General features: G+C 28.7%; 40 protein-coding genes, 3 long non-coding RNA genes, 1 other non-coding gene and 1 pseudogene across 64 annotated transcripts; 20 read left to right on the forward strand and 25 right to left on the reverse strand.

Moving 5' to 3' along the window:
• Window positions 1-53,322: 53,322 nt before the first annotated feature.
• Window positions 53,323-60,495, reverse strand: LOC107065331 (uncharacterized). 2 transcript variants are annotated; one of them, XM_015318925.2, is made up of 4 exons: window positions 59,806-60,495; window positions 57,724-58,158; window positions 55,478-55,555; window positions 53,323-55,344 (listed from the first exon to the last, which is right to left on the reverse strand). In XM_015318925.2, exons 2-4 carry the CDS (start codon window positions 57,889-57,891, stop codon window positions 54,127-54,129), a joined length of 1,464 nt encoding a protein of 487 aa, XP_015174411.2. In that variant the 5' UTR covers window positions 57,892-58,158; window positions 59,806-60,495; the 3' UTR covers window positions 53,323-54,126. The 2 variants fall into 2 exon arrangements, with proteins under 2 accessions (XP_015174411.2, XP_015174429.2); XM_015318943.2 differs by lacking the exon at window positions 59,806-60,495 and adding an exon at window positions 58,677-59,750.
• A 1,624-nt stretch (window positions 60,496-62,119) lies between these two features.
• On the reverse strand, window positions 62,120-63,673 carry LOC149033484 (uncharacterized). The gene is made up of 2 exons (XR_016178872.1): window positions 63,368-63,673; window positions 62,120-62,623 (listed from the first exon to the last, which is right to left on the reverse strand). It is a non-coding gene; the product is annotated as an uncharacterized LOC149033484 (long non-coding RNA).
• A 120-nt stretch (window positions 63,674-63,793) lies between these two features.
• On the forward strand, window positions 63,794-70,078 carry Tgs1 (Trimethylguanosine synthase 1). 2 transcript variants are annotated; one of them, XM_015335381.2, is made up of 8 exons: window positions 63,797-64,036; window positions 64,578-64,713; window positions 64,882-66,710; window positions 67,600-67,846; window positions 67,980-68,556; window positions 68,744-68,875; window positions 68,957-69,255; window positions 69,342-70,078. In XM_015335381.2, exons 1-8 carry the CDS (start codon window positions 63,927-63,929, stop codon window positions 69,450-69,452), a joined length of 3,441 nt encoding a protein of 1,146 aa, XP_015190867.2. In that variant the 5' UTR covers window positions 63,797-63,926; the 3' UTR covers window positions 69,453-70,078. The 2 variants fall into 2 exon arrangements, with proteins under 2 accessions (XP_089035569.1, XP_015190867.2); XM_089179443.1 differs by lacking the exons at window positions 68,957-69,255; window positions 69,342-70,078 and having other exon boundaries at window positions 63,794-64,036; window positions 67,980-68,445; window positions 68,525-68,556.
• LOC107074188 (uncharacterized) lies at window positions 69,919-74,618 on the reverse strand. 2 transcript variants are annotated; one of them, XM_089179444.1, is made up of 9 exons: window positions 74,477-74,618; window positions 73,757-73,931; window positions 73,317-73,687; window positions 73,093-73,200; window positions 72,827-73,023; window positions 72,554-72,729; window positions 72,001-72,453; window positions 71,709-71,915; window positions 69,919-71,568 (listed from the first exon to the last, which is right to left on the reverse strand). In XM_089179444.1, the coding sequence occupies exons 2-9, from the start codon at window positions 73,884-73,886 to the stop codon at window positions 71,213-71,215; spliced, it is 1,998 nt and encodes a 665-aa protein (XP_089035570.1). In that variant the 5' UTR covers window positions 73,887-73,931; window positions 74,477-74,618; the 3' UTR covers window positions 69,919-71,212. The 2 variants fall into 2 exon arrangements, with proteins under 2 accessions (XP_089035570.1, XP_015190880.1); XM_015335394.2 differs by having other exon boundaries at window positions 73,317-73,931.
• A 108-nt stretch (window positions 74,619-74,726) lies between these two features.
• Window positions 74,727-76,300, reverse strand: LOC107074207 (leukocyte receptor cluster member 1 homolog). Of its 2 annotated transcripts, XM_089179449.1 has the most exons (4): window positions 76,085-76,300; window positions 75,941-76,009; window positions 75,752-75,851; window positions 74,727-75,673 (listed from the first exon to the last, which is right to left on the reverse strand). In XM_089179449.1, the coding sequence occupies exons 2-4, from the start codon at window positions 75,961-75,963 to the stop codon at window positions 74,876-74,878; spliced, it is 921 nt and encodes a 306-aa protein (XP_089035575.1). In that variant the 5' UTR covers window positions 75,964-76,009; window positions 76,085-76,300; the 3' UTR covers window positions 74,727-74,875. The 2 variants fall into 2 exon arrangements, with proteins under 2 accessions (XP_089035575.1, XP_015190930.2); XM_015335444.2 differs by having other exon boundaries at window positions 75,941-76,300.
• A 14-nt stretch (window positions 76,301-76,314) lies between these two features.
• SmF (small ribonucleoprotein particle protein SmF) lies at window positions 76,315-77,087 on the forward strand. The gene is made up of 2 exons (XM_015335503.2): window positions 76,315-76,403; window positions 76,637-77,087. The coding sequence occupies exon 2, from the start codon at window positions 76,656-76,658 to the stop codon at window positions 76,920-76,922; it is 267 nt and encodes an 88-aa protein (XP_015190989.1). The 5' UTR covers window positions 76,315-76,403; window positions 76,637-76,655; the 3' UTR covers window positions 76,923-77,087.
• LOC107074239 (chromosome transmission fidelity protein 8 homolog) lies at window positions 76,934-77,748 on the reverse strand. Its single transcript, XM_015335493.2, has 2 exons — window positions 77,546-77,748; window positions 76,934-77,452 (listed from the first exon to the last, which is right to left on the reverse strand). Exons 1-2 carry the CDS (start codon window positions 77,563-77,565, stop codon window positions 77,125-77,127), a joined length of 348 nt encoding a protein of 115 aa, XP_015190979.1. The 5' UTR covers window positions 77,566-77,748; the 3' UTR covers window positions 76,934-77,124.
• A 54-nt stretch (window positions 77,749-77,802) lies between these two features.
• Window positions 77,803-79,136, forward strand: LOC149033485 (spermatogenesis-associated protein 17). Its single transcript, XM_089179450.1, is given in 5 exon segments — window positions 77,803-77,922; window positions 78,099-78,401; window positions 78,403-78,528; window positions 78,640-78,886; window positions 78,889-79,136. Coding segments are annotated over 5 exon segments (828 nt in total). The 3' UTR covers window positions 78,921-79,136.
• Window positions 79,137-79,272: 136 nt separating this feature from the next.
• Window positions 79,273-80,722, forward strand: LOC107074215 (uncharacterized). Its single transcript, XM_089179451.1, has 5 exons — window positions 79,273-79,700; window positions 79,804-79,907; window positions 80,109-80,207; window positions 80,282-80,401; window positions 80,467-80,722. Exons 1-5 carry the CDS (start codon window positions 79,380-79,382, stop codon window positions 80,579-80,581), a joined length of 759 nt encoding a protein of 252 aa, XP_089035577.1. The 5' UTR covers window positions 79,273-79,379; the 3' UTR covers window positions 80,582-80,722.
• Window positions 80,723-81,017: 295 nt separating this feature from the next.
• kin17 (kin17 DNA and RNA binding protein) lies at window positions 81,018-84,674 on the forward strand. Of its 3 annotated transcripts, none has more exons than XM_089179446.1 (3): window positions 81,018-83,008; window positions 83,093-83,204; window positions 84,574-84,674. In XM_089179446.1, the coding sequence occupies exon 1, from the start codon at window positions 81,189-81,191 to the stop codon at window positions 82,332-82,334; it is 1,146 nt and encodes a 381-aa protein (XP_089035572.1). In that variant the 5' UTR covers window positions 81,018-81,188; the 3' UTR covers window positions 82,335-83,008; window positions 83,093-83,204; window positions 84,574-84,674. The 3 variants fall into 3 exon arrangements, with proteins under 3 accessions (XP_089035572.1, XP_089035573.1, XP_089035571.1); XM_089179447.1 differs by having other exon boundaries at window positions 83,135-83,204; XM_089179445.1 differs by having other exon boundaries at window positions 81,018-83,204.
• SamDC (S-adenosylmethionine decarboxylase) lies at window positions 84,478-98,462 on the forward strand. Its single transcript, XM_015335423.2, has 6 exons — window positions 84,478-84,844; window positions 93,121-93,207; window positions 96,705-96,831; window positions 97,302-97,404; window positions 97,493-97,779; window positions 98,028-98,462. Exons 1-6 carry the CDS (start codon window positions 84,714-84,716, stop codon window positions 98,328-98,330), a joined length of 1,038 nt encoding a protein of 345 aa, XP_015190909.1. The 5' UTR covers window positions 84,478-84,713; the 3' UTR covers window positions 98,331-98,462.
• LOC149033486 (uncharacterized) lies at window positions 98,337-102,363 on the forward strand. The gene has a single exon (XM_089179448.1). It carries the CDS (start codon window positions 98,337-98,339, stop codon window positions 99,294-99,296), a length of 960 nt encoding a protein of 319 aa, XP_089035574.1. The 3' UTR covers window positions 99,297-102,363.
• LOC107074225 (uncharacterized) lies at window positions 99,180-103,208 on the reverse strand. Its single transcript, XM_015335480.2, is given in 3 exon segments — window positions 99,180-102,572; window positions 102,574-102,722; window positions 102,851-103,208. Coding segments are annotated over 3 exon segments (546 nt in total). The 3' UTR covers window positions 99,180-102,533.
• Window positions 103,110-104,075, forward strand: LOC107074259 (uncharacterized). The gene is made up of 2 exons (XR_016178871.1): window positions 103,110-103,236; window positions 103,814-104,075. It is a non-coding gene; the product is annotated as an uncharacterized LOC107074259 (long non-coding RNA).
• A 234-nt stretch (window positions 104,076-104,309) lies between these two features.
• On the reverse strand, window positions 104,310-107,001 carry Arpc2 (Actin-related protein 2/3 complex, subunit 2). The gene is made up of 7 exons (XM_015316663.2): window positions 106,802-107,001; window positions 106,256-106,349; window positions 106,089-106,188; window positions 105,772-105,973; window positions 105,465-105,685; window positions 105,171-105,372; window positions 104,310-105,089 (listed from the first exon to the last, which is right to left on the reverse strand). Exons 1-7 carry the CDS (start codon window positions 106,873-106,875, stop codon window positions 105,062-105,064), a joined length of 921 nt encoding a protein of 306 aa, XP_015172149.1. The 5' UTR covers window positions 106,876-107,001; the 3' UTR covers window positions 104,310-105,061.
• Window positions 107,002-107,563: 562 nt separating this feature from the next.
• LOC107064246 (nuclear nucleic acid-binding protein C1D) lies at window positions 107,564-108,653 on the reverse strand. Its single transcript, XM_015316673.2, has 2 exons — window positions 108,003-108,653; window positions 107,564-107,908 (listed from the first exon to the last, which is right to left on the reverse strand). The coding sequence occupies exons 1-2, from the start codon at window positions 108,214-108,216 to the stop codon at window positions 107,694-107,696; spliced, it is 429 nt and encodes a 142-aa protein (XP_015172159.1). The 5' UTR covers window positions 108,217-108,653; the 3' UTR covers window positions 107,564-107,693.
• Window positions 108,654-108,850: 197 nt separating this feature from the next.
• On the forward strand, window positions 108,851-111,873 carry Pngl (N-glycanase Pngl). 2 transcript variants are annotated; one of them, XM_089179292.1, is made up of 7 exons: window positions 108,851-109,125; window positions 109,199-109,476; window positions 109,570-109,877; window positions 109,949-110,176; window positions 110,253-110,427; window positions 110,506-110,925; window positions 111,021-111,873. In XM_089179292.1, the coding sequence occupies exons 2-7, from the start codon at window positions 109,255-109,257 to the stop codon at window positions 111,600-111,602; spliced, it is 1,935 nt and encodes a 644-aa protein (XP_089035418.1). In that variant the 5' UTR covers window positions 108,851-109,125; window positions 109,199-109,254; the 3' UTR covers window positions 111,603-111,873. The 2 variants fall into 2 exon arrangements, with proteins under 2 accessions (XP_089035418.1, XP_015172193.2); XM_015316707.2 differs by having other exon boundaries at window positions 108,852-109,125; window positions 109,229-109,476.
• A 454-nt stretch (window positions 111,874-112,327) lies between these two features.
• hop (tyrosine-protein kinase hopscotch) lies at window positions 112,328-117,731 on the reverse strand. Its single transcript, XM_015316687.2, is given in 14 exon segments — window positions 112,328-112,797; window positions 112,901-113,048; window positions 113,051-113,237; window positions 113,336-113,784; window positions 113,861-114,188; window positions 114,278-114,431; window positions 114,506-114,627; window positions 114,719-114,878; window positions 114,972-115,317; window positions 115,412-115,686; window positions 115,789-115,992; window positions 116,110-116,469; window positions 116,547-116,845; window positions 116,928-117,731. Coding segments are annotated over 14 exon segments (3,477 nt in total). The 5' UTR covers window positions 117,024-117,731; the 3' UTR covers window positions 112,328-112,448.
• Window positions 117,732-118,264: 533 nt separating this feature from the next.
• LOC107064983 (superkiller complex protein 3) lies at window positions 118,265-123,586 on the reverse strand. The gene is made up of 14 exons (XM_015318221.2): window positions 123,338-123,586; window positions 122,893-123,229; window positions 122,440-122,807; window positions 121,956-122,365; window positions 121,368-121,835; window positions 121,123-121,277; window positions 120,908-121,043; window positions 120,426-120,793; window positions 120,044-120,360; window positions 119,683-119,979; window positions 119,332-119,589; window positions 118,867-119,247; window positions 118,504-118,774; window positions 118,265-118,423 (listed from the first exon to the last, which is right to left on the reverse strand). The coding sequence occupies exons 2-14, from the start codon at window positions 123,219-123,221 to the stop codon at window positions 118,285-118,287; spliced, it is 3,897 nt and encodes a 1,298-aa protein (XP_015173707.2). The 5' UTR covers window positions 123,222-123,229; window positions 123,338-123,586; the 3' UTR covers window positions 118,265-118,284.
• Window positions 123,587-123,774: 188 nt separating this feature from the next.
• Window positions 123,775-124,870, forward strand: mRpS16 (mitochondrial ribosomal protein S16). The gene is made up of 2 exons (XM_015318298.2): window positions 123,775-124,351; window positions 124,519-124,870. The coding sequence occupies exons 1-2, from the start codon at window positions 124,229-124,231 to the stop codon at window positions 124,795-124,797; spliced, it is 402 nt and encodes a 133-aa protein (XP_015173784.1). The 5' UTR covers window positions 123,775-124,228; the 3' UTR covers window positions 124,798-124,870.
• Window positions 124,871-125,211: 341 nt separating this feature from the next.
• TRNAI-UAU (transfer RNA isoleucine (anticodon UAU)) lies at window positions 125,212-125,305 on the reverse strand. The gene is made up of 2 exons: window positions 125,268-125,305; window positions 125,212-125,247 (listed from the first exon to the last, which is right to left on the reverse strand). It is a non-coding gene; the product is annotated as a tRNA-Ile (tRNA).
• Window positions 125,306-125,510: 205 nt separating this feature from the next.
• LOC107064954 (uncharacterized) lies at window positions 125,511-126,825 on the reverse strand. Its single transcript, XM_015318157.2, has 5 exons — window positions 126,685-126,825; window positions 126,393-126,600; window positions 126,178-126,307; window positions 125,873-126,106; window positions 125,511-125,788 (listed from the first exon to the last, which is right to left on the reverse strand). Exons 1-5 carry the CDS (start codon window positions 126,798-126,800, stop codon window positions 125,655-125,657), a joined length of 822 nt encoding a protein of 273 aa, XP_015173643.1. The 5' UTR covers window positions 126,801-126,825; the 3' UTR covers window positions 125,511-125,654.
• A 619-nt stretch (window positions 126,826-127,444) lies between these two features.
• KdelR (ER lumen protein-retaining receptor) lies at window positions 127,445-129,020 on the forward strand. Its single transcript, XM_015318171.2, has 3 exons — window positions 127,445-127,585; window positions 127,737-127,926; window positions 128,051-129,020. Exons 1-3 carry the CDS (start codon window positions 127,495-127,497, stop codon window positions 128,406-128,408), a joined length of 639 nt encoding a protein of 212 aa, XP_015173657.1. The 5' UTR covers window positions 127,445-127,494; the 3' UTR covers window positions 128,409-129,020.
• A 261-nt stretch (window positions 129,021-129,281) lies between these two features.
• DNApol-gamma35 (DNA polymerase subunit gamma-2, mitochondrial) lies at window positions 129,282-130,399 on the reverse strand. Its single transcript, XM_015318145.2, has 2 exons — window positions 129,851-130,399; window positions 129,282-129,769 (listed from the first exon to the last, which is right to left on the reverse strand). Exons 1-2 carry the CDS (start codon window positions 130,397-130,399, stop codon window positions 129,329-129,331), a joined length of 990 nt encoding a protein of 329 aa, XP_015173631.1. The 3' UTR covers window positions 129,282-129,328.
• Window positions 130,390-131,579, reverse strand: GatC (glutamyl-tRNA(Gln) amidotransferase subunit C, mitochondrial). Its single transcript, XM_015318185.2, has one exon. It carries the CDS (start codon window positions 130,825-130,827, stop codon window positions 130,390-130,392), a length of 438 nt encoding a protein of 145 aa, XP_015173671.1. The 5' UTR covers window positions 130,828-131,579.
• Window positions 131,580-131,734: 155 nt separating this feature from the next.
• Eps-15 (Epidermal growth factor receptor pathway substrate 15) lies at window positions 131,735-143,710 on the reverse strand. 3 transcript variants are annotated; one of them, XM_015334661.2, is made up of 15 exons: window positions 143,483-143,710; window positions 143,256-143,416; window positions 142,661-142,705; window positions 142,341-142,574; window positions 142,003-142,275; window positions 141,578-141,793; window positions 141,334-141,494; window positions 141,087-141,246; window positions 138,662-138,907; window positions 138,227-138,289; window positions 137,219-137,562; window positions 136,933-137,125; window positions 136,687-136,809; window positions 136,092-136,418; window positions 131,735-135,239 (listed from the first exon to the last, which is right to left on the reverse strand). In XM_015334661.2, the coding sequence occupies exons 2-15, from the start codon at window positions 143,280-143,282 to the stop codon at window positions 134,583-134,585; spliced, it is 3,069 nt and encodes a 1,022-aa protein (XP_015190147.2). In that variant the 5' UTR covers window positions 143,283-143,416; window positions 143,483-143,710; the 3' UTR covers window positions 131,735-134,582. The 3 variants fall into 3 exon arrangements, with proteins under 3 accessions (XP_015190147.2, XP_015190156.2, XP_015190176.2); XM_015334670.2 differs by lacking the exon at window positions 138,227-138,289 and having other exon boundaries at window positions 143,256-143,708; XM_015334690.2 differs by lacking the exons at window positions 142,341-142,574; window positions 142,661-142,705; window positions 143,256-143,416; window positions 143,483-143,710 and having other exon boundaries at window positions 141,578-141,807; window positions 142,003-142,141.
• LOC149033488 (Ig-like V-type domain-containing protein FAM187A) lies at window positions 139,356-141,078 on the forward strand. Its single transcript, XM_089179235.1, has 8 exons — window positions 139,356-139,402; window positions 139,471-139,639; window positions 139,752-140,040; window positions 140,111-140,271; window positions 140,346-140,530; window positions 140,563-140,565; window positions 140,612-140,761; window positions 140,829-141,078. The coding sequence occupies exons 1-8, from the start codon at window positions 139,356-139,358 to the stop codon at window positions 140,998-141,000; spliced, it is 1,176 nt and encodes a 391-aa protein (XP_089035361.1). The 3' UTR covers window positions 141,001-141,078.
• Window positions 143,711-144,306: 596 nt separating the features above from the next.
• On the reverse strand, window positions 144,307-145,989 carry PCID2 (PCI domain-containing protein 2). 2 transcript variants are annotated; one of them, XM_015334734.2, is made up of 5 exons: window positions 145,830-145,989; window positions 145,714-145,755; window positions 145,518-145,639; window positions 144,961-145,442; window positions 144,307-144,881 (listed from the first exon to the last, which is right to left on the reverse strand). In XM_015334734.2, the coding sequence occupies exons 1-5, from the start codon at window positions 145,848-145,850 to the stop codon at window positions 144,367-144,369; spliced, it is 1,182 nt and encodes a 393-aa protein (XP_015190220.1). In that variant the 5' UTR covers window positions 145,851-145,989; the 3' UTR covers window positions 144,307-144,366. The 2 variants fall into 2 exon arrangements, with proteins under 2 accessions (XP_015190220.1, XP_015190240.1); XM_015334754.2 differs by lacking the exons at window positions 145,714-145,755; window positions 145,830-145,989 and having other exon boundaries at window positions 145,535-145,639.
• Window positions 145,990-146,153: 164 nt separating this feature from the next.
• Window positions 146,154-151,089, forward strand: Haspin (haspin). Its single transcript, XM_089179287.1, is given in 11 exon segments — window positions 146,154-146,751; window positions 146,816-147,098; window positions 147,182-148,510; window positions 148,591-149,140; window positions 149,286-149,655; window positions 149,737-149,910; window positions 149,999-150,130; window positions 150,132-150,264; window positions 150,379-150,531; window positions 150,635-150,777; window positions 150,867-151,089. Coding segments are annotated over 11 exon segments (3,708 nt in total). The 5' UTR covers window positions 146,154-146,533.
• Window positions 151,090-151,376: 287 nt separating this feature from the next.
• LOC107072202 (leucine-rich repeat-containing protein 34) lies at window positions 151,377-153,045 on the reverse strand (the record flags this gene model as incomplete). The annotated part of the gene is made up of 7 exons (XM_089179260.1): window positions 151,377-151,535; window positions 151,601-151,766; window positions 151,834-152,063; window positions 152,144-152,377; window positions 152,459-152,593; window positions 152,653-152,785; window positions 152,876-153,045. Coding segments are annotated over 7 exons (1,227 nt in total), but the record flags the coding sequence as incomplete, so codon positions are not given.
• Window positions 153,046-153,412: 367 nt separating this feature from the next.
• Window positions 153,413-155,321, forward strand: Cchl (Cytochrome c heme lyase). Its single transcript, XM_015334769.2, has 4 exons — window positions 153,413-153,685; window positions 154,031-154,316; window positions 154,406-154,761; window positions 154,827-155,321. Exons 2-4 carry the CDS (start codon window positions 154,080-154,082, stop codon window positions 155,065-155,067), a joined length of 834 nt encoding a protein of 277 aa, XP_015190255.1. The 5' UTR covers window positions 153,413-153,685; window positions 154,031-154,079; the 3' UTR covers window positions 155,068-155,321.
• On the reverse strand, window positions 155,315-157,620 carry LOC107073899 (histone-lysine N-methyltransferase SETMAR). The gene has a single exon (XM_015334784.2). The coding sequence runs from the start codon at window positions 157,618-157,620 to the stop codon at window positions 156,850-156,852; it is 771 nt and encodes a 256-aa protein (XP_015190270.2). The 3' UTR covers window positions 155,315-156,849.
• On the reverse strand, window positions 157,523-160,670 carry LOC107073877 (traB domain-containing protein). 3 transcript variants are annotated; one of them, XM_089179293.1, is made up of 8 exons: window positions 160,586-160,670; window positions 159,610-159,946; window positions 158,946-159,151; window positions 158,753-158,867; window positions 158,538-158,674; window positions 158,044-158,453; window positions 157,810-157,945; window positions 157,523-157,661 (listed from the first exon to the last, which is right to left on the reverse strand). In XM_089179293.1, the coding sequence occupies exons 2-8, from the start codon at window positions 159,920-159,922 to the stop codon at window positions 157,614-157,616; spliced, it is 1,365 nt and encodes a 454-aa protein (XP_089035419.1). In that variant the 5' UTR covers window positions 159,923-159,946; window positions 160,586-160,670; the 3' UTR covers window positions 157,523-157,613. The 3 variants fall into 3 exon arrangements, with proteins under 3 accessions (XP_089035419.1, XP_015190197.1, XP_089035420.1); XM_015334711.2 differs by lacking the exon at window positions 160,586-160,670 and adding an exon at window positions 160,404-160,579; XM_089179294.1 differs by lacking the exons at window positions 159,610-159,946; window positions 160,586-160,670 and adding an exon at window positions 159,256-159,567.
• A 4,112-nt stretch (window positions 160,671-164,782) lies between these two features.
• Rfx (regulatory transcription factor Rfx) lies at window positions 164,783-173,588 on the reverse strand. Of its 8 annotated transcripts, XM_015334820.2 has the most exons (18): window positions 173,549-173,588; window positions 172,899-173,041; window positions 172,408-172,637; window positions 170,371-170,661; window positions 169,869-170,061; window positions 169,500-169,544; window positions 169,042-169,147; window positions 168,870-168,969; window positions 168,635-168,796; window positions 168,030-168,161; window positions 167,462-167,643; window positions 166,901-167,371; window positions 166,688-166,809; window positions 166,507-166,604; window positions 166,269-166,424; window positions 165,828-166,184; window positions 165,684-165,735; window positions 164,783-165,607 (listed from the first exon to the last, which is right to left on the reverse strand). In XM_015334820.2, exons 4-18 carry the CDS (start codon window positions 170,602-170,604, stop codon window positions 165,564-165,566), a joined length of 2,454 nt encoding a protein of 817 aa, XP_015190306.1. In that variant the 5' UTR covers window positions 170,605-170,661; window positions 172,408-172,637; window positions 172,899-173,041; window positions 173,549-173,588; the 3' UTR covers window positions 164,783-165,563. The 8 variants fall into 8 exon arrangements, with proteins under 8 accessions (XP_015190306.1, XP_089035415.1, XP_089035414.1 ...); XM_089179289.1 differs by lacking the exon at window positions 173,549-173,588 and having other exon boundaries at window positions 169,869-170,049; window positions 172,899-173,219; XM_089179288.1 differs by lacking the exon at window positions 173,549-173,588 and having other exon boundaries at window positions 170,371-170,681; window positions 172,899-173,219.
• Window positions 173,521-176,953, forward strand: LOC107073923 (sorting nexin-30). Its single transcript, XM_015334869.2, has 9 exons — window positions 173,521-173,604; window positions 173,680-173,806; window positions 173,903-174,194; window positions 174,274-174,429; window positions 174,522-174,632; window positions 174,732-174,896; window positions 174,981-175,176; window positions 175,279-175,553; window positions 175,663-176,953. Exons 3-9 carry the CDS (start codon window positions 174,030-174,032, stop codon window positions 176,020-176,022), a joined length of 1,428 nt encoding a protein of 475 aa, XP_015190355.1. The 5' UTR covers window positions 173,521-173,604; window positions 173,680-173,806; window positions 173,903-174,029; the 3' UTR covers window positions 176,023-176,953.
• Window positions 176,954-177,161: 208 nt separating this feature from the next.
• LOC107073930 (uncharacterized) lies at window positions 177,162-181,529 on the reverse strand. The gene is made up of 10 exons (XM_015334882.2): window positions 181,237-181,529; window positions 180,816-180,934; window positions 180,491-180,736; window positions 180,284-180,405; window positions 178,826-180,220; window positions 178,540-178,746; window positions 178,369-178,478; window positions 178,081-178,295; window positions 177,748-178,007; window positions 177,162-177,679 (listed from the first exon to the last, which is right to left on the reverse strand). Exons 1-10 carry the CDS (start codon window positions 181,396-181,398, stop codon window positions 177,594-177,596), a joined length of 2,922 nt encoding a protein of 973 aa, XP_015190368.1. The 5' UTR covers window positions 181,399-181,529; the 3' UTR covers window positions 177,162-177,593.
• Window positions 181,530-181,892: 363 nt separating this feature from the next.
• Window positions 181,893-184,650, forward strand: Vps33B (vacuolar protein sorting 33B). Its single transcript, XM_015317673.2, has 7 exons — window positions 181,893-182,329; window positions 182,417-182,709; window positions 182,797-183,017; window positions 183,091-183,597; window positions 183,678-183,908; window positions 183,975-184,300; window positions 184,387-184,650. The coding sequence occupies exons 2-7, from the start codon at window positions 182,552-182,554 to the stop codon at window positions 184,648-184,650; spliced, it is 1,707 nt and encodes a 568-aa protein (XP_015173159.1). The 5' UTR covers window positions 181,893-182,329; window positions 182,417-182,551.
• An 87-nt stretch (window positions 184,651-184,737) lies between these two features.
• eIF3c (eukaryotic translation initiation factor 3 subunit C) lies at window positions 184,738-189,396 on the reverse strand. The gene is made up of 15 exons (XM_015317661.2): window positions 189,274-189,396; window positions 188,802-188,904; window positions 188,365-188,497; window positions 187,971-188,255; window positions 187,798-187,895; window positions 187,585-187,712; window positions 187,078-187,488; window positions 186,801-187,010; window positions 186,567-186,720; window positions 186,230-186,445; window positions 185,873-186,152; window positions 185,612-185,805; window positions 185,339-185,542; window positions 185,114-185,252; window positions 184,738-185,001 (listed from the first exon to the last, which is right to left on the reverse strand). The coding sequence occupies exons 2-15, from the start codon at window positions 188,892-188,894 to the stop codon at window positions 184,889-184,891; spliced, it is 2,658 nt and encodes an 885-aa protein (XP_015173147.1). The 5' UTR covers window positions 188,895-188,904; window positions 189,274-189,396; the 3' UTR covers window positions 184,738-184,888.
• A 969-nt stretch (window positions 189,397-190,365) lies between these two features.
• Window positions 190,366-192,933, forward strand: LOC149033489 (uncharacterized). Its single transcript, XR_016178650.1, has 2 exons — window positions 190,366-190,711; window positions 192,864-192,933. It is a non-coding gene; the product is annotated as an uncharacterized LOC149033489 (long non-coding RNA).
• A 978-nt stretch (window positions 192,934-193,911) lies between these two features.
• On the reverse strand, window positions 193,912-196,835 carry LOC107074138 (folliculin). The gene is made up of 8 exons (XM_015335274.2): window positions 196,476-196,835; window positions 195,858-196,263; window positions 195,675-195,780; window positions 195,071-195,345; window positions 194,900-195,012; window positions 194,495-194,821; window positions 194,181-194,415; window positions 193,912-194,100 (listed from the first exon to the last, which is right to left on the reverse strand). Exons 2-8 carry the CDS (start codon window positions 196,160-196,162, stop codon window positions 193,959-193,961), a joined length of 1,503 nt encoding a protein of 500 aa, XP_015190760.2. The 5' UTR covers window positions 196,163-196,263; window positions 196,476-196,835; the 3' UTR covers window positions 193,912-193,958.
• A 389-nt stretch (window positions 196,836-197,224) lies between these two features.
• LOC107072866 (histone-lysine N-methyltransferase SETMAR pseudogene) lies at window positions 197,225-198,380 on the forward strand (annotated as a pseudogene).
• Window positions 198,381-198,811: 431 nt separating this feature from the next.
• LOC107074146 (mitochondrial import inner membrane translocase subunit Tim10 B) lies at window positions 198,812-199,551 on the forward strand. The gene is made up of 3 exons (XM_015335298.2): window positions 198,812-198,952; window positions 199,036-199,131; window positions 199,225-199,551. The coding sequence occupies exons 1-3, from the start codon at window positions 198,932-198,934 to the stop codon at window positions 199,396-199,398; spliced, it is 291 nt and encodes a 96-aa protein (XP_015190784.1). The 5' UTR covers window positions 198,812-198,931; the 3' UTR covers window positions 199,399-199,551.
• A 368-nt stretch (window positions 199,552-199,919) lies between these two features.
• On the reverse strand, window positions 199,920-204,482 carry Arfip (ADP ribosylation factor interacting protein arfaptin). The gene is made up of 6 exons (XM_015335310.2): window positions 204,221-204,482; window positions 203,732-203,937; window positions 203,440-203,607; window positions 202,912-203,233; window positions 202,632-202,809; window positions 199,920-202,552 (listed from the first exon to the last, which is right to left on the reverse strand). The coding sequence occupies exons 2-6, from the start codon at window positions 203,931-203,933 to the stop codon at window positions 202,400-202,402; spliced, it is 1,023 nt and encodes a 340-aa protein (XP_015190796.1). The 5' UTR covers window positions 203,934-203,937; window positions 204,221-204,482; the 3' UTR covers window positions 199,920-202,399.
• A 1,037-nt stretch (window positions 204,483-205,519) lies between these two features.
• Window positions 205,520-215,040, reverse strand: LOC107074157 (cell division cycle and apoptosis regulator protein 1). Of its 2 annotated transcripts, none has more exons than XM_015335323.2 (15): window positions 214,807-215,040; window positions 214,118-214,245; window positions 213,775-214,046; window positions 213,362-213,601; window positions 212,980-213,243; window positions 212,666-212,891; window positions 212,325-212,602; window positions 211,268-211,523; window positions 210,275-210,340; window positions 209,803-210,003; window positions 209,454-209,633; window positions 208,663-209,016; window positions 208,226-208,583; window positions 207,805-208,148; window positions 205,520-207,610 (listed from the first exon to the last, which is right to left on the reverse strand). In XM_015335323.2, exons 1-15 carry the CDS (start codon window positions 214,862-214,864, stop codon window positions 207,329-207,331), a joined length of 3,507 nt encoding a protein of 1,168 aa, XP_015190809.2. In that variant the 5' UTR covers window positions 214,865-215,040; the 3' UTR covers window positions 205,520-207,328. The 2 variants fall into 2 exon arrangements, with proteins under 2 accessions (XP_015190809.2, XP_089034697.1); XM_089178571.1 differs by having other exon boundaries at window positions 209,797-210,003.
• A 2,413-nt stretch (window positions 215,041-217,453) lies between these two features.
• Window positions 217,454-218,311, forward strand: LOC149033490 (uncharacterized). The gene has a single exon (XM_089179270.1). It carries the CDS (start codon window positions 217,454-217,456, stop codon window positions 218,309-218,311), a length of 858 nt encoding a protein of 285 aa, XP_089035396.1.
• The last annotated feature ends 1,603 nt before the right edge of the window (window positions 218,312-219,914 follow it).

Here is a 219,914-nt window from a genome sequence, read left to right on the forward strand (position 1 = left end):
AAGGTTAATAAATTATTTGAATTACTTTTGATTGACTAATGAACGGATTTATAAAATCTTTGAACAAGTAACACACATTTAGCAAGACAACAAAAAAATAATTGAAATAAAAGATATAATAATCTATCATAATTTTGTTCGAGATAATAAACGAAGAATGATAATATAACAACACGTAAGCTATTAATGTTTCACGTTTATTATTCCACGTATGTTTATTTATGCGCTTTCTTGTTGTTGTGTTTTCTATCTACCGTTACAATCAAACGAAGAAACAGGAGCGGGAAAAGAATGGGTAATTAATTATACGTTAATTACACGACTCTTCTTTCAATTTCTTCTTCTTATTTTATCCCCTTTTTCCTTCCCCTACACCCCCTTATTCTTTATCATGTTGCTGCTTAACATCGAATTTAGTCTGAAAAGCCGTAAAATTCGATATTACGTACGATAAGAATAAAATTTTCAACGATGACAATAAAATGAAAAGACGACTGCTCTTCAGTAGGAGGAGGAAGAGGATGAGGATGAGGAGGAGGGGGGAGAGGAATCAACAACTAGGCAACAACAGCTGTTTGCTATTTATTCGCAAGATATAAAAATAAATATATTCAACTTCGTATTTTCCAACTGGCCTCCATCTCAAAGAAAAATGTACTTAGCTCACATAACCCCCTCCAACCCTCTCACCACACACCCTCCTTTCTCTTATTTTCTTTTTTTGGTTCTTTTGTTTGGTTTTTATTTTTATATTTGCTCTCGGAGTTGAAACTTTACAACATGAACGCGCACGTGTTATTCCAACAATCAGGCCTATCTTAAATCACGTTGAATTATCAAAGTATCTATTAATTACTCGATGACAACCGAGTAAATAAATTTCTAGAAATTATTGTTTAATGTCCGAAGAAACAATTTTTTTTTTTTTTTTTTTTTTTACTTTACGGAATAGAACGATAGAAGGAAGGTAAGTAGTTATCAAGGTGTGAGGAAGAACTGAAAGACAGTTTAATTGCCGTAGTTGTAAAATTTCAATACTATAAACTATTACGAGTAATCAAATAAATATTATAAGGTAGGTAAAAGAAAAAAAATAGAAAAGTCTATTATTCGTTTAAAGATGTTTCTAGCGAACGACGATCGATACGATCTCGTTGAAGAAACCCATTTTCTATTGGTTTATTTTATTTCTTTCTTTCATTTGAAAACGTATCGTCATTTGTGGATCGTTAACCCTCACCTTCTAAAAAAACTTATACGTATGATATAAATAAAATAAATGTGTTAGTACGTGCATCACCAATCATTCAAGTGAATTAATTCGATATACTTTAAAATAAAAAAAAAAATCAATGACTCATTTATAAAACATATTATTATGTCCCTCTATAGAAATAATATTTTATTATAATTGTATAATACAATTTATAAAATATATTCGATGTAATCAAGTTAAGTAACCCAAGCTGTGCACGAGTGCACGACCTCAAAAAGATCAAAGTTATAAACCGACCCAGTTCCTGGATAACACCCTATCTACATTTAACATATATAATCACATAAGCATATATATGTATGTACATATATACATGTTGATACTTATATGAAAATGAATAAGATAGCAAGGCGTTAATTAATAGAGTCGGTCGTTGGGGAACATAAAGGTTCGAAAGGTCCTTGGTTATCTTAGTACTCGCACGCGTGTACACCTTGTGTACAGCACCCTTCTACACGCGTCTTCGTACGCAACTGCAAAAAAGGAACGATTACGCTTAAGAACGATGTTGGCTACGTTCATTATGAGCACGGTACTCGGCATGGGGTCCCAACGAAGCCGACACCCATCTTTGTGACGCTGTATTTAATTTCTCTTTAGTCCGAAGCTTAAGAAACTAATGGGACACGCGCTACGGTTACCGGAAGTGGACGTTGCGAATTTATTAATCGGATTCCCCCTCCTCCTGCCTCCTCATCCCTTTCCCTTCTATCTCTGCTCAACTACTTTTCCTCTTCACTATTCTCTCTCTCTCTCTCTCACCCTCTTTCTTCTTGTCGGCGTCGTTAGAAGAAAAAGCCGCAGGGAACACGATCCTCGTGACTTGGGCCCTGAGCAAGTGAACAAACTAGCCACCTAGCGAGTCTCTTCTTCTTCCTCCTCCTCCTCCTCCTCCGCCTCTTCAGGAAAGATCTTTCTTCGAGAGATGTCGAATGACCAAGCTATGCTACGTTTATTATTCTTAGCAAAAATAAACTCACAACAAGAGAAATAATAAAAAAGAAATACAAAGAAAAATCTTAACGAATAGTCTATGCAAAAATATCAAATGTATCTATAGATAGATAGATACTGTTCTTCTAAATAACATCTAACATATAATAAATTCTACAAATTCTCGGTTATACTTTTCCTTCTTACTTTTATATATAAAACATCGTATTACCAATCTCATCCCGTTTTTCCTACAACTCGTGCTTGCAATTTTCTAAACGTCTCTAGCAACGATGATAGTTGATCGAACCGTTATTGAGAACTTCTATCTTCCATCTCTCGTTGGACGTTAAGCGTTGCGAATCGTAAAGCGAGCGAGCTAGCCAGCTTGCTAGCTCGCACATAACTGAGGCCTAAGGTTTACGCCTCGTTCCGTCTGTCCCGAGCTCAACGTTGGTGCCGATCTTGGCACGATTCCCATGGTCAAGCGCAAGTCTATGGGACCGTTAGAACTCAACCTAACTCTAAACCCATACACTAAGGATAAATTAGATTGATATTGAGTCAAACTCGAGCGTTTGATACATTGAAACAAAAAAAAAACAAAATGATAAAGACAAATTGATATGAAAAACAGAGAAAAACGATTGATAGTCATCCCAACAACAACATCATCATCATCATCATCATCATTATTGAACGTGTTAGACCCGTCGAATGATTGGCACCCTCGATCGACACCTGCCGTTCCCTCCCTATCTCCTCACCCCACCAACACACACTGGAATTCATATTCGATTGGATTCCATCATTTTCTCACGATACGTGCACACGACCATCGTAAAACTAGCCAACCAACTTTTAACAGTTTGTATGAATTTACTACCTCTAACACTTCATCTACCCTTCTTTCTCTCTCTCTCTCTCTCTCTTTTTTTCTATGTATACGTATGTGTACTTACATTACATACAGACAAACACGAAACAAGCCGTACGCACCTCATAATTTATAAAGGTTAATCTCGAGATTAATTGCGAGCTGGTTCAATTACAAGAATCGCGAAATTAAAATCCCGAGAAGTTGTTCGTAGGTTGTTTAAACTCAGCAGCAGTTTATCCTTGTTCTCTCGTAAATATCGACCATCAATCTCGTTCGTTATCGCGTTTTACGATTTTTTGTTTGTTCTTAAGAGATAAAAGAATCATCGAAGAAATGAATTTTCACAAAATAGTGCAATAGAAGAATAAAGTAAATGAAAGAAAGAAGGTAAAAGAATACGAGAAGGGGTCGAGACTCTCTAGGGGGTCTACTCACCCCCAACTGCTGCTGCTGCATCTCCCCTCCCTCCCCTTCCATCTACTTCTCCACCCTTTTAGGATTTACAGGTTATTCCTTTCGTTATCCAAACGTGATCTTTTGGAGAGAACCCGTAGGCTCATTTAAAACAATAAACCGGGACAATTTCATAAATTTCGCCGCGGAAATCTCGGCGGATCTTGGGGGTAGAGTAATTTTAATCAGGATTGGTGGTGCCTTTGGCCTCACCACGGGACGTCCTTCGCGAGCTTCGACCATCTTCTTCTTCTTCTTCTTCTTCTTCTCGAAAGGGAAAGAAAAAGACCCTTTATCTGTCTCTCTCTTTCTCTTTTTCTTTCTCTTTTCTCTCGTTTCCTCTCCGCGAACGAAATTCGTGGGCCGTGCCACTAATTTACCGCTACCTGGATACATAACCGCTTACACGGTCTCGTTGTTTTCTAACTTGAGTTACGACGACGATGGACCAGAACCGGCAGCCCCGGCAGCCCCTCTTTCCAGCTGTGAGCATAAATAATTCTGGTCCCTGACTTGGTAAGAGAACAAAAAAAATCAAACACATACACATACTCACAAATTAGAAAGAGAGAGAAAGGGAAGAAAGGGTAGTCCATATTCCTTCCCCTCTTATTCTACCCTTTTTACCATTGGCTCGTCTCTTATTTTCGTTAAGTTCTTCCTCGTTATAGTTCCTTATGGTTACCCTAACCACAAAAACGATAACGTTTCTTCTTTTATTTTTTTTTGAAGTGAAAACTTCTTTAGAATCAGGGTAATTTGAAAATTGTGAAACAGAAGAACGTGAAACGGAAGAACGTGAAACGGAAGAACGTAAAACCGATGCAACAAAAATAATTAATTAATTAATAAAATTCAATATATAATTTAATTCTATATATTTAATTCTATATTATTTAATCCTATATATTAATTAATTAGTTAACAAAATTCTATACATAAAAATTTAGTGTCACAATATGTTTGTCCACTAATAATTCCGAAACTACTCAACTTATCTTAATTAAATTTATTTCATTTCACGTGGTTTTTTTTCAACTTAGCACATAGCACAATTTTTATCGCGATTTTTTTTTAATTATTTTTTATTATAATACTAATTTAAAGATTTTTATTTAGAGGTTATCTAGTTTCTGTAAGGTTCATTCAATAGATGGTACTGTATTATAATTCAATTATTTCGATATATTTACGAGAAAGTCTCTTTTACGAGGCTCGTTTACGAGGCTCAGGTACGCTTAACGCTAAACGCTTAACATGAAACGCTTAACGCAAAACACTCAACGCGAAATACTTAACGCGAAATACTTAACGCGAAATACTTAACGCGAAACGCTCAACGCGAAACGCTTAAGGCGTATACTAGTACTATTTAGTATACTATTATAGTATATATTATACTAAAGTATAGTAATACTAGGATACTAGTAGTATATTATTAGTAAGACTAGTATACTAAGTACTAGTAATACTAGTATACTAAGTAGTACTAGTAGCACTTGTTAGTTTAAGTACTACTAACTTAGTATAGTATAAGTATAGTATAATATATAGTATAAGTACTAATATACTAGTACTGAGTAGTAATAATACTTACTATACTTTGTAGACACATTATATCTCTAATAAATAAACTATGGTTTCTTAGGAAGGGAAGCTTTTTTTCTAACGAACAAATAATGTTTTATTTTACCATCTATTAGGCTCGATCATATGTTTTATTTCTTATTTTAAATTCTCTCCTCTTCCTCTCATCATAGATTTTCGCTTAGGCCAAAAGACTTTATTTTTTATATATCTGTTTAACAATATAAAAAATGCCGTAAACTAGAGTAAAAAAGTGTGAAATTAAGCAAAAAAACCCGATAAGGAAGTTTCCAGAGTTTAACGGAACGTGTTCGTGCATTTCTTGCACGCCAGAAGGCGTTATTAAATGTGCAGAATAATATCACTAATGCGGGTAATAATGCTTTTACTGTTAGAAATAGTAAAAACGATCATCGTAAGTCATTAAATAGCTTCCAATCTATATATTTCTTTCTTAATCCTTTCTACTCACACTAGACAAGCATAATTTCAATAGATCACTTTTGTAACATTATTTTTTATTTTCTATCCAGATAATTTGCAATAGAATATTGTGAATTGTGATTCAAGTGTCTCTTGACCGAAAATTAACGCCGAACAGTGTCGTGAAAATCTACAGAAAGAAAATATTAGGGAAGTTTCAAAGAGTTCGACTGAACGCGTTCGTGCATTTCGTGCACGCAGAGAGGTGTTTAGTTACCATACATATTTTAGTTACCATAAGCAACTCATCTTTCTTCAAATTGAGAACTTGCTTACTGTATAATATGCTATGTATTATATGTTAATAAAACGTAAAATAATTTTTGAATGTGGTAACAATATAATAATAATAATATTATAACAAATAAATCATACAATTATCCTACACCTGATATTCTGCATTCGTCTCATTCTCTCGAAACTTAATTTTTTGAACTTTTCACTTCTAACACGTGTGATCTGCACACATGTTGTTTTTTCAAGTCACACCCATTTTAAAGAAGTTTTCACTTTAAAAATTATCCTGTACAGCCCCTCCTCGTTTTTGTTATTCGGTCGAACATTGTAATATCCAAAAACAAACATTTATACCTGAATCTATTAAACTTTATTATTCATGATTTCGTCGAACAACTTAGTTAACAACTATCAATACAAACGGAAGATTATTATTCGAGGAAAGATCGAATGTCAATCATGTAAATATACATAGTTAACTACCCAGCACGTAACACGCTCATTGCAATTCATTCTTGATTAATGAGCCGATAAGCGTCACTTTCGAATCTTTCTAATATTTCTAAGAAAAAACAAAAATTTAACTAAACGTATATTTCGCAAAAGTACCAATACTAATATAAATATAAATATTATTTATGTAACATATATACATACAAATATATACATATATATATCTTGTAGAAACGGACTAATTATCGAATTTGTAAAAGCAGCGAGATCGAAACGTTGAATAGGATTATTACGTTACCAACATTTCTCTTTCTCTCTCTCTCTCTCACTCTCTCTCTCTCTCTCTCTCTCGAATTACTCGATTATCGAGCACGCGTTAGGTCGTCATTATTTATCAGCTAATGATTGGTTAGCATCGTTTTTATAAAGTCACAAGAGGTGAGACGAGACGTTCTATCTAAAAAAAAAAAAATCTCCAAAATTGACAGCAATTTGCGACGGTCGTAATCTTTAGTCCTCTTCATTCACACCATAACCAAGCCATAAGAAAGAGAGAAAGAGAGAGTTCCGTGTATACAGAGTGTTACATAAACATAAGTCAATACTTTAGAAGGGTGTAAATGATTAAAACAAATCAAAGTATTCACATTTTTTTCAAATAACTTGTTACGAATGAATTCCAGTTCAATGTGCTTTTCATGTTCATGTATTCATGAGCTTAACATGTTCAGTTATTTCACTATTAACGAGAGAATTAGGCACGAATTAATTGTATATAATTTGTGTGTTGATAAACATTATTTATAAAAAATTCAATAAGTTGTAGCATTGGTTTTGAAAATTCATACTGATGAATATTTTAAATATATAATACAATTTATTTTGTTTCCAAAATTGATAAGAACCTTACAGCAACCGAATGCATAATTCATCGAGATAAGTGGGCACGAATCATTTTGAAAATCTAAAACTAAATTCTAACAAGACATATATGTTTATACAAGATACATTTTATAAATTATTGATTATTGTATTTATGAAACACCTTGTACAATTGATATATACACAATATAGCAACATATACGTTAACTTTACATAGGATATAGATATAGGTATTGTATATAACCGTCATCATCATCGAACGAATTCTCTCTCTCTCATCTGTTGTACGCCACGATGCTACGTGATCGGTATGGTGTTACAGCAATTTCTATAATATTGCGCACCTTTCTGTCCTCTCATGGGTTGTCTGTCGTCTTTGTTGTTGTCGTTGTTGTCGTAGTTGTTGTTGTTGTTGGGGTTGTTGGCAATAGTGGTGGTGGTGGTGGTAACGGTAATGGTGGTGGTTGTTGGTGGTACGTGAGGAACGTTGTGTTCTGAGTTCTTCTTCTCGACTAACAATAAGGAATCTTTAAGGGCCCTGTATAATTTAGCCGCTGTCGTGGCAAGCTTTAAAAGACGAGTCGTGTATCCACCTTCGCGCCTATCCTTGCAAGTGCTCGTACCAGCCGCAATTATTATACGTGTCTCGTACTCAAGAGTGTAAACCAATTAAGGCGCCCGTGCAAACCTTAGAAGCTACATTTTCTTATTATTATTTTGTTTCTTCTTCTTCTTCTTCTTCTTCTTCTTCTTCTTCTTGTTTTTCTACTTTTTTTTTATCTTATTTTACTTGGATATTGTTCTACCAAGTCTTGTTATGCATATATCACATATTTATGGTTATTTACTTTTAGTAATTATTTTAATTGTATTAATTGTATTAAATTTAGATTATATTTAGAGATTTAATTTGTTCTGAGAATAGTATAATAATATATAATAATAAATATAATTTCAATAATAAAATATATAATTATATATATATATATATAATAAAATATATTTTTATTTCTGAATATGTTTTTATAAAGAAGAATAATTGGAGGAACTAATTGTATAAACTGTATGAGTAGGTGTGTATATTGTATTCTAATTTTTATATCTGGTATTTGTGGATAGAGTATAGTTTTTGTTATTTTTAATTTGATTTAATTGTATGATAAGTTAATTATACAATTCTATTTAGGTATTATCTTTTTTCTAAATAAATTTTCGTAATCATTTTAATAGAAGATTAAATAAATTCTAAGAACAGATTTATATTTTAATATTCCAAGAATAAGAAGATTAGAAAATATTAAATGTGTATGTGTGTTTGTCAATTTTCACTATTTCCTATTTAACTATATTATATTTTACAACTTATATTATATTTTTTTTAAACTAAAAATTCAACGAAATAATTAAATTAAGAAGTTAGGAAACATGAAATTTTCAATATATATAATAAAAAGATTTTCTTTTTCAACGTATCATTTCTTTTTTTTTTTTTTAATTATTATTTTCTCTCATAAAATCCAACGATGAGATTTAATTTCATAGAATGATTTCGGTTAGAGTTATTTCAAAATTTCTTTCACGAAAGATAGATAAGCTCGATTTCACACATTTCAATGTGAACCTATGTCGTTGTTGTTGTTGCTTATGCATCATACGAGATCTTACGAGAAATCACATAACTATTAATGTTATATAGAGAGAGAGAAGACATTTTCATATTTAAAGACACCAGTATAACTATAAGTCATTGAGTAATCGACAGCCAGTTAGTTTGGTCGGTCATTGAGTGTTAGTGCGGGAGTGACGGTTAAGTTCTGTCGTCATCACGTGGGAAACTGCTGCTAGTGAAAGTTTTTAAATGTTAGCCGCTTATATTTCATCCGATTTTACCATTGGTCGTATTATGGTCGCGTTACTAAAACCACTGATTTATCTTTCTTTTTTTTTTTTTATACTTAATATTTATTCATTCATTTTTACGTTTGTTCGTTTGTATCTACTTAAATGGATTAAAAGTATCGATACGATTTTTTTGTTCTTAATTAAAACTTTTGAAAATGTTCTTCCATGTGAAAAAAAGAAAACGTGAAATATTACTTGATTATTATTAAATTGGTGATCTGTGAAATGAGAGAAAAGAACTGACATGATTGCGACTATGTTGGTAATAGAAAGGTAAAAGGCTATAGAAGAATATTGATAGATGTATAATATTTCAAAACAATCGTCCTATCGATTGCAAACGTTTCTTGAGAAAAAAATAAATAAAAGTATGCAAGAAATAAACGAAAAAAAAGAAAAAAAGAAAAAGATTGCTAGATCAAGTAATAAATTATTGGAATCCGTGTTGCACATCTACAATGTAATTTACGATTTACTTAAACGCGATCATTTCATTTCTAGTCCAATTTGAAATAATAATAATATATATAATAATTATTTATATTTGGAATTAATTACATTTTAAATTATTTATATTTTTAATTATTTATATTTGGAATTATTTACATATTAAATTATTTGTATTTGGAATTATTTATATTTGGAATTATTTATATTTGGAAATAATTACATTTTAAATTATTTATATTTTTAATTATTTATATTTGTAATTATTTATGTATTAAATTATTTGTATTTGGAATTATTTATATTTGGAATCATTTATATTTTTAATTATATATATTTCCAATTATTTGATATTTCTTGAAAAGAAAAACGAAAAATAATATGTGTTGACTTTGCATCGTATCGTTACTTTTGAAAAAAAAATTCGACGAAATCATAAAAAATAGAAGGAACAAATAGAATATAGATGGTATATTGATGAAAAAAAAAAACTTAAAAAAAAGAAACGTACTACGTAGGTATCATAAGAGTTAGAAAGGTAGACACACAATGGTACCATAATCCAACGTAGACAGCGTGTAGGATGAAGTCTTCCCCGCGAAGAGCGACCATTATCGTTATGATCGCGGCCAGGTAGATGCCACCCCCGTGATTACCGTATCGGCGGGCGATCGACGGCGACAGGACTCGCCATTATGCGATCGACACCTTCTGAGACACGTTCACGCCGTAAATCATCGGCTAAACGGAAAACCCCCTTGGCTGTATTTACGGTCAAACCTTAAGGATAGAACAAGTATGTTTCACATGTGTGTATTCTCTTGATGCATAAATATATAATGCATACATATATATTATATGGTTTATGTATACAATGTATACAATGCAATCTATAAAATGCATTACGAATTTTTTTTCAACATGGCAACTAGGATTTTTTCTTAGAATTTGTTTTCAGGGTTGTTTTCCTTCTTTAAGTTTTTGTCAAAGTTTAGGATATTATCAGGACTTTGTTTTTAAAACTTAATCAAGCTTTCATTCCAATTTGTCTAATCAACTTCTGTAAATATCTAAACTTCTTTCAAAATTCATTTTTAAATGTTTCAAATAGATATATGGAAATATGATATTCAATCAATCAAATAAAATTACAAACTTAAAGTTTATTTCAATTAATTAGGATGTTATAATATATGACAGATAACTCATATTTTGTAAAATTTCAATTTGAAATTAAATAATACATCACACATGATAATTATATTAAAGAAAAGATTCCTGTTTTTTTTTAAACAACTAAATATATAAATTCAATTTAAATCGTCATTTTGTATTCGATAATGTGTCAAAATAATTTATAGAACATTTCAATGAAAATACAAATAAATATATATATATATATATATATATTTATTATATTATATATTATATTATATTATCTATATATATATATATATATATATATATTTAGTATTGATCATTGATCAAACAAACGCTGAAATTAATTACATCTTACTAATTACTATTTGACAATTTGTTAATTATTACCTAAACATATATATGATAATTAATTATTCAATAGATTTTAATTCAACGAAAGAGTTAAATGCCTCCCAATGATCTGTTTTAATTTAATCTATCAATGAAATAAAGAAACAAACATGTGTAATCTTTTTTTTTTTATTCAAAACGAATGAAACAAAAAATTTACGAATTAATTAAATATTCCTAACTACTAATTGATATGTTACAGCTAATGCTTAAAATTATACACGATAATTAATTATACAGAAAGTTTGAATCTGCGAAAGAGTAAAACGCTCTATGATCAATAACAAAATATACAAAAAAAAAATAAATCAATTTTATTTTCTAATTTATACGAACTAAATGTATAAACGAAACAAATTAATGATCATCTGTAATTTTTTTTCTTATATTTCTACCTGATAATACTACGCAAAAAATAATTTCTTAACATTTTAATCAAAAAAGAAATATCTAATATAATCGATGAAAAACAAAAAAAAATTAGAAATTAATCACATCTTCTTAATTACTCACGGATTATTAAGTTGATGACTACTAATGGGCATGATAATTAATTACTCGATTATACTAAAATAAAATTTCTAATATCAAAGAGAGAAATAAATAAACGTTTTAAATGTATGATTATAAAAATGACTAGTATTTTTACTAATCTATCAATTCGATAAACTAATGGTTATATATTATCATCTTTCACGTTTACAGTTAATAATATTTCACTGAAAAAAAAAAGTATTAAGTAATTTTCAATATTAAAAAAAAAAAAGTAAAAGAACAATATATCTAATCGAATTAATGTAAAAAATGAGAATAATAAATAAAGTAACATTAAGATAACAAAAATAGAAATGAACAAATGAATAATTAAAAATTCATCAATCGAGAAACCGATAATTAAAATCATTTCTACCAATCGTATTTTTCACAAGATGATCGAAAAGGTTTCGATAGGTCATTCAGAGATCATCGAACTCACGAATAGATTCAAACAAAATTGCAAATAAAATGAAATGAAATGGAATAAAATCGTATTTCTGGTTTTCTGGCAGAGATGGGTGAATCTAAGACGATCTAAGGATACAGATGTCTCGTTCATTATGACACGAAACGAGCGAAAGAAAAGCAAGAGGTGGATAGGGACCTGTCGTGGCGGGAAAGGCATGAAATTCCTGCCATTCACGATGTCAGCTATTAACGTTGGACACGTTGGGTACGGGCTCTACATCCTTTACAAGTCAGGTGCTTTGTAGCCGGTCGCGCTCTATGGCCCTCGCCACGCTCTAACCGCATAATCATCCACGATGGGCCTGAAGAAGCAACGTTATAATAACGTTAGTATTTCAAATTACTCGCTAAGAAGCCAACTCGACATTTTTTTTCTTTTCTTTTTATTTATTCTTTTTCCTCAATTCAACAGTGTTACTTAACAAATATTCCCTAATCCTGTATATTTTTCATAAACACAATTCTCACAATACTACAATTTCCTAACACAATATTTCCCTTAAAAATAATATATATATATATATATTATATAATAATACATATTATATTATTAGTATATACTAACATTTTACTAGTATATATTATACTAGTAATATATACTACTATAATATATACATACTACTATTATTTACTACTAGAATATTACTACTACTAGTACTATATTATATAGTTATACATTATATATATATTATTAATAATAAAATATAATATAATAAATAAATTATATAAATAAAATATAAGATATAATAATATTTTATGCTATAAAAATTAATATATTAAATTATTTTAAATTTAATATATTAATTATTAATGTATTATTAATAATTATATATTTTTATAATATGTTTATTTTTATATAATTTTTTAATATAATATTAAATAATATTTTAATATAATTAAATAAAATTATATATTAAATAATATATTTAATACAAATTTATATTTATATATAAATATAAATATATACAAAATATATAAATAATTATTATAATAATAAAGTAAAAACTATAATAATTACTAAATAATAGTAATACAGTAAATAGTAATTTATTATATTAATTAATTATAAATAATTAAAAATTAAGTAATATATATTATTATATAATATAATAAAAATTAATACTATAATAATTAATATAATAAAATATAAAATATATTATATAATTAATAAAAATTTATTTTTTTTAAATGTTTATTTTTATATAATTTTTTAATATAATTAAATAAAATTATATATTTAATGTATTATTTTGATTGTAAAAAAAAATGTTACAATCAAAACTTTACATAAATGACATCACTTTATTATCATCATTATATAATGTCCTAAATAAAAAAAAAAAATGACCCAAAATGAATCCCAAATCTTCATGAATAGTCGAGCATTGTACGAAAACATCCCATCAGATTAATTAAATTAACCCTCTGACTGCGGCGCGCTCTCGAACTAATCCATTAATATGAACGGCGCGATTTTCGCATGTCAGTCGCTTCGACTGTTTTTCTATTGACAGCTAACCAAAACAGATATTAATGGCAAATAAAATAAAAATATGAATTTAAAAAAATTTTTTTTAAGTAATTTTGTTGCTATGTTACATATCAATAAGTTCCATGTAAAATTAATCTGTAAAACAGCAATAAAGATGTGATAGTAAAAAAATACAGAGGACGTAAATTTACGCCTTTCGAGTAGATTGATGGATTTGTGAGACCGTATTCATACGCCTTTCGAGTATATTGATGGATTTGTGAGAGCGTATATATACGCCTTTAACAGTCAAAGGGTTAAAAATAAAACAACCAAATCTGTAGGATAATATGAGACAATTGTTTTTTAATTAAATTCTTGAAGGTTCACTTAACAAATGAAACTTTTCGAACTCGTCATAGAGGATAAATCCGTGTATTTATATTTTAACGTCACATGTGTCAGCTCATATTCATAAGAAAACTCAGAGAAACAGAAAGCACTGCAATAAAATGACCACGTATTATCCACCTTGCTGTTGCATTCGTCTTCTCTCTCACTCTCTCTTTCTCTCTTTTATTCTATCCGTCTTCTTCCTTGATTGCCGAAGTCGAGGTCGTGGAGATAACGCGATATTCTACCGCAATTAAGATAACCCGTGCTGAATAACACAAGAACGAAGTCGTAATTAAAGTTAACTCACAGAAAATAGAGAGAGAGAGAGAGAGAGTTGTCTCTTGGTAACGAAACTAAGCAGAAGCAGTAATTTCAACTTCCGCTTAAATGACCTAACTCGTTCATCTTGTCGTTCACACCTTTACCCAAAGATTTATTCTTTATCATCTTCTACTAAATTTTGTTCATTCTTTAAGATCAAAATCATTCAAATAAAACTAAATTCACCTTTGAAGGGGAATTACCAAACTAGTCTTCGTCGTTTATCAAAAAAATCTGTGATCGTTAAATTTTTCATTCCAAACTATCGCTTCCGTAGATATCCCGATTGGGGAGAAAAAGAAAAAAAAGTAGCCAGAAACTAGTCGGAAACCTGATGCCGCTGTATTTGTATAAAAATTTAAAAAAAAAAAAAATAAAAAGTAGAATAATATACATGAGAATGGTCATAAATGGATGAATTTATTGAGACGACGAATAGAACGCATAAAAGGAATTAGAAATCGACCTCCATAATAAGTCTTTGAAACTTATCTAACTAGCTTAGATTTCTTAAGCTGTTATGATAATTCGTTAAAACTGGAATTAGAGTAGGTATATTCATTTTGTTGATTTATATTTTCTGCTCCTGCTCCAGTGCTAAGGCGCTTCTGAATTCAAAGAAATAAAAAAGAGAGAAGACATATGAGAATTTATGTTTATCGGTTAGATTCCAACCTGCTGAGTTCTCTCAAATATCTTTCTCTTTCTCAAACGAAATATATATATATATATATATATATATATAGGAAAGTCATTATCCTAGAGAGTCGTAATTTCTCGCTTCTGAAACGCCCATGTTGTATTCAAACGATGATCCCCATACTACATTCTGTATTCGTATCTAAATATAAAAAATACGTTTTATTCGAATATCTTCTAATCCGAAAGTCACAACTAATCATTCTCATCTTCCTTCCTCTCTATTATCGATTAATTCACCATTTAATTTAAACAGATATATAAACAGTATTTTTTTGAACATCCAAAAAGTTTCTAAGGAATTTCAAACGATGCCTTCTCACGTTATACTATACTCTGTTAAAACCGATCAATCTCTAAACCAAGACGTCAAATCGTAAATGAAGTTAATCCGCAAGGATCTCGCGAGGTCACGATGACTATCCACGAATCACGTACCGGACACACATACCGATGACCAATCGTTTACCACCAACATAGTGGATCTCTAACTTTCACATAGATTCGTGTTGTTTTTGGAAACACTCAGAAAGTAGATATAGGTAGATAGATAAGTAGAAAAGTAATCATATTAAATATAAGAGAAAAATAAAGGTAAAGAATGATAAGGAAACTGCAACATTAAGATGAAACAGACGACATTTATTTGCAACCATACGTGACACTAAACTTAGCCGAAGGCGACACTTATTTTCTCGTTATCGAGATTTCAAGAAGGAGAAGGAAAAGGAGGATTATTCTTTTAGTATACGTATATGAATAAATCGAACACAATACATTATTGTCGTTGAAGTGTATTAGCGTTGTACAATTTACGATTGTACAGAGAATAGCTGGACGATTCACGGATCCTCTCTCTCTCTTTCTATCTTTCTTTAGAATACCTACCTATGTAGGTACATAGAATGATGTCGAGTCTCGGGAATAATCGGTTGGACGATCGAGACGAATCGAATCTAACGAAGCATGGAAGTGTAATTATCTACAAAGGCAAAACGATCGATGCGACGAACAACGATGAGGACAACGACAACTACGATGACTATGTGGACGATGAGGATAGCAAAGACGATCAGAAGGTTTACTCGCGACTCGGTGACATTTTCCTTGCATCGATATATCGGCGATAATTGCCCAACACAGGAGTCCGTTAGATCCATTCAAAGATAACTAAAGCACTCCAAGTGATACAATCTGATTTATATTGGACACGACTTGGGTACACCACTACGTAGAGAGAGCTTTTAAAGGCCTCCGCAATCTACGATAGGGTTAAGGATACCACAGTTAATTGATATTTTATTTAAATCTACGCTACGACATCACATACTATTACGACATCGGGAAATGTTTCATTATAAGTATACCTACTTTTAGACTTTGACTAACTTTAAGAACCGATTCCCAAAAAGATACTGGACTAATTAATATTTTATTTCTACCATCGTCAGTTTAAGCTTAAAACATGTTAATTAGCACATCGTATAATATCATTAATAAAAATCCAATGTGTAATATAATCCACAAAAGTCTTATATCGTAAGATCATAATCACTAACAGGATGTTACAACAAAATAACATTGATTCAATGTTGTTCTTAGAGAAACTCTAACAAAGACTCAACCTAACTGAAAGATCAGAAAAGTTTCTTACACTAACTCGAACTAACTTACTTAGGTTAGGTGAATCTCCTTGGATACCTTGGTAGAGCAAAAACTGATCTCAAGATCGAACGGGGATAGTTCATGATGTAATAGTATTAGTAGTAGTAAATAGTAAAAGCGTATTAGTGACAATTCTCGATCTAATTCTTCCAAGAAGTACGTACATAACTATATATATATATATATATATATATATAGTATGTATATACTATAATCTAAGTATCTAAGCAGTAAAGAAGATTCTAGGGCGGAGTGTACTTTCTCCTTTGAGCGTGGTGCCTCGGTCATAGGGCGTGAGAAGGTACTCGCGATGACGTCACACTCCACAGTCGAACGCGCCGCGAAATAATTGCAGCCTCGTTGCGAGTGGCTCTCTCTCTCTCTGTGTGTCATTAGCGATCGAGGAGGTGGAGATCATAGAATTTCGTGTCGTTGCCGTACGAAATGGTCATTAAATCATTATATTTATCCGTCAAGCCGACTCTCCGGCAGCCTCTTGACCTCCCCCAGCCCTTTTTCTTCAGCCCCCTTTACTATTTCTCTTTTCTTTGCGTATGTCTTACACGCGATACCATAACCGACCCCACCAATCCGTTTTCTTCATCGATCGACGAATAAGCAGCTTCAATAATCCTTATCTAGATTTTTTTATCTTATCTTCTTCATACTCCTCCTCCCCCTACGATTTTTATTTTATCATCAACGAAAAATTGTTTAAAAAAGATTCTTGTAAAAGTTGTCCCAGACATCGAGCTGCCATATTATTCTTCACCTTCTTAGGTGTTCCGCATATCTATATAGGTATTTATATATGTAAAAGTGTATATACCAAGTCTCATATATGTGTATATGATACGTGTCTTTTATGACACACTCGGCTGCCGTATAAATTTGTTTAATACCACTCGACCCTGAAACAACTGAGCACAGGTAATGGAATCTCCATATACGCGATAGTTTATTGCGTCGAAAATTGCTTGACGTCAAGACCCTAACTTTGCAATCTTTCTCTCTTTCTCTCTTTGCTCATCTGTTCCTAAAGTTAACCTCGAAAGGGTCCAACTAACAACGCGAGAAAGACTCGCGTAAGACGTCGTCTCTGCGCGACAATTTACTATGCTTTACTATTATGACCAAACGTTTCTTTCATTTTTTTTTAACATCAACTTCTTCTTCTTCATCGTTCAGAAGAGTACGAATGCAAAACTCGGCAGCTCGTCAATATCGTCAAATGAAAATTTGTTGTTTTTTTCTTCTTCTTCTTCTTCTTCTTCTTACACCCTCTCCATATCTGAAAAGGGTACAACAACTCGATAAAGGTTTTTTTTTAAATAAGCATCAATCGCGCCGATTCCCACCTAAAGCTTCCTCGTTAAAAACCTCACGTATACGTAATCTGGTGCCATGTAGTCGGCTTCGAGATCTTTTAACCGATGACTCTTCGAACTTTCATCTCTATCTCTCTCTCTTTCTCTCTCTCTTTCTCTCTCTCTTTCTATTTCTGAACCTGTCTCTTCTTTTTTCCAGTCGAACCGGACATTTTGCGCCTTCCGCGATATCGACCTTCCTCTTTCTTCGATCTCCAAAGCAATAACGCTAGTAATAACGATTCGTTTTCCAAGAAATGATCGCGTCATCGCTAAACGGTACGTCGAATCAACAACTATCTTTCTAGACACTACCTCTTTGATACCATATCGCTAACGATTTATAATTATCTATAGTCAATCTAACAAACTTAACATATATCTGGTCGTAATTTATTACAAATTTTAATCATATTTTATTATTCACGTAAACAGGGGTAACCGGTAAAGTTAATCGATGACGTCAGGTCCAACAGATTCAATCTAAAAATATTTAACTTCATATTTACATTTTGAAATAATTATACTTTTTATTAGATCAATAGTTAATCATAAATTAAAATATTTTAATTCAAGTTTCATTAAAATATAGGGAATCTTTTATAGGTGATAAAATAAACCCATGAATCCTTTGAATGATCGATAATAAATCGTTAAAGAATACAAAGCATTTTTTTTTGAATTTATTTATAAAAAAAAGAGATAGATAGGATAATGATAGAGATAGATAGGAATGAGATATGGTAAAAGTGTACAAAAGGCGCGTATCGCTAAGTTTCTCCGATGATTATTATCTAAAGGCGATATATTAAGCGCCATTACCAGTATTTAGAAGGCGGCAAAAACCTGTACGTGGCAAAGTTTGTTGTCTTATCGAGATCGCAGGGCGCGAAACGTGGCTCGACTCGTAACCCAACGCAGCAGCCGATAAACGAAGATTAGAGGCGCCCGAGTTCCCTTAAGGGAATCGAACGTAATTACTCGTGAGAACGAAACAATACTCGATTAAACCCACGATTTCAAAATCGACAAGTTTTACGAAATACGAAAAAAATCGAATTCACGATAAAAATATTCAAATTTTCTTACTTTGCAAAAGCATCAAATTAAATTATTCTAACAAATAATACTCCTCTTGTTTTAGATTTTATTAATTATATTTATAAAAATCAAGTTTACCTTTAATTCTACTAAACAATATAGGAACTATATCTTTTTTGATAACATATAATCATAATTGTTATAATCATTTTTATTAGTAGGTTCAATTTCAAAGTTATTCAAGATAAGTATCTCATACCGTTTATTAAATATATACTCTACATATTATTTATACGTGTGGATTTTAGTTGATGAATATATATATATATATATATTCTTGGATAAATAAGTTATGATAATCGAGTGAAAGCTAAAAGTCGACGAAGGAAGATCGAAGAGTAACTACCGCGTCTCTAATTACGATAGTACGATAAAGATCGTAAAACATTCTTGCGATATCTTAATGCGAGAATACGCCTATTAATAAACATACATACATACACCATACACCATATAAATATACACACACGTTTGTAATAATTAACCAGATCGATTCTTGTTCCAATTTCTCTAAATTCTTATCTTCGTGTCTAACGTGTCATCGTTAATTATGATATCGTTATCACATTATTTGTCAAATAGAAAATTCTTGATGTACACATAAAGAAATGAAATATTCAAACACTATATATAATTAAATAAAATCTAAAAACAATACATCAGAATGATATTGTTTTATTGAATAATCATAATAGCCATAAAATCGAATATAACTATAGTGTCAGAATGTTTTTAATAGTCACACTGTATATATATATTTACAATACTACCGTATTGGAATTCTTCTGTGTGCAACGAGGATAAGAGATTTAGCGATTCTGACATAGGTGCACATAGAAAGACTCGAAGTGGATATCGGATCGGACACGCACGTATACACACACACACACACATACACACATACAGGTACACGTAAAGCTCACCGGTCCCCGTAGTAAATACAAGATGGGAGCGGTGTTCGATATATATTTGATAAGGTGGTACACGGCCGGTCGAGCGCTGACAAATCGCCCGGAGATCGGCAAACTGATATCACCGGACCCGACGACGCGCTGATACACACCGATGTATCATGGCGGCCACCGAATAAAACTTAAAGTCGAGAGAAGAACTACCTCGATCTCGAACTTGGGAAAACTACCCTGACGCAACCCTAACCGCACGCTAGATCGATCTTCTTCCTGAACGTTGGCTCTTCCATAAACATTGTTAGCTGTTTATCGTATACTTTTATTTACTGTCGAATATATCACTTTGTTTCTACATATATATACTACTATAAGATTAGATTTAAATATAAATAAACGAATAAATAAATCTATACAATTTTTATACTAATTTCTAACTCTGTATTTGTTCGATTTTTAGCAGAAATGAAAAGAAAAAAAGAAAATAAACTATTATATAATTATTATAAGATAATAATAAATAAACTATAATATAATTATTATATAAAAATATAATAATGAAAACGCAACGTCATAGTATTCGTCCATTTGAATGGCGGTGCTTTGATCTGTTGGACGATTCGAAACTCTCAGCACGGACTACCGCGTTGTTTTTCATCTTAGAATGAGAGCCCGCACGATTATCGATCTTCGTCCAATGGGGGCAAACCGAGTGGGTGTAAAGGATCATTCGAAGGAACTACAGCCATGCCGAAGATTATCTCGCATTATTTCGCCCATATCAAGCACGATCCTTGAGATCTCGTCCCGAGATATAAGCTCGCACCGAAGAATCAAGTTGATATCTTCCTGGCGTTGGAAAAAGAAACGCCATAAACCCCATCGCTCCATTATGATCTTTCTCGTGCGCCAAAGATCAAACTTCTCTCCTTCTCCTCCTCCTCCTCCTCTTCCCCCTCCTCCCTCACCTTCCTCCCTCCGTTATCTTTATTCTTTTTTCATTCGTATTATTTTTATTAACTCGTCCAGTTATTTTGACATCACTCGATCCAAACTTTCATCAAATTGTTCAGAATTGAATTAGTTGCACGATTTTTCTTTTTCAAAATGAAATTTTAACAATTTATTCATTATAAAACTTTCCAAACTATTCATTGAATTTATTTTTATTTATTTATACTTGTCATAGAAAAAGTTCACAATCCTTTTTTTTTACATTGAACATATAATTCCTATACTATACTCGTACTAATGTGAGAATAACGTTACGAGTTATCTTGCAAAAAGTAATTCTTAATAAACAATAAGAAATTTGACGACTTCGAAACAGTTATATCTCATTACGAGTTTCTTGCATCTATCTAACAACACTTTAAGTAGTAGCTTTAGAAACTGGATTCTTGACTCACCTACCTCTCCCTTTACCTCCCTTTCTACCTGTTCTTTATCCTTCTCATATATTTGATATTACTTCCGGAAGACCTAAGTCTTCTTCTTCATTCGTAAAGATCACCGTTGGGATCGTCTATTAGAAGTCTAAACACCTGTCGGTGAAATGGGTCGTGACGCAATTAAAAGAGAGAGAGAGAGAGAGAGATCCACACCTCGGTACTTCTATGTATGTCCAAGTGCATGTGCATGTGCATGTGTATATGTTATCTGAACGTGTATGTGCAACAAGAGAAAGAGAGAAAGAAAACAACTCGACGATAATTAACGACGCCTGGCGTTACCCGATAATCGTTACCTGCGAATCACGAATCACATTGTAATTTTGTTTCTCTAATCTCACTTTTCTTCTTTGATTTTTTTCTTTCTTTTTTCCCCTCCTTTTTATTTTGTTTTATTTTTTTTATTTCATATCACCATGGAAAGGAGAATTATCATTCTTGCACGTACGTATTTACAAGAATACCCAATAGAGTTAATTGCCTATCCTTGACCCAATTAAATTCCTCGCAAACTATACTTCGAAAATTGATTTACCTGAGAGAAGATCTTCAAAGGTAATTATATGAAAAATTGCTATATTGACTGGTATTACTTTTGCATGCAATTATAATCAATATATTTTATGAATATACGGTCGATGACGCGGACTTTAATTACTGTGTTAATGAAAAAAGAAAAATATTATCTGCTAATAGCACATAATAATAATTTACCAAAGTTGTGCAAATTTGAAAATATTTGCATATAATGCAAATTAATTAATTTAAAAATTTATTAACCAAATACATTATAATATATCATATACATTACAAATTTAATTATTATATAAATGTTACAAATTTAATTATTAATCAAATACAATTCCCTAATATTAAAACTGACCATTTATTTTTCTTTTTCATTATAAAAAAAAGAAAGATTATTATAAGATAAAATAAACATTTTGGTATAAATTACTAATCGTAAGTATTTTCATTTGAATAATATATTCAAATAAGTTTACTTTATTAGAAATTTAAGTTAATAAATAATAAAAGAAAAGAACACAGAGAGTATTCTCGAACTACTATCAACTTGGTCAACACAGAAGAAAACATAAAAATCACTGCGCGATACCATCGAACTGCATTCCAACTAAAAGTTTATAGTCCTGTCGTTTATGAATCCGGTCAGAAAAAAAACCCCTTACGAAAAATAACTAGGTATAGTATAACATATCTCGTTCGCTAGCTTTATAACTAATCTTAGTCTGTGTCTAACTAAGTATTTTAATTATGTCGATCTGTATGGCGCCACAGCAGTCCCAAAATTACGTAGTTCGGTCTCTAACAACGATCAGATGACCAATCTGACTAGACATCGGAATTTCTTATCTGAACAATACTCTACACAATCTTTCTCTTTCTATCTTTGTCTTCGAAACAAAAATGTGAATCATTTGGTAAATTCGTTTCTTCCAAAAAACTTTAAACGATTTCAAATTTCTATGAAACAAAAAAAAACACACGATACATACAAAATGAGATATTCTTGTCAACATTTGCCACTTGCATAACAAAAATAATCACTGATGAAACTGATCGTTAACCATAACACCTAACTTTCCCTATCTTTGAAAAAAAAATTTTAAAAATTGTTAATAACAAAAAAAAATATCTATTTCGCAATGTATGCATATTAAATAGACGTTCTCAGACGTTTGAACTTGTTGACCCCCTGTACACACAATTTAAAAGATATTCCGATGAACTCGTTATTGAAACACGAAAGATCCGCGAAACTTTCAAACGTGTCAACGACTCCCCTTATACGTAAAGCGAACTAGAAAGGTTACGGTTAAGTTAAAAAGAGATAAATAGAAATGAAGAGAAAGAAAAGGATAGAAAGAGCGCGTATACCAGGGTCTCGAGTGAATACCTAATTAAGATCTTAATTACTCCTACCTGGTATAGAAGCGTTTCACCTTCGACCGACTCCCACGATGCGGTTTATAAGATTGTTAATATCATCATTTATATCTCGGTAATGCGAGATCGTTAGTGTCCCGAAGCACCGTTTATTATCAGCTCTCCACTACCAACTTTATATATATATATATATATAAAGCGATCAACCCCCGTTTGCTCGAGCAATTCATTTCGACCCTTTTCATAATCAACCTAATAGTAAGTTCAATTATACTGTAACACCAACAGATTTATATTCAAGAAAATTGTTTAATACTTTAATTACCTGACAGTTTATATAATAATAAACGTTAAGGGTTGACAAATTGACTCTCCTATTTATTTATTTTTTATTATTAACTGATTTATTGTATTTTTTTTTATGACAGTTTATACAATTATATAAAGGTTGTCAAATTGACTCACCTATTTTTCATAGCAATTATATATTAGGGTAGTAATGTCGTTACTAAATATGTCAAATTATTTCTAATATTTTGAATCAAAAATCTGATTGATAATTTTTATCGTTACGATATTATTAAAAATTTGCATAACAGATAGAAAAAAGGTTGTTGATAACGTGATTAATTAATTTAATTATTGATTAATAATAAAAACTTGTTTGTAAAATTTATTTGTGTTTGAATTTTGAGGTTAGAAAGTGATATTACTTTCTGGTCCACCTAATATATTTTTTTTTATTATTAATTTGTTTATTGTATTTTGTAATTTTTGTTTAGTCGTATTAATGGTATATGGGATAACCCATAATTCTTTCTATCTAATTTTTAAAGTAACAATTTTGTAGTAATTAAGAAGATATCTTTCACACAATAGCATTAAATTTACCCACCGGATTTTCATCGTAATTTTATTTATTTTTTATTATTAATTTGCTTATTGTATTTTTTTTTTTGTAGTCGTATAAATGGTGTATGGTAAAATCCATAGTTTTTTTTACCTAATTCTTAAAATAAAGAATGTTAATAATTTCTTAGTAATTAAAAAAACATTTTTACTTAAGAAATGACTTATGGGTAGGACAATATACGAAATAACATAAGTCACATTCTATTTCTTTGCAATACTCGGTTTTATGCATTATATTTATGTTAAAGGACAAAAAAGAAAACTGGCTTTTAAATTTATTCAAAGAATTATTATAAGAAGAGGAGAGTGAGAGAGAGAGAGAGTAGGAAAGAAAAAAAAATTGTCTCGTATTTTCTATAAACAAGTAATAGCATCACCCATTGGCTATCGTTACAAAAGCAATAAATGTAAGTAGATATAAGAAGAGGCGCGGACGAGTAAAATTATCGCAACTTTCTCGTGCGTTGCACGTAAATCATAAAAGCTTCCATTTCTCATATGTCTAAGAGGCTGGTGTTTTAAACGTGCAAACGATATCGTCGAATAAACGTAAAGCCTAGGTTGCGTAAAACCTATGTCGCGACATTCCACAACGAGGAAAAGCAATTTTCCTTCTTCGAAAGGACACCCGAGTCGCGAACATCTTCGAAAATAAAATATTCAAAAATAAATAAGAAGAGGAAGAAGAAGAAGGAGAAATTTAAAATTCACAAAAAGAAAGATAGAAATATACGGCTAGGCCAACGGGGCCAACTATGACCCCGGACTGGTCCTCAACATGATTAATAAGTCATTCATTAATATAAATGAATCCTCCTGGCGCGAATGATTTCATGATGAATCGGTTGCATTTACCGGTACGCGAACGCCTGCCGGGTGTGAACGTAGCCTCATATACGGAAAATACGAAGAAAGAAAGAAAGACACAAATTTATATTCGAATTTTCTTCTAAGATGTTCAAGGAAAAAGTGAGAGAATGAATTATTAATTACCACGATCGATAACTAGTCTCGTTCATTTTTTTATTTTTCAGTACGGTATATCAATTTTTTTTTATTCATTTTGTTCTTACTGTCTTCTTACATTATGGTCCAAGTTAAACAATTTAACAAAAAAGAAGAAATAATTTTATTATTAATATTAGGTTGTTCACAAAGCAATTTTGTTTTTTCCTGACACAATAAAAGCATTAGTTGATGCAAACCGACAAATAACAACACGTGAGATAGATGAAAGATTAACACTGGAACTATCGACATTTTTATATTTATTGACTTACTATTATTTTACAAAAGTAACTCCATGTTCTAAGATCTTAAGCAATATATAATAACAATTATAATAATAACAATAAGTACAATAATGAAAAATATTTGGTATCAAAATCATATAATATGCAGTAGGAATTTTAATATAAAGTTGACAAACTAGTCAAAATGACTAGTGTAGTAGTTCTAGTGTTAAATTTATTAAATTCAACTGTTTATGTCCACTTAAAAGGCCTAGGTTTAATCTCGAAGCAAACATTGTCTTCATCTTTACAAAAGAAAAACGAAATTACTTTTCGAACAACCCAATAAATAATTTTGATAGAAAATATATCATTCAAATTTGTTGACCTAATTATTGACGCATATGCATACGTATATTGGTAGTATGATAAAATAAACTAGAGAATAGAGTTACTCTATAAAAATGAATTGCTCGTTTACTCGTCTATCAAATGTTGTTCGTATTTTCTTCTTGCAACGTTCTTCTTATTCTTCTTCTTCAAAAAAAAACCGTCCACCCGATGACTCGTTAAACCTCCATCCATCTTATTATATTCGCGGAGTAGTATTTAATAAGGATGGAAGAAGAATCTGTGACGTGTTACGAGATATATATTTATATACAGTGTGAGACGATAAGAAACATCATCTAAAATAACTACCTTAACTAATAATTTAATTAAAACAAAAAAAAACATACGTTTCCAATTATTATATAAAACTTTAAAGAACATACGTGATGGATACAATTTCACTCTCGTATTCATTTTAATTTATTTTAATCAATTCAAGGTAATTAAATAATATTTTGTTAGATTTATTCTTCCATCTTGTAAAAACTACAGGATTAATTAAAATGATTTATAATAAAATAACAAATAACTTCTAATACAAAAAATATAATATAATATATATATATATAAATGAAATTTTATTCACCCAATACGTTCCTTTAATTGCTATTGGGATCTCTGGCAGGGGCGTGGCGTAGCAATTCAACCTATCTACACTAATTTTGAATTTAGCCACCAGATAGCGTATTCAAGTGCTAGAGATCCCAATACAATTTATATACAAATTTTATAATAAAAGTAATTCTTATTGACTCACCCTGTATATAAAGAGACAGAAAGAAAGATAAGGAGAAAGATTGAGAAGAAAGAGAACGGGAAGAAAGGAACAAACACCAGTCTCGCTTATGTAATTACGCAAACTCTTTTACGCCATTTAAAAAGATCCTCCAAGGCGGGAAAAGGGCTTGAGTACAAAGAAAGCAGGTGTCGAGTTTCGATTTCTATGGACAATTAGCGCGAACGAACGAGTAAGCAGCCAACCAACCAACCACTCGCTTCACTCGTTTGCAACGAATAAATAAATACAAAAATGAAAGAGAATGAAGAAGAAGAAGAAGAAGAAGAAGAAGAAGAAAAAAAATCTGAGTTTTCAGTGGTAAAGGCACAGTGTGTTGCTGCGCCATGCGCCTCCGCAAGCGCATTATGCGCAACCCCATGAATGCACCTGTCAGTGGTCATCATTCAACAGCTTCATTGACCCTAGGATCAATTGGGATGCAGTGATTCTCACGCTCGCGACAGAACCAACCAAGTATTCAAGAAGAAAGAGCTTAGATCCTGAGTTTAACGACTGACAGGCACTGTGTCCACGGGGGCGGGGGTTAATGAGACACGCTGATTGGCTCCGAGAGATTCATCGGGTGATTGACATTGATCAATTTTTATCCCATCTTATTTGCATACAACTAGCGCGTATGGCCACTGGCGTATACTTCGTGGACTCCTATAATATATCTCTCTTTATCTCACTCACACATACATATCTTGAACACTTTCTTTATCTGTTAACTGTTTTCGCTACTTTGGCTGACCGTATGAAAGAGATTTACTACTGATTCTCTATAAATGTCTCTTTAAATCCTTTTTTTTTTTAAATGATCTCAGTTATTTTTTTTCCATTAATATTTATCCAATAAATATTACAGAACTATTTATAAAAGATAAGATTTTTTATGTTAAAACAATGGATTGAGAAATGGTAATATAATATAATGATTCATAGAAGAAAGGATGTTGTTAGATGAGGAAAAATAAATGAACTATCTACGCCAATGAGTCACGAATACTACTCGCCAGTTTTCAGGACAAGTATCCACCAAGAAGAGAGCCATGCTTCATTCGCGTTCGCTATAATCCCAACAGCTAGAAGAGAGATACGTACGAGGTGACTCGTGGCATTCCAATGAAAAATTTTCGCGGGAACGTTCGATAGATAGTCGTTGGTATACGATAAGTGATCGATCGTTTCTACGTCGGAGTTGTTATTACATTAATCTCTACCGAAGTCAATCGGGGCCCCTTAGATCGTCGATAATTAAATTAGACTCCATTGATTCCGTGGCAATTAAAGCATGTGCTTTCACCCAACCCTTTCTTTTTCTTTCATTTTTTTCTCTTTCTAAAGATCTTGTAAAAAATTAAATCAAAGCTTAATTAATTTATAATGAAAGCATATACACATATATATAATACCAATTCATATAACTGAATGGTTCATCGATAAAGTAACAAATTCATATAGTAAATACAAACGTTTTCAAATACACAATTGAAATCTCGTCAGAGGTTTGGTATAAGGAAAAAGAAAAATTGTAGAAAAAGAAAAATTAGGAAAAAAATTAACAAATTAATTCCTAAAAGAAATAGGATATGAAGATCGCGAATGGAAGGATCGCGTTCAGGGACGGGAATAATGGCAGGATTTGGTATTTGCGGCAATGAACTTTCGATTTCCTAGCCAACTAATAATAAAAACAAATTAATTAAAGTAACAAATTCATACAGTAAATTACGTTACAATTTTTTCCCCCAAAATAAATCAAATTCCGTCAATTGAAATCTTGTCAAAGATTTGGCATAAAATAAAAGAATTGTAAGAAAAGTTTATTAGGAAAAAAAAGAAAGCAAAGCAAAGAGAATACCGTTGACCGTACAACGAAGTGGTAATAAAGTTCTTCGAAGAATAAAAATAAGATGAGGAAAAAGCGTATAATACTAAAAGCAATCAACTATAAACCTGTAACGCATACTCCCGCACCAGCTAGTTGTGCAGCAGAATTGTAAAATTGTCGGTCGAGGTTGAACACGAATGGCGGAGGCTAGAAACTCGTCGATGGTCTCAGCAAAACGAACGTTGTAAAGATAACCAACCAAATGAACGACGACCATGAGCATCATTATCAATGGTTTCTTTCCCTTGCTTTACGCTATATTAAATAAATACCGACTATTACAAACGTTACTGTGTGCAACCACCACCTCTTTTTGTCAAGTATTCTTTAACTTATAACAATTTGTAAGTATAGTAGTTGAAATCATTCCCCTTTTCATGGGGGACTTTTTTTTACTTTTTATTAGTAATTTAATTAATGTATGAATATGATATTTATAGTTGTATGGTTGAAAACGAATTTAAATTTTTATAATAATTTTATTTATATTATCAAAATTGTAATACATAATTCAATTCAAAGCAATAATGATTGGCACCCCTACTTTTAGCACCGGTTGCATTTGAGCCCTCTGAAGGTGAATCCCATATTGGTGGAATCTTCATAAATACAATAATGTTATGTGAACGTCAGAATTATAAATTTGATTTTAAAATATAAATTTGAAATATGTACAAAGTTTAAGAAGGTTAGGACAAAGTATTCACTCATATAAGTATGATAAGAACTTTGAATATATTTAATTTGATAATACACCTTCATTCGAATGAACGGAATTACTTTTCGAATCAATTAATAAATGAATCTATCCTTTGTTAGTCCTTTCTATCTGTTAGTTGCTTTTTCTTTTCTTGTTTTTCTACAAACATTCAAAGAAATGAATGTCTCTCCCTCATTGAGATCTACCCACACTTGAGATCTCGTTAACCCAACGATTCTTAACTTTGGTCCGCTCCCGTGGAAGAGATTTCCCGTAATCCGAGCGGGAAGCCCCCGATAGATCTTAAGATTTCGAGATATTGCAGTAGAAGAAACGCGATATGCCAATAAAACCCTGACGCCAACCGTCGGCCTAACCGTTGTGAGAAACCTCAACTTTAAAAGGAACAGAATCGAGGTGGGTAAAGATAGAAGAAAACAAAAAGAGAAAGAAACGGAAAAAAAAATAGGAAAAAAGAGAATGAACATATAACGCGAAGAGAAGAAAGAAGGATGAAAAAGAAGTTGAAAATAAAATAAAATAAAATAATCGATCAGACCGCTCGTAAAGTTCCGGCACGACGCAAATGAGTCGTTAAAAGGCCTGGAATACACTCCTGCTGCGACACGGATACCTTATTCTTATTATTCTTATTCTTATTCTTCATCTTTTATCTTCTTCTTTCTGCTCTCTCGTTATTCCATTAACAATTAGTAAGATTTTTACCAAATTAAAACAAATATCTAATTCAAAGCTGTTCAATCCTTGAATCTCGCTTCAGAACGCAACCAACTAATACAACACTGACACAAGAAAGCAACCAAATAATATATAAATAATAAAATCGTAAACTGTCTTTAAAAAAAAAAAACATCCATAAATCTAATGTTAAATATATATTATATTTTCTATATACTCGAACCAAATGAATGATTTATTTTCAAATGTATTTTTTAATGAACGATCGTAAAGGAACATACGTCCGTTATCCTAATCCGTTACGCGATGTTGAGAGAAATAAAAATGCGAGCGTGGTCAAAAGAAAAAAAAAGAAAAGGTTTGTACTCACATATATATATAAATATACCTTGGACTTCTGAGAGAGTGAGAGTGAAAGAGAAAAAATCAATCCAACCGAAGAGAGCGAAGTACCGAATGGTTCGATGCGAATCATGACCCTTGACCTGGCACCGGCTCAACTCGGAGTGTCACGAGGAGTCACGTGGCCGGCATAAAACGTGACGTGCCGTGAAATACCCTCCTAATGGGCATATACGGGATGCGTTCACGCACGCGGCCACCGTCATCTTCGTCGTCCTCGTCATCGTCATTTTTGTCGTCGTAGTCATCGTCGTCGTCGTCGTCGTCGTCGATCGAAATACCTGCGACGTGTCGTGACCTTAACAGCCAGGTGCAACGATCTTCGACCTGTCATCCTATACCTTAAAGGATGTGAGCCTGCATGAAACGATGATATTGATCTTTACCCATCACTATTTCTGATTAAAACAAATATCTATCCTTTGAAGCAATTAAATAAAAAATAATATGACTGTGTGTTTGATATTAAAAGAAATTTTTGTTCATTGTATTATTTTGATAATTATATATAAAATTATTTATATAATATTATCAGTGTTAGATCGTTCTGAACATTTCTTCATTTTTTGGTGATAAGTTGCATAATGTTGCATCTGTAATATACTTTTTCTTGTAATTTAATAATTATAATTATTTAATAATTTAATATATTGTTATATATAATATATAATTAATAATAAATATTATATAACATATATAATAACAATAAATATTATATATAAAAAACAAATATTTTTATATTTGATATATATTATAATTTAATATATTGTTTGTAAACGATAACCGAATAAAATATTTTTGGAAAAGATCTTAAACGATGATTAAACAATTACACATATTTAAAAGAGACAATTTTGTAAAAATGTAAAACATCTTCATCCTGTGTACATCGTTCTTTCTCTTACCCAACGATCAGTACAAAAAAAAAGATAAACGGACGTAGGACACGCTAGTATAAAGCTCGTTCCTATTAGCGTGCAAATGTAATTATTATCAGACCGTGTTGTTCAGTTACGCTTTGTGGTCGAGCCGCAATAACAGGAGCTTTTATATATACCGCCGAGCTAAAAACGTTCTTTCAATTAGCAGAGAACGAAAACGCAAAGAACTAAATAGTAAAACCCTTTCTATGAATTAGAACGTGCGAGTCTCGTTCAGAGAGAGAGTTCATTTTAATATTAAAAGAAATACAAAAAATCAGTATATACATATTTATACTTATAATTAAATCTACTCTTCAAAAATGCAACATATTTTTAAACCAAAATCTAACTGTAATTTGTTCATTTATTTCTGTCCTAGAAAACAAAAGAAAAAATTAAGTAAACGAATTTATTTTTGATACATTTTTGATGTGAATTAATTAACCCTTTGAGTGCTGAATACTTTTACCTAAAATGCTTTCTAGGAACGGAATAATTTATTATTAACCAAATTCTAATAATTCTAATTATAATATATATAATATATATATTATAATTATAATTATATATTAATAATTAATATAATATATATTTTAATTATATAAATTATAAAAAATTACGTATTAACAAATACGTATATGCGTCGAACGACCACGCTAGTAATCTTTACCAAACTCATATATTCGTCCATAGCACTCACTGGGTTAAAATATTCTACTGTATTTCCTTAATTAATAATTAACGATACAAATTTACATACTTAACTAATACTAATCTCAACATATTGTTTTCAAAATCGAATTTATATCAGTTACAAATGAAAATACAATTCATTTGGTTTCGTATTTCTCAAACTAGGAAGTATACACGTGTATAGTGAAAATGTCCGTTCACATCCTTGGAAGTATCTTGTTCGTAAAAGAAAGAGAGAGAAAGCTAATGGTTGTAGGTACCTACAAGCGTTCACGATCCTGCGGGCGCCCGGCAATTACATTATTAATAGAGATATTACTCCCTACACTTGGGTATTACGACATCGTAACGTCCTAGGAGAGAAAACGTGCGTAGTTTTGTATCTCTTTCTCTCTCTCTCACATGCTCTCACTGAGTAACTTGTACACTTAAACACGAGTTTCGATCGAGTCGATGGATAGTTTCAGGATGGATAAGAAGACTCGATGGATCGTCGAAGGGTTAAAAGAGAAGGCATTAGAGTAGAAGAAGGTGGAGAAAATGATGCCGTGACGCTATTGAAGTTAGGATGAGAAAGGTGGGAAGAAGAAGAAGAAGGGAAGGAAGGAAGGTCGGGATCGACCGACGGCTTAGATTGATCGTGCTAATCTGTTTCTGCCTGGACCACACATGACGCTAACTTGAAATTTTCTACACGCCGGTAATCCCATCGAGCACGTATAGATAATGCGCTAATATCGGGGTACCGAATATCGTTGATCGCCAATGCGCCAGATGGACAAGTATGATACATAGCTAAGTATTATATATATATAAGTTATAATATTATACATATATACGGATCTCAGAGAGTCATCAGCAAATTCCTGTTTCATCCATTCGAGAGAAAGATACGTATGTTCCTGTTGTATTCTAAAGCTAATCCCTCCTGTCGTTATTATTATCCATTCTCGTTCTCGAGTTCCAATAGAGGGATACAAAAGCATGCATGCGTACACGTCGTCGAATAACACCTGGCGATATTTTTCAGAGCGACATTAGAAGAAAAAGAAGAAGGAGGAGAAGGAGGAGACATCGAAGGAGGAGAAAGATGCGAATGTGCAAGCGGAGGTGGAGCTGGTATAGGAAAGGGTTGCATGCTTCTTCAGCGTTCTTGCTTACTTCTCCGGAAGAATGCATTAGAAGGATCGTATGTGTATACAGGATAGGAACGTGGTAAGGACACGAAAGGATAGAACAGGATAGGAATAGGATAGGATAGGAAAGGTATGGTATGGAATAAAACTAGGCGCGGTGGGAGTAAGTCCGGATGGCCTCCATTCTCGTCACTGGCTAAGATGAGGACGGCGCCGACCAATCGGCAAACCTCTTTTACCTCTAGCCTCACTTCCCCTTATCCTCGAAGCCTCCTGTCGCGGATATCTTCGGCGCGTGTGTGTACATCAGGGGGAAGATCGTTTGAAAAATTTCAACCTCACCTGCCTCGAACCAGGGTCGAAGGTCATACTCGATGCTGCCGCTGCCACCGCCGTCTTCGTCCTCCTCCTCCTCCTCTTCTCTTCATACTTTGAACTCACCAATGTATCGAACGAAGACCAAGACGACAACAACGACGCCCCTGAAAAAGCTATCTATTATCTCAAAAATGTATAAATTGGTTTTATGTTAATATTGAAGATATTCTTATTAGTTGATAGACAAAGATTTAAACATTAATAAAAAAGATAAGTTGTAGCCTTTGGTATAATGATTCGAAGGTTGATGTTGAAAAGTGCGCATTAAATTAACATCATATATTATATAAAATATAAAAACAACTGGTGATGGCTAATGCAGTGACCATTTACACGATCTTGGAAATATAATATAATCAGCAATTTCATAAAGATCAGAATACCGAGGTCGTGTTAGTTCGTTCGCCACTATTTCGCAAACCGAGATCGTATTATTTTCTTGCGACACGCGCCTAACAGACGTATGTATGTATATATGCAAAATAGCGTATATAAGCGCATTGCTCCTCGTAATAAGAAGAGAAAGAGAGAGAGAGAGAGAAGAATGAAAGATACTTTTCTAACTCAACTCACATTGTTTTTTCATCCTGGATATATAGAGACTCTCGCGACTCGTGCGACCTTTTAGAAAAGTTCATGGTGGTAGCGATTTAATCCCGTTACTATTATTCCAAGATCGAATCTGCCTTTCATAAGATTCGAACGCGTAAAACAAAACGTTCTGCGTGAAAGCACCGTCATCTCTCTATGCTGCTGTATCTTTTTCTTTCTTTTTCTCATCTATGTCTCATAATCGAGACATCGAGGTCGACGTGTGCTATGCACGATCGAGGATTAAGGACTTCACGTAGGATTATTTTTGCAATAGCAATACGAGTAACTCTGCTCTTGCGAGCGTGTAAAACAAAAAGCTGGGACATTAATGAGACACGCTCGATCTCTCTTTCTTTCTTTTTTCTTTTTTCTTTCTTTTCTCATCTTGGTGCGAAATAAGCGCGAGATCGGACGATCCAACGAGACTTTGAACAAGCGAGTCGTATCGAAGGATTACAACAGTGCTTGCTGCACCAGAGTTAACGTTTGTCCTGACTTTAAATGTCAGTTGTGCACGTAACATCTATTACCCCATACACAATGCGAGCAACGCTAATTCGTTTGTCGCTTGCCACGTTGAACGCGTCGAACGGTAAACAATAGACATATATATTTTCTGTCAAATGGAAATTACTTTTGCGACTAATACGAAATAATCAAACTAAACAGGTAAATTTTGACTATTATTTTATTCAATTTGAACAACTCGTTCCAATTTTTTAATCCACCCATTTCTCGCGTTTCATTAATTAAAAAAAAAAAAATATATTATTATACGTCCTATAATACAGCTGATTCTCATTTTATAAAAATAAACAAGAAAACGAATATTTCTAATGTTAGAAACGCAATTGTAAAAGAGAGTGTAAACTTATAAAAATAGAAATAACAAGTATATTGAATATCTATAAATTAAAGAAGAATTCAATCGATTCTCGATTAGAAGACGCCGACTTTCTTTTTTATTTATCATTTCTATCAAATTAGCCATGCCCGTCAATCGGTTGTCACCAAGAAAAGCGAACGTGAAATCAAAGTTCGCGCGCTAGTCAAATCGATCCTTTTCGAATCTTTCTGATTATAGATGATCAAGAATACACGTTAAGATCGCGTAAACGTTAATAATAATACCGATGAGCATTTACAAATACATATATACTTATATACCACGTGTATAGTATTTACTTATTATATACAGGTTGTATGAAACTCAGACTGTTAAACTACGAGAAGTTTAATTTATGTTTTAAAATAAAAAATATTATATCAAATTAATCTAGTAAATTTATATACGTGAAACGAAACAACCATGTATATTTTTCATTAAAAAAATTATTTCTTATTAAAAACTTTCCTATAAATAAAAATAAAGAAGTGTAAGGGTTGCTTTTAGGATTACATGCTCGTAAATGTGTAAAGTAATTCATTTTCTGGACACAACATGTATATCTTTCTTTTTAGCTTTAATTGTTTAGATTTGGGACACCCTGTAGATATGCGTATACGCTCGAGAAAACGTCTCTTGAAGATGCGAGAAACGTGAAAGCATCGTCGTCGTCGTCATCGTCGTCGTAGAATCGTCGTAGCATCGTCGTTTTCGTGTCGAAGAGGTCGATTAACTTCGATACATCGTTCGTTCAAAGTGTCGACTTGCGATAACACTCTCTTACGAAATTCCAAACGCATCGAGGCGTCAATCGGTCCCTGTTTTACGACTCTCGTTCGACAAGCAACTACTTCTCATAAGACTGCAATTTCTTTTCGTTCAACGTACATCCTCCATATTCTCACACTCTTTCTCTTCCTATTAGGAAAAAACAATCATTCATAAATTATTATCTATTGAGTTTTCTTCAGTTATCCACGATAAGGTAATCAATCGTTCATAATATGTTTTAGATATTGAAAATATTCTTAATTTTAATAGATGAAGAAAGTTTCAAGTATGATAAAAGAGAAAATCTTTTTATTTCAAAATCAAATCGAATGACACCGAATATCAAACTTTTCTGGAGAATACCATTTTATAAATAATGAAACATTGATATATAAATTTTATTATTAAAGCTTGATTTTTATTTATTCTAAATATTAATGCAAAGTTTCGATTTAATCACTCACAATTACACAAAAGAATTAAACAAATACTTTAAGATGTATCATATAAGGTGTATCATAATCTTCATAGCATTATATTTAAACTTATTTAAGGAAACATCAAAATGATCGACTTTTTAAAGATTATTATCATAGATATCTCTTTTTTTAATATCTCTTTTAAACTCTAGCAACAAGTTCGAGTTGTAATATCGAAAATTGAAGTGTACGTTGCGTAAGGCACTTACGTACAATTAATCACGGTAATTACAAGTAAGAGCGTAATCGGTCATTTACGGTTTAATAGTCTCACCCTTAGGGTTAACGATTTTCTTTTCTTTTCCAGAAAACAACTCCCCTTTAAGGAACGTAGTCTTTCATTCTCGATAAGTATCGCTCATTAACCGATCTCCTTTTGTACACGTTTAAACCTATCCTCGAAGTGAGATTATTAATTGGCGAATTACGATTAATTACGAATCATTCGGTTAGAAACATCCTTAGTAAATTAGTTGGAAATTAGATGTATAGACATACTTGTATTATAGTAAGTACATATATACAGGATATTTCATAAATGCATGTCCAATATTTTTTTGAGGGGCTGTATCTCTAACATTAAGATAAATAAAATGATATGGTGCAAATAAATGCGAATATTAGTTTTCTTCAACACAAACTACTGCGCACCTTGTATTTGATTGTAAAAAAAATTCACACACACGTACCGATTAATTTCTTTTTTGATATTAAAAATAGTACATACTTCCATACATTCATAGGAATGGTAGTCACTAAAAACAAATATATGTAGCATTGTATAACACTTTAAAACTAATTTCAATATGTAAAATAACCCCTTCTGAAGCATTGAAATGCATTCATAAAAAATTCTGTCTAATGGAAATGAGAAAAACAAAAGGGAAAGTAAAAAAGCAACCCTATCGACACGAGATAGTGTGTACGATCAAAAAGAAAAAATTTCTTTTCAATTCGCGAGATTCCGAGAGAAGTACACATCTATCCTTGAGAATCTTTTTCGAGGGAAAAAGATGAAAGAGAACGCAAAAGGGAAAGAGAGATAGAAGTTGAGGGTCGATTCTACTTCAAATACGAACCACGCCTATTCTCCTCTAACCCTTTTCTTCTCCCTTTCTCTCTCTCTCTCTCTCTCTCTCTCTCTCTCTCTCTCTCTCTCTCTTTCCTTCTTTCTTCCGCAGTACCAGACCTTTAACCCTTGGTTGTAACCTCGGCTCACTGCGCCCGCACAAGCAAGCTATGAGCGCACATTTACACACACATACAGATTTATATATATATATATATGTACATAAATATATACGCATACGAATAGAAGAAACGAAGGCGCGCTGGGAAGGCTCTCGTAATTGAAGAATAGCGGATTTCAAAGTATATATATGTGTGTATGTGTGTGTATGTGTGTGTATATATTCTATGGTAAAAACAGAAATAAAGAAGAAGCGATTTTTTTGTCATCATAAATAAGTTACGCTAGAAAATCCCATAAGTCCGTACGTGAAGCGAGTGAACGTCCCGTTGAAACTCCTACCAGTAAGTAAATAAGTATACTACGTGACATTATTCTATCTGACAGTATATATATATTTGTCTATCTTTCTCTTTCTTTCTATGGGATCGTTGTAAACGATAAAACAATCGTATCGTTCACCGTTCGATTCTTTATTTTCTTATATATATTTTTCTTTTTCACGTCTTACCTTAGAACGGTAAAGTGATCGATGGAACGATCCTAACGTAAACTTTCCATAATCGTAATTACCAAGTACGGTCTTACCCCATACGTAAAATCATTCCAGTTCGAGTTCTTCTCGTGATAAATAAATAAAAATAAAAAAATTATGTACGTTATGAAACCATATAAAGGGGTACGAGCATTCTTTAACCTTCTCAAAAGTAAAATGACAATAAAAATCCTTTTATGGGGTTATAACAAACGATTGAAATTCATGTTAAACTACGAATTGAATTCTATGACATTTTATTCGAACAATTTGAAACGAGAGTTTCTATTTTTCTTTCTCACTTTCTCTGATTCGAATTTATAAAACAAAACAAACAAAAAATCCTAATGCAAAAGTATACAACCATAGCCATTTTATTACGAGCTAAATCGTCGACTTGACTCTCGACGAAAGTAATCTCTGACGTGACCGTCGACGAGGTCGCTGCTGTTCATCCTCCTACCTCCCCCTGAAAACCCCCCCATTTCTTCACACCGCGCGAAAATTAGCTTATTAAAATAACAATTACGGAATACCGTCCAGGCATTGTACAACGTGTCAAAGGTTAAGCACCAGTCGCTGTAACTTAACGGGGATACGTGCTATACACATAGGTAGTACATACAGGGTGTTCCACAAATATCCTTTTACTAAATTAGAAAATTGGAATTTTCTTGTTTACAAGTATCAAGAATTTTGTAATCAATATTAAATGAGATTTGTGACTTAAAAAACCAAATTATTCTACAAAGTCTAATTTTATTAATAAAATAATATTAATATATATTTTTGTATTTCTAATAAAACGTTGTGAGACGTCTTGTATAATATATACGTACACTCTTATACATATTTACATAAGTACACTGAGAACAGAGTTAGCGATTCTCGTTAGTCTTCGATAGAAAATTATTCACAAATTTTCAAGGTAACTACAAAGAAGCTTCCGGTATAGAAAAAAAAAAGATATCATCGATCTAAACAAGCGGATTCGATAATTAAGACGCAAGGATTCCAACGATTTGCGAAACGTCAAGGGACAGGTATATAAAGAAGAATAAGTAGAAAGAAAACTGATAAATCTTGGTAGATTGTGACCATAAAGGAGACATAATTTAAATGGAAACCATTTTAAAGAGACACTCGAAACGATCCAGTAAGCATTCCTCGCGATCGTGGAATTAATTGTCAAGGCTCGTTTAAATTCCAACATTGTCTAAAGCTAAGTGTTAAGCGTATACTTTTAACGCGTCTTAAAGTATTTCACAGGTAACAACACAACGGTAAAATGAAATAACGAAAATTCAAATAAAAATAAACCATAATGATTAAAAAAAAACTCTACTTTAAAATTAAACGAAACAAAAAATACAAATAAATTTTTCCTTCCATTTTCTCATCATATATATAAGTATATGTACATAGGTGTACATCGAAAAAAAAGGGACACAAGTCGGAAAGTAGTAGGTTTGAAAAACGCTCTTTAAAAGAGATCGAGAGGTGTTAAAGGGTGCTAAGGAGGGCGTGTCTGTTAGGCCAATAAAGAAATACGAGATATACAGTGTTTCTAAGTGAGTAAGGTGTTCACGCGGTAACCCTCGCTAATTTTCCACCATAAAGGCACCATTTCGCGTATTGGAATAAATAAGCAAGGTGGACGTTAGCCGACAGTGGACGCCGTTTATATCGGCATCGAGGTGCAAAGTGGGGCTTGGCATACTACGTAAGAACCAAACGCGACAACGTCCACTCGCAAATTTGCACTACGCCCACGTAAATACATACCCATAGTACATAAGAATACGATAATATGTATATTATATAAATATAGAAAAGATATTATTATTATTCGTTTTGAACGCGTTAACGTTTACTCGCGTCATTCCTCTCTTTAAATAAAATTAAAAAAAAATTACATAAAAATATCTTCTTGTTGAGATAGGATTAACGAATTCCAACGTGTTCGTTGATCTCAATTAACCGATTTCGATTTGTTTCCCACGGTCAACGTTCTGAATATAAATTTTTTTTATTTACATATGTTACAATTGAAATATAAATTCCGTTAATCCGTGAAATAACCGAACGAGGATTAAAATTGAAGATAAATGTGAAATTAATAAAGATAATACGTGAATTCAAATCTTGAAAATATTTAGTCGAATTCTTTTCGATGGAACTTTCCAAAATCTTTACTAAAAGAGTATAATATTTTGATATCACACTTTGACAGTCAATAAATGTGCTCGTAACCCTGAAAAAAGAATAAAAAAGAACTTTTTTCTTTTTTATTTTTTTCCAAAAGTACAATAACGCGTTCGGTCCCAGAATGGGAACGTGAACCCTCACATGGAGTGTTAATCCCATGGAAAAAACATCGAAAGAACGGAAAAGGAGAGAAAAATAAATTTAAAAAAAAGAAGAGAGAGATGGAGAGAGAGAGAGAGAGAGAGCAGGGCAGAGGTACCGCGCTTCGAACACTTTCAGATATGATCGTCGTAAAGTAAATTACCGGCGCGCAAAAGCCGCGTAGGAGTAAATTACGAGAATAAATAAGGCGTAAACGGCGTGGAAGGGAACTTTGAACCTCTTTAAGCCTAGGAACCTGGAGTGTGGGCGCTGTCGTGTTTTAGATCCAACGAGACACATGCGGGAACGCATCTATGCATCTTACGACAATGCTCTATCGATTATATTATTGATTTCGTTGTCATTCTCAACAACAACAAAATATACAAAAATATATATATAAATATATTTCTTTTTTTTTAATACTTTGTTCTCACGTTAATCTAAACCACGAGATTTTTGTTACAATTTGAATTTGTTATTTTTTGTATCCTTTTTCGTTTCGTAATCAATCAAACTGGTTCTCAACAATTTATGAATAAAATCGATAATTGAAAGTAGCATAAAAATCAATAGTCTATCTTTCCTTCCATTAAATTACAAAAAAAAAAGAAATAATGTTAGAGTGTGTAGAAAAGTACTCGTACCATAATTACAGTTATCGCCAATTACAATCCTTCGAAAATATTCGAAACGCGCCATACAGTTCGATATTCGATCGCGAGAAATTTTCTTAATGTTTCTCGTTAAAGCCTCTTATATCTTTCCTAAAAGCCGTCTCAAGAAAGAAAAAAATAGAAAGAAAGAAATAAAGAATGAAAAGTATCGAAGAGCATTTCGCCATTTGTACGAACGCACTTATATACAAGAAGCTCCTTCTCTCCTTCCCTTTTTAATCCTTCGAAGAAGAAGAAGGGAGGAAAGAAACAGCGAGAAAAGAGGAGTCATAAGTTTTTTCTTGAAATTGCAATGAAAGGAAAGAGAGAAAAAATAATAAAATAAAATAAAGAAAATTAAAGGACCAGTTTCTCTCTCTCTTTCTCTTTCTATCTTGTTGCAATATCTAATCTCTAATGACGCATGATCTTTTGAACGTTGCCGCCGACCCTGTTGCGTCTAAGAAACGGGCCGATTCCTCGAGTTGATACTTCGGCGTAATCCGAAGATCCGCGCCGGATGAGAAAACGTCTGGAATCAGAGAATTCGAGAAAACGAGAGGTAGATCTGGAATGGTACATGTATATACATATATACATATATATATATATATATATAAATGAGAGAAGGAAAGAAAGAGAGAAGAAAAAACAGAGACGATAGTAGAGATTCACCGAGTCGTCCTCGAAGGTGTCGGCAAACAGGGCTGTTCGACGAGTGGTTCGACTCCGGTGGTCCACGATGGTAATGCCTTAGTTTCCATGCAAACTGGCCGTACGCCTCCATACCTTACGCATAACCGGATATTAACATGGGAAGTGGCCCATGAGAGTCTCCGACTCGTCTCTCTCTCACTTCTCTTCTCCTTCTTCTTCTACTACTTTTCTTCTCCTCTCACCTTTATCCCCCCACAACATCCCATCCCATCCCACCCTGCCGACTCCTTTACACGATGCTCCTCCTTTTTCTATAGCTTCTCTTTTTTACTGCTTGTATATGTGAATTTATGCATTCGTATATTGTATCGCGGTCTTTTTCTACTACACTTTTATATCAATTTTGAAAGATCAGATTTCTTTTTTTTTTTTCCTAATCGTTTCGTTTTAGTGCCACGCGACAACTTAGCTAAATTTTTGTTTGTTTTTTTTTTTGGTATCAGTAATAATACTATTGGGTTGACAACTAAGTAATTGCAGATTTTTCAAGGAAAATAAATGCTGAAATTCTTTACTTAGTTGTCAACCCAATAGCAATAACTTAACGATAATATTCGATTAATAATTAATAGAATAGTTTTTTTATTAAACAATCTTATAAATCGTTAGTAATGTTCCAATAATAATCTCCGGAAGAAGGATTCGATTGTAAAACCATTCACAGTAAATATATATATATATATGTAATATCTACTACATACCATCGAAACGTATCTTGAGATCGATACCACTCTCGACAAATTGCAAGATCGTTCAGGATCTTCCAACTCGGATAGAATCACGATCAAAATCGATTTGTTTCGGTCAAGTTCTCATCTTACAGATGCTGATCTAGATCCTTCATGTTATTCTTCAGGTCTCGTTCTTTCCTGGTCTACACCACACCGATATCATTACGTTACGTGTCTACGTTTATATAGAAAGGTGATCGGCAGGTTGGCTGGATCATACGTCAGAGACAAACGACGATCACGTAACAAGATGGCGTCATGCTTTTCTCGAGTGGAATCACGCCAGTTAGCGAGGATCATCTCTTCTCCAACACCTTCTTCTTCTTATTCTTCTTCGTACACTCAGTTCGAATAAACGTTCCAATTTGTTATTCTTTTTATTTGTCTTCTTCTTTTTCTTCTTCAATGATCGATAAAAAAAAGTTCTTACTGGTTTTGAAGGTCCCAATGATAAAGAACGTTAGAAACGTTTAAAATGTTATTATAGATATAATACTTTCGATTACGTGCATCTCGTTACTGCTATAGTAACACGGACTTGACAAGAACAACTCTGTGTAATCGAGTTGAAGACAACTACATAGACAATCCTTTTAACGATGGTCACGGTATTTCTTACGCCACCGTTTCTGCGGTAACTCTCATTAACAGACTTTACCTTCTAAACAAACCGAGATTTACGCAATCCATCCATCCATTTATCTATCTATCTACTTATCTACCTATCTATCTATCTATACATAAGTAAATCTACATTTCATCGACATGGCACGTTCCATGTTATTTTTTTATCGTTATCATCATCGTATTCTTTTTATTTTTCTTCTTCTTCTTTGAAATATTTCTCGTTTAACTCGTAAAAAGCGTAAGTTGAATAAATTTCAAAGTATAACGTCTATTTTACGCGAATTTGCATCTTTTATGCACTGACTGTACTCTCGCGAAGATGAACATATAATGTCGTACCAACGACGATTCGAACTACTAGCACGATCGGTCACGTAGCCAAGGAAAATAGCTCGGCGAACGAGCGACTCGCCGTACCTGGGCCGACACCTCTTGCTCCCGCTAAATAGCCCATCTTGGATTTAGAACGGCACCGTGATTCTAGGTTCGGCGTTCAAATCACTCCGACTCTACGTTCTCTCGCAGCGCAATTCGCACGATCCTTACCATAACTCTTTCTTCCCTTTCCTACCCCCCTTCTCACCCTCTCTGTCTCTCTCTCTCTCTCTCTCACTCACTCTTTTCCTTTCGAAGCTTTTCTTTCCTTTGCAACGTGACTCGCCTAACTTTTCCAACGTTAGAGAAAGAGAAGGTAAAAACGTTACGATCCAAGTGTCTAACTCTAATCTCTCTTTTTCTCTACCACAATGAAAGAAAAGTGTTCGGTATCGTTTACCGTAATCACTCACCCATCTACGAAGGTATCTTGTATATATATAAATATAGGAGACGCACCTGTTTTGCGTCGTACGAGGGAGAACGAGCGTGTCTTCGATGAGATTATTCTTTGACATAGGTAAATACTTTACACCGCATAAAGTTTGAGCTTGTAGTTTGCGACAGTTATTAGTCAGGATTATAGCCTTAGCATAGGATAGAAGAAGAGGTGGGAGAACTCGTGTGACTTGGTTGTATTTTGACGGGGCTCATCTCGAAATTAATCGGCGCGCCTTCCGTGCCATCTCTCGGATTACGATTTATCTGCATTATATTCATACAACGAACACGTTTATAAACGAACGAATCCAATCCGAACCTTATGCTTGTATCTTTTTCTCCCACCCACCTTCCCTTCCCTTCTCTTCCCTTTCCTTTCCTTTCCTTTCCCTTCCTTCTCTGAGAATTAAGATTTCCATGAGCACGGTTCATGGGGTAGAGACCGTTAGATTAGCGCCTGTATTACGTGTATCTATGCAATACGTTTCTACGTGCTTCGAGTCAAGAGATTCACGGGTGAACGCTCCGTGTGACCGTAACGCATCCTCCCCATTTCTTTCTCATTTACAAACTCAATTATTTTCTTTATGCGTGATAGCTGGTTACTATGTTTAAATAAGTTCGTCGAAGTTCTATATGGAGAAAATTCCATGAGGAAATTTAAATTGTTATAATGTAATTGCTATGAACAATTTTAATATATAAAATAAGCAATGATATTATTATATACTTAGATGAATCTTTCCAACTATTCATTATAGATAAATAGAAAATTTATTGAAAGTTTTGTATTTATAATTATTTTAAAAAGTAACTTGCAATTTGTTACAAAATTCATATCAATTTGAAGAAAAACTAAAGAATATTATTAATAATTATTTAATGCAACTTAATAAATTAAGCATATTATACTCGTTAATTAACTACCCTTATAACTCAATGAATAAAAAAAAAATAAAAATGATTCACACGCCATATTGTCTTGAAAAAATTCCTTACTATTGGATGAACTATCTGTCCCGTACTATCTTTTATAAATCGTCCGTAGTTTAGGTCAGGTCCATGTAAGGCTGGAGCACACAAGAAGAAACGAGTTATTAGATCTGCATGAAGATCTGAAAGTAAGACCTCAAAAGCGACAATAAGGATTATGCACACGTTTTGTGTACGGTTGGCCGCGTCTCTGTCGCAAATGCAAATTAATGAGCCGCATACGTCATACCGGAACATTACGGGTGATCTAAACCCGATAAACCAGCGAGTATATCTTTTCTCTCCCGCATACATTCACATATCAACATATATATGTATACACGCATATACTGTAAAAGAACGGTCCACAATAACGTTCCAGCAATATACGACCGGCTTCACTATGGCGACCTTAATTTATAATACTCCTCACGGGAATTCGTTATATTTTCATATTTGATATTTCGAAGAAAAGATATATAGAAAGAGAGTACTTTTTATTATCCTATTTTCTATAAAATAATAAACTTTTATTAACCCTTTAAGTACTGAGTTATTTGAAGATTTTTATGCATATATAACGGATGTAATTTGTTGCTGTATAGATCAATATGTAAAAGTAATATATTTTATTTGGAATATATTTATATTGGTGATATAAATATATTTTTGTAACAACATTTCAATTCCAAAAATAAATAAATATATAAATGTAACGAGAGACACTCTGTAACGAAATATCATCGTTTCCATCGTCTTTTACACATTGAAATTTATTTTTCTTTACTTGAAATTCTTGCGATCATGACCATTGGACATTCGATGGGATCATTCTCTTTTTCTTTTTTTTATTTTGTCATGATGACATGAAATAACATGCGAGAAAGAAGGAACAAATGAAACGAAATGAAACGAAAAAAATACAAATACACGGATTACAGTGCGTATATATATATATGTATACATGTTTACCTAAATGGCGGGCAATTAGAAAGACGGTAATGAAAGTGCCAGTCGAATCGCGTAGTTTTGCCGGTTCGCCGATAAAGTTGATGCTTTACGGTTACGCAAAGTCGGAGACTGAGTCTCCTCACCTAAATTTCCAACGGGTAGCATTAAATTCGTGACGTTCCGGCGGTCTTAGGGTAAACACGAGCGAGAAATCCCATAAGACTCTGGCCTCCCACAAGAAGGTTCACCCCCTCCGGTTAACTGGATACTTATTAATTAAGGATAATTGCTGAAATTTACGATATCGCTATTTTACTCGCGGGGATCCTCTCGTCCACCGCTATGGAAATGAACTAAAAAGAAGAAAATGAAATAACCGTTCGAATAATATTATTTCGATAATCAAAATCTTCATATTTCATTAACTCGTTACATCTATTTTCTTCTATAAATCTTTGTTTTTCCTATAACTCTATTTAAAAATAGGTTATCATTTATGTTCGTATTCTTTATTCCAAATAATATTATTAATGAAAAATTTCAAAGTAGATTTATATTTTTTTTAATAACTATAATTTATACTTATTTATTAATAATTCAAGATTCTTATGATATAACATTGAAATGATCAATCATATTTGTAAACATTAAACTAACCTCTCCCAGGTAATACAATAATTTAATTTATGATAAATATTGTCTCAAATATTTATCATAAATATTTCAAATCTTGCATATATATTTGTGCATCAATAATTTAAAAAAATCATGTTCAAATAACTATTTCTCCAAATATCAGCTAGCATGAAATTTTGTTCGAACACTAAAGGGTAACCCTTTACAAAATACAAGTACTTAACTTACTAAAGTGTGGAATAATCGTGATCGGTAAAGAAAGTAACGCATAAAGTAAATTCCTTCGAGAGAAACTTCTCGTTGTATGTATAGCTCGTGCCTATAGTTACCTATAGTTATATATATATACATAGCAAGCTAGCGCGAATAATAAAGCGAGCGGCGTAATATTTCAAGATGGCGGGCGCGGTAAGTACTCGCGGTAGATGGCACAGCTCGATATTATTTAGCGTCCCGGGGTCGCACCCACTTAACCCCATCTCCTGGCCGCGAGAGTCCGTAAGCAAAAAAGGGCGTCTACAAAGACAGAGAATAAGTTACCTTAGACGAAAGGACGCGCCTTACCTTTGCATTCTCATCCTCTTTCTACCTTTCTTCCACTTCCTCTTCTTCTTCTTCTTCTTCTTATTCTTCATCTTATTTCTTATTTTCATTCTCCTATTTCTCCTTAGTATTATAGGTGACACAGGAATTTTGTTATATTCCTAAATCACTAATACTCTTACATAAAACTTATTATACACTCTTTCTTTAACCGTCATTGTTTATATGGTTTTATTTAATTTTTTTTCTTATTAACAAAATATTTACTAATGTATTTATAAATTTAACGAATTGTTCAAAATAAAAAAAATTGGATTTATATAAATATAATTGTATCCTTACATATGTATTTTATTTTAATATTTATAATTGTCGACCTAATTTAATTATATTATTAATAATATATTTATTAAATTTATTATATATATTTACAATATATATTATATAATTAAATATTAATTATATATTATAAAAAAAAAACTGATTATTAAATGTAACAAATTATAACTATTTGACATGAATAAGATTAATCATTGAAATAATGATTAGTAAATTAAAAAACGATGTTTTTACTGAACATTGCATAACAATTAAAATTAAAAAAAATTCGGATAGTCTAATCTGAACACGTTATATCTCTTAAAACCATTAATCGTAAATGATCGACTAATTTTTAACTTGTCTAAATCATTTTAATATCAAAACAAAGCGAATATAAAAAAAAACGTTGCAATGATCCATCTTGTCTTATTTTTTATTCTTCTTTTTTTTTGTTATTTTAAAATCTCGATTACTTCACCCGTACAAGAAACATTTCTATTTTTATCTTACGATATAATCATGGCCATATATTTTATACGACTCATGCAAATATCATCTATAAAATTTAGCAAATCGCACGAGTATCAGCAAATATAATTGGGTTCTTTTCGACGATGAATAATAGGTTTCAAAGTATTACGACGAAACCAGTTTTCCATTTTTTTCTTAACAACGTCATTGACTTTAAAATTGATTTGAAAGTATTATAATTCATTTTTAATTTCTCTTTCTCTCTCTCTCTCTTTCTACGTTCTGACACTCAATCGGTCGATCGAAAAAGATCGATAGCAATTTTATACGAAATTCAATGTACGATCAAATCTCATTAGTTCACGCCTACGTAAATATTGTATCAAAAAACAAGGAGACTGTGCAGATAAATAAGATAATTCATGAACGACCTTTTTCCATTTGCACTTACCTCTTCTCATTTTGTCATTAAAATGGACTTAATTGTCAATCGATAAAACTTTCCTTACAAAATGAAAGATAATCTTTGTAAAAATTAAACGTGCAAAAAGAAAACACACGAGCTCCCCCAACTTTCCAATACCATAAAAAAAAAAACATTAAAATTAAGTAGAATATGTGGAGTCATCTGAAAATGATAATCTAGGTGTAGCTAAAGCATCACATTTTGTGAGACATTACCAAAGTCTTGTCCTCATCGTTGGTATGATCGTTTCTTCGACGTAGCCAATTAGCGTAGTAGTCGATGCAGACGAGACGAGACGAGAAGAGAAAAAAAAAGGAAAAAAAGAAAGAAAGAGAAAGAAAGAAAGAAAGAGAGACTCGTCCCTTTCTTCATCTCGTTCCCCATCCAAGCTAACAGGAAGGTACCGCCTGTGTCCCGAGCTCGCACACCGTATATATACGTGAGCGCAGGGTCAAGCGCTCGTAAACGTCACGCGAGAGACGTTCGACTCGAGGCCGAGTATAGAGGCGCAACCAAGGAAGATAGAGAAAGAAAGAAGTAAATAAAGAAAAAAAAAATGGAAAGAGAGAAAGAGAGAGAAGGAGGATACACTCGCGCATCTATGAAAAACGTATTATGAATTTCCCGGCGGCCAATCGGAGGCAACCGAACGGACGCTTGCTCGCTGTCTGACCCCGGACTGTCAACCCGGACTGACCTCCCTTCTCTCCTTCGGTCTCACGGTGCTCTCTCTGGCTGCTTACCTCGACTGCTCACCTCGGCTGCTAGCCAAGCCCACAGGCCACAGGTGTAGTAAACCTCTTTACCTCACGCACTCGCGCGTAATGGCCCCGCTCTTACGCCCGTGCCGCGCATCTGCCAAGCTTTTCTTCTTCTTCGTTTTCTTTTTATTCTTCTTCTTCTTCTTCTTCTTCATCTTCTTCTTCTTCTTCTTCTTCTTAGAGTCTTTTACCTTACCCTTCTTCTCTTCCTTTCTATTCTTAAACCCCTTTTAAAAAACCCCTCGTTCTTTATCTTTAACTTCTTTACCTTCATCTCTTTTATCTTGGCTGCCCACGTTGTATGTACCCCGTGTCACCACATTCATCTAGGACAACTTTGATCATAAATTTAGAAAGAATTATTTAATTAAAAGTAAGATTTTACCAATTGTTAATGTATTAATCGATTGGCATAACGATTAACAATTGTTATCATTATATGAACAATTATTTGTTATTAGAATCTTCATCATTAGCGTATGCTGTTGAATCGTTAACAATCGGTAATTTTGGATAAGGGATCTATGACATATTTTTTTTTGGTCAAAGTATAATTCTTCAATTCTTCTCGATCGTTTTAGTACCTACAGGTTTCCGATGTACCGTTAAATGGTAATATAATGTTGAATATAATAAACATATGTTTGATATTTGAAACAAACTTCGTAGAATCTCTTTTTCTTTTTCCTTTTTCTCTCTTCTCATTTTACAATCCTATTAGTCTTCACTTCGTCGTTTTTTTTTATCTTTAAACTTCTTCACCTTCATCTCTTTTATCTCGACTTCCCACGTAAAATGTCGCATTCTATTTTGGCATTGCCGACATTCGACGAAAACGAATTTCAGCATCGTTGAAAATATTGAATAAATAACCCAGATATGGGATCGACAAAATGGAAAGCTTGGGGGATAAGGGTTTATATTAGTTATTTTTGTCAAAGTTAAATACATAATAAAATTATACTTTACAGTACCTGTTGATCTTTTTAGTATCTTTAAAAATTTCAAGAAAAACATTTAACCAGATTTAATTTTTGATTGAACAAACTTTTAAATAGTGTTTGTTTTAACTTATTCTCAACGAAAAGTAACAATAATTATTTATTTATTTATTAATTAACAATGAAATATTTCAAATTTCTTATTATAATCAAATAACGGTAAAAATAAAATATTCCTTTTTAGCGATCTAATTGAAAAAAAAAAGGTTGGTAAACGAATTAATTACAGTTCATTTCAATCCTAATGACTATATAATAACGTTCAAACAACTTCGTAATATAAGTTGAAGAAAAAAAAAAGATAAAATTCGTTTCAAATCTCCTCAAATGCGAATCGTCAGAAGACGCGACAAGGTACAGTAGATTAATCGTAGTCTCGATTTATTAGCCAATTTATGACTCGATTCGGCGAGTCTCGTAGTCACGAATACGATATAAAAATCAACTCTTTCTTTAATATATTGGCTTATTCTTAGCTTGGGACGACTACCATTCACGTACGGGGGCCTTCGCCCCGTCAATGAACAACTAACCGGTCTTCCTTCTCTTCCGGGCCTCTCTCTCTCTCTCTCTCTCTCTCTCTTATTCTTTTCTTTCTTTTTTTATTTTTCTTTTATTTTTTTCTCTCTCTCTCACAAACGAACAGTCAGATCTTCTGTTTCGAAGGAGGGACTTTATTAATTTACGACGAGACGGTGACTTTGACGATCCGTTGTACGGTGTCTCCGAGATTTACGTAACGCACTAAAAAGATGAGACGAATGAGGTAGATAAAAAAATAGAGAATAGAATAAGAAAGAGAAAGAGAAGGAGAAAGGAAGATGAGAAGAATAGTAAGTCCGCTATACGATCAAAATGGTTACCAATGGTGGGAGATAGCGAAATACACTCCTCAAATGAATAAATATCTTAGGGATTCATGACCGCGTAAGATCGAACGGTTTTCTCTCAGCAAAAAAGAAAAAAAGAAATCGGTCTTTCTCATCTAGTCTTGAGTTTAACTATTTGGAAATCGAATACGACATCGAATGACCTCCAGACAAGTCTGAACTCGCTCTCATGATTTCTCTTAATTTTCAATAGAATACGAAGATGAGAAAAAAAAAAAGAAAACAAAATAATCGATACATGACGAAAGAAAAATAAAAAAAATATATGTGTAAAATTAATTTGCATATACGAATTAACGCGGGAATAGGTTAACCAGTTCGTTAAGAGGTTAAAAATATTTGACATGTCAGCAGACAGGTCGGATAAGAATAATCGTTGAGATACCAAAAAATCATGTTATCCCGAAGATCTCAATAGTGTCGAAATGATTAACCGATTCGAATATAATTCATTAAAATATATTCGATGATCTATTGGCACGTTAAACGATTTTGGAAAAGTTTTGTTCTTCATCTGCCCATTTATTATATTGTCCTAAAAGTTTTATATTTTTTCTATCTAATTTTTACATACACACACACACTATCATTTTATTTCATGTTAAGACTAAAAAAAAATAGCAAAAAAATTTCGATAAAACCTAACATAATAAATCATACACACGAATGTTATCGATATTACATCTTTCATGTTTCATCATTTTTCTCTGGTCAATTTTTTCACATAAAATACATCACGAATGAACAGAATACGTGATACCTGGCACCGAGGAATCTTGTTACGTGATTAGCAATATCACGTCTTTGACGATTCTCGAGAGTCATTGTACAACGCATTCCGTATCAGAAGTACCTCAAAAGGAGTTACGTGCCCGTCGTTCTACACCACGATATTTTTTCTTTTTCTTTTAATTCTTGTCTTTCTTACTTTTCTTTATTTTATTTTCTTAAAACTAATACAGCAAAAGAGCAAGAGCAAGAGGAGAGCAAGAGCAAGAACGAGAACGAGCTGACCCTCGGAAAGTTGAATCAGGCAGGAAATCACAAGAGCTTGTTGGGTGGACGTCGAGTGGGTCTCCTCTTATTCGTCCCACCTAAGTCAACAACAAGTGGACTCTGAGGTATTTTAACCGTCGCGCGTTTACAGGTACCTACTCGCGTGAACATACACACAGGTGCACACGTAGAAAATAAGAAATTGAGAGGAACACCGTAACCACTATTGCCATCTCTACAACCATCAGAAAGAGAGAGAATACACCCCTCTCATCTCTTCTCTCCTCCCTGTAACTCGTTGAAACGATCGAGAAATCATCTTGAGATCTATCGATCTATCTATCTCTTTCTTTGAATATTTCCATCTTGTCCGTCATCATGGTATATCGAAAATCTTCTTTTAAATTCTCTTCATCTAAACGAGAAAGCGTCGCAAATCTTCTAATAATCGATAAATCCAATCTCCACCTGGCATATATGAAACGTGTGTGTAAGACTTAAGCTACTTCTATTCGAAATCCTCGAGATCAAAGTATATACTAGATTTGATTTGATCGTGAGTTGTATTGAGTGTATAGTACATACTAGTTATATCGCTGTGCTATACGTTTTAAACAAAAAAAAAAATTAAAAAAAGGGCTAGAGAAAACTTCAATACCATTTACCTGTGACAGTTATGTCAAGTGAGAGTTTCTAAATGTTTAGAATCAAATAAAGACGACTCTCTTATTCGTAAGATATCATAAGTGAGCTATCACATTCTTTTCTTATTGGTTAAACTTTGAAAAATGTCAGCATACTAAGTTCTACATTTCGCACCCATCAAAAGATCTTCAACGTGTGATGTGAGTTCGATCGTAACTTCGTACCTGTCTCTTCTTCTTCTTTATTTTCTTTTTTATTTCAATTTATTTTTACCTACCTTCCTTTCCCCCACCTTCCCCTTGGTGTACGTAAGAAAGTCCTTGTAATATGTATGAACTCGTGTGTTTGAAGAGTTCGCGTTCCAGATGGCCGTCCGTCCGCTTTCCAAGGATATTTACAAAGAGCTCGTCTTCGACCGAACGGGGCAAACATCGCACGATTTCGCGAAGTTGCGTACTTAACAAAGAGAACTCTAAAAGGTGCAACGAGGTCTCCTTCCTACGAATCAATACTTTCCAATAATCTCGAGAATGACTTTCAGGCATACATAACTTATAAATGTAACATATAACACACGAATCATATTTTGATGACAAGGACAACATTTCAATTTGTGTAAATCATTTCATTTCAATATATATATATATATATATATATATATATATATATATACAATATACATATATATATACAAAATATGATTTTATTTTAATTATTCGTACAACATGTTAAAAATTCGATCCAAATCGAGATTAATCTTGAAATATCATTTATAATGAAGGCCACTTTTAAAAGCAGGAAGATAAAGCTGAATGCTTTTAATTATTAAAATTTGTTCATTTTTTTTTTATACAATTGATCATGTATTTAATTATACTATTCGTTTAAAGGCACTTTTTGTTATAAAACATTGATTTCGTCGACAAAAAAAAACGTACATCCTAAGATAAAGAATCATTTCTACGTTTTGTCATATCTTTTTTTTTCTTTTCTTTTAAATCGAGTTTTAATGCAGCTACTAACTCGGATTAAATAAAAACTTGTAATATGCAAGTATATGGTATTTCCCCACGTATTTTCATGTATGTATATGTGCACGTTCCGACGCGATAGAAAGAAAATCATTCCTTCGTTATTGATAAATAGAAATAATAATAAAAAAAAAAAAAAAAAACAAAAAAAAAACGTTTGTCATTCCCCGATTACGTCACACATAAAAACAAAGTCGTTAACACTCATAAAACCGTGCATGATTATATCGGGAACGTTAATACTAATAAAAGTTTCATTTACAAGGCACATTTGAACTCTCTTAGTTTAAACCGATAGCCGAGTTAAACAAAAAAAAACATAACATATAAAAAAAGAGAGCTTAAAGGCACTATCATAAGGGCACGAACAATGTTAATTACACTTTTGGTCTAAATTCACCATAGATAGATAAGTCAAGAGGAAAAACATCTTTCATTTTCGAATAATTCCACATATTGAATCACTGAACAATGAAAGAAATACGGATTCTTTTACGTAGAACATAAAAGAACAGTATTATGTTAGACGATGTCATCTCGAAGTTCCTATCAAGGATCTTCGGTTGTAGTCCATGGTCATGTTTTCCTCGTGAGATCCAATGGTGGTATCGTGTCATGAAGAATCTCGTTGTCCTCGTTATCCGTCGATCTCTCCTCTTCCGTACTACCTGGATCCGTCTCTCTCGTTTCTAACTTAGCTGTTGTCCCGGTAGCCGTAGCAGCAGCAATAGCTTCCGCTGCAGCTACGGCAGCTTTGATGCTAAGATCAATCGGTTCTTCTTGTTCCGGACCAAGAGATCGAAAAAATGCAAGACTTTTGTCGTAAATAACTGACTCGTCTGCAGATTTTGGCCTAGATGATGATCGATCAACAACTTCTTCACATAAACTTGATCGTACTCTTAAAACTCGACTATCGTCTTCTACTCTCGTTCTCGTTGGTGATGGTGTCGATCGAGGACTTATGCTTTCGCTCGAGGAACTCGAAAGACTCTCCAACATTGGTGGAGCTCCAATTTGATTAACGTACGGTACGATGAAACGTTGTTGAAAGGGAAAGAACGGTGTATTTAAAAATTGCATTTGCGTTAATGCCGGATGTAAAAATGCCGGACCCCTCCACATTGGAAAAGTACTTCTTGAAACTTCCGGCCTGAGAAGTTCCTGAGGTGCTCTTGCTAATTCGGCAACCCTCATACCAATTTGTTCTTGACTCGATCTTGATGATAATTCTTGCGATCTCAACGTACTCGAAATGTCCTGCGACCTCAATGCCGTATCCTCGCGTTTCCCAATTCTATCCTGATGGTGTTGTTGCGACTGTTGCTGTTGTTGTTGTTGTTGTTGCTGCTGTTGCTGTTGCTGTTGTTGTTGTTGCTGCTGCTGTTGATGATGATGGTGATGGTGATGATGGTAACTATTAGCCGTAGTTGTCGCTGTTGTAATCATTCCTATGATACCACTCGAAATGGGAGTACTAACGTCTTCGTTATTATTGGTATTATTGTTGTTAGCAGCATCCAACGAACCAAATGCTTTTTCGTATGCCAACTTTGGATCCTTTATGAGACGCGTATGCGCCTGATGCGTCTGTTCTTGAAGTAGACAATGAATCTTGAACCAATTAGAACGACGTCCGTATCTCGAACCTGATTTTGACATACCAACCATCAGACACTTTCGTAATCGGCAAGCTTTGCAGGCTGTTCGATTTTTTTTATTGATCACACAGACACCACCGTTCTTGCATTCAGATATACTGCCCAAATTATTGTAGGTACGCCCGAAGAACGACTGTATAAAAATAAACAAAAAATAACAGATAAAGATACCAGTTTTGCTTTAAATTAAAAAATAAAACAAAAAGTAGGAAATATTTATTCGAACTAATCGATTCATTAATTTTTGTATTTGAAATAAAACTAACCTTACAACCTTCGCAAGTGAAGGCTCCAAAATGAAAACCCGCGGCCGGCTCTCCGCAAACTCTACAAAGTTGATTCATCTATAACAAAACAAAAAAAAGGAACAACAATTAAATAGAAATGTTATATCATAATTTTGTATCATAGTCAAAATAATTAGTTTATAATACAGTTAACCCTCTTATAATTTTTTTTATAACATGGTACGAATAATTTTGAGAAGATTGACTGTATATATTTCACACACATATTTTTAATATAATACATAAATTTTGGTTTACAAATCAACACGAATTATTCGTGCAAAAAATTTTCTCTGAATAATCGAACAGAATTCTCTGAATGAAATACAAATCGAGAAAAAAATTAAAGAAAGAAAGAAAGCAACAAGAAACGCACAGAGTTCAGTTTGCGAAACTATGTTCCTATTAAAATCTAGTTAGTCAGTGATTACCGACGATGAACCAGAGGTTGCAGCTTCTTCGAGGATACCATCGAAGAATAGAAGAAGAAGAAGAAGCTCGATCCTCGTACGAAAACCGAATGACCCTTGGGGTCAAACCAAGCATGCTATTCGAACGTTTCGTAATTCGAAAAAAAAGTTTTACAAGATATAAATGATCAAATATAATTTTCAAATTGATCTCATTGGTCATATTGATTTTGAACTGAACCTAATTTACACTTATTAAAATATTTCCATAAAATTGCAAGTTATAACATTTATTTCATATATGAAAATGATTTATTTTATAAAAGAAATTTAATCAATAGTTCGACTCTATCCAATGCCATAATTACGAGCACGAATAACGACTACCCTAATATACATTTATCTATAATCGATAGGTCGTTTAACAAATATCGTAGCTGTGAAAGTTCTTTTAAAGATCACCTATCTAAGAATTATCCCACATTGGCATTAACGGTAACAAATTTACGAGACTCCAACGGCAAAATTAGTTTCCACGACTTGTTTGTTACCTATTAAAGTTCTCAAACGTATGGCTACCGTGAACAACTTGCTAGAACGAAATTGAGATTCTATTGTAACTTCTATCTATATAACCAAAGATATTACTTATATAGGGACACACAGTTACCCATTGTTGTTGTTGTTGGTATTATTATCGAGTATACGCGGATGTTCGAAGGAACGGTGCATATATATATATATATATTTACACTTTCACACATACCACGTAAACGAACTTGTAGAATAAGAAGGGAGGTGCTTGATGACACCTGATGGAAACGACAGTGAAGCACGATGCATAGAAGACGAAGAGAAAAATAAAAAAGGTTCAACGTCAAACAGATGACGCGGCTTGTGTCACCTCCGATCTAATCCCTGCAGCCTGACGCACCGCGACCCAACGGAACTAAATAAATGTTCTCGTGTCTCCTGTCTTCTTGGTGGCCTTTCCCGTCTACTCATTTCTATCTCTATCTTATGTTTCTTTCTATCCCAAAATCATACGTATCAGATTGACAGGAAAACTCGTGCCTAGTTTTAATTACAATTGAAAATAATACTATTTTATTTGATTTTCACAGACATCGTATGATACTTAAAACTACATTTGAAAATCTGCATTAATTTTTTCAGTAATTCAATGATATAAATATTATATAAATACCTCAAAAAATTCGTATCGATTTTTAATAAATATTTAATACTAAATACTATTATTATTTGAATATAAATAAAATATATATTGTATTTATATATGATAATAATAAATATAAAATTATAATAATATATATATAATATATAATATAATATTTAGAAATAAGGTTAGGTTTAGGAAATAGGTTTATTTTCTAAACCTATTTATTTTTAGCAAAATTAGAAAATGAAATATTAATAAAAATTTAATACTAAATACTATTATTATTTTAATATATATATTTTCTAAACCTATTTACTTTTAGCAAAATTAGTAAATGAAATATGAAAGTAATTATAAATTATATAATTATAAAATATAATTATTAAATATTTAATTATAATCAAAATATACATATTAATTACAAAATTTAATAATTATTGAATATTATATTATATAATATAAAATATTAAGGATGATAGGTAAGTACGTGATAGGATAGTAGGTACATACAAAAAATATAATCTATTTATAATTGATTTGAAAAAAACTATCAATTAATAACCCATTAATTCTGAATCATTATGTAATAATGAATAGGTTAAATATCGATTAGAAAAAAATTAAAAAAAACTTACCACGTCGGTGGTGGCCGGTGCCGAAGCAATGCTCGACGTAGGCGTCCACCACCCTACGGTATGGCTACTGGATGTTGTATTCGCGATAACACCAACACTCGTATTTCCGGGATTCGATCCACTCCCTGGAGGTAATCCTATTGAGCTCGATATATCACCCACGTCCATTCGATGTCCTTTAATCCTTCGATACGTATCCTTTCGTTTGCAGATCACAAGATTCGTCCTCCGTTCTTTCTTGGAAATTTCGTCTCAACATTTTGTATATTTCTTTTTTTCTTTTTCCTTCCACCTTTTATTCTTCTTATTCTTATTCTTTATCTTTTGTCAATGCTACCAATCTTTCCTTTCACGATTATTATCAGAGAATTAGTAATATAGGTATCTATCACCGAGGTTTATCTCTTTTGTTTCTCCCTTGACACGTGGGCCAAACTAAAAAGAAAATATGCGATTGACAGACATTAAAAAATAATTTTAAAATGTCGAAAATAATCATACACGTAAACGTGTGCGTTCCATTCAAACATTTCGAATTTGATTTTCTCTCATTTCCAGGATATCAAAAATACGACTTTTTTCTTTTAGCACCAAAAAAAAGATACAGAATATCTAATAAAGAAGAAGAAGAATCTCTGTTGGATTTCGAAATTTTCGAAGATCGCTAACGCGACGATTAACATCGGCTTGCATTTAAACTAACGACTAATTAGAAGTCGTATCTTCCAATCCGTGAAAGACCGGTTCGCTAGGTGTACACCGTCGCCTTGCCAGAGGACTACTAAATCCTTATAGTTCTACGGATTAATTCGCTCGTGCTATGTCGCAAACATAACGTGCCGATTTAATCGACGATCGGGACGATGGAACGATATTACCTACGCGTTAGACAAGAAAATCCTCAGACGCGATCTTTTAAATGCGATTTTTATCTAACACTCCTCTATCCTTACCTCATATGATCAGTTTTACGTTCACCGAGTTATATCACTTTTAAATGAATTATTTAAATCTATCTTAAAACACCAATAGTACGTTCTTAATTCTTCTATAACATTTTTTGTTGTTTTTTTCGAAATTATCTACTACGTCTGATCGGTAATTATCATTTGGAAAATACGAACATATATAATTATGTATTTTGTATTTAACTTTGAAAATCGTATTATTCGATTGCATCTTCGATTAATTATTTTCAAACGATCCCAACAAACGAACATTTATTTATTCTATCAATCGAATGAAATAATTCAATAAATCTAAAATAATAATTAAATGATCACAACTATAACCGATCAACCATATATCAATTGAAACTCAATTCAATCTTTCATGTAAGAATTTATTAGAAGAACAAAATCGCGTATAACAATACATCTCTTTCTCGTAATTCCTTCGATCAAATAATCTCTCACACTAAGAACGAAATAATCGTTCTGTTATTAACGATCGAAGAAGATTCTTAACGATCTCTCTCTCTCTCTGTTACACACAAACATATACACAAAGATACTCGAGCGTGTTTTCTATCCTTGGAAAGATGAAACGATGAGCTTCGCGACGGTGATAATGACTGATCGGTAAAATCCACTGGGCATCAAAAATATCGCCCTGAGATGTATTTTTAAGCTGTTCCTTTTTTTTATATATATATTATATCAAGATCTTTCCCATTCGTGCTACCAATTCTTGTCGACAAATGAATAACAACCGATCGATCGATCGATCGAACGAACGATCAGTTAACCGACTGCATCTTTTAATGAACCGGTTGCGAATGGCACGTCACTCGGGTATCATCCTTCCGACTGACAATTTAAATCGTTTGTGCCAGGAACGACGTGACAAATTAATCGTCGGCGCCGTCTACGAACATCCGAGAACGACGTTTATTTTTTTTTGTTTCTTTTTTTTGTTCCTTTACGTTTACACGCAGGTTTAGCACAAACTACAACACCCAAATTCATCCCTTTCCCCATCCAACCCGCTACCTCACACTCCTTTCTCACTGTCGTTAAATGGATTTCTCATTGATTGATATAATCCTCCTCCTCCTCCTCATCCTTCTATTTGATTACGTACCATCAACATTAACAGAATCTCCTGAACAACAAATGAATTTCTAAATCCTCGTAACACTAACATAAACGGGGTACGTTGACACTCGATTCTCGAGTCTTCTAATGTCACTAAACAGTACGTGAAATTAATTCATAATCCCCTTAAACACACAACGTCGTAAATTATATAACTTTGAATAATAATAATAATCACTCATCGATAATTTCTATTTTACTCAGTTTGAAGTACAAATTTCACGTAAGATATCCTCGTAATGATAATCCTCAATAATATAATACTCCGTTAATCGCGAACACATAAATGGGTTATTCTAATTAAAAATACATATTGGAAATAATTAAGGAATAGGAAGAACAAATAAAAAGTAACATTCGCAACAATTAGAAAAAAGAATGGAAAATTGAAGGAATAGAAAAGAATATAAAGAGAGAAACAAAGTTGGTAAGGGTAAAAAGTGCGATTGGAAGGTAGTGGGGGGATTGAAAAAGAGGGTGGGAAGAATAGGTAGAAACACGACGCAAGGGGAAGAAAAAAAAAGAAGAAAAAACAGAGCAGTGAAGGAGAGGATAGCAAAAAGGAAAAAGAAAAAAGAAAACAAACGTGGGACAGAACGAGGGCGAATAAGAAGAAAGGATGAAGGAAGGAATTGTCGTGTCTGGACCACCGGCCGGCTCGGGGCGTGCGCTCGTGTAGCACGTGGCCGAGAGACTGAATATCCCTACCTTGGATACTCTTCGTCAGTCCGTTTGTCCGCCTCATCCTTATCTTACCTACTCGACCGAGAAAGACTACCTCTGCCCTCTCTCTCTCTCTCTCTCTCTCTCTCTCTCTCTTTCTCTCGTTCACTAGCTTACCTCCTTCTTCCTTTATTCTCTTCTTTCTTTCCTTCCTTCATTCTCCCTTCCTTTCTTCCTCTTCCTCCTCTCTTCCTTCATTCTCTTTCCCTTCCAACACTCAACGAGGATCCGAAGATCACGTCCCTCTTCTCATATATACACATACACATCTTCTTTCTCTATATATATATATATATATATATATATATATGTGTATCTTTCTTTCTCACTCCCTCTCAAACAAGTATTTATATATATATATATATACGGTATAGGTATCCCCGTGCAGCATCCATCTCCACCTGCGTAGGAGCCGCGAATCCTGGCATCTCTTCGATTCTCAAACCTCCCTCCCACCCTCTCTTTCTCACGCAAACACATACATATATATATATATATATATTTTACTCGCTCACTTTCTCTATCTTTCTCTATCAAACACAACCAGTCTCTCTACACCAACAACGAATCCTTTCTGTCTTTATCCCTCTTAACAACCTTACCTATCTTCTCCACCTCTTTTCCTCCTCCTCCTCTTCCTCTTCCTCCTCCTACTCCTCCTTCTCACTCGAATACAAGGTGCTCTTTTCTGTAAGCGCGGGAGGAGCGCGAATTGAAGCAAACCCGAACGAACCCAAGACGATATCACACGTATGCTGCTATATCCCTCCCTCATCCTCCTTTTTTTCTTCACGTATTCACCAACCGCGACCTCTTACATACACATTTGTATAACCAAACTCACCTACGATCTTCATATACCCATACATATACGTGTTCCATTGCATACGTGTATTATTAAGTATGGATTTATAATAGATTATTCGTTAGAAGGAAATAATCAATCGTTCGAACGATTTTTTTTCTTGTTTCTTTGCTTTTCTTTTATTCAAGTTCCTTTCTTTTGTTTCATTTATTGATCGATTATTCTTTGACGAGAATTTACGCACTCGGCATTTTCCATACGAATGAGATTCGAAATTCACAGAAGGAGAATCTTCATTTGATTGGTCGTTTTTTTGTTATTTTATTACGTAAAAAAATACCAAACGATAAATGTGTTTATTCGTGGAAACATTAATGCAATCTTATTTTCTTCTTATTGAAATATAATTTGTCATAGGTAATATTTTAAAATAGTGCGTTAAATCTTATGATCTTGTACGTGTACGTATCGCCATTTTCTACGGAGATTTCAATGCTGGGAAAAAAATATTCGAACAATGTTTTAAATGCAAAGTATGGGAATTAATATTAGACACAATTATACATGCATTTATACAATTTATAATGAAAAATAATATTAAGGATAAATTGAAAATAATAAAGCAAAATTTTATATCAAGTAAAAACAAAATGGTTTCAAAAATATTTACAAATTTTAACCAAATTATTATATTATTATAAAATAACATTTAGACTACATTTCTATTTTATTTATACAGAATTTTAACTAAAACATGTACAAAAATTTAATGTCTTTTTTCGAGTCATTCTTTATTCTTCAATTTGAATTAATTGATATTTAATTACAAAAAGTATCCATAAATTTTTCTATTTCATTCGTTTCGTTAACCCTTAACAACTTAACGACTACTAAAGACGCATATATGCGGCTTCATGTATCCATCAATATATACGTAAATTTACGTTCTTTGAATTACTTTTTTTTACTCATTGACATATGACGATTGCATATATTGATGGATAATTCCTTTTCAAAAGAAAGAAGAGACACCAACTTGTACGCATCGGTATAATAACGGAGTAGTATAAAAACAAAGAAGAGTTCTTCGTGTGGAGTAGAATAAAAACAAATAATAGTTCGCATCGTGTAAAGTAGGAGGTGCCCGATCATCGACCAATAGAAAGAGCCGCCACCCACGAAGCAATAAAAATTAATTTATCACGTGGATCACCGCCTACGCCATTACTCCTTTCGTATTTCGCAGAATCTCGAGTATTCCTACAGATGGCGACACCTGCCGGGTAAAGAAATCATTTTTAATTATATTAATAAATCAAAAGTGCAAATTGTACAAATGTATAATTATAAAATTTACTTTATAATATTTATCAATTTTTATTTACAATTTTAACGTAATAATTATAAAAATTGTCTCAATAATTATTTATTATTTATAAATAATTTTAAAATTTAAATGGACCTTTTAAATTCTTATTAATTAAAGATTGTCAATGTTATGTGTTTTCGAATGGATTCATTTTTTAATTAAATCAAAATTATTTAAACATGAATGTATCTAAATGAAATCTTATTATTTAAAAAACATTTTATGTAATTAAAATAATAAATTTTAAATAAATAAAAATTTATATTTTTATCTACAATAAGTTATCGACAAATCAGTAAGTACTTTCATAAAGAGCCGCAGAGGGCATCACATTACAGTATTACAATTTACCACGTCGGTAATATTCATATTGCATATATAAACAAATTAATTTTTTATTGTTACAAACTTTTATTAAATATATAATAAATTTGTAAAGAATTAGAAGAAAAACAAAATATGCTTGAGGAGCAAAACAAAATATATACACATAATTAGTTCACTTATATTAATACAAGTTACTTGTTAAATAAATTTGTGCATAAAATGTAAAAAGAATCTTATAACAATTCATATTAAATTAAATAAATTTTAATAAAAAAAAAAACAAATTGTAAAGAAAATGCTCTAAATATATAAAAAAAAAGGTACCATCACAAAGTTCTGAGAGGGGCTTAACACGTTGAACGCCACGCCCATTTTTAAGGATGTCCCGTCAGGCCACGCGCGCCGTTTAAAAATATTATGTTATATGCTGTCAGTCACCTGTGACGGACACGGCTTAAACTGAAAGTCTAGTGTCAGCCACCGATGACGGACGCGGCGCTCAACTTGTTAAAAACGTGCAAAATAACGAATTGTTCGAAAATAGAATGTACGAAAATCGAGGACTTTCTGCAAACTAAAAAAAAATGTCCAAATTAATAATTATAAAAAAAATGTATAAAATCATATGAAATATAAACAAAATAACGTATAATTATTATAACGTTTAAATCGCATAAATTTAAAATAAATTTAAATATTTAAATTCGATTCAAATCGATAATCGATCTTAGAGTATAACTCTATCTTGAAGTTTGTAACGGAACGTTGCCGATTGAATGGCGGATTGTTTTTGCAAAGAGTTAAGTCATGAAGATCTAATCTAAAGACATATGGGTGTTGTGATAAATTATTATTGTATAACGGATCGTTAGACATTTTCGGTATGTGTGAAAAATTTTGGGAACCTTTAGCTGAAGTTTATATAGCTGAACAGGCGGAGTCCCTCGACTCTGACAATTACATTTATTGTCTTTGTAGTAGAGTGTTTATCAGGTAAATGTAAAACTTATTTTTTTATATTACATTTTCTTTTTTATATTATTTATCTTTCTTTCCTTTTTTCTATTTCATTTAATTTTTGGTTTTTTTTTCTTTCTTTTTATCTTTTCTTTGATCAAAACCTTTCATTCTTTTGTATCAGTAATATCACTCACTTCTACTTTTCTATTGATTTATGATAGGACACATGACTTAACCTTGACATCTACTTACTTATATATAATATCATTTAAATTATAACCGAAATGTTTATTTTTAATCAAAATATTGAACAATTTATATTTAACGAATAATATATGATTATTTTGACCATTGAAATGTCACTTTTTTCAGTCAAAAATTATTGTCAAATGTTACATGAATATATATGATGGTCATATTGAAGTATCATTTTTTTTTAAATCTCTCAAAAACTATTGTCAAATGTTTTCCTTTAATTCTATTATTATTTGTATTAAAATTTTTTGTATTTATGAATAAAAGAATCAAATGATTTATCCATCATAAATGTTAAATTGACCATTCTTTACTTCAGAAATCCAGATGTTTATACAGTTCAGACAACCGAAGATGGGAGCGAATGTGAAGATGTTGAAAAGGATTGCGTGGGGGAAATGTTAGATATCTCCAAAAAAACCAACACAGAAATACAATCCGTAGAGAAACACGACGTAAGATAATTAATATTATTAACTTTATATTATCACAATGTAACAAAGTATTTATCTTTAATTGGAAATGCATCTGTACGAATACTTTATTGAAGACATATTTTTGTTATTTTTTTTTTTTATTTTTTTTTTGTTTTCTTTCTCTTTGTTTCTTCTTTTTTTTATTAGGAAGAACCTGTAAGTTGTTATTGCAGTGCATCACACACAGACAACAATTATTCAACCGATGAACATGATTCCATTCGTGATTCAGCCCATCGTGTGACAGCTCATAGTCTTACGCAAAAATTAGGTCTACATCAATCAGATTCTGGTGCAGATTTGTCAGAATATCATGATCAACATGAAGCTAAAAGTATACAAAATCTTTTAGCATCTTATGGAAAAACATTTCATTCATCTGAGAACGAAGTTGAAAATGGTTTTGATAATGCGGAAGCATTTACGAGGTATCGCGAAAGCAGAAATTTAGAAATCAAGTCTGAAACATTAAATGTTGATTCTGAAAATTCTTGTATCGAAGACACGTCAGCCTTAAGCTGTAATACCTCTAATCGCACAAAAAACAAGTATCATACCAAATCCTCATCGTTTATTTTAGGAGAAAAAGATTCAATAGCACAACCTTTATCATTAAATTTTATGGCAATAGATGATATACAAGATTCCAGCAAAAATGAAAATAATACAGAACATACTGTGCACAATTATACAGAAATTTCCGATGATTTTTCTTATACAGAATACTTCCAAAATAGTAAAAGTAAAATGGATATTGCTTGGGAAAAGTATTGGTACAAAAATGGGGAACAATTAATATGGTCATCGTGGATTGAAAAGTATGCTGAATACATTAATCCTGATTATCTTCAAGAAAATTTAAATGTAAAGGAAGAAGGAAAATTAAATGAAAGTAAACAAGCAAGTATAGACAAATTTTCTGAACAAAATACCTGTTTCCCTAATCAAGCGCACAAAAATTGTGAAATTGGTCGTTCAGATTTTGAAGGAATCTTTAGTAAAAGTAGCGTCAATGAAAATGAATCCAAAAATAATAAAAGTTCCAATTTTTCATTCGACGAGCCAAATAAACAAAATGTTGTTAATGACAAAGATGCGGAAGATAATAGGAAAAAATTGACTAATTATGAATTATCACCTGAAGCAGGTGAAGGTTGGAATCCATTAAGTCCATTTAGTGCGGAAGAAAGTTATAATCAACATTCTAATGCAGAAGATGAAAGGTTATTAACAAGATGTGACTCTATCAATGGATCCACAGCTAAGACTAATGCAACATCTGATTCTATGACTAATGTCACCAAAATGACATTAACCAGTTCTAGCTGTGATTCCAATTCTATTCATTCATCTAGTCTTATTAGTTCTGTAACTAGTTCTATTGAAAGTAACATTACATTTAGTAGTTCTGATCAAGATAATGAATATGTATCTGAGGACAATGATAAATATTGGCAACATTTGTGGAAAGAAAATTTTCAATTGGAATATCAAAAGCAATATGAACTATTTATAGCAAAATACAAGCAAATAGAATCTTTAAAAGTCGATCATGTTTCTTCTGCTTTTAAGGTTAATGAACAAATAACATGGAAGACCAATAGTGATATTCAAGCACGTGAAGACAAATCTACAGAGAATAATATTGAACAAGTGAACAAAAATATCAATATAGATGATAAAAAAGTAAAAACAAATACGGTAGTAAGTAAAGATTTAAAAAATAAAAAACGAATGATCATAGATTCAGTTGGTATGCTCATGCAAAGTCTAACAATGAATTCCGAAGAAGAGGTTATGGTTGATCACAACAATACAAATGGTGCAGAAAATTCACAACACCCTGACGCAGCAAGTGCATTAAACAGAAAAAATTCTGCTACATCATCTAATAATAATGGATTAACGCAAACATTGTCTAGTGGAAATGAAAAAGATAAATCAAACGACGATAGACCTTTTACATTAAAACGAAGGTAATTCATATATTATAAATACTGGAAGTAATGTCGCTTCTAAACAGTTATAAAATTTGCATATCAGTCACAAAAAGTTTATTGATAAACAAGGGGTGATTACATTATTGATTTAAAAGTCAAAATTTGTTAAAAAATTATTCGTTGGAATTTAAGGTTAGAAAGTGACATTACTTTCCGGTCCACCTAATATTAACACACTATCGTCAGGAACGTCGTCGTGAGCTTGACTCACGCGTGTAGTGGGCGAAAATGAACGAAATATGAAAGCAGTACACTTTTTAGAAAACATGTTATCATCTAATAGTAGGATTTCAATGAAATTTGAAAAAATATGTATCAAATAGTATTTAGAAGATATAGAAAACTTAAACTCAATGCTATCAAAATCAATCAACTGAATTTATGCTATTTTGTAAGCATGAAACTTGCAGTGTCAAAATAACACATTTCATAAAATTATTAGTTTTTCTTAACAATTCGTAAATTTAGAACTAAACACTGGTCAGGCTTTACAAAAAAAACAACCAAAAACATCATTCTTGCTCAAAAATTAGTGACAATGAAAAAAAAAACAAGCATTAGTAAGTGTTTTACTGAAACTTAGTTTACGTTCTGCATAAAACGTATTAATACACGTTGTGTTAAAGTACTATCGTCGAGTCAGGTATTACTAACTTTTCCAGGCGGGTAAGGTCCTTTTGTAGGTCGGCGGGTCGCATATTAATACCTTTTTCTAAAAAGTGCAATGCTTTCATTTTTCAATCATTTTTCCCTGATATACCCGGTGAGTCAAGCTCACTATGTTACCCACTGATGGTATATTAATTAAAAATTACATAAAATTATTTCAAATAATTTATAAAATATATATTTATTCAATTTTCAGTCATGAAGCTGATAACGACGATGTAGGAGAAGGTTTAGAAACAGTAAAAAAAGCTTTTTCATTAATGGGTTATACCTTCAATGAAAGTCAAGAACAAACTAAATTACAAGGTGAAGTCATTTATAGAAAAAGAAATATTAGATTGCAAAATAGGCAATTAAAAATGAAGTTTGGTCGTTCTAAACCTATTAACAAACATATATATTTTGATGACCATGGTGTCGAAATCACAGACACCATAGATAAGGTACATCTTTCATCAGCTGATGGCAGCACCTGTCTATTCCTATTGTTACTAATAGTTTTTAAATTGCTTACCAATAGTTTTTAAATTGCTTACCAATACTACGAAATACTATATATATGTGTTTCTCTAATAGGTTAAACGTTATTTATCGTATTGTCCAGCACAACAGTCTTCAGACGCTGAAGCGCAGTCGAACGAGAAAGGTTCCTATATTGTAACACAGTTCTCATCAAGTTCGGACGAAGAGTGCGACCATAGTCCTAAAATAAAATTACAAGCTAAGAAATCAGTATTCAGTAAACCAAGCACAAGTTCATCAGAAATTAAAGAAGATAAAGAAAATAAAAGTATATTTAATACTTTCAAAGATTCCAGTGAAACAGACGATCAAATTGTTAAAGATACAGAAGTAGATGGCCATTTTGTAGAAGACGAATGCAGTGAAACAGTAGATGAAGTAAAAGCGTTAGTTAATGAAAGACTTGTTCCTACAAACGAAGAAAAAATGTCTACTTTAAATATTAATATGTATGTTGATGATGAAAGAGGTAGTTGTATCAAAAGGACTTTAAAGAAAAAGAGGAGGAAACAATCAAAAAGTAATATAAGTGTTCCAGTAGAAGTTAATAATGATAAAAGCTTATTAAAATATTGGATTAAAAGATATCATCTTTTTAGTAAATTCGATCAAGGGATAAAATTAGATCGAGGTTAGTATTTTGTAAAAATGGCGGATTGTTCGAAAAGTAATTTTTTTTTATGAAAATGAAAACAACTTTCGCTTCAAAGTTAAACTGTCCAAAAATTACTTTTCAAACTACCAGTATTATCATAACTGAGTTATTACAAATTCTAATTCTAATGTATTAATACTTTGCGAATAATTAATTTTTGTAGAAAGCTGGTTTTCTGTAACTCCGGAGAAGCTAGCAGAACATATAGCAGAAAGATGTAAATGTGATACAATTGTTGATGCATTCTGCGGAGCTGGAGGAAATTCTATACAATTTGCATTTAAATGCGAAAGAGGTTAGTATCAAATTTGAAGAAACAATCTGAACTTCTTTTTACTTATCTTAACTTTTTACTTATATGAATTTCTTTTTACAGTGATAGCTATTGACATTGATCCAGAAAAGATACTACTTGCCCGGAATAATGCTCGTATTTACGGTGTTGAAGACAGAATTGAATTTATTGTTGGTGATTTCTTACAACTAGCACCAAAATTAACAGCTGATGTTGTATTTCTAAGTCCACCTTGGGGAGGACCAGGTTATGCGAAAAATGAAACTTTTGATCTTGAAAATATTATGCAACCAATCGGTGGAACAGAAATATTTAAAATAGCAAGAAAAATTACTGATCATGTGGCCTACTATTTACCTAGAAATGTAGATACCATGCAGGTAAGATATTATAATATCTATACATATTATAAAAGTATTATATAAAAAATACAATTACAATACACATAACTATATCATAATTACAGATCGCTATGCTTGCTGGAGTAGGTTCTGCCGTAGAAGTGGAACAAAACTTCCTTGAAAGAAAATTAATAGCTTTAACGGCTTACTATGGAGAATTGCCCAGAGAATGTTAATTATGAAATCATGTGGAATATGAGAGAGAGAAAAATCTTTAAGTTAACTACCATGAACAAAATAATGGTGTCATAATTATCTGAAATTATTATTTGTAAATATTTACATGTACGTATCAATTTGCTTAAACATATCTCTCTCATTTATCTTTTATTAGATTATATTATTAATATAATTAAATATATTTAATTATTAATGCATTACTTTTAACAAATGTGTCAATATTTTAAATTTTATGTATATGTATATGTATTTTGTAATTAATCTTACTACTTCTCTCTATTGCTATTATATTGACTTAATTTAAGCAAATTGATACACAAACGACTAAGTTTGTAATATCGACTCCGTATGATTGAAAATAACGTTTGTGAATAATGTTTAACAATTTGTCAGTTGATTCTTCCGTAGTATTAATTGTAAGTGTTCATTATTTTACTCAAAATGTAAATGAAATCACGAAGATATTCATTTGTATATTATATTAATTTTAATTCATGACAACATGTCAACACCTTAATACATTCTAATGTATAATTTACATTAATTTCCAAACTATTGTTTTGATAATTTTTATGTACACTTTACTCATTTTGTTAATAAACATATTTAGATCATACATGAATATTTTTGTTAAGTTAAAACAAACAAAACCGTACAAGTTTAAGAAAACATTTTATTGTTTCTAATGCAGAAACAAATATAACATGCGATTAATAAAAATCATTCAAATTTAGATAATAACTTGAGATTTTTTTCTCAACCCTCCTGTAGTCTAAACACATCCCATTGAAGTATATTTTACAAATTGACCAAAACCTTTGGGCATTCTGGCCATTTCTATGATTAATTATTATATTAGTATTTGATATAATCCAAAAAAATAAGTTAAGGATTAAGTGAAATCATTAATATTTTTCTTTGGACGTATATGTATTGTATTTTTAATCTCATTCTATTTATAACAATTTTCAAACTATTATTTTACAATTTCTTGTATACATTATTACTAATTTCTTACCTATTCTAATAATCATATTATTTAACAATTTTTCTAAGCAAAATTTACATACAAATTTCTACAATCGAAACAAAAATAAAATCTTACAAATTTTAAAATGTTTCATTAAAATTTTGTATAAAATCAGGTTTTTTCAAAGTGTGAGTGACGACCTCATATAGGGAACTAAAGGGAGTTGTGATCGAGTAGAAAAGTTGAAAAAACCCTGATATAAATTACATACATGCAATAGCTTAAAATAATAAATTAACTTAAAAGGTTAAAAGAAAAATCGTTTACTTATTTAATCTTCATATTACATAAACATCTAAAAAAAATTATATTGTATACGCTAAAGTTATTCATTAATAATTTCATTAAAATAAAAAACGAATATAATTCTCATGTATTATAAATTAATGATTAATAAATTATAATTGTGATAATTGTGATGATAAGGTAATAAATATTTAAAAATAATATTCATATAGAATTGTAGGTATAACACAAGTACTATCGCTATCATACTGTGAATTCTAAACAAATATATATGTTTCCAAAAATAGTATCACATTAGATTACTTTTTATATATAATTAACTATTCTATCAATTAGATATAAACAAGTATAATTATTACTAAGTAACATATGACTAGTATTCATTCGTTCGTTCACTATTATAGCTTCTGTATAGCTTATAATACAATAAGGTTTTATCTTTTTTTTATTACTATACACTCATGCGTGCACACTTTCTTATTAAATATCAATTGTGGTAGAAGTAGAGATTTCTGGTTCAGCTGGTATCGTTATACCACCAGTATCAATATTTTCTTCTTCTTCTCTTGGTAGTTTTAAAAAACAATGCATGGTTTCTTCATCCTCTTGTTCTATTGCAGAATTACTTTTAATATTTTCTCTCGATGACAATGACCCTTCAAGATGTTTCGATGGTATTTGAATAGTAATTGTTTGTGATGTACCATCAGCAGATGTCGAAGAAGACATTAAATTAGCTTCTAATGTATCACCAACTTTCGAAAAGGCACCTAAACAACTATAGATCAGTTGTGCTGCTGCAATATTACCAGGAAATACTTCGACATTTTCATCATCTACAAATTTTACAAATTTGATTATAATAATATATATGAACTTTTTGTTTTTATTTCAACATACTAAAACCATCCTTGAAATTATACCCACATATTTTGAAAAACATTTTGTATATTTAGAAAAGATAAAGAATAAGTACCTTTCTTTTGTATATTTGATTTAATCAAACCCTTTTCATGATTATGAACATGTTGTAAATAACTTTCTTTTTTAACTGTTATAAAAGAACAAGAATTACAGGTGAATAAACCAGATAATTGAGGGTGTCTTGATTTCAAGTGATTTTTATAACTGCTACTTTGAATTGCTGCATATGAACAGTGAGGACACTTATATGGTTTTAATCCTATAAAATAATTTCATATAATTAGTTAACATTCAAAAATATGCTTTGTTTTAAGTTAATACATATTCATTTTTCAAAGAGATACCTGTGTGTTGCATAATGTGTCGTCTTAATGTATTATGATCACCAGTTCTATATTCACAGAGTTCACAGCTAAATGGTTTATCACCTGTGTGCTGTCGCAAATGCATCTGTAGCATAGCTTTTCTAGCACTAGAATGACCACAAACGTTGCACACATAAGGACGCAGTTTTGAATGAACCGCTTGTATATGATTTTTCAAACATTTAGAATTTGCATAAGTTTTTCCACACATATCACATTTTTTGGTTGTATACCAACGTTTAACTTCTAAAGTTTTTCGATCTACATGCATTACTCGATGATTACGTAGTTGACTTGCTTGTTTAAAACATTTACCACATTCTGAACATTCATATTCTCGAGTTTCACTGTGAACCTTCATATGAGTCAACAATTTTACCATTGTAGAACTTTTATATGCCTTACATATATTACATGTGAAAAGACCTACGTCTAAAATCAAAATGATTCAAATTTAATAACATCAAATTAATAATAAATGATTCTTAATGTAATTTTTTTAATGATGAATTCTCACTGCAAACTAACTAACCAATTCCATGTTTCTTCCACAAATGTAAACTACATTGTCTCCATTTAGTAAATTTCAAATGGAGACAAATATTGCACTTGAATGCAGACGCACTTTGGGATTCTGTATGAAAAGCAATGTGTTGCTGCATTATCTCTTCTGTAGCAAACTTATATGGACATCCACGATATGTACATCTAAGAAAAAAAGAAAAAAGTCATTGTCTTCAATATATGTGAATATAAAAATACATCCCTGTTTAAACAATTAAGATATTAAAACTTTTACACATACCTTACATTTGTTTCAGCCATTTCAACAGTTTTTTTATTAAATGTGCGCTTAGAATTTAAAGATTTATTATTTTTTGTTTGTTGTTTTAATGGATTTTTACAATTATTTCCTATCTCTTCAACATTGGTATATCTCAATTCATTAGTTGCATATTCCTTAACTGCTTTTTCAGGTGCTGTATTTATTAGTTGATGATCCTGATAAAATAAATCATTCAAATATTACATCAATTAAACATTTAAAAATATTATTTTTTAAATACTTACATTTATCATGTGTTCTTTACAATCTTCTAAAGATGGAAAACAATTGGAGCATTCTCCGCACATATAAACTAATTTTACTTCATCGATGTTTGTAGACTCTTCTTTTTCCTATAATAAGATGAGAAAAATCATAAGATAGTAATAACATTTATTCATTCATTGTAACATCTATATTTGATAAATTAATGTTGATAAATCTAAATCAAGATTAATCGCTGGTTCACCTCTATATCTTCTGTCGGATTAATGTGTGTTTTTTCAAAATGCTCTATTAATTCTTCTCGATCTTGGGTTGTGTAAGTACATATCTTACACTTAAATGCTGTTACTACTTCTACAAAATCATTGGCATTTACATCATCCTTTTGCATAAGCAAATTTTTATCATTTTGTTCACTAACTATTTCATAACGTTCCTGATTGTCATTGTCAACATTTTCTATTATTATAGCTCCGTTGGTAATAAATTGTGTTTCTTCATTTTCTATATCTCTCGATAACAAAACTGTTTTGTCTGACAATTCAATCTGACCATCAACATGACTGAGATTAAGCTCTTGAACGTCTTCTTTTTGAAATGCATAAATTTGGCCATCTACAGAAATCAAAGAAATAGGTTCTTCCTCTTTGCCAAATGATGTTTCATCATTTGTATTTGCTGTACCTTGTTCATCATTAGTAATTTCTTCAATTTTTGTTATATCCGTTGAATTAGATACAGTTTGTATAATAAATCTATTACCATTTATCTCATAACTTAAATACAAATTTTCAGCATTCATATTTTCATTCATAATAGAGATATAAATTAAATATTTAAAAGCATAACTTCATTTTAGCTATAATAACAAAAAATAAGTAATAGATCAGATATCTATACATAATATATTAATGTATAATAAACGTGTATAAAAATAATAAGAGAGAGAGAGATTATTACTTAAGTTATTAATTAAAAACATATTTTAACATTATAAAGATAATAATCATGTTTTTATCAAATTGCAGGGAGTATTTACTGAAAGATACATCATAAATTATAATGCACACAATATCAAAATAAAAAATAAAATCTAACACAAATAAAGAACACTTCAATTGATTGGAGAATGAGGTTATCTTATTAAGTAACTATTTACTATGTTTATAAACAAAATATTTAATACAAAAGTCGCATTTATTTTCTTTCAATAAACATAAATACATGATTTTGTTTTATCAAATTAAAAAAAACCGGGAATGCGAATGTTCAAATTCGAAAAGCACATATCGCCAGTTAGTCCGCGCACTCTAAGCGTCTGCTTCGAGATTAACATTGTAATAAGAGTTATTAAATAACCTTAAATCTTAATTATTATATTATCAAATAATTCACTTTGCTTACCGAAAATAATGTTCAATATAAATAATATTCAAGATTAACGGAAAAAAGTACATAAACATCAAATACGAGAACATTATCTATTAGTTTCCTGATAGCCCGCCATGTTACAATCACGTGACTTTACCTAATTTCCCAGACAGAATTAAACTGACAACATGCTAAACTTAAATTTAATCTTTATTTTCATTTGGATCCATTTGCATTCTTAGCGCAAATATGAGAAGGATATTAATTTTTATTAACCATTTAATGTGATTTTATGTGAATTAAATTTTTTTAATAAATACAAAATGTAACCTTTATAGAAATAATTTTCTGTACAACGCATAATTTAAAAATTATTTAAAGTGATTAAGTTAAGTGCCTAATTCTATATACATATTATATACATTTGTGAAATTAATTACGAGGTGTTCTTTCTGCATTTTGTCTAGCAATTTCTGGGAAAAATTGTGAATTATATTTTTGTTTAAGAGAAGGTTTAGGTGTTTCTTCAGATTTGGTAGCAGGCAAGGGATCTCCACGTAATTTAGCAAACAATGCTTCCACTCTTAATTTCTCCTTTCTCTCTCTTAATAATCTTTCAGCTCTTAATTTTTCTAAGTTTGTTGGAGTTTTAGATTTTTCTAAAGATTCATTGGAAATATCACTTTTTTCTTTCTTTTGTTTTTTATATTTCTTATGTTTTTTATTTTTCTTTTCAGAATGCCTCTTTTCCGTATCACTATCTGAATCATCTAAATCATGATGTCGCTTTTTAATATTAGTTTTTTCAGTCTTTATATGCTTTTCTGAATGACTACTACCCATTATGTTTAAGTACTTCTTTATATCTTGTATAGGGTCGTGCAAAACCTTTTTTCTTATTTCTACTTCGATATCCTCATCCTTATCATTTAATCTTTTAGGTAATTCTTCGTACCAGTTCTTCTTTTTTAATGCTTCATTTGTATCTTGTCCAAGATATGTAAGATAGCCAATTTGTTTTTCATATTTTTCTTTTTCCTCTTTCTTTTCTTTCTCGTGTTCTGTATTTGGTTTATTATAATCAATTTTACCTTTCTCAAGATCAGAAAAGAAATTAACATGTTCTAATGTTTCAGTAGATACTTCTGCTTTAATGTTAGATGTATCAGCTCGTCCATCATACTTAGTTCTTGCTTGTTGTCTTAAAAAATCAATGCGTGCTTCAGTTTCCTAAAAAATATAATAATATAATAAATATGACATATACGATAAACAAATTTGCTTATATCATAATATGAAAATACTTACAGCTTTTTGTATACGTTCTTTTTTAACTCGTTCTTCTTCAGCAGCTTTTGCTTCATCTCGTCTTACACGAGCTATATTTTCTTTTGTCCGAACATGCCATCTGAAATGGAAATATAATTTTTAATATTGTTGGCAAAATATATAGAATTTTCTTTTCATTTTGAAAAAACAAAATAGAAAGAATCTTACCTTTTTTTAGGTAAAATATTCATTTTTGTTATGAACTTGTTTCTTCCAAGAAATGAACACTATTTAAATCTATAAAATAATATTATTCAAATACTACAAATAATTATTGTATTTATTTTACTAATTAATATAGTAAGTAATAACCAATGTCATCTTTTTAGGTTATATTACTTAAACTGTCACAGAACAACCTTACAGACGTATAAAACAGAAATAACGTAAATTATTATTTATTTATAATAAAAAATATCAAAGATAGTTTTTGATACCCTAATTACAGTTAAATAAAATATATTTTATTATAATTGTTATTGATAAATATATCTGCTTATTCTAAAATCAGCAAAACGATATTTCTTTTTTTCTGTTGGCAGCATTGATTACTGTGTCGGTAATAGCGTAATTAAAGCGTGCAGTTTCTACTCTGAAATTAAAACTTTTCTTTTATATTAATTTTTCCAAGGTACGTTTATATATACATATATTTTTTTTATATATTTTATATAAATTTAAAGTTCTATTAAAATGATAAGTTTTTCAATTTTATATTTATTAGCAAAATATAACTTAAACGTGTTTATGTATATAGAAGTATAACCTCTAACATTGTTTAAATGAGAATAAGAAACAGACATTCAATTAAATCGAACTAAATTGAGTCAAATATTTATTAATATAATATTTATTCTTATTTAGGAAATATTTAATAATCACCATGGCTGCGACAATGCCAATAAATCCAAAACCATTCTTAAATGGTTTAACCGGAAAACCTGTAATGGTAAAACTAAAGTGGGGTCATGAATATAAAGGATATCTTGTGTCAGTAGATGGTTATATGAATTTACAACTTGCAAATACAGAAGAACACATAGACGGAACCTGTACTGGTAATCTTGGAGAAGTATTGATACGATGTAACAATGTCATGTATATACGTGGTGTAGAAGAGGAAGACGAGGAAGGAGAGATGAAAGATTAAATTGATGCGTATAAGACTTATGTACTTTTGATTACTTATTTAAGTTATATATAAATAAATTTAAGTCTTTACAACTTTATGGAACAATATTAAGTATGATTTAATAGACTATGTAACAACTATTTTTATAAACTATGTAAATACATAATAATTTAATACCGTTAACATTTCTTTTACGCATAATAATTTTTAAAATATTTCTTTATATGTCTATATTATTTATAATAGGCTTAGGTCGAAATTTAAAAACAATTTTCTTATTTACTATTGCTTGAATGGTATATTCGGTCTTGCTATCTTCTTCCCCTAATTGATTTGTCGAAGGAATAGATTTTTTTTTAAGAACTGCGATAGGCTTTGTAAGAGCCATTTCTTTTCCATACATTACATGAATACCAATTATAAGCATTGGTGTTCCAGATTTAGTAAAATGAAAATCACCTATGTAATGACTATTTGTAATGTCTTTTGTACCGAATGATAATTCACCTTTCAATTCTACGATAGCCCACTCTTGTACATCTTGATCACTGAAAGAACACAAAACTTGTCACTTTTTAATTGCATTCTTATAGTTATATATATTATATATAAACATAATTGTTTATAAATCTAATTGTTACCGTTTAATAGGTATTATCATTGTAATTATCTTCACGTTAGATACACCAGATATATAAATATATAAAGTATGATATATATTACTTATTCGCTTAACTTTGATTGCATTATTAGTAACAATACTAAAAAAATAAATTTATATATATCTATCTTTTTCAAAATAAATTATTGCTTTGATTTCGGAGTTACAATGTTTTTATTCTACATAAAACACTTTCTATAGATGTCACTATATACATTTTCTCTATAGTTAGATAAAATGGCGTCTGGACTGAGATTTTACAAGGAAATTAGTGATCTTCAAGAAGAAATCAATAAAAGAGATGATATTGCTAAATTATTTAAACGTGAACACTTTATAGCTGCACGTAAAATTCAGGTTGTCATCAAAATCGTTCTATATATTTAATTTTCAGATTTTTTTATAATATAAATAATTGTTATATAAAATAAATCATGAAATAAATTTTGATATAAATTTTGATATAAATTTGTAAACAAATTTTTCAACATAATTCACTGTCACAATTATTGGCAAATTTTATTATCTAACAGGCATGGTTTCGTGGTATTATAACAAGAAAACATTTATCTATACTTCATAAAGAAGCAATAATTATTCAATCTAATTGGCGTGGTTACTTTGTAAGAAATAATTTAAACACAATTTTAATATTTAAAGTACATCAAATGTGGGAGGATTATTATAATTGTATGGCAATTAGAATCCAAGCAATATGGCGTGGTTATTGGATTAGGAAAATTAATTTAAATTTGCAAGAAAGATGGAGATGGTTAAATAATATATATGCAGCGAATGAAGAGACCATACAAATCATGCAAAAGTTTGTAATAACATTTTCATAAATCATATTAGCATTTAATTCATTATTGTATTCACAGATTCAAAGAAAATGAGATTAATTATTGCAAAGATATTGTAGAACATGAATCATTATTATGGATTTTATTTATACTTTTTAAGGTATTATTTAATATTAGATTCAATATTGTTAAATATTAATTTATTATTCTTATAATATTTATGTTACTGTATAATTATCAAAGATTTTGATTTCGAGTATTACGTATTTAGTTACATCATTTGCTAAGAACAAAAATTAGGCCAGGTGTAATAACACACATTGATCAAAATAATTTAACTTTAATCGAAAATATGTTAAAATGCCTGAAATATCAATTTTACAAACCAAGAAAGGTAAATGTTTGTGAACATTATAAATTGGAAAAGAAATTTTCATCAATTCTCTGTGGTACTTCACTTCGAAGATTTGAACAAGAAATTAGAAATTTTGAGTTCAAATTAAAAACTGGAAACATACCAAATACAGAAGTATACTTATATTGAAAACTTAAAACAATTTACTTAAATATTTATATAAATTCATTTACAATTATTTTTCATAGATCATTCATATGCCGAAGAGGAAAATTTGAGAAATATAGTACAAAGTTTAGAGCATGAGCTTTTACAAAAATTTAAAAAAGAAAAATGTAGAAAATAAATAACAGTTTAGTAAATTAATAATCGTAACAAGTAATACTGTGTTTAATAAATTATTTCATTTCTTATCTTTATCATTTTATTAATAACTTCAGACAAGTAAAAAAATAATAGATAAGCAATTGTTTAAATTGATATGAATTTACAAAAAATAAACTATTTATAAATTATACATGTAATATGAAAACAACCAATGAAAAGTACAGATAATTAAACGTAGCTATTTATATCATGTTTTTGTTACATGAGCTCAAAGATCTTGAATTTTTTTTATCAATGATTAACAATCATTAATAATATATTATATTTTTATGAATTTTTATATTGTAAAGCATACAAATAATAAAATGATTTTGATAATAATTTTATTATTATTAATGTCTCAAGTATCAAGTTTTGGCAAACGTCGTGTCTATAAATCAAAGAAAAATGAAGATACTTGTGAAAAAACAGTATTACACGAATTTTTGATAAATTCTAATGCAACGTTTGTAGATCCTTATTGCAAGTGTGATTCAGTAGGAATAGTACAAAAAATTCCATATATTCAAGAATCTTCTGAAAACAGTTTAAAAGTTCATTTTTCTTCTGCTTGTGTGAGATGTGGAATGTGTCTTGCTATTGCAAATCAAGTTAGCACAAATGTCCATTTTATAATTTTTATTTAATGTACATAGATAGAATTTGTTAATAACCATAAATATATTATTGACATATTGTTATACTATTTTTTAGATAAATGATACATTATTAGAAATACATGAATCTATGGATACTTGGTTAAATGATACAGAAGCTATTATTCTTTTGAGAAATATTTGTAATTTTGCTTTCAAACAGTACGTATAACTAGAAGAGTATACATATTCGATTGATCTTATAATTATTTTTTATATTTTGTTCTAATACTCTAAAATACAAGATATTTCATAATATGTGGGATCATTGAAACACATTTTATGAAACATTTTATATATATATATATATATATATATATATTTTAAATGTACATACTGTATAAACATATATTATCTATATAGCTATAGTTTGCGAAAAATTAATGGAAAAAGATTTATCTGTGATTACGTTCCTGGCTCCACATTAGTAACATCTTCAGGAGATGGTTTATGGGAAACACAGTAAATATTTTTGTCAATATAATTATAATTTTACATTTATATATGTATAATAATTTTGATTAAATAATTTTTAGTTTGAGAGATAATTGTAATGAATATTTGAATGAGATAGACCCATTAGAATTGTATCAATATTGGCAGCAATGGTGTCAAGATGATCATCAAAATCCTAATTTGGTTACGATACTTTGCAGGTTTTTATAGAATTAATTGAATTAATTTCAATATTATTGATATAATATTTATAATATGATTATAGAAACGAAGCAGGGAAATTACGTGATTGTAGAAGTATGGATGAAATGATTAAATTTGAATTACCTTCGAAAAACTATCAGGCAAACGTTAAACTTAAAGTAGAATTTGGATGTTAAAATACAAATTCAAGAATACTGTTTTCCTATCGGGTATATTAATTTTTATTTATTCAAAATATATACATACATGTATTTACTCGTATGCTTTTTTTGTATATATAAATGGAATTATTATATTATTAAATTATATTATTTGGATTTATAGAGAAGTACTTTCATAATTAATTTGGTATTTTTTCTACATTTTTCTAACATATATAAATAATTATTTGTATTTTATATACTGCCTGATACCATTTATTTTTGACATAATATTTTTTTATTTCAACAATTTAGAATATAAGTTTATTTCAATTTCATAGAACACCCTATATATATTTGTTTATTGGTTACAATTGAATTTAAAAAAACAATATGGCGATGCCTTTAAACTTCGTTGTACAGTCAACAGATGCCGCATGTGTCGTTGATGTAAGAATATTTTTATTAACCCATCTAACCAAAATTTATTTTATGGAACATGCTTTTATTCTTATATGTCCATTAGACAATTTATAACTGTAAACGAAAATAGTATTTAATCGAAATATTTTGTATAGTTTATAGAATTCTGAAGAAATATAATATAATTGTGTATAGTTCAATTTGATAACTGATCGAGAAGATGGGTAAACACGAAGTGGGAACACCAAAATATATTGCAAATAAAATCAAAGCTAAAGGTTTACAAAAATTACGATGGTATTGTCAAATGTGTCAGAAACAATGTCGAGATGAAAATGGATTTAAATGTCATACAATGTCTGAATCACATCATCGGCAATTGTTACTTTTTGCTGATAATGCTAGTCGTTACATGGATCAATTTTCACGTGAATTTTCTGAAGGATATTTGAATTTGTTGAAAAGACAGTTTGGTACTAGAAGAGTTCCAGCAAATCGAGTTTATCAAGAATATATTTCGGATAGAGGACATGTACACATGAATGCAACTATGTGGCTCACATTAACAGGATTTGTTAAGTGGTTAGGTAGAACAGGTAAATGTGTTGTTGATGAAACTGAAAAAGGTTGGTATATCACTTATATTGATAGAGATCCAGAAACATTAGCTGCTCAAGAAAAGAAAGCTAAAAAACAGAAAATGGATAGAGATGATCAAGAAAAATTAATGGATTTTATAGAAAAACAAATAGAAAAGGGTCAACTAGAAAAGCCGCTTAAAGAAGAAACGGTAGAAACAACTAAAGAATTTTTACGACCAAATGATAATGCACCTTTAGTTTTAGATATAAAATTAAAAGCAAAACCAAAAGTTCCTCTAATTAATCCATCTACGTCAAAGCAAAATGAGATTACTACTGAATGTAATATTTTTAAAGGAAATGAAGAAACTCAAAAGATCAAGGTGGAATCAAAGAAAAATGATAACTCAGAAAAACTCATTAAAAACGAAGTAGGTTGGCTCAGGGAAAAATTGGTAGTTAAGGTAATTACCAAAAGTTTGGGTGATAAATATTATAAAGCTAAAGGTTTTGTTAAGTCGATAGAAAATTCTGGATTTGTTGGCAAAGTAAAACTTACTACACCAGAAGATGTTGAAGGACATGTAATAAAATTAGATCAAGAATATTTAGAAACAGTAATACCTGCTATTGGTAAGGAAGTTGTAATACTTTGGGGAAAGTACAAAGGAGAAAAAGGAATAGTAAAAAAGTTACACATAGAAGAATATGCTATAGATGTACAATTAGAAGGAAAACTCGTAAGAACGCTTCCATATGAACAAGTATGTAAATATATGGATTGATCGTTTACTACATTCAAAATGAAAGTGTTTTTTTGAAAAAATATTACCATTGTTGACTCGTTTGAAGATAAATGGATACACACATTATAACGACTTATATTTCTTGTATATATTCTATCAAGTTTTGTAAATTTATACAGATGTTTCATATTTGTGAAATCAATACGCTTATTTATCTTTCCTCTTAAACCGGTTGTTTAATAAGAAAGAACTTTGCTACTAATTTAATTTATAAATTTGAATAAATAATTGTAAATAGTATTTTAAGATATACACATAAATGAAATAATTTATCAATTTTATTGTACAATATCATAGGTTAATAAATCATAATTCTGTATTATTTTTTTACCAATGCAACAGTGATAAAAATAAATATTATTTTTAATATGTTTTATATTTCTGCAACAAAAAGTAATCTTAATTAGTTGTGCCGAAATATGAATGCATGCGCCTTATATTATATTATTGCGCGGTAAATTTAAATGCATTTCTTCAATAGTGTATCAAGAAAGACGTAGAAAAGAATCTAATAATCGATAATTTACACTAAAAATAGTATATTATTCATCTAAGAAGGAAAGTATGGCATTCCGACCCGCAGAATATTGTCACCCGAGCCGAAGGCGAGGGTGACAAAAACGTAGGTCGGGATGTCATACTTTCCTCACTTGGTGAGTATACATTTTTTTCTCACACCGGTATCGAAAGTTCGGTTGTAATTAAATAATAATATACTATTAATATTTTGCTGTTAGGTTAAAAGGAATTATAGTTCACATGTTTTTCTTCCCGGGCAGAAAGCGTCAACTTTTCTCCCGCTGCAGCTGTGCAAAACGAAGTTGCCACTTTCTTACTATACTGCCCTAGGTATGTAATATACTATTTTTATTTGTTGTCAATTAATAAATTTTACAAAAATTATGTAAATTTAAAAACAAGCAAGGGGTCCAGGGGTGAAACCCCTGGTAGGGAGTCTGGGGGTAAAGCCTCCAGAAAAAAAATTAGGGGGGTCCGATGGCACAGCCCCTGGCGGGGGTTGGGGGACGGAGCACCCACTTAAAAAAATGTAAATATAAAAATAAATAAAATATAAAATTTATGAGACAGGTTATATTTTTTTAAATTATTGGATATCATGATTTAATTTGTTAATTTAGAAAAAAAAAACATATCGGTGGTTTCCTATTTTAATGATATTGTTTTTTAATATTTCCTACCTGCAAAATTTTTAAAGAAAATATTACGCATGCTTCAACTTTTATGAACATGCGCCAAGCTTTTTTGAGTATGGCGTAATCTTAGCAACGACTTATTTAGTTTATTAATTACATTTATCAATCTCATATAATAATAAATTAAATTAAATTAAATAATTACCATAAAATTAAATAAAAAATAAAATTATATTCTATTAAAAATATAAATTATTATTTAAGTTTAAAAAATATTATTTTAAATAAAATTTAATTAATTAAATAGGGAGTTTATAAATTATTATTAATATTAATAATTGAAAAATGCGCAGTAATTTATTAAAATATTCCTAAGGTTAAGAAACTAGTTCGCATGCGCTAAAAAATTGAAGCATGCGCACTAATTTATTACAACATTCAAGCGGGAGGAAATGTGGCACTTTCTCCCCTGAAAACAGGTACAAGCGGGCGGGAATGTGAAAAAATATGTTTTCAAAAAAACAAAAGATATTTTAAAAGATTAATTAAATCCATAATGAATAGGTAGAACGTAAATGAATTCCTTTGAAATTAATTATTCAAAGTTTTTAAAGGAAATTTAATTTAATCCCTTAAATCATATAAGCTTATATTAGACATATTTATATGTAACTTTTTTGTAAAATGCTAAATATGACAAAAAACATTGTAAAAATAATTTATAAACAATTATTACAATTAAAGGCATAATTATTGCTTCGAGTGCGCATGCGTGTCAAAGTGGCTTGTTATTGGCCAAATATAGTTTCCTTTACCGAAAGATAGGGGGCAGGTATGTATACACCTAATGTATATATATATATATATATACACGTGTATTGAGATGATGATACAGTAGTTAAAGTGAGACAGAACTAGAGGATTAGCACCAACACAGCTTTAAACGCGTTGCTCGACTGGTCGGTCTCTTTCGACTGTTCAGTTAAGTAAAGTTTGCGCTGGAGGTTGTTCGTTTCGTAAGACATATTCTCTCACTCACTCTCTCTTTCTCTCTTTCTCGCTAGAAGAAGAGACCAATAAAAACCGCCACTTCGAAGGAAGGAGATAGAATTGAATTAAGTAAAGAGAATATTCATCGATTTAAATAAACGTGCATGCATAAGAATCGTGGTTTTCGTCTCATCGAATAACGAGCCGACGAACCATGGCATCGTCAAAGAACGACAATGCGGAAAGCGTGCAATTCTTCGAAGGCGTAGAGAAGCTACTCGAGATGTGGTTCACCAGTAATAACGCTAAAAACAGACAAGTCGGTGATCTTCGACAAATTCCTCGGTAAGTCGGCATTCGTTTAATTTTCGTCCTTGCCTCGCCCCTTTTTTCTCATTCTCCTTTTTTTTTCTTTTTAAAAATTTCATCATACATATTCTTCCCCCCTCTTTCCCTTTTTTTATTGTTTTTTTTATTTTATTATATTTCGTTCAAGTACCATACTCGTGTACATCCCTTTCTGATTAGCAATTAAACAACGATTTTATTTGTTTTTTTTCTCAACAAACAATTCATTGAAATAAAAATGACTTCTTGATGATTACTTTGCACTTTTTCCTTCATTTTTTAATTATTATACTTTCGAAGACGACAAATCGGTGACAGAAAGTACGATTCTGAGATAAACCTTAATAATAGAAAAAGGTTGCAATTATTATTCGTATAGAAACGTACGTTTTTTTTATGGGTTACAAATAATGTATTTAATCGTTTCATTATCGCTTTTAGACGACTACAATAATGATCAACGACGATTACGGCAACCGGCTTCTCGTAAGTTAAGCGATGATCGCGAGTTGAACACGACCGGCATTTCGTGATATCGGTCGCAGTTTATCGCACTTTAATCTGACGAGCTACAAAACCACGAGATCGTTCGATGCTCTTTGAAGTCCATTCGTCACGTTCGTTTTAATATTAACACACGCATTTACTCGTCCATGGTTGCAATACTGCACTTAAAGAATCTTTGATCCATTGCATCTATCTCGCTCTCTCTCTCTTTTTCTCTCTCTCTCTCTCTCTCTCTCTCTCTCTTTATTCATATTTATTTTTATTAAAATGTAATTTTATAAGGAAAGTGATGAGATGATTAAAACCTGACTTTAAATTAATAATATAGATGTACATACACACACATATTGTGTGTGTGTTTATTCTTGCAATAGATCGTGATCAAACATTTTGTTATTTAGGAAGTGTACAACATCGCAAAAATGATGACCCGTGTTCACGTTATTCTCTCTTTTTCTCTCTTACACACATACATTCTTTCTCTCTTCCCGTCTCTCTCATGTACGCCGTACTTTTCGGAAAAGATCGATGCGGCCACTTTCTCGTTCTAGTATTACCCGACCCTGGAGAAATCCATTATTTGAACCTACGATCCTTTACTGAATGGATCCTATTTAAGGACCCAAATAGAATAGGAATTTTCACTTTCGAAGAAGTCATTGAAGTGTCAGTATTCGATACTTCAGAATCCATTGATCATACGAAAGCCATTAATATTGGGTTACTCCAAGAATTTGTATTGTACTTTGCCTTTTTTAGTAAGATAACAAAAGTAAAAAAGAAACTTTTGGGAGATAATATATTACAAAGATTTTTAGAGATTGATTTGAGAAGAATTGTTTAACAAGGATACATTTTATATACAAAAATCATATGTATCAATAGTAAAAGAAAAGGGGGGTTACTTTGTATTAGTAATTAGTAAAAATATTTGATTGATTTTATTTAAGAATAAAAATTGAAATTTAATTAGCCTATCAATCAGAATTGTGTGTCACGTTGCCAGTTAAAAAATGTCGGCTTTGTTTCGATAAATCTAACTTCGATTCGATATGAAATAACATCATCGATCTTTTGCATATTTTCCTCATCGATTTAAATAATGTTTTTCCTATCTTATACTACTCTTCTTTTGCTTGGATGCTTATTCTTTTTATTTTTCTTGAAGGATTTCGGATGATATTACATAATGAAAACATCTCATAAGTAGCCGGTCGAATGTGTCGTGTAGTAGTGACTAGTTTGTATTTAAGTTGGCGTCGTTAAAGTAAGATCTTATTTGATTCTGGGAAGACGACGCGCAACATATAAAAGAATAGAACTCGTTTTTGCTGTTATATCTATGTATATATATATATATATATATATATAGTGGGCGCGTGTTTTCTGAGAAACCGTTTTGTGCTAATTCGAAACTCCTCGTCGTCTTTTTATTTCTTCAGTTTAAAAACAAGACGGACACACTACCACCACCATCAACACAACACGTGTACATATTTTAAATCGTAAACTGATTGGTTGAGAGATTAGATCGGAATCATTATTGATTTATGTTTTTTTTTTCTTTTTCTTTTCAATATCATTGTTTTTTTTATTTGGTTTAATTAATATTGTTTTTTTTTTAACTCGGTCCCAAAGTTCCTTGCTTATATTTTTTTAACACGTTGAACAAGCATAATAATATTTATTTTATATAATTTTATTCATTCTATGTTTTACTAGTTGTTTTTTTCTATATTGTATATTATTCGATAAAAATAATAAAATAAAAAAACTTTTATATGACTACCCTTAACACTATATATACTATCATTTTAAATTTCTACCACACTAATCAAAATGACTGGTGTATAAAAACAAATGCTTTTTGATGCTTACAATCTTTATTTACTCTTAAAAAATAACAAAAAATGTTTAACAATAATAATTTTAATAGATAAATGGATTGGTAGGCATTTTTAAATAACAAAACGCTTAATTATTTACAAAAATCAAATGTTACATGAAGTAGAAATTTTGAATTAAAATGGCCCGATCAGTCAAAATGACTTGTCTGGTATATCTAGTGTTAAAATACAATATTGTTTAGTCACTTAATTAAATTGTTATTGATTTTTTGAGCATAAATATTTTATACATTAATAGAATAATTGTCATTTATTCAAGGATTTTAACGTACATCTGTAAAAATACATAGATCATTGTAGCTTATTAATAAACGTATATACAATTATGCTTGTTTCAATTGATTATTTCCTGTTGAAATCTAAGGAACAGCGATTATCATTTTTGTGAGTAATAATTAAATTTTCAAAATAAATTTACGTGTTTTTTTATTACAAAATTTACAAGGAATATCGGATTCTCCAACAGATCTTACTATATATATATATATGTATTATCGTTTCAATGAGAGCACTTCGGTAAATGTACACATACACAAGGCACACGTGCAACTCCTTTATATCTTCAATGTGCTTTTATCGTATCGTATTAGTGTTATGCAATTTTTAAATGGTAAATCTCAATCGCATTCCGTTACATTTCATTCCTATATTATTATTTATCATTAATGGTCATTTTTTTATTATCTATCAATTATTCTTACACGTGGAATAGTAAAAAAAATACATCGTTTTTAATTAATATAAATAAATTGTATTCTGTATATAACATTGTTCTTTAAAAAGTTTCACTTTATCATGTTTATCTCTCGATCATGCTAGTTAATCAATATAATAATAATATTATTTTATTTGATATTACTTTTACTAATCATATATATATATATATGGTTTGATTATTGATTATCATATCATATATATGGATCGTATATATCTAAATTAAATATATTTAAATATTTAAATTATTATTATATCAATCGTATATATTTATATTATTTAACATAACAAACAATAAAATTATACATATAAAACTTACTGTACAAAACTAAAGAAACTTTTAGAATCTAATATAAGCATTTGAAACAGTTAATAACAGACACCCTATACTTAACCCAGATACAATACATTTTCATTTTCAGATAAAATACCTAGCTACTTATTATTTTTAAACACGAAAGTTCATATTTTTATTATCTTCATTTCCATTTATATATATTATATCCATAAATTCGTACGAATTATTTGAACAATCCAATATATATATATATATATGTATTAGGTATATTCTATTCGTGATAGAAAATGTCAATATTTCAGGGGAAAGATAGATAGATAATAAATAACGTATTTTCATCCTGTTCTTACCCTTTTAACTTGCATCGATCGCAAAACATAGAACAGCAGCGCCCCGTTGCTTTTTCCCGTTTCTCGTTCCAGTTCGACCTTTTAGCAAAGATAGATTTTGTTTGTTGGCCATGGTTTGACGAGGACAAACCAAATACTTACTTATATTGTCTTGTCTAGTATTAATCAAGTTAACAAAGATATTACGTGATATTACAATCAATGTTCGTGTTATTATGATCTCCATATACTCAACTTTAATATGATTACTATATTACTTTGATAAATTTGATAAAACCTTTTTTTTTTTTTTAATCTTACAATCCTCCATCACTTATTGATCAATCTAATATTTCAATTTTATACTTGAAAGTTTGAAAAATAGCTTTATATTCTTGAATATTTAATCGTATTGAATTCAAACCTCTTCACCCTGTTGAATTTGGTTGAGTCTCATCTTTGTCATTTTACCTCGAATGTTATCTGACTCTTGTAGACATCAACAAAAGGATTTTTTAGATTCCTTCAGAAATTGTTCGGCCTTGACCCCCCCCCCCCCAAAGAGATACATTTTTTTAGGAAAGATTCCATCCCTCTATAAATCATTCATTTTCACAGGACTAACACACAAACGATGTTACAGAAATCTATGCATTGTCTGTGACAATACTTTATACATAACAAATAAATGTGAAATATTTCAACAATATAAAATAATATAAAAAAATACAAAAAAAAAGATTTCTATAAATATATGTCCTACTTAACTTGATATTCGAGCTTAAAGTAAATTTTTTTCTTACAATAATTCATTCGTTAGATGGATGGGTACAAAAGTGTTGTCTTCTTGTGAAAGAAAAATAGAATAAAATTTACGACGCACATTCCAGCAACATCTGGACATATTGAAGAGAATAGACAATGTCATTGGGGTAAAACCATCCATCTAACATAGTTTTATTTTATTCAGATGCAAGGAGAAGACCATTTCTTATGAAAGCAAGACATCACATGGTATTTGTTGAAAATGAAATATGATTATAAAACAAAATCAAATGGGACATAGGTTTATATTTTTTTTTGTTAACTGGTAAGAAGAGCAATGATAAAATACTTCTCATTTACTCTTGGACATCTTATATATATTTTGCAATGAGATACACATATACACATAATAATATATATATATATATATATATCACTTCCGTCTTATCAAATTGTTTCACTTAACTCTTCTTCTCATGTCACGTAATATCATTGTTGAATCTTGGAAATTGAAATGAAGAAGAAAAATTATTACGTTAAGAATTTTTATACATATTATAATATTTATACATATTTATATATATTTTTTATACATATTATTTATATATATATTATATGTATATTTACTATTTTTTATATTAGGTGTACCCCATAAAGTAATGTCACTTTTTAACCTCAAAATTCAAACAAATAAATTTTTTAAACAAGTTTTTATTAATAATCAATAATAAAATTAATTAACTAAATTAATTAATCATATTTATCAACAATCTTTTTCTATCTGGTATGCAAATTTTTAATATCGTATTTTGATTTAAAATATTAGAAATAATTTGACACGCGTAGTAACGGCCATTACTTTTCGATCCCCCTAATATTATATATTATTTATATTTATTTATTATAATATTCATCTTATTTTATATGTTTTTTATTTCCGAAATATTTTCTAATTGTTTTTATTACAATTTTTAATATAAATTCGATTGAAAAGTTCTTTTTTTATATAGAAAAAAAAAATATTCAACGTGTCTCTATAAAAGGGCGGCAAGCAAGCAAGCAGCGTGTTAACGTAAGAGCGTTAATCGATTATAAAGAATAAAATAAAACACCTCTTATGAACGTTCTCGCGACCATTGGAAAAACTCTCGAGGATGTTCCCTTCTATTTATATTACAAATATGTTTAAAAAACCTCGAAAGCTTATTAAACACGCTCGATGAACGGTTTCATACACGTTGATGTTGCTTCAATCAAACAAAATTTGTGGATTTCGTAAATAAAGATAAAATATTTTTTTTCTTTTGCATTGATGCATAATTTTTAAACAAAATCAAAAAATATTTAATTATCAATTTAGTTGTTTATCCATCATTGAACGTTAGTTTAAAAATATATCCCCAGTTTTATATATATATATATATATATACATTTATTTATAGTTACTTTTTATTATAAATTCTATCGAAAAAAGACGATAATCAAATGTTGTAAGTGGTGGTGGAAATTATTCGTTAGCCTTGAATGTAAAAAGAAAAATAATTTGTAAAATTTATTACCGATTATTTTTAATTCAATTTTCAATCAAATCATTTTTTTTTATTTTTTTTTATTTTATTTTATTTGTTTATTTAATATAAATATTTCTTCTTTAGAAATAATAACAAGAGATATAATTACTTGACCAAAAAAAAATACATCTTTAAAGATTTATTTCATTTCATAATCGTGATAAAAAAAAAGAATCGTGGGATCATCAATCTTCAAAAGAAAGATACACAATAGTTAAACATTACTCAACTTTTAATGAATGGAATTTTATCAAGATTCATATCGTATTTCTTTTATCCCATTGTAGTATTATATAATCCGATAAAAACATATTAATGAGTCATTTGTATATCAATGACACGTGAAAGGCTTGAAGGAGACTTCAAGTACAAAAAGAGAGAAAAAGAGAAAGAGAAATAGAGAGAGAGAGAGAAAAATGCAACTGTGATATGCACACGAACGAACAAATGCATCATCGATTTTCATACTGATCGTTTCTTCTTTGTATAAAAAAAAAATAGTAGACGTTTCATTATATTAGTTATAATATTAATTGTTTAGGATCGTTCATTTTTATCAATCACTTCAAAGATATTTTTTATTTTTTACAAATAATTTCCTTATAAAAATATAATACGATCTGGAAAAGAATAAAAATTAATGTATATAAAAATAATTAATATTAATATATAGCAGACTTTTTATTAAAAATTAATGAAATACTTTCAAAAGTTTGTATTTGATGGGGAAGAAAAAAAACATGTTGCAATATACTATATGTAATTTAAATAGTAATAAATCTAATAACAAAAAAAATATATATATATTTATATATTATAATATAAATATATAAATTTATATTTTATTATATATTATTTATTAAATATATATTATTTAAAATTTATTATAAATTATATATATAATATAAATTTTAAAATATAGAATAATTATATAATAATTTAAAATTTATTCTATGTATAATATAAATAATATATATATATATATTATATAAATCTAATCAACCATCAAATTTAAATAATAATAAATATAATAATTATTACATTTATATTTAATATTACATATGTTGAAATTGAATTTGAATTTGAATAAATATTAACTTAACTATGTTTTTTTAAAAAGATTAGAATTTTTGGAACGAAGCAATGACTCATAAATACGATGCACTTGTTTGTCGATGATTTTTTTTTTCAACTGATAATTTATATAAGTAAGTGTGCATAAGCAGTTATCCTATAACAAATAGTTGATAAAGATGATAAGAATTCTTTAAACAAATTTTAAAGAACCCTTTAAAAAAATATTTTTTAAATCTTTTCTTCAGATTTTAGACTTTGGATTTTTAGTTGGTTTTGAAAAGTATTTAGTTGTATTTTTTATCGTCTTTTGTTAATGACGATATTAAAAAAACATTTTGTTTCGTTAATTATTACAAACGTGTTATTGTTATGCGATAACCAGCCGCACATATATTATAATTGCATTGACCTACATTTTTTTACCATTACAAATTAATTGTATTACATAATATTTTTTTTCTTACTTTAGTAATTTTACTTATCATATACTCCAATTGTTTTTACTCATTTTTGATCATTAAAATAATTATACTTTTTATTATTAGAAGAAGAAGAAGTTTATTTTTCAGGTATACCCCTTTAGGGTGTTTACCCCGAAGGCCCCCCCCCTACATGTTCGTTCCCCTTGACAATATACTTAATTCTAATTATACCCTAATATAATACTTTTTATTATTATTATTATTATTATTATTATAGAAACCCTTAAAAATAAATATTATTAACACTTTAATGGCCGCTCACACAACATGTGTCTAATAGCCGAAATAACCGTTATTTATTTATAACTTTTTATATATTTAAAATTATATTAAATTAAATTTGTTGTTTTTTTATGTTAGTTTTTTCGTGAATTTAATAAAGTTGTTTTAAATTATATTTTTCAAAAATGTCACCGACCCTCTGGGGACGTTTGATTGCGTACACGTGCGACCATTAAAGTGTTAATATAAAATAATAAATAATATTTAAAATAAATATTTTTAGATTTGTTTTAAATAACAGTGATATTTTACAAAGTAAACATATATTAAAATAACTAAATTTAAAAACATCTTACTAATGGAAAATTAATTAAAAATATTTCATTTGTTTTTTTTTTCAGGCAAAAATGGGAATCACTGCTGAAGATCGTTCGATGTGAAATTATCAGCTTTTGCCGAAATGATCAAATAGATGCCTATGTACTCAGGTAATTATTATAATTTCATATTAATAAAATATTAAAAATGATGCACGTATAAATAAATTCAAGAAAAACAATTTTTAATCGTTCGTTTTAAAACGTTCTGTCGAATAGATAATTTATCGAGTTTATTATTTAGTTTATTTTTTTCAAATCAAATAAATACACATCCTTACCGTTATTTTTTATTTACCTACATATTATTATTATTATTATTATTATTATTATTATTATTATTATTATTATTATTATTATTATTATTATTATTATTATTATTATTATCGTTATTATAATCATATAAACACAATCTTATCAAGTTATCTGTGTAAAATTATCCTTTCCGGTTTAAAAATGATTAAAAATGTTTCAAAGTGATGTGACTGAGAAAAAAAATATATCTAATATCAAGCTGAATTTAAAACCTAAGATAACTTAGAATTTCAGTTTAAATATTAATAAATTGTTAACTCTTGCACATTCCATATTATAATCTTTATCATTAGAAATGATAAATCTAATCTGTGTTACTATTTCATTTCAAATTGCAAAGGAGTTAGTAAATAAAATATTATTTTAGATATATTTCAGTCAAACTTTTATTTAATTAAGATATTATACACGTGATAAATTCTAACATTTATCTTTTATCTGTCTCATTTCTGGTATTTAAACTGTAGTACGTATACATACACGTATGTACATTCTTTTTTGTTACAAATTTGGTGCTTTTTAATCTTCTATAGCCTCGTGCTACTGAAATCACATACTAATTGATAGTTTTTTGATTTAATTATCTTTCTTCAATATTAAAGTACACATCTTGTTCCGTATAATCACTTCAGAATAATCAATAAGATTCTTTCTATGATATTGATTGTATAAATGTAACAAATTATTGAACAACTGTATTAGAAAATTTATATTTACAAATTATTTCAATTTATTCATTTATTTTTCTCTCTCAGTCATAAATAAAATCATATATAAAATCTAATCTTTCTTTTATTAATTAGATTCTTTTATTAATTAATAGATTAAACTAATAATATAATGAATTAAAACTAATAACAATGCAATTATTTTAAATGGCAGAATGTAAATGGCTATTACAGCGAGGTTGTATATTTATTAGGCATATTAATAACAAGTATATAGATTTTGAATGATAATATGCAATGCTTTTGCGAATATACAATATGCTTTTATTGCTTTTAACGCCTATACATTTTTTTAAATAAATTTAAAATTTATATTTTATAATAATAGTTAGTAGAATTGTAAAAGTACCCTCGCTACAGTAGTCTAAGTGATTAATTTGTTGATGTTTTATTGTAATGCCAAATAATAAATGTTATCTTTTCAAAAATCCATTTTTTTTGTATTCTTGATGCACGTTTCGTTGGTTTTATTATAATAATAATAATAATAATAATAATAATAATAATAATAATAATTATTATTATTATTATTATTACATACGTATGCATTTTATATACTGCATATAAACAGTAATGAGGACACGTTTACAGTTAGAATATACTCGAAGTTTTTTGTAGTTCTTTCTTCCTTTCCTCTTTTCGTTATTTCCTTTTGATTTTTTCTATAAAAAGTGAAAAGAGAGATGAATTTCTAAATTAAATATTGAGACGATGTTTCCTAAGAAGCTAAGGTCGACTTGATAAACTTACAAGAAGATAGCAAAACATTTTATCACTTCGTATAGATTCATAAAGTCTTTCTATTAGTTTATTCGTCAAATGATATTTTCTCGTAACGATTTTATCCCATAAAAGAAGAAATAACATTCAAAATCTTTTATCAATCGTAATAGTAAAAGAGGAGGAGATATTTTAATCAAATATAATTCTTTACTTCAAGTATGTTGTTTCGATAAGATTAACAATATTGCTACAGATTAGAATGTTGTCTTTTAATTAGATATACTAATTTACAATAGTATGTAAGATAATACTGAAGAGTTATTAAACGTATAGATAATAGAACGAAGAATATTCTTTTAATATTTCAAATTATATTACTAATCTTTAATGTGACGTAATATACTGTGAAACATAATTCATTGATTTATTTTTATATTTCTTTTATCATATTTATTTTTAATAATATACATTTAGATAACATTATTGTACTATTATTCATTAATCAATGTTATCGCATCCGCTTATCACTGAAAATCTTGGGGTTAATGGCTTCATTAGTGAAAGTGTGAATCATTGATAACCTTTTAAACGACGTTGTTTTTTTATTTTTGTCAAAATGCTTATTACTTTTTGATAAATATATCATTTGCTTTGCAGGAAAAAGATTCAAATAGAATGTTCACAGAGGACTTTGTAAAATACCTGTTCATTTTACTTATTGTCCGTAATATATATATAGGTACAGAGGTACCAAGCAAAAATATGGCCGCAGCTAAATTTTCCTATAACATTCTCTGAAAATTTGTAATTAGTATGATACTTTTTTTATATTCATGTTTTTGTTTTTCAAGTTTAAAGTTTAATTATTGGATTGACAAAATTAAAATGTTGATATTTTTATTTAAATATAAACTAATACAATAAAAAATAAAACATACAAAATTCCGCCATTACTTACTGGTCAAGCTATTATTTGTTGCGTATATATATATATTTTTTTAAATCATATTTTTTATAAATTTATAAAAAATGCTATATAGAAAAATGTAATCTGTGCCAATACATTTTTTATTTTTTCGATATTATAATTTTAAAACGTCAGTAGTAGTTTCGTATCATAAACCAGTAATTCCTCTCAGTCACTACGTTATTCAAATGCACAATAATTCGAAATACATTCGGAAAAAAGATATTTTATCATGAAATATCTTTATCCGTTGTTAGCTAAAAGCAGTTTAACTTAAATCTAAAAATATAACGGACCAGTGGACGCCAACTAACTATCTTTTAATAACTTTCATTCTTTGGTGACCTTGCGTTTACAATTAGTATTTAAAAGGCGATGATACCTAATTTTTTTCTTATAAAATATATTTCGAGAGATAATTTTAATCGGTCGTGATAAATTATTATTTATCAATTAACCCTTGATATATCCGTTTAACCATTCATCATCGAACTTTACTGATTACTTGGTCATTTTCTTTTTTTTCCTTCATTTTATTCCATTATAAAAATATTTGTTTCCCGCGCGCGAAAATTCAAATCACGCTGTAACCCGCAATCTCCTTCTCATGTTATGTAATTGGCATATTCGCAAATTTTATATAGATTATGTACAGTGCAATGAATTGTATAGATTTGTATATAATTGTGCATTATTGCTTTTTGCATCAGTATTTATTTTGACTATTATTACATTTAATTTTAATGCATCAAAAGAGTTATATTTATTTAATTTTATTTATATATAAGTAAGCATATAAGATACTTAATATAATTTATAATATATTTAATTAAATATATATATCTAAAAAAAAAATGAAATTTAATATTTTTCAGTGAAAGTAGTATGTTCCTATCAAAGCGCAGACTTATCCTGAAGACATGTGGTACAACAACACCTTTACAATGTTTGGAACCTCTCCTTAAACTTGTTGAACAATACACTGGTTTTGACGAAGTAGAGGTATGTTTTGATTTCTACAAATATCATTTGTTTTTAAAAATGATTCTATAAATTTATTACATGGGTAGATTAAAAAACGATTGAGAAGAAACTTGTTACCCTTACTGATCCATATATACACTATTTTCTGATTGAAAATAAATATGCATAGTATACTATCATCAAAGAAATGCATCATTTTTTGCAAGAATGTAGAAGATGAAAGTACTTGACTATATAACTTGACCTAGTGCATAGTTAAGTGATGTGCCTATATATAGAAAACCTCTGACATACAAAATACATTTTCACCTCTTAGTTTATTGATCTCTCTAAGCCATGATATACTATGCGTAAAAATTAATTGACATTCCTATATTATAACAGTTAACTAACAATGCAAAAAATTTGGAAAAAAATGAATATACTATAGCATTTATATTCATTATGACTGCCACATTAGTTTTTTTCCTGTTTCTCGTCTGTTTCAGGATCTCTTTTATTCACGGAAAAATTATAAACGACCGGAATTACAAATTTCACCACATCAAGCATTCACAGAAGAAGTTACCTTACTCAATACTTATTTTCATGGTAATAAAATATATACTTTAATCAACATATTATACATTCATCTATAAATGAGATTTAAGAAAAAGAAATATATAATTTATTATTTTAGATGGAGAAGTCTATTGTTTAGGATCTACCGGCAACACAGACAGTTGGTATTTATACACTCTAAACAGAGAAAAGTCCTTACAAGAAAAAGTAGAACCAGATCAAACACTAGAGATTCTTATGACTCATTTAGATCCTAATGTAATGGCCATTTTTACACGAGATGTGTGCTCTTCTGCTGCTGAAGCTACTCAAAAGTCAAGAATCGATAAACTCATTCCTAATATGACTATAGATGATTTTTTATTTGAACCCTGTGGTTATTCCATGAATGGTATTTCCAAAAATGTAAGCATCTAAATATAATGTTTTTCAATCTATCTAGATTGCTCTTAACATTTTTCATGAAAAATTAATTTGTAAGAAATTGCGAAAAGAAGGTTATCATTAAATATGCAAATTTTGAACCGCGGTTTAAACCAATCTCTTAATTCTCATGTGATAAAATGTATGAGAAACGCTGATATAGATTATATATATGTATATATACTTTATTACATATATTTTATTACAATAATTGATTTGTTTTTTTCTAGGGAAATTATATGACCATTCACATCACACCAGAACCAGAGTTTTCTTATGTTTCATTTGAAAGTAACATTCCTGAGGCTTCTTATGAAGATGTAATACGACGTGTACTTAACACATTTAATCCTGGACAATTTGTAATAACTGTATTTGCCAACAAGGAATCTATTGCTGCTGGTTATCCACGTAAATTGGAGCAAAATGATTATTTGAATTCCATTGAAAATTGGTTACGTACCAACGCACAATATCGTCGTTTCAAAAATTATGATTTGACTTGTGCATTTTATTCAAGATTCCCAAGCTGAGGGTTCATGGACGCTTCATTAGTCCCTGCAGTGACAGGCACAAATGAAGCGCAAATTCTTTCCTATATTATTTCACCTATTAATTCTTCACCTGTACCACAACATTCTTTAAATCATTTGGAAACTAGTAATGAATCTATAAACTTAATACCAAAATTATCAAATTTCAACTCAAAAGGCATTGCTGTATCAGTTTCATATATGACAGAAAATAATGAAAGAAAGAATAGTGAGAGCACCATTAAAAATTGTGAGATTACTCAGAAAAATACCATATCCTCTTCCACATTTGCTTATCACTCTATGCCAATTGATAAAAAAACTCAGAAATCTCAAATGACATCTATCATGACAAATTCAGGTATAAGATCTGATGATGACCATTGTACCAATTTTAAAAAAGCTAACAATGCTCAGTGTTTTCGTTCTGTCTCATCACCGCAATTAACTTTTAAACCCTTAACACGTTCGAAGGTATATCGAAAAGCATCTTTAAAATCTTCCACAAATAAATCAAATTTACAGTCTGATCTCTCTACATTTACAATAGACAACTTTAATGTTGTCTCTAATATACAAACAATGAATACCACTAACAACAGCAAATGTATCCTGTCGAAAGCAAATAAGTATAGAAAGACACCCGAAAAATGTCCTATCCAAGCTGAAACGCGTAGTGAAAAGTCTAAGGAAAACGATAGCAGTATTGCAAATTCAAAAAACAAATGGAATATCGAAGATGTTCATATAACATGTAATCCATTATCAACACCATACCCATATTCAACGCCTTGTCAAAAAACAGCAAGTGGAACAGTAAAAACAGAAACGCAAGACGAGGAACCAAAGAGTCGTAGCTGCGGAAGTTTCTTACCAATCCTCTCGTTAATTCCCCAAACAGTTATTGGCTTTCAGTATTTGAGCCCAAAAATGAAGTTCTCTTGGTGGCGTAATAAGATATCGTGAAGACACGCTTAAACGATCGTTTGGCGCGATGGCCGCTTAAAAAAAATAGCGCGGCAAGTACGGTTTGATGCCGATCGGTCGAAATAGCAGGACGACTACAAAAAGAAAACCTCTCTTACCTCGTAGCGAGTTCCCCAACTCTACTTCTTCTTCATCATCAATTAGAGGAATCCTGTTAACGTTACACTCGCATGTCACCAAATCTATCACCCTTAAAACCGTTTAAAATGATGATAAATAGGGTCATAGAGGAAAGCGCATGCAGTTAGAAATTAACGAGCATCATAAGATGTAGTTATTTAATCATGCTATCAAGAAAGAAAGGAAAAAATGAACACAGAAAGAATGAATGAACGGAGAATGAGTATATGCGGAGAGATGAGTGTTACGTATGTATATGTAAGCATGCGTGTGTATGTATGTGAGAGAGAAAGAAAAATCATTCACAATATTATATTTTTAGTTGTTGTTCGCTGAGTAGAGTCGTCTGTTGTATTATTTTGCATGATGCCGCTACATTATCTATGATGTTGAATCTTCTAGTCCAAGAAGTATTCTTTCTTTTTTTTTTTTTTTTAGATTGCATCAACATGTATAGCAGTAATTTGTTCTTTAATATTCTTTTTTATCGATAAACCAATACGAATAAAATTTTTGTCCTGTACAACACACTATTTGTAGTTTATTTCGTTTATGATTTATTTTTAAAATAAAGAAGAAAGATCAGAAGTACATGATACCCAGTACAATATAGAAAAAGAAAGTGAGATTTGTTGTTGTTGCAATGATCTTCATGAAATTATTTTTCCCTGATATTCCCTTTTCGTTATATTTCTTAATCAAATAAGTAAGAATAATATACCGTAAGTAAATTTTTGCCATAATTTGTTCTCTTTTCTTTCTTTTACAAATATGTGTTGTAATCAATTGCTCATCTTACGTATCACACCCATTGTTCGCAATCAACTTTTTAATAAGATTATTACGATAGTTATATTTCTAAACAAAATACGTCTCGAAGAGATGATATCCAAGGAAAACATCATATTAGCAAAGATAAAAATAATAAGCAGTATGATAGTGTACAAATTTAAGAATTACATCGATTATATCTCTAACGTGCTTTGTGATGATTCTGATATACCAGGAATGCTCGATTTGTGATACGTATAATAAGTGACGTGATTTATTATTTTATAAATTTTGTTACAATATATATTTTTGTAAATAGTTGTTTATATATACAATTTATTGATTAATTACAATTTTTGTAATCATTTATTTTTTTTTTTTAATTTTAATTTAATTGAAAAAAAGAATTAATTGATTAAGAAAAAAAGAAAATGTATATACAACATGCTTACTACTTATTTTAATTAAAAAATGGACGTGTGCGTGTAAGCAACAATTTGCTATATTGTCTTTGCAAAACTTGGTCATTCCTGGCATATATATTCTACTGATTTAAGAACTAAAACTGAATCAGAGTTATTAAATTTAGCTAGTTAAAAATAGTTCAAATTTTACGATAGTTATTCCTGTGTATGTGATTATAATTCCTATGTCCGATTTACAGTATGTTCATACAACTGCGAAAAAATGATTAATGAATCGTGATCTTTTAATTCGAAAAAAGTATATAGAACGCATGTATGATAAAAAGAAAAGAAAAAAAAAAAGAAAATGAAAATGTAAAATCATAATTTGCTTTGTTACTTTGATGTAATTGAAAAAATATTAATACTCTATTTAATAGAGTACAAATATCAATTAGCAAATTAATTTCCTTTTTTACCTTATTCTTCTACAATATTTTTGCAGTTAGTGTAAATGTGCAAATACAAAAGAGATTTTTTATCAAATTCACTTTTGTTTTTTAAACTGTTTGTTTTATAACTTGTAATTAATAAAATAATTTATGAGTTTGTAATTTTATTGTATTTTTTATTTCAATGAAATATTAGCGTATATTTTTATGTATTTTTTCACATGGAAGCTTTATAAAAATATCGTTAATATAATAATAGTAATAATAATAATAATAATAATAATAATAATAATAATAATATTTATGATAAAGTCTGGATATTCTTAATAAAATTATACAGATTAATTTAAAAAAAAAAGTTTGTTAAAAAATTTACTGGCGCATTCTACACATCAAAACTAAGACAAAAGTCCTAAAAGAAAATACTAAAAGTTCAAAATTAATATACTGAATCATTATTAATAATTAATTTTTAAGTCTATTATTATAGAACATACGTGATCTATACTTTTCCGTAATCATTAATAATTTACAACTTTTTTCTTAATTGCGATGCACATATGCTTGTGAATTTGTAGATACCCCTTGTTAAATCATCCTGTATTATAAAATTCAATCTTATTTCAAAATTTTTATCTCAATGCACAGAAATATTAAATTAGTTATGAAAATAATCAAATAGAAATTATAAAAACACATTCAAAAATTACATGCATAATTGGACAAAGTAAATGTATTTTAACAATCATAACAAAAATATATATATATAAATACATATATATATATATATATATATATATATATATATATATGACTTATAATACTTACTGTGATCACTTCGCCTTTTAGATAAAATTTATTTATGACTATGCATAATATAGCACGTATATATAAATTGATTTTACTTTACAAAATTTTAAATAGATTTAATTTTGTAATGAAAGCAACCGATTAATAATATAATAATGTTAAATATATATACACATAGATACATCCATCCATACATACATACATACATACATATACACACACATACATACATCATTCATACATATACACAATAATACATACATACATATACACAATAATACATACATACATATACACAATAATACATACATACATACATACATACATACATACATACATACATACATACATACATATACACATACTATTATCATAGTATCATTGAATGCTCTGAATTACATAATCTATGACTATAAATTACTGTTGCATGCAAGGTAATATAATTTGTGTACTATATCTATAAAATAAAGCTTATATTTAGTCAACTTATTTTTACTGGAGTTGGCTTGTTCACTCCCAAAAATATATTGTGCACTTTTTCAATATTTATTTAATATATTACAATTGATATTTCTTCATAAAAAATAAGTTTATATTTGTCCAGTAAATTAATGAAAGGAAGTGTCGTTAAATTATAATGTCTTTTATTTAAAAATATTCTAAATTATATTATTACTATCAGTGCGCTTCCATTTACCATTTATTATCAAGATGGTCACGGTTACCAGTAAATAAAGTATTAAATCGTGTTTGTACACTTTCTTCAGGTTTGTCATTTGCATTTTTTTCATCCTCCTTCTGCAATCCACATACTAGGGCATTAACTTCATTACGTATTACGTCTACTGCTAATGACATAAAAAAAATTATGTTTATACATTAAACTTAATTGAGAAGTAAGTAAGTGATAATTTATATGTTCAATTATTTTTTTAATTTTTTGTCAAATCTTTTACAGGATATAAATCTATTTCACCTAATCGTAAATCCATCTCATCCATTTCTGAAAATTTAACTTTGGATAACTCCTCTCTAAAAGTTCTTGTTATTTTCTTTCTAATATAATCCTCTTCTATTTCCTGTTTTGTTCTTGGTACTCTGAATCGAATGCAACAACATAATCCAATAATTATGCTAAGTAAAATAGATAAAATTATTCCTGCCAAATGCCAAACGCGAAATCCTGCTAAAGTTTCATCCTCAAGCCATCCTTCGACACCTCTTTCAACGCAGTCACCTGGTCTTATAGCAATTTCATTTGCAGAACATGGTGAAATACTGGACGATGATAATAAAATTGATTCTACAGTGGTCTGGTTAATCTCCATTTGCATAAATTCTATAAGTTTAGAATTCAAATAAGTAAGTCATATTAATTGTAATTATTATTTGAAAATATTTAAGCTACATATTTGAATTATTTAATATTGTACCTTGTTTGACGTTTATATACAAGTTTATTTTGAATGATCCTGTACAAGAGATCAGTGGTTTTGCAAGGTGTTATGTATATGTGTGACTGTATGTGTGAATCGTACAGGAGTGTTTACTCGTAGTAGTTAACGAAGTTAGATGATGTTTATACTCGTGTTTATAAAACTGTCAGGTCTTACGAGATATCAGTGTGTATATACCGGGTGAATTGAAAAGTACGATGACCGTAACTTTATCGAGTAAGCTAAAATACTCGCGGTACCTGTGCATAAAACATTCACGGTTCACGAAAGTATGATGAGATTGTTCTTTGAGTGATATGGATGAGTTGGTATTAAGATGAATGACAGCTAGAAAAAGTCTGAATGTTACAAACTTGAATGACCGTAAGAAAAAACTTTATTTGCACGTGCATCTATTAAAATAGTTTGATGTAACAGCCACGAGGTTTGAATTCATTGATAAATGAGATTGCTCGTTATTGATTTGTTTATCGATTTTTCAGATTGATTTTAACATAAGTGAGGACAAGTAAGCACAAAGATCAATCAAGTGTGAACGGGAATTTGAAACAATATTATTAAAATATTTGTTGTTAATGTACACTTCATTTATAAATCATTATTTTTGTAATATTCTATAGGATACTTTTGTACACATGCTATATGATGTATTCGCTTTGAAAGAATGCTTATGACTGAAGCATTAAAAGCAATACAATGTTATTTTATGTTAGTGTTAGATAAAGGGGTGTGGTTATTAATGAATACCTTTATTTGGCACTCCCTATTTTACACCCTGTGTATTTTTTTTCCATCTTATACTCTTTTAGAAATCAATACTAAAGAAAGAAAAGACTATTTAACAAAATTAATAAAAACATAAGAAGGTTCAGAAGTGCATTTAAAATCATATTCAAAATTAATATGAATATATATATATATATAACACTTTTTTTTTATTATTATATAATAATTTGTTACGAAATAATAACTAAAGGCTAGACAATAAAAATAATTAATTTATTAAAAAACAATATTGCAATTTAAAAGATAATAGCATTTGCTTGTATTATTTAACAATATTTATAAAGTAACGTAATCTTTTATAATCCCATTCGATTTTTTGCAATGTCTTTTGTAAAATGCAGTCGAATTGTTAGATATATATATAAATTAATTTTACTTTAAATAATTATAGAGAAACATATATACTATATAAATGAACTTTTAATAGACAAGACGACATATTTGAAAAATCTGTTTTAAATCATTCTAAATTTCATTGATTAATTTCATGACTAATAATATTCTGAGCAATATTTTATCAAATATGAAAATATTGCAATAAATAGCGTTACATAAGTAGTATATCTTTTATAGATATTTCTCAACTTAATAAAAATATTTATAAAAAAAATTTGTTAAAAAAAAAAATTATAAATGTATATATGTATATATAAATTTAGTAAAAAAAAAATTTGAAATAATTTATCAATATATTTTCAGAATTGTAAACATATACTTAAAATATCTTTCACTGTTTTAAAAAAAATTACAATTGATATTACACATGAAGAAGAACTTTTGGTTTACTAATTTCATAAGACAGTAATCAAAGTCTTTGTTAATAAACCACGTGATGTGTTACCAAAAAAAAAAAGAAGAATTGTCAGCGAAATTATGAGATAAATGAAACATTTCGTTTATCTCGCGTTTAGAACTGTTTCAGTACTGTTAACTTTTATACGAACTCATTCTTTCCTTATAAATGTCCGACCACTGTAAAATATGTTAAATATATAAATATCTTAATATAATACAATTATATAATATATAAACATAATTATATTAAATACTCACGTAATTGTTTTCTTTTCAGTACTTTTTGTTTGAGATCTTGCGCGATTGAGTACTTTTAGAAAATCTGTAGTTTTAGTACGCATACGTGAATGAATATAAACTTTACTACACTTAATGTGATAATGTAAGTAATTTCTGAACATGTGTATTAAATCAATAGTATTGTTACGTGCTTCTCTGTTCGTATGTCGTGGAAATAATACTGAAAACAAATACATTATTTTAAAAAATAGTAAGATAAGATATAATAATAATTTCAAATCACATGTTTAATTTAAAAAATATTATATTTACCAAATGTAATATATCCAATGCAATCTCCTACCGCTGCTTCTGAATCTTGTAATTCTAATGGCGGTTCTCGATGATTAAATAAAACTTGTGGTGCTGTATGACTAGCACGTCTACCTTCTTTTAACTCTTGTAGAAATAATTTTCCAATAACCATGTCATCTTCGTCTTTAAATATAGTACTGAATACTACAGTAACTCTATCGCTTTTAGCTTCCACATACCTTGAATCAAAGAAGACATTGTCAAAGAAAAAATTATATTTATTTTACTTTAATCTTTTGCACTCTGAGCATTTTAAAAAGCTCACATTGTTTCTTGATCTCTATACTGAATAACTGCTCTCTTTTGAACTTGTGTACCAGGAGAATCATAATATTCTTCCTGAAAATCAAAATATTTTTCAAATACACTTGCAAAGCAATGCCTTTTTAACAGACCAACTTTCTTCACTAAAGCTTCCCAATCTTCTGGTAAATTTTCCAAATCTATCAAAACTGACACATTATAACCTAAAAGCATATAGAAAGTATGAAAGATTAAAATATATTTTTCGATATTTTCAGTTTCATTTTTAGCTTTCTTTCTTCCATACAGATTGAAAGATATAATATAAAAAAATGTTACCACTTTCTGGAGCAATAAGATGAGGACCGTATTCACGTTTCAGTAATTCATCTGCTCCATGTTCTTGCAGTTGTTTATAAAATTTAAGTAAAATACTAATCTGTAAAAAAGATTTGTTCATAAACTGATTAATGTTAGATTTATCGTAAATTTATGCATTAACTTACTCTAATTTTTGACTTGTCACCACTTAAATTTGAAATATGGAATAAAACACCATCAAAATCTGCTATAACCACATCCGTTGATTCTGGTTTATGTCTGCAATAAAATAATAATATGATATTATAAAATTTAACATTGTGTATTAAAAGAAACAAAATAACTGATATATACAGTTATAATTGAAGAAAAATAATGATTTTCTTGATGATTTTTTGTTCTAGTTTTTATAATATTATAATCTTCTTTATATTAAATATTTGAAAGTTATTAATTAATATTAAAACATATTTACGTATAAATTAACTTGTAATAAAGCAATAAATGTCAAAACATAAAGTTATATTACTATTACCTTTAATTCAAAATTAGTTAATTCGGTGTAATCAGATATTTAATGAATATTTCACTTTTACAATATTTGTGAATAATAATCAAATAAATGTGATAAACAGTAACGTGGACACCGCCCTAATTCATAATCTTTCACAAAGCTCTTACAATAGTACTACAAAATACTTAAAGTTAAATGAACAAAACATTGTACTTACCCTGATAAGGCATTTTTTATTTTATTCGTTAATGTTTCTTCTAGTATCCTATTATGTATCTCAAGCAAAATCATTATAGTATTTTATTCTAAATAATTACAATATTATAGTACAATAATTAACAATTATCTACTGACTGATTTAACCATGTATACCGATTCATATATACGGCTCTGCCTAATTCTAATCTCCACTTTGACCACAGATTACACATAATAGATTGGTATGTCGTCTCTGTTATATGATAAGTAAACGATTATTGCAACATTGGAAATCGGATTGCATGTTTGTCGCCATTTTGACATTTGAAAAGAATTTCAAAAAGAAACTTTATTAAAATCTTCAATTCACTATTTTGAATCGGTAATTGTACATTTTCAAAAATAATGTTAATATAATGTTTTACTATTTAATAATTAAAATATCAAATTTGTTTCTTTGATCTAACTTTAACACTAGAGGCGCTAGTAATTCCTTTTTCAATTTTGTGTCAAGTTTTACCTCTAGATAGATGGTAACCCTTTATTCATTGTAAAAGTATTGTCCATCTTTGCAAAAAATGTTTCTATCTGGAATGAATTAAATATGCATCACTCATATTTCATGTAGGAGTCATTTTTTTTATTTAAAAAAATAACTGAAGAAAGATATTTTTACTGTTATGTCCATTGAAATAATTTAAATAATTTTGAGAAATATTTTCATACATTCAGCAACAATTTTAGGCATGGTCTTAATAAAATAAATAAAAATAAAACTCTCTTTAATGTTAATTATAAAAAAGATGTAAATAGTTTTATTATTATTTACAATTGTTAATTTAAAAAAATGTACAAAATATTACAAGAAGTAATACATTGATGTATACTGATATACAATGTCAATTATAAATTCAATTAAAATTTTTCACAGTAGGCTGTATCACGGTATTATTATCTTTATCATTTACTTTTGATTCCCATAAACTATTCCTTATAAATCTTTTTGCTGCATTTTTATTTATACGTGGCATAAGTGTCTTTTTATCTTCAATTTGTTTTGCACGTATCATTGATTTTTTTAATCTATCATTTTCATTTTTAATTTGATGTTTCGATGGGTCAATACCTATAAACAAGAAAGAAATTTTATTTAATATACTCATTTGTTTAATTATATTTTATATAATTAAAATTACACACGTAAGCAGTTAAACATTTACCTTTAGTACGTAAATACATCCAGAACATGCTATTAAGACTATAAGACATTAATAAATTATATTTAATTTTGTCACTATTAGAAAGTTTATCATATAAATCAGGATTATTAATAAGATCAAGTTTTTCTTCGAATTTTAAGGTTGCTTCATGAAATTGTTTTAACCTCAAAATAAGCTCCTCATCGTGTGATAAATCTTTATAATCAACATCCATACTTATTCTTTAATATTACTGGATTTCACTATTAAAAACACTATTTGATTTTAATTATTTAACTAAAATATAAGAAATATTTATTTCACGTTTATTGAAATTTAATATACTTCTTCCACCAATTTGTAATAGTAACAACTAAAATTACTGTCCTGATCTGTAGGGATCCTGTAGGAGGGATGCGCCATTCATATTCAGCTCATGTACCATTGGCTGAAAATTTTGGGGGACCGCTTGAATTTATAATAATTTTTTCATGTAACCTATTCTATTTTAATATAAATTTTTAATTATCATTAAATATAGTTCATTTTTTTTCTGTATTTGATGCAATTCATTATTTCATAATTATTTCAATGTTTGAATCATTCACGCGCAAAATCGAGTTCCGGTCCCCCAACAATGTACATGGCGCATCCCTCCTATAGGATCCCTACTGATCTGTTTTTAAAAGCGCCATCTTGAAAATTGAATTTGTAAGCATAAAGCTTTGTTTCTATGAATACAAAGATTTGATAATATTTTTACACCGTTCCAATTTGATGGAAAAATATTTTATAGTATAATTATTTAATATAAAAATGTCACAATAATATATAACAATATTATATAAAATATATAATATTAAAACTTTAGAAGAAATATATATTCAGTCAAAGGACCATCTTGATGAAATATAATCTATGTTTAAATAACCTTAGCAACAGAATGACAGTACAATTGTCAAGTTTTATCATAAATTTTTAAAAATATATATATATCTATATATATATCTTTTTAATTAATCACTTACCTATATAAAGATTTAATGTGACATATTTGAAACTTGGTGTTAGTTGTTCGTTTGAATAATTGATACAACAGGCAATAGCTTTCTTTTAATAAACATATCAATAAATAAATGAAAAGGTATGATTGCTTCAAATTTTGTTTCATTGTAAATGAGAACAAGCAATAATGTAATTTATTTAAATTTTTTCAGATAAACTTTAATATTTTATTTTTTTTATAGAATTGTTTATTCATATCATATAAATAATGGATGAACATTTACATCGTTATGTAAATATGTTAAATGAAAATGAAATCACTATTCGGAATAATGCTGGATGTGTACTTTCAAGACTCTGTGAAAAGATTTTACATTTTCCTGATGAAGAAAATTATCGTATAATTCATCTCAGTGATTCAAACATCACAGAAAAGTTACTTCCAGCAAGTGGTGCCATGGAATGTTTATTCGAAATAGGTTTTACAGAGGTACAGAAAGACGTAATGAGAAATACTAAAAGATGTAAATAAACATAGTCTAGAAAATTAACTTATATATTTTATCATAAATGAAACGAACAGGATGGTGATCGTCTTAGTCTTCCAAAGACTGCATCTCTCACAAAACTGAAAACTTTAAAAAAGTTACTATCTTCAATTGTTTCATCAAAATCAAATACTTCAAATTTAAATCAGAAACATACAGTTGAAGAATCAACAAAATTATCTGCAAGATTATCTGAGGAAGACAAATTTTTTAATGCAATTACCCAACAGTTTAATAATGTTATGCGATATGAAGATTGTGATTTACAAGAGAAAGCAAGAAAAGTAATACCAATCGTACAATTGGAAATCAAGACGATGGAAAGATTAAGGAAATTTCAAAAGTACAGATATTTTTCTTTTTTCCTCTTTTCATAATTATTTCTACATATATACATTTATTATATTTTCACAGAGACATAAAACTTGCTACACTTGATAAAGAAATGAAGTCAGATTCAGCTTTAAAAGAAGATTTAGTAAATTCAATAGATTTATTTTTAATGGAACTTCTGCATTGGTTCAAATATGATTTTTTTCAATGGGTTGATAGTCCATTATGTACAATTTGTTATACAGAATGTTCATTTGAATATGTAATACCTTCTTCAGATCCAAAATGTTCCCGTATAGAAGCTCATAGGTATTCATTCAAATAATTATTACAAATATTTGAAAGTATATCCTATTATATATTAATTAACATTTATTATGTTCAGATGTAATATTTGTAAAACAATAGTGGAATTTCCACGATATAGCGATCCAGAAATATTGTTAACTACTAGATCTGGACGTTGCGGAGAGTGGGCAAATGTATTCACACTTTTATGTCGTGCACTAAATTATGATGCAAGACTTGTGTATGATGTTACAGATCATCTCTGGACAGAAGTATGTACAAAATAATATATACATGTAAAATTTATACATTTCCATTACTATTCTAAGTAATTTTTTATTCTTTGGTAGATATGGTCTGTTACTGAAAATAGATGGATACATATAGATCCATGTGAAAATGTAATAGATCAGCCATTAATGTATGAACGTGGTTGGAATAAAAAATTAAGTTACATAATAGCTTATTCACGAGACGAAGTTCAAGACGTTACTTGGCGTTATACGCGAAAACAAAATAATGTAATGATAAAGAGAAAAAAGTGTTCAGAAGAAAATTTATTAAATTTCATTCAATCGTTAAATGAAAAACGTCAAAACTCTGTAGGCTATAGTATGGCACGTAAACAATACGTTATTAAAAGACGCCTTCGAGAGCTTGTAGGAATGCTCAATTTTCCAAACATTCCAAATAAATATGATAATAATATTTATAGTGAAAGAACAACAGGTTCTTATGCATGGAGAATGGCTCGAGGAGAAGCAAGCCAGGTACGAAGAAATATTTTATCACATTTGAATTTATATTAATTATCATCATTTACTTTTCTTTTAACTTAATTTTCTATTTTTGATTTTGATTCAAGCACAGTGTAGATAAAAGTTATACGTGGGATATTTCCAAACATGGCAAATCATTTATTCTTCAATATTTTATTGTTAAAAATATGTACAAAGTCATACATTCTGATGGTCATATTCTAGAACAGAAATATGATTGGCGAGAGGGATTAAGTTCTGTTGAAGGTGGAATTTTTCATAAAGTAGAAAATGATTGGAAAATGGCATATTTAACTCGTTCAGCAGATGCTGAATATGGATACCTAAAATGGTCATTTGAAGTTCGTAATCCAAACTTATATGTAAATACATTCAATTTACAAGCCAAAACAACAGTTTTTTATAATGCAAAAATTGTTTGGGAAGTGGAAGGTATTTTTCCTTCTATAAAGAATGAAAATACTTCTATAATTATTCCTATTTCTACGTCCAATGATTTTACTACGGAAAAGTTAAAAGGAGCAAAACAGTTAAATATTACGGTCAAACTTTCTGGTGGAAAGGGTGATATAGCTTGGCAACATGCTCAATTATTTAGAGAAAGTTTGAATAATACTGAAGAACCATCTATGATCATTAATATTAAACTTAGTGAACACATTAATTAGTGTTTATTTAAAGTTAATATAAGTATTAATTTTTTTTTATATAACATAAATATTTATGATTTTATAAAGAGATTTTGGACGAGAGTGGAATAGGGGAAGAATGGATGAAGAGGGTTGAGAGTATAAGAGAGAGGAAGGAGGGACAAGGTTGGGAGTGAGGGAAGTAGAAGCGGGGGTGTGGGACGAGTGGAGGGGGAAAGGAGGAAAGAAGAAGTGAGGGAGAGAGTAGTGTTAAGATAGGTTAAGGATATAATTGTAAAAGGAGGGTAACCCTTCGGGGAAGCAGTAAAATGTATCTATCTATCTATCTATCTATCTATCTATCTATCTATCTATTTATCTATTTATGATTTTATACATGTAATAGGTGAGAGTTCCTATGCATTATATTGTGCAATAGAGAATTTGATTCTTTTTATAGAAATAATTACATTTTTTTAAGTTTAAAAATAAATTCATTATACGCAAATAAAATTAGGTAGAAATTTATCTTGGCTTATAAATGAATAAAAATTGATTTTCTTTTTTTTTAACTATTCCATGTAAAAACAAAAAATAATGTAAATAATACAATTGGTGGTCGGTTAATATACATAAAAAAATTTTGTTTAAAATGATCAAAATTTTGTTCTTTGTCCAATCTGTTTGTTAAATCAATCACCCACTGTAGATAAGTAATGCTTATGACTTATAAATTGGGGAAGGATATAACGTGGACATTGAAACATTTTTAAAACAAAATATTGAATATATTTGTAATACATAACACGTCGCGACAAAAATCGTCGACTAGATATTTATTCCTTAAGGAACATTATTATTTAAAACTATTTCCTTAAATATACTTTAATAATAGTTAAGAAATTCTCTTATATTTTTACAAAGAGATGCAAAATTCGGTCTTTTGTGACTTTGCAAATTCCAACACGGATATATAAGTTTAACATAAATATGTTGTGGACAATTTGGCGGACAAGGAAGCCTACTACCTCTTTCAAGAGCTGCTAATAATTCAGCAGCTCCATCTTCTAAAACTGTTTTTATACCATTGATTTCATTTGCACTTGTATCTAAACCAATAGCTGGTAACTTTGGATCTTCACCTAAGCCAAATATTTCATACATTGTTACTCCGAAGGACCAAACATCTGAACGTGCTGAAAATTTGCCATCTCTTAAACTTTCTGGGGCATACCTGTAATATAATAAAAACGATATATTTCACTTAAATTTTTAACTTTAAATAGTATAAAGACTATAAATACAAGAAGATAGATATAAAGATAATATATATTAACCATTTTATTGGAAGATCTCTAATAGTTTGAAGTATGTAATAATCATTATTTCCAGTTACTTGAGCCAAACCAAAGTCACTAATTTTTACTCTACTCTCATCTGCAACTAATATATTTCTTGCGGCAAGATCTCTATGAACAATTTTTTTTGCCCAAGATAATCCATGCCAGTGGCAATGTCTAAGGCAAAACCAAGCAATTTTCCATGAGAAATATTTTGTCCATGTAAAGTCAAATAACTTTGAAGTGATCCATGTTTTACATATTCCATTATTAAATATAATTCAGGTTCTGTTATAACGCCCAAAATTGCTACGACATTTGGATGTTTTAAAGTCTGCACAATACATGAGAAAAAGGAGAATAAATAAGCTATGAATAAAAGCTATATTAAACTAAAAAGAAAAAAAACTAACGCGATATCATTTTATTTACCTTCATAATAGATATCTCCCTTTGAAAATCATGCACATTGGCTTCTAAAGTATGACTTTTTAACCTTTTTACAGCCACTATTTCTGGTTCTGTATCTTTTTTTTTGTCCAGCATACCTTTATAAACTTCACCATAAAATCCTTGACCTATTCGGCCTTGTATAACAACAACAGTATTCTCATTAAATTCCAAAGCAGGTGGCATTCCAGAAAGATCGTTTAGACTACTACAATTATTATTAACTATACTAACATCACCAATACTACTGCCATGACTAATATCATGAAAAGCATGTGTTGTGTGATCTGAACAATTAATAACACCTGCCATCGTTTGATCATTACAGCTGTTTGTATCTCTAGCTTTATCATTTCCAAAGCTTAAATAATTTGTAAGTTTTTCAGCACTACTGGTGCAACTTTCATTAATGTTAATTAATTCTTTTATATCTACAAACAAAAAGAAACAACTAAGCAATTTATAATTTACGTGTAAAAATAAAAAAAAATTATTTCTTGTGCTCACTGTCATCATCATCCCAAGGTAAACTAGTTTTATCAGTAATAAGACTACTCGCATGTGATCCAGAATTTATTGATTTATCGTCTGGTGTATCAGAAGAATCTTCTTCATGTATAAGATCCGAATCATGAAATAATTTAGGAAACGCAGTTGCATATGCGTGCTTTCTTCTTGAATTAAATGATTGATAGAGAATTTGATTAATATCACGCATTATTGCTTGAGGTTGTTTTCTTATACCATTAGGTTCACCCCAACAATCTATCATTAATTTATAAACTTCTGCTGGACAGGATGCTGGCATAAGCAAACGTTTACCACTTTCATAATCCTGAAAATTTGTTGTAGAATAATTAAGTATTAATATAGGATATATATTCACTCTTTAATTGTAATTAATAATGATTTCTTATAATAAACCTTTTTAACGGCATTCACATTATGATTTTTGGAAGGATCTAGTCCTTTTGAAAAAATTTGCCAAATTGTTGTGCTTACAGCCCATATATCTGTCTGGAAACTAGATTTTGCAATTTCTAGATTTGAATAAAGCTCGGGTGGTATCCAATGTATACTATGAACAATACAATAAATATATAATCACATAATTACATTATAAACATAAATATGTATGTATAAAAAACATACTCCTTATCTGTATAAGTAAAGAGACCAGGATCGGTTAATTTAACTATAAAACTATTAGCTGTGTGTGCATGAACAAGAAGTTTTTTACATCTAATGTTTCCATGAACAACACCATTTTCCTCCTGTAAGTATATTTTCAAAATTGAATAAAGAACCAAAAGGAATGAACTATATATAAGATTATATTTAAAATAGAAGATGAGATATAAATACCAAATGCCATAATGCTGTTGCTAAGCATGCAGCTGCTTCCACCATATCAACTGTTTTTACAGATGGTGAAGAAGGGTTACTTAAATATGCATCTAATGGTCCAGCTCCTACTAATTCTAATAACATTCCGATTGTTGGTGTTACAGTTAAACCATATAGTCTATGAAGCAAACAAAGAAATAATTGTTTATTTTTATAATCATGAATTTTATCTAATATAAAAATAACTTATAATAAAAATTTATACAGTTACCTTACTAAAGCACTTGATCTTAATTGACTCCATTTGCCAGCTAATTCTAAAAATTCTTTAGTGGAACGTGATTCCTCATCTTTGAGCATTTTAATTGCAATTTCCAACTTTTTGCCTTTTGAAACATGCCACATTGCCAAATGTAATATCGTGGGTGATGGTTTACTTAAAAATGGTATATTTAAAGAATCATTGCTTTTTGAGTGGTATAAAGTTTTATAAATTTTCAATTGATTACGAGGAACACAACGAGGTCCCTGTTCTAAAAGAGATGCAATGATTTCTTCATCGGCAGTAACTTCGCCTCCTATTTTTTCTAGTGCACAAATTAATAATGGTGATTTGTCTGCAACAAAAAGAAAGAAACGAAAAATCTTAGATTCTGATGATAGTTAATGTAAAAAAAAAAAAAAGAAGAAAGAGAATATCATTTAACACACCATATTCAGAGGGTGGTAAACATTCTAAAAGATGTGGTAGACTTTCGGAATCTTGACATGAAGAGATAAAATGTCCTAAGGATTTAAATGTTTGTATACTGTTTGGTATTACAAATGTATTAACTCTATCTTCTATCCTTTGTGACGTTATATTTCCATCTTTGCCACAGTAATCGATATAATAAACATTATACTCCGTTTCACTTTCACGAATTATGTAAGATCCTGGACGATTGGCACGTTTTTCTTCAATTTTTCCATATGCAAATTCCTTTCTACCAGAATAATGTTACTACTTTTTCCTTTTCTTCTAAATTATAATTTATTTCAAGAAAATATATGATTTTAAAAGGTAATTTTGGTAATAATGATCTTACCCAACTGGTCCATGACATCTCAGCTTATGTAGTCTCTCTAAACTTGGTGTAGTAATATCTCTACACAGATTAAAAGTCCATTTAATAGCTAAACGATAGTAACCATCCAAAGCAGAGACAAATGACATGAGAAGATTACTTGCTGTAAATTTTAAATATGATGGTATTCCATTTTTTCTAGATACTTCTACAGTATTGTCTTGTCTGTAATAAAACGCTATGTAATATTATATATAATCCAAAATAATATGTTCTTTTATAAATCAATAATCCAATAGAAAAATAGTAAGTACTATTTTATTAATAATGAATTATTTTTACCTTATAGAAATAAAACAAAGATCTTCTATTGCACAAAGTTGATTCCAAACGCCAGATTCCGTTTCGCAATATTTTACTTCTTCAAAATTTACCCTAAGTACTATTTTAGCTGCAGGGCTTGGAACACCTTTATCCATTAAAGCTTTATATTCCTCATATGGATAATTTGGTGCCATACATTCAAATTGTTTCAGGTACTGTTCTTTTACATAAGATGCATCATGTCCAGAAATACGTCCAAGTGCATTATGTATAGGTTTCTTTATAAAAAAAGCATGACGTTTAATACATTCCTTTGGAATATATTTCTTGTACTCTGATTCAACTATTTCTCTCGGTATACCTTTTTCAAGCATTACTCTGCAATTAATTATATTAGAGAATTGAAATCATCCCTGAAGTTATGCCCACATATTTTAAAACATAATTAGATATACCTATACATATCACTAACACCTAATCCAATCAATTCACGTTTGTGCCTTTCGTAAACAATATCTGGTACTTTGTTTTCCAAAACATCGCAACGAGCTTGTAGAAAATAATAATCATAAGCTTTTTCATCTATGCGCTTTAATGTCTGTAAACTGGCTGGTTTAAATCTTAAACGAAAATCAAACTTTTTCTTCTCTCTGTTTTCTAATTTGTGATTAGCTGGATACCAAAGTTTGTTAGAGTGATTCCTTAATGCAAAAAGATGCCTTGCCACAGGACCTATCCCAAATATTTTGCAAATCTAAAAGTTTATATGTTAGAGATAGTGCATAATCAATAATTGTTAAAAATATAATATAAATTATTTTTAAATGACACTATACCTGTGTGCAAAGATCTTCAATTGACCATCCTACGTTATATGAAACATTCAGTTCTTTCTCATCAGTTACCACATTAATTATTGCAATTCTATCCATTATGTTATTTATATTTACAATTTTATTTTACAATTATATCATTTTCTAACTAGTCATTTTTACATATATTTTTATTTATGATTGTTTCTTTAGATAAAATTAAACGTCAACAGAGTGATATAAGTTAACAGATTAAAAATTTTTGTGTATAAGCTTCATGTGATTAAGTAAATCAAAGTAACCTTAAATATATATTTAACAAAGGCATTATTATTTTCAAGGAACATTATTATTCCTTGCAAAATGACACAATTAAAAACTGTTCATAATAAACAATTTTGCACTTTGTTTACGTTATGTACGTGACTGTACTTTCTGTTTGTTTTTTCTTCTATTTTTCTTTTTTATATTGTTTCATATACACGAGTTTATTCTATATATATTATTTATATCCATATCAATGAATAATTAAAAATTAAAATTATTATTTATTGAAAATATTGGAAGAAGTTTTGATTGAAGTGGACAACGCCGTGATTGACTATAAATTTACTTCTGTATTGTAATATATATTAACTTAGATATATATATATAAAAATAATTAAAATATTTGTAATATTTATTATTAAGATAATGCACACTGAAAATGATTGCAATTGTAATACCACTTATAACAATTTCACTAATTTTATTTAAATTCAATCTCTTCAATAAATAAAACTTTATATTATGTACTGCATACACAAATTCTCATAGATATAATTTCAAGTGGTTAGTTTCTCAGCATCATCTAGCGGTGAACCTATTAACCAAGTAAATATTTAAAATGCGCCGCCTTTGAGATAAACTTCACGTCATACAGGAATATATTGCTGTAGTATACATTTAATTTATAATAGTGTTTTATAATATGTGCTACCTATTTCAGGAATAAACAAGACATAACAGAACAATGAAAAAATTAATATAAACATGTGTTGTATTAAATTTTGTTTTAAAGTTATAACCACTTTTATATTTTAATAATCTATAATAGTTTAACTTCATACTTAAAATAATCATCAGTGATAAATAAGAACGGAAAATATTTTCATGATCAAATGTTTAATAATTTTTTATAAATGTATGTATAATTTTCGATACATCATCTTAAAATATATTTGTACATCTAATAAGTAATTTATAAATATTGATTCTGATTAATTTTTGTAAAGTTCAGTTAATTCATATGTTTATGTATAATAATCCCTTCAATTCATGCAATGTAAATTTGTATTATGGAGGGTTTGTATAAACAAATAAATATTTCATTGTTTTTATTTTATAGTAAGACATTAATTATATTTTTCTTTTTTTCTAACCAATTATATATTTGATTTTGTATAGGAAATTGTTGTTGCACTATAGTTATTAATTTAGATATCCATTTTGCATTGAATTTAACCTCGGTATTAATACGTCTGAAAAAATATCAATATTCCAATTATCTACAAATTACTATTATGTATTAAAATATAAATTTAATTTAAATATTACTTACTCCTCAAATCGTATTAGAAAAACAGCAATAAAAGTTGCCCAACTTTCAATTTGATTAGGAAATTGAAATATTGCCTTTTGTATATTTCTCAATGCATCAGTGAAATTTTCAGTAATTAGATTATTTAATATAGATGCACAAGCTATATGTATGATATTTTTAGAAGATGAAAGTTTACGTAAATATAATGCTTTTTGTGAGCATCTACAGAATATCTCTGAATTTCGATCAAATAAAATTCTAGCAAGATTTATCCAGCAATTGGGATCATCTAAAATTTTACAAATTATCATATAATGTGATAATCATTACGAAATATATTTAAGATCATATTTAGAAATGAAATGTAAAAACAATACTCACTTGGAAATCTATAAGTTAACTTTGAAAAAACTTTAATAGCATCTTGTGTTTTATTTTGAACAAGACTAGAATAAGCAGTCAAAGTAGTAATGTGATGTTCGGTCTCAACATTATTTTTATATGATTTTAATTCATTTAATACCAGGTTGGTTAAATTCAAATCTCCATGTAATATACCCAATGCGGCAGCTGCTAGAAAACCATGTATCAAAGGTGGCTTAATCATTATACATTGAAAGAGTAAAGTTTTAACATCATCTACTCTTTGAAAGATATGAGTCATAGCTGCCATAGCACACAATACGTTTGCTTTTTGATCTTCTGTTACAGAATTTTTAAGAGCCATTTCGTAAGTATTATATGAATCTTCAAATTGCTTCGCTGTAATTTTATAAATAAATAAATTTGTAAATATATAGGATACATCACTTTACAAAAAAAAATAATAGCAAAATTAAAATTTACCTTTAAAGAAACATAAAGCTAAATGACATTGTGAATTGAAAGTAACATTTTGTACACTTTTACATAACTTTATAGCTTCTTCATATTGATTAAAATGTAATAAAATTCGTGCCAGATTTATACGAATGAAATCTTTCTCTTCTTCGTTACCTTTATACAATGCTTTAGTAAACTGCTCTTTTGCTGATAAATATAATTGTTGTCTTTCCAACAACAATCCACAAGTATTAAGCGCATGTGCATTATTTGAATTGTGTTCTGTAAATTATTATTAAATGTTATTCACATGAAACAAAATGAATAATTTTATGATAGAGAGTTCTAATTACTAAAAATATAATAACTACCAACCTATATACCAAGTAAGCATATCTATTGCTGCTGGTATGGAATGCATATTTTCAATATTATAAGTATATAAAGGATCTTTCGTTGCATTACCGTTTAACACTAATGTTATTACCACATGAGCAAACCCTAAACATGCTTCATTATTATATCCTAATGTTGTTGCATGTCTATACAAATTCAATGATTCTGTTAAATCAAATATTTCAGCAATTACACCTTGACCAGCCCAACTGTTCATATAATCATGATCTACTTGTTGGGCACGAGAAAATGCTTCATTTGCTTTGTATATCTCTCCTATAATGAACCAATAAATTATTGTATGCATATATATGCATATTATATATATATTTATAATTACCAAGAAGTGCATATAAAATTCCTAAATTAGTCCATACTATAGCATTATTTTCTTTACTGATTGACATAATGAAACAATGCTGTGCCAAGGCATAATTTTTTACTTCTGGTATCATACAGATTATTCCTAGAATATTCCAATGCGACCATGATGTTGGACATAACTTTACAGCATATTTAGCAGCTGTAAGAGCTTCATTTGCAATTTCTTGACGATTATTTATAGAATTTAAACGCAATTGTGAAACGTAACAGCAAGCTAGATCATGCCATAGTAATGAAGAATTTTTCGAAAGATCCAACGCACGATAATAAGATCTAAATATTTGAAATGAATATTAATCAAATTTAGGGACTTAAACAAATATTAATAAATTTCATACCTTTTTGATAGTAGAAATAAATCTTCTCTTCCAATAACAATATATTCTTCGGTACTTTCAAGATTCATCAAAAAAGGTTTAACTTTAAAGTGACAATATTTCTCAGATAACATTGCACTTTTGTGACATACATCTCCCAATAACTTCCAAATGCAAATTATTTTAGAATTAATCAATACAGCATCTGTCAAACATTCTATTGACTGTTGAAGATTTTCTCTAGCACGTCCTAAGAATTGGGTAGATATATTTTTTGTTGCTAAACCTAAGCCTGCCTCGGCAAGACCTTTCAGAGCAGGTAAATAATGTGATTCATTGTTCAAAATATTTTTAAATTCTTCCTTAGCTTCTTCAAGTTCGCCTATTAACTACAATAAAAATATTTCTTATAAATAATTATGTAATATAATATATATTTATAAAATGTTTGTGGAGTAAGAAAAACGTATGTATTATCATAATCATTAATATGTTAAACTCACCAATTTAATATTTGCAACTTGTATGCTAGAATATAAAGATCCAGGGAATAAATCTAATGCTCGTTGATAAGATTTTATAGCTGATCTATAAGCACCTCTTGCCAAATATGCATCTGCCAAAGATTCCCAACCATGACTAAATAAAAAATACATTAAAATTAAGTATTTAATGAAAGTAAAAAGAGAAACATATTATTTAATTATTAAAACTATACTTGTCAGTGGGATCAGCTCTAATGACATGTTGCAGTGCTTTAATAGCTTCGTTTGCATTTCCTCTATCTAAATAATACAAACCCAATTGTAACCATGCCCATTTAGGACCATTGCTATAAGCAGTTAATTTTTGCAACAATTCTATATTAGCTTTCTATAAATAAGAAACATTTTCATTAATAATTTACTATTATCATAATCAATGTAGTTTCTTCTTTATTAAACATAAATATATTATGCATACACTATCGTTAAGTAATCTCAATGTTGTACTTAAACCGATACCAGCTTTTTCTGAATAAGGATTAATCTGTAATGCTGCTTGGTAGGACCTTTTTGATCGTTCTATATCTTTATCATGTTCGAGATAATATTGTCCAAGATAAATAAAAGATTCCCAGTTAAAACGATCTGTTTGTACGCTATTTAAAAAAGCTAATTGGCTGTGATTATAATCTCCCATTTCCCAATATATTTGACCAAGCAACGACCAACTTTCTGAAGTTTCTATACAAGATCCAAGAATATCTACAGCCTGTTCCAAGCTATTATGAATCATATAATACATTGCTTGTAAAACACCAGCTTCAACTTTTGCTTCAGGCATTGATTCCAAATTACTTAATTCATTAAGAATTCCATCATTATTTAATAATACATTGACCCGTGCTAGAATTAATCTTACTTGCAGTGAAGATTTTCTTTCTAAAATCTATTTAATAATATACATTATAAATAATATAAAAAAGAATCTTATAGATTGAATATATATGATTTATAAACAAAAAGTAATAAAATAAATAAGACTTATTTATATTTTACTATTACTTACTTCTTCACATAATTTTTTAGCTAATTTCCATTTCTCTACATCTTTGCTTCTGCTAAGTGACTCAACATATAATACATTAATTTCATTCCACAAATAAGATTTATAAGATGAAAGACGTAATACTTCGGTTGCGGCATTTTCCACACTTTCATAACAATATAATTTCTTATTTACTGTGGCCAACAGAACATATCCATAAAATGATTTTGGTTTAATTAAAACTAATTGATTTAGAATTTCACGTGATCGGATTAAATCGCCAGTTTCTTGTAAATGTATTGCCTCAGCTACAATACTAAATTCGGATTCATGATTAAATTTTCTAAGTGATTTATAAAAAGGAACAATATCAATATCTATTTCTCCTTTATTGCCTACTTTGTAGTCATTATAAACTCTGCATATCAATTCTGAAATAACAAAGTAAAAGATTATTGAATTTATTAGAATATGTATCATTAAAATTTTGTAATTAATTAAATACCAAGAGGATAACTGTCCATCGGGAATTGCTTGAACATATTGGCAACTTCATCTACTAATGTACTTATTTTATTCGATTTACTTAAAAGTTTTAAATATTTCTTATAATAATTTTTTCTGTTAACGACATTAGGATCTTTTATGACAATTGATAGAACATTTTCTAATAAATCATTAAATTGATACAAATCAGAATTTTCTGTTAAAATATATGCCAAAGATTTGCTGATTAAAAGATTTTTTTCTTCATTGGCATTTTCACGTGCGGAATTTAATTTTTTAATGGCATCATTAAAATTTACATTATATTTCTTAGATAAAAGAAGGTCAGATATTTTCTCCAGAATCATGTAGGCTTTGGACATATCACTGAAAGTCAAATTTATTATGTTAATATACAACTAAAATTAATAATCATTAGAATTATATAAATTAATGAACTATTTATATTAACCTTTCATATTCTATAAGTTTACAATAACTTGCTATCAATTTATTTAGCGTATTATGATTTTTGTTTGATTCTTTTTCATAATAAGTTACTAATCCTTGATAAGCTAAAATATTTTCTGGTTGTAGCTTAATTGCTTTTTGGAAAATTGCTGGAGTCCGATATTTATATTCTTCTAATTCAAGCGTAGCAGCACCTAATAAGGTATAAGCCATATAATTTGTCTTATCTTTTTTTATTATTTCTTTGCATTTCATCATTGCATCAACATATTCTTTGTGTTTAAGTAATTCTCGCACTTCTTTTAGTGCTGCTTTATTATCTCTTGACATTTTTATATCTATACCAAAAAATATATAAATAATAAAAATCACATATCACTATGTACACAATTGATCACTTTAATAATTGATTCCAAAATAATATTTTTGAAAAGTAGTAAACTTACTTGCTAAAATTAGAACTAATCAACATTAGGTTAGATTAAGGTTATATTAGTTGGGCTTCGAAACAGTGCTGTCAGATCGTGGGTAAATCTTACCCTCTCCCTGTGCCACTGGGATTGCACACAATGAAAGTTTTCCATGTCCGTGTGTTTGGGATGTCGAAAGAAGTCGAGTGTAACCGAAGTTGGCGAGCACGCCGGAGTGGCACACTATGAAAGCGACTCGTGTCGTCCGAACACATGGACACGAGTCGCTTTTATAATGTGCCACTTCGTGGCCAACCGCCAACTTCGGTTACACTCGGCTTTCCTCGAAATCCCAAACACACGGACATGGAAAACTTTCATTGTGTGCAATCCCAGTGGCACAGGGAGAGGGTAAGATTTACCCACGATCTGACAGCACTGTTTCGAAGCATTCTATTAGTGCATACAGGAAACTAGGGATCCTGTAGGAGAGATGCGCCATTCATATTCAGCTCATGTGCCATTGGCTGAAAATTTTGGGGGACCGCTTGAATTTATAATAATTTTTTCGTGTAACCTATTCTATTTTAATATAAATTTTTAATTATCATTAAATATAGTTCATTTTTTTTCTGTATTTGATGCAATTCATTATTTCATAATTATTTCAATGTTTGAATCATTCGCGCGCAAAATCGAGTTCCGGTCCCCCAGCAATGTACATGGCGCATCCCTCCTACAGGATCCCTACAGGAAACAAATATTTTGATTTCTAGTTTTTTAAGTAAACGCATAGGGAGTTTTGATTCTCTAGTAATTTGTGATAGTTATAGATCTACCTATCTAGAAAGAGAAAAAAAAGATATTTATATATGAAAATATACACAGAAGGACATAACCCTAATTCAAAAATTTCGGATTTATAAAATGCCTCGTTTACCACTTCATCCTTCTTCGGGTACGGGGATAGTGAGTAAATATAACAAATCTATTAGATTTGCTCGATATGGTTGTGCAAACAGACCATTCTATCATATTGTTGTTATGGATGTAAGTTAACAATCAATATTTATATTTTAATCATTTTTTAAGTACAAGAAATATTCATATAAGTTTCTAAGAATCTCTATTATAATATTATTTTGTAGCAATTAGACATATAAGTATGTTACATACACTTCTCTTGCTTTAAAATATAATAAAATATATTTTTTCAGACAAAAGCAGCGGAACATATGCCTCCTATTGAACAATTAGGTACTTATGATCCAATTCCTAATAAATACAATGAAAAATTAGTTTCATTTAATTTTGAAAGAATACAATATTGGCTTGGACAACGAGTAGCTGTTTCTAAACCAGTCGCTGAGTTATTAGGCTTAGCAGGTTTTTTTCCCATTCATCCAAGAACTTATATGACAGCATGGAGAAATAGAAAAGCTAGAGAAAACTCTGAAGTAAATAAAGAAGAAGAGAAACAAACAGTTGCTAATTAGATTCTTTATTATTTTTTTTATGTACTAATTTATGTAAATAATAAATAAATAAATAAAAATAAGTAGACAAAAAGTATAGAATATTTTTAAAAATTAAATAAGGAAATCACATAAAAAAGGAATATTATATTATAATGTGTTCAAGTTATAATTAAAAATATTAAATATATATATATATATATATATATATATATATAATAATAATTTTAAAGAAAAAATTAAAATCTTAATACTGAATCAATTTTTCTTTCTTCATTAAATATATGGATACATACAAATGTTATTTACAATAAGTAAAAAGTTAATTTAATTTTAAATAAAATTAAATTAAATATTTTATAAATCAATTAAGTTTATATAATTTGATAATTTTTATTTTACTAGAGTTTTTTTAAGGACAAAGAAAAAAAAATATTCCCCAGGTGAGGCTCGAACTCACAACCCCGGCATTGCTCACAAAGTTACTGTCTTATAAGTACCGTGCGCTAACCAATTGCGCCACTGGGGATCTGTGGTTTGAGGTTCTTATTGTAGTTCATATCGTTTTGAATATTCAAATTATTAAATATTTATTATTAAAAATAGTTAAAATTTTTGTAACAATTTATATTGCTACTCATATTAATAACCGTACGTACTTAATTATAGACTAGTATTAAAAAGACAATTATTGTTAAATTAATTTCAGGAAAAAGTGCATTTGAAACAAAACGTTCTTATATATACATATATATTATATATTTTTATTATACAGGGATAATATACAATAGAGAAATGTGAATGAGGGATATTAGAGAATAGTAAAGATGACTTATAGATAGTAAAATTTCCATGAGAAAGGTTAAACATTACATATTTTACACATTTTCATTTTCGTAAGAATCAATAGCAATACATAATTGTGACCATAGTTCAATCATATCTTGCTTCTTCAGATTCAGCTTGCAAAATTTTTTAATTAATGAAGTATTTTCTTCAACAAATTCATCGCCTAAAATATTTACAAATAAAGAAAACTTATATATATATATGTTATTAACAGTGTAACAAAATTTATAAACTGTTATACTAATACCAAATTCTGTAGCAGTTATTATAAAATGATGATCTACGCGACAAGTTCTATCAACATAATTCAATAGCCATAGATATTTTATATATATATGGTCTGGATTTTTTGGTGATTTTATATCTAATAAAATTCCACCACCTTCTTCTTCGTGTTCATAAACATCAGCATAATTAGTTTCTTTTAAAGATGTAATAACTTTTTGACGTAAATGATTGCAATAACTATAATCGGATATTCCTGAAATATATAAACAGTCATTTGAAATACTTAATTTAAAACCTTAAAGTAATTGTGAATTATTAAATTACCAGACATAAGAAAGGATAAATTTTTTGATTTTGAAAAAGATTGAACCCATGGAGTTATTTCTGATAAATAACAAGTTTGAAGATTTAAAAAATGACAAGTTATATCAATTATTTCAAAATCAGGATCATTCTAAATAAAAAATAAATAATTATACATAAAATAAATAAATACTATTACATAAATAATATTTTATAAATTTGCTATATATCAATACTTTTAAATCCACGGTTAGCTCTAAATAAAAGTTAATACTTTTGGTATCTACATTAGTTGTGTATTTATAAATCCTATTATTAATCCAATTTTTTGTGGAATTGTGAAATTTAATTCCAGTTATACGTTTTGATAATTTACACATTTTACGCATCTCATTCCATGAATATTCCTTATCCGAAAAATCATCTTCTATAGGACTTAGATTTCTGTAAAAATACATATATTATATAATTTATAATATTAAAAATTATATTTTCTATTAATAAATAAAATAAAATATATAATAGCACCGAGTGTAGGATGTCAATCGTCGAGCTTGTTCAGTTTCTTCTTCGTGTATTTGCCTTTTCAATAAAGATATTTTTTTAGAAAGATCTTCTTTTAATTGCTCTAATTCATCATCCATTTTTTTCTCATTACAATTTTAATTAAACTAATAAATAACAAAAATAAATTTGAAACTTAACTTACACCTATTTAAATTATTATTTACGTTACAGAGTAGCCATCTATCGGGAAGGTTAACAATTGATCTATATTAATTGTTGCCAACTTTTAAAAATCATAATATCTGTACGAAAAATCATGTCAATAATTACATTATATTTATATTACATATATAATAGTTATATATACGTATAAAAAAATATTAACTCTATCAACCAAATACATTATCTAAAAATTGTCATAAAAGTAAAATAAACCGATACGTTTCTTAAGATATTATTGGCAAATATTTAATGAAAAAATATGCGCGAGCGAATCAAATTACAAGAAATTTCTGATTTTTTCTCTCTCTCTCTCTTTACTTTAAAAAATTTCAAAAATATATTTCGTAGACGAAAATATTAATAAATAATATCAAAGATGAATATGTTTATTTTATTTAAACGAATTTGTCAAGAAAAAAAATAAAGTATTGAAAGAAGATAAGCAACATGCACAAATACGTATACACTTCCGGCTGAAATGGTACTAATCGTTCGGCCATCTGCCGATGCAGCGTCTAAAGCCACGTCATATTTAGATGCATTAAGAGATTGGTGCACTGTGCGTTTTTATTCTCTGTGTGAAAGAATTAGTGATTAGTAAACGAAGATATGAACATTTTTCGCCTTTTAGGTGACATTTCGCACCTTTTAGCTATTATTATATTGCTATTAAAAATATGGAAAACGCGAAGTTGTGCCGGTTTGTATCCACTTCATTCAGTAATATTCATGATATTAATATTTTTAATACTTACTTTATTCATTTTTTTAACTTTATCTATATATTTTCAATATTTTCATTACATATATATACATATATGTAATTTATTTAATACTATATTAATATTTAGGTATAAGCGGAAAAACGCAAATATTATTTGCAATAGTTTATACGACACGATATCTAGATCTGATAAACACATACATCTCTATCTACAACACTTTCATGAAGATTATTTTTCTCTCGGCATCATTTGCTACGGTTTATCTAATGTATATCAAATTCAAGGCTACTTATGATCATAATCATGACACTTTCAGGTATATATATGTGTATATTTATATATTATATATTTATCTTTGATATTTTACTATTAATAATACTCTATACTGCTCTCTTTATTTTTTATTATAACAAATAACATATGTAACTTTTTTGTTTCAGAATTGAATTTTTGATTATACCTACCTTTGTACTTGCTTTATTGATAAACCATGAACTATCAGTTGTAGAAGTTTTATGGACCTTTAGCATTTATTTGGAATCCGTAGCAATATTGCCACAATTATTTCTTGTTTCCAAAACAAGTGAAGCAGAGAGTATTACCAGTCATTACCTCTTTGCATTGGGATCATATAGAGGCTTATATTTATTCAATTGGGTTTATCGTTATTATGCAGAAGATCATTATGATTTGATCGCAATTGTCGCTGGCTTGATTCAAACAGTTCTTTATTGTGATTTCTTCTACCTCTATATTACCAAAGTACTGAAAGGCAAAAAGTTACAATTACCTGCTTAACTGTATTTTCATATACTTCTTAGAAAGTGTGTTAGGATGATGATTTGATTTTCAAATGATGTTACCCAGCTAATGTTACTGACGTAACTTAATCCTAACATACTTCCTTAAAAGTACATAAAACTAACTGTCAGTCAAAACATAATCGTCATTTGAATTGTAATTAAAAGTTGGTTATATTTGACAGAACAGAAGTATGCACACGCACACGAGTATGTCTCTCCAAATTTTCTGAAACTCTGAGTTATGCATTATTCATTATTCATATTATCACGCATGATCTATGATTATTCTTTGTAGTATTCATGTTTTCTACATTGTTATTAAATTTTATAAGACATGAGATATCTTGCATAAAAATATATTCTCAAGCATAAAATCTGCATGAGACAATTTTTTATTAAAAAGAAGTGATACTTCTGTGACAATGTTTAGCTCCATATAAAGATGAACAAGAAATGAAGTTGAATATTGGATAAGCCAGTCAGAAAACTAGAATTGTAATATTGAAATTGTTTAATTTTTGTTAATTAAATATGATTATTATTATTATTATATTATATTATAAAGTAATTTACTTTAATAATTTAAATAAATTATAAGTAAAACACAGTTATTTTTTAACTTGCAGCAGAGAAATGTTGTGAACTGTGAATAACAAATAATATCTTACATTGTAAAATTAAAAAGTTTGGTAACGCGTGAAATTTAAATGAGCAGATATTAAAATAGAATAAAATTTAAACTCTATTTATTTTTTATTTATCAAGGCCATTTATGGAAATTATTGACGATAAATAATATCTTATTGAATGAAAAAATGTATAAAAAAAAAGATGCATCGAAATTGGTAATAAATCTTAGAAAAATAAAATATATAAAATGAAGATAACGATTAGATTTATATTAATGATTCTTTGTCACGTAGAACGATTACATCGTAAACCAATATATTTCACCAAATCTGTAAAATGAATTGCCTCTGCAAGAGTCGTTGATCTACTCGTAATATGTATTATGCCATTTTTGAGACTAGTCTGAGTTACGGTAACAACAAAAGGAATTAAGCACATTTCAATAACTTCTTTTGTATTTGCTAATATTGTTTCAAAACCTTTTGCTCTCAGTATATTATTTAAATAAATAATAAAACGATTTAACTTTTCTTCATCCAAATCCGTATCATTACTTTTTTCAATGGAAAAAGCAACTTTGTACGGTGAAATCTTTGGATGTAACAATATTCGATTAGATTTACCATCTTCGTAACTATCAGAAAGTAATGCTAAACAACCCCAATCTAATGAAGCAATATGTTCAATCATTTGCACATCACCAATATCATATTTAGAATTTTTAGTCTGCAAATAGATAAATAAAGTATAATAATTTTTTCTAAGTTATATAAATTTGTCATAAATGTTATATTAATAATGTAATACCTCTAAGAATAATTTCTGAACATCGTGTTGATAAATAATTGATTCTACAATAATGTTACCAAAAGGAAATGACACTTCTATGTCAATGATCTCACGATTTCTCAATTTTCTTGATTCTGTAAGTAGAAATCTTGAAGGATTTTGAGTGAGCTTACGCCACCACATTTTTCGTTCTCTTTGTTTTTTATAAAACAAATCTTTGGATTGAGAATTATGTACAAATGTAATAGTTTTAGCAATTTTATGAGACGTCACCTTACATTCTTTTGGCAAAATTGATTGATTCCAAGAAGTTTTTGTATCTTCTATTATACCAAGTCCATAAGGTAATTCATTTATATTCATATTATCTAATACTTGTAGAGTATGTTTAATCATATCGTTAGTAGTTAGAAAAACATTGTAAGGTGACATAGTAATGCAATGTAAGAACCAATGTGCCTCCAAATTTCTAAGAAGCATATTACCTTGTGATCCATAAATGAATCCATTTTTAGAAAAGTTCATAAACGTTGTACCTAAATTTTTTAATACATTTTCTACACACATGATTTGTTTTTATGACTTTGCAATGGAGTTATAAAATATTCTTCTTCTAAAACTTGTGCATTTTTTAAAATCTCTTGACGATTATTAATTTCCTTCACTTCATCCTCTCGTATATATAAATTCTGTTCCTCTAAAGGATTGTACAGTGGCTGAATTTCTTCTGGTATGTCAATATTTCTTAAACGTTCAGAAAAATTCACAGCTGCTTTTAAAATCGCAATACCACGATCGTTATTGTATCCAACTAAGGATAATTTTTCAAGTTTATTTATAAATTCTTCATTAATAACGGATGCATTACCGATCTTCGTTTGATCTAATTGTTCTTGCACTGTACTTTCGCAAGTACTTACATATCGAAATGATGCAATTTTAGATCTTAAAAATGAATTACATTTACATCGATAAAGTTGCAATAACATTCTCATTTAATCACTTATTATTATTATCAAGAAAAATATTCAAATATGCAATTGCATTACCACTTATTTTAACAATGCAAATAATAACAATCAACTCGTATTTCAAAAGATTGGACTCGCATTGTTGTTATACGGAGTATAATATGCGACTACCACGCCATCTATCATCGATAACAATTATCAGATAATTTTGAATCTTTTTTGAAAACAAAAACAAAAAAAATAATATATATATATATATTTAATCCGAATATAATATCACGAAAAATTTTAAAAATGTTATTTTTATATCATGTATAGTTTTAAATCGGTAAAAGAAACACAACGAATATTTAAATTCAATAATTCGACACAAGCGCCACTCTGACACAGCTGAGAGAAACAGAAACTAAAAGTTATGGAAGGTATTAAGTTATGCAGGAAGACGTGTTCATTTTATAATGGTCAATTCTTCTTTCTTTTTGTTTCATATGCATTTTTCACTCGTGCTCAACGAAAACAGCTGTGCCGCCTCCTGTCTTCAGACAACTTTGTATTCTATTACCATAATAAATAGTTAAAGTTTTCTTCACATCTTGTACTGGATACTCTGCCATCATCAATCTTCATTATCTCGTCAATAGTGTCCGCGCACGTCCAGTGCGGCCCGCTAAATAGCTATTTACAAATTTCCAATTTCAACTAACATTATATTTATAACATTTAACATTTAATATTATTATTTGTACAACATATCAAACATCTACTTTGAACAGGATTTAAAAAGAAATGCATAATTACCTATATATGTAATAATTAATAATTCTTTTTTTTTGTTTTTTCATTACAAATATATGCAATAGGTCATTCAATTTTGAATCGAGATAGACAGGATAATGCAATTAAAATTATAAATTATAAATTTTCTTTGGAATTAGTTATTACATTATTTCCATGTTTATTTGGTTCTTTTTTGTAGGCTTTTGGAAGATTTATGACATTTATACGTGTGATTGACATTTTTTCTTTTTCATTTAAACTGACTATGAAAACGCTTTGGGGGAATTATATATATAATGCAAATGTTGTTAATTGATATATTCAACAATATGCTTGTGTGTATTATGCAAGCAACGCACGTCGTTTTTCTTTTTTTCTTTTTAGTGCACTTTTTTTATTCGGATCGTTTATAGTTTACCGTTAATATTACAAGCGTTCGTATTTTTCTTTTCTTTATATATATATATATATTTTTTTTGTTTGTTTGTTTGTTTTAATATGTATGATTATGCAGCAATTTATTATTGTTCATTGAATCTTTCTACGTATTATCATATATCATATACTTTTTCATACATTCACATATAAATAATTATCCAAAAATGAAACATTTTGTATAAAATATTAATAACGTTGCATTTATATGAAATATATCAATGTTTCAAATGATAAATTTGTGAAAGCAGTAACGTAAGATAAACTAATGATTCAAATTTCTAATAATAGCAATATCTCTCAGCGTTAAGATTTCAATAGGATTTTATACTTTCTCGCATGGCACGAAGCAGTATACATTAAGATAAATACTGGATTCTCACACACTATGCACTTTTATAACATATATATAATATCGAATTTGTTTTCTAATACGATTGTATTTTTCATTATCTGAATTCTCTCTTTCTTCCTTACGCATTTATTCGTCTCATTCATTCATTCGTCTTTTTTTCTCCGCGTACGGCACATGAACTCATGTGTGCGTAAAAAAGAGATTTTTCATCGTATCTCGGGTAATTTTATATAAGTAATGTAGAAGTTTCTTCATTCAGAAAATTGATGATTGCTACAATTAATTCTATAACACATCTATCTTTTGTTTCATTTTACAACATAAATAATTTATATTCATTATTTGTCAGTCAATTTCAGTTCCTTTTTTAAACTTCGTTTACAATATATCGATTTTCATTAAAACTACTAAATAAAATTGATGATCATTTGTTTGTTTGTTTTTTCATAGTGAGCATTACAAGGTGTTTTTTCAACTTAAAATATAGGTATTATAGTTTTAGTACTCAATGGTTGTACACGAGCGCAAATATATCTTAATAAACTTGTGTTAATAATACGCAAATGAAAATTATTATTATTATTTACCTCGGCTTGTTGAAAAATCACAAGTACTTTTTAAATTTACTGTATTGTTATAGTTTACTTTATATTGATAAACGTTTGCAGGAGACATCCTTTTTTATCATAGATATTATAGCAACAATAGTTTATCCATACAATCATAACTTCGATAATAATTATATTAATATAATGAAATGATATAGACAACAATTATATATATACAATGGATATAATTTATCGTCACTGTGAAATTAATAACTAATGATGTGATCAGGATAAACACGTTCCTGTATGTTTAGATGGTTAATATCTTAAATCAAACGCAGATATATAATTAGAACACCTTATTCTTTTTCTTTCTCTTTCTCTCTCTCTCTTTGGGATATATCAAGAGACCAAAAATTGAATTAAATGGTATTCTCATATCATCGTTGTCCTAAGAGTTTACATGCAACTAATATAATTGCATTTATTTATCAAATGTATCTTGAGTAAACTACAAGATATTGACTCCGTTAACAGTGTGTTTAAAGCTAATTACAAAAACTCCTTAAATGGTTAGAAGTTTTAAACGATCATAGATTTATAACATCAGTTCAACCTAATACTAGTATAATTTTTTAAAATAGCAAAAACTTTATCAACATTTCAGTGCCGTGTTTCTTTACTAATGAATTGCTTGTTAACTTTTTTTCTTATATGTATAATATTCATTTTTTTCTTTTTTTTAATAACAGGAAAGGTTACAACAATATAAGAACTTTTTAAGTTATTATTGTTTTTGAAGTTAAACAATGTATACAGTACATATTGTAAATGACTGTGATCAAAAAGATTTCGAAGTATTACACCTTGACGTTATTCATTAATTTATATTAACAGTGTACATAAAGAGAATTTTCAACAGGCTTAAAAATCTGCACATTAGTTTATATACTGGATACGTATATGAATTCATTCAATATTTTACATCATCTTATTGTCGATCCAATACTATGCCGTTCTATTCTTTTTATATAATTAAATTTAATTGCCTTGTTGAGTAGTCGTGTGTATATATGTGACTTATGATTTTATTAGGACAATATTATTGATATTATTTTTTAGAATTTATCATTGCAAGACTTGCAATTAATTTCATAAGATTTTAATTTAATATATAAGCTGAATACAACGAATAGGAGGAAAGAGGAGAAACATTCTCAAATATTCACCATGTTTTAAAAATTCAGTGAAAAAGCATTATTATACAAGCCTTTGGTTTCAACAGAAATCACGAGAAAATTTTGTTCTTTTTAAAGTTGGTTATACAGCATGTCATCATATTCACGAAAATGTGTGATCCCACAATAATAACAACAACAATAATAATAATAATAATAATAATAATAATAATAATAATAATAAAAATAGTAATAATAATAATAATTGTAAATTAAATATTAGTAACACATGTTTTAATACGTCATTTTAAGAATAAAAATTGTTCAATTTATCCAAATACATTGTTGGTAATTGGAAATAATATATATATATAACTTCTTTATCTTTAATTTTTAATGAAAATTTAATAAGTCATTGAATTTAAAGTCATACTAAATCAGTAAATCCAATATCATAAATTATCGTAACAAAAAATAAAAGAAATCTTATTTTCCAGATTTGTCTCGTTTACTTAATTCAAGAACAAGAGCTAATTCAGCTTCTTCTTGTTCCTTGAGCCTACGTCTTTCCTCTTCAGTTATTAAACTTTGCTTAGCTGCCCAAGCAACCTGTTCGTCTTCTGTTAATGCAAGAGGTGCAGTACCATTCCAAATGTTATCAACGTCATTTTTAGTTTTTTTATTATCATTAAGATTTAGTTTAACGTTTAAATTATGCGTTATTTCCTGTGCCTGCCATTTTTCACTTTTGTCACATTTATTTGAAAATGCTTCATCAATATCAATTGTTTTGGTCTTGTTACTAGAGAAAGTATCAATTTCAGATGATTTTATATTCTTATTTCGGTCAAAAAATGCTTTACCAAAATCAGCATCGAACCCTTTTACCAAAGAATTTGTAGTATTTGATAATGATGTAGATCCAAATCCAAATGGGTCCACCGTGTTCGTTGTGGTATTTTTGTTTGCATTAGAATCTTCTGCCTCATCAGAGAAAGGGTCTGTTATATTAAATGGATCTTCGTATCGGTAATTCCTGAAGGGATCTTCCGTAAAGTCCGGCAGCTTCGTTATTAGTGTCACTGGTGCATGTGGCCGACTCACTGGTCTGGGTGGCGCTGTTCGATTGAGCGATGATTCCGGCTAAAGCAGGTTTTGTCACTGGTCAGTTTTGTTTTACTGGAAAGTTAGAAGAAATAACGCAAATACCGCTGGTTATTTTTTATCTGCTGGTCCAAGATCCCGCTATTATAAAAATAGAAATATTTCTTGAAACAATGATCTTAAAATGTTTGAGTTAAAATTATTTTTAAAACGTATGTATATATATATATATATATAAACTTCTTATTAAATTAACATTGTTCCCTTTAATATAACTCAAACATCTTAAGAGTGAAAGCATATGTAAAGCATAATTTTTGATATAAGCAAATTATAAGAAAATGTTACGTGTAAAAACATATTGTAAATAAATAAATTTGTTGATAATATGCCTCACAAGGCAAGTCGGTGGGTAAACTGAAAATTGTGCAGCTTCTACCTAAATGTAAAACAAATGAAATAATTAATTCTTTTTTTAATAAGGATACATTTCTTATGAAGAATATATCACTTAAAACATTGAAACAATAAATTCAACTATATTTTATAATTCAATAAATAAAATTAAATATTTTGATGTATAAAAAATATATATGTAATAAATAATAATTGTTAAAATTATTTCAATGTTCATAATAACCTTATTCTACAAAACAAGCTTTTCATAAAAATAAAATCATTATTCGACAAACTAGGAACAAAATTGATTTAGATAAAAGATAGATCGTGCTTTTGGATATGGACAAAAAGGATATATGGAAATACTTAAAGAAATATTGGACAAATTTGAAATAAATGACAATAATTATGATGTTAAAAAAATAAATACAATTATGATATGCTATAAAAAAGATTTTGTATATTGTAATTACAAGTTATTGCAATACATACCTTTGAATCAAAATTTGCAAAATCTGCGAATTCTGTAGATGATCCTGTGAAATTACTGATATTATTGTTGTCTCTAACTGGTTGTTGTACGGCAAAAGGATCTGAATTTGCATTTGCAAATGGATCAGGAGTGGGAGATGGTGTAGGAGGAGCTGGAACTGGGGCTGCTCTCAAAGATCCTGTTGGACCTTGCGATGGTCGTGGAGGTGCAGGCCTTGGTGGTGGTTGTTTAGCTTTTTTAGGTGGAAGAGCAGGGCTAGGACTTTCTGGTCGTGGTGGAGCATGAAGATTTGCAAATGGGTCATCTCCAAATGGATCCTTTGTTACCTATATGAAAAAGATTAAGTTTAATCAAAATTCGAACTTTTCTTTTTTTATACAATAATTTACAGTGGAATCCGCTTATTGTTATCACTTTGAGATAAGTACTTTTTTATAAAAATAATTCATTGTGATAAGAATTTTTGTTATGCACTCATATAAAAGATATACATTCTTATCGTTTATTCTCAAGTGTAATTATCCCAATTGATATACCAATAAACAAAGTTTGATTATAATAATCAAATCCCGCTGTATTAATATTTGAATTTACCGCTGGTGCAGTTACACCAGTTTTCTGGTCATTTCTTTTACTATCTCCGAAAGGATCAAATGGATCTTGCTTGACAGGGTTAGTGTTATCGAATGCAGTAAACGGATCATTAGTAAAATCACCCTAAAAAATAAAGTGTGTTTATAAAAAAATAATAAAGAAATATTTATCACACAAAAATATTTAATATTTTATATAAATAAATAGGAAAATATAAATGAATGCAATTTGATTAAAAAAAATTACCGTTGCTGATTGTGATGGGAATGTATTTCCAAATGGATCAGGAGTAGACGAAGAAAATGCTTCTTGAGCTTTCTTTGATGAAAAAGCATCTTGACTATCAAATCCATCAAAAACGCCAGCAGGTCCATTTGCATTTGTAAATGTATCTACTTTATTTTCTTCATTGACATTTTTAGTTTCTTTTTCATCGTACCTGTATTATTTCAAAATTAGAGATATATTCATTTCAAACAATTATAAGATAAAAAATATAAAATAATGTATGTGTAATATATATTATACATACTCTATATCTTCGATCTCTGGATTAAATTGTAGACTAGTATCAGGTACAAGAGTGGCATCTGCTGTAGCAAGTGCAGAATCATAAAGTGCAATAGCATCACTCATTTGCCGCTGTTGTTCTTGCAAATGTGTAATTTTAGCTTTTGCTTGACTAATTTGTAATTGTGTATCTTGCAAGTTTTTCGTAAGCTCATTTAATTGGTCCCTGCTTTTATGCTGTTGTAGCTCTAACTGTTGTTCTTCTTGTCTCAACCCCTCAAGTTCTTGGCGTTTGGAATTGAGTTCTTCCTCCTGAGCACGTAACACTGACTCTTGTTCTTCAGCTTGTTGCCGTAATTTGTTAACCTAAAGTTCAGAATAAATGAAAATTTATTTCTTATTTTTCTTTTTCATTTTAATTCTTATTTCAATCCACTTTTGTACTATATGTACATATAAAATAATTTAGTATTTATTAATATCCAAATATCTATCTAGTAGACTTTAATCTAAAAATTAATTTAGTTTTTATTTATCTATTCTATAATATTCTTACTGTATTATTTCAAAATGTATAAAGTAATATAAAATCTTATTAATTGTGAGTGAAGAGACAATAGGCAACAAAAAAAACGCAACCCCAACATTAATGCATTTCGTTCACGTTATAGTTGTACAGATTTAAAAAGAGAGAAAGAAGCAAGAGATGAATTCTGATAAAATTGTGACCTATAATTATTAGTATAAATTTGAAATATTTCATTTGTTATTGTGTGTATGTTATGAGTATTATATACAGTAAACAAAATATTAAAATAGGAATAAAATATTTATACTTTTTAAGTATAATTAGAAGAGGAGAAATTTTTAAAAAATAATCAAATGAATAACTCGTACTGTAACATAATTAAAACTAATGTTTATAATTTATCAAAAAAATGATAAAAAGTTTATCTTTTAAACATTGTCGTGTCTAAAACTGATCGAATTAGTACCTGTCCCTGATCAGAAACGAAAATTTTTGATGTACCTTCTTCTGTTCCTTGCAAATCTTGCTCTCCACTTCAATCAAATCTCTATCTACATCAGCTGTCTACAAGCCAAACAAAAATATAACAAAAACAAATCATAATGAGATAAAAAAAGAAAAAAAAAATAAAGAAAAAAAGAAAGAAAAGTAATAAAATATAAATTATAATCACTATACAAAATTAATATGAAATGAGTGACAATACGAGTCAATTATCTTTCGTATCATTTATTCCTAATATAACCCATTACGTGTGATTATTAATAATTAAGAAAAATAACAAAAATATGGTACAGTAATAATATATATAATTATAAAGTATAATGAAATTTAAAAAATCAGTATAATTCAGTTTTCTATAAAGGTCATCATTTTTAAGAAGCCAAGCTCAACATTTTACAGCCAAGCTAAAAATTATCTCTCTTGTTCACTTACCTGTGCTTTTAGGTCACTTAATCTCTTCTGTGCCTCACCCTTCTGATTTTCTAATTGTTTTAAGGTAGCAGCTAATGTGTCCAACTCACTTTGAAGACTTTTTATTTCCCCATTTTTAATCTTAATATCAGCTTCTTTTTGAGCTATATCTTGTTCCATGCTATGTCTTTCTCGTGTTAACTCCGCTATATCCTTACTTATCATATCTAATTCTGGATTAGAATATCCTGAGATATTATTGTTTTCCTGCAATAGAAGAATAATAGTTTAAATGAATGTAATGGAATTTGATTGGATTCTATTGTATAGAATTGTACGAAAACAATTGCTAATAGAATAATGACATATGTTGATAAATCATAAAATTATAATATAATATAATAACAATGTATAACGTATTTGTGATTTATATGTTATTAACTACAATAAATTTAAGTTCTGATCTTAGAATTCCAAAATTAGGAGAAAAATACAATAATAAATACAGTAAGATTACATACAATATTATATGTAAGTTTTTACTTTAGATTTTATAAAAACATATCTATTTAATATTTAAGGTACAGCCAAAATCATAGATACAAATTTAGAATATCCAAGAAGTAATAATAGTCTTAGAGAAATACATAAAGAACAATGGTTAAAATATTATGTATGTTTAATTAAACAATATAACCAAATTAAATCACAAAAAATGTTACATCCCGTTGCTCTTATAGTATTGGAAGGAACATCAGTAATGTATGAATCAAAAATAAATATTAATAATCTCAAATCTTGATAAAAACTTATTTAGAAATAATTTACAGTTTGAAGTGTAAAATATGTATCTCTCCGTTAATATTACATGAAGTTGATATCATAGAATGGTATTTTAATAGTAGCAGTAATAATAATGTTACTAACGAATTAATTAAATCTACTCAAAACATATTAGTTACTCAAAACAATAAAAATTTACAAATGTACAACATTCAGGTAAAATATTTTGAAAATAATAAAATATAAAGTAATAGAATATTTCCTATTATAAAAATTTTAATTTATCTATTCAGAAATTAATTTGATAATCTAATATCAATTTATTTAGTTAAAACAAGATGGTAAATATTGGTGTCGAATGAAAGATACAATAGGATCACTTTACTATTTACACGTTGATAATGGTTATGAAGGCATAGATATTGTATATCCTGATGCAGTACCAAAAGTAAAACATGCTGCATCATCAGAAATAATAACAGAATATAACTTAAAAGTGTATACTACATGGATGAATTGGTCTCCATGTTCTAAATGTGATAATGTTGGTATAAAAATTCGTTATGGTTATTGTACTATTTCTCTATTAGAAAATCCTGTATATCATGCTGGCTCTGGTAAGTACATATATAATTTTAATTTTGTATATATAAAATTTCATTAATTTGATGATAATATAACATTAAGATAAGAACAAATTCAATGAAAATATAAAATATAAAACGGAAACATTACTTTATCTATTTCAAAATAAATTGCCATGTAAATTTAGAAATGTACCAAATCATATTCGAAAACATAGAATTATTAAACAAAGAAAAATTGAAATGATGATTAAATATTGCAAGGTATTATCTTTTGTAATTACATTATTCTTTAATAATAAAACAATTACTAAAACAATATTATTATATCATTATAGAAAAATTGCTCGGATGATGTAGTATTTGAAGTATATAATAAAGCTGGCAAATTAATTGAAAGTGCAAATAATAGTGCTAATATATATTCTATGATTCAAAAGATACCTTCTTTAGTGCCAGAAGTTACGAGAACAATTGTTTATGAAACACTTAATAAGAAAATAGAAATCATATGTCCTGGGTAAAATAATATTCTTTTTAATCTTATTATTTAAGTTTGTATTCTAAATAGTCGAACTCAAATAAGATATTTGTAATATTTTAGAAATCTAAATACAGAAACACCAATAATTTGGAAAGTTGGAACTAAAGTATTACCATTTTTAAAATATCATTCAAATTCAAGAATGTTTATTGATTCACGAATGCGTATAGTTATTAAAAAATTAAAATTTGCAGACAGCAATATATATAGGTATTTGCTCTCATAATAACAAAAACATAAAAGATGTTTACATTTACATATTTCTGTAATTTTTTAGTTGCTGGCAAAATAAACAACTTGCAGGAACAGTAAAATTAATAGTGACTGGCGAAATAGAATTAGAATTTAATTATCAGTATATGATGTTTGGTACTATTGCTATTATTAGTGTATTTACTGTTGTAATTTGGAGAGCGTTAAAGGGTAAGATACGAATTCCTAAACACTAAATGACATTATCAAAATTTCAAGTGCCAAGTTATTGTAAATGTTACCAAATTATATTTAAACTGTAAAGATATTTTGAAACACTTACCATAATAAGATCTCCACCTTTTCGCAAAGACGGAGGTACCATTTCAGGTTTAAGAGTCGCTGGTGGATCAATATTCTTAAGTTTTTGCTTTATCAACCACATTGCCAAAGCAAATTGTTCTTTATTTAATTTTCCACTTTGACATGTATCACATAAACTCCTGAAATTATATTGTGAATGATGTTATAAATGTTATTAAAAAAAATAAAAAATTAACTAATATATTTTATAAAAATGTCTTATATACCATATATGAGCTAATACAGGTTGTGAAAGTCCACTTTGAAGGAAGACATCTTTAATTTCAAAGCCAGAGACAAATCCGTCCATATCCATATCTGCTTGCAAAAACAGTTTATCAGCTGCTATTTGATCTTCGGCTGAAACTACCCAAGGCTGTGCACTAGGCTGCAGATGAAAATACACCGTATTATATTCCAAAGAATTTAAAGTTTTATAAAATTATTATACCAAAAATGAATGATAAATACCTTCATCGTATCAATTGGACCAGATACATTTTTTCCTGCTGATATGTTTGGTAAAGGTGGAATTGGTGGTGGTGTCATCGTTGGTATAGTCATAGGTACAGGTGATTTAGATACCAGCAAAGAAAGGTCCTTTCTTTTACCAGGTGGCATTAACTCAGGAGGTAATACACTAGGTATAGCATACTTTTCTAATGCTTTATACACAAGATGCATAGCCTGTGTAACAATAACTAAAATTACATAGGATGATCCTCTTGAGATATGATTATTAATTTTCAATAGAACTATATAGGTTATACAAAAAGTTATATGCATCACTAATTACAAGACACTCTATATATTAAGATATTAATATCGAAAAGCTATACACGTGTATATATATTTGATAATTGTTAATATTTAATAGTAAAATTGAGTATACTCACAACTATAAATTCGTGTCTATCCAGCATACCATCTTTATCCATGTCTGCTAAATCCCAAATTTTTCCAAGCGTATCTAAAGGAAGTTTACTGTCCATAAGAACACCTTTAACTTTATTTCCAGGTATATAGCCATTTGAAGGTTGAAGACTGTCAAACAACTGATCATACTTTGCTCTTTCATTAGGCTTGATGGACCAGTCTCCATTGTTAATGGATGTTATTATTGGTAATGTATTAGAAATATTTTTTTGTGGTATGATAGGAATATCTCCCTACAATATAAATAAGTCAATAAAAAATAAAATGAAAGATCTTTAATTTTAAATAATACTCTTACCATCTTTGGAGGAGGTAATTCTAAATTTAAATTGTTCATGCTTAATTCATGTCCAGCTTGTACTAACGCACAAAGTTTAAGGGCCACGAAAAGACCAGACTTATCCAATGATCCACGAGATTGTGGATCTGCCATATCCCATATTTTACTGAGAATAACATCGCTCAGTTGAGATTTTTTCAAAAATCTTGCTGCCTCCATCGAACCAATTCGTCCATATCCATTAGGATCAACCTTTACATACATATTATTACATAAATATGAAATATTTTTCTATTAATAATTAATAATTTTGATCATTTAAACTTATCTAAATATACCTGATTATAATATGCTTCATATATGGCAGTATGGCTTCCAGCCACCTATAAAAATGAAATATTTTATAATGATTAATTGTAATAAATTTTATCAAAAAAAAAAAAAAGATATAAAGAAAAACAATTCATTTGCCAAGTAAAAAGAATTATTTGTAAATAGCTACGAACATAATAAATGTTATTTGCCGGAAACATTAAGAATTTGAAAATGAAAGTTTTAACAATCGATCGAAATTTGTATCTCCTTAAAAATGATTTGAATTAATTTAACTTATTTATTATAAATTATATGTATTTTTCTTATAATCAAAATATTTAAGCAAAAAGAAAGTTTGATATATACATATAGAGAAAAAAAAGAAAGAGAGAGAGAGAGAGAAAAAAAATCTAGTAAATTTATTCTGATACGTTAAAGTATCATCAGTCCTGTCAAACAGGCCAAGGAAATCAATCAAAAGTATTGCAGGATATCTCGTATTATTAGATGATATATTTTGTTAACAGATAATATCTTTTATAAAGAACTATTTTCTATATTATAGGGATAATAAAAATAATATTATACCGTGATAGATATATAAAAATGAAGATTTACCTGCGTGGGTGATGGCAGGGCGGCCATACTTGCATCGAACACTGGCTTAACCAATCAGGCTTTCAATCGATAGCATGTCGTTTTCACCACTTAAATTGGCATTTTGTAAACGAATTTTTATCGCCGGATATGTCGACAAACTCGTAATCACACTTCCTTTCCTATAAATAAAATAAATCACGCTTCGAATAAAAATGAATACTATACAATGTTCATTAGGTTTTAACCTCTTAACTACGACGAGACTAAATGCGGAGCGGCATCTCTGTGCTCTGAGTTCTGTCGCTGACTGCGCATTAACGACATTAGTATCGAAATCGGTCTTTCATCCTTTTTCCACTATTGATATATGTTTTCAAACTTACATTTAAATAAATATTATAATTGAGTTACTTTTAACATTTTTTATATGTATATTTATATTTAATATATTTCAATAATATAATACGAATAAATATATTTTAATAGTTAGTAATACAACCATTATTTTGGGACACATTTGAAAACAGGCAACTACACATAATTTACATAATTGATCTTTTGAATTCAACCGACTCCACAAGTAATATGCAAATTTAAAACGCGCGGAACCGATACGATAATTTTGGAAAATTAAAACAGACATGCACGTGACTTTACAAGCAATGAATTTTAATTAAATTATCTTCTATTATTATTCTTTATATATAAAACCGTTTTCATGACATATATAGATATATATAATGTACAGGGTTTTAAATAGAAAATGAACGAATGATCCAATATAGTGGAGCACTATACTGGTGTACAGTAACTAAAAGGTTAAAGGAACACAATTTTTTGTTTAAAGCAAATCCTTTGTTCTTTAAAAATGATCTAGACATAAAAACACCTTTACATAATAATGTATCACTTTCTATGAATGTATATAGATTCTTATTGTAATAATTATCCTAATTAAGTGTAACTTAAAAATTAAATAGTACCTTAATATTACTCTACTCTATTTAAACAATTTTTCTCTATAAAAATGGATTTAAAAAAACTCACATACAGATTTTTCATATAAATATACTTTATACATCTTTTTATTGGCTAGTATATATCAATAACACAATAATATTAACAGTCTTTATAGTATCGTAGACAATATAGGAAATGGATTTTGTTTCGATATAACTAATTTTTTATGTTGATGAGATATATATCCTTTTATTTTTCCTTCATATATTAAGTTTGAAACAATACATTCTGTTTCATCCATATCTACGTCTTCAATGCCATGCATTTCCAACGCAGAAAGTAAACTTTGAACTGGTATTTGATGTGTGTTTAATACAAGATAAACCTTTTTAAATAGATTTCTGTATGCAATTAATTTTAATTTTTCAACAATCAAGTATATTCCAGCACCAATGAAAAACGTTTCGTGCTTTGTCATTACTCTTTCTAAACTACGTAAATCTCCTTTCTTTACGGATTCCACTAATTCCCAAAATTCCATTAGGTTGTATTTTTCTAATAGAGATTTTTTTGGCATATATCCAAGCAACATTTTAACTGGTACAAGGTACGTTAAAATTAATGTTTTATTTTTTAGAGAATGCTTATGACAGTGTTCAAATGCATATGTCAAATATGCATCAGCTAAAATAAAATAAACAACTTAAAATTGATTAGAATAAAACATTATGATAAATTGATTATAATAAAACAGAATTCTTACCAGTTTTGTAATCGCTATCAAACATAGCTTTACGACCAACAAAAAATTTATATGTAATTTGTTGGGCTAATGCAAAATGATCTTTATATGGAGATGATTCTATTGCTCTTATTAAAGGTCTACATAAATGTAATTTATTAATTCTGAAGTAAACTTTTAAAAGCTGGTTAACTAATGCCAACATTCCCCATCTTTTTGTATCATATTCTGAACTACGATTATCAGCAGCACATACTCTAAAACAACCCATTAAACATTCGGCACATTTTTCAAGAACCTCACCGGGTTTCATATTTCTATTTGATGTTGAACTTTCTGTACGAACTGCTAATAATCTTAACTCTAAACACATTACATTCATAACTCTTAGCATCCAATTCTCTTCCTTCTGTATTTGAAGAATTTTAGTTAAAGATTGAACTGCCGAACTTTGGTTAGTGTACATTGTAAAAGGATCATTTTTATTTATTGCTGCTATAGTCCTATCAATAAAAATGTTAATTATTTGTTATTTTATTTTATTTTTATATAATCATAATAGAAAAAAATGTTAATACTTGAGATGATAAAGTACTAGATCATCGAAAGGAGCAGATAAATGTTCCATTGCCTTTGTCATAGCTGTTTCTGATCCGATATTAGGTATTAAAATATGATTATGTCTAAGAGAAAGTAGATCCTTTAAAAAAATTATTATTATTAATTAAGAGATATACTATCATATTTTTTCAAAATAAATGAGAAATTACTTACTGCTAATGCATCTCCATCCTGGCTTACCCACATTCGGCGTAACTAAAATAATATAAATATAACCTTAATGTTATGATTTTTGTTTTATATTTTTTAATATTTGCATGTTAAATTACCTGGATTATATAAGAATCCATTGTTAAATTTATGATATAGTTATTTATATATCTATTTTTATATTCAATATTTAAAAAAATATAATAGATCACAATGCATTATTGAGGTTATTAAATAAACGACACAGCACTTGTCATTTGTCACTGAATATTACCTTGATTTGTTAAGACTGTACACACCGTCGATATGTTTTCTGCTAAGCATTTGTATTGGTGATTTTAGTGAAATGTGATTGGTCAATCGTACTCATGTGCACTCTGCTGTAGGGACCCTATAGGAGGGACGCGCCATACACATTGCTAGGTTGAAAATGTGGGGGGACAGCTTCCGTTGCATCGCGCAGTCATGTTTATTTTTAGTATGTATTAACGGCTGTGGTTAGTTGAATCATTCGCGCGCAATCACGTGACTATACGAGTTCCTGTCCCTCAGCAATGTGTATAGCGTGTCCCTCCTCCAGGATCCCTACTCTGCTGATTTTTGTGCTTCCCTCTGATGTTACTAGCGGGAGGTGGCTGAGACACCACATGTACTTGCTTTAATATAATCTATGATATAAAACATTCAAAAATTTAAATTTGCTTAAAACAAAGAAAAGTGTTATGAATAATGTAGTATATATATATATAATTTATGACTTGTTTATATTTTAACACGATAGTAAAGTAATAATTAATAGAATACTCTTTAAATATAAATTATAATGATACGGAAACCTATACGTACATATCAAAAGAAAAATACTGCAAATTCGTTAAAAAAATTTAATGACTTTGTTAAACTAGATTTAACATCAAAAACTGATAACATTATTAAAAAACAACATGAAATTGATCATTTTAAGGGAAATAAAGATAGTGAAGGCTCATTGGATTATGATCCTTTTGAAACAACATTTGATAGAATTGCTAAGGATGCAGTGTAAGTTATTAAATCATTATTTGTTTTTCACATAAAATTTCACATATACTATTTCTTTATATAGAGTACCAGCAATACCACCTGATTGTATTAACAATGACTCGTGGAGTGGTAGTAGTTCTGATATGAATAGTGAAGAAGAAAATCGTCAATCTTTATTTCATATTTCATTTAGTAATCCTATTTTTGATGTTAGTCCAAATGTGAAACGGAAAAAAAATGTAAAAACGCAATCGTATCAAAAAAAAGTTCAACCCAAGAATAAAAAAACATCCGTTAAAGGAACTTTAAATAATTCACAGCATAGCAAAAATATAAGAAAAGTTAAGAAAACAAATCAGACTAAGGTACTTTTAAACAATTATATCAATTAATATGATTGATGGTCATTTTGCAAAATTGTTGAATGTTTACTTCTATTTCTTTTTAGACTTACAAGACTAAGAAGGTAAAAAATATTCAAAAAACAATTAAGAAAAAACAAAACGAGTCCAACGAAAAAGGAAATTCGTATTTTGTATTTAAAAATTCTAGTCTTCAACTATATAAGTCGGATATTCTTAATACTGATGTTAATAATCAGACTAATAATGAGAACATTGTTAACAATAATGTTGCCTCTTACAACAGTAATCAAAAAGATGATATTGATTTGTGCAATAAACCACTTAGTCCTTTAAGAGAGATTACTGATAATGCAAAAATTAATAATAGTAGAAAGAAAATATATCAATTAAAGTCTACTAAAAAAAAGAAAAATATGAGCCATAAAAATAATGAAAACCTTTCTTTAACGTCATCAGTATCGCATGATATTTCTGATTCAATGAAGAGAAAGTTTAAAATTAAACCTTGTTCTGTAGTACTGCACAAAGATGATGTAAAAAAAAATAATTTTATAATTAATAAACGCAAGTACAAAATAAAGAGATGTTCTGTAAGTTTAATAAAAATATCAATCAATACTTCTATAGATAGCGAATTTAAATCACCTATAAATAATTTCAAAAATCACAGTGAAAATTTAAAAAAGATAAATAAGGATTCTACAATAAATCCAACAAGTAGTACACCTATTAATATACATAATAGAAAAAATGCATATTCTCTTTGCTATTCACCAATTAATATTGAGTCTTTAACAAAAAATATTAATCATAGCGATGAAGATAAAACAGTTTCTATATCTCATATTTCTACATCATTTGATCCATTACAGCCAAACAATTTGCATGTATTAAATCAGACAAATACAAATACTTTCATCAATGTTGAATCAGATACAAAGGATAAGATTTCATATATGGAAGACAAAGAAACATCAACATCAAATGATAATTTTTCAACTAATGATGGTATTAAAATTGATGAACAAGAAAAAGAAATATTAAATTTAGTAAATTCTAAACAAAATTTAAATTTTATCAATAATAGAGAAGCATATGCTACAACATTTATAGATGATAGCATTGATATTGCATTAAGACAAAAGAATGATGAAACACAGCAGGAAAATAAACCATTATTGAATCATATCAATTTTTCCACAGAAACACATAGTAGGTCACTTTCTTTATTTGATGATTATGAAAATAAATTACATACTTCGGAAGATGACAACAGAATGAGTGCTATAACAAAAAAATCATTTATAAATACGAATGTATGTGAAAGTAATGCTAATACTGAATTAAAGTATGAATCTATTACTTTAGATAAGGATAATACCGAAGAAATAATTACATCAGAAGTATTAAAGGTAGAAAAAGAAAGTTAGCTAATTTTTAGTGATGAATATTAGATAGTTTATATTACACAGTTTTTATATTTTAATTTTAGGAAAAAGAGCTACCACCTATAACAATTACAAAGCAACAATTACAACCCATTATGGAATATATTAAGAATGAAGATGAAGATATGGAAGAAATAAGTTCTAACAAATTAATGAATGAAAATCATATATTCACTCAATTGAAAAATTCCGTACAAATTACTAAAAGAAGACAACAACATGAAAGAAAAGAAAAATACAAACTAAATGATATTTATGAAGATGGAATTGATATTAATCGATGTTCACAAAGTAAAATGAAAACATTTAATGAGAAATTAAATGAAGATATTTTGAGTGAAAATACTATAAAAGACTCAGCTAATAATTCTGTAAATATTACTACACATTGTGATGAACGAAATTCATTAATCAACAAAGAAATACCTGCTTTATCACAAAAGTCTATATTTTTAAAACCAGGAAAATCTTGGGCACGTTCTTTATCCATTTTATGTAACTTTCAAAATGGATTAAATTTAAATAGAATATCTATTCAAAAAGGTAAAAGATGGAGACATAGTGTCAAGGATATATTAGATATGCAGAAAAAGGGTAACTTAAGTTTCAAATATTTATATGTATATATATGTATACACGTATACGTATTTTTTCAAGAAAATGTTACTTTAAAGTAAAGTCACAAAAATAAGATATTATTAGCTTAATATAACAATTAAAGTAATGTATTTATTTACAGACTTTTATTCAAAATATTCAGAAGTAGATGAATATTTGGATAAATCTCAATTGACTGATATATGTGATACAAATCAGTCTGGCAATTCACAAAGATTTCCTAAAAGAACTTCTATTCGTGTCGTGCGTGATAGTAGAATTATCAAAAATGCTAGCGATACTTCATTTCTTGAAGTATTTGGAATTGAAACTAACATAAAAAATAGACTTACATTACCGAAAAATAATCGTGACACTGAATACAGTACTCAAACTAATCACGTGGAAAGTAATTTTGTTGAAATTCCTTTATCAAAAACAGCAAAAGATGTTATTTTACAAAAATGTTCTCAACAAAATTATCTACCATTTACAGAAATGTTTTCAACATCGTGAGTAAATTTCAAATTATATTATTCTATTTAAATGAATATTTTATTAATGAATAAAATACTTTTCATTTCTGATAATAGGTATTTGAAATTTTGTCAAAAAATAGGAGAAGGTGTCTACGGAGAAGTATTTCTTCATGAAAAGGATGGACAAAAATCTGTTTTAAAGATTATACCTATAGAAGGTGATCAATTAGTTAATGGTGAATCACAAAAGAAATTTAATGAAATACTCTCAGAAATCGTTATTGCAAAGTATGACTCAAATTCTTACTAATTATTTTCCTGTAAAATTTATTTTAAGTTTATGTTAACAACTTAATATTAATTTCACAATTTTTAGAGAGTTACATAATTTAAGATTCAATAAAAGGCACAGCACAAATGGATTTGTCGAAGTGAAAAATATTAAATGCATTCAAGGAAAGTATCCTGAAGAAATGATAGACTTATGGAAGTATTATGATGAAAAAAAGATCTGAAAATGATTGTCCATCAATATTTGATGAAAAGCAACTTTACATTTGTTTTGAACTTGGTCATGGTGGTGAGAATCTTGAATCTTTCGTATTTGAAACAGCTGAAGAAACACATACATTGTTTATACAGGTATTATCAATAACTTTAAATAAATAAAGAAAAATCTTTATATGGAATATATATAATAGCTAGTACTACTCTTTATAATCTTTATTATTAATTAAATATTATCTTTTTTTATAGACTACATTAGCATTAGCGATTGCTGAAAGATCACTTAAATTTGAACATAGAGACTTACATTGGGGGAATGTGCTAATTTCTCGAACGGATGAACAATACATAAACTATACACTCGATAATAAAGATATTTTAGTTCCAAGTAATGGTATAAAAGTATGTTTTTTTTGTTTATAGAATAAATTTATCATATATTTACAATAATTTCTATATTAAATTATATTGAATATAAAAAACTTATATTTTTATTTTCCTAAAGGTATGTATTATAGATTTTACTCTTTCAAGAATGTCTTATGAAGGGTGTTGCATATTCAATGATTTAGCATCAGATCCTGCTTTATTTACCGCTCAAGGTGAATATCAATTTGATATTTATCGTCTTATGAGAGATAAAGTATTGTAAGTACATATATAAATTAACATCTTATGTAATAATATAAAAATAATAAAAATAATGTTAAAATTAATGTTAATGTTATTTGTTCCAGTAATAATTGGCAAGAATTTGAGCCATATACAAATGTTTTATGGTTACATTACGTCTTAGATAAAATGATAACAATGGTAAGATATAAAAAGAAAAATCTAAAAAAGCACAAAAATTCTATAATTCAACTTAAGAATCTAAAAGAAATAATATTATCCTATTCAAGTGCTTTTGATCTTGTAAAAAATTGTACAAAAATATCAAATTTTTTAATGAAACGATAATGCCTTCAAAAACTTAGTAGTTCTCGTATGGTTGCAAAAGTTAAGCAACAATTGGTACAGTTAATACTTGGATAATTGATATAACAAAATGATAAAAAGTGTGGAAAAGTGTGGTTTAAAATAGCACATTAGCAACATTAATGTAAAATATACCAATTATGTCTATTGTAAAAAATTTTTTTAACGGTAGTATATATAAATGCATCAATACATATTTTATAAAAAAAAAAAGTTAGTAATACATTTTTTATTCAATAACCTTTTTTCTATTTTTTTCATTGAATTTACTACATACAGGGTTTAAAGAGTTCTATTATTTCATATAAATGTTCTTTAGAACAGTCTATTGGATACTGAGCACAATACCAGTTATCATCTACTTTAAATGGCTTGACATCCAAATTTATCTGATATAAAACTTTTGATAATAATATTCTCTCTAAAGTCTGCGAATTCAAGATAAATGTATAATAAAATAATCAAATAAGAGGAGAAAGATTATGTTATGTACCTTAGCAGTCATATGACCAAGAACATTTCCAAATATTCGCAAGCTTTTTATGAGAGAAATATTTTGTAAAGTGTTAAGAATATTTACCATACCGTCATCAGTAATTTTATTAAATGAAATATCTAAATATTTTAGCTTAGAAAATGGTATAGCATGACTTATTATCCTTAAACAAAGAAATAATGTAATAAATAATAAGATTAAAATTTAAACGTAGCAAATCATCTTATTACCTTGCACCATGATCAGTTATAATGTTTTTACTCAAAATAAGTCCATGTAAAGCAGAAGTTTTTATAAGCCAATTAGCAAGATGATGTACTCCATGATCTCCTATATTGTTACAACCAAGATCAAGGAAAAGTAATGTATGATTATACTGTGCATTAAGCATGATACATTCAATGTCATGGCAATAAAAACTACATTTTTGTAAATGCAATGCAAATAAACAAGTATTATTCTGTACAAACAAAATGTAACCATAGTAAAGTAAGAAAAATGTATAAAAAGAAATAAATGTTATAAAATATACAAAGTTACTCTTAACATATGTCCAATTAAAGTTGCAAATTGTTCCGCATTAAAATAATACATACATCCTGGATTTGGACGACTGATATTTAAAATTTTTAAAGTTTCATTATGTAAAGGCTGATCCAATCTCATAACTGTTGTAAAATATATTAAACTTGAAATAGTTTGATCAACTTCTGCTACGTCCAAATATTCTAAATATGGATTTTTCAGTAACAGTAATGCTATTTGTTTGGAAGACTGCAACAATTATTGTTATCTTATATTTAAGATTCATTTAATATAATTATAAAGAAATAGAGGAACAATAATAAAAATTACTTCAACACCAAACTTATTTCCGTTTAATTGAAGACTTTTAATGTGTAAATTTTCTCCTATTTCACACATATAATTAATTCCTGCTTCCATTATATTATTATTTTGAATATTCAACTTGTATATATTTTTATATAGCTAAAATAATATTCTTATAATATTAAAAATTATTAAACTACAATTTTATTCTATCTTACAAGAAAGTAAGTAATCAACATTTTGAAGCCGACACAGGTGATTTGATTGTACGCTAAGTTAAGGGAAACAATGTCTTGATTTTGTTTGAGAAATATCAACAAAATCTTTATATCCGAATCTTCTAGTTGTTTACTAGCATTCAAAAAATATCAAATTTATAAATGATCAAACACTATCTCTTTAAGAAATATTAATGAATACTCTTCTTAAAAATATATTTACCCTATTTTAGTAATCAAATCTTTTCCTTTTAATACTAAATTTCTTGTGTTATTTGTATATTTTTTACAAAAACATGTAAAATATGGTTCGTCATTTATAAAGTTTTGCTTTATTTTAGACTGAAAAATGATAAAAATTGTTAATCTAAGAAAACATTTAATTGCAAATATATGTTAATTGTAAAATAAGTAAGAAATTAATACAATAATATTACCATGTTGTTAATTTATAAAACCATTAAAAAAATTATGTAATATTATAGAATAAATAGAAACTCTGAAGTGTTAAATATATAATAAATGTTATAATAAGTGTTTAGTATATAATAAATATGAAATTAGTTGACAAAAACGAATTACCAACAAAAATATCGATTTAAATTACGCGGGTGTTTTACTTCCTCTTTGACTCGTATATTAATTTACGTAAATATTTTATTTTTTTTACACATATTATAATTTATTTAAAATTTAATTATAAAAATTATAACAATTTTAAAATAATAATATTATTCAGTAAATTAATAGGATGAATAAAAGCTTTCTAAAATTTGGTAATATCTGTGGTTATATAATTATATAAATAAAACTGTTTGATAATAGCTATTCATTAGATTTGACATGAATGTGTTTGACCATTAATAAACTATTAAATATAAAATTTGAAAATGTCAAATGTTTTTGTTAATTACATGACAATTATTTGTCATTCATTTATTGACCATCGTTATTCAGTATAACGAATGCAGCGCTTGAGATATTTTAAGTTATCTGCTGAATACGAAGTTAATAATACAATATAATTTTACAGGTAAATACGAATTACAAATTTAAATTTATAAATTTCAAAATATATAGAATTATAAAATATTTAATTTATATATATCTAATATATTGATTTAAAATATGATTTTTTACTGTAAATTTTTAACCTAAAACGAATATTATATCGTTTAGGGTTAGAATTGCATAATTTACATGACATTTTACATTTACATTTAATTTAATTGAAATTACTATAAAAACTAAATACCTTTTTTTCGTATTAATCTTCATATATAAAAGTATTTTATATTATTAGAATCATATATACTACATATAAATATAACTTTTATTTCTTAATTCTAATGTAACTTATATTTTTTACTAATTATAGCTATATATATTGACATTGTATATATGAAGGTAAAAATATAACTGAAATAATGGGCAATACATTGAATACTGCATCTGTATCAGCGGCTGATGTAATTATGCCAATACAGCATAGTAATAATGAACAGTTGACTAAGTCTATAATAAATGAATCAGAAAAACTTCAAAATGTACCTCCAGTGGAATGTCCCATGCATACAAAAGTAAATCAACAGCCACCCAAAACATCTAAGTCGGAATGTCCAATAGATCATACGAATGAGAATGAAATAAATCCTCTTAACATGGTACGTTTAACACCTGGTATATAATAAAATTGAATATAAGTAACAATTGAAAGAAATTAAATTATTAATAACAAAAATTAATATTACAGATGCCAGCTGAAAATCAAAATCCAGCACCAGATCAACCATTTCCTTTGCCAACTGATCGACAAATTTCATCTATACCAAAAGCAACTGGAAATAATGAATTTTGGGTTTATCCATCACAACAAATGTTTTGGAATGCTATGTTAAGAAAAGGATGGCGTTGGAAAAATGATGACATAAATCCTAAAGATATGGACGATATTATTAAAATTCATAATGCTAATAATGAGCAAGCATGGCAAGAAGTTCTTAAATGGGAAGCGCTTCATGCACGAGAATGCAATTGTCCCAAGTTACGCAGTTTTGGTGGAAAAGCTAAACATTATTCACCACGTGCACGCATTCGATATTGGCTAGGGTATGAATATTATTTATTTTAATTAATAAAAATCATTTTTACTTAACACAGACATACTTTTTCAGATATGAATTGCCATTTGATCGTCATGATTGGATCGTTGATAGATGTGGTAAAGATGTACGTTATGTTATTGACTATTATGATGGTGGAGCAGTGGATGAAAAATATAAATTTGCTCTTCTTGATGTAAGACCCGCCATGGACTCTTGGCAAAATATTTGGGACCGTATGAAAGTTACTTGGTGGAGATGGAGATTTAGTAATGAGGCACAAGAACAGCCATCTCCAATTCAAATACATTAAAATGCCATTGAAAATTAGATAGATGTTTTAAATGAATTATATTATAGAAGTTAAAAAAAGATTGTAATGCATTTCCCAATTTCAACAATTGTTAAACAAAAAATCAGCTAAACCATAGAAAGTTTACTTTTATTTTGTTGATTGTATGAAAATTCCTAAACAAAAGCTATGCTTTTAGATAACACTTCAAACATAATGCGTGATGAATATGTATGGCGTTCATATTATTATAATATAGTGGAATTAGTAATGTTTTTAATTTTATATTTATTTATTGATACCATAAAAAATTAATGAATGTAAGATATAATTTACAGATCCTTTTCATTATATTTAAAAAGTTATCAGATATATACTGCCATTAATTACACATTAACTTACCAACAAGTAGCACTTATAAAATGCATGTGCATGCATATACTATGCTAACAATATAGAAAAAATGAAAAGACGTCTATTAAACTATCGAATGTAAAACAATATTATAAGTTAGGAACGTATATGCAAAATCAAATGTTCAATCTTAAAGATTTTGAATATATAATCTAGAATATATAATCTGTTTTGTAATTATATATTAAATTTTAATTAATATTAATTAAAATCAATAGAAGTATTGATATAATAAAAAAATAATTAATTTACTATTAATTTTAATTAATATAACTATGTGGAACAGTATTTAATAATTAATGGCAATTTTATTTCATAAATAATCATATCATTTTATAAAGAAATTATATTTTACAACATTACCAAACCAAAAATTAACTGTGATGTCAATTGAATTATATTGCATTACTAAAAAATTGTTCTCGTTACTATTAAAAATATATTTTGATAATAACTACTTATACAAATTATCTTATATAGTTACTTAAATATAAAACTTCACATAACAATGAATTCTGGAAAAAAATTTATCTCTGATATGAGCCATTCATTTGTCAATCGATTAATTTTACAAAACAAAAAATAAAAATTGATAAAATAATATGCATTGTTGTATCATTTACTATTTACATCTATACAAATTTTTTTTGTATAGTTTTAAGCCTAATTATTAAGGACATTTATTTTAAATATAAAAATTTAGAACCAATCACATTCACAAGAACTTTATTATGAAAATTTAAAATTATTTTAAAAGTAGTATTATATAATCGCTGTGACGTGTAAACAGCTCATATGATATTTATGTATATATATTTTAACAAATTGTAACACAAAAAATTTAATTTTAAATTAGTTATAAATTATTAAATAATTTTTAATAATTAACATAATATAAAATTGTAATTATAAAATAATTATATTGAAATATTTTTAATAAGCTTCCGTTTAAATAAGAAATATTTTAAACTGCATATAAAAAAGGGTCTTTACAATTTTTACTTAGAAACATGAAACCTTGTAATCAAAATTTTAATAGTTTCATAAAATTAGTTAACAAATTTTATGTATTCGTTTGATTATGATTAATCTACAAAGTATCATTAAATCTGTGACAATTACTTTTAATGATATTTGTAATATTTTATTAGGTGTTGCAATTAATTCGGTACCTTGACATTCATTTCTTTATGATACCTTTAGGTATCATAATAAGAGATAGAATTAATATCATTAATTCTATTATAAATATATCATATATATATATATATATATATATATATATATATATATATATATATTCACAGTCAGAGACTATTTTAAAAAATAATAGTAAAAAGACACCAAATTAACTGTTATACCTAATATTTTAAAAGTGTTTTGCATATTTTAAATAGAATTATGTGGTAAATAACCCAAACAATTGCTGAAACCACAAAAGCAAGGTGTATCACTTAAATCATTAATAGAATTTGTCACTCCACTGGCATAGTTAAAAGTAATTTCTTCTCCACTTTGTATATCTCTACATGCAAATAAGCATAATCGTGGCGTAACACTTTCAACTCTGACAGGTACAAGATTAGCATTTGGCTGGCAGCTATGATTACTATATCTTCCAATATTGCCAAAATATTTTGGATCTACACATGTTACAATTACTTGTTCTCCTATATGTTCAGAAACTACAAGAACATAATTCATACTATTGTCATTTTTATTAGCTTCGACCCTGCGCCTTGCTTCATCTATGCCTATTATTTCACCAGCATATTCGCAAATGAATTGCCCTTTTCTTATGAATTTCGTTGTTATAAGACCTAAACCTTTTTTATCAACATTAATTACTTGAAGAGTATTTAATGGACCACGCTGTACCAATCTGTTACCACAATTCTGACTGCATGTACAATAAGGATTACATTCTAGAATTGGTACTGATAATTTTTCTTCAATAATACAATCATTTATATAATTAGCAGAACCACGAGTGCAAGTACACTCTGAGCATTCTAATGTACATGAACAACCTGACGTAAATACAGATTCAAAATCATCCACATTTATACCTGGACCAGGTATGTTATTAGTAACATACATGACACCAGATATGTCATGAGTATAATTATCTATACAAAAATCAAGGTCCATGCTTACCATATATTAATATCAATATAAAATCCAAAGAAAGACGATAAATTCTTCGAGAGTGATAAAAAAAATAGAGAGAGAAAAAGAAAGATAGAAAAGCAGCATAAAATAGAAAAGAAAATTATTTTTCAATAAAAATCTTTTTTTACAGTATAGAAATATAGAAACAATATTATTAGTTTACTATTCTACACTAACCTTTATAAGTCCCTGAACCGATGACTTGATAGAAGCAAATGGTATAATTTTATATCCTACATAAATGATAGCACCTACTAAAGATGCTTTGAATGTAAATTTTAACACTTTACTTGATAACGATAATGGTGGTATACTGAAAAATAAGAGATTTAATATAAATTAAACTTATAGTTTTATATTACATCTATAAAATAAAGTTAAAATTTTCAATTATTATATAATCATGTATACCTCATAAGAGGTGGTATATCAGAAGGTTGAACTTTACACCAATTTTCAACGATGCCTGGTATATGGCCCATGCCAACAACACCTACAACTCTTGCTGGCCCAATACCCTTGGGAATGTATTGAGGCATGCAAGCTAATTGAAGAGAATATGTTAAATAGATATCCCGTTCTTTAACAAATACCTCTCCTATTACTGGAAACTCTCCACTCATTTTAGCAACCATTTCATCCAAATAAGCTTTTTGTTTACAAAGTTCTACATCTTCTTTAGTAATTGGATCCTTCATCTTTATTAAATGCCATGCTAATTTTATTGTTTGCCACCAAGATAAAAATCTGACTGCACGATGAATAGTTATATTGATTGGACGATCTCCCATGTGAAACATACAATATGGAACTTTTTTTGCCTAAAGTCAGTATTGTATTTATTTAATATCTAAGAGCTTCAAGATTTGATCTATATAATAATATATAAGTATTTAACAACATACCTCTTCAAAAGCTCTGCGAAACTCACCACCAGGTGCCATTCCAAGTTCTTTAGTGATATGAGCAACCATCTTTAGTAGGAGGATATTTAGTAATCCGTTATATAAACCGTACTCTTTAAGAGTACCCCGAATACTTCCTATAAATATATTTAAATAATTAATCATTTATAAAATTCTAGTAAGTCCCATTATGTAATAGTTTAAAAAAGACTTACTAAAACTCAGATATTTAGTATAACGATACATAACTTGTTCATCGAGCTGTAACATACCAATTCTGGATCTACACAGTTCAACAACAACTATATGAGGCTGTACAGCTTGTATTATCTGCAATTATAAATAAAATATTATATACTTATTTCTATAAAATAAAATGAAATAAAATAAAATATATAGTTTCTGTACCTTTGATACATCATTTTGACTTTCGATACTAAAATGCGCTGTTCCTATTAAATATAGTTTTCCACCGTTTGGTGTTCTAAGTAATGTTACAGTGTCTGGTAAATGATTATCAATATCTTCATCATACTCTTTTACGGATGGATTAACAGATCCTCTTTGATTGTCGCTATTTTCAATAGCTGGATCTATATTGGACGTATTACATTCTGAAATAGTTTGACATTGAATGTAGAAGATATTAAAACTATAATCGTTATATATTTTGAAAATATTCCAAAGATTAATCTCCATTATACACTAACAAGATTACCTTGATATTTTTTTATTTTTCGTTTATTTCTATTATATGATGGCATCTTGAATTCACTAATTTACAATTATATTAATGATTACGGTTCCATCTATCAACTAAAGTAGTAATAGTTTGAATGTGAAATGATTAATTGAATTAAAGAAGCCTTGTTCTTTTGAAACCTTAAAATACTACTTATCTCAAATAACCGTTTAAAGAATTTGCCAACATAACCATTAAATATATTTTACTATATTTAATGTATACAAATAATAGAATAAAATTTGAAAAAAATCGAAGATATTGTTATTATTTTATAATGTTAGTCATGCAATGTTACAATATAGTTTTAATTAAAATAATTATACTAACCATTTGAATCACTATTAATAACTACATCACTATCTGAACATTCAATATTTGTTCTATTATTGTTATGAATAGAATTAATATTCAGTGGTTCAACACTAGTGTTTGTCATCGTAGATTCCTGGTTTGTTATATCATCTTTTTCTGATTCAATTAAAAGTAACTCCTTGGTAAGATTCTTAACACTAGGCATAGGCTGAACTCCAATTTCTTCTTTTTTATTTATATCAACATGTTTATCTTCTACTGATGATACTAAATCTTTTTGTTCATCTTTTACCAGAGTTTCAACAAACTTACCAATTTCTGATGTCATCCTGTACTGGTAATTGAAGTTAATCTAATTAAAAAATAATTTTAATTGTTAAATCTTATTATTGACATAATAAATTTTCATTAAAATAAATTTTCTTTTATATATACATAAAAAGGATAAAGGAGAATATAATTGTACAAAATATTTGTGTCATTAAATCAATAAATACATATTATTATATATTATATAAAATGATCAAAATATATGTGTATAATTTATTAAATTGTTTATTAATACACAAATATTTTATACTGTAAAATATTTAATAAGCTTTAAATGTATACGTAATATGACACGATATTTCGTTATGTCAAATGTTGTCAATTTTTCTTCATTAAACAATGCAAAAACACGAAGCTAATTAAAACGTTTAAAAAGTTATAAAAATAATATTCTAAAATAATCTTTGGAAAGCTATTGTTAAAGTTATAGCATTAAATGTCTATGTAAATATTGCAATACTGTTATAAAATATGTTAACCTAAAAATCTTCTGTGACATCTGTTTAATTATTTTTCGTAAATGAAAGAACGTATTCATTATTTTATAACTACAGAATGTATAATTAAACGTTCTCGTATAAATATATGTATTTAATAATACTAAATCGTAAATAATTAATTTGTTCTATTGTCTGAGACAAATTTGACTAAAGTTAAATACCTGTTCAATGTACACTACATATGTATATGAGGACAATACATAACCTTAATCTTTCAATAAAAATAAAGAAACCAATGCATCGAAAATTTGCTATATCTATATACCTATATAAGTGCAAATCACTTTTGTTAAATAAAGTAATTACAAGAAATGATGTTTAAACAAATAAATTACATCCAATTAAAGGGAAAAATGAAGTATAAGATATATGTTAAATTGATATAATGCAATGAATTAAATTTTAAACAAATAGGAGTAAATATGAAATTATAGCGACAGGGATTAGATTCTTTAACAGGATTTAATTTATATATAAGTTTTAAACATATATGTATTTATTATTTAATTTTTGTGATCCACACATTCACACAATTCTTAGAGTTCTTTATATCTCACACATAATAAGTTGTCATTTCAAGCAACATTCAGTAAAAATAATCTTATTTAAGCAGTAATGAATGATTCTTGTTTTGTGCAACTTTGAAGGTATCAAAATATTTTCTATATGTCATAAGAGAAAAACAGTTTCCTTGTTTTTCTTGTTTTCAGTTTTTATTCCGTAATTTTCTTTCTTTTCAATGCCCTCATTTAACAACACAGCAAATTCCTTCACGTTTTTAAATTGGAAAAGTTTTTAAGGCCATTTTACTTATTTCGCAACGAAGGAAACAGTATTGATTTTGATCATGTATTAGCTTAATCGCAAAAAGGCTATGTTTAATAATATCTTTTAACTTGAAACATAAAAATTGCAAAATTATTTCAATATTGAAACAGCCTAAGAGAGATATATGACAGTGCATAAGATGTTAGTATTTCTATTTCATACTTCGATATATTTTTAACAGAATATTGTGAAATGAAATAGTATATTGATATATATATATATATATTCTTTTTTCCATTTTGAATAATAGATTATATTTATTGATGCACTTTTTTATATCTCCATAGACATGTTACATCTTTCATGTTTATAATAATGGAAATAGAAATTTTTGATAAAGCAGTTCTCACAATAGTTACACGTAAGTATCTATGGTATAAGTATCTATAAGTTTTATATTTATAAGCTCATAATTATAGAAATATTTGTTCTTTCCACTTGCATAAATATTTTATGCACAATCTATCATCGATGTACTGCATGTAATACTCAATCCCTGTTTCATAGCTTATGTCTAGGAAGTTTGACTAGTTATGTATTGATTCTATACAATAAATAGATATACCTTATTTTTATTCATACTACTATCCAAATACTGCAATATAATATTAAAATCCATATTTAGTACCTTTTAGTTATTAACATAAGTATAATAAATTAGAACTTGGAAGATATATTTGTATGAAAAGTCTGTAATTATTTATAATATTAGTTCATTATAATAATATAATTTTCTGCTTTCATTGAAACAATTATTTTTCTCATGATTATTAGAAAAAAAGCTTAATCATTTTTTCTCTAATTTCAATTTATGATAAAAGATTATCATGCAATTTAAAGAAACTTCAAAGAAAAATGCCTTTATGTTTTTGTATTAATCGGTTTGATAAATTGTAGAATTATTTATATAATTATATGATATGGTAAAAAAATGCTTAAATATGTTTCTTCTTTTATAAAATAAAGGCACCATGTTCAGCCAAACATCTAGTTTGTTTTTAAAAGTATGTATCTTTACGTGTTAACAGTGCTTGAAAGTTAATCAAAATAAAGTTTGTTTTCTCTCATATTAAATGAAATTTTCTAAGTATCATTCATTGCATGATAAGCCACGCATAAACCCATATTATTTGATTATAGGTGAAAAAAGTCGCTTTACATATAAAATAGTAACTACCAATACTTATAAGAAAATGTTCATAAAACTTGGCAAGTATTAACACCATTATTTTATACATAATATTATACAGGATACATTATAATGCACTTAGTGTGTATAGTAATGTTCTTCATGAATGTTGCAGTAAGAGAATATTTTTTTTAAATTTCAGCCCTTTTTAAATTCGTGTAGTAAAAAACAAACAAAGAAAATAAAAAGACAAAATAATTGAAAATAAATATCCAGGAAACTCAATTTAATTATTTATCTCTTTTCTCTAAAGAATAATCAAGAAAAAAGGTAATTTACATAAATTAATTTTTGAAAATACGTAACTGAAATGTTTTCATTAAGTAATTAAATAAAAGTAATAAAAATTTCATAAGAATTGTTAATTAAATTAATAGAAATATTATTGTCTATCTCATCCAGCTATATATGTATTAAATAATACTAAAGATGGATGGATGTAAAGTTTTGTCATTAGTATGTCGTACAATATGTTGCAGACAATAATTTTCACTGGATTTTGAAAAAATTTCTATGAACTTTGTGCGAGACCAAATAAGAAAATAACGTAATAAAAAGGAATGCAATAAAACAAATCATTAAAATAATAATCTTTTAACTTTTTGTTATAACATTAAATAGTACCAATTATACCTATGTATATATACATAATATATAATGATTTTTTTATATAATTTTCGATGCTCATGAAATAATTTTAAACAAAAATGCATATACAAAAGTTCATTATATTTTAAAATAATGTTTCTGATTAACGAAGATATATTAAGTTTTGAAATTTTTCGAAATAATTAACATAGGATTGAAAAATTATATAATTTCTTATTATAACCATAATTGAAATAGAATAAAATTTATTTAAAGAAAAAAGAAAAAACAAAATTAAAAGAAAAGTCATTAATGCAAAGTTGTATAAAAACAAAGACCCATTGGTTTAACAAAAAAATTACATTAAAAATTTTCAAGCACTTTACGAATAATAATGTTCATTACTTAATAAATAGTAAGCATTATTTTTGTACTTATATACCCTCTTGTATGTGTATGCTAAGTCAATATGTCATTTATAATAACAAATATGATCTATTTTCCAATATATGAAAGCAGTATAGATTAAACCTGTTATTTGATAAAAATAAAAATCATAATACATAGAGAAAATATTTGGAATTATTCGTTTATCTTAATTTATCTTTTCAAAATAATACGTAAACAAGCAAAATATAACATCAATTTCAAAATACTATAATCCCTCCATTTACGCGGGTAAATGAAAACCACGTAATTAGAATTATATACTATAAAATATTGTCTCAACAATTGTTGTTGTAAAAATTTGATTTTTAAACCTTTATTAAGGTTCTTGCCTTTATCGTAATTATTTTATTAATAGTACCCCTTGTTGATGCCATTATTTATTGATCTCACGATTTTTTTAAATTAAATTACAAATGTTCACTATACAACTGCAAATAAGTTTATGCAATTACGAAATAAATTAGATCGGGAAATCTTCGAATTTGTATTTTCACATAATGAATTCTGGGTTCTGATAGTTTAGGAGCATTCAAGTCAATTCGGGTAAATGGAAGGATTACTGTATTCACTTATAGCTATTATTCTATCATACAGCAAAAAGACACTTGTGTGTCGACAAATACAAAACATATATTTACTGACATTTATCTTAACTATAATTTGAAATAATTTAAATGCATAAAATGTTTATAGACACTAATAATAGTGTCCTTTCATTGCGTTTTATAGTTAAACAAAGTCCAACAGACACGTACTTTCTTATAAGCCAAGTAATTGATATAAATATACATATTTATATATATGTATATATTTATATATAGACATAAATATCTATGTATATATAAAATATATATATATATATATATATATATATATATATATATATACACATACATTTGATACCACATTCTATTCTTTCAGTAAATTAAAACGATCGCGTTGCTCTGTTTCATCTACACTTATCGGCATTTTGTACTATTCGTTTAAATATACCAAGAGAATGTGAATGGGTTTTAATAGATATCTTTCAACAAAATCTTGATGCTCGATGTACAATTAATAAATCGCATTAAAAAATATGCATATTAGGACATATCTAAAACATGTATGTATGTTTATACTATCTTAATTATCTAATTTACTCCTCTTCCTGTAGGAATATTTTGACAACACCATCAATAGGGCGGATTTCGTGAATCATAGATGATTATTCAAAAAACTGTGCATAGTGGACTTTCATCCATATAATAATCTACTTCCTATAATCTTTTATTTCCATGCACTTTCTTTTCATAGCTTGAAATTATTCGATAGAAACTTGATTGATTCAGTTTTCTTTGAATAAAAATAAATTAAAAGTACTTAACTTATTTTAATTAATTGTTTAATTGAATGCATATTCAACATATTCGATATACTTGTTTCAATATAGCAGATTATATCAGCTATTTAAAAATTATTCATTTTTACAAAATTTTATTTATTATTAATAAATAAAATAATAGTTTACCTTAAAATATTAATGAATACCCAAAATATTATATAACTTCTATCATAAGCTATTTTTATAATCATTGTAAGTTTATATTCTTTATAGAAAACTGGATCGAACAAGTTTGACATATGCTAAAAGGACATGATAAATTCATGGTCCCATTCATTTAGTGTTTCGACTAGATTTTGTAAATTAATAAACTAAACATTTTTGTTTTTAAATAATAAGTTAAACTTGTCACTATAATCATATAAGACAAGATTTTGTTTCTTACTTCTTTACATATTTCTATATCACTTATCGTTAATAAATTTACTTGAATTGTATACAATATGAATATTATGCAAAAATCTTAGTTGTCTGACATTCTGGTAAATTATGATTTATTTTTATATAAAATAATTCGCGGGACTAGTATGTCTTAATAGGCCTGCATGCTTTCGTGCTAAATATTTCAAAATCTTCACCTTTGATGTGATTATAAGATTATGACGTCTATTGTAAATTCAATTGTACGCCATAATTTCAAGTATAATCTCTTTTTATCTTCTATCTTTTTACTCACGAATTTAAGAGCGTAGGCACGCAGTTAGCTCAACTTAATACGTTTAGGTTGATTTGTATTAGATGTATCTGAAAGAAATCATTTATTATTATTTTCAAAAGTTTATATAATTACAAATTTATACAATTCTATGTAAACACTTACCGCCATTAGAGGTTGCACCAAAATTATTAATTATTGGACAATTTTGACTTTTCTGTAATAAATTTAATAGCATTTATTTCAAGAAAAATTATCTTGAATAACTATAAATTTATTCTCTTTTTTAAAATTATTTTAAGCACTTACATCACCCATTACCGCAATAGGTGTTGTTCCAGTAGCTATAGCAACTTGATGTTCAATTAAATAAAACATATATTCATCATATAACAATCTAATAAGATGAAAAGAACCAAAGCTGGCAGCACTTCTAAGAGTAAGGTCACGAATAACCATTGAGCTATAGAAAGACCATTTGAGTAGAAACTGGCGGGCAGCTTTGGCAAAAGTAGGTTTTTCTTCAAAAGGTTTGAGTACTTGCGTTACAACACTTTTTAACCATATTGCCCAATCTTCTAATGAATTTTGTTGCTGTAATGTCACTTTAAAATCTGCCTCTAAACGTTGCACCATACCATAATCACATTGACATACCCAAGATGCCTGATAAAATGATATTAACAATTATTAATACAATAAAGATATACAAATTATTTAAAAATATTATGTAATACATAATATATTTACCTGTTCCTGTACATTATGAAAATCAACTCGATTAAGATCTGCTAACATTTGATTTATTTGATTAGAATTTTGAAGTACTGCTCGTGCAGCTTGAGCGAGATGGTTCAATGACGTATATCGCCTTAATGTTTGAGCAAAAGCAGAGACGGCTGTTAACTGAAAAATCATTTATTTTTATAATTTATAAATATATTAATTATATTTATAAATTATATTTAATATATATCTATTTTAATACCTTAATTTGAGTCATTTCTTCGGGACAATCAGCCATGGCGGAAATTAACCATGATTCTAATCCTTTTGCAAAATTTCGAATAGATTGTGTTAGAGTACCTAAACAAAATGAAATAATTGTTAATGTAATAAAAAATATAATTGAATATAGAATGAAAAGATACATTTTTCTAATAACATACTTGGTATTGGTCTTAGTACATTTGGCATTAGTACTTCCACTAAGTTTTGATAAAACGTATAATCTACTTTCCTGATAAAATCTTGGACTTCAGAGCACTTACACATTTGATATAATTTGGTCCTGTAAACAATTATTAATATATTGTAAACAATTTTTTTGTTATTATTATTTTCCATTAATTTGTGTTATATTTCAAATGTTAATTACTTACTTTGATAAATATTTTTCTTCTTCACATTCATCTCCATTATTATTATTTTGACTACGCCAAAATTCTCTCCAAAGACTTTCAACAGTTGGAAATTCGAAACCTAGGACAGCATCTAAAAATGCCTCACAATGTTCTCTATATATGCTACGAAAGGTATCTATATCTTCCAATGTACAGTCTTCGGGTAAAGAGGAACCATGTCCAACAAGTATTTCTGGAAATTCAGGTATTGCACCACTTGCTTCGCCAAGATATTGATGATATTGCGGTGAAGAGGTATTTGAAGAAATATTTGTATTTGAATGTGCATTGCTTTCATATGCTTGATCTGGCTTCTGATTGACAAATTTAAATCGTTTAGTTTGAGAATTCGTAGTTTGTTGCTGACGTGATGTACCATCTTCATTTAACATAACCAAAGGAGAACTGGGTTTAACTCGGATTCCATAGTAGTGATATTTAGAATTCCCTCTAAGAATAATCATTAAAAAAATGTTATATTTTACAATACATATATTTATGTTATTCATAAAACAAAGATATTTTAAAGAGATATCTCACCGTGTACCTAACCGTCTTGTTCTTAAGCCCAAGAAGACGGACCTTATTAGTTTTCCAAAACTCGCAGCATTTACTGGATCTAGTTTGTTTTCTGAACAATGGCGTAAGTAATGATTATAAAGTGTAGATCTTGGAAGAGAGACACCATCTGCGGTTTCATAATTCCCCACCAGCCAATGTACCTGTTATTTATAAATTATTAATATAAACAAAGCATAAAGAATACATATATTGACAGTACTACAGCAGCATTTAAATAATCTAAGATTTTATTATGTACAAATGAAAAAAAAAAAAGAAAAAAAATACAAATATAAAAATTTGTTTTATTTCAAATCTGAATATCAATCAAGTGTTACATTTACCTTTTTGCTTTAACAAGAGTAATACTTAATTATAATTATAATATATCCTTTGCTACATTTAATACTACAATAATATAATAAATAATATAAAGTTATAGTATAAAGCAAAAGCACCCTTTGTATGGCAATAGCAAACACATGCTTAATATAACATAATTATACATAAGAAAGCTAAGACTTAAGGAGTCAATAGAAGAGCTTACTGTGGCTTGGGAGACCCTAGTGGCATGCGTCATATTTGCTGCTGCAGCTGCTGCTTCTTCCACGGTAACAGCAGCACTTCCTGAATTACCAGTGATCAAGTATGCCCCGCCACCCCCGCTAACCACAGCCTCCTATCAAACAACCCAACATTCTGACTATTTGATAAATGCCCAAATTAAAGGCATCAGAAATATTCATTTTATCTAAAATCTTATACTTCATAAATCAAATACATAAACATATTATTTAAAAAAAGAATTTTGTTTTTTGTTATACATTGCTTACAATATAATATATTTATACTATAATGTTATATAATATTTTAATTACAAAATAAAAACAAAATTACTTATTTCAATTATAAAATATATTTTATATCAACTGTCTAATCACTGAATACTTGTTGATTTTTGAAAAATAATGTTCAAACCCTGCAACCATGCAGAGTATGTATGATACCTTCCGCATGCTTTTAGAAATATGATACAGAAATTTGTTAAGTAGCAATAATCATTCAGTATATCGTAAAATTTTACTTAATTTACAAGAAAAAATAAAAGCAGTCAGAGAAGGTAATAATGACATGCATTAATTAAAATCTTACCGCATTTTCAGTTTGTGGACTAGCTCGAGCAGCAGCAGCTGCAGCAGATATGAGTGTATGTGTTGTTGGATCACCATCTACAACGCTTTGCTGGATTAAGTAAGTGCCATTGCCCTGAGATAATAATTGTCCAGTAGTAGTATTTGATCCTTGTGCTGTGACCTAAGTAAATTTTATATTTTTAATATTTAATAAATAAATTTATTTAAAAAAAAGTATAATAAAGTATAAAAACCTGTGCATATGTTACTGGTGTTGAGGCTGGAGTATAATATTGACTTGAGGCAGGCGTATACATTGCACCAGCCTCTCCAACAGCATATACTGGATATGTCCTATAAAAATATAAGATATAAAACAAAACTTGTGCATACAAATCAAATATAAAAATATATTTCAATTATTACATCTGACTATTTGTCGGTATGTACGTAGAACCATCCCCCTCAACATATTGAACATAGGTTGGATGGGACACTGATTCGGACCCCACCGCTTCTGGTTCTCCAGATACTGAAACAAACAACATGTTGATATTTTAAGAACAATCTATTAAGAATAATATCTCTATATAAATTTGTAAGATATTTTATTATTTATAATTTTTAATTATACACCAATTATACTTATACTAATTGCTATAATACCAAATAACTCATACTATATAAAATATTAAATAAAACCTACTTGCAGAAATAAACAAATGATTGATAAAAAATTTGATGCCATTTAAAAGTTAGCATCAAAAAGAAGTTAAGAAAAAAAGGCGCTAAATTAATTTCTACATTTAATAATATATTATTTATTATAGTATAAAAATATTTTGAACCAGGGTAAAAGGCATGGTGATCGTAACTGCCCTCACCTACTGTTGTTGTGAGGGATGCGTAGGATGGTGAATCACTGGTGTCTAATGTGGTCAGAAGGCATATTTTTCAGCAGCATGGAAAGGGTCAAATATCTACTCAAGTTCTATATCTTTTCAAATTAATCCGTCTACTTTATAGCATGCATTACATTGTGATCAATCCTTTGTTATACATTTAAATTCATTATATCTCTTTGATACAATTAAATTATATTTACATCATGAACTTTTTCATGATGATACCAAATTACAGTAATATACTAAATCAATTTATAAAATTATATATAAAGGATATAAAAAAGGAATATCAATGTGGTTTTATATAATAATACATGCTAAATAAGAAATATCGTAGTCTATAAGTACCTGTAACAGTTATGTAGTGAGGAGAACCACTAACAATAGCGCCAGTAGATGTAGATGCAGCGTCACTATCAACAAATGTATGCTGACCAGAATGGGTAGTATTTACCACTACTTGTGCTGTAACATGTGCTGGGGTACCTGTTGAGCCATTGGAAGAATCTGCAGCTGTTTCGAGAGGATCCTGAACCAACAACTAAAGTATTATTCATAGTATGCATGTTCTCAAGACCAACTGGTATTTTTAAATATAAAAATCAAAGTATTGAAAATAGAATATTAACATTAATAGATTATACAATTTAAGCATAGAAAATGTTATTAACTAATTATAGTAATATATAAGTAATATAACTAATTATAATAATATATTAAATATAAACTATTTAACTCTGCTAATATGTTTTTTATAAAACATAATGATTTTCATTTTTTTAAAGTAGAAAATTATAATTAAAATTTATAATTTGATATAATATAGAATACTAAATGTAATATTATGTACCTGAATGGGTTGTAAATTACTCGGGCTTGACGGATCAGGACTGGTAACAACGGTAATTAGCTGTTGTCCTCTGGTAGACTGAGTTTGGGCTACGTTAGCACCACCACTGGAACTGGAAGTAGTCACGACAACAACACTTGGTTTTTGCTCCACCCCCACCGTAGAAGAGCTACCCCCACTGCCATTAGCTCCGGTGGATGCTGTGAGAGCATACTGAGCTCCTGTTGTAGTCATGGCAATTGATACTACACCTCCCTCTGCACCCACCGTATCACCACCACCACAGCCTCCCTATTTTCAAAGAGATGAGCCTATGACATCAATGTACATGATATTCTCCCTTTTAAATATCAATAATATCTAACTTACTCAATATAGAAACACTCAAGATAATCTATTACTCCTTTGTAACAATTCTAATCGTATGGTAACAATATATACGCATATATATTTATACTTGCAATATTCCATTTGAGACTTTAGTTTATGTTCGTGGTGTAATATAATATAAATTATTTAAAAATTAATGCACAATAAGGAAATGAATAGATTAAATAAATAATTAACAAAATATGTAAGTACATCATTGCATTTAAAAACAATTTTGACATGAATTGTAAAAAAATGTATAGTTAAACAATTCATTAGATGTACAGAAACAATGAAAATGATAAGATATGATATATTAAATATAAATATAAAACTTATACTTGTTCATTATTGATATAATAAAGTAATTCCTTATATGTATACATAATTAAAGATACCTTTTATACAAAGAGAGGACCTTTAATAGAGACAATCGTACACGAACTCGTCATTCTAACCTATGCGGTACAACAATCATTCTTAATATCTTTCGTTTTTTTACAGGTGTATCCCAGATAATCCTAACATCAAAAGGAAGCCCTGAAAAGCTTGCAATATGAACAGGACACGTCATTTCTATTATAACGTACACACGGTAAAATGTATCGGTAAAGCGTACCTGTTGGGGGAGCAGGTACCAAACACAAAGTATCAAGGGGAAGAAAATAGGGGGAGTGGAAATAAAATGCACTGTACGCGTGACTGAACAGACGATCTACGTTAAAAGTATTGAATCTATCAGAAGAAAGGTTTGTATCATGAAAATAATTAGAGAGCATTATCCTGATAGATTTTACTCTTCACTTATTTCAACATAGATTAAAAGTACTTTTTATATATACAGTAAGTTTTTCAATGAAACATTATAAATGTTTCTATTGGTTAAGTAATATTAAAACATGGTTTTTTTTTATTAACCAATGTTACATAAAGAAGTTCAAGATTGTTATATTTATTATAAATAAATGAGATCTATGTCGTTCAAATATTTGCGTTCAATTACAAAAAAAAATACTACAAAGATTTCTTAAATAATTGAATTTAATAAAAACATTTGCAAATATTTTGTCTATCAGAATTATACCATTAATTTACTAATATACATGTAACAAGAGAACGCAATGGAATAATTTATCTTTGAGTTTATCAATATCATAATTTTTAAGATTAATAGCAAAAATAAGATAGATAAATATTAGTTTTATATTTAAATTAATAGTGTTGTATATATACGGTAGTGGCATTTAAAATACAAATAAATTTTGTAAATATAATTCATGAAAATAAAAAATAAAAAAACTTTTTATATTGAATACTTTTAATATTTATACTGTGTTATCCGTTAATAAATTTGTATAAGATTATAAATTAAATTTCATATAATATTAAGACTGAAGTCTTGCAGAGTCGACAAAACGAGCGTGAACGTAAATCCGCGAAAGCATGTTTAGCCGGCAATTAGAGTAACTACGAAATATTAGATGACAAGTTGAAAATATTGTGCTTGGAAGAACGAGAAGCATACAGGACCGTCTTTATCTATCATTTAGCTCACCTGTCTTCATGAATGGCGTGAACTTTCAATCACAACGCCCGGACGCACTTGCGCGACCGAACGTATTCTATTGCGTGCTCAAGATGATTTTTTTTCGAGGAAGAGAACCGTACCTGTCGCTCCACAGAACTGCACAGACGGTGAAGGCACCAAAGAGGAGAAAAAATCGGAGTGATACACTCCGAAGAAATTTGTATATTTGTTGTCTGATGGTTGGAGTTTCGGTTGTCTGCTGCTGCGGTCGCCTTGGCTACGGCATCACTGACCGCGTCATGACCAGGAGCGTAGTTGTCATTTTTTTATCCCTTCACTTTTTTCTTTTTTATATTTTTTAAATACCATCCTAATCAAAAAGAGGTTATAGTTAGGAAAGTTAACAATTTTTTAGTTAATTAATATAATTATATTATGTAGTATAGATTGACCTTTACATTTTTTATTATGTATGATACTATATCAATTGATTATTCAACAAATAAACTAACGATTAACGTATTAATTAATTGACTAGTATGCAACTTATCTTAACACATATGCTTTCTTCTGTTTCTATTATAATTATATTAGTATTCAATTTTTAAAAATAAACGACTATTTTATTCACCATGTATTTAATCTTCGTTTGATAACATTTAAATCGGGTTCTTAATTTTTCTTATGCCGATAGTGAGATAACTGTACGCATGCTCAGTTCTTATCGCGCTAGTCGATCGAGGAGTTGCTCGATTTTACTTGAACCCGTCAAACCTACAACCAAAAATTTGCCTTTGTGCACTATTATTTTATATATATATATATCACACATTATTATTTCAATTTAATGAAATTTGATGTTAAGATAACTTTCATTGCTAATTTTTAATACTTCGAACTATATATCCGTACATGCTTACACATTGCAAAAATTATTTTTTTTTTGTATGCAGCAAACTATATATATATATATATATATATATATATATATATATATATATATATATATATATGTATATATACATTTACAATAATTGATTTTTCGTGTAGAGAGGAACTACAAAAATATGAATTTTTTTTAACGATGAATTTATTATTAGCTTATTTCTTTAAATATTATGTTATACCAATAAAAGTGGTACAGAGTAACTTTTCAAATCTTCATTAAAGTATAATAATATAATTAATTTATGTAATTTTATTTAAGATAGTATAAATATTAGTAAATTATATTAAATAATATAAGTATATTTATTGTAGATCTTCGTAGTACATACGTACGATTCTTAACACTCGATGTAATCGATCATTATCGAGACTGTGAGCGCTATCTAACGGTACCGCCAAGTATTTGAATAATAACTAGTGATTGTACGTCATACTTGAATGTTTGAAGTGTTGCATACTTTCAGGCGCTGCATCAAGTATATAAAAAAAACTTGCAATCTAGGGGAAATCAATAAAAGAAAAAAATATTTAATAAGCTCTCACGTTATGCATATGCATATATATATATATCTATATATACATATAAATAAGGTTTGTAAATTTGTGCACCAATAATAAATATATTGACGCACTATGTATGCATGTACAATAATGTAGAATAAAATGTCAATAACGAAAATTTTACAGATGGCGTTGTATCTTGTGATAGTGAGGGAAGCGTCAAGAAGATATAGTTAGTAAGAGTAAGGGAAGAAATCTTGAAAGACAGAAAATAAGTTTAATATCGAATATTGTTATTTTCAAATTATCCACAATGATGACATCAGAAGAAAAAACCGAAAATCTGTTAGAAGAAAAAACTAAGGAAGATACAGCTATCTTGGAAATAAGTACAGTGAAAATGGGTGGAATTGTTAAACAAGAAAGTCGCGATGCCGATTTTTTCTCTAATTGCAGTACTTCGATGGATGACTCTGTGGTAAATACGTAATATTGAAAACATTAAAAGAAACTTATCATTTAAAAAAAGAAAGGAATTCATAATTTTAATTTTTCAGATTGCATCTCCATCTATTGACAGTTTTTCTACGATACCAGAACAAGATATATCTGATTTTCAAATGGATTTAAAAGACTTAAAAGTCAAAGTAGATAATCCACAAAAACATGTTGAAACATTGGAAACTTACATTACATTTCGTATAACAACTAGAGTAAGTTAAATAGTATTTTTAAAAAGTATGTTTCTTACCTGATTTTCATTTTCTATAATTCAGTGAAAACATAATATTTTTATATATTATAGGTCACACGTCCGGAATATGAAAATGGAGAATATGTAGTCTGCAGACGTTATAATGATTTTATTTGGTTACGTCAAAAATTAGTAGATTCTTATCCAACGCATATTATTCCTGTAAGTTTTTATAAAATGAATAACACACATTAATATATTTTTAATTATTGAATTATATTCTGAAAAAAGCTTAATATATTTACCTTTTCTTTTTTGTAGCCTTTACCAGGAAAACATACATTATTGGCTCAATTAGATCGATATTCTAAAGAATTTATTATAGCACGTATGAAACTTCTACAAATATTTCTTAATAGGGTTATTAATCATCCTATTCTCAGTTATGATAAGAACTTACAAATTTTTTTGACTACTAAACCAGCTGTACGTAGACAAATCTAACATATAAATCTACTAAGAATTTTTAATATAATATTAATTATTCATTTTTTATCCATATTTATACAGGAATTTCTTATTCATCGTAAAAATCGAGGAAATATGCTTGTTAAAATGACAGATTCTTTACAAAATATGACTACCATAAATACCATGAAACAGCATTTACCTGAGTTTGAACAAGTTCGTGATTATTGTACATCCCTAAGTCAAAAATTATCTACTATAGATAGAATTCATCATCGTATACACAAGGAAAGACAAGGTATGAACTAGAATGTTTGACTTATAATATCGTAATTTTAAATATTATAAATTATTTCATATATATATTGTATCTTGATTTTTATTATTACTAATATTCCAGATTATCTACTTGAATTGCGTCAATTACATCCAATATTTACTTTGTGGGCTACCTCTGAACCAGAATTAGCTCCTGTTTTGTTGGCAATTGCTAAAGCAATAGAAAGTATTGCTATGGCTCAAAGAAAACTTGTAGAAAATGTACCGAACGCAGAACGTGAATATGTAACATATATAGATGCAGTAAAAAATGCCCTAAGCAGAAGAGATTCAATGCAAATTGAATATGAAATGATTATTGATGAATTAGCAAAAAGAAGAATTGAAAAAGATCAGGTATGCATCACAATACTATAAATATTAACTCATGTAACTAATAACATAAAATCATGTTAATTCCAATGTTATAATAATTTGATTATTATTATTTTTTGTATTCGTTTAGTTACTGAATATTACAAGTGGCATATCCTCAACACAAAGTTGGAGTGGGTCACTTTGGAAAGCAGAAACTCGTGATGAGAAATTAGAAAAATTAGGACAAGTGATTCCACGTTTAGAAAAACAGGTGGAATTGCTTCAAGATCGTGTTGGTTGCGCTAATGAGAATTTGCGTAGCGATATTCAAAGGTGGAATACTGAAAAACAAGCAGATTTAAAAAGTATGTTAATCACAATGGCAGATCAACAAATACAACATTATCAACAGTGCATGAATGCATGGGAGGAAGTTCTTGTTGCACTTAAGCTCGATGGTATAAGTTCTGATATTACTTTAGGAGTACCTATTAAAATACCTGTATAGACTCATGATAAATTATATATTGTCATTTGAAATATTAACAAATGTCTATATAAATATTAAAATAAGAATTTATCATAATTTATTAAAAAAAAAAGAGAAAAAAATAATGTTATAGTAGTTACATTTCCGTATTTATTAGTATCAATGTTTTATTGTTCTGGAATAATTAATTGTCCAAGTTTTTATAGCAATCTAAATAATATTTATGCCTTAATTGACTTTACTAAATTTAAGTATATTAAAAAGAAAGTATAATTATGGAGCGCAGATATATTTTTTTATATATCTGTCTGAAAAGAACATTGAAATCTGTCTTTAAAAATTATTGATCCGAATATTACCTAGAAGTATGGACAAAATTATTAAAAAATAATTTTACATAACGGTATCTTTATAATTATAAAATTTTGCACACTTAATTACAGATGAAAACTCTTATTTTATTTTTATTAATTACACTGCAGTAATAATTCATCTGTCTAAATATTTATTGGTCATTAAAATCAAGCCTCGAGAATAACTCTTTAATTATTTTATTGTAATATTGAATATCTTATTGAATTATACAAGTAAAATAAGATATATCACATTATTTTTTCACAATAATAAATAATTTTTAATGGCGGGCTTCAGTTATTTTTAATTTTCTTTAATTAAAAAAGTAAAAAAAAGCACATATTTTATATTTCCACTTTTTAAATATTTCTAAAAAATACATACTTAATATATATATGTATATTTAAATTACAAAAAATCTTGTTAGATATTTGAAATGTTTTCTTGTTGATTAATTGTGATAATTATATTTATTGCTAGTATATATTACCTTTTTTTGTACATACGTGTAGTCGATTTCAATAAACATGTATACACAAAAATTGGAAGATAAAAAACGTAAAAATAACAAAATAAAAGCTGCAAGTAAGCTGTACCTTTCAAAATTAAGTTATTGAAATAAACTGAATTGAAATAATCGTGTTATAAGTAAACTTATAAACAATAAAAAACGTAAAATATTCTGAAAGACAAATGTTTGCATACTATTAATAATAAAAATATAAAATTCTAGTAATTCTGATTGCAATTATTACTTTGGGACCAAATATTATCTAAAAATTACTTTTTCATTGTTCTGTTAATTTAAATAACATACAATGTATTTATTAAGAATGAAATAAATTGTGTACCTGAAACATAGGTCATTTATAGCATGGATTTTAAATACAATTTACAAATTGGTGCAAATGTTTGTAAACTTCGTTGTCTTATTACATAAATTCTTACTTTATACTAATTAAGTTGTGGATAAATCACACAACAGCATAAATTTATGTACTAATCTCACAAAGTAAATAGATATCTATACAATTTATAATAATTATACTTGCTATTATTAATCGTGTTTATATAACAAATAATTCCTCTTTCGAAAGAATAATTATAGTAATTTATATGTTGTAAGTTTACATACAATCATAATATTATGTACGTTCCCTTAAACAGTATAGAAATCACAAGTTTACGTTAATAAATAAATTATTGTTTGCGGCATGTCGTTACTTGATATTTTCTCATTCTGTTACTGGATAATTCGTTATTGGAGTAAGATAAAATTCCACCAAATTATCTAAATCATTGAGTCTTACTATAGATTCACCTGTAATTTATTTAATACATTTTTTTTCATGAATCATATAAACCATTAATTTCTATAAAATTACTAACCAGCTAAATTCATTTCATTATGGAGAAAGCGAACAGAATGAGCATATGGCTGCTGAATTTTCTCTCTCAATTGTGGTGCTAATCGTCTCGTCGGATTCCACAATGAATTAGAACGGCAATTTGGTGTTTGAGTTGAATTATTTTTCGAGGATTCCACTTTAACTTCTTCCATTGGTAATACATCAGTTATTCTATATTCACTTGAATCTATATTCCATGTAAATTTACATCCAACTTCGTATTGTTTTCTTTCTAGAGTGCTACAAATGTTTATATCATAGTAAAATAATATAAGTAAAAAACAAATTGATATAAAAAAATAAATGGACCTACCATTGTGTTTGATTACATAGTTCACTAGCTTGGATTTTCATGATAAGTAAACAAATAATATCACCACTAAGAGCACATATATCAATTATTTCAATGTCATAATCACTACAATGCCAATATTTTTTATTGAATCTTGTACAAATCCAATCTGCAATGTGATGAGAAAATGTCTCAATATCAAAACTTAACTGGTTTATAGACACGTAAGGTACTGCCTGAAAATTTATTATTTTCATAATTGTAGATAGTTGTAATGTTTTAATACTTATTTTTAAAATATAATTTTACCAATTTTTCTGCTTTACTGTTGCTGATCATTTGCATTTGTACATATCCAGAGCCATGAACATGCATTGGAAGCACACATTGATAACTGACGTATCCTCCAGTTTCTTCATCTACAAAAATTGAATAATTAAACAATTATTTTATACAATACAATCATTCATTTTAGTATACCTTCAACATCAGTAATGACAGATATCATTTCATCGTCCAATTCTATATAACTTCTTCTGAAATGTGCAGTACACTTTATATAAGGGTATTGTAAATTAATTTTGGGAACCAATGGTGAATTTGAACCAAATTTTCCAAATCGATCTCTCTGTACACTTCCATTTGATAATTGATTTTGATTCAGAGGACGTAATACATTTTTTTCATCTGTTGTATAAAAAATAAAGATTAATTAATATATTACATTGATAGTTAAAAATGATTAAATAATAATATATCAATTTACTTGTTTCAACGGGATCATTGGTTAAAATATCTTGAGGTGTATTGAATTCATCAGTCTCACTTTGATCAGAATCTACCCAATGCCGTTTCCCATTAGACAATACAGGTGACATTGTTGGAGAGGAAGATATTTGATGTATGGAACAGGCACGATGTTTGAATTGGTCACGTATGTGTTTAAAAGGAACTATATTTTCTGCGTCTTCTATTTCATCACAAAATTCATATTTTTTATCAGCGAGCCTGCGTTTTCTGAATGAGCTTAACTTTTCACAAGTTTCTTGTGCTTCATCAGTAAATTCATATGCTTTTTCTGCTTCAAGAATAAGCTTATGCGTAGCTCTAGTCCTAGATTGTGTTGAGTTAATAATTGGAGGAGGAGAGTGCATATTTGTTTGTTTACGTGGAGTAGGATGATGAAGAAATCTCGTTGTAGGAGGTGACATCAAACGGGAAGAATGTGATGAAGATGGACTTATAGAAATGGAATGAAGTGGAGAACTTATAGAAGTTACATTGTTATCTTGTGAAGCACCAGGTTGTGGAGAATTAGCTCGTTGATTACGTATATTCTTTGATACTCCTGTACTTTTATGACTAGATTCTGAATTGCGCGTCCTTAAAATATCTGAAGGTGGTGTAAAAATAGGCGATGACCACGCCATTGCTCTGAGATCAGGAGGAAGCCTTTGGGGTGTTGATCTTGGAGAACACGATGGATGCTTCACTAAAGTTATTAGATCACTACCAATACTAAGTTCTTGAGACATGTCTTCACAGAAGTCCTGTAAGATTTTATCTCTAACCGATATAGCTTGTTGTTCGATGCGAGAAACAGGACTTTGATTTTGACACTTACATTCAATGGTATCTGAACACTCACATAATTTAATACTTAAAGCATCAGTAGATTTACTTATATCACAGACACAGTTGCTTTGATTACTGCTTGAGGTATTTAATGGTAATTCACGTCCTAATCTATCATCTAATTTATTCAAATCATCTATAAAGTCATGATCAATAGAAGGCTCCAATCGAGGAGACTTATTAATCGAACACTCCAAAGTACCTACTTTGTCATGGGAATTTCCATAAGATTCTGTCTTTGAATAATCTATCTCTTCAATATCACTCATCTCTAGTGGCACGGTATCTGGAACTACAGTATCTTGTTTATCGAATGTCTTCTGATTTTTGTGCTTTGGAATGTCCAAATCTACCCTAAGCACATGTAAAAAATTTCCTGTATTAACCACTACATAATTCCAATAATTTAAACACACAGAAGCTTGAAATTTTGGGTATGGTGACATAACTTCATATGATGTGTGCACAGTAAGTCCATGTTGCAAACAGTTGCAGCGTACACATCCATCCCAATTTTCAGCTAAATCTATAAAATATAAAAGTACATTTTTTATGTACATTCAACAAAATATGAAAGATCATTTTTTACCTTCTCCTTCTTCTTCGTATGATGCAGCAACTTTCAAACAATCTCTACAGTTATCAAGAGAAGGTACCGTAGTTATTGTTAAATATGCTCTGTCCGTTGGTTGTTGATGCAACCAATGATGGCTACAAATATAATATTAATCTCAATAAATTGCATAAAAAGAAGGAGAAACAATATAAAAAAATATATATATAAATTAAAACTTACCAAAGACCATGTATTACTAATTTATTTCGTTCCATTGGCCATTGTGATATTACTATATTAAGTTCTCTATGAATAGAATAATTTCCAAAAAGTGTAACTTCTGCCACTTTACGAGCAGCACGATTTGGTGTAAATGCCCACCAATGTAACATATACTTATACAAAGACGTATTATCACTAACATCCAACATATATGTATATGTTAACAAAAATTGTCCACATTGTGTCAATCCCATAACGATGTGCCTTTAATCAAATTAATCTTAATTACTTATTTTTTATATTATATTTTAATTATATAATATAACTTGTATTAAATATATACCCTGCCACGAGAGCCGATTTTGGGATGACATGCAAGAGTGACAAATGTCTCCAAGAAGGTACACTTGCAAACAGTCTTTCTTCAAGAGCATTGCTATGTAATGACAAACTACCTCTGATCTGTAAAAAAAATATATTGAGTCATTTGTCTTTTATATATTCTTCAAAAAGAAATATTACAGACAGATCATGTATATAAGGCTTTATAATTTGGAGAAAGAAATTTCAAATAAAAACATACAATATTTAATGTCATTCAAAAAACTATACAAATTAAAATTAATTAATATCTAATTAATGTTTTAGCTTAATAATATTTTATTATTTGATGTTAAATTTTTCTAAGTAAAAATGCATCACCAAATTTTCATATCTGTCAATCATAGCAATGCACGAAAAAATTTAAAGGTTAAGATACCTACTTCTCTTATAAATAATTTTTGCAAGAAATGTATTTTACTTCGATGAAAAGAAAGACGAGGTTTTTGACCAACGACAACGCATTCCGATTTTTCGGACATAATATCAGAGAAACTTTCAATACAACAATCTGAGGTAGTGTCGGAAGACCATGCGTCCGCCATTTTTAAATAACCTTCATCAACGTTGTGCGCAAGTTTCGAAAAATAAATTTTCTTGTATCGATGCACATCTGAATATTTGTATTTTTTCTTGTGCCCTGAGAAAGAGAATGCTTTTTTAAATTATTACTTAACTTTTATAAATTATTGTATAACTAATAGAATTATTTAATTTCTATGATTTATATTTTACATAAGGGAACGCATATCTACATTGGAAATGTTTAATCAAATTTTCAACAAAGAATTACAATTAAAATATTATCAATTACAATTATAAATTTTTACGTACACTATTATTAGTCATATAGTACAATGAAATTAATAATTAACTATTGAAGTTCTAGTTATCGTGAAATTAATATTCTTTTATATACATAGTATATATATATATATATATTTTTTTTCTTTTTCTTTTTTATTTGTTTTTTTATTACTATTTAAAAATTGACAAAATGATAAGCATAATAAAGATAATTCTACGAGATGGTTAATTAATAATCCTGTTTTGTAATTACAAATAAAATCAAATGATTTAATGATTAATTTCAGTGTGTCTGTAAAGTAGTTAATCAATGATTCATAGTGTATCTACGAAAAGAATAGTCATTGATAAAAATTTTGCATTGTACTTCGCGAATCGTTGACGAACTAATCGATTAATTTGTATAATTATTTTCATTTCGTTTTAATTGATAATTAAGTATTTCTATTATAGTAATATAAATAAAACTACATATTGCTCAAAACTAATGTATATTAATTATAGGATTATTAATATTATTTGTAGTTATATACTTGTATGTATGACAATGGTTAATATACAATTTATTATATGATTAAAAGTTATGTTTACATGTTTATATCCAAATGCATAATGTTTACTGGAATTTGCTACATATTTACATGTATACATATATACATATATAATATGGTTAGTACATAATGTTACTTTAATATTTATTTAAATAACATATTTATATTAAAATATATATATATTTGTTGTTGGTATAATTTTTAGATTACAATATAAAAATTCATAAATATTTAGCTCTATACATTTATATGAAGATTTAAAATAATAATTTAAAAAAAAACAATAGTTTTAAAATATATTGAAATAAGTGTTTATATCTAAAAACAAATAGTCTTCATCATGGATGTAACAATACACGATAGACTAAATGTGTTACATCAAATTAGTCAACGAAAGCTTATTGAATTATTAAATATGATTCCTGGTACTAAAGATTTAATAATTGAACATAAACTTATGAAAATACTCGATAGCTTTATAGGAGTCACCACATTTAAGTGAGTGTTACATACATTAATCTTATCATTTTATTATTTATTAATAATAAATTCTCATTTATTTTATATATATATATGTGTGTATAGACGATATAAAGTTGACAAAATATATAAGTTGGAACAAGGATTAAAACCATCAGATAGTCAACGAATATTTCTGGTGTTTAGTAATTTAATCTCATGTAAAAGGGCACTGGATCAAATTCAATCAGAATTATCTCATGTTACGTCTCATGTACAGGTCCGTCATCATTTATTAGTTGTACCATTTATCCCTACTGTATTGCATACATTAATAGAAGAAGAAGGTCAGTTTTATATTGTATTTTATAGTTAAAAAATTATGATCTGTATAATTTTGTTTGATATTTGTTCACACAGGACTTAGCGGATTAATTACAGTATATCCATTAAGTTATGAGTTAATACGATTAGATGGAAATGTTTTATCTTTTGAAAATTCAATGTTTACGGACTTATATTATTATAAGGATGGGACTTTTCTACCTGCAATGGCACGTAATTTGTGGTCATTATATCTCGTGCTTGGTTCACCCAAATTTACACTGTCTTTAGGAAAATATAGTCAACAAATTTTAAAATTTATTGAGTCATTAAAGCAATCTGTAAAATCTTGTAAAATGGAAAATGAAATTGGTGCTTTTATTTTAATGGATAGAAGTTATGATAAAGTTACCACACTGTTGACGCCAGTAACATACTCAGGCTTATTAAATGAAATTTTTGACATAAATATGGGTGTGATATCTTCTGGTAAAACACGAACAAAGTTAGATCCTGATAAAGACCAAATATATGGAGAAGTTCGTGACATACCTTGCAGTAATGTTTTCCCAATATTACACGAAAAGACTAAATTGCTTAAATGTACTTTTTTTCACCTAACATTTATTAATTCTATTATTTTATTATCAAAATAATAACATTTATTATCTGTTTGATGGTAGCTGAACAAGAAGCAATAGAAACAATGAAACTTGCTGAAATGGGACAATATATAGCAACAAAATTACGAAAATCAAGTGATATGAAACAACAATTAATGTTTCATATATCAGCTTGTCAAACAATTGCAGACACATTGGGATCTGAGTTTCAAACGTTTCAAAGTATTGAAAAATTGATACTTGAACGTAAAGGAAAAAAAGAGTGTTTAAATTATATAGAGAGAAATATAGGTAATAAATACAAGAATTTAAATTTTCTATTAAAAGATTATAATATTATTATATTTACTTTTTCAGATGAAAATCCATTAAAATGTTTACGTCTTTTATGTTTGTTATCCATTTTTAATGATGGTATTGCTTCTTCAGATTTACAAACGATTCAGAAATTACATCTTCATGCACATGGTTACAAACATATTCCATTATTTTATAAATTGCAGACCATAGGTTTATTAAAAAGTAAAACAGAAAGTGGTATTAATATATTAACAGATCAAAATAATGAGTGGATTAATAATGTACAACGTTTGAAACTTTTACCAAATAATTCAAAATATATTGAATCAATAGATTCTACGTGTCCCAGCTACGTTTTTCATAATGCTTATATACCACTTATCGTTAGTATCAATATGTCTGCTTTTAAAATATTTTAATTCGTTATTAGGCTTAAAAAATAATAATGATTATAATTTCTCTTATTCAGGCACAAATTTTAAACGTTATCGTGAATCAGGATAAAGAAAGTAAAACTTTTGATAATATATTGAAGTTGCCAGATTCTGTTATCAATGGTCAACGTGGTAAACTTTCGCCAAAAATAGTTGCAATTTGTATTATTGGAGGAATCTCTAATGCAGAAATAGCTGCATGCAGACTCATAGAAAAATCAATGGGTATTAAACTTGTCCTCGTAAGTGATAGTATAATAACTGGTAATAAACTTATTGAAATGATACAAGAAATATGAGATTATAATGAACAATTATTATATTCAATTTGTATATTATTTATTAATTTTATGCAAAGAATTTTTGTAAATTAAAGATGACATGAATGATTTTAAAAATTTATTATATACGTTATATACGTATTTCACGTATAATACCAATGTATAATTGAATGCAGATAATGTAATAATAATAATATTACATATCAAACATTCAAGTAAATAATTTTATAATTATTTCAATAATTACGATTTTTTCTTAATTACGATCACGATCACGATCGCGTCTCTGTCTTCCCCAATCTTGTCCTTGTCGATTATAATTTTGACGATCACGGAAGTTTCCTTGATTTCCTCTCGAGAAGAAGTTTCCTGAAATAATGAATATTTACATGTTATAACATTAAATTTTACATTGGTAACAAATACACTATTATATATGTATGTATGTAGAAAATATACATTCCACACAAAAATACATTACCTTGTTTCATTTCAAATATACGTTCATTGGAATCTACAAAATTGTTTACTTTGTCACTTAGTTGCAATGCGAGTGATTGTAAACGACTAGGTTCACTTCGATGCATCACAACAGTTTCTGTTGGGTCATCCAAAGAAGCCTAAAAGAGAAAAAATATGAGAATTATAATATTATATATTTTATATTATTTAATAAAACATAAAAGATTAACATTTGTAATTGTACCATTAACTCTTCGTTTATAATCATCTTACTAATGATGGAATGGACAACTGATCGTTTTAATTTAAACATTTCTGCGAGTTTAGGCATTGAAATAGAATCATAAACATGTGAATATGTAAATAAATAAGTTCTCAATGATTCTTCTTTTATTAATCTTGTAAGCATTGAACGTACTTTATCAGCTTGATAAAATAAATCCCAAACCTAGAAAAAATGGAGAATGAGATCATTCATAATCTATAATAGTGAAATATATAATAACAATAAAATTACCTTTGCATTCATTTTTTCATTAATAATAAAGTTATTACAAGCTGACCAATTTCCATTGCGCATTGCTTTAGCAGCTGCAACAACATGCTCTCTCATGGATTCTGGTGGTCCGACCAATGATTGACGTTCACTTGATCTTAATTGTTGATAAAATGTTTTTGATATCATTCTTCTTCTTGCATCAAATTCATGTGCTAGAAAAATATTAATGAGTCATCAATTCAAATTGTATATGTATATTTATAACATATATAAACATACCAGCCATGTATGGGATTTCAATAAGCATAGCTGAGACGAGATAAACACATTCTAAAAGTTCTAAGTTAATATGCATATGAAACGGCATTTGTCTTTGCTTTTCTATTTTTTCTTGTTCTCTGCTTCGTTCATGTTGTCGTTGTGGAAGCAAACCTTGTGCTAAAAGCTCTTTTACTTTTCCAGTCACCATAAGATCAACAAGACAATTATGTGCGTCTTTAATATTTGCGTGACGGAAAGCACATAATCCCAAATGTGCCATTGTGCGATTATGTAATATCTGTGAATAATAATTGTTAATCGCACACACAAGAATATTTTTTAATTAATAAATTTCATGTGAATATTTATAATTACTTGAGTAGCAGGATCAGAATGTTGAATTGTTTCTTGTAAGTGTGACATCAACATAAGGTCTCTAGCACGGAACCAATTATCATGATGGGCATGATGATAAATATGGGAAAGAATGGCTCGTGTCCTAAGCCTATCAGTGTTATCGTGAGAGTATATATATCTGCAAAGTTTCTCCATCATTTGTACAGATGTAACTACTTCCGGTCCAATTTCTCCCTAATGAAATTGATTAATTAAATATTTATGTTTAGCAATGAGATATGAAACACTTTGAATTTATATGACGATTCGACATAGGTTTCTTAATAAGGTTTTTATAATAGTGTTCAAAACATACTTCCATTTGCTTTAGAACATTGGGATCAAATTTATAGTAGAGATGTTCAATTTTACGTAGATAAACTCGGCAAAGTTCTGACACGGTTCCTTGTCTTTCAAGATATTCTTGAACTTTGTCTATGATAGATGCAACTTGTTTTTCATCCTTTAATCTATAATGATACAATTGGAACCAATTGGTAGCTAAAAATTAGTGTTTATTATCGCACTAAGCTCAACATCAATTATTTACCTTTCTACATATTCATTGCTATGTGGATCGCATTCTTTCAATAATTTAGTAAACTCTTCATCAAGTCTTTCTACAAGTGTCAAAACACAACCATGTAATTTATATGGAGGATTTTCATATTCTTCTGCATCTTCTGAGACAGTTTCAGAGATCATCATATCTGTTGTACCCAACAACATGTCCAACATTTCTGTTATACGTTCTAATATTCTATATGTAGAATAATTTAGAGATTAATAATATATTTGCAAAATGTTTTTATAAATAATGAACTTACTTAGCCCAATACTCTGGTTTCATTGCATCAGATACTTTAGGATTATAATCAAAGATAGATGAAACAATGGAAAATTTAATTTTGACTGCTACAGCTGGCCCAAGATTATGTGCATCAGCAATAGATTGTAACTCGTGTAATAATTCTATTTGTTCACGTCGATCAGTACGTTTTTTTCCACGAGCTGCAATAACTTCAGAAAGTTTCTTTAAAACAGCAGAAATATTAATTTCGGCATCTTTAGCAAACATTTTGGGTTTTTCCGAAGGAATAGCAACACCACCCTTGACTGTCTCCCATTCTCCTTCACCGTCATCTTCATCTTTCTTCTTCTTTCGTTCTTTTTCTTTACGTTCTTTCCTCTGTTCTTTTCTCTTAACTTTATCTTCGTCTTCTTCTTTATCTGCAGCTCTAAAAATGAATAAAGTTAGATTAGATAGAAAAGAATAAAACGTTAGATTTCATTGTAATTATTAATTTAAAGAGTACATAATTGTTATTGCTCACTTTTTAATAAAACGTTCTCGATAATTCTGATATTGTCCCTCATCGTCACTACTGGTACTTTCACTCTCTGAATCACTGCCCCAATCAGTTTCACTCTCACTGCCATCTTCAGTATCAGGCATACTCTTCTATAATATTGTAAACATAAGTCGTATTTTAATCAAATTTTTAAATAAGTTATTTTATATCTTTACTGTATAAATTATTAATTACCTTAAATTTAGATATGTCAGGTTCGCTAGCTTCTGAACTGCCCTTTTTGAACAAAAGAGCACTATCTTCTTCTTCTTCCGATTCCAAAGCTTCCTCACCTAGAATTTTATATTTTTAATAAATATAAAAACACTTAACTTAATAAACTTATACAAAAATTACAAAATAATAACCTTTATCTTCATCTTCATCATCATCTTGGTCTGGATTTTCTCTAAATTTGCAAAGGTCTTCTTCAAAATCTTTATTGTATTTACGAAGCTTTTGACGTAAAGATGTTAAAGATTTAGAATTGTTTTTAGACATATTTTTACGTCCTTCACGATCTTCCCATACTTCATTGATGAAATCTTCCATTTCTACCAAACATCTAATATAAAAGCGTGGTGTCTGACCACTTTCCTCTTTTGCTATTACTGGCAAAGCTTTTTGATAAGCTCGCATTAAATCTTCGAAACCTAAAGAAAAAATATGATATAAAATATAACATCTATACCGTCTTGCATTATAATAAGGTTTGAGACTTGTGAAAACTTTATAGAGTCAATAACAATAAAAGATACTTACTGGAGAGCATACTACTCATATCTTTGATCTTTTTATAGTTTCTTATGAGTTTGATAAGATTAGCAATTTCTTCATATCTTTTTTCCTTTGTAGAGCGTACAACGCGTTTAGTTTCTTCTTCCTCATCGCTGAACTGTATATTAGAAAATAATTATTATACGAGTTCTTCATTTACTAAATTAATTAACTTGACAAAACCAAAAGTATAGAAAATTGATAAAGTTACATATATTGGTCATATCATTTATTATTTGACAGTTATAAAAGTTGTTGTCACTTAACGGTGTTAAACCTAATTAAGGAAGTTTATTTTAAATATTAATTAAATTCTTTAAAACAAGAAGATTTAAAGAAAAGGTTAAAAGTTATGTTAATTGTTTGACATGTGTACAGTTGGCTTGCATATAGCAAAATATTAAAAACAAATCTATACTTACAGTAAATGCTGTAGTTGGTACTCGTTGAACTTGCTCTTCTTCAGAAGTACTACCAGAATCAGAATCTGATCCATTAGCAAAAAATCGACTCATTTTGGAAGATCTATAATCAATACAAAGTGTTAAATCATAAATTAAAAATCATATGCTAACATTCTTTCCTTCATTGGAAGTATATTACTTTTACTTTTTATTGATAACACGTTATATATATATTATAATATATTTCCAATACTTACATCAATAATTTTTATAAAAACAAAAAAACAAGTTTGAGTATAATTTTTAATATATATATGGTAAAAAAGTCAAAACTAATTAAATCCTACTTGTAGTACAAAAGCATGGTTCTATGACTGGTTATGAAAAAATTATTAAATAGTTGCTTATAAAAATGAACATAAAGAATATTTATAATATTATTATAAGCATACTATAAATATTTATATTTAGTTTCAATTGTTAAATTTACCTATAGTGATGTATTAACTTTCATATAAATCACACAAGAATAAGAACAATTTCTCGCAACACATATGCGTGGAAAGAGCATGAGTGTCATTAGGATTGTCTTAACTAGCATGTAAGATTTTCAGCGCCATCAAATCTTTCAAAATGAACTATATAACCGCGAAATTTAAATATATTTTATGTTTGATGTTAGTATATAGTTATTAACAAAAAATACAAAACATGATACCAACTACTATAACTTAATATTATAAAATAAAAAATATATCTTTGTATAGAATATAATTAATTGTATAATCTGTTTCACTTACTAATCAACGTTAGGCGCACGTTAGGCGTATGAAGACCCCGGCATTAAGCCGAGTGTCATGTAACGACAGTCACAGGAAGTAATTACCAACTTGCAACCATGCTATTAGCGGAGCTTTCATTTGTCCAATTCGCTCATTCTATAGAATATCCAGTCGATCTTCGATTATTTATTAATAATTATTTAAAAATAATATTGTTATATAAGTTTTCAATAATTAAAAAGCAATAATCGGAAATTCATTTAATTGTTATTTTTTAAGTAATTTTCATTGGATATATTAAACGCTTGCAGATTATCACGCCTGCAATCTTTCGTGAGAATTTTCAAATCTAAATCGTTGGGAGTATATTTTTAAACAAAACATATTTAATGTATATGTACGTGAAGTATAAATAAAGATTTTATATTTTCACAACATTATTTTAAAAAAATGAACTTATATTTTTTAATATACCGCGAATCCATTAGCAATTTATATGATCGCTGATTGGTTACATAGAAAAAACGTTCTGCGAATGAGCAACAGAAAGTCAAATGTTCAACTTTTCGAATTACGAGACGCCTAGTGCAGCGATCCCATTCGTACGATAATTTGAAGCTTTGTACGATCCAAAATTCAGCCTGTACGATAATTTTCGATTTTCTCTCCAATTAGGAATTTCGAAAACTTGATGACCTTTTTCTTTTTTTTTTAGTCATCAAATTTTGCAAACGGGTAAGTTAGGGTTCAACAAGCGATTTGCGATTTTTCGATTTTGATTCGAAATCTCGAGAACCACCACTGTACGATCTGTGTACGATCTCTGTACGATCTGGCTTTCTCCTTGTCGTACGCCGTATTAACCGTTTTTACGATAGGTTTTTTGAACTTGAAGACTAAAAGGTCATCAACTTTGAAAAAGTTGGAACTTAGACAATTTTTTTAGAATTTGAAAATCCAATCCGACAAATTGTACAAATTCAAAATTTTTCCTGTGCGTACGATAATTTTCCGGTGTGTACGATAATTTTACGCCCCTGTGCCAATCAGACGAACTAAAGTCTCTGGGATCACTGTCACTGGCCTAGTGGAATTCTGGATACGGACCTAGTTGAGATGAAATTACTGTCGTCCTTATAATTACAGGTAATTAGCATGTATTTTTTAAACATACATCAATATCCTTTATATCAATTGATTCCTTAAAACGTGTTTTCTAACATCCATTGTTTGTAAGTCCAGGCATCGTCGGTTAAAAAAAATATTTGCGAAAATCTAAGAGCATCTTTGCGTTTTATCAAAGATTTTTCAAACTTTTAACCTTTATTTTTGATATTTATTTTGTTTATTAATAATGCTTTATTAAGGGGACCTTTCGGTCTAGAATTTTCAAAAAATCGATTTTTTTTCAATATTTCGAAAGTATAGTATCTTAAGAATATACTGTGAAAATTTAGTAATGATATTCACAGTATTTCAAATTTTACAGCCCATTGAAGGCCCAAAGTAGGTAGAAGGGTCGGTCCGCTCAGTGAATAGTTCTATTGTTCTTAGAAAAGCAGGTGCTACCTGAGTTGTCTACCTGAGTTGTAGTAAAAATATTTTAGTTTTGAGAGTTAAATTTGTTAGTATAACTCGGTCTACACAGACAGAATAACATGGAGTAAAATTATTATTGTTAAAAAAATATATTTAAAAAAAATGGATCGTAAGCAAGGTAGCGGTGCTAGTAGAAGACCAAGCTCCACAGCAAAAAAAAAAGATCATTCAAAAGTAATAGATATACAAGTGAAAATGCAACAGAATACATTAGTACCTCTGCAAATAAAATAAAAAGTAGTGATGAATTAGAATTAAATGTCGAACCTAGTATGAGTTATTGTATTATTCAATTCACAGCGGTTTTTTTTACGTTGCAACATTTATTAAAATGTAAAGAATGTAATTATGACGTGGGTTTTAGTAAAAATGGGCAACGTGGATTAGGATTCAAGCTTTCAGTAAAGTGTTAGTGTAAAGAAACTTTAATTCCATCTTCTCCTTTTATTGATAAGGCGTTTGAAATCAACCGTCGACTTGTGTTTGCAATGAGAATGCTTGGAGTTGGAGTATAAGGCATAAATAACTTTTGCGGATTGATGGATCTAGGACGGGGTCTTTGTAATAGTACTTATTACAGTATTATAAATAATATAAAAATAGCAGCAGAGGCTGTTGCAAAGATTGTATTTAAAAAGCCAGTACAAGAAGAAATGCAGCTCAACGAAGAACGAGGAAATCCGGCAAATGAACTGTGGATAATTGGTGATGGGTCATGGGCGAAACGTGGTTTTTCTTCTCTTCTTGGTATGGTGTCAGTAATAGGAAAATATAGTAACAAAATTTTGGACGTTGTTGTTAAAAGCCGCATTTGCCAAGGATGTGCAAGCTAGACCAGGAAAACGGACACAGATGAATATAAGGTCTGGTATGAGGAGTATAAAGTCCACTGTGATGCTAACCATGAAGATAGTTCTGGTAAAATGGGGGTAGATATAATAATAGAAATATTCAAAAGATCTGAAGAATTACATGGTGTTAAATATAACTCAAAACAACAATGAAAGCTTCAACGCTTGTGTATGGCATCTTGCGCCGAAGCATTTATTTTCTGGGAAAAAAATCATCGACATCGCTACATGTTTTACTGCTTGCGCATTCAATGAAGGCTTTCAATCTTTATTGAAAATAATGGACGTAATGGGTATTAAAATCGGTCGATATGCTGAACAACTTGCCCAAGACCGTGATGCACAGCAAATTTATAAAGCTGATCGTCAGAGCACGAGTGACTCTAAAGAGTCCAGAACAGCTCGTAAAAAAGCTAAAACTGAAGAAATAGAAGAGTATAAGAAGACTGAAGGGATACTGTATGGTGTTGGAATTGCAGATTAATCTAAGTAGACATTTAAATCTAATTTTTTTGAGAAAATACTTATTTAAAATTTTAAACGCGTTATCTCGAAACTACTTTTTTCTGTCATATGTTGATCAATTAAGAAAAACTACTCAACCGATTCATCTCAAATGAAAATATGTTATTAAGTACACTGGCAGCTATCGCTGGGACTAAAACGAAAATTTTCCATTAAATATTTATAATTTGTTTATGAACAAAACATTGTAAAAATCAGGCTGTTTTACGATTTGTAATTTTGACAATACGCCATTTTGTTATTATTGTTTTTTTTTTCATTTTAGTTCCTGCGATAGATATACTCATAATAATTAAGGATCATTTTTAATTTTTTGATTTCAGATAAGTGGAAGAACCAAATCGATTAACAGCAGCAAAGTCAACTTTTTTCGAAGGGACGACTTCAGCACCATTTTTAAAATAATAAAAAATTTTTTTTTTTTTTAATTTCCAATTTTGTAAAATTTATAAGTAATAAAACATTCTTACAAAATTTAAATAACATTGTTCATTTCTTTCATTAAAAAAAAATGTTGAAAAGCAGTCAAATTGTCACCCGCTAGACAGCAAGGTCCCCTTAATAATCTTTCTATAAATTAATCTCATAGATCGTATTTTGTATTATATTAAATGTCCATGTATGCCTGTACACTAACAAACAATATAAACATCCTATAGAGATATGCATATATGCATATGTGTTCGATTTATCATAATTGATCGATAATTAATCGAAAGGAATGTGTATTGTTAACTAAAAACACCCAATATATGATCGGAGTACCGTCCTCTTCGAAATTCACCTTCAGACTGGCACGTTGTCCTCTATAATAATCCTTTTATTCAATGTTGTTTATGTGACTTTCCAAATAAGGAAATCCTATTTATTACGAATATTACTCCTGTTACGCACATGCACATCTTTCAGAAAGTATCATAAATATAAATCATTATCAAATATATTAATACAATTTTTACTTTTCAGTATTTAAAATTTGTTCCAAAAAACAAGTACAAGAGTAAAATATTTTATACGCTGAGTAATTCATTAAACAATTTAAATCTCAACTTGTTAATAAAAAGTGATTTTATTTCATATCAAAAATTTATTTTTGTTATTACGTAAATATTATTATATAGTGAATAAAATGTTGATACAATAGTATATGTTATTTTTCAATGATAATATTTAAGGCACACAAACAGCATGGTTTTATCACGGCTTTTTCATTTTTTTCTCAACATCGTCATTTTTCTTTTATACGTAAAATGTAGTTTTTAAAATTCTTATTTTAAAAGACCGGAAGGAAGTTAATATTTAATATTCTGATTCGCCATGAAAAGATATGAAAAATTAGGAAAGGATTTGTGTAAGAAACGACACAATGTGTTTGTACCCAATGGTATACTACAATCCATACAATTTCAACAAATAAATTATGCAGGATTTGATGGCAAACCCATGGACCATGCATCTAATAGTTTTTTATCATGAGGACCAGCTCCTAAGCTAAGCATGAGACCAGAAAGATCTGCTCTATGACCTCTGCCTCGCATCGCATGAACAACCCTTGCTATACTGTAACAAAATCACTTATATTTTATTTAATTCACTTTATTTATTTATTTATTTCAATTCACATATATATATTTTCTTACTTTGCCCATTCTTTTTGTAAAGCAATAAAATGTGCTTTAAGAACAGAATTTCCAAGTTTTTTATCCTCCAGCGATTTTTCAAGTTTTAACAACAATGTAGGCAGTTTTAATGGAAGTAAACCAGTCCATTTGACGATATGCGACGGAGTATTTTCAGCTTTATGTTCATCACTTATAATATCCAATCTACATACATTTGCAGATGGTAAAGGTACTGCTACTGATGTATCCACCCCTGAAGAATTATGTTTTTACTATCTATTAAGAAATCTGCAATGTTTTAAATTACAATTAAATTACGAAGTTTTATTTACCAATGAAGTTATATTTATTTAAATCCAAATATTCTACTGCTTGTGTATGTACTCTTCTGCATGCTTTTGGTACCAATGAACTTAGACCATGTAACGATTCAATTCTTTGAGTTTTTGGACCTCTCACTAAAATTTGAATGCCAGTTAAGCTGGAGTATAACAATTGTCTAAATTGATCTTTGCCAAGTATTTCTTTTAAATTTCTTAGAATGAGAATAGCAGTATTATTTGAAATCTCCGAAAATTCTGATGTTTGAGATTCTTCTGTATTTAAGTTCAAATTAACAGGTAATTTTGTATTAACCAAAGTGAATCCTTCTTCAGTTTCTAAAAAATATCATGTTATTTAATTTTATAATATACATAGATATATATTTGAATTTTTTGTCTATTCATTATATTGACCTATACGATGTTCCAAATTGTAATCAAATTCCTTATCTAGTAAACTCATTGGTAGAATTTCTATAAAATGTCTAGCGCCTGCACTGAGAATCCATACAAGCCACATGTGGATTCTGCAAAAATCTAATAATATATATTTGTACTTTGAGCAATATAAAGTATTGCTTATACCTGACATAAACATGCTTCTCATTTGTTATACTGCTAAGTGCTCTAACTTGTTTTGTTGTATTATGACAGGAGGCTGAGCCGCTATTTGCTGTAGTCAAACGCATAGTCCTTTGTGGGCATTCAGCTTCTTCAATATTGTATTTTCTTTCTGCACAATCCTGCAATTCTCTGATGACCTCTCTTAGATTATCAATTAGAAATGGCCACATGTTCAATAAAAATTGCTTGTCCCTCATGAAAACAATGAAGCTGCACCATCTGCGAAAGCCTCTTGCCTGTAAACAAAAAATTAAGTCTGAATATAATTAAAGGATATTTAATAGATTAATATATTCATATCAATATCATTTTTTTTTATATTTTAGAATTATAATACCTAAGCTTTATCGAAGTTAGTAAATGTTTTTTTTTTATGATTAAGATTATAAGAGTATAAGGATTATAAAATCTTGACGCGCGCGCGCGAAATGATTTTGAAAGTATGCATGTATATATATATAATTTGATTTTTAGAATATTACAATACAGGAAACTCTATTATTAAGATGATTTGAATAATTTGTTGTAATAGCTACCAAACATGCTTTTTCGTTGTATAATTCACCTGGGCATCTTTTAATGTAAAAGTACGACTTAAAACATGCCCTCTGTATTCATCTCCAAAATAGCAAACACCTTCTTTGCCTGGATGTACCTCACAACTGAGACTCCTTAGATAAAGTATAAAATTTATAATTTGCATATACTTTTGAAATAATAATATAAAAATACTTAAAATATAAATTACCTGATGCATGCATGTTTTAATAAAATTTCAATGTCTTGCGTTAATGGTTGTTGAGCAGATAAAAATGATGTTTTAGTATCATGCTCATTACTCAAGTATTTTAAATTGTTAATACTTTGACAGCCTTCACATTCTTGTTGCCCTTCATCTACTGTAGTCTGTGCTTGTTTCAGTATTTCTTTTGGTCCATAAAATTTTAACTTTTCTTTACTTTGATTGTCATAATTACGATAAGTTTGAGTGGTAAATATTACTTTAGGCCCATGTATTTCACAAAATGTACATAAAGCAATAGCAGCATTCATTGCTTTATTCAAATTTAAATAATTAAATTTACAATATATCTTAGTATAACCAAGGTTATAAATATAATTTTTTTAGAAATTTTTTGAATGTTTAGCATTACCTATAAATGATATGCAAATGTGTAGGCGCATATATGTGATAATAATTCCAAAATGTTTTCAAATTAACTGAGACTTGACAAATTATTGAAATATATTATATTTTATTAAACAAATCATTCATAATACTTATAACTATCAATAATATTATTTAAAGTAAAAAGCCATTGTGGTATACTGAAAGTAAGGAAAATATACTGATAAACATACACACCTATTTCTTTGTCATTGATAAGAGAAGATTGAAATGAAATTTATTTTTTGACCTCTTTCACGTGATACAACGAAACTGATACCAAAGCAGAACACGTGATTATATTAAACACAACTACATTCGTACCTTTTTTTAATTGGAATTTTTCTATTCAAATTGCGAATAAATTTAATGTACATTTAATCCTAATATCATTATTTTACATAACAATGAAAATCAAAATCATTAAATTCAAGTTTAGAAACATTATAAAAGTTTTTAAACGAACTCATTAATATTATGAAAATGTAAATACATTATCTATCAAACTCAATGGATAAAACATAACATTGTGCAAATTGACTTAATCATAATTTATGTCCACAAATACTAGGTTTATTGCCTGATTTGTGAAAATATAAAAGAAATCTTATGAATTTCTTAATTTAATATTAGTAAAATTTTAGATGGCGCACCATCATTTTACATTTTTTGTATTATAATACGTAATAGTTTACGATAAATTATTAACTGATTTAAATTAAGAGTATTTTATTTGTAATTAATTTTTTTTATATAAACTGAATATTTAACATATAATAAGTATGTTAATAATGTTTTAATTGTATCATTTTAATGAAATTTATCTTTGGAACTATAAGTTAATTTTTTATTAGGTAGATGACACATCATTATCATATATATGCAGTGATCTACCGCTAGATGTTACATTGAGCTGGGGAAAAAGTTTTTTCGTATTTTTCCGATAGATGGCTTTAGTATCGCATAATTCTGGTATGTCAATCGGATCGTACAATACTTGTGTGTACATTTAAGATAGCATATTATAAATATATTATATTTGTTTATAATAAAATAAAAGTTGTAATATTTATTTCATTCAATCTCAATAATTGTTATGTCTTTAAAATGAGTGAAAATAAAGAAGAAATTCGATACATTTTGAAATTTTATTACAAAAAAGGAAAGAATGCGACACAGGCAGCTAAAAGAATTTGTGATGTTTATGGACATGATGCAGTGTCAGTACGTGTTGCACAAAGCTGGTTTAAACGTTTTCAATCTGGAAATGTTGATGTCAAAGATGCACCTCGTTCTGGTCGACCAATCACTGAAAAAGTCGATGAAATTTTAGAAAAAGTTGAACAAGATCGACACATTAGCAGTCATGATATCGGTAAGGAATTAAACATCGACCATAAAACAGTTTTAAATCATTTGGAGAAAGCTGGATACAAAAAAAAACTCGATGTTTGGGTGCCATACAATTTAACAGTGAAAAATTTAATGGATCGAATTTTTATCTGTGAATCATTACTAAAACGGAACGAAATTGAACCATTTTTGAAACGACTCATTACAGGCGATGAAAAATGGATTACGTTGCAACAAAGTGAATCTTCGAAAACAGTGATAAAATCAGAATTTGCGTCAAGTAAAGTAATGCTGTGTGTGTGGTGGGATTGGAAAGGTATTGTTTACTACGAGTTGCTATCACCCGGTCAAATGATTGATTCTAATCTCTACTGTCAACAACTAGATAAAGTACATCAAGCAATTGAGATAAAACGACCAGAATTGATCAATAGTGAAGGCATCGTTTTCCATCACGATAATGCCAGATCCTATACATCTTTAGAGACCCATCAAAAATTGAGAGGTCTTGGTTGGGAAGTTTTAATGCATCCACCATATAGTCCTGACCTAGCTCCATCAGATTATCATTTGTTTCGTCCTCTACAGAGCTCTCTTAATGGTGTAAAGTTGACTTCAAAGGAAGCCTGTGAAAATCAATTGTTGCAGTTTTTCGCCCAAAAATCACAACAGTTCTACACCGATGGGATTATGATTTTACCTCAAAAATGGCAAAAAGTGATTGATCAAAACGGCATATATTTGGTTTAAAAAACTGACTAACCTTACTTACAAGTCCTCTAACGAAACTAGGACGAAATACAAAATGTAGCATGGCCGCCATCTATCGCCATTTGAGATGTATATTTAGTCACTAGGGTAACTAAATTACTAGTTAATATATATATAGACGCTATAAGAAGTGTAACAAGACTGCATATAAGAGTATCCTTAAGAATATGTGTTTGGACATAAGCTTAAATTAAATCGAAGTTAATATTGATGCAAGCTCTCGCATCCAATTAATGCAATCAAGTAACCATTCCGAGGACCAATCAACGTGCTTTGATGGTCACGCTGTAACGACGAATCACGAAGCTCATACGAGTGTAGTTCTACTATCTTAATGAAACATCTAAGAACAAATGATATTCCATTAGTGAATTTAAACAAAACATAGGGAAGTTGTTGGTTAGAAGTCCCGCAAATTTACATGCATTTTTAAAAGTATTTATTATTTGTAAATGGATGAATGAATTTCAAATTGCATTACTTTCACTAATATAATTTTTTAATAACTTATTATATCATCAATCTTAAAAATGGATATTCAAATTAGAAATGTAACTTTTTTATATAATACTGTGATTTATAATAGGTTATAACAAAGTATGCATAAATTACCTTACATTTTCTCTGTTTCTAGTATCGAGATTTTTATTTTCTATTTAATCAAATAACGGAGAATTGTTTCAAAAGATGTGCCAATCCATGTCTTAATAGAGTTATAACTCCTAATGAGGTACAATTAACAGTAGATTATTTTATAAATTAAATCATATTGTAATGTGTATAACCTTTAGAAATGTGTTGTAAATATATTCTTTATTTACAGGATTTATGTATTAAAAATTGTACAAATAAGCATGTGAATACAAATCACAAAATTATGGAGTTGTATATGGAAATTCAACCTGTTTTAGTTCGTAAGAGAATAGAAGAAATGAATAATACTCAAGCTGCAACAATGGCACAATCAGAAGATAAACAAGAAGTAGGAATATCATAAATTAATTATAATTTTTTTTTTCGAATATACAATTGACTTCTTTATTTGTACATATGTAATAATCTTTATTTTTCTCCTTCTTCATTAAATTAATGTGATCATAAATTAATTATAATTTATGTTACGAATATATAACTGACTTCTTTGTTTGTATATATGTAATAATCATTATTCCTTCTTTATTAAGTTGATGTTCTGATCTTTAACTATTGCTCTGATGCTTAGGTTCTCTTTTTCTCTTTCTCTTTTTGTTTTCTATTTACTGATGCAAATTGAAATCATTTTCTTGTTAACCCAATATATCATTATAAAAAATGTAGATTTTAATATAAGATTCATTATGAGTAAGACTCTTTTTTTTCCATTATTTGGCTGTGAAATGTATCATGATCTCTCACACTTAATTGTAATGTGCAAGGACTTATAAGTTTAATTTAATATTTACAGCAGTAACAATTATAGTATAATAATAAACTTTTGTCAAATCATTATGACTGTTATATTTAAAAAAAAATTGCAGATTATATAAGCATTGATTTATTAAGAATTTGTATACACATAATATACACACACAATAACATTATAATTAGGAACATACTGGGTAGAATGTTTCAAATTGGATAATTATCTCTTTCGATACTTCAAATTGGGAAATGTTCTATTAAAAATGATTAAAAAATAGTTTTGTTTACATGCAAATAAATAATTTGATATTATACAACACAAATTGAATTAATATGATATCACAGAGTAGAACATTCTTCTTATGTAATTGTTAATATAATACTATTGCATTTGTCATATGAAGATTTGATAATTTAAAAAATTGAGACAATAAAAAAGATTTATATATTACAATTGTTAATTTGAAGCAAAAAAGAGGCAATCTCTGAACCTGAAACATATTTTACACAAACTACATTTTCTCTTACACATAAAAAAACTATTAAGCCGTATATTGTTTTTACGTAAATTATTTCATACAGTTATCTAGTAATTTATTATCTAGAAACTACTTTCATACGCATTTATATATAGCAAGTTTTACATATCTCCTAAACTATAGATAATTTAAAAATTTATACCAGGAATGAAATTTTAACAATAATTAAATTATCATTAATATTAAAACATTTCTCTTTTTTTTTTCTTTCTCTCTTTCTTTTTTTCACATTCTTCACATTAAACATAAAACATATTAAATAAAATATCTATGATATAATATACTAAAGCAGAATGATACACTACTTATAATTAAGATCATTCATAATCAATTTCAAACATTGTGTAACTCTTGTACACATTTTATATAACACTGACATACATAAATTTGATATACTCGATGTGTTCATAATATATTTCATATTCGCTTCAGAAGATTTAACTTGAGAAATTTGAAATATCGCATTGATGGTCATAATTTAATCCTAATAAAACAGATTTGAATTTTCTATGTCATCATCTACATTTAAAACACGAGCAAATAATTAATAATAATACAAGAATATAATACGAAGCATAACAATTTAATGGTGCATTATTAATATTATTTCTTTAAAATATAAGAATAAAAAGCATTATATTATATTTTGAGTTATTTATATCACAAATAATTATGCAAAATTAAAAAATAAAATATATATATTATGTAATTATATTGTTAATTAAAAAATATTACTGAATTTGACTAGCTTTTAGAATAACTTATTTATTATATATGCTTTTAACGTGTAAAAAAAGAAATCAATATTGTTTAATATTTATTTACATATAATTACTTCTTTAAGATAGAAATACTTAGGAAGATATTCGTATTGTACTTTGACAAATTTACCAAAGTTACTTTTTTTCAACATTTCAATCAATAATTATTCTATAAATTTTATAAATAATAAATATAATAGAAAAAAATTTTTCTATTTTATTATTATTTAAAGTATATTGAAATTTATTTGTTTAAGAGATTGTCATTTTATAACAATATATTGAGTGTTCTTTTTTTTTTTTTTTAAGAAAACTTATAGAACTGTCTTAATTTTTCAAATTAAATCACATAAAATTTATAATGATGATATTAACTAATTGATAGTTATTCCCCTGTAAGTAGTAAGATATATATCATATCAATAGACAATGTTTTTTTCATTATATAAACTGAAAAAATAAAATGTTAACAAGCTATTAATATTATTTCTAACACATTTTATAAATTTCATATATATTAATTTATGAGAATAATTTTTATATACATGAAAATTTTACTAAGAAGTTGGAGATATATAAAATTAAACATATATTGACTTAAAAAAGTTAAAAGCATTGAATATTTGTCATGATCTTTTAACAGATCTTTTTTTTATTTTAAGCACTGCCCAAGCAATTTAATAATTAACCCCATAAACCCCAAGAGTTAAATTTTAAAACATTTCACTTCCAAATTTTTGTATGAATAAACTTTGGTTAAATAAATCACTTTTAAATTTTATTATAATATAATTATATATATATAAAATAAATAAAAAATATATTAAATAAGCAAATAAGTCAGAAATAAAACAATGTATGGGGTTTTTAGGGTTATTACTCGTAGTATTTAATAACTTTTTGAAAACAAATATTCAGTATCTTCTTTAATTAAGGAGAATTTGATATATACGTGATTGTAAATATCAGTTTTTATATCTCACTTAATAAGAAAATAAAATGGGAATACTTGTTTTCGAAAATTTGTTGCATAGACACTAAATTTGGTTTTTTTATGACTTAGTAGAGAGAAACTATAATCAATACAATTCAGTCTGTCATTTTTACATCATATAATACATTTTCTTGATTTATAAATGATTTAAACTGATAAAGTATTCGGCAGCTCAATATGTACGAGTAACTATTCTGATATCTAGGAATCCTACCTTTACTGTATGTTGTATTAAAGGAGATTCGTGTGGACGAATGCATTCTCTTATATTCTTCATGATCATCAAATACACATAATCAAAGACTACTGTTCCAACCATGATGGTAAAGAGGAATTTGGAGATTTAACTTTAATATTAAATTGTTTAAGTGTTGCTTCTAATGCAGTTTGATTCCCAGAGAAATAAGCAGATACTGCATTATGAAATAAGAGTAATTGTTTATGCATCACTTTAATCTGAAAAGAAAAGATGATTTATATAATAATGTATAATAAAAAGGTGTGATGAAATATTTATTAAAATAAATATTCATACTCTGTTTTCATCTAAAAATTTTAATTTAATTGAAACATCAGAACGTAATTTTTCAAAATGTTGTTTATGTTCTTCATAATTCAATTGTGCTTCTTCTAATCTTGCTGCATTGTTTCCATCTGATTTTATAGCCTGTGCTAGTGTTTCAAGATCTGTTCTGTATGCATCGTACTCAATCCTGTTGCATAATAGAGCACGTTAACTGCATATGCATGAATATTATATTTTCCATAAAGTTTTATTTTAATGTAGATAAATTATTTTATAATTGTCACCTTACCGTGCTATTTCATACTGACGTACTGTTAGTAAAGTATCTTCCATAGTTTTGTTGCAAAGAGTATTTACAGAAGATACAAAAAAATTCAAGGCCCCTAGCAGTGTCTCTCCATTTTTAGTCAAATTTCTTTGTGTTTCTGAATTATATAAGAATTCTTCTTGTAATTCAGGTGATTTTTGTGCTAATTCAGAAAATGCTTCCCCTAAAGCATGCTGAGTTTGTACTACATGATGAAAATGAGAGGCTAAAGCCCGAGATAATCTTAAGATATTACAATATTTCCTTTGAGTGTCTCGCAATAATTCTATTTGACTCTCAAGTTCTAGAAATAATATTTAATTAATAAAATTATATTTTATAATATATTGTACATATTGTAGTTGAATATTATTTAAATGTGTGGATTACATATGAGTTGTATTATGTTAATATAACTAATATGTAAAGGAAAAGTAATTACTTTGAAAGACAGTGACGTTAAATAATTTTTACAAATTTCTATCAATTGAATAACCATTAAAAACTTACCAGAATCAACAGTTCGTGATGTTTTTCCAAGTTTTTCATACATAAGTTGTTTAGTACACTTATATGTAGAAATACTCCAATTTTTAATACTTTCAATTTTACTTTGAGCTGTACGCATTGTTTGCGTATCTCCATTTTGGATAGGTGTACTTGGAGATACATTGACCGCTGTTAAAGTTTTAACTTTATTTTAAAACTTTCCTTATATATAATTTTAAAAATTATTAACTGCTACGTATTTTAATAATTAATGTCAATAAAAATATTATAAGAAATAATAATATATACATACATGTTTGCGGCACCGAGCTGCCTACAGTTAAATTTATGGTAGCTGGTCTTGGTAAACTATCTCCAGTACAATTATTCGGTACATGTGGTGGTGGTGTTCCAGAATGAACAGCACTATCACTTTCATTTAATGAAGGAGCGTCTTTTAACATTTCATGAATGCTTCTTTCCATTACGCTTGACGTTACAGTAATCTGTGACATTTCACTTTAAAAATATACAAATGATTAATTTATAAAATTATCTATATCATAATTAAACACAATTAATTTTTCACTATTCTTATAATTCTATTATTCTATGTTATCATATCATAAAATAAAATATACCGAGTTAAAGGATATAATCATAATAAGTTATCTTAAAATATTTTTTGACGTTTATTCTTGACGTTATATTCGATTATGTTCAGTTATAATTTTGAATGAATATTTTTGATATTATTTACATAGAAAAATTTAGTTAAAATAATTATTTGTTTAATACTTACAATAACTTTCTTTTTTATTCCTGACTATTGTTAGCACATAAAAAATTTTAAATCCTTTACTGACTCAATCTACGTACACATTTCCTCCATTAAACTATTTCAATCTATTGGCAACGAATTAAGAGCGAAACATGAACGAAATAGATGTAAATACTGGAACATTCATAGCGGAGGCGCCACGAAGTAAAAAAACATCTATTTGTAGAAACTGAAATAAAATAACTATTTCATTATCACATTAAATAACTTATAGATTATTGTAATATAATTCATTATTCATATTTAACGTTGAAATATAAAATATTATATAGTATTCTGTAATAGTAATATTATATCAATCATTAAAGTTGGTAGCATTGATAGTTGGACCGTTCTAATCGATCTATTTGCTGTGTCGAGATAGAGACCCTGTAGAAGTCAGTAACTAGCCATTCGGCCCGCGGTCATTGGATTTCCCATAAATCTTTCTTTTTGAATTTATAATAATTTTTTGGTGTAACCTATTCTATATTAATATAAATTTTTTAATTATCATTAAATATGGTTCATTTTTTTCTGTATTTGATGCAATTAATTATTTCATAATTATTTCAATGTTTGAATCATTCGCGCGCAAAATCGAGTTCCGGTCCCCCAGCAATGTACATGGCGCATCCCTCCTACAGGATCCCTATGCCGAGAGAACTATAGGAGACATCTTGTGGCTGCACTGTTCGCCGAGTATTGATTCTCGTCGCCAGGCGCGTTCCGATCGAGATGACTAAGGCGCCACCATTGGGAGCATGCGCACATGAGCACATGCGCACTACCAGCAACGAGACGGCCATTCGACCGTCAGCCGTCATAACAGGAATGTATGTGGTCGGTCAGTCTCAAGTCTATTTTCATAATGCGTTTTCTTTATCATAATTGTTGTTTTATCTAAATTATATAATAAATATACATGTATGATAAGTGTTGTGACAAGTGTTTTGACAAGTGTTGACAAGTTTTTTACACGTGATGTGGCATCTATACATTCTGTATGTAAACCATACATAGAAATATTTTTTGTTCTCATGAAGTAAGGCTGTTGCATTTGCAATTTTTATATAAAATGAAATCCTCATAATTATTTCATTCTTATATTAATCTATATCAATATATAAAAAGACAGTTTATTTTTTCCATCGTTCGAAAAAATTTCCGTACAGAAATTACTAAATTAATTTTTAAAAATTTATTAAATCAATAGTTTAGATTTTTCATTACAAAGTATCATTACAGATATATTATAAGGAGAAAATAATAAATTCATACTTTAATACTATTAATCAATTTATTTTTAATTTGTACATTTTTTAATACGTTTACATTCATAGTTGTAAATACAGGTATGTTCTTAAAACATATTTTTCTTTCTTACTTAGATGCATATACTTAATATCTGTTTCTATTCTTTGTATTTCTAAAATACAAGTAAAGATATAAGAAAATTATCTTAAGAAAAGTATAATATATATAGAAAGAAAAATGAAATATATGGAAAATTGTTTACTTATTTAATTTTTTTATATTTTTTTTACTAGCGTTTATTCATTACTTACACTTAATAATTTTTATTATATACTCCAGTTCACTGTTTGATTATAATTTATTTTTCTTTCTATGCAATTTGATTTCAATTCATAGTATTCATTTGCTACTTTCGTATTACAAATTTTCCAAATAAAACAGTTATGTACAAAATACTACAGTTATATGTGGTGTTCATTATGTGCTTTGGGCAAATACAGTTTGAATAGATATTCATTAAGCTAATAATAGTATTGTATGTATTATGTAAATGATTCGTATAATATCAATTTCTATTACGGTATGATTTTTTCATAGGACTAAAAAACTTAAACTACACGAAAAAAAGAATAAAGTGTTGTTAAGTTAAATAGTAAAAATCACGTACAAAGATGAAATATGAATTATTATGTCTTTTGTTATATAATTAATTCAATTTTCACACTCACACTTATGAATTCAAGGTTAAATCACGCATACAGCTGATTTATAAAAATTTAGATGTCAGATTTTTTTCATTTTTTTTTTTTTATATATATACAATTGACGTGCTCGACGATGCATAATGTTTAAATTACATTACTAATTGTATATAACTATAATATACATAATTTCATTGGTAATGTAAAAGCCAGTTAATCGATTTTTTTTATTTATTATGTTTATTATGTTATATATATATATATATATATATATATATATATATATATATATATATATAACTTAATAAATATATGATTTATACACATATGCCATTTTTAGAAAACAATGTTAATATGTTACATGTACAAAAATCAAAAATTATTGTAATAATTATGTACCAAGAAAGAAACTATGCAAAGAATACCAAGTTAATTAGCTACTACATTAAAAAAAAAAACATAAAGTGCGGTGTATAAGTATAAAAATATAAAGATTATATAACATATTATTATTGCATCAATTATCGCATATTGCGTCAAAAATTTAATACTTTTGTAATATACCTTTCTTTTTACAGTATTTTTAGATTTAAATGATATTAAAATATAATTTTCTTTAATGAAAACTTTTGACATATAGTGAATTCTGGCACCTTCTCTTTTTTTTTTTACAAAAAAAAAAAAAAAGCACTGTATAGAGATATATGTAAAATGAAATACAAATGTTAATCAAAATTATTTATATATTATCACCTGGCACTTTATGGTAGATCAAATTTCCATTTAATATATTGAAGAATTTATTTTTTAAATAAAAGTCAATAGTTTCCATAGAAAAAAAAGTAATAATAATAATAATAAATAAGTTTTACATTTGTTATTATTTTAATCACTAAACATTTGATTAATTATATATCAGTCGTTTAGTATAACAAGAATTTTTCCTATATTTTGCCATTTTTATGCAAAATTTTTATGAAATTGAATTTTTATCCACTGACTTTCACATGTGAAAAGTTAAATTCTAATATTATAGAGTTGTTCTCTAATAATGTTGAACACAATCATACTTTATTATGAAATTGTCCCAATGTGTATTTTATGTATATCATTATTAATAACAATATCCATTTTATTTCTTCTCTTTGTCGCTTTCCATAATTTCTTTTCTATTAGAAATTTTATTGTCACATTTTCTATTATCCTTTTCAATTTCTTCTTTTACAACACTTTTACTATCACCCCATCGTGTATCAATTTTGCATTTATTTTCTATCTCAGAGCCATTAACTTCAGCTACAATTTTTTCATCTTGTATTTCTACAACTTCTACCTTTTTGTTGTCACCCTGCATCATTTTAGAAGCTATATGATACATATTTTTTACTGCAGTTAAATAACTATTACATTCAGTCTGTAAAAAAAATGATAAATATTATTAAATAATATATACGTAGGTTGGAACTTAAATAGTGGCAACTATTTATTCACAACCGATACAAAAGAGTTATATGTTTGCTGCTGTTACTGTCCTTTAAAGTAGTCACCAGCGTTGTGTATATAATACTATTTCATTTGTTTAAATTATTCAATTTAAAAATAACTTACCGATACTTTCTTAAGTTTTTCATCTGTACATCTTAATTTATCTTTGTAAATCTTTAAATCTTCGGATAAACCTTTTAAATTGTTTCCTTGTTTTGCTGATTTTTCATTAACAATTCCTAATTCATTTTGCAATTCTATCATACGATTTTCAGTATCTACACGTGCTTTTTCAGATCTTTTTAATTGACCAATTAATTTCTCAACGTCTAATAAAGAACCTTTGTATAAAACAAATCCTTCTGGTATCGATTCTTCTTCAGTTATTCCTGTTGATTTATCATCTCTTCTAGCACGTTTAGAAGGTGGTCCACTTGATACAAACACAGGTAATAATTTTTTGTTACCTAAAAACAAAATAATTCTTTTAATACAAACTGCAATATATTAAACACAAAATAGTTTAAAAGATAATTAAAATTACCAAGAGCCAATGAACGTAATAAATCTTCTTCATTCTGAGTCTTTCCATTGTCACTTTTATCTGCATCTTTTTCATCTTTTCCATTATCATCTTTAGCTTTATCAGTTAATTTTCGATAATGCAAGGAATCTCTGGTAACCACTTTCTGTACTAATTTACGTACTTGTGCTCGTGACAAATTCAATCCCAATGTATAAATAAGTTCTTCAATATCTTTATCAAATATGTATCCACAATGTGTTTGATCAAAATATACAAAAGATAAAAGTAAATATGGATCATATGTGTAGAGTTTTGTTTTTCTCTTTTTTCCATCTTTGTCTTTATCTTTTTTACCATCTTTAACCGAATCGTCATCCTACAAAAGATAATTCTTATATTATTATGAATAAAGATTAAGATAACAAATCAATGAATCAGAAAGTGTTAAAAAATACCTCAGATTCCTCGAAATCATCATCATCTTCATCATCATTCTTTTCTTTGTCTCGATCTTTATCATCAGTTTTATTCTTTGCTTCTTTATCATCTTTTTTATCTTTACTACCTTCCCTTTTTTTGTCATCTCTCCTTTCCTCTTTCTTATTATTACATTTTCTATCATCTTCACGTCTTCTATCATCTTTTTTCTCCTCCCTTTTATCATCCTTTTTATCCTTTTTTTTATCTTCATCTTTTTCTTTAGGTCTTTCAGGCAAGTTGCATAATGATCGATATATGCGAAAACCAAAATCACGCATTAACATTTCATTAAATAATTCGGCAAATAAAGACACTTCGAACGAATGTTCCTAGAAAAATATAAATTATTTCAAATTAATTAAAAAATAATATATCAAAAGTATAAATATGATTTTAATTCACAGTTAACATGTAATTTTATATTAATTTTGTCTACTTTTTAGTTTGTAGAATTAATTGATTTAATAACACTAGATATAACCAGACCAGTCATTTTGACTGGTCGGGCCATTTTAATTCAAAATTTCTACTTCATGTAACATTTGATTTCTATAAATTATTAAGCGTTTTGTTATTTAAAAATGTTTATATAAATCCATCTATTAAAATTATTATTGTTAAACATTTTTTGTTATTTTTTAAGAATAAATAAAGACTGAAAGCCTCAAAAAGCATTTTTTTGTATAAACCAGTCATTTTGACTAGTGTGGTAGAAATAAAAAATGGTTATATATCTAGTGTTAATAAATAAAGGACTTATATGTACCTTCGTGTCTTCTGGTCTGTAGTCGAGTAAAACACTCAATGACATAACTGTACAATCAAATTTTCCATTTTTTGCTGATCTAGATGGATGAACAATAATGTGAGAAGATTCTGGTAGTGTATATCTTTTCTCAAGTATGGCTCGTTCACGTTCGTATAGTTTTCTTTTATCTTCGTCATGCTGTAAATTAACGTACATACTAACACTTAAATATCATTCAATATTAATTATATTATGTAATATTATCTATATATCTATCTTAATCTTAAATACTTCCAATATATTATGTGTATATATATGCATATATATATATATATATATATACACATTATTTATGTTCGACCTTTACATCTTTATTTTCCTTGAATTTCTTTTCGTCATCCTCTTTTGGAGGTGGTGATGTATCTTCATTATCTTCTACGTCATCTTGGCGGCCTTCTTCTTTAGCCTGTTCTAATTTGATGGCTTTTAAAAGACGTGCAAGCAATTGCGATTTTAGCCCCTTAGAGCTTAAATTTCGTGCAACCAATTCTTGACGTAAATCATTCACCTTTATCAAGTAATATAAATACATATAAATATATGTATATATATATTAATGAGTAAATATTAACACATTGTGGACTGATCATCTTTTCGTTAAACTTACTACAGTAATCAAGTGTTGACCACTAGAGTCAAAAAATACGTATTAATAGCATGTTTAATTTTCAAGACAAATATTCCTAAAAATCACCTACTAAATGATACTATTATATATTTCATCAGTGGTCCACAATATGTTAAGTATAATAATAATTTTATAAAATAATAACACATACATTCATAGATTTTGGGTCCAACTGAGAATAATGGGTTGGATCTTTCTTTTCTGGTGCCATTTCATCCTGAAAACAGAAAAACTTGATTAGCTTGCAGAAGTAAAAAAGATTAATAGGAATCTACAAAACAGAAGCAGCCCCTATAACGAAACGAAACCACTCCCTCTTCATTCTTTCGCCATTCTTCTCTTTAATCATTCTCTCACATAGTAATGATACACCTTTCTTCATTCACGATGTCCCTCAAGTATGACTTAAATAACTGCTAAATTCTCATAGTGTCCTGGCTCTGGTGTCTGTGTCGTTGATAGGTTATGGATATTACCAGTAATGTAGTAGTATATAACGATGAGCAAATGAAATGAATGAATAATTTATCAATGATAGAGGTGAAGGTGGTATCAGGAATGGGAATGGCTCAGCTGTGCTCTTCTCCGAGCTAGGCTTGCTTGCGTCTCTTGTTAATGCAATGAAACTGCCAATGGCTAAGGGAGAATTTGCAATATATTACCCATCGATCATTTTTACACCTGATATCTAATATAATTATTTGATAATGATAAAATTTTAAGAGAACTACTACAAACTGTTATGTGCTACTAATTCTATTTAAAAATTGACTCCTAAATTAATATTATAGTTAAATAATATCTTTGTTTATGGATATATTTTACTATGAACAACAATACCAAATGTTAATAAGGAACTAAACTAAAAAGTATTATAACGTAAAACTACTAACATCTTAATATATTCCCTTTTTTGATGTATAAAATTTATCTCTATGATAAATCTCTTGCTGAATAAAGCTAATTGTTTAAAAAAATTCCTAAGTAGAGAAAGTAATAGTAAAGAAAAAAAATTTTAATATAAGTTGGATCGATGGGCAATTATCGCCTACTGAAAATTCAGTTTAGTAGTAGGAAACAGCTGCATGTATACATAATAAGGTAATAAAAAGGTAAAAATATTATGGGATGATGTTGGCAGTGCCTTTTGATCAGCGACGGCAGCCTCATCAGTGTCATTGGCAGCATCCAAATCGTCGGGGTTAGAGGCAGCACGCAGCAATTTTCGTTCCAGTTGTTTCTTATAGTTGAGTTGTAGCCCATCCCACTCCAATCTGGTAGGCACACAGCTCCATACATCTGGGAGAAATAGTATCACGGTTTCAACGCGCGAGGGCACCACTCGCCCTGACTTGTGGGTCGTTTCTGCACGTCTGTAGTAGAGTTCCAGGAAGCGATACCTGTGCCGCAAGGAAAAACAATACCCAAACGTCAACTCAGATTAATGCTGCTTAGCCTTGCCTTATATGCTAAGTGATCGTTCGCTTGTTCGTTAAGCCCACGCACTGCATACAAAGCCACGCACAGCGTACAACGTAGACCATTTTGAGAAAGCACAAATGAGTAGATTCACAACAGTAATTGAACAATAGTGATGATTTGTCTGCCGCGACTGCTCGTATTTCATCGTTGTGGTGCTTGAAACAGGATCCAGTGCACAGCAATCTTCGTTGGTTGGTCGTGCATAAAATAAATACGTACCTCCTATGTAGAGATTTAGCTACAATCTTAGTTTATCAAGTGAGAAACTTATTAAAATCTACATTTCCTTTCTTTTTTTTTGTTTCAATCACGAACGGTATACCCTGTCGTAGACGCATCTTAATGCTACGCCATGCTATTTAAACTTTAGTAGCTTGTCTCTCAAGAAAACTATGTACAATGTAATTTTGCGAACTATACAAGTTTGAGGTCATAAGAATGCAACATGACACTGATTATTAAAAGAAATTTCAATCGAAATTTACCATAATAATGGCTTATGAAAATTCAATAATTGAATTTTTGAATGGTGCATTATAACGGGCAGAAAAATTTGTAAACATCACATTGCTCAACGAGGGAGCTTTGATTTAAACAACAACAAAAAATGAATAAAAAAAAATAAAACTTGAAGAAAAAATAGAATGAAAAAAAAAAATCTGTAATTGTAATTTAAACGTACGTTACATAAAAGAATACCAATATTTGCAAAATCGTACCACTGAGTGCAGCTGGACAAATCTATCCCTGTAAGTGCTTTACAGGTTCTGACAGCCGTTCTGATCAATACCGAAGGATCCTTTTCGGGATTTGGCCCATCCAAGGAAGGACTCCATGGTCCACCAATAGCCATTGTTTCATTTTTACCTCGTAAGCCTACTAAAAAGTTTATAAGGCGTGTGGGATGTATATAGTCACGATCTGGGTCTCTGTCCTCTGAGACTCCGCAACATCTTTTATAAATTTCTTCCATGGCAGGCATTGATATCAGCATAACCTAAGTTAATAAAATATAAGAAAAATGAACTGTTAATTAATTCATTTGTATAATTTAACGAACCTTTGCAGAAAAGAGGTAATCGGCATCAGAAGGCTCTAGTACTGCAGTATTTTCTACATATGGATCTACATCCTTGTGCATAACATGAAAAGAGCAAGGTTTGTTTAAAGTGAATGGCATATGTGGTGGGAAAGCATCAACCCATCTGAAGTTAGTCGAAAAGAAATCACTAGGAATATACATATTTTGATAGCGTCTTCTTATTTCAAGAACATCGGCTTCAGGTCTGTAAATAATATCAAATAATATCACTTAAGATTAATCAAAATTATAAACTCGTTAATGTTGAAAATGACAACGTAAAGATTACTAACAAATCAAGAGCGATTTTTGGTATTTGAACCATATATCGTGGCACTACCCTGGTACGTCTACGAGGTCTAGGAGATTTACTTCTTCTAGTTCTTGATGGACTACGTTCTTCTTTTTTTTCACGTTCTCTAATTCTTTCTTCTCGACGTCGTTTTCTTTCAATCTCTTCCTCTTCATTCCTACGTTCACGCGGTGATCTCTCCCTAACTCTCCCAACTTTATTACGGTTACTAGCTATATTTGTATTTGTTGTAGTAGTTGAAAACCTTTTAATCATAAAATTATTTTTCAAAATTTAAATACAGAAAAACTATTATTAAATATGGTCAATGGTGTAGTTTTTTCAATGTTTCTGACAAATTTTAATTATTAAATCAATCTTACCTATTATTTGTATTTTCTGTAGGAGGAGGTACAGCGTTATAAGTTCCTGATGGCCGATTAGCTTGTTGTTGTTGTCGATTACCTTGATTTGTCTGTTGTGTATTAGTATTGTTATTATTATTTACCATAGGTAATACTTGTATTCTTGTAGCATTCCATTTAAATGGCATGGAAGGATTGTAAGATGCTTCTACGAGTACACGATCTCCTACTATTGGATTAGAACCTTTTACGCAAGCACTGAAATACAAATGATTAGAAGTGAATTTAACAAATTAACAACATGGCTGTATTTTAATGTTTCAACACTGAACAGATTAAATATTCTTGCAATTTTCTCCATTAAATAATACAAATTGAAATTATATGATTTACCTGGAACATTTATAATTGATCAGTTCCATTTTACTCACCTTGTTTGAAAGAATACATCTTCATCAACAAAACCAAAATTATCATGTACTTTAGTAACTGTTCCTGTAAAGACTCTTTGTTTTGGTGATGATGAAGGTACATTTTGTTGTACTTGTTGAGGTACACCAGCTACAGATTGTTGAAATGCATTTGTATTTAAAGCTCTTGGAGTCGGATAAGAAACAGTAGCAACTTGTGGATACAATTGTCCAGCTATTCCAGATGGTAAATTAGTACCAAGAGTAGCCATTGAAGCCATTGTTATATTAGGCTGTAGAAAAAGAAAAAACAATTATAAATTTAATGTTGTTAATTGATAATAATATAACATGTTTCATTGACCTGTTGTAAACCCAAGCTTTGTTGATAGACTTGTTGTGTTTGTTGTTGATATTGAACCATAGGTTGTCCCCCAATAGTACCCATTGCTTGACCTAACATTTGCTGTTGAATATTTTGAATTCCTTGTCCTATAAATGCAAATACAAAAAAATCAAATATAATATAAATTATATAATCAAATGACTAATGTATTTTCTACTTAATGAAACAAAGTACAAGTTGTACAATTAAATACAGTGCTGTATACTATCAAAATTAAAGTAGTATTTAATTAATGCAAGAGGTATCAAGAATAAGCTTTAAAAATAGAATATTATTATTATTGTAATAAAATAATGATTCTATTTATTTGTATAGATTTTAACATTATTTCATACATCGCCCGCCCACTCGCGTACACGTCACACACACAAGTGCGCTCGCGCGCACACACACACACACACAATGCATGTAAATCCAGAATAATTATTTCCAAATATTAATAAAATATACAGCATATCAATAAAATGACATTATCTTATTTATAAATATACATGATTTATTCATTATATTATATTGTAAGTAATATATAATGAAAAAAGTTTTGTTCAACTTATATAAATTTTAACACAAATTTGGCAACATTGTTTTCTGCACACGGAACGACATGCAACTTTTCCATTTAATATTAATACGTAATATTGTCTTACCAGCATTACGAACCCAAGGTGGATTCTTTCCACCACCAAATGGTGAAAGATTACTCATTTCTTTCTAATTATTGTTTTACTTTACTTCTATAAATCCTCTAATGAACCGTATTCTCGATTGAGCGTCCTTCACACGGGCGCCATATTTTTGGATATTACAAGCATAGAATAATAATCTTACAAGACTTCAAATCACACTTTGTATTAATGTTATCAAATCCAGCAAATAAAAAACAAATTCGAATGGTAATAAAGATCTAGTTTTATTTAATCAATGTTAACTAATTATTTTAAAGTTTTTTACCGTTAATAACACAAAATTACCTATAAAGTATAGTTCTATACTAATAACAATAGGTGGCGCCATCTTCGACGTTCAAGAACCTTACTAAGGGTAAGAATAGGGATGCCAATATGATTGATATTTTTACAGACGGTTCAAAAATTCTTGAAAACGCAAATATTCAGTTGGATTCTCAGTGTGGAGTAAAACTGATTTGTACAATGTATCTAATAAAATTCCAAATCTGGCTTCTATTTTTACTACAGAGACTTTGGCCTTAATTAAATGTGTAGAAATTATTAACCGAAGTGAAGACAATAATTTTAGGATTTTCACTGATTCGGAAAGTGCTTTGGAATCCCTAAATAGCAAAAATTCAAATAATATATCTCCACTAGTTATACAATTAAGATATAATTTATCTTGTAGTAAAGTCTTAGGAAAAAACATACAATTAATCTGGATTCCATCCCATAAGGGGATAGCTGGAAATGAAATAGCTGATCAACACTCTAAATCTGCAGTCAGTAACGGCAAATTGGTAAACATAGAAATACCTTATACTGATATATTTAACGTGTACAAACTAAGTTGTGATATAGAGATCAGTCAACAAATAACTACTCTAGGAGAAAGTAAAGGTGTATTTTACTTTAAATATTATTATAAAAACCATAAAAGACCATGGTTTAAAGATTTTCCAAATTTATCGAGAAAATCTATTGTCGTTATAAATCGCTTGAGGTGCAATCATACGTGTTTAAACAGTAGCTTTTATAAATTACATATAGTTGACAGTGACTTATGTAAATGTGGAAAGGAGCCTGACACAATTAATCATATATTTTGGCAATGCGAAATATATGAACAACAGCGAAAAATTATGTTAAAAGAATTGAAAAATATTAAAATGTATGGTCCTTATTCCATCACTCCTTTTCTTTCAACCATGAATAAAAAGGTAATAAATATCCTGTCGAATTTTATCTCGAAAATTTATGTTAATATTCAGTAATTATTGTAGGGAAATAGTCTAACTTAGCAGCATTCGAATTTAGTGCGTAAATATTATATGGTAACTATGTCTTATTTTATACTTTTGTAATTTGATTTTGTACACGCCTCCGTAGAGAGCGCTTCTGTATGGCAAAATGGCCATATGCCTGTAAAAGTTTGAAGCCAATAAAAAAACTACTATACTATTGTGGTTTTCCAATTACAGAGCATAATGCGACTCAGTAGCGCACAATGCCGAATTGTGCTAGTGCTTAATTGGAACGTGAATTAGTTTTCAAGTGCACTAAGTTCAGTGTTGAAAAAAAAATATTCATAGACTTAGCAACCTCATTAATGTATAAATAAAGTGGTATACAATAATAATGATTCGATCAAGCCATTGCAATGTTGACAAAAGTATATTTCTGTAAAATAAATTTATTTTTAGTTTTGAATTTTAAAATGAAATTGTATTCACATTTTATGTGTAAAATATAAAAAAAAATAGTCGATGTTTATACCTTCATCTATACTTATATTTATTTTTTAATACAGTCTGAATAAACTTTTTATTATTTCCAAAAAACTACGACGAGAAAAAAGCTTTAAGAATTTTTTCAACAATAAACAATACTACTAACGATAATATAAATAAAATTTCGATCAATGCCAACTTAAAGAAAAAACACTTGGTTATTTTCTGCTACTGAGTTGGTATCGATTGCACGCATCACGCGAAAGCAGCACTTTTGAGAGTGCTCGATTGTGCGAAGCGTTGCTCTAGTTGAAACATTCAACGTTGAGCATTATGCCGCATAAAGCGCTTTAGTGCTGTAATTGGAAAACCACATATACTACCTTACTAAGATGCACATTGTGTGTGTTTCTATGACGTTTCTATACTAAAAACAATTCTCTGAATTGATAGTTCTCTGTACAGAGCCTGTGGCTCTCTGTGATTCGCGGATCCACGGAGGGTAGATACCAGGAGTCCGAACGTAATGTTGAAAGAATGGTATCAATTTAGGGGACAAGATATTTTGTCGGTAGGGCGCGCTGCTATTCACAGAGTTGTAGCGGTACGACCGATGGTCGCGCCATCTAAGTTACTAGAAGGCTAGGGAACCACGCTAGCAAGTGTGGTCACCAGACGAGTACAGTCTGTGCGTAGCCGTTGAGAAGTGTACAACAAAGAAAAGCAAGTCGCATCCTAACAATAAAGAACATAAAACAAATTCAGTCTAATATTATCTTTACTATAGAGAAACCCTCTACAGTAAATTGGTGCCGAAACCCGGGAACGTACGCGTAAAAAAATAAAAAAATAATACAAAAACTAAAATAGAAAAAATAATAAAAAGAAGAACAATGGCACAATCAACCAGCGAAGCCAACGTGGCCCGTGCCGAGACCGACACAAAGGAAGTCAACGCCAGTGAGTTTAGAAATATAACGCTTCCAGCTTTTTGGAAAGAGGAACCAAATTTATGGTTCGTAATGTTGGAAAAGGAATTCACGGCGTACAACGTTAAATCGGATGCCGTAAAGTTTTCAGCGGTGATAAGGAATTTGGATACCACGCTGATAAGAGAGGTACACGACATCTTAGCATCCCCCCCCGAGCAATGTACGTATACACATTTAAAGGAAGCCTTAATACACAGACTAACTAAATCCGACGAACAACGGCTAAGGCGATTGTTAATGGGAATTGAGTTAGGAGACAAAAAACCGTCCGAACTTTGGAGAGAAATGAAACGCCTAGCAGGTGATAGTGTTAGCGAAAAAATGCTCCTAACGTTATGGATGCAAAGGATGCCAACCAGGATACAAGAGATCCTCGCCATTGCAGACGAAGTTACGTCACCTGCAAAGTTAGCGGAAATGGGTGACAAGATCCTCGGGAGAGAGCGTCTGCCGGAAACGGCCGCCATTACTGAAGCAGCGCCAATAAGAAGTACCGCTCAAACAACAACCAACAGCGAGGTAACGGAAATCAAGCGGGAAATCGCGCAACTAACAGAGAAGATGGAAAAATTGATGCGCGGCAGAAGAAGGTACCGAAGTTTCCGCGGAAGATCCCAAAGTAGAAGCCGATCATCAAGCAGACACCGAAACAATGACGGCCTATGTTATTACCACTGGAAATTCGCGGAACAATCGTGGAAGTGCAGACCCCCGTGCAAGTGGACAGGCCCGGATAAAAGAAAGCCTTCGGAAAACTAATGCAAGCGTCTCAAATAGAGGCAGTTGACGACGCGACGAGAAACCTGCGCCTCATGGTAAATGATAGGAGAACAGGAGCATGTTTTCTGATAGACACTGGTGCAGACGTCTCAGTGATTCCACGTACTTCGATAAGTGAAACCAAAGACAATACGTGTAAGTTGTACGCGGCAAATGGTGCAGAAATAGACACATACGGAAAAAAACTTTTAAACTTAAATCTTGGACTCCGTCGAGATTTTTCATGGAGATTCATTATAGCGAATGTTTCTAAAGCAATAATAGGCGCCGATTTCTTGCATTTTTATAATTTATTACCTGATTTAAGAAACAAAAAATTGTTGGACGGCAATACATTGCTTTCTAGGAAAGCAGAATTAGTAAGTATTGACGTTCCAACCATTTTGACCATTAACTGTAATAGTCCGTATTTAGAACTTTTTAGGGAATACGCAGATTTAACGAAACCAACTTCAAGGAAACCCATCAGCCACACGGTGAAACATCATATAATCACAAAAGGTCCTCCAATAGCAGAGAGAGCAAGAAGGCTAAATCCGGAAAAACTGCGAATCGCACAAGCCGAATTTCAGCAACTAGTCAACGAAGGAATCTGTCGCCCGTCCAAGAGTCAATGGGCGAGCCCTCTGCATATGGTACCAAAGAAAAATGGCGAATGGAGGCCATGTGGAGATTATAGGCGACTAAATAGCGTTACGGTACCAGACAGGTACCCCATTCCACATGTACACGACGTCACGCAACAATTTCGTGACTGTAACATATTTTCTACAATAGACTTGTCTAGAGCATATCACCAAATTCCGTTGGCTGAGGAAGATATAGAAAAAACAGCGGTAATCACACCTTTCGGTCTGTTTGAATACACAGTGATGCCTTTCGGTTTATGTAACGCGGCGCAAACGTTCCAAAGGTTTATGAACATAGTATTAAGCAAATTAGATTTTTGTGCCTGTTACATAGATGACATAATTGTAGCGTCTAAAAATAAGGAATCCCATGAAAAACATCTGCGTGCAATATTCGATAGACTTAGGCAATATGGACTAACAATAAACATTTCAAAGTGCAATTTTTTTCAAAATAGCGTAAACTACTTAGGTTATAAGATAGATAATAAGGGTATAGCGCCGTTGGATGAGCGAGTCCACGCTATACAAAACTATACAAAACCAAAGACTGTTTCAGATATGCGACGTTTCCTTGGGGTAGTGAATTTTTATAGGAGGTTCTTACCAAAGGCTGCAGAATGGCTTGATCCACTTAACAAATATATGGTAGGTGCCAAGAAGCACGACAAAAGACTGATAGAATGGAATCAAGCAGCGGAAGAAGCTTTCAAAAAAGCCAAAGAAGCAATTGCCACAGCAACATTATTGGCATACCCAAAAGAAAAAGCGATATTAAAATTAAAGACTGATGCTTCCGATAACGCAATTGGAGCAGTGTTAGAACAACTCTGTGATAACAAATGGGAACCACTAGGATATTTCTCAAGGAAACTAGAAAAAGCGCAAATTAGATATAGTGTGTATGATAGGGAATTATTAGCAATTTATAAAAGTTTAAAGTTTTTTAGGTA

This window comes from Polistes dominula, unplaced genomic scaffold (genome assembly GCF_049000335.1).
Source record: "Polistes dominula isolate Pdom_NZ unplaced genomic scaffold, Pdom_raw_medaka contig_373, whole genome shotgun sequence".
NCBI lineage: Eukaryota > Metazoa > Arthropoda > Insecta > Hymenoptera > Vespidae > Polistes > Polistes dominula.

Excerpts from the sequence above, each read along its gene's own strand:
- LOC107065331 (XM_015318925.2), bottom strand. The coding sequence starts at position 57,891 with ATGGACGTGGGTGATATATCGAGCTCAATAGGATTACCTCCAGGGAGT. Across the intron at positions 55,556-57,723 it reads CACCGGCCACCACCGACGTG|ATGAATCAACTTTGTAGAGT; the intron begins GTAAGTTTTTTT and ends GTTTTGTTATAG. Across the intron at positions 55,345-55,477 it reads TCACTTGCGAAGGTTGTAAG|TCGTTCTTCGGGCGTACCTA; the intron begins GTTAGTTTTATT and ends ATTTTTATACAG.
- Tgs1 (XM_015335381.2), top strand. The coding sequence starts at position 63,927 with ATGTGTGAAAAATTTTGGGAACCTTTAGCTGAAGTTTATATAGCTGAA. Across the intron at positions 64,037-64,577 it reads TGTAGTAGAGTGTTTATCAG|AAATCCAGATGTTTATACAG; the intron begins GTAAATGTAAAA and ends TCTTTACTTCAG. Across the intron at positions 67,847-67,979 it reads TCACAGACACCATAGATAAG|GTTAAACGTTATTTATCGTA; the intron begins GTACATCTTTCA and ends TTTCTCTAATAG.
- LOC107074188 (XM_015335394.2), bottom strand. The coding sequence starts at position 73,886 with ATGAATGAAAATATGAATGCTGAAAATTTGTATTTAAGTTATGAGATA. Across the intron at positions 72,730-72,826 it reads ATGGCTGAAACAAATGTAAG|ATGTACATATCGTGGATGTC; the intron begins GTATGTGTAAAA and ends TTTTTTTCTTAG. Across the intron at positions 72,454-72,553 it reads GTGGAAGAAACATGGAATTG|ACGTAGGTCTTTTCACATGT; the intron begins GTTAGTTAGTTT and ends TTTTGATTTTAG.
- LOC107074207 (XM_089179449.1), bottom strand. The coding sequence starts at position 75,963 with ATGAATATTTTACCTAAAAAAAG. Across the intron at positions 75,852-75,940 it reads AATATTTTACCTAAAAAAAG|ATGGCATGTTCGGACAAAAG; the intron begins GTAAGATTCTTT and ends TTTCCATTTCAG. Across the intron at positions 75,674-75,751 it reads AAGAACGTATACAAAAAGCT|GAAACTGAAGCACGCATTGA; the intron begins GTAAGTATTTTC and ends TATATTTTTTAG.
- SmF (XM_015335503.2), top strand. The coding sequence starts at position 76,656 with ATGGCTGCGACAATGCCAATAAATCCAAAACCATTCTTAAATGGTTTA.
- LOC107074239 (XM_015335493.2), bottom strand. The coding sequence starts at position 77,565 with ATGATAATACCTATTAAACG. Across the intron at positions 77,453-77,545 it reads ATGATAATACCTATTAAACG|TGATCAAGATGTACAAGAGT; the intron begins GTAACAATTAGA and ends GTGTTCTTTCAG.
- LOC107074215 (XM_089179451.1), top strand. The coding sequence starts at position 79,380 with ATGAATTTTTATATTGTAAAGCATACAAATAATAAAATGATTTTGATA. Across the intron at positions 79,701-79,803 it reads GTCTTGCTATTGCAAATCAA|ATAAATGATACATTATTAGA; the intron begins GTTAGCACAAAT and ends ACTATTTTTTAG. Across the intron at positions 79,908-80,108 it reads TGTAATTTTGCTTTCAAACA|CTATAGTTTGCGAAAAATTA; the intron begins GTACGTATAACT and ends TTATCTATATAG.
- kin17 (XM_089179445.1), top strand. The coding sequence starts at position 81,189 with ATGGGTAAACACGAAGTGGGAACACCAAAATATATTGCAAATAAAATC.
- SamDC (XM_015335423.2), top strand. The coding sequence starts at position 84,714 with ATGGCATCGTCAAAGAACGACAATGCGGAAAGCGTGCAATTCTTCGAA. Across the intron at positions 93,208-96,704 it reads ATAGATGCCTATGTACTCAG|TGAAAGTAGTATGTTCCTAT; the intron begins GTAATTATTATA and ends AATATTTTTCAG. Across the intron at positions 96,832-97,301 it reads CTGGTTTTGACGAAGTAGAG|GATCTCTTTTATTCACGGAA; the intron begins GTATGTTTTGAT and ends CGTCTGTTTCAG.
- LOC149033486 (XM_089179448.1), top strand. The coding sequence starts at position 98,337 with ATGGACGCTTCATTAGTCCCTGCAGTGACAGGCACAAATGAAGCGCAA.
- Arpc2 (XM_015316663.2), bottom strand. The coding sequence starts at position 106,875 with ATGATTTTGCTTGAGATACATAATAGGATACTAGAAGAAACATTAACG. Across the intron at positions 106,189-106,255 it reads GTGACAAGTCAAAAATTAGA|ATTAGTATTTTACTTAAATT; the intron begins GTAAGTTAATGC and ends TCTTTTTTACAG. Across the intron at positions 105,373-105,464 it reads CATTGGATATATTACATTTG|TATTATTTCCACGACATACG; the intron begins GTAAATATAATA and ends ATTTGTTTTCAG.
- LOC107064246 (XM_015316673.2), bottom strand. The coding sequence starts at position 108,216 with ATGGATGTTGATTATAAAGATTTATCACACGATGAGGAGCTTATTTTG. Across the intron at positions 107,909-108,002 it reads GATGTATTTACGTACTAAAG|GTATTGACCCATCGAAACAT; the intron begins GTAAATGTTTAA and ends TCTTGTTTATAG.
- Pngl (XM_089179292.1), top strand. The coding sequence starts at position 109,255 with ATGGATGAACATTTACATCGTTATGTAAATATGTTAAATGAAAATGAA. Across the intron at positions 110,428-110,505 it reads CAGATCATCTCTGGACAGAA|ATATGGTCTGTTACTGAAAA; the intron begins GTATGTACAAAA and ends ATTCTTTGGTAG. Across the intron at positions 110,926-111,020 it reads CTCGAGGAGAAGCAAGCCAG|CACAGTGTAGATAAAAGTTA; the intron begins GTACGAAGAAAT and ends TTTTGATTCAAG.
- LOC107064983 (XM_015318221.2), bottom strand. The coding sequence starts at position 123,221 with ATGTCAAGAGATAATAAAGCAGCACTAAAAGAAGTGCGAGAATTACTT. Across the intron at positions 122,808-122,892 it reads AAACTTATAGAATATGAAAG|TGATATGTCCAAAGCCTACA; the intron begins GTTAATATAAAT and ends TTTGACTTTCAG. Across the intron at positions 121,836-121,955 it reads CTAAAAAATTATGTGAAGAA|ATTTTAGAAAGAAAATCTTC; the intron begins GTAAGTAATAGT and ends ATTATTAAATAG.
- mRpS16 (XM_015318298.2), top strand. The coding sequence starts at position 124,229 with ATGCCTCGTTTACCACTTCATCCTTCTTCGGGTACGGGGATAGTGAGT. Across the intron at positions 124,352-124,518 it reads ATCATATTGTTGTTATGGAT|ACAAAAGCAGCGGAACATAT; the intron begins GTAAGTTAACAA and ends ATATTTTTTCAG.
- LOC107064954 (XM_015318157.2), bottom strand. The coding sequence starts at position 126,800 with ATGGATGATGAATTAGAGCAATTAAAAGAAGATCTTTCTAAAAAAATA. Across the intron at positions 126,601-126,684 it reads CGATTGACATCCTACACTCG|AAATCTAAGTCCTATAGAAG; the intron begins GTGCTATTATAT and ends GTATTTTTACAG. Across the intron at positions 126,308-126,392 it reads AGCTAACCGTGGATTTAAAA|AATGATCCTGATTTTGAAAT; the intron begins GTATTGATATAT and ends TTTTTTATTTAG.
- KdelR (XM_015318171.2), top strand. The coding sequence starts at position 127,495 with ATGAACATTTTTCGCCTTTTAGGTGACATTTCGCACCTTTTAGCTATT. Across the intron at positions 127,586-127,736 it reads GAAAACGCGAAGTTGTGCCG|GTATAAGCGGAAAAACGCAA; the intron begins GTTTGTATCCAC and ends ATTAATATTTAG. Across the intron at positions 127,927-128,050 it reads CATAATCATGACACTTTCAG|AATTGAATTTTTGATTATAC; the intron begins GTATATATATGT and ends TTTTTGTTTCAG.
- DNApol-gamma35 (XM_015318145.2), bottom strand. The coding sequence starts at position 130,399 with ATGTGTGTAGAAAATGTATTAAAAAATTTAGGTACAACGTTTATGAAC. Across the intron at positions 129,770-129,850 it reads TTCAGAAATTATTCTTAGAG|ACTAAAAATTCTAAATATGA; the intron begins GTATTACATTAT and ends ATCTATTTGCAG.
- GatC (XM_015318185.2), bottom strand. The coding sequence starts at position 130,827 with ATGAGAATGTTATTGCAACTTTATCGATGTAAATGTAATTCATTTTTA.
- LOC149033488 (XM_089179235.1), top strand. The coding sequence starts at position 139,356 with ATGTTACATCCCGTTGCTCTTATAGTATTGGAAGGAACATCAGTAAT. Across the intron at positions 139,403-139,470 it reads TTGGAAGGAACATCAGTAAT|TTTGAAGTGTAAAATATGTA; the intron begins GTATGAATCAAA and ends AATAATTTACAG. Across the intron at positions 140,272-140,345 it reads TGATGATTAAATATTGCAAG|AAAAATTGCTCGGATGATGT; the intron begins GTATTATCTTTT and ends ATATCATTATAG.
- Eps-15 (XM_015334661.2), bottom strand. The coding sequence starts at position 143,282 with ATGGCCGCCCTGCCATCACCCACGCAG. Across the intron at positions 142,276-142,340 it reads AATTACCTCCTCCAAAGATG|GGAGATATTCCTATCATACC; the intron begins GTAAGAGTATTA and ends TTTATATTGTAG. Across the intron at positions 141,247-141,333 it reads CCTGTATTAGCTCATATATG|GAGTTTATGTGATACATGTC; the intron begins GTATATAAGACA and ends ATATAATTTCAG.
- PCID2 (XM_015334734.2), bottom strand. The coding sequence starts at position 145,850 with ATGGATTCTTATATAATCCAG. Across the intron at positions 145,756-145,829 it reads TGGATTCTTATATAATCCAG|TTACGCCGAATGTGGGTAAG; the intron begins GTAATTTAACAT and ends ATATTATTTTAG. Across the intron at positions 144,882-144,960 it reads TGATAGCGATTACAAAACTG|CTGATGCATATTTGACATAT; the intron begins GTAAGAATTCTG and ends ATTTTATTTTAG.
- Cchl (XM_015334769.2), top strand. The coding sequence starts at position 154,080 with ATGGGCAATACATTGAATACTGCATCTGTATCAGCGGCTGATGTAATT. Across the intron at positions 154,317-154,405 it reads AAATAAATCCTCTTAACATG|ATGCCAGCTGAAAATCAAAA; the intron begins GTACGTTTAACA and ends TTAATATTACAG. Across the intron at positions 154,762-154,826 it reads CGCATTCGATATTGGCTAGG|ATATGAATTGCCATTTGATC; the intron begins GTATGAATATTA and ends ATACTTTTTCAG.
- LOC107073899 (XM_015334784.2), bottom strand. The coding sequence starts at position 157,620 with ATGGTAAGCATGGACCTTGATTTTTGTATAGATAATTATACTCATGAC.
- LOC107073877 (XM_089179293.1), bottom strand. The coding sequence starts at position 159,922 with ATGACATCAGAAATTGGTAAGTTTGTTGAAACTCTGGTAAAAGATGAA. Across the intron at positions 158,675-158,752 it reads TACTAAATATCTGAGTTTTA|GAAGTATTCGGGGTACTCTT; the intron begins GTAAGTCTTTTT and ends ATATATTTATAG. Across the intron at positions 157,662-157,809 it reads CGGTTCAGGGACTTATAAAG|AATTTATCGTCTTTCTTTGG; the intron begins GTTAGTGTAGAA and ends TCACTCTCGAAG.
- Rfx (XM_015334820.2), bottom strand. The coding sequence starts at position 170,604 with ATGACTACAACAGGAGCTCAGTATGCTCTCACAGCATCCACCGGAGCT. Across the intron at positions 167,372-167,461 it reads ACAAGACGGTTAGGTACACG|AGGGAATTCTAAATATCACT; the intron begins GTGAGATATCTC and ends GATTATTCTTAG. Across the intron at positions 165,608-165,683 it reads TGGTGCAACCTCTAATGGCG|ATACATCTAATACAAATCAA; the intron begins GTAAGTGTTTAC and ends GATTTCTTTCAG.
- LOC107073923 (XM_015334869.2), top strand. The coding sequence starts at position 174,030 with ATGATGACATCAGAAGAAAAAACCGAAAATCTGTTAGAAGAAAAAACT. Across the intron at positions 174,897-174,980 it reads TTTTGACTACTAAACCAGCT|GAATTTCTTATTCATCGTAA; the intron begins GTACGTAGACAA and ends ATATTTATACAG. Across the intron at positions 175,177-175,278 it reads TATACACAAGGAAAGACAAG|ATTATCTACTTGAATTGCGT; the intron begins GTATGAACTAGA and ends CTAATATTCCAG.
- LOC107073930 (XM_015334882.2), bottom strand. The coding sequence starts at position 181,398 with ATGGCGGACGCATGGTCTTCCGACACTACCTCAGATTGTTGTATTGAA. Across the intron at positions 180,406-180,490 it reads TTAGTAATACATGGTCTTTG|CCATCATTGGTTGCATCAAC; the intron begins GTAAGTTTTAAT and ends TTATATTTGTAG. Across the intron at positions 178,747-178,825 it reads CAATGATCCCGTTGAAACAA|ATGAAAAAAATGTATTACGT; the intron begins GTAAATTGATAT and ends TTTATACAACAG.
- Vps33B (XM_015317673.2), top strand. The coding sequence starts at position 182,552 with ATGGATGTAACAATACACGATAGACTAAATGTGTTACATCAAATTAGT. Across the intron at positions 183,018-183,090 it reads TACATTAATAGAAGAAGAAG|GACTTAGCGGATTAATTACA; the intron begins GTCAGTTTTATA and ends TTGTTCACACAG. Across the intron at positions 183,909-183,974 it reads TTATATAGAGAGAAATATAG|ATGAAAATCCATTAAAATGT; the intron begins GTAATAAATACA and ends TTACTTTTTCAG.
- eIF3c (XM_015317661.2), bottom strand. The coding sequence starts at position 188,894 with ATGAGTCGATTTTTTGCTAATGGATCAGATTCTGATTCTGGTAGTACT. Across the intron at positions 188,498-188,801 it reads TACCAACTACAGCATTTACT|TTCAGCGATGAGGAAGAAGA; the intron begins GTAAGTATAGAT and ends TCTAATATACAG. Across the intron at positions 187,896-187,970 it reads TGATGAAGATGAAGATAAAG|GTGAGGAAGCTTTGGAATCG; the intron begins GTTATTATTTTG and ends ATAAAATTCTAG.
- LOC107074138 (XM_015335274.2), bottom strand. The coding sequence starts at position 196,162 with ATGAATGCTGCTATTGCTTTATGTACATTTTGTGAAATACATGGGCCT. Across the intron at positions 195,346-195,674 it reads TTACATTAAAAGATGCCCAG|GCAAGAGGCTTTCGCAGATG; the intron begins GTGAATTATACA and ends TTTTGTTTACAG. Across the intron at positions 194,416-194,494 it reads AAATAAATATAACTTCATTG|GGGTGGATACATCAGTAGCA; the intron begins GTAAATAAAACT and ends ATAATTCTTCAG.
- LOC107074146 (XM_015335298.2), top strand. The coding sequence starts at position 198,932 with ATGGATATTCAAATTAGAAAT. Across the intron at positions 198,953-199,035 it reads TGGATATTCAAATTAGAAAT|TATCGAGATTTTTATTTTCT; the intron begins GTAACTTTTTTA and ends CTCTGTTTCTAG. Across the intron at positions 199,132-199,224 it reads GAGTTATAACTCCTAATGAG|GATTTATGTATTAAAAATTG; the intron begins GTACAATTAACA and ends CTTTATTTACAG.
- Arfip (XM_015335310.2), bottom strand. The coding sequence starts at position 203,933 with ATGTCACAGATTACTGTAACGTCAAGCGTAATGGAAAGAAGCATTCAT. Across the intron at positions 203,234-203,439 it reads ATCACGAACTGTTGATTCTG|AACTTGAGAGTCAAATAGAA; the intron begins GTAAGTTTTTAA and ends TATTATTTCTAG. Across the intron at positions 202,553-202,631 it reads AATTTTTAGATGAAAACAGA|ATTAAAGTGATGCATAAACA; the intron begins GTATGAATATTT and ends TTTTCTTTTCAG.
- LOC107074157 (XM_089178571.1), bottom strand. The coding sequence starts at position 214,864 with ATGAGTAATCTTTCACCATTTGGTGGTGGAAAGAATCCACCTTGGGTT. Across the intron at positions 214,246-214,806 it reads ACCTTGGGTTCGTAATGCTG|GACAAGGAATTCAAAATATT; the intron begins GTAAGACAATAT and ends TTGCATTTATAG. Across the intron at positions 212,603-212,665 it reads ATTACCTCTTTTCTGCAAAG|GTTATGCTGATATCAATGCC; the intron begins GTTCGTTAAATT and ends TTATTAACTTAG.
- LOC149033490 (XM_089179270.1), top strand. The coding sequence starts at position 217,454 with ATGGCACAATCAACCAGCGAAGCCAACGTGGCCCGTGCCGAGACCGAC.